Genomic DNA, 242,500 nt, shown 5'->3' on the forward strand with positions numbered 1-242,500 from the left:
ACCTCAGATTGTGCCCCCTTGTTCTTGTGTTCACTTTCCTATTAAAAACACTTCCCTCCTGGACCTTATTTTTTTACATTCGAGAGAGAGAGAGGCATCTAGGAAAAGATGTGTGGCTCCAGCCAACTTAGTTTTATCCATCGAGACTCTTTGAATACACGTCAGATTTCAGCCGAATTGCTGCAGGGGCTCAAGGAGGAGGCCCCTATTCCTATCGCCTGGAATAATAACCGAGATGTTCTTAGAGCTGATGTTGTTAGGTGGGTCATGAGATGTCGGCAAGGAAGGCATCAAGCTCAGAGAGCCCCAGGGACCTCACAATTCTCTCCTCCTCCTCCTCCTCCTCCTCCTCCTCCTCTTCTTCTTCTCCTTCTCCTTCTCCTCTGCAAGTCTCCCTGCTTTCTAGCCCTGATGATCTTACCTAGATGGGTTATGAAACGCCTGCAAGAAAAGAGCCAAACTCAGAGAGCAACAAGGACCCCACAGTTTTCCTCCTCCTCCTCCTCAAACCCTTCTAGCACTGATGATGTTACCTAGTTGGGTCATGAAATATCTCTGTCTGTGAGTGTGTGTAAGAGAGAGGTGTGTGTGGTCGGGCAGTTGAAAAGTGGTCGGGCAGTAGGGAAAGCAAGTAGGATGCTTGGTCGCATAGCTAGAGGTATCACAAGCAGGAAGAGGGAGATTATGATCCCGCTATATAGAGCACTGGTGAGACCACATTTGGAATAATACTGTGTCCAGTTCTGGAGACCTCACCTACAAAAAGAAATGGATAAAATTGAACGGGTCCAAAGACGGGCTACAAAAATGGTGGAAGGTCTTAAGCATAAAACGTATCAGGAAAGACTTCATGGACTCAATCTGTATAGTCTGGAGGACAGAAGGGAAAGGGGGGACAGGATCGAAACATTTAAATATGTTCAAGGGTTAAATAAGGTCCAGGAGGGAAGGGTTTTTAATAGGAAAGTGAACACAAGAACAAGGGGACACAAGGGGAGTCTGCGGAGAGGGGCGGCATACAAATCAAATCAAATCAAATCAAATCAAATCAAATCTAAATAAATAAATAAATAAATAAATAAATAAATAAATAAATAAATCTGACGTTAGTTGGGGAAAGATCAAAAGCAACATGATCTTAGTTTTCTTGAGTTTGTTCAGTTTAAAAGCCAACTCCACGCTGAAGACCCAAGGATCAAAAAGAGGGATGATAAACTTCCTCCTTGCTTTAATTTATATCAAAATCTCTCTCTTTTTTTTTTGTCTCCTTTGTATTTCAGGATTCCACCAGTGTGGTTGCCTCGCTTTTTATAGGCTACAAGCCTTCTCTGCTTCCTCATTTGCCAGTCCAGCTGCACACCCCAAACAACGTCCTGATGATCGCGGTCTTCCCAAAGTCAGCCCTTTATAAAGCTTTCTATTCCCAGGTAACGCGAGCCATGCTCGGTGTTTGGTTTATGTGCTGCATTGGCAGTTTGGTTTATGTATTGCATTGGCAGTTCTGTGTTAGCAAAAACTTCAGAAGAGAAGGACTTAGGGATAGTGATTCATGAAAGTCTCCAAATAGGTGAACAGTGCAGTCAGATGGTAGGGAAAGCGAGTAGAAGGCTTGGCTGCATAGCTAGAAGTATTACAAGCAGGAAGAGGGAGATTGTGATCCTGCTGTATAGAGCGCTGGTGAGACCACATTGGGAATAATACTGTGTCCAGTTCTGGAGACCTTCACCTACAAAAAGATATTGATAAAATTGAAGGGGTCCAAAGACGGGCTACAAAAACGGTGGAAGGTCTCAAGCATAAAACTCATCAGGAAAGACTTCATGAACTCAATCTGTAGAGTCTGGAGGACAGAAGGAAAAGGGGGAACAGGATCGAAACATTTAAATATGTTCAAGGGTTAAATAAGGTTCAGGAGGGAAGTGTTTTTAATAGGAAAGTGAACACAAGAACAAGGGGACACAATCTGAGGTTATTTGGGGGAAAGATCAGAAGCAACGTGAGAAAATATAATTTGACTGAAAGAGTAGTAGATGCTTGGAACAAACTTGGAAAAACTGATCAGGAAAGACTTCATGAGCTCAATCTGTAGAGTCTGGAGGACAGAAGGGAAAGGGGGGACATGATCGAAACATTTAAATACGTTAGAGGGTTCAACATCTGCTACAGAAAAACTATATACGTTTTTGAAATGGGAAGAAAAATATGATTCAGAAAAGTACAAGGTCAACTGCAATGATTACCAAAAAATATTTCTGTAGACCTGTACAGGTATTAGCAAAGCAATGACCAGCCTTGTCGATGTCAGGAAGCACGATCAATAATTACTAAAGGATACTGATAAGAGAGATTTTTTTTTTTTTTACAGAAATAGCTTTATTGCTCAAAGACAACACTTTTTAATATTCAGATTAAGAAACTTACTGGCAATATTAAGGGTACATTTGAGGTTTTCTATATGTATCATTCGTAATACTCAGTCTGGTAAGCCTTGCACCATAATAATCTATTATGCAGTTAGAACCGTCAGAAGGGCCCACGATCTGCATTGAGATCAAAACGAAGTCAATCAAACTACCGATTCCACAAAATCCCACTGTGCAGAACTTTAACAAACCTACTGCAGGATATCGTAGATAAAACCGATCTGCTCCCAACCAGCCAATTTTTAATTATATTTAAATATGTTAAAGGGTTAAATAAGGTTCAGGAGGGAAGTGTTTTTAATAGGAAAGTGAACACAAGAACAAGGGGGCACAATCTGAAGTTAGTTGGGGGAAAGATCAAAAGCAACGTGAGAAAATATTATTTCACTGAAAGAATAGTAGATCCTTGGAACAAACTTCCAGCAGACGTGGTTGGTAAATCCACAGTCACTGAATTTAAACATGCCTGGGATAAACATAGATCCATTGTAAGATAAAATACAGGAAATAGTATAAGGGCAGACTAGATGGACCATGAGGTCTTTTTCTGCCGTCAGACTTCTATGTTTCTATTTCGGTACCCAGCATTTTACCGGTAACCGACGGGATGGGTTCGCCCTCTTCAAGCTTCATTTAAACAGTGATCTGCCTCGTGAAATTGTGTGAGTTACACCTCCTTTATCATTGCAGGTCTTTTCCGCCTGGCAGCAACAGGGAAAATCGGGAGTCACGTTAAAAACGATCCAGGATGATTGCCTGTCTGCAGAGCAGGAGAGATTGTAAGCGGGTGGCTTTTTACTCCCATTCTTTTAATTGCACAAGCAGCATTCAAGACAAAGCAGGGAGGAGGTCTTGTGGGGAAGCAGTTGAGATGAAAGACTTGACCTTCTTGTAGACTTACCACCAGCGGTGGGATTTAGCCGGTTCGGATGACCTGGATGTTAAATTTTCCATCTGGTTGACCGAACCAATACAGTGGTATTATTGTTGTTGTTGTTGTTATTGTTGTTATTATTATTATTATTATTATTATTATTATTATTTCAATGCAACACAGCAAACGAGATCACTATGCTGGATTTCTTATTTCATCTCCAGTCGGGCGCTTCCCAAGCACCTAGGACTGCGTGATGTAGCGGCGAATTATGTTTGCCGATCCCAGTAAAGTGTTTAAGGCAGAGGTGTACAACCTTGGTCACTTTAATAGCTGTGGACTTCAACTCCCAGAATTCTTTAAAACCTATGGACTTCAGTGCCCAGAATTCCCTAGCCAGCCAATTGTAAGATCCCTGGACTTCAGCTCCCAGAAGTCCCCAGCCTGCTTATGCTGGATGGGGAATTCTGGGAGTTAAAGTCCACAAGTCTTTAAAGTGGCCAAGGTTGGAGACCCTTTGGTTTAAGACACTAAGACCTAGTTGTATCTTTATACTTTTGTGTTGACGTGAGTTGTAAGGGCTAAACCATTCATCCGTGTCCTCCTTTTTAGACATTCCAACATGCAAAAGCTCTTTGAAGTCTTGTCTTATCCTGCTGGAGAACGATGGAACCAAGTAAGACTGCTTACCAGCCTCCCAGACCTGGCCAGGTGAGACCTCCCCACAATTCCTTCGTTCTGAGCCAAATCCAGATCATCCCACAGAGGTCCAGCTGTGACACTTTTAATTGTAACATGGGTAGGTCATTTGTGGCCCTCCTACCATTGCTCAGCTGCAATCTCCAGCCTCCTTCCCATTGTCTGTTGGAGATTCTCAATCATCCAGGTCATATTGTCCCAAAGGTGCTTTTACCAAAAGGCAACTAGATTTTCTTGGATCTTCCTTTGAAAACATTTCACTTCTCATCTCATCTAAAGCAGCTTCTTGGATCAGAAGTAAAATGTTTTGCAGAAGGGGGAAAAACCCCTCCATTTTCAACATTGAAATTCCCGGATTGCCTTTCATTCAAATTATTAACAAGATTGTTGTTTGTTTGTTTGTTTGTTTGTTTGTTTGATTGATTGATTGATTGATTTGTATGCTGCCCTATTCCTTACACTCATCCTATTCCTTAGACTCATGTGGTGGCAGTGGTAATTCAGTTAATTCAAGGTCAAGAGATAACCAAAGAATACAAGGCAGAAAAGGGTCTCAGACGCTTGTTTGAATGATTGGGTTTTATTTACTTACTTACTTACTTACTTACTTACTTACTTACTTACTTACTTACTTACTTACTTATTTATTTATTTATTTATTTATTGGATTTGTATGCCACCCGTCTCCGTAGATAAATAGGAGCACACAGAAAAATAGTCCAAAATCAGTCCAAGCTTCCAAGATATGGTAGACAAGTTTCTTGTGATCAGTCAGGGTTGACCACATGGTCCGGGCTTGGGTTGGACCAGTGTTCCTTAATCTTGGCACCTTGAAAATGGGTGGACTTCCTTTCCCAGAATACAGCTGACTGGAGAATTCTGGGAGTGGAAGTCCACCCAAGTTGCCAAGATTGAGAAAGATTGGTTGGACACGGTCATTAGAACGTGAAGCCTTCTCAGAATAGTTCAGCTGCATCTTGGCTGGTCTACGTGGACGTAAAGAAGGTTTTCGCAGACTCCCTCCCTCCCTCCAAAAAAGCAAAAAGACTGAATGTGAGGACAATGAAGTGGACTAATTCTGACCCTGCTTATTTCTCCAAAGTTTTCTACAGCACTTTACTATCAGTAGCGTGAGCCAAGAACCAGTGATGAGGTTGCATCTGCCAGTGCTTCTGCAACAGACAGAGGACGTTCCTAATAACGAGAAAGAGAATGATAAGGTAAGGTGGCCACTTTTCCTAGAGTCTCAACATCCTTTTTGCATTGTGGTGACCAAAACTGAATGCCGTATTCCAAGTGTGACCTTATAAAGTGGTATTAACACTTTGCGTGATCTTGATTCTGTCCCTCTGTTGATGCAGCCTAGAACTGTGTTGGCTTTTTTGGCAGCTGCTGCACACAGCTGGCTCCTATTTTTATTATTTATTATTATTTATTAGATTTGTATGCCATCCCTCTCCGCAGACTGGGGGCGGGTCGCAGCAGTGACAAAAACAATATACATTGACAAATCTAATAATTCAAAATTAAAATAACACTTGTACATTTAAAATCTAAAAGCAAGGAACCCCAATATAAAAAACATACATACAGTCATATCATGCACTAAAAGTACAGAGGCAGGGGGAGATGTCTCAGTTCCCCCACGCTTGACGACAGAGGTGGGTTTTAAGGAGTTTATGAAAGGCAAGGAGGGTGGGGGCAGTTCTAATCTCTGGAGGGAGCTGATTCCAGAGCGTCAGGGCCGCCACAGAGAAGGCTCTTCCCCTGGGTCCCGCCAGACGACATTGTTTAGTCGATGGGACCCGGAGAAGACCAACTCTGTGGGACCTGACCGGTCGCTGGGATTCGTGCAGCAGAAGGCGGTCTTGCAGATATCCTGGTCCGGTGCCATGAAGGGCTTTATAGGTGATGACCAACACTTTGAATTGTGACCGGAAACTGCAGACTGCGGAATGTTGGAGTAACATGGGCATATTTGGGGAAGCCCATGACTGCTCTCGCAGCTGCATTCTGCACGATCTGAAGTTTCTGAACACTTTTCAAAGGTAGCCCCATGTAGAGAGCATTACAGTAGTCGAACCTCGAGGTGATGAGGGCATGAGTGACTGTGAGCAGTGACTCCCGGTCCAAATAGGGCCGCAACTGGTGCACCAGGCGAACCTGGGCAAACGCCCCCCACGCCACAGCTGAAAGATGTTTCTCTAATGTGAGCTGTGGATCGAGGAGGACGCCCAAGTTGCGGCCCCTCTCCGAGGGGGTCAATAATTCCACCCCAAGGGTGATGGACGGACAGATGGAATTGTCCTTGGGAGGCAAAACCCACAGCCACTCCGTCTTATCAGGGTTGAGTTTGAGTCTGTTGACACCCATCCAGGCCCCAACAGCCTCCAGGCACCGGCACATCACTTCCACTGCTTCGTTGACTGTTTAAATGTTTGTCCACTAGGACTCCAAGTTCCCTCTCACAGTTACTACATATACTGTATCTGTGCATTTTGTTTTTCTTGCGTAAATGTAGAACTTGACTTTTTTCACCATTGAATTTCGTTTTGTTAGATAGTGCCTGTTATTATAGGGTTTTCAAGATCCTTCTCTTCTAACTGTCCCAGCAGTCCCTCTGCCGCTCTTTTTGATCAGCCTTATGGCTTGGTAGACTCTTGATTTGGTGTCTCCTTGAGACCGATATTCCACAGCTCTGGAGCCGCTTCTTCCAATTTAAAATCATGAGTCCTGAGCCTAAGCAGTGAGAGTCGATGGAGGGACCACACTTGGAGTCCTGTGTACAGTTCTGGTCACCGCATCTCAAGGAGGATATAATGGAACTGGGAAAGGTGCAAAAAAGGGCAACAAGAATGATCAAGGAAATGGAGCCCCTCCCTTATGAAACCAGGTTGCAACGCCTTGGTCTCTTCAGCCTTGAAAGACGGCGTTGAAGGGGGGACTTGATCGAAGTGCATAAAATCCTGCATTGGATAGAAAAGGTGGATAGAGGAAATTCTTTTCTCTATCCCACAATCCTAGGACGAGGGGGCCCTCCCTAAAGCTCATAGGTAAGAAAGTGGGGACAAATAAATTGAATATTTCTTCACCCAGAGGGTCCTTGGTTGATGGAATTCACTTCCAGAAGAGGCCGTGACAGCTGTCAGCCTGGAGAGCTTCAAGGCAGGATGAGACAGATTCAGGGATGCCAAGTGTATTGGTGGTTATAGAAACGGATGTCCATGTGCCGCCTCTATGTTGGTTGACGCAGGCAGGGTTCCCTTGGGGAACATTAGTTGGGGGTCAAGGGAAAGGGAGGGTCTTGCCTTCTCTTTCTGCTCAAGATCCCCATGGACAATTGGTGGGCCACTGTGGGCCACAGAATGCTGGACTCAATGGGCTTTGGCCTTCTTATGTTCTTATGTTCTAGTCCATAATTGTTTTTTCCAAAAACTATGACAATTTCATAATTTTAACATTGCTTTCTCTTTTAAGGTGGTGATTACTATCTTGACGGGTCTCCCTGGGTGCCAATCAAGTGAATTATGCTCATTTTTGGTCACATTTAACAAAGAATATGGAAGGTTGGTAGAACCCGATTTATTCATTTATTTGGTCCTTTCTTGATGGTTGATTGAAACTTACGTTTAGCTGAAGTCCTGGGCAGTCTTAACACCTCATGGTCTGAGAGATCACCCAGAAAGGACGTTGGTCCCCAAAACATCGTGCAAAATGTAGGCATGTCACACCAACACTCCGCAGTCTGCATTGGTTGTCGATCAGTTTCTGGTCACAATTCGAAGTGTTGGTTATGACCTATAAAGCCATTCATGGCACCGGACCAGATTATCTCAGGGACCGCCTTCTGCCGCACGAATCCCAGCGGCCAGTTAGGTCCCACAGAGTCGGCCTTCTGGAATAATACTGTGTCTAGTTCTGGAGACCTCACCTACAAAAAGATATTGATATTGATAAATCCACAGGAACTGAATTTAAACCTGCCTGGGATAAACATAGATCCATCGTAAGATAAAAATATAGGAAATAGTATAAGGGCAGACTAGATGAGGTCTTTTTCTGCCGTCAGTCTTCTATGTTTCTATGTTTCTAAGTGGAGCAGGCTGGGGTGAGGGCAGTAACTCACCCATCTTCCTTCCCTTCAGGTGGCTCGTTTATCGCCAAACCATGGACAGTCCTCAATGCTTCAGCGCTGCCCACTTCCAGAAATACCTCTCTGGGGTCCTTGAATCTCAGCGCAGCCGAAGCAGCCGGCCTTCTGCTTATCACAGGAAGAAAATGAGGCTGTTGGTGGTCCTTCAAGGGTAAGAAGATTCATTCATTTCTATTTTATCTATCATCTATCTATCAATATTTAACTGTCATCTATCAATCAATATCTGTCTGTCTGTCTGTCTATCTATCTCTCTATCCTATCTAAATCTATTTCTATTTTATCTATCTATCTATCAATATTTAACTGTCATCTATCAATCAATTTCTGTCTGTCTGTCTGTCTGTCTGTCTATCTATCTATCTATCCTATCTAAATCTATTTCTATTTTATCTATCATCTATCTATCAATATTTAACTATCTATCAATCAATATCTATCTGTCTGTCTGTCTGTCTGTCTGTCTGTCTGTCTGTCTATCTATCCTATCTAAATCTATTTCTATTTTATCTATCATCTATCTATCAATATTTAACTGTCATCTATCAAACAATATCTGTCTGTCTGTCTGTCTGTCTGCCTGGGGTAAAAAAGGATTTTATGAAACACGAGATGTTTGATAGTAAGCTACTGGTTTTTAATGTACATAATGAGTACTGTATTTTTCGGACTACAAAGTCTCTGCGTGCCCCATTTTTTTTGCAAAAATGAACCTGTTTTTCACAAAAAACTATCTGTTTTTGCAAAAAATGGGGCACACAGAGGGTTTGTGAAGCTTGCACAGTGCTGGTGGGAACTGGGGAAAGGCAAAAACACCCCCATTTTTTTCAAATTAAATGGCCCGTTTTTTGCCCTTTTTTGCAAAAATTGGGTGGGCAAAGTGTTTGGGAGGCCTGCAAAGTGCTCCTTGGCGAAGGCAAAAATGCCCCCATTTTTGCAAAAAAAAATGTTCATTTTTTGCAGAAATTGGGATGTTTTTGCCTTCCCCAAGCCCCCAGGAGCACTTTGCAGGCCCCCAAACTCTCTCTGCACCCCATTTTTGAGAAAAATGAGCTAATTTTTCACAAAAATGGGACACGGGGTGAGGCTTCTGGAGGCCAGAAATGGCTATAATTCTGTGTATAAGATGTACTGACATTTCCACCCTCTTTTAGGGGCTAAAAGTCACATCTTATACTCCAAAAAATATGGTATATTGTGGATTTTTCGTAAGCAGTCAGAAGCTCCTCAAGGGAGCAATTGCCTTATTCTTGATTAAAATCACATTGCCTCAATAAGTAGTAAAAAAAAAAAAAAGGATGTGTCCAGCATTGTATCTTGGGTGGAGTGTCTTAAATCTTTTCCCCCAATTATTGTGTTAATCTATTAAAAGACTTTGAGGTGAAGTCAAAAGCATGCATTGATTCTGTGTTTTGTTAAACATGAAAGAGACCTCAGAAAGTCTTTAGAGTTTTTTGCTTCAGCTAAAATGCCTTTCTAATTTTAGAAGCAAGCACAACCCATAGCCTTTTCGGCGAAATTAATGTGTGAAATTAAGAATTAGGCTGGGAGCCTTTGACAGATGTGGGCAAATAACCGCACATAAATAAATGCATTCAAAAACCGCGTGTGTGCGATTGGGACGATCCAAAGAGACTTTTTCGGGAGACCTTCCCAAAATCCAACGGCTGTATCCCATCTGCCGAAAAGAAGGATTGGAGAAGGGAAAGAAACAAACAAACAAACAAACAAGAACAAGGGGACACAATCTGAAGTTAGTTGGGGGAAAGATCAAAAGCAACGTGAGAAAATATTATTTCACTGAAAGAGTAGTAGATGCTTGGAACAAACTTCCAGCAGACGTGGTTGGTAAATCCACAGTAACTGAATTTAAACATGCCTGGGAGAAACATAGATCCATTGTAAGATGAAATACAGGAAATAGTATAAGGGCAGACTAGATGGACCAGGAGGTCTTTTTCTGCCGTCAGACTTCTATGTTTCTATGTTTCTAAACAAAGGCCAAACCCTTGTTCTCTTGCTGACCTAGGCCCATTTTGGATTCACTGGGTCTCAATAAATTAATAAATAAAAATAGAATAGAATAGAATAGAATTATTATTGGCCAAGTGTGATTGGACACACAAGGAATTTGTCTTTGGTGCAGATGCTCTCAGCATACATTAAAAAAAGATACATTTGTCAAGAATCATGTGTTACAACACTTAATGATTGTCATAGGGGTCAAATAAGCAACAGAGAAGCAATATTAATAAAAATCTTAGGATATAAGCAATAAGTTACCGTCATACAGTCAACATGGGAGGAAATGGGTGATAGGAATGATGAGAAAAACTAGTAGAAATAGAAGTGCAGATTTAGTAAAAACTCTGACAGTGTTGAGGGAATTATTTGTTTAGCAGAGTGAGGGCGTTTGGGAAAAAAACTGTTCTTGTGTCTAGTTGTCTTGGTGTGCAGGGCTCTGTAGCGACGTTTTGAGAGTAGGAGTTGAAACAGTTTATGTCCAGGATGTGAGGGGTCAGTCAATATTTTCACCTCCCTCTTTTTGACTCGTGCAGTATACAAGTCCTCAATGGAAGGCAGGTTGGCAGCCCTTGTTTTTTCTGCAGTTCTGATTCTCCTCTGAAGTCTGTGTCGGTCTTGTTGGGTTGCAGCACCAAACCAGACAGTGATAGAGGTGCAGATGACAGACTCAATGATTTTTCTGTAGAACTGGATCAGCAGCTCCTTGGGCAGTTTGGGCTTCCTTAGTTGGTGCAGAAAGAACATTCTTTGTTATGCTTTTTTGATGACGTTTTCGATGTTAGGTGACCATTTTAGGTCTTGAGATATGATAGAACCTAGAAATGTGAAGGTCTTTACTGTTGATACTGTGTTGTCTAGTATTGTGAGAGGTGGAAGGATGGGTTTCTCCTAAAGTCTACAATCGCAAGAGACTTCCTGTCGTTGTGTTTGGGGGGGGGGATGTCTCTTGTGTCCATAACTGGCTGGAGAATTCTGGGAGTTAAAGTCCACAAGTCTTAAAGTTGCCATGTTTGAAGACCTCTGCTCAAGGCTGTTGCAGGGGGCATCCAGCATTTGAAGTACGGATGGTCTCCGAGCCTTTATTTGTCTGTCCCCAATGCAATGCCTTCCAGATGTGCTGGGCCAAAGTGCTCTCTCCCCCCTTCTCAATCAACATTTGGGTTGCATTCGAGCACATCTGGAACAGATCACATCGGAGGGAGCTGTCCAGCTGTAAGAAAGTAATAACAAGTAGTAATAACAAGTGTGCACCAAAGGCAAATTCCTTGTGTGTCAAATCACACTTGGCCAATAAAGAATTCTAATTATAATTCTAGTCCTGGACTTGCCATCCAATTAAGAGCCTCGGTGGTGCAGTGGTTAGAGTGCAGTACTGCAAGCTGCTTCCGCTGATCACCGGCAGCCAGCAGTACTGCACTACAAGAATGGTGGAAGGTCTCAAGCAAAAAACGTATCAGGAAAGACTTCATGAACTCCATCTGTAGAGTCTGGAGGACAGAAGGGAAAGGGGGGGACACGATAGAAACATTTCAATATGTCAAAGGGTTAAATAAGGTTCAGGAGGGAAGTGTTTTTAATAGGAAAGTGAACACAAGAACAAGGGGACACAATCTGAGGTTAGTTGGGGGAAAGATCCAAAGCAACATGAGAAAATATTATTTTACTGAAAGAGTAGTAGATCCTTGGAACAAACTTCCAGCAGACGTGGTAGATAAATCCACAGTAACTGAATTTAAACATGCCTGGGATAAACATAGATCCACCCTAAGATAAAATACAGGAAATAGTATAAGGGCAGACTAGATGGACCAGGAGGTCTTTTTCTGCCGTCAGTCTTCCATGTTTCTATGATAGCAGTCTTCAAATATTTGAGGGACTGCCCTAAGGAAGAGGGAGTCAAGCTATTCTCCAAAGCAGCTGAGGGTAGAACAAGAAGCAATGGGTGGAAACTAAACAAGGAGAGAAGCAACCTAGAACCGAGGAGGAATTTCCTGACAGTCCGAACAATTGATCAGTGGGACAAGACTAGATGGACCAGTAGGTCTTTTTCTGCCGTCAGTCTTCTATGTTTCTATGTTCTATGATGATGATGATGATAATGATAACAAGGAGGAGAAGGAGGAGAAGGAGATAGCTGTTATTTGCTGTTATTTGCTGTTCATGGTGGTTGTTAGCTGGCTGGCTGGAGAAGTTTAGGCGTGATTTAAATATTGAGTAGAGCAGTAATAGTGATACGAAGAAACCTGGATTGGTTTAGTATCTACTTGTAACCTGGATTGGTTGAATATCTACCTGTAAATAAGCTGAATATAGCTCCTGCATATAAATGACTGTGGCAGAAGAGGTTTTTTCCTACAAATGTGTCTTTGTCATTTATCTGGTTCATTAATTGCCACGATATATTCTGGTACCTTACCTAGTCCTCCTGCGGTTACTCTGCATATACAATGTTCCCTTGACTTTCGCGGGGGATGCATTCCGAGACCGCCCGCAAAAGTCAAATTTCGGCGAAGTAGAGATGCGGAAGTAAATACACTAATTTTGGCTATGGACAGTATCACAAGCCTTCCCTTAACACTTTAAACCCCTAAATTACCATTTCCCATTCCCTTAGCAACCATTTAGATTATTACTCACCACGTTTATTTATTAAAGTTTATTTTAAAAAAATATTTATTAAAGGCGGACGAAAGTTTGGCGATGGCATATGACGTCATCGGGTGGGAAAAACCGTGGTATAGAAAAAAAACCCACAAAGTATTTTTTTAATTAATATTTTTTTGAAAACCTGTGGTATAGACTTTTCGCGAACGTTGGACCCGCGAAAGTCCAGGAAACACTGTATATCACTTGTGAAGTTGTGAAGTCAATCACTTGGTCGTTAAGCGAATCTGGCTCCTCCCCCCCCCCCCCAATTGACTTTGCACGATGTCTTCCACAGATACACCGACGTGATTGACGTTGTCCAGGCCCTTCAGACTCACCCGGACACAGAGGTGAAGGCCTCCTTTGTGATTGGCTCCATCACAACATGTGTCGAGCCCCTCAGCTCTTACATGGAACACAGGTACGCACCCCCATTTCCACCCCCAGTTACCTGTTCTAGCAGGTCAGGGAGGGGTCGATTAATTTTTCCCCATGTAAGAAACGGTGACTGCTGTGGGAAAGGGGTTCTTTATTCATTTTATTTATTTATTTGTATCCCATCTTTTATTATTTTTTTACAAATAACTCAAGGCAGCAAATATTATTTATTTATTTATTTATTCATTCATTCATACATACATACATGCATGCATGCATGCATGCATGCATACATACATACATTTGTTCAACTTCTATGCCACCCAATCCCAATGGGACTCTGGCCGGTTACAAAAATATAAAAATGCAAATTACAATAATTAAAAGAAGTCGAATATAAATACAGTGGTACCTCTACTTACAAACTTAATTCGTTGTGTGATCAGGTTCTTAAGTAGAAAAGTTTGTGAGAAGAAGCCATTTTTCCCATAGGAATCAATGTAAAAGCAAATAATGTGTGTGATTGGGGAAACCACAGGGAAGGTGGAGGCCCTGTTTCCTCCCAGGAGATTCCTAGAGAGGCCCCACAGAGGTTTCTCCCCGCTTTTTCCGGCCCTGTTTCCTCTCAGGAGATTCCTAGAGAGGCCCCACAGAGGTTTCTCCCCGCTTTTTCCGGCCCTGTTTCCTCCCAGGATATTCCTAGAGAGGCCCCACAGAGGTTTCTCCCCGCCTTTTCCGGCCCTGTTTCCTCCCAGGAGATTCCTAGAGAGGCCCCACAGAAGCTTTTCCCTGCCTTTTCTGACTCTGTTTCCTCCCAGGAGATTCCTAGAGAGGCCCCACAGAGGCTTTTCCCCGCCTTTTCCGGCCGTTTCCTTTCAGGAGATTCCTAGAGAGGCCCCACAGAGGCTTTTCCCTGCCTTTTCCGGCTCTGTTTCCTCCCAGGAGATTCCTAGAGAGGCCCCATGGAGGCTTCTCCCTGCCTTTTCCAGTTACAGTTTCGTTGGCTCGGGTTTGTAAGTGGAAAATGGTTCTTGAGAAGGGGCTAAAATCTTGAACACCCGGTTCTTGTCTAGAAAAGTCCGTAGGTAGAGGCCTTCTTAGGTAGAGGTACCACTGCATTAGAACGATAAAACACCAATGATAAAACCCCAGCACAAACAATCCAGTCAACATACATGCATGCCATTCAGCCGTGAGAGGTGTAAATATTCACGGCCCCCAAGCACTGACTTAAACCAAACAGGTTCCTTATTCGGCAACTCTTGTGCCCTGCGCATCGTATTCCGGGAGCTTCCGGCCAAGAAGTATGTTCCCTAACAGAAGTCAAAATCTGCACGATTGAATTTGATCCCCTGAGAAGAAACTTCCCTATTGGACTAAAATTCTTAGTACAAATATTCCCACGTTCACATCCCTTGTCTTTTTTCCAGGTTTCTTTTCCCCAAGTTCCTGGACCAGTGTTCGCAAGGTCAGTATTTCTCCAAAGTTGGCTTGTAGGACACCTTCCCAAAGATTGATTGATTGATTGATTGATTGATTGATTGATTGGATTTGTATGTTGCCCCTCTCCGTGGATGCTGCAGTGTGATGCCCATAGTCAGGGGTGGGTAACGCAGTGGGGTAGCGAAAATAGAGCTCCACCCCAGAACACCCAATTTGCACAGAAAGATGTTGAAAGAAAATGCACAAGCCATGCTCACAGTGTGGTAGTAAAAAATTTGGTAGCCCTTCACTGCCGATAGTCCTCAGTTAACACAAGCCATGCAATCTGGAGATAACGGCCATCTCTTTTAGAAGGCCCGTTTGAAGAAGTTATAGCCATAATACGAGCTGGGGTGGCGCAGTAGTTAGGGGGCAGCACTGCAGGCTCCTTCAGCTAACTGCTGGCTGTAGTTCAGGAGTTCAAATCTCATTATTATTGTTGTTGTTGTTGTTGTTGTTATTGTTATTATTGTTATTATTAATTAGATTTGTATGCCGCCCCTCTCCGTAGATTCGGGGCGGCTCGAGGTTGACTCATTACTGGCTCCAGGTTGACTCAGCCTTCCATCCTTCCAAGATGGACAAAATGAGGATCTGGGTTGTTGGGGGCAAGAGGCTGTGTCTGTAAACTGCTTAGAGGGGTCTGTAAAAGTACTATGAAGCGGTATATAAGTGCTATTGCTAATAGATAGATAGATAGATAGATAGATAGATAGATAGATAGATAGATAGATAGATATAGATAGATTAGATAGATAGATAGAAAGATAGATAGATTGATAGATAGATAGAAAGATAGATAGATATAGATAGATAGATAGATAGATAGATAGATGTAGATAGATAGATAGATAGATAGATGTAGATAGATAGATAGATATAGATAGATTAGATAGATAGATAGAAAGATAGATAGATTGATAGATAGAAAGATAGATAGATAGATATAGATAGATAGATAGATAGATAGATAGATAGACAGACAGATGGATGTAGATAGATAGAAAGATAGATAGATAGATAGATAGATGGATGTAGATAGATAGAAAGATAGATAGAAAGATAGAAAGATAGATAGATAGATAGATAGATAGATAGATAGATAGATAGATAGATAGATAGATAGATAGATAGATTAGAGCTGGGGTGGCGCAGTGGTTGGTTCAGCTAACTGCTAGCTGTAGTTCAGAAGTTCAAATCTCACTAGCAGCTCCAGGTTGACTCAGCCTTCCATCCTTCCAAGGTGTCCCTTTTATGACCTGTGGACCTCAGCTCCCAGAATTCCCCACTCAGCATAGCTACCTGAGGAATTGTGGGAGTTGAAGTCCATTAGTCATTAGAAGGGCCATTGTTCTGTTTTACAAAGTGGCATTCTGCAACGCCAAAGAGGGGGGAAGTTTATCTTACATTGATGTCGTTTTTTTCCTTGGCAGGTTTAGTGAGCAACGTGGTGTTTACAAGCCATACAACCGAGCAGAGGAGCCCGCTCCTGGTCCAGCTGCAGAAACTCATCCGCGCTGCCAACTCCGCCGTCTCTTTTATCCTGGCAGAAAACGGCATTGTTACCCGGTAATCCACAAAGCATTTGAAAAGTCCAAAAATGTAAGAAGCTGGCTTTCATGCCTACGGCGGAACTAGAACTCACCGTCTCCTGGTGATTGGCCCAAAGTCTCCCAGCCAACTTTCATGCCTAAGGCGGGACTAGAACTCACCGTCTCCTGGTGATTGGCCCAAAGTCTCCCAGCCAACTTTCATGCCTAAGGCGGGACTAGAACTCACCGTCTCCTGGTGATTGGCCCAAAGTCTCCCAGCCAACTTTCATGCCTACGGCGGGACTAGAACTCACCGTCTCCTGGTGATTGGCCCAAAGTCTCCCAGCCGTCTTTCATGCCTAATGTAGGACTAGAACTCACCATCTCTTTCTTCCCAGCCTGATCAATGGCTTTTTATAAACATCTTCAATGTCAAACATAATTTACTCGTTAACAATTGTTTTGAACCTTCTCCTCTATCTAATGGCTTCCGTATTTATCTTTTTATTAATTGTGGAAGCCCCAGCCAGAAGCACCTTATCTGCGAGGTGGATGGCAATATAAGTGTCATCAATATGATAAGCCTTGTAAGCCAAGGACCAGATAAAACATGTCTCGTAGCCTGGACTCAACGCAGGAAGGAAGGATGAACTTTTCCATAAAGCTTGGGATCTGATGTCACTTCTGGGCCTTCGTGACACCTAACACGATCTTTGAAGTTGAGGGGCTGATTGGAAAATTGGAAGCTGCAGGCGTATCTGTTATTATTATTATTTATTAGATTTGTATGCCGCCCCTCTCTGTAGACTCGGGGCAGCTCACAACAGTGATAAAAACAATACATGGTAACAAACAATACATGGTAATACAGTGATACCTCGTCTTACAAACCTCTCATCATACACACTTTTCGAGATACAAACCCAGGGTTTAAGATTTTTTTGCCTCTTCTTACAAACTATTTTCACGTTACAAACCCATCGCCGCCGCTTGGATGCCCTGCCTCCGGACTTCTGTTGCCAGCGAAGCCCCCGTTTTTGCGCTGCTGGGATTCCCCTGAGGCTCCCCTCTATGGGAAACCCCACCTCTGGACTTCCGTGTTTTTGAGATGCTGCAGGGGAATCCCAGCAGGGGAATCCTGCAGCGCAAAAACGGGCGCTTCGCTGGCAACGGAAGTCCGGAGGTGGGGTTTCCCAGCGAGGGGAGCCTCAGTGAAATCGCAGCATTGCAAAAACACAGAGGTCTGGAGGTGGGGTTTCAAGGACTTCGGTGTTTTTGCGATGCTGCAATTTCACTGATGCTCCCTTCGCTGGGAAACCCCACCTCCAGACTTCCATTGGCAGCAAAGCGCTCGTTTTTGCGATGCTGGGATTCCCCTGCAGCATCGCAAAAGCACAGAAGTCTGGAGGTGGGGTTTCCCATGGAGGGGAGCCTCAGGGGAATCCCAGCAGTGCAAAAACGGGGGCTTCGGCTGGCAATGGAAGTCTGGAGGTGGGGTTTCCCATGGAGGGGAGCCTCAGGGGAATCCCAGCAGTGCAAAAACGGGGGCTTCGGCTGGCAATGGAAGTCTGGAGGTGGGGTTTCCCATGGAGGGGAGCCTCAGGGTAATCCCAGCAGTGCAAAAACGGGGGCTTCGGCTGGCAATGGAAGTCCGAAGGTGGGGTTTCCCATGGAGGGGAGCCTCAGGGGAATCCCAGCAGTGCAAAAACGGGGGCTTCGGCTGGCAACGGAAGTCTGGAGGTGGGGTTTCCCATGGAGGGGAGCCTCAGGGGAATCCCAGCAGTGCAAAAACGGGTGCTTCAGCTGGCAATGGAAGTCTGGAGATGGGGTTTCCCATGGAGGGGAGCCTCAGGGGAATCCCAGCAGCGCAAAAACGGGGGCTTCGGCTGGCAAGAGGGGTGAATTATGGGCTTGCACGCATTAATCGCTTTTCCATTGATTCCTATGGGAAACACTGTTTCGTCTTACAAACTTTTCACCTTACAAACCTCGTCCCGGAACCAATTAAGTTTGTAAGACAAGGTATCACTGTAATTAAAATCTAAAATAACAGTTTTAGAGAGAGATCAAGTTTCATAAAGGCCGCTGGAAGGCCCCGTGGAAAGAAAACCTCACTGAATATTAATAAATGCAATAAAATGTTGATTCTCTCCCACTAGGAATGAGGACATTGAGCTAATTCTCTCCGAAAACAGCTTCGCCGACCCCCAGATGTTGGCATCTCGCTATTTAATGTACCCCGGCTGGTAAGTATCTTCATTCGGCTAAATGTTTGAGCCAATGACTTTTAATTTGCATACAGGGAGTTCTTGACTTAACAACACTTCATTTAATCATTTAATCATCACCCTCTATCATTTGATCACCCCATAATCCCTTGTGGGGTGGAGTTTGGGGAACTGGACGGAGCTAGCGGAGCGTTTACTGGCCTGATGCTCTTCCTATCGCCAATGTGGAGCTTTGCTTAGCAGATATATTCTCCTTGGGCTTAAGATTTGAGCTGGGAAAAATGTTTTTATAATGGGGCTTTCCAAAGTTGGCAACTTTAAGACTTGCGAACTTCAACTCCCAGAATTCCTCCTGGCTGTAGAATTCTGGGAGTTGAAATACACAAGTCTTAAAGTTGGCAACTTTGGGAAGAAGCCCTGATGTAAGAGGATTCCTATCCCCTGCTTAATTGCCATTAATTCTCCTCCGCATTAATTACCATTTTCTGACTATAAGACGCACCTGACTATATGCTATAGGGTTCCTGCTCAGGCAAGGGGTTGGACTTGATGACCCGCATGGTCCCTTCCAACTCTAACAATAAATAAAATAAATAAAATAAGACGCACTTAATTTTTGAAGACGAAAACGACAACAACAAAAGTTTGGGGGCCTTTTTTGGCCTGTTTTTGAGTCTTTTTTGACCTGTTTTTCAACTTTTTTGGCCTGTTCTTGAGGCTTTTTTATTTATGGGGTTTTATTTACTGTTGTTCAACTTCTTTTTATTGTACTTTTGTATTGTTTTTAATTGTTGTAAACATTGAGCGGCATAGAAGTCGAATAAATTAAATTAAAGGCTTTTTTTGCCTGTTTTCGAGGCTTTTTTTGGGGGGGGGGGAACCAAAAAGCCTTGAAAACGAGTCGGAAAAAGCCTCGAAAATGGGCTGAAAAAAGACCCCAGAATGGGCCCAAAAAAGGCCTGAAAACAAGGCACGCGGAGGCAGAAAAATAGCCGGCGGGGAGGCGGAGAGACTTCGGCAATATTCGGTCTATAAGATATTTTCATCCCCTTTTGGGAGACAAAAAAAGTGCATCTTATAAACCGAAAAATACAGTAACGTTAATACCTTAGTGTATGTCAGTTTTCCCAAAATGCATTTTTATTAGGGTAAACGGAACCTTTTCCCCGTTGGGATAAGAATTTTTAGGAATTTTTCTTCTCCCCTGTTTCCAAAGCTCAAGATCCCAGCCCTTCCAGCTTCGGGCCAGCACATCTGGAACCCTTCTCACACTGTTTATATGATCGCATGAAGTTGCAATTTTTTTTGTCTGTTCTGTGTTAAAGTGCACATATGTTTCATACATTCCTTAACTATCTTTTTTATTTCAAGAAGAATAACAACTTGTAGCCTTAATCTGTTCTCAAACCAGGCAAAGTTAAGCAGAACTATAAAGAGTCCTCGACTTACAGCTATTTTTTTTTTAGTAAATATTCATATACATTTACGACCATCATGGAAATCCCACAGTCACATGATCAAAATTGAGGCGCTTAGCAACTGGCATGTACTTATGACAGTTGCAATATGCCATTGTCCTCTGCTCACCATATGTAACCTTCCCAGATTGTCAATGGGAGAAGCCAGATTCGCTTAAAGACTGCATGGTTCACTTAACAACTTCAGAGGCTTGCTTAACAACCGTGGTTAGAAAGGTGATAAAATGGGGCAAAGCTCACAACAGGCGATGATACAAAAACAACAACTGTTTTGCTTAGCGATGGAAATTTTGGGCTGTTATGGTCATAAGTCCAGGACTTGCTTGTGTTATCGCCTGTTGTTCTGTCCCAGGGGCCAGCCCACCAAGGAGTATGCACACACAAACTAATTTAAACACTACTCCTAATATTTTCTTAGCAATTGGGTCTTTTAAAAAGTTCAGGAAATCATAAATAAGTCTTTTCGATGAGCCAGCTGCTAATTAATTTCTTAACAACTAGCCAGAGTCCAAGCAGATATCCTTCTCTGAAACTTACAAAAGATTGGCAGAAAGCCCGGAGGTCATTAGATGCAGGAATGCCCATTTTTAAATCACAAGCTGAATAATAATATCAGAGAGTGATTGAGTGAGAGAGAGAGAGAGAGAGAGAGATGAACAAGACATCTGGAAGGGAACGATGTTGACTTCTGCACTGAATCGTGATATGGCTAAGCCATAAATAGTTTAAGGCAGTGCACCTTTTTTCCGTTGGGTGCTGAAATAGCATGAGTGCGCACTATCGCGCATGTGCAAGTGCCCATATCCATAATTCAATGCCTGGAGAGGGCAAAAACAGCTTCCCCTGCACCCCGGAGGCCCTCCGGAGGCCCTCCGGAGGCTGGAGATGGCCTGTTTCCTATGTTCTGGTGGGCCTAGTAGGCTCGTGTTTCTCCCTCCACAGGCTCCAAAGGCTTTCCTGGAACTGGGGAGTGTAGAAATGCCCTCGCCCATCTCCTCGGAGGCTCTCTGGAAGCCAAAAACACCTCCCAGAGCCTCTATGTGAACCAAAAATCAGCTGGCCGGAACACACATGCATGTTGGAGCTGAGATAGGGCAACAGCTCGCCTGTCAGCCGATACGGCTCTGCGTGCCACCTGTGGCACCCATGCCATAGGTCCGTCATCACTGGTCTAAGGGCATGGCCAGTTAGCATGCAGCTCTATTCACGAAGAGACCTCCTCTTGCATAGCCACTCCTGCCTTCTAGCAGCCCTGCGTGCCCTAGCATCCCAAAGAGGCTCCTCCTCTTTTGAGTCATGTTCACCTGAGGAGGTGCCCTGGTTGGCTTTCAGCCTCTGACACCAAATCCTATCCGACCTCCTCGCTAGGGCCAATGGTACTGCCCCACAACCGCCTGGACAGGCCACAACACCTATGTAGAATATTATTTAATGCTTTTTTAGCATGCATGCCAAGCTCAAAGCACACAATTTTGGTCAAAATGTATTTTCTGTGACTATAGCTCTGTCCTTCAGCCGTTTCTCTGTTTGGAAAGCGGAATCTGCCTGCTTTATTAAAAATGTTCAAAAGCCGTAAAATCAGCCTTTAATTCAATTTACCTGATTTTCAATAAGCAATTGGTTATTAAGGGTAAATATTTTCCTTTAAATAGTTCGTATTTTTCCCCCTTTCAGGTTTGATGGGAAATTTAGAGCCGGTTCCGTATTTCCCCCCATGGTCCAAATTTGTGTGTGGTTTAACCTCCCTTTGGAGAAAATGCGCTTTGCTGCCAAATGTAAAGGTAAATTCTCAGATGAGAAGAAAAATTTTACATAAATGGTATTATACACCAGCACAACTTGCACACTTCCAGGGGAAAGGGAAAGGTAATTGTTGGCATGGTTGCCAAAGGAAAGGAATTTTCATGCATATGTTCTGGGAGTGTGTCGAAGTTCAGAAATTTTGGAAGGAAGTGCAGAACGAAATAAATAAAATGCTAAACATTAATTGGATAATTGCAAAAGAAATAGCGATATTAACTAAACAAAGAGAACTAAGAGGTTTTAAAGAAATAAAAACTGCAGCACTGGAAAGCCCTCAAGCAGTAGTGGTATTGGGTTGGAAAGAGCCTATAAAATGGACATGACAGAACTGGTACTGGTACATTTTGAAATCATGGAAATGAGATTAAACAAGTTTGATGAAAATAAATTGGAGAAGCTGATGGTGCGATGGAACAAGGTGAAAGATTATATGTTGAGTAGAATTTGTGACGAAAATGTGAACAATAAACTCCAATCACTCTTTGAATAGTAAACAAATGCAAATTAGAGCTAAGGGGGGGAAAAAGAACATAATCTAGTAAATATTTGAACCCCCCGCAATTGGTGGTGGTGGTGATGGTTATTGTCAGTCGGGTGATGGGCACTGTTTTATGTTTGTTTTATGTAACCTTATGTGCAAAACCAATAAAAAATGTATTTAAAAAAAACCCCAAAAAACAATGCCAACTGGCAGATCTGCGGGGAAGAGCCTTCTCTGTTGTGGCTCCATCCTCTGGAACCAACTCCCTCCAAAGATTTGTAGCCAGGCCTGGGGCCATGAGCAATAGTTCTCACTCCGACCAGTAGTGTGAATGAGGGGTGATTGTTTTATACTGTTTTTTTTATTTTTCTTAATTTTTTTTACTGTTCATAATTAATTTATCTTTATTGCTATATTGTATTTTATTCCTGTAAGCCTCCCTGAGTCGACGAAGAGAAGGGCAGCTTATAAATCTAATAAATGAATAAATGAATGAAGGAATAAATAAATACCACGATATTGTCTTTTCAAACAGGTTTGAAGTCATCTAACAAATCGAGTCCGTTCTCTGGAAACATATACCACATTTTTGGGAAAGTCAAGTTTTCAGGTAACTGTTTAGCCTCAACTTCACCGTTGTTTCTGAACTATTTTATCCTTGAACATTACTGAAAGAAAGTGACTGGCCCAAGGTCACCGGTTTTTTTAATGCCTAGAACGGGACTGGAACTCGCCATCTCCTGGTAAAAGAGATGCTGCAACCTCTCTTTGTATGTTTTAATCTCCAGGTCCCTAATAATCCTGGTTGCTCTCTGCACTTCCTTTAGAAATATAGATGATTAACGGCAGAAAAAGACCTCATGGTCCATCTAGTCTGCCCTTATACTATTTCATGGATTTTATCTTAGATGGATATACAGTGGTACCTCTACTTACGAACTTAATTTGTTCTGTGACCAGAGTCTTAGGTAGAAAGGTTTGTAAGAAGAAGCAATTTTTCCCATAGGAATCAATATAAAAGCAAATAATGCATGCGATTGGGGAAACCACAGGGAGGGTGGAGGCCCTGTTTCCTCCCAGGAAATTCCTAGAGAGGCCCCACAGAAGCTTCTCTCTGCCTTTTTCGGCCCGGTTTCCTCCCAGGAGATTCCTAGAGAGACCGCACAGAGGCATCTCCCCACCTTTTCCGGCCCTGTTTCCTCCAGGAGATTCCTAGAGAGGCCCCACGGAGGCTTCTCCCTGCCTTTTCCAGTTACAGTTTCAGAACCTCGGGTTTGTAAGTGGAAAATGGTTCTTGAGAAGAGGCAAAAAAAATCTTGAAAACCCGGTTCTTATCTAGAAAAGTTCGTAAATAGAGGTGTTCTTAGATAGAGGAACCACTATATGTTTATCCCAGGCATGTTTCAATTCAGTTACTGTGGATTTAGCAACCACGTCTGCTGGAAGTTTGTTCCAAGCATCTACTCCTCTTTCAGTAAAATAATATTTTCTCCACGTTGCTTCTGATTGTTCCCCCAACTAACCTCAGATTGTGCCCCCTTGTTCTTGTGTTCACTTTCCTATTAAAAAAAATAGTGTCAATGTCCTTTTTGTAGTGTGGTGACAGTACGAATGCAGTATACTTGGCGTCGTCTAACTAGGGTATTATTGATTGATGTGTTTGTTTCTTTCTTTGTTGGTTAATTTATTTATTTATTTGATTTCATTTCATTTCATTTCATTTGTATGCCACCCCTTTCCGAAGACTCAGGGTAGCTCAAAACAATAATAAAAACAATATAGTAGTGGAATTATAGAGTGGTATTGGTACCTCTCTAGTCCAAGCTTTTGCTAGTATTAAGAAGAGATGGGAGCCTCACTCAGTCTTGGCTGACGGGACCTTGATGGCTACTGAGTCTGGGGTTTTATACCTGAGAGCACCTGGAGAAAGTGAGCCGGGGTGACGCAGCAGGTAGAGTGCTGTACTGCAGGCCACTGAGTGTAGATCTGTAGGTCAGCGTTTCAAATCTCACCACCGGCTCAAGGTTGACTCAACCTTCCATCCTTCCGAGGTGGGTCAAAGGAGGACCTGGATTGTGGGGGCAATAGGCTGGCTCTGTTAAAAAGTGCTATTTATTTATTTATTTATTATTTATTTATTCAATTTTTATGCCGCCCTTCTCCTTAGACTCAGGGCGGCTTACAACATGTTAGCAATAGCACTATTGCTAACATGTTGTAAGCCGACCTGAGTCGAAGGAGAAGGGTGGAATAAAAATCAAATAAATAAATAAATAAATAAATAAATAAATAAATAAATAAATAAATAAATAAATAAATAAATAAATAAATAAATAAATAAATAAATAAATAAGATGATGATAATAATAATAATAATAATAATAATAATAATAATAATAATTAGCGAAATACAAAGATCTAAAAATAGAGCTACGACGACTCTGGCATAAGCCCGTGAAAGTGGTCCCAGTGGTCCTTGGCAGGCTGGGCGCAGGGCCAAAGGATCTCAGCGGACATTTGAAAACCATTGGAATTGACCAAACCTCCATCTGTCAATTGCTCATTGCTCACAGTCACTCATGCCCTCATCACCTCGAGGTTCGACTACTGTAATGCTCTCTACATGGAGCTACCTTTGAAAAGTGTTCGGAAACTTCAGATCGTGCAGAATGCAGCTGCGAGAGCAGTCATGGGCCTACCTAGGTATGCCCATGTTTCAACATCACTCCGCAGCTTGCATTGGCTGCCGATCAATTTCCGGTCACAATTCAAAGTGTTGGTCATGACCTTTAAAGCCCTTCATGGCACTGGACCAGAATATCTCCGAGACCGCCTTCTACCGCACGAATCCCAGCGACCAATTAGGTCCCACAGAGTGGGCCTTCTCCGGGTCCCGTCAACTAAACAATGTCGGTTGGCGGGCCCCAGGGGAAGAGCCTTCTCTGTGGCGGCCCCGACTCTCTGGAACCAACTCCCCCCAGAGATTAGAACTGCCCCTACTCTCCCTGCCTTCCGTAAACTTCTTAAAACCCACCTCTGTCGTCAGGCATGGGGGAACTGAAACACCTCCCCCGGGCATGCACATTTTATGTATGGGATGTTTGAGTGTATGCTTGTTAACAAAATGGGGTTCTTTTAAATGTTTTAAATTATATTTGGATTTGTTACAAACTGTTATGTTATGCTGTGAGCCGCCCCGAGTCTGCGGAGAGGGGCGGCATACAAATCTAAATAAATAAATAAGTAAGTAAGTAAGTAAGTAAGTAAGTAAGTAAGTAAGTAAACAAACAAACAAACAAACAAACAAACAAACAAACAAACAAATAATAAATAAAAGGCCGCTTTACTGGGATCGGCAAACATAATTCGCCGCTACATCACACAGTCCTAGGTGCTTGGGAAGCGTCCGATGGTGATGAAAAACAAAATCCAGCATAGTGATCTCGTTTGCAGTGTTGTACTGACATAATAATAATAATAATAATAATAATAATAATAATAATAATAATAATAATTTATTAGATTTGTATGCCACCCCTCCCTCACTGAAGAAAAGACACCTCCCATTAACAGCCCTCCATCTCTCCCCTTTTCCCCTTTTCTTCCACGCAGATTCTGACCGGATGGTTGAAGTCTGTCATCACGCGTTTTCCAACGCCTTAAACCTGTCACCTGTCCAGGAGGGGCCCCTCCCCTCCCCTCCTGATTCCAGGACGGAGAACCGGGACTATCCAGGGTCTCAGGAATGTTTCCTGGTGTTCGTGGGATGCTCTCTCAAAGAAGACGACATCAAAGACTGGCTACGGCAAACAGCCAAACAGGTGAGTCTCTCTTTCTGCCAGCCTTCCCCTCCTTAGGAAACTACAGGTAGTCCTCAGTTCACGACCTGCAGTTGAGCCCAAAATTTATGACTCTTAAGTGAGAAATTTGTTAAGCAGGTTTTCGCCCCATTTTACAATGTTTCTGGCCACGTTTATTAAGTCGTTTAAACTGGTAACACGGTTATTAAGTGAATCCCGTCTTCCCCGTTGAATTTGCTCGTCAGAAAGTCGCGAAAGTAGATCACGTGACCACGACCCCCCGGGAACTCTGCGACCGTTATAAACTTGAGTCACTTATGAAGCATCCGAAGGTAGATCACATGACTGTGAGGTGTGAAAATATTTATTTATTCATTCATTCATTCATTCGATTTTTATGCCGCCCTCCTCCTTAGACTCAGGGTGGCTTACAACATTTTAGCAATAGCACTTTTTAACAGAGCCAGCCTATTGCCCCCACAATCCGGGTCCTCATTTTACCCACCTCAGAAGGATGGAAGGCTGAGTCAACCTTGAGCCAGTGATGAGATTTGAACCGCTGATCTTCAGATCTACAGTCAGCTTCAGTGGCCCACAGTACAGCACTCTACCTGCTGCGCCACCCTGGCTCAAAATACATTTATTATGTATTTATGTATGTATGAACGTATGTATGAAACATACATAAAGTATGTATGATCTATAGAATGATGAACAACTCAGTGCTCTTGCTAGATATTTGCCATCAGCTGAATTTTCCAATTTGTCCTCCAAGGCAGATTCACGTCTATCTGCCGATGACTCTAAAGTGTGCAATAGGGTTGATATTCCTGGAGGCATCTGTAATATGGTAAATGATTTAGCTTTACTAGATAAATGGTCAAAGCAATGGAAACTGCAGTTTAATGTTTCCAAATGTAAAATAATGCACTTGGGGAAAAGGAATCCTCAGTCTGAGTATTGCATTGGCAGTTCTGTGTTAGCAAAAACTTCAGAAGAGAAGGATTTAGGGGTAGTGATTTCTGACAGTCTCAAAATGAACAGTGCAGTCAGGCGGTAGGAAAAGCAAGTAGGATGCATGGCTGCATAGCTAGAGGTATAACAAGCAGGAAGAGGGAAATTGTGATCCTGCTATATAGAGTGCTGGTGAGACCCCATTTGGAATAATACTGTGTTCAGTTCTGGAGACCTCACCTACAAAAAGATATTGACAAAATTGAACGGGTCCAAAGACGGGCTACAAGAATGGTGGAAGGTCTCAAGCATAAAACCTATCAGGAAAGACTTCATGAACTCCATCTGTAGAGTCTGGAGGACAGAAGGGAAAGGGGGGACATGATCGAAACATTTAAATATATTAAAGGGTTAAATAAGGTCCAGGAGGGAAGTGTTTTTAATAGGAAAGTGAACACAAGAACAAGAGGACACAATCTGAAGTTAGTTGGGGGAAAGATCAAAAGCAACGTGAGGAAATATTATTTCACTGAAAGAGTAGTAGATGCTAGGAACAAACTTCCAGCAGACGTGGTTGGTAAATCCACAGTAACTGAATTTAAACATGCCTGGGATAAACATAGATCCATCCTAAGATAAAACACAGGAAATAGTATAAGGGCAGACTAGATGGACCAGGAGGTCTTTTTCTGCCGTCAGTCTTCTATGTTTCTATGTTTCTATGGAATGATGAACAACTCAGTGCTCTTGCTAGATATTTGCCCTCAGCTGAATTTTCCAATTTGTCCTCCAAGGCAGATTCACGTCTATCTCTTGAAGTGAAGGTATTTTGGCTGTGAAAGCTACACAACCTGCCACCTGTGATGCCCACATGGCAAAGAAACGCATTCAATTATGAATTTCAGCCAGGCTGATTTTAAAAACTCTGAGCTCCCGACTGGTTTGATGCCACTGCTGTCATTGCAAACTTGCTTTGATGAGAGATCTTCCCCGGATTAAGGATCCTGGATGCCATTTGCAAATGTGGCTCCAGAGAAATCCGTTATATAAAGATAATTTTGCATTCCTTCCTCGCCTGGAGAACAGAGCCACAGTGACTTCAACTTTCCTTGCCTCCACGAAGCCCTGGTGCCCTTCTGCTTCTCTCGTGGGCTTCCGGACATCTGTCGGGGTGAGCTAACCTCAATTCCCCCCAGTGACCGAGTGCACGGGTGGCAGGAGGTTGAGTTCTCACAGTCACAAAACCACCAGCTAGATAGCAGATCTGACCTTTGCAGAAATAAGGGGGCAGATGGGAAGAGAGAATTCACGCTGAAAGAGGGCCGGGCAACCTGTTCCATAGGGTGGACCGGGCAGAGAGCAGGGGGAAATAGCAGGGAAAGGTCTGAAGACCAATTCTATAAATAGGGCTTGCTTTCCAAACACAGCAGTAGCTGGAATTCTCCCACTGCGGCCGTCCAACTTTTCTTTTATATGTATAACCAAGAAGTGCTTAGATAATTACTAGTTAGTGAGATTGGTTCTGGGCCTAACTGCAGAATAGCCTCACACATCATACCCAAGAAAAGTTGGGTTTTTTGGGAGGTGGGGGGGGGGTTTGTGCATATGTACACGTCCACCCACACATCCCTACACACACACACACACACACACACACACCTATAAATGATTATATAACTGAATCTGTAAACTAGAATAGAAGAGAATATAGATAGAAGAGAAAAGAACAGAACAGAATAGGGAATAGAATAGACTATGGAATGGAATGGACTAGAATAGAGTAGAATAGAATAGAATAGGAAGTGGAATAGAAATTGGAATAGAATAGAGTAGAATAGAATAGAATAGGAAGTGGAATAGAATAGGAAGTGGAATAGAAATTAGAATAGAATAGAATAGGAAGTGGAATAGAAATTGGAATAGAATAGAATAGAGTAGAATAGAATAGAATAGAATAGGAAGTGGAATAGAAATTGGAATAGAATAGAGTAGAATAGAATAGAATAGGAAGTGGAATAGAAATTAGAATAGAATAGAATAGGAAGTGGAATAGAAATTGGATTAGAATAGAATAGAGTAGAATAGAATAGAATAGGAAGTGGAATAGAAATTAGTATAGAATAGAATAGGAAGTGGAATAGAAATTGGAATAGAATAGAATAGAGTAGAATAGAATAGGAAGTGGAATAGAATAGGAAGTGGAATAGAAATTAGAATAGAATAGAATAGGAAGTGGAATAGAAATTGGAATAGAATAGAATAGGAAGTGGAATAGAAATTGGAATAGAATAGAATAGAGTAGAATAGAATAGTCTAGGAAGTGGAATAGAAATTGGAATAGAATAGAGTAGAATAGAATAGAATAGGAAGTGGAATAGAAATTGGAATAGAATAGAATAGAGTAGAATAGAATAGAATAGGAAGTGGAATAGAAATTAGAATAGAATAGAATAGGAAGTGGAATAGAAATTGGATTAGAATAGAATAGAATAGGAAGTGGAATAGAAATTAGTATAGAATAGAATAGGAAGTGGAATAGAAATTAGAATAGAATAGAATAGGAAGTGGAATAGAAATTGGAATAGAATAGAATAGAGTAGAATAGAATAGGAAGTGGAATAGAAATTAGAATAGAATAGAAACCATAAAGGAAAAGGAGTTTTTGACACTGCTGCGCATTGAAAGGACAGCTGATCATCGCCCACACATGCCCGCCAGAAACCCAGAAGACAAATGGGTGAGGCTGCGTGTGCTGGGCGACATGGCTTCACATGCCATTTTGAGCACGCATGCCATAGGTTTGCCATCACGCTTCTTGTCCACCTCCCCTGTTCAAGCAGGAGACCCTCTCCTAATTCAAACACATCGTTGTCCAAGCTCTTCTTAAAAACCTCCAGTCTAGAGGCCGGCAGTTCCACTGGTTAATCCTTCTCACTATCAGGAAACTCCTCCTTAGTTCTAAGTTGCTTCTCTCCTTGATTAGTTTCCATCCGTTGCTTCTTTTCCTGACTTCAGGTGTTTTGGAGAGTAGACATTGAAGAGCAGAAATATATATATATTTTAATCAGATTGCGTTAAGGATTGAAAACGGGCATAGTTCTACAGGTCAAAGAGCAAAGCAGAAAGTCCCATTAACTGCATTTCTGCGCGCATACAAACATGCACGTCTTAAAATTCAAACCCACGCAGTCTAGCTATGTAGCCATCCAGTTCGCACATTTAAAAAGAGGCTTCGGTAGCTTGACATTTAAAAGCATCTTAAAATTCATAAACCGCCACAAACCGCATCCGTGATTCACATAATTAATGTGTATCGGTTCCCAACATCGCATGAGAATCGATTCCTGGAACATTTCATCAGATGTAAGGCTTGGTTTCTGGGGCTTTGATATACAGGCCAAATCATTTAAAAATGTATCAGGCTGTCAAAGTGTAAGCACCAGTCTAGCTTGTCATTTATAAAACATTTTTATAAATGTATAAATTCGTTCTGCCGCACGAATCCCAGCGACCGGTTAGGTCCCACAGAGTGGGCCTTCTCCGGGTCCCGTCAACAAAACAATGTCGCTTGGCGGGGCCCAGGGGAAGAGCCTTCTCTGTGGTGGCCCCGACCCTCTGGAATCAACTCCCCCCAGAGATTAGAATTGCCCCCACCCTCCTTGCCTTTCGTAAGCTCCTTAAAACCCACCTCTGCCGCCAGGCATGGGGGAGTTGAGACATTCTTTCCCCCTAAGCCTTTATAATTTATGCATGGTATGTTTGTTTGTATGGATGTTTAGTTTTATAATAAGGGTATTTTAGTTGGTTTTAGTATTGGATTTGCACGATGTTTTTATTACTGTCGTTAGCCGCCCCGAGTCTACGGAGAGGGGCGGCATACAAATCCAATAAATAAATAAATAAAATAAATAAATTTTTCTTTCTCATGATATGAATTCTTTAACAGAGAAAAACAGTTAGTTGGTTTAAGCCAATCACAATCCTGGATAATAACGCAGTTGGCAATGAACCCCCATAACAAAATATAGTATTAATACATAAAAACTTAGCAAAAAAACATCATATGAATTCAATTCAATTCAATTTGTATTAGATTTGTATGCCGCCCCTCTCCGAAGACTCGGGGCGGCTCACAACAATAATAAAAACAATATTCCAGCGAAAACAAATCTAATATTAAAAAGCACATAAAACCCTATCATATTTTAAAAAGCAAGCAACATATACATACCCAAAACATAAATATAAACAAGCCTGGGGGAAAGGTGTCTCAACTCCCCCATGCCTGGCGATATAGATGGGTCTTGAGTAATTTACGAAAGACAAGGAGTGTGGGGGCAGTTCTAATCTCCGGGGGGAGTTGATTCCAGAGGGCCGGGGCTGCCATAGAGAAGGCTCTTCCCCTGGGGCCCGCCAAACGACGTTGTTTGGTCGATGGGACCCGGAGAAGGCCTTATCCTGTGGGACCTTATCCAAGGTCCCTTTCAACTCTGTTGTTATTATTATTAAAAATGTGTAGAATAGAATAGAATATGGAATGGAATGGATGGAATAGACTGAAATGGAATGGAATAGAATAGAATAAATAGAATAGAAATTGGAATAGAATAATAGAGTTGGCAGGGACCTTGGAGGTCTTCTAGTCTAACCCCCTGCTCTGGCAGGAAACCTTATACTACTTCATACAGATGGTTATCCAACATATTCTTTAAAACTCCAGTGTCGGAGCATTCACAACTTCTGGAAGCAAGCTGTTCCCCTGATTAATCATTCTAGCTGTCGGGAAATTTCTCCTTAGTTCCAATTTACTTCTCTCCTTGATTAGTTTCCACCCATGGCACATCAGAGCGTATGAAATGTATATTGAAATGTAAAAACCTGCACAAAAAAACCAGTACATTTGAAATGTGTATCGAAATCTAAAACACATTGAACCATTTTAAAAACGCACTTGCGATGCATAAAAATTGTGAATAAAATTAAATCATGTTGTGTGGCCAAGTCTGTGGCTGGATATCTAGATCATTTAACCATTGGGTAGCACTGCCCTCAGTGCTCACAGTGTGCCCTCAATACAATGCAGGGATCCAGATAACATTTGTTTGGGGGAGGCAGGGGGGGGAGGGCATTTCATCGCAATACGATGTCAAATTTGCAGGATTTTACAGTTAGGAGGATCAGACAGCCTCCATTTATATTTCCAGTATTGGCACCTGCCGTAATTGGTTCAAATCCCATTGAGCGCTCTCCAGATTTTCGTTAGGAGATGAAAGCAGAAAGCCTCGTGCTAGATCAGATATAAAATTAAACGTATCGGAATTAGAAGCAGCCCATTCCTGGCGCCACACTATCTCAGTGTCACCGTCTTCTGTGAAATAATTGCTGTCCAAGTTTCCACGGCGGCTTTTGAGATTTGAGTCTGAACATTTGATGGTCACAGTCCTTGTGTTACCTCCCCTGGTAAAATGGTGATAGGACTGTTGTTGACCTTGAATATCAGGTTCACATCCAGGGGGTTTATTTATTTATTTGTTTGTTTGTTTATTTATTTATTGGATTTGTATGCCGTCCCTCTCAGTGATAAAAACAGAATGTAAAAATCCAATACTAAAAACAGCTAAAAAACCTTGTTATAAAACCAATCATACATACATACAAACAAACATACCATGCATAAATTGTAGATGCCTAGGGGGAAAGAATATCTCAGTTCCCCCATGCCTGACAGCAGAGGTGGGTTTTAAGGAGCTTACGAAAGGCAAGGAGGGTGGGGGCTATTCTAATCTCTGGGGGGAGTTGGTTCCAGAGGGCCGGGCCCGCCACAGAGAAGGCTCTTCCCCTGGGTCCCGCCAAACGGCATTGTTTAGTTGACGGGACCCGGAGAAGGCCTACTCTGTGGGACCTAACCGGTCGCTGGGATCCATGCGGCAGAAGGCGGTCTTGGAGATATTCTGCTCCGGTACCATGAAGGGCTTTATAGGTCATAACCAACACTTTGAATTGTGACCGGAAACTGATCGGCAACCAATGCAGACTGCGGAGTGTTGGTGTGACATGGGTTACCAAGAAGTGAAGGGCTGCAAAAAAATTTACTACCACGCTGTGTGTGTGGCTTATTTTGTGGGTGTGGCTTGCCTGTCATGTGACCACGTGGGAGTGGCTTGAGGATCATGCGCCCAGGGGTGGCTTAAACGTTATGTGGATGGTTTAAAGGTGGCCAACTTGCTGTCACTCACGTCAATGGTTAGGGTTCGGTTGCCTGGCCTCTCCTCGCCTCAAAGAGATACAATTTCCCTCTCTATTTACTGAACATCCAAAATATGCTCTTTAATTCTAGGTATACTGCTCAAAATAAATAAAGGGAACACTCAAAGAACACAACACAACTCCAAGTCAATCAAACTTCTGTGAAATCAAACTGCCCACTTAGGAAGCAACCCTGATTGACAGTCAATTTCATCTGCTGTTGTGCACATTCAACTTTGAACTTGTTGAATTCCATGTTTGTGCATTATATAAAGTATTTTATATTTAACCTTTCTTTCCCAAATTCTCCCTCTTTCCATCCGCATATCATGGATTGTTATTGTAAAGCATCCATTTGGTGGATGATGGTTTGTTTGATAGATGATGGTTTGTTTGATGGGTGATGGCTTAAGTTGCTCAAGCCAAATAATCGCTCCTAAATTATATTCTACATTTATTATTTATTTATTTATTTATTTATTGGATTTGTTTGCCGCCCCTCTCCGTAGACTCGGGGCGGCTAACAACAATGATAAAAACAGAATGTAAAAATCCAATACTACAACAGCTAAAAACCCTTGTCATAAAACCAATAATACATACAGACATACCATGTATAAATTGTAGAAGCCTAGGGGGAAAGATTATCTTACGTAATTATCTGACATTATTCATTTTGTTTGTTTGTTTATTGGGGTTTTAAATAAGCTAAACTGGTTTTTTCCCCTTTCTCTCTCCCAAACCCAGAAACCGCAAAGAAAATCTCTGAAGACGCGGTGCATGTTGACCTCCCAGGAGATCAAGAACATTCACGTAAGTGAGCCAGGTGGCTTCTGGGCAGGAGCAGCTGAGTAGTCAAGAGACAATCAGTCCATCAGAACAGAGCTGGAAGGGACCGTGGAGATCTTCTAGTCCAGAGGTAGGAAAAGTTGGCTCTTCTATGACACGGGGACTTCAGCTCCCAGAATTCCTGAGCTAGCGTGATTGGCTCAGGAATTCTGGGAGTTGAAGTCCACAAGTCCTAGAAGAGCCAACTTTGCCTACCCCTGTTCCAGTCCAACCTCCTTCTCGGGCAGGAAACCCTATACCAGTGATGGTGAACCTATGGCACGTGTGCCACAGGTGGCACACGGAGCCATTGATTTGATTTGATTTGATTTGATTTGATTTGATTTGATTTGATTTGAGTCAGGCGGTAGGGAAAGCAAGTAGGATGCTTGGCTGCATAGCTAGAGGTATAACAAGCAGGAAGAGGGAGATTGTGATCCCGCTATATAGAGCGCTGGTGAGACCACATTTGGAGTACTGTGTCCAGTTCTGGAGACCTCACCTACAAAAAGATATTGACAATATTGAATGGGTCCAAAGACGGGCCACAAGAATGGTGGAAGGTCTCATGCATAAAACGTATCAGGAAAGACTTCATGAACTCAGTTTGTATTGTCTGGAGGACAGAAGGAAAAGGGGGGACATGATGGAAACATTTAAATATATTGAAGGGTTAAATAAGGTTCAGGAGGGAAGTGTTTTTAATAGGAAAGTGAACACAAGAACAAGGGAGCAGAATCGGAGGTTAGTTGGGGGAAAGATCAGAAGCAACATGAGAAAATATTATTTTACTGAAAGAGTAGTAGATCCTAGGAACAAACTTCCAGCAGATGTGGTAGATAAATGCACAGTAACTGAATTTAAACATGCCTGGGATAAACATAGATCCATCCTAAGATAAAATGCAGGAAATAGTATAAGGGCAGACTAGGTGGACCATGAGGTCTTTTTCTGCCGTCAGACTTCTATGTTTCTATGATTTGATTTGATTGATTTGATTTGAGCAATTTATAAGTTCATTCATTCGTTCATTCATTCATTCATTCATTTATTTATGCATGCCACCCCTCTCCGCAGCCATATCTGCTGGCGCGCGAGCCGTTGCCCTATCTCAGCTCCAATGTGCATGTATGTGCCGGCCAGCTAATTTTTGGCTCAAACAGAGGCTCTGGGAGGGCGTTTTTGGCTTCCAGAGAGCCTCCAGGAGGATGGGGGAGGGCATTTTTACCCTCCCCGACTCCAGGGAAGCCTTTGGAGCCTGGGGAAGGTGAAACACGAGCCTACTGGGCCCACCAAGTTGGGAAACAGGCCGTTTTCAGTCTCCGTGGGATGGGGGAAGCTATTTTCGACCTCCCCGGGCATTGAATTATAGGTGTGGGCACTTGCGCATGCACAATTAGCGCATGGGCACGCTCTTTCGGCACCGGAGGAAAGAAAAGGTTCACCATCACTGCCCTTGGTGGAGAACCTATAACACATGTGCCACAGGTGACACCTGGAGCCTTATCCGAGGGCATGTGAGGCCTTGTCCTATGTCAGTTCCAGTGCGCATACGTGCGCTGATTTTCAGCCTCAGGGAAGGCCGTTTTGTCCTCCGGAGGCTTCACGGGAGCTTCCTTGAAGTCCCGGAGTGCAAAAAACGAGCCAGCAGGCAAACCGGAAGTTCGGAAAAATGAAACAAGCATTAAATACACATTTTGCGACTGTGTTTTATGGCTACCACCCTGAGCAAAACCTCTCTCTGAATTCCAGGTGAAACGGCACCTCGATCCCCTTCCAGCTGGCTATTTCTACAACGGGACCCAGTTTGTGAATTTCTTTGGAGACAAGATGGATTATCACCCATGTATCTTTTGTCACACGTAGCGTGTTCTTCAGCCTCCGTTCATTCGGTCCTTTGTTTTATTTATATCTCACCTTTATTAATTTTGTATAAATAGCTTAAGGCAATGAACATACCTAATACTCTTTCCTCCTTCTATTTGCCTCAAAACTCTGTGAGGTGACGTGGGCCAATCACCGTCTCCTGGTGATTGGCCCAAAGTCACCCAGCCAACTTTTATGCCTAAGGTGGGACTAGAACTCACAGTCTCCTGGTGATTGGCCCAAATTGGGGACTCAATTGTGGATATAAACCGAACGCTATAGGTAGTCCTCAACTTAAAACACTTGACTTAGGGACCATTTAAAGATACAATGTCACTGGAAATAGCGACTTCCGACCATTTTTCGCACATAGCCCATTGCAACGCTCCCTGCAGTCAGGTGATTTACATTCGGGATGCTTGACAACTGACTCATACAGTATAAGTCAGTGTTTCCCAACCTTAGCAACTTGAAGATATCTGGACTTCAACTCCCAGAATTCCCCAGCCAGCATTCACTGGGTATCTTCAAGTTGCCAAGGTTGGGAAACACTGGTATAAGGAATCTAAAGTTTAAAATCTGATCTAAAATCTGATTTAAAATCTGATCATTAAAACAATCATCCGAATTCATTCCCACATATACTGTACATTCCACATACTTGTTGCTCAAATTCTTCCCGGAAATCCTTTTTTTCCCCTCCACTTCTCCTTAACAGTTTCCTCCCAGTAATGGACCAGTTCATGAACGATTACTTGGAAGAGGCCAACCGAGAGATCGAAAAGTACAACAGGGAGCTGGACGAACAGGAATACCACGATCTCTTCGAGCAGAAAACCTAAGCAGGGAGCCACGTGCGGTACAGGAAAAATAGTCCCTCAGACCTTCTTTATGTTCTGAAAAATAATTTGTCACCAAGAAAACATCTTGTTTCATCGTTGCTAGCTTTATACCTGGTTTTCCTCCCTCCCTTTTTAAAAAAAAAAATATTTAAATTGCATTCACCTTAGCTTGGCCCCTTAAAATGTGATCGTGGTCCCAGTAATATTTGTGGGCGGGCGTATTTCCAAATTTGTTGTCGAGTAATCAGATTAACGGAAAAGCGATGTAGGGGTTTTTCATTTCAAGCGTTTACGCCGCTGTTTTTCATTGGTGGTGCTTCCTGTTGCTTTTCTGGCATTTGCCGAAACACTTTTGCTTAGGTTTAGTGACCGAGATAATCGGGGTCTGTGACTTTGGGCCCTAAACCCAAAGCAAAATGCAGAAGATTTTAAGAGCTGCCCCAAACTGACATATCATGGTCCTAAAGCGAGAAATTAGAGAACGTGCCTTTTTTTTTAAAGGCTGCTACTAACCAACATGGGGGTTTAGTGGTGTTCCCAAAGCAAGAAACGAGGGAACGTGAGTGATCTTGATAGTGCCTCAAACCAACATGGTTTGAAAAGTTTCTAAAATGAAAAATATGGGAGCTAATAATCTTGAGGATGCGCCAAACCAGCATGGCGTGGTTTGAAGATGTTCCTAAAACGAGAAATGGCAGGATATGCTTATTTTTAGGGATTTGGGCTAACCAACATCGTGGTTTGATGGTGTTCCCAAAGCGAGAAATGAGGAAACACAAATGAACCCAGCGGTGCCTCAAACCAACACATGATGGTTTGAAGACGTTCTCAAAGCGAGAAATGAGGGAACACATATGATCCCGTCGGTGCCTCAAACCAACATATGATGGTTTGAAGATAATCCTAAAATGAGAACTGAGGGACCCCAACTGTCCTTAGCATTTGCCCCAAACCAACATGTTGTGGTTTGAAGAAGTTCTCAAAGCGAGAAATGAGGGAACATTCTTGTCCTTAACCAACGTGGTGGTTTGGTGGTGCTCCCAAACCAAGAAATTGAGGAACACAAATGATTTTGACAGTGCCTCAAACTAACATATCATGGTCTGGTGGTGTTCCCAAAGCGAGAAATGAGAGAACACAAATGATCTTTAGATCTGCTCCAGACCAACGATTGAGGGTTTGAAGAAGTTCCCAAAGTGACAACTGAGGGAACACAACTGTCCTTACAATCTGCTACTAACCAACATGGTGTTTGGGGTTATTCCCAAAGCGAGAAGTGAGGGAACAAAAAAGATCCCAGCTGTGCCTCAAACCAATCTATGATGGTTTGAATATAATCTTAAAATGAGAACTGAGGGACCCCAACTGTCCTTAGCATTTGCCCCAAACCAACATGTTGTAGTTTGAAGATGTTCTCAAAGCGAGAAATGGGGGACCATTCTTGTCCTTAAGGGCAGCTACTAACCAACGTGGAGGTTTGGTGGTGTTCCCAAAGTAAGAAATTGGGGAACACAAGTGATTTTAACAGTGCCTCAAACTAACATATCATGGTCTGGTGGTGTTCCCAAAGCGAGAAATGAGAGAACACAAATGATCTTTAAATCTGCTCCAGACCAACGATTGAGGGTTTGAAGATGTTCCCAAAGTGAAAACTAAGGGAATACAACTGTCCTTACAAGCTGCTATTAACCAACGTGGTGTTTGGGGGTATTCCCAAAGCGAGAAACGAGGGAACACAAAAGATCCCAGCGGTGCCTCAAACCATTATATGATGGTTTGAAGATTATTCTAAAGTGAGAATTGAGGGACCCCAACTATCCTTAACATTTGCCCCAAACCAACATGTTGTAGTTTGAAGATGTTCTCAAAGCGAGAAATGGGGGACCATTCTTGTCCTTAAGGGCAGCTACTAACCAACGTGGTGGTTTGGTGGTGTTCCCAAAGCAAGAAACTGGGGAAAACAAATGATTTTTGACAGTGCCTCAAACTAACATATCATGGTCTGGTGGTGTTCCCAAAGCGAGAAATGAGAGGATACAAATGATATTTAGATCTGCTCCAGACCAACATTTGAGGGTTTGAAGAAGTTCCCAAAACGAGAAATGAGGGAACACAAAAATATACCAGCGGTGCCTCAAACCAAAACGTGATGGTTTGAAGATAATCCTAAGGCAAGAAGTGAGGGAACACAACTATCCTTAAGAGCTGCTGCTAACCAACATAGTGGTTTGGTTGTGTTCCCAAAGCAAGAAGTGAGGAGATAGAAGTGACCATGACAGTGCCTCAAACCAACATAATGATGGTTTGAAGATGTTCCTAAAGCGAGGAATGGGGGAACATAACCTGTTTTGAACCAGAGATGGTAATGACCAACATGGTGGCTTGGTTGGTATTCCTGCGGTGAGAAATAGGGGAATGCAATCAATCTTGAGCCCAAACCTACATTTAAGGTTTTGGGAGATGTTCCTCAAGGGACAAAGGATGGTACAGAGCTGTTCTTCAGGACTATTACTAACCAACATGGCAGCTTAGATGACGTTCCTAAAACGAGAAACGGAGGAACACAGATATTCTTAGCTGCTGCCCCAAACCCACAAGTAACAATGTGAAGATAAGTACAAAATAGAGTATGTTTCTACAATGAGCAGTGGAGGTTGGCATTCTTAAAGAATGTTTGAAACTAAAATGTCCTGGTTTCAAAACTTCCCTTAAAAGCCAAAACTGGGGGGGAACGTAAATATTATTGCAGGCTGCCCCCAAAATAGCATATGCCTTTGAATTCCCCCCCCCCCAAAAAAAAGTATTCCATGAAGCTGCTCCTAAGCAACCCAGTGAGATTGACAGTAAGTATCCTAATTTTGATAACCCCCAGAAATGCCCGCCACATATTAAAATGCGGGCTGTGTTGAAACGAGACGGTCCATTTCTGATCAAGAAATTATCCTTTACAAGTCTTCTGCAAAGAAAAATCATTTGATATTTACCTCTTAGGTCCGTGGTGGCAAACCTATAGCACATGTGCCGGTGGTGGCACGCAGAGCCTTCTCTGTGGCTATGCGCACTGGCCTGAAAAACAGCTGGAAACAGCCCAAAAAACAGGCCATTTTTCTAAGCCTGTTTTTGACCTGTTTACGGGCTGTTTTTCGAACCAAAAATGCCCCAAAATCAGGCAAGCTGGTCTTCGAGTTTCCAGTGTGGGCACATGAATGCGCATTCCAGTTTTGGCACTTGGTGCCAAAAAGGTTTGCCATTCCTGTCTGTGGTCAATTTAATTCATTCATTCCCCCCCCCCCTGGAAATAAAATCCAGGTTGATCTAGAACAGACTAAGCTTTGGAATACTTGATGGTGGCTTCTTAACTTTTAGCCCCGTAGGACATCTGCAAAAGGAATACGGTGTTTTTCATTCCAACAGAAAGGTTGGCGGTTCCTGGTGAAATCCAGGCGCAAAGCTTTCTTTTGGCGGCCCGAAGGCGCCTCTCCTACAGACAAATAGAGTGTCCTTAATGAGAATTGTGAACTTATCTATGCATGGTTGTAACCTAGTTATTCTTCAGACGTAACTGATAGTGCCTGGTAGGAATAACGTAGCTAGGGATTGTTTGAGGAGCAGCAATGTGGCTGGGACAGGTGAAAAGGACAGGTGTTTTGGGGGATTCCCAAGGGATTCTCACCCTTTCCCCCCAGGAATCGTAGTGCAGGTTTTAAGCTCAAATTGCATTGCAATTCCAGATTTAGCCCAGCTGATAACCAAACATTCAGAAAGTTGAAATTACCCAATGAAATGGGGATTCTCAAAACACCTGGCGCTTCCCAAGAGCTTCCTAGGGAGAAGTTTGGTCCGTCCCGCCACATTGACGGAAGACTCCTTTTTTTTGCTTAGCATAGTTTGTCTAACGAGCCGCGAAGCCATATATATAGAAATATATATATATAGAAATAACCTTGTTGCTACACAGCACCTGGAAGCGAAGACAAAGGCAGCCTAGGCTGGTTTGTCTCCGCTCCGGCGCTGATAAGGAGAGTAGGTTTTTAAGTGCAATTGTTATGAATGGGATAGGTTTGCGACATTGAAAGCTCTGCTGAACACTGAAACGCACACATAGGGAGGAAGAAAAATTCTCCCAAGTCTTGGAAGAGGGTTGGACTTCAGCTCCCAGAATCCCTCAGTCCGCAAAACCTCCGTGCTTGCTGAATCCCCCAGCCAGCAAAAACGTTGCTGGCTGGGGGATTCTGGGAGATGAAGTCCACCCATCTTCAAGTCTCCCCAAGTTTGGCAAACATTGCTCCAAGGATCAAGCATTTCACCCAGACACGTCTCATAGGTGTCATCATCCAACACAACAGCGTCCACCAGATGTCTGGCTGCGCCAAACTCCACACCTGTTAGCAGTCCGCGTACGATGCTTTTCAGAACATCTGTCGTCCTGTGGGTCACGGTTTCCCCACTGCCTAGGAAACTTCTCGCTCGTTGGACTGGACTCTGCATCCATCACCAGCGGTGCCCTAATCACATCTGGCAAGTTGAGAGCTATAGGGTATGTTTATCACCGGTACTGGGCATCACCATTGCAAAGACCCATGTTCAGGAATGGTATTCACTTACCTTCCTTACCGGTTTGCAAAGCCGCATGCGCGCAGCCTCGAACATGTGGATAAATGGGATGTGATTACATCTGCGCAGGTGGGCGCTACCGGTTTGCCAGAGCTGGCTAGAACCGGCAGAATCCCATTTTTGCTCAGGTTCCTTGGCCATCTTTAAACTAAGCAGATGCTCTCTTTTTGCCCCAAATAAGTTGACTATTTGATGGTCCAATCCCGACACAGAATGAGGGATTTTTTTAGGGCGAAAAACAGGTTTCTTTCACGCGCGATTCCGGGACTCCCCTTTGGCAACCCTTTCTGTGGTGGGCCATTTCTGTTGTGCGTTGGTTGCGTCGCGTCGTGCAAAAAAAAAGGCCGGCTTCGCGCAGCCGAGTCAGCTGTTTAGCAGAAGCTGGAAGCAAAGACACGGTAGAAAACGGATGTATTTTGTACTGCATGCGAAATAGAAGGATTTTTTTAAAAAAAAAAAATCACTGTATTTTTAGATTCAAGACCTTCCACCATCTCGGTACTTCGTGAATAAATCTCTCTCTCTCTTTTCGAGTAGGGATATTTTTTTAATATTTTGGGGTTCATTACCTCAGCTTGGAACTGTGATTTACAATTGTGTGGGGGTTTTTCCCGCCTAAACCGGCTGAGGCAAAACGAGGAAGGATTAAATCGCCAAAACAATTTCCGAAACTGTGATTTCAAGGGTCCTGTCCGAGACATACCAGTGCCTTTATTTTTTTTTCAGCGCCGTTGATCGACGCCTGCGATCAGGATACCTGGGTGACGTCACGGCCCTTAATTCTCGCGCCCTCTTTTGAAGGGAATATTTTATATTTAAAAAAAACCATTTGGTGGAAGGACTCTGAACTTAGCGAAGCATATTTAGCACAGATATATAGTTAGGCTCTGTTTGGTGTTCTTTTATTAAAGAATGAAATCTCCAAACTCTTTGAGGACTGAAATAAATAATAAATGGAGAAATACTTGATCCTGTCGGGAATTTGAAGACAACTTTTTTTGAATTTGAAGACTGATTTTTTCCCCCCGCCCATTAGGAATTGCTTCAACAGACCGACAGTGTTTTTATTAAGGGGGGGGAAGCTAATTTTCTTTATTTTATGATATACATAGATATATAGAGAGAAATATATATTTGAAGGGGAAGGGGAATGGCAGGGCTTATAGACATTTAATCGGGGAGGGGTGGCAAAGAAAATTAGCTTGCTGTAGAAAAAGATAAAACCACAAACACACATTGAAATAGCGGCCCTTCTGGAGCCGCAAACACTCCCCGTCCAAAGTGCTATTACAGGCTTCCTCGGGCGACCATGGAAGTCCCCGAGATTTGTGGGTCCCTTCCGTCGGCGGAAGGGCCGGAGTTGAGTCCTCAAGGAGTTTCCGTGCTTGTAGCCGTTTGTGTGAATTATTTTTTTCCCCCATTATCGACACGAGGATGAGTGTGGTCAGAAGTCGCTGAAGTTATATGGGGCGGGTGGGCGGGTGGGTAGGGAGATTGAAAACGGCAGGCTTACAGTCCCCCCAACTCTTTGCTGCTGGAATAAAATTGGGGAAATATCCGGAGAAGGTGGACACCAAGTCGGGCCGCCTCTGCCGTTCGTGACGGCGGGTGGGCAAACTTTCCACTGGACAAAATGGCGCCAATGCTGTCAGCCATTTTGGGCGACACTGCGTTACGTCATGAAACGCAACTGTCGTCATCACTTCCTGGACCCCACTTCCTTTTTTTTTCTTCCAACCCAATCCCCTTTTCTATTTTCAGCAGCAACAACTGTGTCGGGCCTTTAAGCATGCCCAAAATTGTTTTCTCAATTTTTTTTTTTTAATTTTAAAAATTTTGCACAGCCGATAAGCTCTCGAATCCCCCTCTGGGTTTTGTTAGGGGATTAGGGGAAGGATAAGACATAAAAACTGTGAGTTTCCTAGAACGGCATTGCTAAAATCTACTTTTAGATGGTGGAAAAAACGTACCTCAGAAAACTAGTAAGAAACAGTCTTTGTTGCCCTGTTGTGTCCGACTACGCTAACCGTCGTCTTTTTTTTTTTAAACCCGGTGCCAAAATGGAAAGTTTCCTACTAGTTTTCACCGCGTTGGCAAGACTCCGTCAAATGTGTTATTTTTTACAAAAACTCTACTGTAACTTCAGTTAAACTGAAAACGTGTGATTGAAGCTTTTTGGGCTTATCTGTATTTATTACACCACTTGATTCCGTAAATATATAAAAGTACTTCTTACATTTATTTTTGTATTATTTTACATGTTTATACGGGCTGTTTGTGATTATTATTTTTTACACCTGTAACTCGGATGCGATTCTAAAAACCCAATAAATTATATTCATCCAGTCAGATGAAACGCGGAGCTGTTTTCATTTCTTCCGCCCGGAATGTTTTTGTGTGTTGAAACTGCATTTGTTGGACCATCCAAGATCCAGCCTTTTGAATATGGCCGAGATAAGGCAAATGATAGAACCGTGATTAGGCATAGAAAGTGTTGTGGTTCAGCCTGAGTCAGATGAAAGACCAGCTGCATCTCTGCTGTCTCCATGCCCGGGGGAGGATGAGAGCGAAGAGGAGAGTTCTGGGCAGTCGGACCGGGGAGATTACAGTCAGGAACGTGACGAGGAAGAACGGCCTGGGAGCCCTGGGGAGGGGCTCTCTCAAGCCAGTAGCTTGGAGTCTCTGGAGTCATTGGATGACGAAGGACAAGCTATCATTAGTATGCAACAGAGACACATAGATCAAAGGAGGAATCAATTGAAGAAGTATTATCAGCATTGAATGAGGAATACCAGGGGGTTGGGTGTGGTCCTCATTAGCAGGGAGGGGTTTATAAGGCAGGCAAACTCTTTCGGCAGTGTGGAGTGTTATCAGAGTGGAGTTGCTGTTACCCTGTTTCCCCGATAGTAAGACACCCCCGATTGTAAGACGTATCGGGGGTTTCAGGGGGGTCGGCTAATATAAGCCGTACCCCAAAAGTAAGACATATGTCTTACTTTCAGGGAAACACGGGGGTATTGCCGGGGGGGGAGCCCGATGACGTCGGGAAGACCCAGGGAAGATTTCTTCAGCCGCCCAGCAGCTGATCTGCTCGGCAGCGCGGCAGCAGCCCTGGCGGTGGTTCCCTCGGCAGCGCGGTGGCAGGGAGAGGCTTGCGGCCGCCGAGCAGGTGGGAGAGCTCGGCGGCAAGGCACAAAGGATTTCCCTCGGTGCACGCGTGGAGCCGCAGACGCGTGTCGGGGAAGTGTGTGTCTGGAGGGCAGGAGCCGCTCTGCGCAGTTGGGCAGCCCCACCTGCCTGCCGGAAAGGAGGCGGGCGAAGGAGGGCGCAGCTCCGGCCGCTCGCCTCGGAGCCGGTCGGCCTCGCTGGCCGCTTGCAGCCGAGCCTCGGCAGGACTCGGTTGCTGGGACGAGCGCCTTCGCTGCAAGCCGCCGCCCGCTCGGCTCGCTTCGGACCAGCGCCGTCAAAGCAAAGGGGAAACCCCAATCTTCGCCTCCTCGCTGCTGCGCCGCTGAAAGGACCCTTTCAATTTTTTTCCAATGTAAGACATACCCCGAAAGTAAGACGTAGTGGGGCTTTTGGGGGTAAAAAGAAAGTAAGACACTGTCTTACTTTCGGGGAAACACGGTATCTGCATTGTCTCTCAGCGTTTCTGTTCCTGGCTCGTGGCCCAGCAGTCTTGAAGACCCGTGGGAGGTGTATGTCTGTTATCTCAACAGCCTCGTCTTGGCATCAAGGATCCTGTGTTTCTGTATGAACAATTGCCTTCATGTATCTATTTGGAGTTCCACTGTTTTCCTGATCTATAAGGACATTTTCTGTTGGCTTCTTTTCTCTTTACCATTATAAAACTGTGTTTGGATTCTACCGATGTGTCTGGCTTATCTTTTTGGGTTGGTGATAGCTTCCGGAGTGACCCAGACAGAACAGAAAGGACCTTGGAGATCTTCTAATCCAGCCCCGTGCCCAAGGCAGGTGCCCTTATAGCATCCAAGACAAATGGTTGTCCAATCTTTTCTTGAAAACCTCCAGCGATGGACCAACCATGGACCCAGGGAGGCAAGCTATTCCCTGTTGGAGTAGCATTTTGCAGAAGCTAGCCCACGCAGATAGCTCGAGAAACTAGCCAGTCTTTCTCAGACCAGGATATCAGGAACTGTGGTCTTGAAGATAACTGAAGACAAGTACTGCAGAGTTTCTTAGGAAAATATTTACTTCTTTCGTAGCAAAACTACACACTCTCTCTCTCTCTCTATTTGTCTGTCTCTCTGTCTCTCTTTCTCTGCCTCTGTGTCTGTCTGTCTCTCTCTCTCTCTCTCTCTCTTTCTCTCTCTCTGTTTGTCTGTCTCTGTCTCTCTGTCTCTCTTTCTCTGTGTCTGTCTGTCTGTCTCTCTCTATCTCTCTCTTTCTCTCTCACTGTTTGTCTCTGTCTGTATTTCTGTCTCTCTCTCTTTCTGATTGTCTGTCTCTCTCTTTCTCTCTCTCTGTTTCTCTGTCTCTCTTTCTCTGTGTCTGTCTGTCTCTCTCTCACTGTTTGTCCCTGTCTATTTCTGTCTCTCTTTCTTTCTCTCTCTCTGTTTGTCTCTGCCTGTAATTCTGTCTCTCTCTCTCTCTCTGTTTGTCTCTATCTGTCTCTCTGACTCTTTTTCTCTCTGTCTCTCTTTCTCTGTCTCTGTCTGTCTGTTTGTCTGTCTGTCTGTCTCTCTCTGTTTGTTTGTTTGTCTCTCTCTCTGTCTATATTTCTGCCTCTCTGTCTCTCTCTCTCTCTCTGTCTCTCTCTGTCTGTGTCTCTGACTCTTTTTCTCTCTGTCTCTCTTTCTCTGTCTTTGTCTGTTTGTCTGTCTCTCTCTCTGTTTATCTCTGTATGTCTCTCTGTCTGTCTGTCTGTCTCTCTCTCTCTGTCTCTCTCTGTCTGTGTCTCTGACTCTCTTTTTCTCTCTGTCTCTCTTTCTCTGACTGTCTCTCTGTCTGTATTTCTGTCTCTCTCTCTGTTTGTTTGTTTGTCTCTCTGTCTGTCTCTCTGACTCTCTTTTTCTCTCTGTCTCTCTTTCTCTGTCTCTGTCTGTTTGTCTGTCTGTCTGTCTCTCTCTCTGTTTATCTCTGTATGTCTCTCTCTCTCTCTGTATTTCTGCCTCTCTGTCTCTCTCTCTCTCTTTCACACACACATACACCCCAGACCTGGTTACTTGCCAGCCAGCTTCCCCAGAGCGCTTTTATCTCTTGCGCAGAAGTAATGAACTGCCAAAATCCTGTCTTTAAAACTCTATGGTGGCACTTTCTGCTAAGTCGCAGCGAGCGATAAAGGGATGCCAGCGAAGCAGACCTGGGGAGGGGCTAGGCTGGAGAGCCTGAAGCAGACACCTCCCTCCTCCCCGGCTGCAAGATAAAAACCCCAGCACGGTTCTTGACCACCACCACCCCAGCCCGCGTCTTCAGCTCCACGCCGCTTGACCCTTGCTGGGGCAGATGACGACGCGGTCCAAAGTGGGAGCCACTGGTTTGGGCAGAGTCCTGGTGCAAGCCCTGACCATTCCAGCTGCAGACAGATGTGAAAACACCGAAAATATTTCATAGGGCAGACTAGATGGACCATGAGGTCTTTTTCTGCCGTCGATCTTCTATGTTTCTGTGTAAAGGTTCAAATCCTGGGAAGGGTATGGCTAGCTGATGAGAGCTAAATAGCTTGAAATACAAGTAGATCTTGTTCTGTCGGGCTCTCTGGTAGAATCTTCCCAAAAATTCACAGGTACAAATTTCAGACACACACACGTTTGAAAATTCAAAACAATGTTCTTTATAATGAAAAGTCACTTAAACCAAGCCCTCTTTTGGTATAGCCAAGAGCACTCGTCTCCAAACAAACTGGTAATTGGTACAAGTCCCTTATCAGTTCTGAGATACTTAGCTTGCAGCTGTGAGGCAATTCACAGTCCCTCTTCTTTCACAAAGTGAAACACACTTTGCTCTGGTTGAGTTTCAAAGCGGGGAAAAATCAGCACACAAAAGGTCAAAGTCAGTAAAGCAGGCACGAAACATAACGATCAGATAATCCTCCGCAATGGCCAAACCCACAGGCTGCTCTTTATAGCAGCCTCACTAAGGGCCACAGCCCCACCCAACCACAGGTGGCCTCATTTTCTTTGATAATAATCTCTCAGTTGTTGTTGCCTATGCATCGCTCTCCGCATGCGTGGCTGTATCATTCACTCTTGTTCTGAATCCAAGGAGGAGCTAGAGAATTGATCTCCTTCTGAGCTGTCTGCCACACTCCCCTCCTCCCTGTCACTCATGTCTTCTTGGTCAGAGGAGCCTTCATCAGCAGATTCCACCAGGGGCAAAACAGGCCTGCAGCATGTGGATGTCTCCCCCACATCCACAGTCCTTGGGGCAGGAGCTGGGCCAGAGCTAACCACAACACATACATATATTGCAAATACAAAATCAGGAAGCAATTTCCAACTTTATCCAACAACTGGATAAAAGAATTATTTTGACTTTTTTTTTTTACCTAACCCCATGGATGTCTCCACCAGTGGGGTGACCCCCCAAGGCAACCCCCCCCCACTCCGTCCTTCAGCGAAGGTATAAAATCCTTTGCCTCCTTTAAAAGACCTGCGGGCTTTTTAATGGATCCCTGAGCAACATCTGTTGCAGTTTTGATTTAATTCAATTCTGCCATCACAGCTTTGATTTCTTTGGCCGAAATAGCTGCGATAATGAATTTGCAATCAAGTTGGAATTAAAAGCATGGCACCCAAGCCGCCCGCAGATCAAGGACTTGGAAAGGGAGGAGGGAGAGAAAGAAAAAAAAGAGTTGAATGGGTTTGCTTAAAAGAGTTTCAGGATTTGGGGATTTCTGAATGGGTGGTAACGAAAATATTGTTTTTATTATTTCTTTATTTTTATTTATTAGATTTGTATGCCGCCCCTCTCCGCAGACTCGGGGCGGCTCACAACAGTGATAAAGAACAATATGTATTGACAAATCTAATATAGCAATTGTACATTTAAAAAATCTAAAAACAAGGAACCCCAATATAAAAAACATACATACAGTCATATCATGCACTAAAACTACATAGGCAGGGGGAGATGTCTCAGTTCCCCCACGCTTGACGACAGAGGTGGGTTTTAAGGAGTTTACGAAAGGCAAGGAGGGCGGGGGCAGTTCTAATCTCTGGAGGGAGCTGATTCCAGAGGGTCGGAGCTGCCACAGAGAAGGCTCTTCCCCTGGGTCCCGCCAGACGACATTGTTTTGTCGACGGGACCCGGAGAAGGCCAACTCTGTGGGACCTGACCGGTCGCTGGGATTTGTGCGGCAGAAGGCGGTCTCACAGGTATTTTATTATTGTTGTGAGCCGCCCCGAGTCTTCGGAGAGGGGCGGCATACGAATCTAATCAATTAGAAATTACCATTAGAATTAGGAGGCCGAGGAATGCTTTGTGCTCGGTTGCTGCGGAAACCGCATCAGCACCAAAACCGGTGGCAAGCGCTCCTTTCCCGGGCTTGAAATCTCTTCCCAATTATTTCTTGATTCGCAAGGATCGGAGGCTTTCGGACGTCATAAATGCGATCGGCAGCCAGCGCTTCAAAGTTTGAAACTTGACGAAAAGCCAGAAATGGAATTCCTGCGTTGGAAGGAAACTCCTCTGGAGAGAAGCCCTAGTTCTCCCCAACCCTCTGTGTAGGGTTGGGGAGAACTAGGGGTGTTCAAGCAATATTGGGGCATGGGGTGAGGTATCATCAGTACGCTGATGATACCCAGCTTTACATCTCCACCCCATGTCCAGTCAATGAAGCAGTGGAAGTGATGTGCCGGTGCCTGGAGGCTGTTGGGGTCTGGATGGGTGTCAACAGACTCAAACTCAACCCTGATAAGATGGAGTGGCTGTGGGTTTTGCCTCCCGAGGACAATTCCATCTGTCCGTCCATCACCCTGGGGGGGGAATTATTGACCCCCTCGGAGAGGGTCCGCAACTTGGGCGTCCTCCTCGATCCACAGCTCACATTAGAGAACCATCTTTCAGCTGTGGCGAGGGGGGCGTTTGCCCAGGTTCGCCTGGTGCACCAGTTGCGGCCCTATCTGGACCGGGAGTCACTGCTCACAGTCACTCATGCCCTCATCACCTCGAGGCTCGACTACTGTAATGCTCTCTACATGGGGCTACCTTTGAAAAGTGTTCGGAAACTTCAGGTCGTGCAGAATGCAGCTGCGAGAGCAATCATGGGCTTCCCTAAATATGCCCATGTTACACCAACACTCTGCAGTCTGCATTGGTTGCCGATCAATTTCCGGTCACAATTCAAAGTGTTGGTTATGACCTATAAAGCCCTTCATGGCATCGGACCAGATTATCTCCGAGACCGCCTTCTGCTGCATGAATCCCAGCGACCGGTTAGGTCCCACAGAGTTGGCCTTCTCCAGGTCAGCCCTGACTCTCCTTGCCTTTCGTAAACTCCTCAAAACCCCCCTTTGTTGTCAGGCATGGGGGAACTGAGACATCTCCCCCGGGCCTATACAATTTATGTATGGTATGTTTGTATGTATGTATGCTTAATAATGGGGTTTTAAAAAATATTTTAAATTGTAAATTATTAGATTTGTCATGAACTGTTTCTATTAAATAATAATAATAATAATAATAATAATAATAATAATAATAATAATATTGCCCCCCCATTTGTCTGAGACAGCCTGAGACTGACAGGCGGGCATGGGCGTTGGAGCAAGATTTGGTATCTGCAGATGCACAAAAGGCAAACTTTTGCGAAAGGATGCGCAGCAATGAAGGGATCAATTTTTTTTACTACCACATGAGGCGTGGCTTATTTTGTGGGTGTGGCTTGGCAGTCATGTGACTGGGTGGGAGTGGCTTGGCGACCATGTGACTGGGGGTGGCTTAAAGGTCATGTGACCGGCTTAAAGGTGGCCAAGTTGACGTCACTCACATGAAGGGTTTGGGTAACCTGGTCTCTCCTCGCCTCAAAGAGATGCAATTTCCCTGTCTATTTACTATTACTGAACATTCAAAATATACTCTTTCATTCTATGTATCGATGCCATGTGTGTACATACATATTACACACAGGTACATAAAAATATACCTTATCTACTATATAAGATGTATTTGAATGTACACACAATAAATGCACCGCTCTTCTAAAGTTATACACATTCAAACTCATTTACTGTGATAGGAAAAACATCCCCAGAGCCCAGAAAGGAGAAAAATAAAAATAAAAATAAAATCATAATTTTCCTTTTCCTTTCCCCCTTCCTTCTTTCCTTTCTCTTTCTTTCCCTCCCCTTTCTTTCTTTCTTTCTTTCTCTTTCTCTCTCTCTCTTTGTCTGTCTGTCTTTCTTTCCCTTCCTTCCTTCCTTCCTCCCTCTCTCCCTCTCCTCCCTCTCTCTTTCTCTTTCCCTCACCTTTCTTTCTGTCTGTCTTTCTTTCCCTTCCTTCCTTCCTTTCTCTCTCTCTCCTTCTCTTTCCATCCTCTTTCTTTCTTGCCCTTCCTTCCTTCCTCTCTCTCTCTCTTTCCCTCCCCTTTCTTTCTTTCTTTCCGTCTGTCTTTATTTCCCTCCCTTCCTTCCTTTCTCTCTTTCTCTCTCTTTCCCTTCCATTTCTTTCTTTCTTTTTTCTTTCCCTTCCTTCCTTTCTCTCTCTCTTTCCTTCCTCTTTCTTTCTTTTCCTTCCTTCTTTACTCACTCATTCCCTTCCTTTTTTCTTTTCCCTTTCTCTCTCTCTCTCTCTCTCTCTCTCACACACACACACACACACACACACACACTCCCTCCCCTTTTATATTTGGATTGCAGTCTCGATCCACCCCCCCAAAAAAAACTAATTGCTATTATGGGGCCTCTCAATTACTTACCATTTTGATTTGAGTGATGTTTCCTGCGCCAGTTTTTAATTTGCTCTCTGTGTTGTTTCCTGCTGTGAGACGGTTTCATTTGCTGTATTTAAACGGATTAATAACCACAGGAATCACGATCGTAATAACCCACATTTATGTATCGCCCTGTTTAATCCTCTCCCCCCACAACCCCCCAGCTCTGGAACAGTTTGCAGCCTCCCTATGGATGCCGGAAGGATTCCTGGCCCACTTCTGGCTCGATCGAAAACTTTTAATGGCATCATCCTGTCTAAATTTCCCGCTGTTGCTGCTGCTGTTTATATCCCCGGCTTAGGATCCGGTTTCATTTAATGCAAAGGACAAATTCAATTAGGAAGAGACGCAGATCTCTCCCCTAAGAGAGCCCAATTTTAGGAGAGGCTAATGGAAACCGTAGTCTGGCCCCTCGGGAACTGGAGACCAAAAGGTGGCCTGTTAAGTCGGCTTGTTAAAAGGAATCAGGGAGCTTCGGGTCCAGTTGGGGAGGAGACACAGTCTGGCCTAATGGCACCTGTGGGTCCCGTGCAGACGCCCTTGGGAGCCAAAGTGGATGGGTGGGGGAATAGGGGGATAAAATAAGGTGGAAAAATGCAGAGAAATGGGACCAGTAGAAGAAAATATATAGAAACATAAAAACATAGAAGACTGATGGCAGACAAAGACCTCATGGTCCATCCAGTCTGCCCTTATACTGTACTATTTTCTGTATTTTATCTTAGGATGGATCTATGTTTATCCCAGGCATGTTTAAATTCAGTTTCTGTGGATTCTTCCTTCCTTCCTTCTCTCCCTCCCTTCCTTCTTTCTCTTCCTCCCTCCCTTCCTTCCTCATTCATAGAAACATAGAAGATTGACGTCAGAAAAAGACCTCCTGGTCCATCTAGTCTGCTCCTTATACTATTTCCTGTATTTTATCTTAGGATGGATCTATGTTTATCCCAGGCATGTTTACATTCAGTGACTGTGGATTCTTCCTTCCTTCTTTCTCTTCCTTCCTTCCTTCCTTCCTTCCTTCTCTCCCTCCCTTCCTTCTTTCTCTTCCTCCCTTCCTTCCTCATTCATAGAAACATAGAAGATTGACATCAGAAAAAGACCTCCTGGTCCATCTAGTCTGCTCTTTATACTATTTCTTGTATTTTATCTTAGGATGGATCTATGTTTATTCCAGGCAGGTTTAAATTCAGTGACTGTGGATTTACCAACCTCGTCTGCTGGAAGTTTGTTCCAAGCATCTACTACTCTTTCAGTCAAGTAATATATTCTCATGTTGCTTCTGATCTTTCCCCCAACTAACTTCAGATTGTGCCCCCTTGTTCTTGGGTTCACTTTCCTATTAAAAACACTTCCCTCCTGGACCTTATTTAACCCTTTGACATATTTAAATGTTTCGATCATATCCCCCCTTTTCCTTCTGTCCTCCAGACTATACAGATGGAGTCCATGAAGTCTTTCCTGATATGTAGCTCGGGGTCCTTGAACTGTGGGTGTCCTTGGTTTTCTTTGAATGTGGTGACTTTCCTATAGACGTTTCATGACCCAACTACATAATATCATCAGTGTTAGAAAAGAGGGAGGTTTGCAGAGAAGAAGAAGAAGAAGGAAAAGAAGAGGAGGAGGAGGAGGAGGAGGAAGAGGAGGAGGGGGAGGAGGAGGAGGAGGGATTTTGCACCAAATAGTGATATTCTGGGCTAAATCTGCCTTTGCAAGCCCAAAGACGGGCTACAAAAATGGTGGAAGGTCTCAAGCATAAAACGTATCAGGAAAGACTTCATGAACGCAATCTGTAGAGTCTGGAGGACAGAAGGAAAAGGGGGGACATGATCGAAACATTTAAATATGTTACAGGGTTAAATAAGGTCCAGGAGGGAAGTGTTTTTAATAGGAAAGTGAACACAAGAACAAGGGGACACCATGAAGTTAGTTGGGGGAAAGATCAAAAGCAACGTGAGGAAATATTATTTCACTGAAAGTGAAGTAGATCCTTGGAACAAACTTCCAGCAGACGTGGTTGGTAAATCCACAGGAACTGAACTTAAACATGCCTGGGTTAAACATAGATCCATCCTAAGATAAAATACAGGGAATAACTAGATGGACCAGGAGGTATTTTTCTGCCGTCAATCTTCTATGTTTCTAAGTGGCTAAATTCCAGGCGTATTGGGACGACGCCAACTGGGGATGATGGTCTTTGCAGTTCAATGTCTCCTGATAAGCATCCTGCCAGAGAAAGTTATTAAAGGTTATTTAATGAATACATTTAAGTTATGAAACGAATCCCTTACAGCCTCACCTGGCTCCCTTCAAAACGGTCTCCTTCCAGGTACCCATCCCTGGAGGATGCAATTCTCCCGTTGCCCAGGCAACTGCAGCATCCTCTTTAATGGCCTGGAGTCAAAACAATTCCGGTGTTTTTATCTTTGAGCTCCGTTCCTGGACAATGCTAGTTCCCTCTCTTGGGAGGGCTCCGGATTCTGGGGACTCTTCACTTCGCCTCCTACTTGAGTGGTTAAAAGTTCCTTTTTTTCAGGGGAGTTTAAATCCTTTTGAGAGTTGCGTTTTGAAAGAGAATATTAAAAATTGGTGGGTGTGAAAGAGTTCGAAACCATTTGTTTCCTTTCATATTATATTCAGGTTTTCAGTTCCTTTCCACATTCTCTTTCCCTTTCAGATGTGTCTCTATCTCCTTCCCTTCTTTACCCTTTTACTTTCTTTTCTTTTATCCTTCCTTCCTTCTTTCTTACTTCCTTTTCCTTTTCCCTTTCCTTCCCCTTCCTTCCCTTCTCTTTTCTCTTTCCTTTCCATTCCATTCCACTCCCTTTTCTTCCTTCTCCCTTCCCTCCTTTCTTTCTTTCTCTCTCTCTCTTTTTCTTCCTTCTTTCACTTCTTCCTTCCTTCTTTCTTCCTTCTTTTTCCTTTTCCCTTTCCTTCCCCTTCCTTCCCTTCTCTTTTCTCTTTCCTTTCCATTCCATTCCACTCCCTTTTCTTCCTTCTCCCTTCCCTCCTTTCTTTCTTTCTCTCTCTCTCTTTTTCTTCCTTTTTTCTTCCTTCCTTCCCTTCCTTCCTTCTTTTCTACTTCCCTTCCCTTATCCATTTCCTTTTCCATTTCCTTCCCTTCTCTTTTCTCTTTCCTTTCCATTCCATTCCACTCCCTTTTCTTCCTTCTCCCTTCCCTCCTTTCTTTCTTTCTTTCTCTCTTTCTCTCTCTCTTTCTTTTTTCTTCCTTCCCTTCTTTCCTATTTCCCTTCCCTTATCCATTTCCTTTTCCATTTCCTTCCCTTCTCTTTTATTATTTATTTATTGGATTTACATGCCACCCCTCTTCTCTTCCCTTCCCTTTCCATTCCTTCCTTTCCTTTCCTCTCTTTTCCTTCCTTTCCTTTCCTTTTCTTCTTTCCATTCCATTCCACTCCCTTTCCTTCCTCCCTTCCTGCTCTCCTTCCTTCCTTTTCTTCTTCCCTTTGTCCTTCTCCTTCCTTTCTTCTTTTTTCTTCCTTCCACATTCTCTTTCCCTTTCAGATGTGTCTTTATCTCCTTCCCTTTACCCTTTTACTTTCTTTTCTTTTATCCTTCCTTCCTTCCTTCTTTCTTACTTCCTTTTCCTTTTCCCTTTCCCTTCCCTCCCTCCTTCCCTTCCTGCCCTTCCTTCCTTCTTTCCCAGTGCCAAGTTTGGGATGTAGGATCAGATGCTGGAACGACTGTACACCTGGACCCATCACCTTGACCATCTACACCTTGACCATAGGAAAGTGAACACAAGAACAAGGGGACCCAATCTGAGGTTAGTTGGGGGAAAGATCAAAAGCAACATGAGAAAATGTTATTTGACTGAAAGAGTAGTAGATCCTTGGAACAAACTTCCAGCAGATGTGGTTGATAAATCCACAGGAACTGAATTTAAACCTGCCTTGGATAAACAAAGATCCGTCCTAAGATAAAATACAGAAAATAGTATAAGGGCAGACGAGATGGACCAGGAGGTCTTTTTCTGACGTCAATCTTCTATGTTTCCATGAATGAGGAAGGAAGGGAGGGAGGGAGGGAGGAAGGAAGAGAAAGAAGGAAGGAAGGAAGAGAAAGAAGGAAGGGAGGGAGAGATAAATCCACAGTCACTGAATTTAAACCTGCCTGGGATAAACATATTATCCATCCTAAGATAAAGTACAGGAAATAGTACAAGGGCAGACGAGATGGACCAGGAGGTCTTTTTCTGCCGTCAGTCTTCTATGTTTCTATGTTTCCATGAATGAGGAAGGAAGGGAGGAAGGAAGAGAAAGAAGGAATGAAGAATCCACAGTCACTGAATTGAAACCTGCCTGGGATAAACATAGATCCATCCTAAGATAAAATACAAGAAATAGTATAAGGGCAGACTACATGGACCAGGAGGTCTTTTTCTGCCGTCAATCTTCTATGTTTCTATTCTGCCAGCCTGAATCCATTTTTTTCCCTAGCCTCTGTCAACCGAGGTCCCTTTTCTGCAATCGTCTCTCCCCAAAGCCTGTAAATTCACGCTTTTAAGCATCTCTCTGCCACCCAGCCCATCCAAAACGGCACTTAGAGGCAGTTCGAGGCATCTGATCAGCCGCAAATCGTTATTTCTTTTCCCGAAGCCCTTTGGACCAGAGTAGAAAGAGGAGCCAAATACGTGAGCCTTTTTGGCAGGTGCCAGAACGCTCTGGGAACATGCCAGATTTATACATAAGGTTTTTTTAAAGTCAAAGAAAAAAAAAAAGACTGAAAAAGAGACAGCCAGAGAGCTTGAAATATAATCAAGATTTTCTGAAGTCCATCCGTCAAGGTTCCAGGTAACATCCGAACTAAATCCGAGACCGAATCAAAGTCCTCAAAATTCCAATTTATTGCCGGAGCCGTCCTGGCACCTACGCTGGGAAACCTGACTCTGAGTCCCGTCCCCCCCAGTTGAAAGTTCACCTCCCTTGTTGTCCCCCACTCACAAACTTGTCACGTTGCCCACTCGGATTGTGCCAGCATGGCCAGTCCTCCTTCCGCTTCCGCCCAGGTGCATGGGCATAGGATGGCCTTAAACCCCTCGAAAGAATTTTATTTTATTTTTTAATTTTATTTATCAGATTTGTATGCCGCCACTCTCCGTAGACTCGGGGCGGCTAACATCAATAATAAGACAATATAAACAAATCTAATATTTAAGTTAATTTAAAAACCCCAATTTAAGAAACCAATCATACATACAGACAGACATACCATGCATACATTTTATAAGCCTAGGGGGAAGGGAAAGTCTCAATTCCCCCATGCCTGATGACAGAGGTGGGTTTTAAGGAGCTTACGAAAGGCAAGGAGGGTGGGGGCAACTCTGATATCTGGGGGGAGTTGGTTCCAAAGGGTTGGGGCCGCCACAGAGAAGGCTCTTCCCCTGGGTCCCGCCAAATGACAGAATGCTTTGTGGCTGCATCTGCAAAAATAAATAAATATAAAATAAACCCCCCCTCCCAACATCAGATAGTGTGGCAAGTCATTAATTTCTCACCAACTTCTGCACCAACTTGACACCATCTTCCTTTCCGCCTGAATTAAGAATTTTTCCTTCTTCTTTAAAAAAATCCTTTCTCCTGCCAAAGTAGATTCTTGAATTTCCTGTCCACATCCGGGTTCATTTCTGGGCATCATGTCTTTCTTCTCCCTTAGCTTTTCATGTCACTTCATTTACTTTGCAGCCTGAAAGATTTCCTGGTGGTGAACCATCCATCGAAATCGTAACCAGGTCCAATCCTTTCTTTAAAGGCTGAGACACAACTTCATCAGCTGGGATTCCTATTAAGGCCCAAGATCACAACACCCTCATTATTCCAATACTTTGAGGATTCCAGTATTTGAAGAACTGCTACAAAGAGGGGGGGGGGGGGGCTCAACTTATTTTCCTAAGCATCGGAAGGCAAGGAAAAAGGAAAGAAAGAAAGAGGGAAGGAGGGAGGGAGAGAGGAAGGAAGGAATGGGAAAAAGGAATGAAAGGAAGGAAGGGGAGGAAGGGAGAAAAGAAAATGAAAGAAAAAGGAAAAGAAAGAAGAAAAGAAGGGAAGGAAGGAAGAAAAAAGAAGGAAGAAAGGAAGGGAAGGAAGAAAGGGGAAAAGGAAATGAAAGAAAGGGGAAAATAAAAGAAGGGAAGGAAGGAAGGAGGGAGGGATAGAGGAAGGAAGGAAGGAACGGGAGGGAGGGAGGGAGAAAAGAAAAAGAAAATGAAAGAGAAGGGGAAAAAATGAAAAGGGAAGGAAGGAAGGGGGAAAAGAAAATGAAAGAAAAGGGAAAAGAAAAAAGAAAAGGGAAGGAAGGAAAGAAGAAAGGAAGGAAGGAAGGAAGGAAGGAAAGAAAGAAAGAAAGAAAGAAAGAAAGAAAGAAAGAAAGAAAGAAAGAAAGGAAGGGTGGAAACCTGGAGTTAAGGAGGAATTTCCTGACAGTCAAGTCAATTAACCAGTGGAACAGCTTGCCACCAGGAGTTGTGAGTCATCCATCACTGTTTTTTTTTTAAAGGAGACACTGGACAGCATTTGTCCTGTGTTCTGCTGCACGAATCCCAGCGACCGATTAGGTCCCACAGAGTGGGCCTTCCCCGGGACCCGTCAAGTAAACAATGTCGTTTGGCGGGCCCCAGGGGAACAGCCTTCTCTGTGGCGGCCCCGACTCTCTGGAACCAGCTCCCCCTAGAGATTAGAACTGCCCCCACCCTCCTTGCCTTTCGTAAACTCCTCAAAACCCACCTTTGTTGTCAGGCATGGGGGAACTGAGACATCTCCCCCGGGCCTATACAATTTATGCATGGTATGTTTGTATGTATGTCTGCTTAATAATCGGGTTTTTTAAATACTTTAAATTTTAAATTATTAGATTTGTTATGAATTGTTTTATTGTGTTGTGAGCCGCCCTGAGTCTACGGAGAGGGGCGGCATAAAAATCTAATAAATAATAATAATAATAATAATAATAATAATAATAATAATAATAATAATGTCTGAAATGGTATAGGGTCTCCGGCCTGAGCAGGGGGCTGGACCTCCAGTGTCCCTTCCAGCTCTATTCTGATTGATGGATGGATGGATGGATGGATGATGACCTTGACAGGAAACCACAGGCCAATGAGAGGAGGCTGATGCTGAGGAAAAGTAAGGGCCATTTTGTCTCCCTGCCGCCTCACTTCCTCCTCTTTCCCTGCATTGCATTATGGGGAAAATGGAGCCTGAAGCCCGAAGGCCTTCGCAGCAGATACCTTGGTTCTCCAAAGGCGGTTAGTTCAATGTTTGCTTGATTTAAACCTGATTTAAACAGGCCTGCTTCCGTAGGCAGAGAAGCAGCCTTCAAGGTGCAGTTTGCAAAAAATGTAATAAAATGAAAATGCAACCAACCACCCCCACCCCCACCCCAAAAAAAGGTTGCTGCAAGTGACTTTAAGGTGTTGGTGGTGAGAAAGTTGAAGCTTAGAACAAACTGGAATTAACCTCAAATTCCCTCAAATCTTGTGTTTGCAGAGTGGGAGCAAATAATGTGTTTTAGTAGGCCTTGATTTATTTTATCTTATTTTATCTTATTTTATTTTATTTTATTATTTTATTTTATTCTATTTATTTTATTTTATTTCATTCTATTTATTTCATTTCATTTTATTCTATTTATTTTATTTCATTCTATTTATTCTATTTATTTTATTTTATTATTTTTATTTTATTTTATTCTATTCTATTTATTTTATTTTATTCCATTCTATTTATTTCATTTCATTTTATTCTATTTATTTTATTTCATTCTATTTATTTTATTCTATTCTATTTATTTTATTTCATTCTATTTATTTTATTTCATTCTATTTATTTTATTTTATTTCATTCTATTTATTTTATTTCATTTTATTCTGTTTATTTTATTTCATTCTATTTATTTTATTTTATTCTATTTTATTTTATTATATTTTATTTATTTTATTATTTTTATTTTATTTTATTTCATTATATTTATTTTATTTTATTCTATTTTATTTTATTTCACTCTATTTTATTCTATTCTATTTTATTTTATTCTAATTATTTTATTTTATTCTACTTTTTTATTTTTTTATTTTAAATTTTATTTTATATTTTATTTTATTTTATTTTGCTAAGCTGCTGTTTTTTCAAAGGTTTCAAAAGGCCTACACGATTTCAGATTTCAGGGGGTTTTTTTTGCAGTCTGGAAAAGAGGGAGAAATGTGTGCATAGCATCGGTCAAGGCGATGTTTCAACCCCCATGGTTCGATTGTAAAAAAAATTATGTTGCCTAAAACCAATTGTGCACTCATTCATTCCGAGTGTGCAAAAAATGTTACCTCCTTGCTCAGGCGGAATGGGTGAACGACAGACTCCATGTTTGGTTTGGTTTGAATTTAGTTAGCCCTTGATCTTCTGGTGGTCTCAATAAATAAATAGCTTTAAAAAAATAGAATTCCCTTTTTTTGATAATTCCATGTGAATCCTATGTTCAGTCCTGGAGACCTCACCTACAAAAAGATATGGATAAAATTGAACGGGTCCAAAGACGGGCTACAAAAATGGTGGAAGGTCTCAAGCATAAAACTTATTAGGAAAGACTTAATGAACTCAATCTGTATAGTCTGGAGGACAGAAGGAAAAGGGGGGACATGATCGAAACATTTAAATACGTTACAGGGTTAAATAAGGTTCAGGAGGGAAGTGTTTTTAATAGGAAAGTGAACCCAAGAACAAGGGGGCACAATCTGAGGTTAGTTAGGGGAAAGATTAGAAGAAAGGTGAGAAAATATTATTCGACTGAAAGAGTAGTAGATGCTTGGAACAAACTTCCAGCAGACGTGGTTGGTCAATCCACAGGAACTGAACTTAAACATGCCTGGGATAAACATCCATCCTAAGATAAAATACAGGAAATAGTATAAGGGCAGACTAGATGGACCATGAGGTCTTCTATGTTTCTATGTTTCTATCTTCATGCGAGTTTTCGCTTCAGGTGCATGAACAGAAGTGAAATCTCGCACGGTGGTGCGTGTGCATATGTACGCATGTCAGGCACGTGCGTGGCCAGGCCGGCCTCTGGAACCCATTAAAAAAACCCGCTAATGGATCACCGATCCCATCCATACTGGGTAGGGCCCGTCACTGCCTATGGTGCCGCCATCTTGTTTTTTGCTTCTGCGCATGCGAAGAAGCTTTTAGTATTGCGCATCCGCAGTCCGCAGCACGTGATACGTCCCTGAGTGAACCGGCAGTAGCAGAATCCAGAACCCACCCCTGCTTTGAATGGTTACTAAATGGACTGTTTTAAGTCGAGGACCACCTGGAAAAAAACATGCAGCTTAAAATGTTTTGTGCCTCTTGTTCATTCCATGATAATATATATACAGGATGATGATAAAGCAGGAAGAAAAATGATGATTGGATAGCACAAACCAGGAAAAAGGAAAAACAATCCAGCAGTTAAATGTCTTTTTTCGTTCATTGGTACCTTAAAATATCCTGTTTCTCTTCCTGGCTTTGCTATGTGAGATGATAGCAAGAGTGGCTTTTTTTGTGTGGATTGAAAATAAATCATATTTTCCTGTCTTTTGCTCCCGTTTTTGTGCAGTGCTCCAAGTACAAATGCATTACAAAGTAGTCCTCAATTTATGACCACAATGGAATATAAGAGATTGTCTAATCTCTTCCCCCATCTTTTATTTATTTTATTTATATAACATGGAAAAATTCAATTTCCAAAATTTCAGTGTGTTGTGTTTTGTGCAAAATTTTTTAGGCATTATATTTTTTTAAATTTATTCATTTGTCCAATACACAAATACATAGGAAGAAAAATAGACATGTAGTAATATATATAAGGGTAAAGTGAACTTAGAGGAGAGGATGTATGAAAGAAAGAAAATGTATATGATAAGTGAGATAAAGGAAACACAATTGGACAGGGGACGAAAGGCACACCAGTGCACTTATGTACGCCCCTTACTGGCCTCTTAGGAACCTGGAGAGGTCAATCGTGGAGAGTCTAAGGGAGAAACGTTGGGGGTTAGGGGTTGACACTATGGAGTCCGGCAATGAGTTCCACGCTTCGATAACTCAATTGTTGAAATCATATTTTTTACAGTCAAGTTTGGAGCAGTTCGTATTAAGTTTGAATCTGTTGCATGCTCTTGTGTTGTTGCGGTTGAAGCTGAACTAGTCATTGACCGGTAGGACGTTGCAGCATATTACAATCGAAATGTTTACAATAGTATTCATCACAATAACACTAATACTATAAATAACAATAATATTTAACTTCTCTACTTTAGCAACTCTTTGTTTTAACGTTTAACCTTTTTATGTCCCCATATTTCCAACATCTGTTTCGATTGTCTAATCATTGTTAAAATAGGTCCCATATCAAAAAAAATTCAGTTTCTTCTTTGTCCTTAATAGTAAGTGTTATTCTATCCTTTTCTGCACATTCTAATATATTTTCTTAATTACACTCTTATCTGTCGAGTTCTCATCATTCATTGTTTGTTCATTTGTTTGTTTATTATATTTGTCATACAAGTATAGAGTTATAGTTTGTATTAACATAAAGTTTAAAGAAGTGATAATTGTTTGTTTTAAATGTTTATATGTTTTGTTTTTAACGTGAATATTTCAATAAAAATTATATGCAGTGTAAAGTTGTACTATATACTTTATTCATACTTTATTCAAAACATTTCAAACAACTTGAAGAAAATAAAAATGGTCTGTCTTCCCAAAAAAAAAGTGATAAAAAGGATAATAGGACAGAAGGACAGGGATGGTAGCCACAATAGTGCGCTTATGTACACCCCTTACAGACCTCTTAGAAAAGGAGATTTAAGGTTGAAGATTTTGGACTTAGGTGAAGAAACAACAGAGACAGGTAGTGAGTTCCAGGCCTTGATCGCTCTGTTGCTGAAGTCATATTTTTGGCAATTGAGTTTGGAGCGATTTACATTGAGTTGTATCTATTACGTGCTCTTGTGTTGTTGTTGTTGAAGGTGAAGTAGTCACTAACAGGAAGGACATTGTGCAAATATAATTCTGGCTGCAGTTAATACATGTAAAATCAAATATTTATTTATTCATTCATTCATTTATTCATTCATTCATTCATTCATTTATTATATTTGTGTGCCGCCCCTCTCTAAGACTCAGGGCGGCTAACAACAATATAAAAAGACAATGTAAACAAATCTAATATTAAAAACAATCTAAAAACCCCCAATTTAAAGAACCACTCATACATACAAGTACTACCATGTATAAATTCTATAAGCCTAGGGGGAAGGGGAATTTCAATTCCCCCATGCCTGACGACAGAGGTGGGTTTTAAGGAGCTTGCAAAAGGCAAGGAGGGTGGGGGCAACTCTGATATCTGGGGGGAGCTGATTCCAGAGGGTCGGGGCCGCCACAGAGAAGGCTCTTCTCCTGGGTCCCGCCAAACGACATTGCTTAGTCGACGGGACCCGGAGAAGGCCAACTCTGTGGGACCTAACCGGTCGCCGGGATTCATATATATCGTCCTTTTGTCGTTTTATTTTCCCAATAAAATATTACTAATTTCTTCTTTAAAAACTCCAGTGATGGAGAAGTCACAACTTCTGGAGGCAATTCGTTCCACTGATCAATTGCTCTTGCTGTCAGGAAATTTCTCCTTATTTCTAGGTTGTTTCTCTCCTTGATTAATTTCCATTTTTTGCTTCTTGTCCTGCCTTCAGGGGCTTTGAGTGGTTTTTTTTATTTGGGGGAGATGGATCCTGTGCCCAGCCTCTGTCTCGCTCTCTTTTTTCTTGTTCTCATGTGGGATAAAATTATGGGTTTCTTTCTTTCTTTCTTTCTTTCTTTCTTTCTTTCTTTCTTTCTTTCTTTCTTTCCATCTTTCCTTCCTTCCTTCTTTCTTTCCTTCTTTCCTTCTTTCTTTCTTTCTTTCTGCAAAAATGCAGAGCTTAAGCAAAGGTATTTATTTTAATGACCCTTCCCCCTGAGACTGCCTGAAGAAGACATGCAGAAAAGTGCTGGAGATGGTTATTATATCCCAAGACCTAGAAAAAATAACTTTGAAATAGAAATAATAACAGGTTGGATGGGTGAGCAAAAAAAAAAAAAGGGGGAAAAATTGCTCTAAGGAATGTCACGCTGCCCCCTGTTACATAATTCACGTCTTTCCCAATCAGTTGAATGCAAAACCTGTTTGCCAATCGGTGGGGTAACCTGAGAGGCTTAACCTGGTTCTTTCCTGGTTTATTTCCCTTTCTGCCTCGGCGACGTTTAGTAAGAGCTCTTAAGCCTGCCCTGGCTTTCCTGCTCTGTATTTGTGAATTTTGATTCATTTATTTGCAGCCTGCCTTTAATTATTTTTGCAAGTAATTCACGCGCAGTCGATACACCCGCCTTCTCCTGTTTTCCTCACAAACAACCCTGCGAGGCAGGCTGAGAAGGAAAGAGTAATCCAAGAGACACACAGCCAGCTTTCATGGTCGATGTAGGACTCATTGTCTCCTGGTGATTGGCCCAAAGTTATCCAGCTTTCTTTCATGTCTAAGGCAGGACTAGAACTCACCATCTCCTGGTGATTGGCCCAATTATCCATCTGCCTTTCATGTCTAAGTCGGGACTAGGCCTCACAGTCTCCTGGTGATTGGCCCAAAGTTACCCAGCTAGTTTTCATAGTTAAGGCAGAACTCCCAAGCACCTGGTTTCTAACCTAGTGTCTAAATCACTAGACCAAACTGGCTGTCTTTAATTACAAGTGGCTAATTGGGACCTGTGGTATGGATTATTTTCTCTCTTAGGTAGGTAGGTAGATAGGTAGATAGATAGATAGATAGATGATAAGTAGGTAGGTAGGTAGATAGATAGATAGATGATAAGTAGGTAGGTAGGTAGGTAGATATAGATAGATAGATAGATAGATAGATAGATAGATAGATAGATAGATAGATGATAAGTAGGTAGGTAGGTAGGTAGATAGATGATAAGTAGGTAGGTAGGTAGAGATAGATAGATAGATAGATATAGATAGATAGATGATAAGTAGGTAGGTAGGTAGGTAGATAGATAGATAGGCAGGCAGGCAGGCAGGCAGGCAGGCAGATATTGTATTTATATGCCGCTCATTCCGAAACGGACTCAGATAGATAGAAGGTAGGTTTTTTCCACATTAAAAAAAAAGCTTTAGGCCAAAAAATTTCCAAATATTTTTCTTTTTCTGCTTTGAGGGTTTTTGTTGTTATTATTAAAATAAAATCTATGGGTGAATAGCTAAAATATCGGTCGGCTTCCCCCTCTAACACGTTTCTAGCTCTAACACTCCATCCAGGGTTACATAATTTGAACAAATTGCACAATGCGCCGTCGTGTAATTCGGTATAAAAGAAACACACACCCTCAAGGCAGGGGAGGGGCAAGCTCCCCGTATTCTAGAAAGAACCAGAACACCTGCTTGGAAATTCCTGCCTTGGGGAAAACATCTGGAATGTGGATTAATTACGTATACAAGAGGACCACCCAAAGATGCCCAAAACCCAACATGAAATTTTTGTGCAAATCCCTCGTCCAAGGGACTACAGGTAAATTCCTCCAGTTACCACACTTAGGAAATGTTCAACGATACAACGCACCCCCCACCCACCCCCAAAAATACAAATAGTCCTGTACTGGGTTGTGACTGGCGCGGCACCAGTAGCGGCCGCCAGATTGCGCAAAATTGCGTGCAACCGCTCTGGTGGCAGTCCTATAAGGGCCGCTATTTTCCCCATATTTATTGCATTACGCGCATGTGCAGAAGCAGTCATGAGGGGACATGCGCGTGTGTGAGATTTTGGTTGTTTTTTGCTTCCTGCGCATTCACAGAGGCAAAAACATGCTGGGGACGTGCGCGCTATGTAACACAACTGAAGCTACTCCCCAGGTTCAAATCCCGGTAAGGGTATGGCTATCTGATGAGAGAACAAAATAACTTGAAATAGATCTATACTAGTTTGCAATCCTTTTCATTATCAGCAAAAATAGGTTATATATTTTTGTATATGTGTCTATGTATATATGTATGTATATGTGTGTATGTATATTACTGCTGCGAAAATTTAAATACGGAGGGGAGACTAAAGCCCGGGGGACAATCAAAAAAGTCCCACACCGCAGGAGGTGAGAAAAAAGCCCTTTGTTTCCTTTTTAATATATATATATATGTCACATGGTTTTTTTGCTAAATTTGAAAATTAAAATTAAAATTAAAAATTAATCTAGGGATAGATCTATTTCAGCCTTGTTCTGGCCTCATCAGCTAGCCATACCCACACTGGGACTTGAACCTGCAACCTTTGCCTTGTAAGGCAGAGAATTATCCTCTAGGCTACAGTATCCAATCCCTTCAGCTCTGCACCAGGGAAGGGTTACATATTTTTGTGTCGAATCATATATATATATGGTTTTTATGTCGGATCACCCTGGTATAAAAAACATATAGCCCCTGCCTGGTACGGAGCTGAAAGGGATCAGATCTGGTGGCCTAGAGGTTAATTATCAGCCTTGCAAGGCAGAAGCCCCAGGATCAAATCCCAGTAAGGGTATGGCTAGCTGATGAGGCCAGAATAGACCGCCTTGGCATATTCGGGTTTTTTCCCATGTAGGATTCAGAAATTTCTGGCGACGTTTCGACGAGGTCCCACTCAGCTCAGGTCTCGCTGTGTTCACCCTAGAATGTATGTATATGTATATGTATGTATAATGCATAGGGAATTGGGTGGCATACCGATTCAAATAATAAATAATAAATATACATATACATACATATTTTTTCATGCAGAGGTTTCATTGCCCAACTAGATAAAAGGGAAGTTGGAGGATGATAGATATATAATAATAATAATAATAATAATAATAATAATAATAATAATAATAATAATAATTTATTGGATTTGTATGCCGCCCCTCTCCTTAGACTCGGGGCGGCTAACAACAATAATAAACACAACATGTACAATCCAATAATAAAAAACAACTAAAACCCCCTATTATAAAACCAAACATACACACAAACATACCATGCATAACTTGTAATGGCCTAGGGGGAAGAGCTATCTCAACTCCCCCATGCCTGGCGGTATAAATGATTCTTGAGTAGTTTACGAAAGACAGGGAGGGTGGGGGCCGTTCTAATCTCCGGGGGGAGTTGGTTCCAGAGGGCCGGGGCCGCCACAGAGAAGGCTCTTCCCCTGGGGCCCGCCAAACAACATTGTTTAGTCGACGGGACCCGGAGAAGGCCAACTCTGTGGGACCTTATCGGTCGCTGGGATAAAGGTTATCTTAGCTTCCTGATCAGGCCCTAGAGGTTTTTTTGTGTGTGTGAAATGTACAATTTCTGCCCCTTTGTACAGCGATCTGAGTCGTCCATCTCCTGTGCATGTTTTATGGAAATTCCTTGTTCCCTCTGCAAACTCTGCCGGTCTCGGCAGTTTCCAGAGATTTAATTAATCACATCGGAGGGGACAGAACCCTTTGCAACCAGGGCTATTTTTAAGTGCTAAAGTTCCCAATCAGCAATTTGGATTATCGTTATTTCTATTTTTTTTTGAAGAGGCTTGTTAGGTGCCAACTCCACGAGAAAGAAAAACGTCAGCAATTTTTTCCCCTTCAGATTTTAGCTGCTAATTGGGATGTGTGGTGCTTGGAGGGTTTGTGTTAGGAAGTGTCAATGGGGCATCCTCGATTTATGACAGTTTGTTTAATGGCTGTTCGAAGTTACGACGCCACTGAAAAATGTGACTTTATTTTATTTATTCATTCATTTATTTATTGGCTTTGTATGCCGCCCCTCTCTGCAGACTCAGGGCGGCTAACAACAGTAATAAAAACAGCATGTAAATCCAATACTAAAACAGTTAAAAAACCCTTATTTGTAAAACCAAACATACATACAAACAAGCGTACCATGCATAAATTGTAAAGGCCTAGGGGGAAAGAATATCTCAGTTCCCCCAAGTCTGACAGCAGAGGTGGGTTTTAAGGAGCTTACGAAAGGCGAGGAGGGTGGGGGCAATTCTAATCTCCGGGGGGAGTTGGTTCCAGAGGGCCGGGGCTGCCACAGAGAAGGCTCTTCCCCTGGGCCCTGCCAAATGACATTGTTTTGTTGACGGGACCCGGAGAAGGCCCACTCTGTGGGACCTAACCGGTCGCTGGGATTCGTGTGACAGAAGGCGATCTTGTAGATATCCTGGTCCGGTGCCATGAAGGGCTTTATAGGTCATAACCAACACTTTGAATTGTGACCGGAAATTGATCGGCAACCAATGCAGACTGCGGAGTGTTGGTGTGACATGGGCATATTTGGGGAAGCCCATGATTGCTCTCCCAGCTGCATTCTGCATGATCTGAAGTTTCCAAACACTCTTCAAAGGTAGCCCCCTGTAGAGAGCGTTACAGAGCCTCAAGGTGATGAGGGCATGAGTGACTGTGAGCAGTGACTCCTAGTCCAAATAGGGCCGCAACTGGTGCACCAGGCGAACCTGGGCAAACGCCCCCCTCGCCACAGCCGAAAGATGGTTCTCTAATGTGAGCTGTGGATCAAGGAGGACGCCCAAGTTGCGGACCCTCTCCAAGGGGTCCTGGAGAAGGCCGACTCTGTGGGCCCTTACTGGGTGCAGCGAGGTATTAAGACAAAGCGTATTAAGTGGCAACCTCTGAGTTTACAAATTGTAATCCTCAATCTGGGCACTTGAGCCAACCTAAGGATTTGCCAGCTCCATCCAAAAGCTTGAGAAATGATGCCTTAAGTAATGTACTTGGCAGGAAACCAAAGACACACCCAACCTAATGGCCCATATTAGAGATTTTAATTACGAACTTTCGGTCCCGCCTGTCCATTTCCAAAAGTTATAAAATAAAGGCCTGTTTCATCACGCTGTCTGCATTTTAAGCTTTCGAGTGTTTATTTTTAACTGTTGATCCTTCATGATGGACCTCCACCATAAATTTTCTCAATGCTGACCATTTAAAAACGGGTGGACTTCAACTCCCAGAATTCCCCCCGCTGGCTGGGGAATTCTGGGAGTTGAAGTGCACCTATTTTTAAAAGAAAGTAAAAAAAGGGATAAGAAAGGAGGCACTACGGTTCAGCTTTAAGAAATTAGAGATATAATAGAAACATAGAAACATAGAAGATTGACGGCAGAAAAAGACCTCCTGGTCCATTTAGTCTGCCCTTATACTATTTCCTGGATTTTATCTTAGGAAGGATCTATGTTTATGCCAGGTATGTTTAAATTCAGTTACTGTGGATTTGCCAACCACGTCTGCTGGAAGTTTGTTCCAAGGATCTACTACTCTTTCATTCAAATAATATTTTTTCACATTGCTCCTGATCTTTCCCCAACTAAGCCCAGATTGTGTCCCCTTGTTCTTGTGTTCACTTTCCTATTAAAAACACTTCCCTCCTGAACCTTATTTAACCCTTTCACATATTTAAATGCTTCGATCGTGTCCCCACTTTTCCTTCTGTCCTCCAGACTCTACAGATTGAGTTCATGAAGTCCTTTCTGATCAGTTTGATGCTTGAGACCTTCCACCATTTTTGTAGCCCGTCTTTGGACCCGTTCAATTTTAATATTAAGCATGTTAAAAAATATTAGTGGTAAATTTAATTAGAAGAGAATTGGTTTTATCTGGATACCGAAATTAGAAAAGGAGGCAGCCGGAGATAAGCAATATATAGCAAAAGATAGGATATAATAGAATGGATATGTGACTTCTTGTTTTGTTTTGCTATTAAAATTGTATTTAAGAAAATGTAAGTTCAAGCCCTATTGAAGGTATATGATGTTGTGAGCATGCTTTTATTGTGGAGAAAAAAAACTTTTTTAAAAAAAAGTTTGAGAAATGTTGCTCTAGTCTAGGATGTTTGGAAAAACCATAGATAGGGGAATCTTAAATTAAAAAAATAAATAACATAGAAACAAAGAAGATTGACGGCAGAAAAAGACCTCATGATCCATCTAGTCTGCCCTTATACTATTTCCTGTATTTTATCTTACAATGGATATATGTTTCTCCCAGGCAGGTTTAAATTCAGTTCCTGTGGATTTACCAACCACGTCTGCTGGAAGTTTGTTCCAAGCATCTACGACTCTTTCAGTCAAATAATATTTTCTCACGTTGCTTATGATCTTTCCCCCAACTAACCTCAGATGGTGCCCCCTTGTTCTTGTGTTCACTTTCCTATTAAAAACATTAAAAAAAAATATTTGTATTAGAAGGAGCTGATTTTCATTTCCAAGCTGCAAATTTTCTTTCTTTTTTTTTAAAAAAATCTGCATTAAATTTTGGGTTGTTTTGGCTGTTTTTCAGCAGGGATGTAGCTATCCAGATGTTGCACTCCAGTATCCATAAGCCTTGTGCCGCAAAGCCCTTGCTGAGAAAGAAGATGGAGTATGTAGTCCAGCCCATTTCTGGATAAAATCGTGTTTTTCTGATGATTTCAGATCCTTAATGTTTTTTCCCCCACTGGCTTTCTACCAAAATAACTGGAGCATGTTATTTGAAAAACAACAACCCACAATCCCAAACTTTTACAAGAGGGAGGTTTGAAAGGAATACAAAACCAGGTTGGTTATTGGGGGAGAATTTAGCATCTTTTCATCTTGTTGTTCCTAAATGTTGACAAAATGGATAATTGTGATTTCTTTAGCAACCCCCTTTTGCAAGGAAATATTCTCATTTTAAAAGTAATTTCCACCCGGTCCTGCAAAGGTATTTTGCTGGGTCTCAAAAATCAGTCAATTCCACGGCTTATAATTTTGCTCCAGTAAAATAAATTGGCAATATTGTTTTAAGATGTGCCGGGTACTCGTGCTGCGAAAAATCGATACGAATCCAATCCAGAAACAGGCTCGTGTCACACGATTTGGGACATTAATTTGTGCTGGTTTTTTTCCTTTGTCGTTTCTATAGAAGAACTCTCTCCCTCCCTAGGTTGATACACACACAGGGTTTTAATAGAAATGTGTGCGCTTTTTAAAGGTAGCTTTCCAGGATCAATGTTTTTAAAACATTTTTTCCCCTTTTCTAAATGACTTTTTCAACAAATCCGAGTTTGTTTGTTTGTTTGTTTGTTTGTTTGTTTGTTTGTTCGTTCATTCATTCATTCATTCATTCATTTATTTTGTCCAATACACAATGAGGGTTTTAGTGGGTATATATCAATATACACATAGTAAAATACATGATGAAGGTTATAGAGGAGATACTCATAGTAAAATATATATAAGAAATAATAGAAAAGAAGGTATAGTAGTAATAGAACATATCAATGAAAGAACAGAAGAAGAGATATAGGAATAGAAGAAAGGTATAGGAGATATAGGAGAGCAATAGGACAGGGGACGGAAGGCACTCTAGTGCACTTGTACTCGCCCCTTACTGACCACTTAGGAATCTGGATAGGTCAACTGTAGATAATCTAAGGCAGCGGTCCCCAAACTACGGCCCGCGGGCCAGATACGGCCCGCTGAGGTCTTTTAACCGGCCCGCGGCAGCACATGAGATTTTACTGATCGATATAATAAGAGGGAGAAATAGAGAGGGAGAGAGAAATGAAGAGGAGAGATAGAAAGGGAGAGAGAGAAAGAAAGGGAGAAATAGAGAGAGGGGGAGAGAGAGAAAGTGTGAGAGATACAAAGAGGGAGAGTTAGAAAGAGAGTGAGTGAGAGAAAGAAGAGAGAGAAAGAAAGATGGAGAGATAGAGAGGGAGAGAGAAAGAAAGGAAGAGGGAGAGATAGAAAGAGAGAGAGAGAAAGAAAGAGAAAAATGAGAAAATGATGGAGGGAAAGAACAAGGGAGAGGAAAATGAAACAAATGAGAGAAAAGGAAGAGGGAAGAGAGAAGTGGAGAGGAAGGAGGGAGGGAAGGAAGGAAGGAGAAATGGAGTTTGTTGATTTAAGTTTAAATTTACTTGTTAATAAAGAAGTATAAATTACTTTAGTACTTAATTATTAATTACTTAATTACTTATTACTTCTTCTTTATTTAAATATTGTATTTGTTCCCATTTTGTTTTTTACTTTAAATAAGGTATGTGCAGTGTGCATAGGGATTTGTTCATAGGTTTTTTTAATAGTCCGGCCCTCCAACAGTCTGAGGGACAGTGAACTGGCCCCCTGTGTAAAAAGTTTGGGGACCCCTGATCTAAGGTTAAAGTGTTGGGGGTTTGGGGATGACACTATGGAGTCCGGTAATGAGTTCCACGCTTCGACAACTCGGTTACTGAAGTCATATTTTTTACAGTCAAGTTTGGAGCGGTTAATATTAAGTTTAAATCTGTTGTGTGCTCTTGTGTTGTTGTGGTTGAAGCTGAAGTAGTCGCTGACAGGCAGGACGTTGCAGCATATGATCTTGTGGGCAATACTTAGATCTTGTTTAAGGCATCGTAGTTCTAAACTTTCTAAGCCCAGGATTGAAGGTCTAGTCTCGCAGGGTATTCTGATTCGAGTGGAGGAGTGAAGGGCTCTTCTGGTGAAATATCTTTGGACATTTTCAAGGGTGTTAATGTCTGAGATTTAATATGGGTTCCAAACAGAGGAGCTGTGTTCGAGGATGGGTCTGGCAAAAGTTTTGTAAGCTCTGGTAAGTAGTGTGAGATTGCCAGAGCAGAAGCTACGTAGGATTAGGTGAACTCCAATCCTGAGTCCCATGGGATCGGGCGGCATAGAAGTTAAATTAAATTATATTAAATTAATTAAATTAAATGTAAGGATCACACGGTCCACTAACCGATATACAGATAGTCCTTGACGTATGACCACAACGAACCGTTGTAAGTCGAGGACTGTCTCTGAACAGCACTAATATGGGATCTGATCTTCCTGTCGAATTGTTCCAGATTATCCCAGGAATCTGTTACCGCTGAAATCGGCATGAATTCCATTTTTCATACGCCCATTTTAATGAACGGGGACCTGATGTTGTTAATTGCAGTTTAGGGCGTGCTGTTGTTGTCGACCTCTCCTTGTTTCGGTCCTCTTTCGGCAAGGAATGGCCTCGGGGCCTCCTCTTTTGAGAAGCCGAAATAGTCTTGTCTCCAGGGGCAGCATCATTTCGAACTCAGGCTTACTGACTCGAGCTGTGCGTTTCGGGCACGCAAGGGCCTGCAAGCAGAACCCAAAAGGGGCAGAGTTTCATTTCATTTCATTCATTTCATTTTATTGGATTTGTATGCCGCCCCTCTCCGTAGACTCGGGGCGGCTAACAACAGTGGTAAAAACAACATATGACAATCCAATACTAAAGCAGCTAAAAACCCTTGTTTTAAAACCAATCATACATACAAATGTACCATGCATAAATTGTAGAAGCCTAGGGGGAAAGAATATCTCAGTTCCCCCATGCCTGATGACAGAGGTGGGTTTTAAGAAGCTTACGAAAGGCAAGATGGGTGGGGGCTATTCTAATCTCTGGGGGGAGTTGATTCCAGAGGGCCGGGGCCGCCACAGAGAAGGCTCTTCCCCTGGGCCCCGCCAAACAACTTTGTTTAGTTGACGGGACCCGGAGAAGGCCCACTCTGTGGGACCTAACTGGTCGCTGGGATTCGTGCGGCAGAAGACAGTCCATGAAGTAATCTGGTCCGGTGCCATGAAGGGCTTTATAGGTCATGACCAACACTTTGAATTGTGACCGGAAACTGATCGGCAACCAATGCAGACTGCGGAGTGTTGGTGTGACATGGGCATATTTAGGGAAGCCCATGATTGCTTTCGCAGCTGCATTCTGCACGATCTGAAGTTTCCGAACACTTTAGTTAGAATAGAATGGAATTAGAATTATTTTATTGGCCAAGTGTGATTGGACACACAAGGAATTCATCTTTGGTGTTATTAGCCAGCTAGATAACCTGCTAGAAGGAAGGATTTGAGGACAGGAGGAGGAGAAAGACTGTGAAACCTTTGATGTTCTCCGAGTTTCTTTCTTGCAGACATTTCATTACCCAACTAGGTAACATCTACAGTGAATAGAATAGAATAGAATAGAATTTTATTGGCCAAGTGTGATTGGACACACAAGGAATTTGTCTTGGTGAAGATGCTCTCGGTGTACATAAAGGAAAATATACATTTGTCAAGAATCATGTGGTACAACACTTAATGATTGTCATTAATGAGTGTCCCCTTGTTTTTGTGTTCACTTTCCTATTAAAAACACTTCCCTCCTGAACCTTATTTAACCCTTTCACATATTTAAATGTTTTGACCATGTCCCCCCCTTTTCCTTCTCCAGACTATACAGATTGAGTTCATGAAGTCTTTCCTGATACGTTTTATGCTTAAGACCTTCCACCATTCTTGTAGCCCGTTTTTGGACCCGTTCAATTTTGTCAATATCTTTTTGTAGGTGAGGTCTCCAGAACTGAACACAGTATTCCAAATGTGGTCTCACCAGCGCTCTATGTAGCAGGATCGCAATCTCCCTCTTCCTGCTTGTTATACCTCTAGCTATGCAGCCAAGCATCCTACTTGCTTTTCCTACTGCCTAACCACACTGCTCACCCATTTTGAGACTGTCAGAAATCACTACCCCTAAATCCTTCTGAAGTTTTTGCTAACACAGAACTACTAATACAATACTCAGATTGAGGATTCCTTTTCCCCAAGTGCATTATTTTACATTTGGAAACATTAAACTGCAGTTTCCATTGCTTTGACCATTTATCTAGTAAAGCTAAATCATTTACCATATTACAGACCCTTATATATATGTTACATTGCACGTTTATATATTCCATTTAGTATATCCTTTCACATTTTATTCCTATCTTTACTTTCGTTACCAATCCAATCGTACCAATTGTTCCAAATCTCATAATACTCTGAATTACTAGTTCCCTGTATTAATAGTTGTTGTATCTTACCATGTACTCACTGGGCAACCAACGCTTACTTAATGATCCATTCCTACTGCTTAGACCCTTTGAAACAATTATTTTGACCTGGGAAATTTTCAGCGATCGCTCCCGAACATGATCGCGGCACTTCTGTGTGTCTTAATTAAAACAGATTGGAAAAGCGGGAATGCGCGAAGGGCAGATGGAGTCTGCTATTAAACGTTCGGATGGAAATCCCCTTGCTGCCAGAATCCAGTTCCACTCCAGATGTTTCCGATTAGAAGCTGGCATCACAGGGATCGCTTGGGATCTGTTTGCAAGCCCAAAGATTTGAACGAAGATTGCACAGTTCTGCATGTTCCTTACACGCAGAAACATGCATGTAGAATGTGTTGCACACACACAAACGGGCTCAACACCTTTGGGGGGCAGTGATAGGCTGGAAAACGGCTTAACTTGGTTACGGAATTAACCCGGTTTCTGAGTTTGCACATTGGATTGAAGCATATTCCTTGGGCAGTGAAGGGCTGCAAAAACTTTTACTACCGCACTGTGGGCGTGGCTTATTTTGTGGGTGTGGCTTGCCGACCATGTGACCAGGTGGGCGTGGCTTGAAGATCATGTGATCGGGGTGACTTAAAGGTAATGTGATTGGCTTAAAAATGGCCAACTTGACGTCACTCATGTCAAAGGTTCGGGTTAGGGTGCCTCGCCTCTCCTCACCTCAAAGCGTTACCATTTCCCTCTCTATTTACTACCGTGTTTCCCCGAAAATAAGACATACCCCAAAAGTAAGGCATGTCAGAGGTTTTGCAGAATTTGTTAATATAAGGCACCCCCTGAAAATAAGGCGTAGTGGTGGAAAAACATACGGTACCATAATATGCTTCCTTTCTTCCTCCCCCCTCCCTCCTCCATGCCTGGTTTCACTTAACCCCAAAACTGAGCTGCTTGGTGGCTCACAGGACCTCTGCTGCCGCAGATCTTACCACCGTGTCTTCTGTTGGCCACCGCGGGGGCAGGAGGTGCAATCTGGGCAGCAGCGGCCAAGGCTCAGCCCCCTCGCTGGACTTGCCTTTTTTCGGTGCCGGCGCCGCTTGGGGAGGAGCCCTCGGTGGCCATGGGTGTGCCTCCGGATCCAGAGGCAGAAGACAGCCCGATGGATGGGCGGCTACCCACCTGCAGCAGCAAAGGGGGCCGACGGTTTGGGCTGGTCAGCGTCGGGAGCTGCTCCTCCGATGCCATCGCCGATTTCGCTGCCGCCGGGCCTCTCAGCTGTTTGGTGGCCCACGTGGGGTTTAAAATGTTAAGTTTATGCATGGTATGTCTGTATGTATGATTGGTTTCTTAAATTGGGGTTTTTTACATTACTTTTAATATTAGATTTGTTCATATTGTCTTTTTGCTGTTGTTAGCCGCCCCGAGTCTACGGAGAGGGGCGGCATACAAATCTAATAAATAAATAATAAATAAATAAGGGAAGGCTTGTGATACTGTTCGTAGTCAAAAATGGTTTATTTACATCCGCATCTCTACTTCACGGAAATTCAACTTTGGTGGGCGGTCTCGGAACGCATCCCCCGCAGAAATCAAGGGAACACAGTATGAATATTACCTTTTAAAGGGATAAAAATATGTACAGTTAATTATTATTTAAAATAGGCAACAGAATGTGTATATAGTTACAACTGTCGTACAGATTTGCCTCACACTCGTCCATTTTTTCTTTTTCTTTTCTTTTTTTTTTAATAAACTTTATTGAATTTTTCATAAAAAGACAAAACCAACAAACATACATTTAACATAAATTTGAGGTTGCAATACCCCTGCTTATTCCAGAAGTTAAGTTTCCATACAGAAAAATAATACCCTATTAATACTTTAAGTCAACTTAATACAGTACTTGAAGTGAAAAGAAGAAAATCTATTTGATCTTATACTAAAAAACCTTTCATTTATAGACTAAATAAAACACAAAATGTAAGTCATAAATTCTTCTTTTTCTTATTTATCCATATATACACTTTATTCCATACTACATAAAATTCTGATTCTTCTTGGTCTTTTAACTGTCTTGTCATCATATCCATTTCAGCGCAATCTAATATTTTCTTAATAACCTCTTCTTCTTTGGGGATATTTTCCCCTTTCCAATTTTGCGCATATACAATCCTGGCCGCCATCAAAATATGTATAACTAAATGTAGAGTTTTTTCTTTTTAAATGCTTATGTTTTGTATTGTTTGTTGTATGTATATATGTATTTAAATAAAATTTATTTAAATTATTATTAATAATAATAATAATAATAACAACAACAATAATTGTGATGCTCCTGAGGCGAATAGACAAACAGACCAAATTTGTATTTGTCCATGAGGGACGCATCTCCTTTCCGCTGATTCTGAGGGAAGGCGCCTCGGCTGGCCTGTTTCTTACGCCTTGCGTTTTCTCTGGCTGGCATCTGAACTTTTTAAAAATAGCTCCCCTCCTTATCTAAAGCCGGGGTGCCTCCGGCAACACGCACACAACACACACAAACATTCCCGGAGACTGAGTCATCGCCGAAGACCAAGCAGGGCGGAGGGCTCGGTGGCGTGTTGACAAGGGAAGAGCTTTAAACTTCAGCTGGCAGCGAAGAAAAAGGCTGTTCGCATTCAGATTAGGGGGTTTTATTTTGTGCGTTAGTGTGTGTGTGTGTCTTTTTTTTTTTTTGCCCTGCGGCAAGAGTTGGATAATCCTGGGTAGGCCTGGCTTCCCTGCAAATGTTTTCCTTGAATTTGAAACAGGCGCTCGGTTGGTTCGATGCTCCGTTGCCGTCGCGCTAGGCACCCAGGGTTCCTGCTCCCATCATCCCCGGTTGTTTCTCGATTAGATTTTTACCCAGCCTTTGTTATTTTGTCAGTAAATTCGAGGTGGTGGACATTTATGTAATGCTCTTTCCGTCTTTGGTTTTCCTCACAACAACACAACGACCCTGTGAGGCTGGGCCAAAATCGTCTAGTCGGCTTTCATGTCAAAAGTGGGACTAGAACTCACCGTCTCCTGGTGATTGGTCCAAAGTCATCCAATCGGCTTTCATGCCTAAGGAGGGACTAGAATTCACAGTCTCCTGGGGATTGGTCCAAAGTCAACCAGCTGGCTTTCGTGCCTAAGGAGGGACTAGAACTCACCGTCTCCTGATGATTGGTCCAAAGTCATCCAATCGGCTTTCACGCCTAAGGAGGGACTAGAATTTACAGTCTCCTGGTGATTGGCCCAAAGTCAGTGAGCTGGCTTTCATGCCTAAGGTGGGACTAGAATTCACCGTCTCCTGGTGTTTGGCCCAAAGTCACCCAGCTGTCTTTCATGCCAAAGGCGGGACTAGAATTCACCGTCTCCTGGTGATTGGCCCTAAGTCACCTAGCTGACTTTCATGCTTAAGGGAAGACTAGAACTCACAATCTCCTGGCGATTGATCTAAAGTCACCCATCCAGATCTCACGCCTAAGACAGGACTAGAACTCATCGTCTCCTGGTGATTGGCCCAAAGTCCCCCAAGTAGCTTTCATGCCTAAAACTGAACTAGAACTCCCAATGTCCTCTTTTCTAGACCAGTACCTTAACAATCGGGTTATTAACTTGAAAATTGCAATGATTTTACTTAAAGTGAAAACAATGCTCATTGTCTTTTTCGACAGTAAAAGAGGGGTCCATAGGAAGTTTGTTCCTCAAGGACAGACAGTTAACGCTGCCTACTATGTGGATGTGCTGGAAAGAATCCGAAAAAGGATGAGAAAAGACATCTCCACTACCTGGCAACTCCATAACGACAACGTGCCTTGCTACAACGTGCTACGAGTCCTCGAGTTCCTGGCCAAACACCAGGTGCCAACGCTGCCCCACACCCCCTATAGTCCTCACGTCGCCCCAGAAGACTTCTTTTTGTTCCCTCGGATTAAGGCAGCCCTGAAAGGAACCCGTTTTTCATCCATAGAAGAGATCCAATCAGCCGTGACGAAGACCCTGCGAGAGGTCCCCGAAGACGCCTTCCAGGTCATGGCAGAGTCACTGGAAAAAATGTGTAGAGGCCCAAGGATAGTACTTTGAATAATTTTGTTTGTGCAAATCTGTTCAATAAATTACTTAAAAAAAAAATTGCATTACTTTTGGAACTCACCCTGTATCGGGGCCAGATGCCACCAATAAAACATTTTGTTTCCCTTTTTTCAATCCCGTTATAACGTTGAACAAACGGTTGTACGTCAAGGAGTTAGCGGTATTGCAGCTACCTGTTCCACAAGATTTTTTGGGGGGTGTTTTTCCACCAAGGAAATTTTTAATTTTTTTTGTGTGGTGGTGGCATTTGGTTACCGATTCAGCGAGTTGCAAATTCTGCACTTCAACTTGGGTTCCGAAATCCGAAAGCGGCTTCCTCTTTTCCTTCCGTTGGTCCGGCTGCTTGAACCCTGCACGCCGTATGCAAGCAGCCCTGCAGCTGTGTTTTGCACAACTCTTGCACAATTCTTCGTGGTGTTTTTCCAGCGTGGGTCCAAACCAGCTTTTCACATAACTTGGCCTGAATATTATACGCGAGGATTAAATCCCTTGGATGGGAATCAACAGTCAAGCGAGTCGCTCGGGCCTGGAGAGATTTTTTTTAGCTCCTTTAATATAAAAAAATGCAAAACTTTAATGGAGACAAGTTACATAAACATCTACCGGCTGGTTTCAGTTTCGGGTCGAGATTCTCTTGATTGAGGAAGAAGCCAAACTGCACATATATATATATGTAGCAATATTTTTTCATTTTAGCAAAGGATGAGAACAAAAGTGTTCGTTGCGGAGGGAAAAAACAGGATTAAGGCTTAAAAAAAGTGAAAACAGCGAATGAAAATTATTCCGTTTCTACACAAATCTCGTTTTGAAAATGTCGTGAGCTCAGACACGACCCTTTTGCAATCCTGTTGGAAGTCACACTCACGCAATAAAAGTCCCACCGTGTGTACGGTTGCGTTCTTCGGGTGATGGAGGGGGGAGGCAGAGTTGGGTCCCGTCTACTAGACAATGTTGCTTGGCGGGACCTTCTCTGTGGGGGGCCCAGTCGCTAAATGAACCGTTGTAAGTTGAGGACTGCCTGTGCCATCCAATGCAATAGGCTTTGAATATTTTTATTTTATTTTGTCCTGGCAACTCAGCCTGGGGGGGAGCGGTGGTCTTTTATTCTGCGATTCGGTGGAACGGCTTTGCCTTCAAAAGTTGTGGAAGCTGTCAAGAAAGAGACTGGACTGTCAATTTTGACAGAAATGGTGTAGAATTCTTTCTTTCTTTCTTTCATTGCATTCTTTAGAATTCTTTATCATTCTTTTAGAATTCTTTATCATTTTTTAATAATTCTCTAGAATTTTTAAATAATTCTCTAGAATTTTTAAATAATTCTCTAGAATTCTTTTAGAATTCTTTAGAATTCTTTCAGAATTCTTTAGAATTCTTTCAGAATTCTTTAGAATTCTTTCAGAATTCTTTTATTTCTTTAGAATTCTTTATAATTCTTTTAGAATTCTTTATAATTCTTTTAGAATTCTTTAGAATTTTTAAATAATTCTTTAGAATTCTTTTAGAATTCTTTCAGAATTCTTTTATTTCTTTACAATTCTTTATAATACTTTTAGAATTCTTTTAGAATTCTTTAGAATTTTTAAATAATTCTTTAGAATTCTTTTAGAATTCTTTAGAATTTTTAAATAATTCTTTAGAATTCTTTTAGAATTCTTTCAGAATTCTTTTATTTCTTTATAATTCTTTATAATTCTTTTAGAATTCTTTCAGAATTCTTTTATTTCTTTATAATTCTTTAGAATTCTTTTATAATTCTTTCAGAATTTTTAAATTATTCTTTTGAATTCTTTTAAAATTCTTTCTTTATTCTTTATTGGCCAAGTGTGACTTGCACACACAAGGAATTTGTCTTCATTACAGATGCTCTCAGCGTATAGGAAAGAAAAAGATAGAGTAGGGTCTCCGGTTTGAGTGTAGGGGGTTAGACTAGATGATCCCCAAGGTCCTCTTCCAACTCGGTTCTTCTCCCTGCTGGGGTGTCTTCTTTTTTAAAAAAAAATTCCTCTTTGCACACTTCTGCCTTCTGAAGGCCGCACACCCATCGATTGTGCGAGGACCCAGGAGCTGTCCACACCAGCACTTTGGCTCAGAGCTAAGCAGAGAAGCAGGAGGGAAGGAAGGAGAGAAGGAGGGATGGAAGACAGCAAAACAGCCACAAATCCCCCCCCCAGGCCCGAATTTGGAGGCAGGGGGGTAATAAGGAGGGCAGAGGCTTTGGGTGCGAATTGTAATGCCTGCCTAGTACTGTTGTGTGTCTGGGAAATGGAGTATTTTTAAGGGGAGGTGGGGGTACAAGGGATCATGTTTAAGCCTTGCCAAGCATGAAGACCAAAACGCAGATTAAATCCTTCCTTCTCCTCCCTCCCTCCTTCCCTTTCTTCCTTCTGTCCCCTTCTCCTTCTTTTATTCCTTTTCCTCCCTGCCCCTCCCTCCTTCATCTCTTCCTTCTTCCTTTACTTTCTCTCTCTTTCTTCTCCCTCCATTTCTCCTTCCTCTTTTTCCCACTTCATACCTCCCTCCTTCCCTTCCTCCCTCTCTTCCCATCTCTCCCTTCCTCCTTTTCTTTTTCTCTCCCTTTTCTCCCTGTCTTCCCTCTCTCCTTTCTTCCTTATTCCCTCCCCTCCTCCTCCCTCCCCATTTCCCCCTCCCCTCCCTCCCCCTCCCTAATTTCTTCCTTTTCTTTCTCCTTCACTCCATTTCTCATTCTTTTCTCATTCCTTTCTCCTTTCCTCCCTCCCTTCCCTCCCTGACTCCCTTCTCTCCTTTCTTCCTCCCTTCCCTCCCCCTCCCTCCTTCATCTCTTCCTTCTTCCTTTTCTTTCTCCCTCCCTCTTCCATTTCTCCTTCCTTTTTTCCCTCCTTCTCTTCCTCCTTCCCTCCCCTCCTTCCTCTCTTCCTTCCTATCCCTCCCCTCCTCCTTCCTCTCTCCCCCTTTCCTCCTTCCCCCTCCTACCTTCATTTCTCCCTTCTTCCTTTTCTTTCTCCCTCCCTCTTCCATTTCTCCTTCCTCTTTTCCCTCCTTCCCTTCCTCTCTCCTTCCCTCCTTCCTCTCTTCCTTCCCTTCTTCCCCCTCCTCTTCCCCCTCTCCCCCTTTCCACCTTCCCCCTCCCTCCTTCACCTCTCCCTTCTTCCTTTTCTTTCTCCCTCCTTCTTCCATTTCTCCTTCCTCCTTTCCCTCCTTCTCTTCCTCCCTCCTCCCCTCCTTCCTCTCTTCCTTCCCATCCCTCCCCTCCTCCTTCCTCTCTCCCCCTTCTTCCTTTTCTTTCTCCCTCCCTTCCTTCTCACCCTCCCTGCCTGGAAAGCCAGACCGGACCAAGGCCCAGTTCCCAAGGCCCTCGTCTCCCATCGCGGAGGCCAGCCTGATGCCTCTGGAAGGGGTGGAGGAGACCTCTCGTCCCCCCTCCATCCACGATGGCTACGGGCCTCCAGACCCCAGCTGGCCAAGAGCTGCCCAGGAGCCTCCATCCCCTTGCTCGAGAGCACCCACCGCAGATGCCATCGGTCGGAGAGGCCTCGCCCACTGCCAGCCTTTTAAGTGTGCCCCCCCCCCCGGCCCCAATTTCCATCTAATTTAATTCCCTGGGAATCAGGATCCAGTTTCTCTCCGGTCTGTTTACTCTGCAGCTTTGAGCTTTGGGGGGGGGCATTGGGGGGAGCAGCTCAGCTATTCCTCCCCTCCGGTATCGAGTTCGGGGACCTAATTGTCTGTTGTGTACTTTGTGTGAAATGGTCTGTTTTGGGGGAGGCAAGCTAGCATCCTCCAGCATCTTTTGTTGCAAATATACACAAAGTGGAATATTTGAGAAGGAAAGCAAACAAGATATTTTCTTTCTCTTCCTTTCTGTCTTTCTTTCTTTCTGTCTTTCTTTTTTCCTTTCTCTTTTTCCTTTCTTTTTTATTTTTTCCTTTCCTCCTTTCCTTTTTATTTTATTTTCTCTTTTCTTTTCCTTCCTTCCTTTCTCTTCCCTTCCCTTCCCTCTTTTCTTTCCCCATCCTTCTCTTCCTTTCCCTTTCCTTCTTTTCCTGCCTTTCTCTTTTCTTCCTCTCCTTTCCTTTCCCTCTTTTTTCCCTATCCTTCCCTTCCTTTCCTTTTTCCTTTCCTTTCATTTCATCTCCTTCCCTTCCCTCTTTTTCTCTTTCCTTTCTTTTCGTCTGCTCTCTTCGCCTTTCTTTCCCTCTCTTTCTCTTTCCCTTCCCCTCTTCTTCCCTTCCTTCTATTTCCTTTCCTCTCTTCCCCTTCCCTTTCTTTCTCTTTTCTTCCTTTCCTTTCCTCTTCTTCCCTTCCTTCTCTTCCTCCTTTCCTGGTCTCTCCTCCCCTTTCCTCTCTTTCTCTTTTCTTCCCTTCCCTTCTTTCCTTTTCTCTTCCTTCCACCTATCATCACATCTCCCTTCCCATCATCTTTTATCTTCCTTCCTTTTTTCTCCTGCCCCCCCTTCCCATCCCCGGGGAGTTCTGCGAATTGAAGCCCACCCCTCTTAAAAGTCCCCACGGTTGAGAAACTTTGCTGTACAGGGTCTCAGAGATAACCAGAATTTGGCAAAATGGAAATTTTTTTCCACCATCCGTTTTAGAAGCTCTCCAATCGAGAGGCGAGGGAGCTGGGTCACCCTAAACTAGGGTCAGTTTTAAGCACGCGGAAGCAGTTAATCCACGCTGGGATGCGTCCAGAGAACGCAGTCGGCGAACGGGCAGGTCTTACCAGTCGGTGAGGCTGCCAAGACTAACACATTCTAACGGTGCCAAGCACAAATTCCAGGTGTTGCTTTTCAAAGCTGGCATGCACCTTCACAAAAGCCTTTGGCTGGCCACCTTTGCCAGGAAGGGCTACTCGGTTCTAATTTTCTATTGTAAATAGGCAGGTATTCTTTTCCTTTTGCAAAGGTTGCCTTGGTAACTGCAGGGATGGACTTGTACGACCGGAATGATTCACCAGGTGAACGGCTTTGCCTTCGCTCCCTGCACCTGGTTAGTTCATTTTTCTCCCATTTTAGTGGCTTTGTTTATGGCGCCAACTCCAACCTGCTGGATTGGGTTGAAGACAGCCAGTTGGGTGTGATGGTTCAGGCGCCAGATTAGAAATCGGGAGACTGTGAGTTCTAGTTCCTCCTTAGACATGGAAGCCTCTGGGTGACTTTGGGCCAATCACTAGGAGACGGGGAGTTCTAGTTCTTCCTTAGGCATGAAAGCTGATAGGATGACTTTGGGCCAATCACCAGGCGATTCTGAGTTCTAGTTCCACCTTAATATGAAAGCTGACTGGGTGACTTTGGGCCAATCACTAGGAGACGGGGAGTTCTAGTTCTTCCTTAGGCATGAAAGCTGATAGGATGACTTTGGGCCAATCACTAGGCGATTCTGAGTTCTAGTTCCACCTTAATATGAAAGCTGACTGGGTGACTTTGGGCCAATCAGTAGGAGATAGGGAGTTCTAGTTCTTCCTTAATATGAAAGCTGACTGGGTGACTTTGGGCCAATCACTAGGAGACGGGGAGTTCTAGTTCTTCCTTAGGCATGAAAGCCGACTGGGTGACTTTGAGCCAAACACCATGAGATGGTGAGTTCTAATTCCATCTTAGTATGAAAGCCGAGTGGGTGATTTGAGGCCAATCCCCAAGAGAGGACTCCACCAAAGGAACTGCAGAAAGTCCTTGACTTATTATTATTATTATTATTATTATTATTATTATTATTATTATTTTATTTATTAGATTTGTATGCCGCCCCACTCCGAGAACTCGGGGTGAACCATAATTTTATGACCATAATTTTAAGCCCAGAATTACAGTTGTAAGTCAAATTGGTATTTAAGTGGGTCATCTAATCAGCTCCCTGATTTTATGAACTTTTGTGGTTTGTCGTGAATTGGATGGGAACTAATCAAGGAGAGAAGCAACCTGGGAATTAAAAAGAAGCTTCCTAAGAGTGAGGACAATTAACCTGTGGAACAGCTTGCCACCAGAAGTTGTGAGTGCTCCATTACTCGGGAGTTTTAAGAAGAGATTGGACAGTTTTTTCTTAATTCTGTTGATGTGTTATTTAGCATTGTTCTATCTTCCTTCGAAATTGTTGATAAGATGCTTTGAGCCAAATATTCTTTGATTAGTTTTCCATCTATATCTTCCTGTTTATATAATTCGGAGTAAATTTTTTCTATTGTATCTTTTTTCTCTGTGTTCTTCATTTGCATTTCGCCTTTTGAATCTATTGGTATATCTATATACTATGTATCCTCAAAACGTCACTACAGAGCCCTGCACACCAAGACAACTAGACACAAGAACAGTTTTCCCCCAAACACCATCACTCTGCTAAACAAATAATTCCCTCAACACTGTCAAACTATTTACTCAGTCTGCACTACTATTACTACTAGTTTTTTCTCATCGTTTCTATCACCCATCTCCTCCCACTTATGATTGTATGACTGTAACTTGTTGCTTGTATCCTCAATATTTGTATTAATATTGTTTCCTCATTGCTTATTTGACCCCTATGACAATCGTTAAGTGTTGTACCACATGATTCTTGACAAATGTCTCTTTTTCTTTTATGGACACTGAGAGCATCTGCACCAAAGACAAATTCCTTGTGTGTCCACTCACACTTGGCCAATAAAGAATTCTAATCTAATAGAATAGAATAGAATAGAATTTTATTGGCCAAGTGTGATTGGACACACAAGGAATATTTTTACAGCCCTCTTTTTGACTCTTACAGTATACAGGTCCTCAATGGAAGGCAGGTTGGCAGCAATTGCTTTTTCTATTCTATTCTATTCTTATTCTATTCTACTTCTCTTCTATTCTTCCATTCATAATTTATTTTGCAATTTTATGGGCCAACCATGTACCAGGTTTATTTGCATTTTCAAAAAACCTCTCGAATGGACCACCATTTGCCTGAAATAGAGAGGCTGGACTAGAAGACCTCCAAGGTCCCTTTCAGCTCTATTCTGATTGATCAAAAAATGTGGCAGCTGAGTGGGTGGGAGTTTTGGGGGGCTGTTTTTATTTTTTGCCAGAAATGGGAAGTAAACATTGGTTTCCGGCAAAAAAGAAGAAGTCATATGATTGTTAAGATGCTGCAAATGGCCGTAAATCCCGGCTGGTTGCAACATGCCCCAAATATAACCATGTGACTTTTGGAAATTTAAATCTGGGTCATAAGTATTGTAATTGGTCGTAGTAAGGAGACTACATTGGTGCTCCTGTGGGCTGGATTTTGTAGCTTCATGTTGGAAGCGGCTTCATCATAGAACTTTGCGGCTTCTCTTAAAATGGTGGATTTGTACAGGGAGGCTACTTACTTCACAATCGACATGGGGTAATTGAGGTAATAGTAGTAGTAGTAGTAATAATAATAATAATAATAATAATAATAATAATAATAATAATAGGTCCCACAGAGTGGATCTTCTCCGGGTCCCGTCAACTAAACAATGTCGCTTGGCGGGACCCAGGGGAAGAGCCTTCTCTGTGGCGGCCCCGGCCCTCTGGAATCAACTCCCCCCAGAGATTAGAATTGCCCCCACCCTCCTTGCCTTTCGTAAGCTGCTTAAAACCCACCTCTGTCGCCAGGCATGGGGGAATTGAGATCCTCTTTCCCCCTAGGCCTTTACAATTTTATGCATGGTATGTCTGTATGTATGTTTGGTTTTTATATTAATGGGTTTTTAACTGTTTTTAGTATTGGATTATTATTATTATATGCTGTTTTATTATTGTTGTTAGACGCCCCAAGTCTGCTGAGAGGGGCAGCATACAAATCCAATCAATCAATCAATCAATCAATATTTATTTATTTATTTGTTAGATTTGTATGCCGCCCCTCTCCAAAGACTCGGGGCAGCTCACAACAACAATAAACAACGTGGTACAAATTCAATAATTAAAACTATAGCTAAAAACCCACTATTATTAAAAACAGTCAATACTACCCAATCATAACCACACATAAATTTTACTAGTCAGAAAAGGATACATCAATTACTGTATGACAATAATAATAATAATAATAACAATAGTAATAGTAATAATAATAATAAAAATTCCGGGGACACTACAACCAATATGAGCCGTTGGATGTGAAAGCTCAGGGTGTTGTAGCGGTCGTAAGTGCGAGCAACGGTGCTAAGTCACTCCCGTGCTGCTGGAACGGCAAACGGTCGTAGGTCGAGGACTACGCGCCAAGGCCCAGGTGTGGTTCTCCAACCGGGCGCGCCCTTCCCTGTCGACGCCATGGCAACGGCGCCCGCGGTGGCGCCCTCAGCAAAGCGCCCCCTGCCTCGGCCCAGGAGCGCGCTAGGACCGGCGCGGGCGGCGCGGAGGAGGTGTGTCGCGGGGCCGCCTCCCTCCCGCCCGGCCCCTTCCCCGCCCGGCTCGTCCTCACTCGGGGCTGCTCCGCTGGTGGCGACGGAGGAGGCGGAGGAGGGCAGCCGCTGCCCCGGGGGCCATGGCAGCGGCCAGGCGCGTCTTCCACCTCCAGCCATGCGGTGAGTTGGGCGCGGCGGAGGGAGGGGAGGGGAGGGCGGCCGAGGGAGAAGCGCGCACGGACCCCCGCCGGTGGAGGAGCCCCGCCGGACTGCGGTTGTGAAGAGGCTCCGCGTCCTTTTCCTCCGCTTGGTCCTCCGGCTGCCTCTCCTTCCTTCCTCTTCTCTTCCTCCTCCTTTTCTCCTGCTATCTCTCCTTCCTCCACCACCTCTTCTCTTCCTCCGACTATCTCTCCTTCCCCCTCTCCCTCCTGCTACTTCCTCCTCCTCCTTTTCTCCTCTTCCTCCTTCCTCCTCTTCTCCTCTTTCTCCTGCTATCTCTCCTTCCTCCTCTTCCTCCTCTCCTCTTCCTCCTTCCTCCTCTTCTCCTCTTTCTCCTGCTATCTCTTCTTCCGCCTCCTCTTCTCTTCCTCCTGCTACTTCCTTCCTCCTGCTACTTCTTTCTCCTTTTCTCCTCTTCCTCCTTCCTCCTCTTCTCTTCCTCCTGCTACCTCCTTCCTCCTCTTCCGCTTTTCCTCCTTTTCTCTTGCTATCTCTCCTTCCTCCTCTTCCTCCACCACCTCTTCTCCTCTTCCTCCGACTACATCTCCTTCCTCCTGCTACTTCCTCCTCCTTTTCTCCTCTTCCTCCTTCCTCCTCTTCTCCTCTTTCTCCTGCTACCTCTCCTTCTCCTCTTCCACCTCCTACCTCTCCTTCCTCTTCCTCCTGCTACCTCTCCTTCCTCCTCTTCCTCCTGCTACTTCCTTCCTCCTCTTCCTCCTACCTCTCCTTTCTCCTCTTCTGTTTCTCCTGCTACTTCTCTTTCCTCTTCTTCCTCCTCTCCTCTTCCTCTTCCTCTTACTACCTCTCCTTCTTCCTCTTCCTGCTACTTTTCCTTTCTCCTCTTCCTCCTGCTACCTCTCCTTCCTCCTCTTCTCTTCCTCCTGCTACCTCTCCTTCATTTTTCCCTTCTTCCTCTTCCTGCTACCTCTCCTTCCTCCTCTATCTCCTCTTCCTTCTGCTACCTCTCCTTCTTCCTCCTCCTCCACCTCCAGGTCCTTTTCCTTCCCCCTTCTCTTCCTCCCGCTGCCTCTCGATTCCTTCTCCTCCGGAACCTCTCGCTATCTCTCTCTTCCTCCGGGTCCTTTTGCGTCCTTCACCGGCACCCCAACCCGGTTCGCGTCCCGTCTCCCCATTTCCAAACTTAGCCTAGCCAAGCGCGCGCGCCGGACCGGGTTTGAAACCTCGGAGCTCCTCTCCAAAACCTTCCCTCCTCTTCCTCCAAAGTGTAGGGCGCTGTGTGTGGTGTTTGTGTGTGTGTGTGTGTAGGGTGTCTTTTCCCCCTCGGGGTTCAAAGGCAGGCGGTGGAGGAGACCCACAATTTTCTCCCGTGGAATACAAACCCTTCTCTACCCTTCTGGCTGTTTTTGCGCTCTTGCTACTTTTGCGCCTTCATGCTTGTTTTTCTGGATGCTCGAGGATGCTCGCTTGTGCTTGTGGCCACATCCTGCCTGCTGCTCGCGGTTTACTCTCTCTCTCTGTGTATGTGTGTGTGTTTGTATGTACTGTATTTTTTTTTTAATAAAAAAAAGCTTTCCCCTGCTTGGAAACCAAGCCTCCTCTTGCTGCGCGCTTCGGGTTTCTTTACGCGTTGCGCAACTCCGCGTTGTTGTTGTTGTTGGGGGTTTTCTGTGGTTTTCTCAACGTGTTGTGGGGTCGCCCGGCTGGTGTTGTTGTGGGGTTGTGTCTTCCGCCCCCCCCCCCGCCTTTCCTTCCCACTTTCTAAGAAACAGAAAGTGGCCAAATCTGGAAGGGAAACGCGGTGCTGAGCCACTGGAAAAGGACTTTCACGCCCCTTCGCTGCAGCTTTAATAATGCTGGTTTTTTTTCCTCTCTCTTCGTCCTCTCCGGAGTTAAAAAACAACAGTAGAGAAGTTTCTTCTAGGCCAGGTTTCTGTCTTTATTCTGAGTTTTCCTCTTGAGGGCCACAGAGGATAGATAATAATAATAATAATAATAATAATAATAATAATAATAATAATAATAATAATGCCTCTTTGAAGCCTGGTAGGTGAACCGTTGTGCTGTTTTTTACACTCCGGAGCAAGGGTCCCCAAACTTGGCAACTTTAAGATTTGTAGACTTCAAATCCCAGAATTCTCCAGCCCACACAGCTGGCTGGAGAATTCTGGGAGTTGAAGTCCACCAGTCTTAAAATTGCCGAGTTTGAAGACCATCGGAATTGACAAAATCTCCATCTGTCAATTGCAAAAGGCCGCTTTACTGGGATCGGCATACATAATTCATACATAATACATGATTACCGCATGGCTGACTGAGGAATTCTGGGAATTGAAGTCCACAAGTCTTAAAAGTTGCCAACCGTTTGAAAACCATCGGAATTGACAAAATCTCCACCTGTCAATTGCAAAAGGCCGCTTTACTGGGATCGGCAAACATAATTTGCCGCTACATCACGCAGTCCTAGGTGCTTGGGAAGTGCCCGACTGGGGATGAAATACAAAATCCAGCATAGTGATCTCGTTTGCTGTGTTGTATTGTTAATAATAATAATAATAATAATAATAATAATAATAATAATAATAATAATAATCTAAAAATCGGGCTTCAACGACTCTGGCATAAGCCAGTGAAAGTAGTCCCAGTGATACTTGGCACGCTGGGCGCAGGGCCAAAGGATCTCAGCGGACATTTGAAAACCATTGGAATTGACAAAATCTCCACCTGTCAATTGCAAAAGGCCGCTTTGCTGGGATGGGCAAACATAATTCGCCGCTACATCACGCAGTCCTAGGTGCTTGGGAAGCGCCCGACTGGGGATGAAATACGAAATCCACAGCTCATTTGCTGTATTGTACTGACATAATAATGGTTATGGCTCACTAATAGAACACTGAAGAAGGAAACAGAAGGTTCTTGCAGTCCAGGAGCAAACTATCAGAACCAATGCAATCAAGGCCAAGATCGAAAAATCAGCTATCACCCAAAATGCAGACTTTGCAAGGAAGCTGATGAAACAGTTGGTTGTATCCTCAGCAAGAAAATTGCACAGGCGGACTACAAACAGAGGCACAACTGCATGGCCCAGATGTTGGAACCTTTGATGTGTTTCTTGCAAAGATGCAAAATTCCTGTAGAAACAGGGATCTGCTCCTATTTTTTTCCTTCTCCACTTTTTACCTAGATTTAAATCGGATCATCCGTATTGGCAGAAACACAATTTTGCTCAAATATCGCTTAAGAGAGCCAGTTTGGTCGAGTGGTTAAGGCCCTGGCGTAAAAACTAGGAGATGATGAGTTCTAGTCTTGACTTAGGCCTGAAAGACGGCTGGGTGAGTTTGTGTCAATCACCAGGAGGTGGTGAGTTCTAGTTTTGCTTTAGGCATGAAAACCAGCTGGGTGACTTCGACCCAGCTGTATTTTTCCGACTATAAGGTGCACCGGTGAATAAGATGCACCAAGATTTCAAAGAGGTACCATATTTTTCGGAGGGTGGAATTGTCAGTGTGCCTTATACACCAAATGCAGCCATTTTTGCTGTCCCAAATCCCCCACCCCTGCCTGCAGAAAGCTCTTGGGTGCTTTGCAAAGGCCAAAATGCCTCTCTTTTTTTTTTGCAAAAAAATGCCTGTTTTTCACAAAAAAGGGAATTTTTCCCTTCCCCCAGCAAAATTCCCCCAGGAACTCCAATCAGGCTTCCCAAGCCCTTTACCCACCCAGCTTTTGTGAAAAAATGGTAGAAAAATGGCTTGGTTTTTTTGCAAAACGGAGCTGTTTCTGCCTTCTAATTTCCCCATCTAGCATGACTGGAATTCTGGGAGTTGAAGTCCACAAGTCTTAAAGCTGTCAGGTTTGAAGTCTGTAAAAAGTGCACATGGTTGTAAAAAGTGTACATCTTTGTAAAGAGTATTCTGCTACACTGGTATTTTATTAAATAATATACACTGCTCAAAATAAATAAATAAAGGGAACACTTAAACAACACAATACAACTCCAAGTAAATCAAACTTCTGTGAAATTAAACTGTCCACTTGGGAAGCAACACTGATTGACAATCAATTTCACCTGCTGTTGTGCAAATGGAATAATTGTGCAAATGAAATATTCAATGAGAATATTTCATTTATTCAGATCTAGGATGTGTTCTTTGAGTGTTCCCTTAATAATAATAATAATAATAATAATAATAATAATAATAATAATAATAATTTATTTTGTATGCCGCCCCTCTCCGAAGTCTTAATTTTTTTGAGCAGAATATTACTACACCATTTGGTTCGGAATACTTTTTTTCTTTGTTTTCCACCTCTAAAATCCAGGTGCGTCTTATACTCCAAAAATACAGTAAGTAAAGGGGGAAAGCATGTTCATTTTTCCTCCCTGGTCCCCTGGAGCACTCGGCAAGCCTACCAAACTCTCTGCGCAACCAGTTTTTGGCAAAATCGGACGTGTTTTTCACCCATCTGTATGAAAAACACAGCATGCAGAAGGTTTTGGAAGCTTGCAGAGAAATCCTAGGGGCTCGTGGAAGGCAAAAAGTCCCTGTTTTGTGCAAAATGCTGCCTATTTTTCACACACATACCCCTGCAAAAACAGGTGTTTTTCCTTCCCCAACCCCAAAAGCTCTTTGCAGGCCTCCCAAACCCTCTGCAGACCCCATTTTTGCAAAAAACTGGCCCCTAACTGGTAGACATAACTGGTAGACATAATCTCCTTCCTTCCTTCCTTCCTTCCTTCCTTCCTTCCTTCCTTCCTTCCTTCCTTCCTTCTTTCCTTCCTTCCTCCCTCTCTTTCTTCCTTCCTCCTTCCCTCCTCCTTCCTTCCTTCCTACTTCCTCCTCCTCCCTCCTTCCCTCTCTTCCTTCTTTCATCTCTTCCTCCCTTCCTTCCTTCCTTCTTTCTTTCTTCCTTCCTTCTTCCCTTTCTTCCTTCCTTCTTCCCTCTCCTTCCTTCCTTCTTCCCTCTCTTCCTTTCTTCTTCCCTCTCTTCCTTCCTCTCTTCCTCCCTCCCTTCCTTCTTCCCTCTCTTCCTTCTTTCCTCTCTTCCTCCCTTCCTTCCTTCTTTCCTTCCTTCTTCCCTCCCTCCTTCCTTCCTTCTTCCCTCCCTTCCTTCTTCCCTCCCTTCCTTTCTTCCTCCCTTTCTTCCTTCCTTCTTCCCTCTCCTTCCTTCCTTCTTCCCTCTCTTCCTTCTTCCCTCCCTCCCTCTTTTTCTTCCGTTCTTCCTTCCTCTTTTCCCCTTCCCTCTCAGACAATCTACCTCCCTCTCTCCTTCCCTCCGTTCTTTCTGAAGAAATGCTCACTTTCTTTCTGAAAATGCTCTGAAATTCAGGGTTGTCTTTTGAGTGTGTGCTGCAGAACACAACACACGAGGTAACAGTGTCACTCACTGGGCCCACTTTATTGTTTGCAATGAATGGCCATCATTAGCAGAGTTGTGATGGATGAATCCTTTCCTGTAATTATACAGAAGGAACAATGAGTTCATCTTCTTTCTTTTCTGGTGGGTTTTTTTGGGTAAAAATGGTCCTATCTTGAAAACAAAATTGTTAGTCTGCTATAATCACATTGATAGCACATCAATACAGCTATCTTACGGGTAATTTATATTTATTAAATAGAATGGAATTCTTTATTGGCCAAGTGTGATTGGACACACAAGGAATTTGTCATTGGTGCAGATGCTCTCAGTGTCCATAAAAGAAAAAAATACATTTGTCAAGAATCACGAAGATACAACACTTAATGATTGTCATAGGTTACAAATAAGCAATCAGGAAACATTGTAAGGATCCAAGCAACAAGTTAAACATAGAAACATAGAAGATTGACAGCAGAAAAAGACCTCATGGTCCATCTAGTCTGCCCTTATACTATTTCCTGTATTTTATCATAAGATGGATCTATGTTTATCCCAGGCATGTTTCAATTCAGTGACTATGGATTTACCAACCACGTCTGCTGGAAGTTTGTTCCAAGCATCTACTACTCTTTCAGTGAAATAATATTTTGCTTCTGATCTTTCCCCCAACTAACCTCAGATTTTGCCCCCTTGTTCTTGGGTTCACTTTCCTGTTAAAAACACTTCCCTGCTGCACGTTCATTAAACGTTCAACCATCAAACGTTCGTTAAGTGGTTGGTCATAAATGGAGGACGACCTGTAAATTTAAGAGGAATTGTTCGTTTTTTAAAAAAATTGTGCATCTTGGCCTCTAGAAAATGTCCCCTTGCTATTGTTGCAGTTGTGTGGCCTGAGGTTAAAAAAAAAAATGGGGAGGAGATATCGCATTCCAGCGAAAACCTCCTTCGATTTGCAAATCTATACGCCTAATTTTCCCTCCCCACTTTTTAAATCTTTCTCTCTGCCATTTAATTTAATTTAAATTAAATTAAATTAAATCATTGTATTTCTATGCTGTCCAAGCATAGAAGGACATTGCAAAATCAAAGTTGCAAAAGTTTAGAAATCTCTCAACAATCAAGAAAAGCGTTTGAAGATATTGCTTGCTTATGCTGTTGTGCAGTTCTTGACTTATGATGGTTCATTTAGTGATGAAGTGACGACGGCAATGAAAATAAGCGACTTATGACCATTTATCAGCCTTAACGGCTGTTGCAGTGACTCCGTAGTCACGTGATCAAAGGACTTGTGTTTATGATGGTTGCAACGTCTCTTTTTGCGATTTTATGAGAAGTGAAGTCGATAATAATAATAATAATAATAATAATTATTATTATTATTATTATTATTATTATTATTTATTGAATTTGTATGCCGCCCTTCTCCGTAGACTCGGGGCGGCTAACAACAACAATAAAAACAGCATGTGACAATCCAATAATAAAACAACTAAAAACCCTTACAATAAAACCAAACATACACACAGACATACCATGCATAACTTGTAATGGCCTAGGGGGAAGGAATATCTCAACTCCCCCATGCCTGGCGGTATAAATGAGTCTTGAGTAGTTTACGAAAGACAGGGAGGGTGGGGGCAATTCTAATCTCCGGGGGGAGTTGGTTCCAGAGGGCCGGGGCCGCCACAGAGAAGGCTCTTCCCCTGGGGCACGCCAAACGACATTGTTTAGTCGACGGGACCTGGAGAAGGCCAACTCTGTGGGACCTTATTGGTCGCTGGGATTCGTGCGGTAGCAGGCGGTTCACTTAACAACCATCTTTTAATAGCTGCAGTGATTTGCTCAACAACGGTGTCAAGAAAGCCCGCCAAATGGGGCTAAACTCACTTAGCGACTGCCTGCAAAGAGAAGTTGTAAAACGGAGAAAAACTCTCTTCATAATTGTCTCATTTAGCAGCTTAAACTTTGGGCTCCATCGTGGTCGTAAGCCGAGGACCATCTGTAGCCATTTTGGAAGGAGCTTCTTGCTAATAATGCAAGGACCCGCTTGGGTTGCGTGTGGGAGTGTGTGAGAGGGAAGAGCCGGTGTGTTTGTGTAGGGTTGGGTTGCCAGGGGGGGTAAGACGACAATCCTCTTGTGGTTGTTTACTTTCTAATTATAGGCATAAATTAGGTGCGGCTTTAACATAGTTGAATTGCGGCAGCCGTTTACCTCATGTGTTTACAAACACCACTTTTCTTCTAAGGGCCTGAGGCAGTGAGGGCGAACCTATCGCACACGTGCCACAGGTTGCATGGCACGGGGGGCACGCGAGGCACTGCCCTAGGGTCAGCTCCAGTGCGCGTGGGGGTGCTGTCCAGCTGATTTTCGGCCTTTGGAAAGGCCGTTTGCCCTCCGAAGGCTTCAGAGAAGCTTCCGGAAGCCCCGGAGTGCCAAAAACGTCCCAACGGGCAAACCGGAAGTTCAGAAAAAGGGACTTCCGGTTTATCCATTGTGCTGTTTCTCACATTCCGGAGCCAAGACAACTAGACACAAGAACTGTTTTTTCCCCAAATGCCATCACTCTGCTAAACAAATCATTCCCTCAACACTGTCAAACTATTTACTAAGTCTGCACTTTTATTACTATTAGTTTTTTCTCATCATTCCTATCACCCATCTCCTCCCACTAAGGACTGTATGACTGTAACTTGTTGCTTGTATCCTAATATTTTTATTAATATTGATTGTTTCCTCATTGCTTATTTGACCTCTATGACAATCATTGTGTTGCACCTCATGATTCTTGACAAATGTCTCTTTTTCTTTTATGTACACTGAGAGCATCTGCACCAAAGACAAATTCCTTGTGTGTCCAATCACACTTGGCCAATAAAGAATTCTCTTTTCTTCTCTTCTCTTGTATTATATTATATTATTATATTATAATATATTATATTATATTACAGTAGTCCCTCACCTATCGCTGGTGTTACGTTCCAGACCTGGCCGCGATAGGTGAAATCCGCGATGGGGAATTTATCGACTGATAGTACTTATTTAAGTATTTATATTGTAATTGTTTGGTAAGTTTTCATTGTTTTAAGTGTTTATAAACCCTTCCCACACAGTATTTATTTTAGATACAGTATTTAAATACAGTATTTACAATTTTAGATTTATTTATTTTTTTGAAAAACCTGCCGATCGAGTTCGGTGGGCTGTTTAAATCTGCCGATCGACTTCCTCAGAAACCCGCGATGAAGTGAAGCCGCAGTAGGTGAAGCGCGCTATAGCGAGGGACTACCGTATTATATTATTATATTATATTATATTATATTATATTATATTAATTATATTATATTGTTGGAAGAGCAAGCCAGGAATGATGGTTATTGCAACCCAACATTGTTGGAGAGCAGCATCCTTGAGGGACCACCATGGTAGACCTCAAGTAGGCCTGCCTCAGATCAAGGGGGCCCTTTGCTGGGTCAACATGTTGGGTCATAGAACCTTCTAAACCTAACTCAAGCATCTCACCGGTTGCTCTTACAATTTAAAATCTAATTTATTTAATTAGGTTTGTATGCCTCCCCTGAGTTTCTTGGGAGCGGGTGGCATACAAATCTAATTAAATAAATAATAAAATAAAAACCATTGACCCAAAGTTGCCTTCTTGATAGCATCCTTGTTCTTCCGCATATATCTGGATGATGGTCTCCAGGATCGAAAAATTACAAGTTGTTAAGGAATTAAAAATAATCGTATCTTGAGCGCCTTCCTAGTTTGAGTGGGAAAGTCTTTTCCTCCCTAGAGTTGTCTAGACAGATGATCCACCCACTACTTCAAATTGCTCGTCTGCTGGGTCGAATCATCACGATTTTGGCTCCATTAAGCATCTTGCGTTAATTTTAATCTGCTTTTTAAAATTTCTGACAGAGAGCGATGCTCCAAAACATTGATTTTTTTCCAAAACCCGAAGCTCCAGCTCGAGATGAGCTTTTGTAATTTTTTTTTGAGGTTAGATTATATTAAACAATTGTTGCCAACCTGCCTTCCATTGAGGACCTGTATACTATACAAAAAGAGGGCCGTGAAAATATTGACTGACCCCTCGCATCCTGGACATAAACTGTTTCAACTCCTACCCTCAAAATGTCGCTACAGAGCACTGCACACCAAGACAACTCTGCTAAACAAAGAATTCCCTCAACACTGTCAAACTATTTACTAAGTCTGCACTTCTATTACTACTAGTTTTTTCTAATCATTCTTATCACCCATTTCCTCCCACTTATGATTGTTTGTAACTTGTTGCTTGTATCCTTAAGATTTTTTATTAATATTGATTGTTTCTTCATTGCTTAATTGACCCCTGTGACCATCATTAAGTGTTGTACCACATAATTCTTGACATATGTATATTTTCTTTTATGTACACTGAGAGCATCTGCACCAAAGACAAATTCCTTGTGTGTCCAACCACACGTGGCCAATAAAGAACCAGGTTTTGTCTTTGGTCCATGTTGCAATCATACCACTTTTAATGATGGCTTGTCCTAGGCAGATTTGGGAACTTGGCGGAAAGAGCTACGGGATTATGTTGGCGGATTTGCAACGAGTTGAAATCTGGTTGGTTTGGCGCTGGTGTGTGACTCTAACCCATTGCACTTTGCAAACTATGGCTTTACGGCTTAGCATGTGGTGCAGAGAAGAGCGATAAAGATGATTGGGGAATTTGAGGCTAAAACATAGGAAGAACGGTTGCAAGAACTGGGCATGGCGAGTTTAATGAAAAGAAGGACCAGGGGAGACATGATAGCAGCCTTCCAATATCTCAGGGGTTGCCACAAAGAAGAGGGAGTCAACCTATTCTCCGAAGCACCAGGGGGTAGAACAAGAAGCAATGGGTGGAAACTAAACAAGGAGAGAAGCAGCTCAGAACTAAGGAGAAAATTCCTGACAGTTGGAACAATTAACCAGTGGAACTACCTGCCGCTAGAAGTTGTGAAGGCTCCAACACTGGAAGTTTTTAAGAAGATGTTGTATATCCATCTGTCTGAAGTAGTGTAGGGTTTCCTGCCCTAGCAGGGGGGGTTGGACTAGAAGACCTCCAGGGTCCCTTCCAACTCTGTTGTTATTATTATTTATTATAAGGTCTGAGGGTTTCAGTGGCCCCTCTGACCATCATCAACCTCCCCCCAACTGTTGCCATGGTTACAACCCCTGACTGCCACCATGGATGGGGGTGAGGAAGCCAGCCTTCGGTGGGAGGCACCTGGGAAGAGAGAGATGGTTGGCGCTGGCTGGGCGTCCTGACAACCGAGTGCCTGCAGCTTTCGTGTGTTGAAATGGCCTTTGGAAGGGCGGGGAGGAGGGCTTGGCGTGGCTCCGGGGAATCCTGCTGACTTAGGAGAAGCTCCCGGAAAAGTGCTGGGTCACTTTAATGGGGTTTCCTCCCCCCTCCTTCCCGTCCCCTCCCTCCTTATTCGACAGGCGGAGGGGAAAGGGGTGGACAGGGTGCAGCTCTCCGGTTCCTTCCTTCCTTCCTTCCTTCCTTCCTTCCTTCCCTCCCTCTTCCTTCATTCTTTCTTTCCCTCCCTCCCTCCTTTCTCTGCCTGCCTGCCAATCGCCTATCTCTCTCTCTTTTCTTCCTCTGACTTTTTTGTCCCTCCTTCTCTTTCTTTCTTTCTTTCTCTCTCTTCTTTTCTTCCATCCTTCCTTCCTACCTCTCCCTTTCTCTCATCTCTCTTTCTCCACTTATTCATCTCTTCTTCCTTCCTCTAATTGATCTTTCCTTCCCTCCTTCTTCCCTTCCTCCCTCCCTCTGCCTGCCTGCCATCCGCCGATCTCTCTTCTTTCTTCCTCTGACTTTTCCATCTCTCCTTCTCTTTCTTACTTTCTTACTTTCTTCCCTTCTTCTTTCTCCCTCTCCCTCTCCTTCTCTCTCTCTCTTCTTTCTTCCTCTGACTTTTCCATCTTTCCTTCTCTTCTTTTCTTCCCTTCCCTTCCTTCCTTCCTTCCTCTCCCTCTCCTCTCTTTCCACTCATCCAACTCTTTTTCCTTCCCCGGATCCTTCCTTCCTTCTTTCCTCCCTCCCTCCCTCCCCTCTCTTTCATTCTCCCCATCCTCTCCCTTTCTCTCTCTTTCTTCTCCTCCTTTCTTTCCCCTCTCTCTGCTCATCCATCCCTTCTTCTCCCTTCTTCCCTATCCTCCCTCCTTCTTTCTTCCTCTGACCTCCCCTCCTTCCTTTGCTTTCTCCCCTTCCATCCTCCCCTTCCACCCCCCTCTCCTCTTCCTTTTTCTTCCCTCTATCTCTCCACTCGCCCCTCTCTTCCCATATCCCCCCACCTCTCCATCCTTCTATCCATCCATCCGAAGAGAAAGCTACCCAAAGAGGGAAGACGGGCGGGATGCCGAATCCAGCTTAGAGCCTGGATTCTCGCAAGGAGCATTCCCAATCCCGCTGAACTACCATATATCTGGGTTTGTTTGTTTTTTCCCTGGGAATTGAGTCCAACCCCCCCCCCCCTCCATCCTGCTTTCCCACCTCTTCATTCCCTGGCTTTTCCTGCCCCCCCATCCCCCCCCTTCTCTCTCCCCGCACCTGGGATTGACGGGGTCGGACCGATGGCGCCTCTGCCCACCCATTTTTCCCCAGCTCGCCAATTGGAAGTGAGCGAGGGAGAAAAGATGCTTCAGCCGGGCGGCTATTAATATGGAAGGCCAGAGGCCGGACCGTGAGCTCCCTCTTCTGTTGGGCTCGCTCGTCCACCTGAGTGTGCAAAGCCACCTGAGTGTGCAAACCAGGCCAGCGTGGGTTTTGAGGGCTGCCCGGAAGAAGACTTTGAAAGGCCGGCTTGCGTTGCGTCCATCGTCCCTAAAGTTGCATCGCTTATAGGTGAGCTTGGCTTTCCCGTCTGCAGCCGACTTTTAGCAGCAATTATAAATCCGGCTGCTTTTTAATTATTTAATCCAAAAGTAAGCTGATATTGTGAGGTTGTTGGGGGTTTTTTTTTGTTGAAGAAGCGTTCATCCCTCTCTCTCTCTCTCTCTCTTGCAGAGCAGAAAGAGTTGCATTTGGAAATGTGTTTTTACGTGCAAATATATATTTAGCAGGGCCTCTGGAATTGGTGTCGGGGAAGGGAAACAGACCCGCAGCCGTTTATGTGGGTGTGTTGTGTTGTGTGGGGCTGGCTGTGTGCGCCTCCCAACAGCTGATTGCACAAATCTTTGTGGCGCCGCGAAACGAGAGGGGGAGAAATCCATTTATTGAGGAATCGATTGTCAACGTTGGTTGGTGTGGCAGGCTTTCATTTCTTTTCATTTATCCAAGGATCTTTATTTTAACCTGGATGAAGTATGGAGTGGTGAGGAGTGTTTTATAAAAGTACATAAAGTGATGAATTGTTTTTAATAACATTTCCACGTCGCCCTTGTAGGAGAAATAGGCGACGTAAGAAATTTAATTAAATAAATAGAAGAAGGGGTGAACAAAGCGAAGTAAACTGGGGGTTTTGTATATGTGTGGGAACCTCAAAAGAGATCTTAATTAAATGTGAGCTTTTGCTTTCCAAAGCAAATAGGATCCCTGGATTATTTACCTACGGTTTTAGTTTAGCATAATTCCAGTTTCTTTCGTAGATTTAAACGCCTGCGAACTTGTTTTAAATTGGGAATAAAATGTAATATATATACTGCTCAAAAAAATTAAAGGAACACTCAAATAACACATCCTAGATCTGAATGAATGAAATATCCTCATTGAATATTTAATTTGCACAACTATTCCATTTGCACAACAGCATGTGAAATTGATTGTGAATCAGTGTTGCTTTCTAAATGGTTTCACAGAAGTTTGATTTACTTGAAGTTATATTCTGTTTTTCAAGCGTTCCCTTTATTTTTTTGAGCAGTATATATATGTACTGTATGTATGGATGGATGGATAGATGGATTTGCATGTTTCTGATATGCTGGATTAATTAAAAAAATGTTTTTTGCATCATTTATTTATTAGATTTTGTATTTGTACTTGTCTGATGGAGATAAAGAGATAATAACTTCAGTCCTGTTCTATTAGGAACATAAATTTGGGAATAATTTAATATCCCTACCCCCAGTTAGAAAAAACACAGTGAAAATAATGTCCGAATAATTGAGTCACAGAAGTTCTGTAGAAGACTGATACTTCCCACATCCCAGTGAATAAAACCATTTTTTGTTTATGGTCCTACTTTTCATTTTATTTAACTTATTAATTCATTATTGAGAGTCGCTCGTGTTTTTAAACCGGGAATGCAACGCTCCCAAATTAAAATAGGAAAAAGGGTTCGATCAAGTTTCTTTCTTTTTTGCCCAGCTTCAGAATGTCAAAAATGCAAATAAAAATACAATTTGCTTGAAATGTTTTTTCCCTCTTAGGTCCAAAGTTAGCAAGATGCTTTGATAAATAAAGAGGAATAAAGTGAATGGTAGAAATGGAGATTTGGAGAAGACCAAAGGATCTTTGAAACCTTTTAAAACTAAGTGCATTAGTCCTTTTTCTCCTTTAAGTTGCTTTTATCGATTGGAAACACATATGCAGCCTGCTTAATTGCCAAAGGAGGTTCTGATATGACATAATTGGGAGACATTTTGAGCTGGATCGGTCTGTTTTCTGGCGCTGAGATGGATTTCTGTGGCTTGAGGAATGCTGTCAAGGTAGTTTTTTTGAGGTATTTAAGTTTGAAGGGAGCTTGACGTATTGATGCTATTACGCTTCTGTTAAACTATGAGGAAAGGTTGAGAAAGCTGACGGCCCAAATAGGATTCCCACAGTGCTGAAATAGCTGGCTGATGCATAATCCTTCTTTATTTCTGTTCTGCCGGGCTCTCTGGTAGGAGCCTCCCGAAAATTCAAGGGTAGAAATTTCAGACACACACACACACTTGAAAGTTCAAAAACAATGTTCTTTATCACAAAAATGCAAAAGAAACAAAGCACCCTTTTTGTATCGCAAAGAGCACTCGTCCCCAAAACAACCTGGTAGTCTGTACAATCCCCTTAGTCAGTCTTTAAGTACTTTGCTGGCAGCTGTGAAGAAACGTCACAGCTCTCTTTCTCCCACGAAGTGAAACACACACACACTTTGCTCTGCTTTGGTTTCAAAGTCGTGAAAAAGTCTGGAAACAGTAAGGCAGGGTCCTGAAGAACAATGATCAGATAATCTTCCACAACGGCCAAACCAACACGCAGCTATTTATTTCAGCAGCTTTTATTTATTTATTTATTTATTCATTCATTCATTCATTTATTCATTCATTTATTCATTCATTCATTTATTTATTAGATTTGTATGCCGCCCTCTCCGAAGACTCTAACCCTAACCCTAACCCTAACAACAATAAAAAAGACAATGTAACAAATCTAATATTAAAAAATAATCTAAAAACCCCAATTTAAGAGACCAACAAACAAGCATACCATGTATAAATTCCATAAGCCTAGGGGGAAGGGAAAAAAATTCAGTTCCCCCATGCCTGACGACAGAGGTGGGTTTTAAGGAGCTTGCGAAAGGCAAGGAGGGTGGGGGCAACTCTGATATCTGGGGGGAGCTGGTTTCAGAGGGTCGGGGCCGCCACAGAGAAGGCTCTTCTCCTGGGTCCCGCCAAATTGCATTGTTTAGTCGACGGGACCCGGAGAAGGCCAACTCTGTGGGACCTAACCAGTCGCTGGGATTCGTGCGGCAGAATTACTGGAGCCCCACCCAAACACAGGTTATCTCCTGTAATATTTCCTCAATTGGTCTCTTCGATGCATAATTCTGTGCCTGCGTGGGTCTAACACTTCGTCATCCGAATCGACCGAAGATAATGGAGATTGGCTTCCTGGGCTGTGTGCCAAGCCCCCCCTCTTCAAGTCACCCCCACCTTCTTCGTCCGAGGAAACTGCACTACCCGACTCTGTCGGCAATAAAACAGGCCTAGGACATGTTGATGTTTCCCCTGCATCCACCTCCACATTCCTTGGGGCAGGAGCTGGGCCAGAGCCAACCACAACAATTTCTCTTCCGTGGGAAGTTGGAAAATTCTTCCCATTTCGGAGATGGAAGTCTGAGGCACACGGCCCTCATTTATTATTATTATTATTATTATTATTATTATTATTATTATTATTATTATTATTTATTGGATTTGTATGCCGCCCTCTCCTCTGCTCTGATTTTAAAACGATCGCTTTAATCAACCCTTTGCTGCTATGACTTAACATCACAGGGAACTGTCCCGTAGAGAGGAAATCTCTTTCAAAAAATTTCAATCGTGGAATCATGAGGACTAGAAGCATGCTGGAAAATGGACGTACCGTTATAGGAAATGGCGCTATTTAAAAATGACGGTGTGATTCTATTTGAGATATGCGGCACAGGCTCCTTAGCTGTACACCAGGGGGCTATTAAGTGGATTTTTGAACGTTGCTTAGAAATATGTATTAAAGATTGAAATGATTTCCTAAAAATCAATTTAAATATATTAAAGGGTTAAATAAGGTCCAGGAGGGAAGTGTTTTTAATAGGAAAGTGAACACAAGAACAAGGGGACACAATCTGAAGTTAGTTGGGGGAAAGATCAGAAGCAACATGAGAAAATATTATTTTACTGAAAGAGTAGTAGATCCTTGGAACAAACTTCCAGCAGACGTGGTAGATAAATCCACAGTAACTGAATTTAAACATGCCTGGGATAAACATAGATCCATCCTAAGATAAAATACAGAAAATAGTATAAGGGCAGACTTGATGGACCATGAGGCCTTTTTCTGCCGTCAGTCTTCTATGTTTCTATGTTTCTATCTAACACTGGTTGGATTCACTGAGTGTGGCAAGCCATGATGCTGGAAAGCTTTAGCATGCTCAAAACAAGCTTCTTGGTTTCCTTGTTGGGAGAGTTTTGCTCATGCAGAAGTTAACCCACCAACTAGCCACAGATTAACCATGATACCTAATTGAAGTCTTCAGTGAAAAACACTACAGCAGGCTTTCTTGTAAAAATATATTTTACTTCTTGTCAAAATGCTTCTCTAAATGAACTATCATTTTTACACTTAACTACTATAATAAACTATCCACAATACTGTTACATAACTCTTATTACACCCACCACTGCAACCACTAAGCACCAACCACTAGCTACAAACCACCCAGCACAAAACCACTCTATAACAAACCACACCTATGCAAGGGTGTTACTCCTATTATATAAGTTACAGCCAATCAGGTTGCAGAACAATTAGCAAACCCATAATTACATGCTGATTATGGTTTACATCAGCTTTTCCCGTGGTTACATAGAAACATAGAAGGCTGACGGCAGAAAAAGACTTCATGGTCCATCTAGTCTGCCCTTATACTATCTATCTATCTATCTATCTATCTATCTATCTATCTATCTATCTATCTATCTATCTATCTCAATCTTATCTATCTATCTATCTATCTATCTACAATATCTATCTATCTATCTATCTATCTATCTATCTATCTACAATATCTATCTATCTATCTATCTATCTATCTATCTCAATCTTATCTATCTATCTATCTATCTACAATATCTATCTATCTATCTATCTATCTATCTATCTATCTATCTATCTATCTATCTCAATCTTATCTATCTATCTATCTATCTACAATATCTATCTATCTATCTATCTATCTATCTCAATCTTATCTATCTATCTATCTACAATATCTATCTATCTATCTATCTATCTATCTATCTATCTATCTCAATCTTATCTATCTATCTATCTACAATATCTATCTATCTATCTATCTATCTATCTATCTATCTATCTCAATCTTATCTATCTATCTATCTACAATATCTATCTATCTATCTATCTATCTATCTCAATCTTATCTATCTATCTATCTATCTACAATATCTATCTATCTATCTATCTATCTATCTATCTATCTATCTCAATCTTATCTATCTATCTATCTACAATATCTATCTATCTATCTATCTATCCTATCCTATCTATCTATCTATCTATCTATCTTATTTATTATTTATTTATTTATTTATTTATTGATTGATTGATTGATTGATTGATTGGATTTGAATGCCGCCCCTCTCCGTAGACTTTCCTGTATTTTATCTTACAATGGATCTATGTTTATCCCAGGCATGTTTAAATTCAGTTACTGTGGATTTACCAACCACGTCTGTTGGAAGTTTGTTCCAAGGATCTACTACTCTTTCAGTAAAATAATATTTTCTCATGTTGCTTTTGATCTTTCCCCCAACTAACCTCAGATTGTGCCCCCTTGTTCTTGTGTTCACTTTCCTATTAAAAACACTTCCCTCCTGAACCTTATTTAACCCTTTCACATATTTAAATGTTTCGATCATGTCCCCCCTTTTCCTTCTGTCCTCCAGACTCTACAGATGGAGTTCATTAAGTCTTTCCTGATACGTTTTATGCTTAAGACCTTCCATCATTCTTGTAGCCCGTCTTTGGACCCGTTCAATTTTGTCAATATCTTTTTGTATGTGAGGTCTCCAGAACTGAACACAGTATGATCCAAATGTGGTCTCACCAGCGCTCTATACAGCGGGATCACAATCTCCCTCTTCCTGCTTGTGATTCCTCAAGCTATGCAGCCAAGCAAACCATTTACGTGCATTGTGATATTATCTTTAGAAATAAACTTGTTTCTGTCAGTCCTTAACTTTGGAACATTCATTTAGTGACTGTTCGAAGTTACACCGACACTGAAAAAAGTGATTTATGATCTGGTTTTTTTCCTTCATACTTAAGGACCATTGCAGTATCTCCACAGTTGCGTTTTCAAAATTCAGACTTCCTTGACTAAGTAATTTGATGATTTAATGCTTTATTATTCTGGTTTAGTGTATTAAGTGGGGTTAATTAATTAATATGATTTATAGTAAGCAAGGAGATCAGCTGTTTGAAAAAAGGGTGATAAGTTCTGATTCAAGATTTGGAAGTAAACAAATAGACGATATTATGAGGGAGATGAGAAAAGTTTGAAATTGACTTGTTTTTTTTAATTTGTCTTTTTTTTAACTATTTTTTTTTCTTAGTTTTTAGTATTAATAGGTTAAAGAAGGGCGTTTAGCTTTATTAAAATGTCTAAAGAGATGAAGGAGGCTCTATGTCTTAATGTTTAATAAGCTAGAAAGATTTTGATTTGTATTAAATATTTGAAGAAATATTAAAAATGAAATTTAATTATAAAATAAAGGGCCTAATGGTAAAATAAATTAGAAGACAATTGGTTAATCTGGATGACAAAATTAGATGGCACTAAAAAAAAAGGTTATTGATACCGACATTAAACCAAGTTAATGAATTTTGTGATTATATATGATGTACTAATCAAATCAACTTTTATGGTACAGTACTAAAAAGAGAAGGTATTTTGTATTGTATGTTTTGTGATGGAGGAGGAAAAAAATGTAACCCCCCCCCCCAAAAAAAGAAAGTCATTAAAATAGGGGCAAAACTCACTTAACAACGGTCTCGCTTAAGCCACAAAAATTTTCAGCTTCGTTCTGGTCGTAAGTCAAGGATTTCTGGGTGTGGGATGATCAAACCGGGGTGGGTGGGTTTGAGGGGTAGGATTAGACTAGGATTTCCGCTGACCACGATTGCTGGAAGTGAACACCCCCCTTTCCGGCAGAGACATTAAAAAACGCAAAATCTGTTTTTCTCTTCGTCTGGCACCTTTCAAAAACCAGGGGAAAAAATTGACCCCTTTTTTCCTGTTTACGCGATCTCTGTCGGGACCCTCGGACGAATCCCGACATGCAACGGGGCTCCTAACTCGGTTCCTGGACACCGTTTGTGCAAAATCCTTGCAAAACCACCATCACCATCCTGGATTATTTTTGGGGTGGAAATGTGTGCGTGTGTTGTTTCCTTACAGCAGCTATATAGGAAGGTTGGCACAGGTGTGTGGAGGGGAGCAGAGAGGAACAGAAACCTCAAACCCACAACACAACACACCCACACCACCTGGCCGATGATCCCCCTCCTCGCCCGTTAAACCCACTTCTCCTTACACCCAGATTCGGCCGCCGTGCGTTTTGCAAAACCTGGCAGGATTTGCTTTGCAATGCTGGCTTGTTTTTAGCCAGCAGGCTGGAAATGAAATTTGCAACCCAGAAATTGGGGATTGGTGAAAGGGGAGGGGGGGCACAGGAGGACTCCAGACTCCGCTGATCCCCCCCCCCCCGTCCCCGGTGCGTGGGTGGATGTTTGCCTTCAAAGGATCAGCCTTGCCAAGGCAGCCTCGCTTCCCTTCCACCTCCTCCTCTGAAAAGCCAGGGATATTTTGTGTGTATCATCAGCCTCATTTCTGGTGTGTGTGTGTGTTTTGTCTCTTCAGCCTTCCAAGGATTGAAGCAGCGGGTTTTTAGCCTTTTTAGGGTACAATAACCGAGACCCCCAAACTACACCTTATTCAAAAAACAGTCTGCGATTCACACTCGTGTCATTCAAAAATAAGGTTGGATTGACAGGTCAAACTTTGGATTAAGTGATCATAGAAACATAGAAGATTGACGGCAGAAAAAGACCTCCTGGTCCATCTAGTCTGCCCTTATACTCTTTCCTGTATTTTATCTTACAATGGATCTATGTTTATCCCAGGTAGGTTTACATTCAGTTCCCGTGGATTTACCAACCACGTCTGCTGGAAGTTTGTTCCAAGCATCTACGACTCTTTCGGTCAAATAATATAGAAACATAGAAACATAGAAGAGTGACGGTAGAAAAAGACCTCACGGTCCATCTAGTCTGCCCTTATACTATTTCCTGTATTTATTTATTTATTTATTTATTTATTTATTTATTTATTTATTTATTTATTTATTTATTTATTATTTAGATTTGTATGCCGCCCCTCTCCGCAGACTCGGGGCGGCTCACAACAAGACACAACAATTCATAACAAATCCAAATATAATTTAAAATGTTTTAAAAAAGAACCCCATTTTACTAACAAACACACACACAAACATACCATGCATAAATTGTACATGCCCGGGGGAGGTGTTTCAGTTCCCCCATGCCTGACGACAAAGGTGGGTTTTAAGGAGTTTACGGAAGGCAGGGAGAGTAGGGGCAGTTCTAATCTCTGGGGAGAGTTGGTTCCAGAGAGTCGGGGCCGCCACAGAGAAGGCTCTTCCCCTGGGTCCCGCCAAACGGCATTGTTTAGTTGACGGGACCCAGAGAAGGCCCACTCTGTGGGACCTAACTGGGCGCTGGGATTCGTGCGGCAGAAGGCTGTCCCGGAAATAATCTGGTCCGGTGCCATGAAGGGCTTTATAGGTCATAACCAACACTTTGAATTGTGACCGGAAACTGATCGGCAACCAATGGAACTAATGGAACTAATGGAGAACCTACATGTGCCGGAGGTTCTCCATTACGGGTGTAGGGTCTCTCTCTTGAGCTAGGGGGTTGGACTAGAGGACCTCCGAGTTCCCTCCCGACTCCGTCATTCTGCAACCCTGCAATTCCTTTTGCCAACGTGGCGCCAATCTATTTCGCCTTGTTCTGTCTCCGCTGTGACTTTCTGACCTGCACATAATTTTCACATCAGGACAAAAGGATGTGCTGGGTGTTTTCATTTTTCGGTGCACTTTCCCCAGCATGATGTGGTCGACACAATCAAAAAAGCCTTTTTTGTGAGAATCAGTGAAGCAAACACTGACTCCTATTTGGCCTTCCTTGGCTTGTGTGTGTTTTTTTCTTCAATTGTGGTTGAAAAGATTATTTAGAGCAGGATATTTTCCTATTGTTGATTTACAAGGATAATATAATGGGGGTAGTACGGCGCGGTATGGTATAATATTACGTTATACAAAATTCATACAACTCACGCAAACTCCATCTGCGGGAAAAAAGACAGGTAGCCAGTAGTCGTTTTCAACTGGGGAACGTCACCAGGGAGGCGTGTCCTCACAATTTCGACTCAGTCTATACAGCTACAAGGTTAGGCCCATCCTGGATTCTCCCGTCGACCCAATGGAGAAGAGGCGTTGGTCTTATCCGAGACGCCCTTTCTGGTGGAGGTCGACGGGAGAATCCAGTCCCACCCGGTGGACTGTCTGGTCCTAAGTCCGGGAGAGGAATTGTTTGGACCGGAGACGGACTATAGGATTCGCTTCATCTTCGTTTTCAACTGGGGAACGTCACCAGGGAGATGTGTCGTCACAATTTCATAGAACTACAAGACTGCAGTGACACATCCTGGATTTTCCCGTCGGCCATCCACCTCCACGAGAAGGGGGGTCTCAGATAGATAGATAGTTAGATAGATAGATAATTAGATAGATGGATGGATGGATAGATGTAGGTAGGTAGGTAGGTAGGTAGGTAGGTAGGTAGGTAGGTAGGTAGATAGATAGATAGATAGATAGATAGATAGATAGATAGATAGATAGATAGATAGATAGATAGATAGATAGCATCGGACCAGAATATCTCCGGGACCGCCTTCTGCCGCACGAATCCCAGCAACTGGTTAGGTCCCACAGAGTTGGCCTTCTCCGGGTCCCGTCGACTAAGCAATGTCGTTTGGCGGGACCCAGGAGAAGAGCCTTTTCTGTGGCAGCCCCAACCCTCTGGAACCAGCTCCCCCCAGATATCAGAGTTGCCCCCACCCTCCTTGCCTTTTGCAAGCTCCTTAAAACCCACCTCGGTTGTCAGGCATGGGGGAATTGAGATATTCCATTCCCCCTAGGTATATACAATTTATGCATGGTATGAGTGTGTTTTTTTAAATTGGGGTTTTTAAGATTATTTTTAATATTAGATTTGTTTACATTGTCTTTTTATATTGTTGTTAGCCGCCCCGAGTCTTCGGAGAGGGGCGGCATACAAATCTAATAAATAAATGATAGATAGATAGATAGATAGATAGATAGATAGATAGATAGATAGATAGATGGATATATAGATACTGTAGGTAGGTAGGTAGGTAGATAGATAGGTAGTAAGGTAGTTAGGTAAGTAGATATAATTCTTTATTGGCTGTGTGATTGGACACACAAGGAATTTGTCTTGGTGAACATGCTCTCAGTGTACATAAAAGAAAATATACATTTGTCAAGAATCATGTGTTACAACACTTAATGATTGTCATAGGGGTCAAACAAGCAATGAAGAAACAATCAATATTAATAAAAATCTTCGGATACAACCAACAAGTTACAGTCACACAGTCCTAAGTGGGAGGAAAAGGGTGTTAGGAACGATGAGAAAAAAACTAGTAGAAATAGTAGAAGGTGCAGACTTAGTAAAAAGTTTGACAGTGTTGAGACTTTATAAATATTTGTTTTATGGATAAGATATGGAGTAAAAAGAGAATTTTGTTGTTGTGCATTTAGAGAAAGTGACAAGCTGCGGTATTAAATGGAAGGAAAGGGTTAAGCATGGGTAGGAGGTTTTTTAAAAGGAGATGAAGAGAAAGCGATAAGAAATTAATTTGTGGGGTATTATTTGATGGAATTAGATTTTAATAGGTTGCTTCTGGTAGCTCTTTAATGGGATTTTTTTCCCTCCTGATTAACTTCGAACGATGAAGCTTTAAGGATTTGTTTATGGAGATGAGGCAAGATATGGAAAGAAAATAGGGTGGGTTTTTTTGTATTTTTGGAGAAAATGATAAATGCATTGTGCATGAATATGAAATAAATTTAGTTGTTTACAGTTATAATATATGTTATGTTTCTGGGGGACTTTTCCTGATTAAGACTGAATAGAATTCTTTATTGGCCAAGTGTGATTGGAGGCACAAGGAATTTTGTCTTGGTGCAGATGCTCTCAGTGTATGTTGACCCTTTAGTATTTGCTAGTGTAGCCAATGCTTGACTTATGTCCATCACTGACCCCAACGTTTCCATGGTTAAAGGAGGTAGTTTAATGAGTTTCGCCCCATTTTATGACCTTCATAGCCACAGCGGTTGAGCAAATCAAACTCAGTGAGTTATTTTATCTTTATTGAATGCTTGGGGTTTGTTTTTAAAAAAAGTGGACAGTTTAAGTTACTATCTTACTTAGGTTTCTCTATTTTTTCTCCTGCCTAGAAAGTCCACCGGCAGCAATGTCCAGAAATGGGTACTTCTTTGAAGAAACAGGTAAGCATTTCCTTCCTTCCTTCCTTCCTTCCTTCCTTCCTTCCTTCCTTCCTTCCTTCCTTCCTTCCTTCCTTCCCTCCCTCCCTCCCTCCCTCCTTGCTTCCTTCCTTCCTTTTCTCTTTCTCCCTCCTCTCTTCCATTTTCTCTTTCCTTCCTTTTTTATATCTTCTCCCGTCCTTCCCCCTCCCTCTGTTTCTTCCTTCCTTTTCTCTCTCTCCCTCCTTCCTTCCTTCCTTCCTCCTCCGTCTCTGTTTCTTCCCTCCTTTTCCCTTCCTTCCCTTCCCTTCCTTTGTTTCTTCCTTCCTTTTCTCTCTCAACCTCTCTCCTTCTTCCTCCCTCTCTCTGTTTCTTGCCTCCTTTTCCCTTCCTTCCTTTTTTCCTCCTTCCTGCCCCCTCTGTTTCTTTTTTCCTTCTCCCTTCCTTCCTTCATGCCTCTCATTCCCTCTCCTTTCTTTCTTCCTCCTCCCTCCCTCCCTTCTTTCTTCCTTTCTCTTCCCTCCTTTCATTTTGCCCATCCTTTTCTCTTGCTCTCCCCCTCCCTCCCTTTCCTCTCTTGCTCTCCTCCCTCCCACTTCTTCCTCTCTTCCCTCCTTCCCTCTGCCTGGTTCCCTCCTTCCTTCCTCTTTCTCTCTTTCCTTCCTTTCTTTCTCCTCCCTCCATCCTTCTATCCCTCTTTTCCTCTAGCCTTTCCTCCCTCTCTTCCCTCCCTCCCTGCCATGCAATTAAAACCAAATTAGTTGCTTATGTGCACTTGTGTTAATATAAATAACATTATGTAAGACAATAAACATGAAACACAGCTCTGGGAGACGCAGGCACTGGAACCACATGGAAGTTGGACAAGACAGGATTAGAAAACAGAAAACTAGAATACACGTTACATCATCTTTAATTTTGCTTAAGTTTAAGTGGAAGAGTTTGCTGAAAAGACCACGGAGGTGAGACACAAGGGTCCTTTACAAGTGCATAAAAAAGAAGTTATATGCTGGATGATCAAGAACTTTTTCTTTTGATGACGGAAACAAGGACCGATATGATTCATAGCTTAAAAACCTCCAGAGTTGGAGAACCCACAGTCTCTGTAGGATGAAGTTTCTATGGGTGGGGGAGTGTATTTCCTAATATTGAAATGATAATAATAAGAATAAGAATAATAAGAATAATAATAATAATAATAATAATAATAATAAGAATATTTAATAATAATAATAATAATAATAATAATAATAATAATAATAATAATAATAATAATTCCAGTGGATCATCTGTGATGCTGTGGCACAGATGATCCACTGGAACATGTGCCGGAACTACCATTTACCAGTGGCAAAGAACTGGTGGGATCATAAGCTCGAAAAAGTGGTGGAAAATGAGCAAGCAAAACTACTGTGGGACTTCCGACTTCAGACTGACCGAATTCTGAAGCATAGCACACCAGACATTGTGATTGTGGAGAAAAAGAAAGTATGGATCATCGACATCGCAATCCCAGGAGACAGCAGAATTGAGGAGAAGCAGCTAGACAAATTAGTGAAATACGAAGATCTGAAAATCGAGCTGCAACGACTCTGGCATAAGCCCGTGAAAGTGGTCCCAGTGGTCCTTGGCATGCTGGGCGCAGGGCCAAAGGATCTCAGCGGACATTTGAAAACCATCGGAATTGACAACTTCTCCATCTGTCAATTGCAAAAGGCCGCTTTACTGGGATCAGCAAACATAATTCGCCGCTACATCACGCAGTCCTAGGTGCTTGGGAAGCGCCCGACTGGGGATGAAATATGAAATCCAGCATAGTGATCTCATTTGCTGTGTTGTATTGACATAATAAGAATAATAATAATTTATTAGATTTGTATGTCGCCCCTCTCTGAAGACTCGGGGCGGCTCATAGCAACAGTAAACAATTTTAACATAACAAATCCAATGATTAAAACTATGACTAAAACCCTTATCATTAAAAAACAACCATACTACCCAATCATAACCATACATAAATCTTACTAGTTTGGTATACATCAGTTCCCCCATGCCTGGCAACAATTTTCAAAGTCTTGCGGAAGGCGAGGAGGTTGGGGGCAGTTCGAATCTCCGGGGGGAGTTGATTCCAGAGGGCCGGGGCCGCCACAGAGAAGGCTCTTCCCCTGGGTCCCACCAGACAACATTGTTTAGTCGACGGGACACAGAGAAGGCCGACTCTGCGGGATGTAATCGGCCGCTGGGATTCATGCGGCAGAAGACAGTCCTGTAGGTATTCTGGTCCAATGCCATGTAGGGCTTTATAGGTCAAAACCAACACTTTGAATTGTGACCGGAAACTAATCGGCAGGCAATGTAAACCGCGGAGTGTTGAAGAGACATGGGCATATCTGGGAAAGCCCATGATTGCTCTCGCAGCTGCGTTCTGCGTTCTGCACAGTTTCCGAACACTCTTCAGAGGTAGCCCCATGTAGAGAGCGTTGCAGTAGTCGAACCTCGAGGTGATGAGGGCATGTGTGACTGTGAGCAAAGACTCCCTGTGCAAATAGGGCCGCAACTGGTGCACCAGGCGAACCTGTGCAAATGCCCTCCTCCCCACAGCCGAAAGATGGTGTTCTGAAGTTAAAATGAAAATGTAAATCAGGGAGGTCTCCAACCTTGGCAACTTTAAGACTTGTGGACTTCAGCTACCCAGAGTTGAAGTTCAATTCCCAGAGTTGATGTCCACAAGTCTTAAAGTTGCCAAGGTTGGAGACCTACCCCCCCCTCCCGATCTACATAAATAACTGCTGCAAGGGGTTGGAATTTGCAAACTGTAAGTAGAGCTGGCATCAAGAACAGGAAACACTTCCACATTCTAACCCCCCCACCCCCCCAAAAAATTATGTGCTAATCTGTGTTGGGTTGAGTAAAGTAATACAACACGTTACTCCAGAACAATACCAAACCCGCTGTGCAAATTTTTGCACGTCCCTTGAACAGCTGGGCTGACAGCGAGACAAATGACAAGAGACATTGCCTGTTTTAGAAAGCGGCGTTCGTCAGTGTTAAATCCTCACATATACAGGGTGAGTTCCAAAAGTAATGCAATTATTATTATTTTAAGTAATTTATTGAACAGATTTGCACAAACACTTAAAATTCTTCAAAGTACTGTCCTTGGGCCTCTACACATTTTCTCCAGCGAGTCTGTCGTGACCGGTACGTGCCCTGGAAGGGGTCTTTGTGGACCTCTCGCAAGGTTTTTGTCACGGCTCATTGGATCCCTTCTATGGACAAAAAACGGGTTCCTTTCAGGGCTGGGAACCAAAAGAAGTCTGCTGGGGCGACGTCAGGACTATAGGGGGTTGGGGCAGTGTTGGCACCTGGTGTTTGGCCAGGAACTCGCGGACTCGTAGCGCGTTGTGGCAAGACGTGTTTTTCATCCATAGAAGAGATCCAATCAGCCGTGACAAGGACCTTGTGATGTGTCCCCGAAGACGCCTTCCAGGGCACATACCGGTCATGGCGGAGTTGTTGGAAAAAATGTGTAGAGGCCCAAGGACAGCACTTTGAAGAATTTTAAGTGTTTGTGCAAACCTGTTCAATAAATTACTTTTTAAAAAATCATAGAAAATACAGACAGCCCTGGATTTACAATTAAAAACAGCTCCCCCCGGAGATTAGAACTGCCCCCACCCTCCTTGCCTTTCGTAAACTCCTTAAAACCCACCTCTGCCGTCAGTTATGGGGGAATTGAGTCATCTCCCCCCGGGCCTGTACAGTTTATGCATGGTATCTTTGTGTGTATGTTTGCTTTTAATAAGGGGTTTTTAGTGTTTTTTAAATTAATAGATTTGTTGTACATTGTTTTATTGTTGCTGTGAGCCGCCCCGAGTCTGCAGAGAGGGGCGGGATACAAATCTAATTAATAATAATAATAATAATAATAATAATAATAATAATAATAATAGTTTTTATTACTGTTGTGAGCCACCCCGAGTCTTCGGAGAGGGGCGGCATACAAATCTAATAAATAATTAAAAAATAATAATAATAATTTATTTAGTGACCATTCGAAGTTACGACGACAAAAAAAAAAGTGACTTATGACCGTTAGCCATCCCTGCGCTATCCAATCTCATCTGTTTTTGCAAATCTATAAACATTTTCATCGTTTTATCCGACAAAGCCCCAGACAGAGCAAAGCTGGCCCTGTTTGAGGATAAAAATCAATAAAAGCCCCTTGTTAAGGCAGAAACGGTTTCTGCGTGCGTATCCGTTTAATCGTTGCAAAGAATAAGCAGCATCCCAATTGTGTCGTGTGTTGTACTGGCTGGCTGGTTTTCAGGACAGAAAATGTGACATTTCCCCCATTTTTCTCCGTCCTCCTTCTGAGGATCCGAGTCAAAGCATTGGCAGCCGGATCCTTGGGGAAAAAAAGATTTGGCATCCATATAAGGGCTCGGATTTAGATTAAGAGCAGCTAAAAAATGTCACCCAAGAGCTTGCAAGCTTTCACGCTTGGCCAAAAATCTTTAGCAAGCTGGAGTTTGCAAAAAAAGAAGACATTAAAAAATGGGGAAGAAGTTAAAAAAAAGCCTCAAATGTTTACAGAAATCCCTGAATCGCCGCGAGTGGGTTGGGTGGCCATATAAATTTCACACACACACAAAGAGGGAGAAAGAGAGAGAGAGAGAGAGAATGAGGTTGGAGGAGCCAGGACCATCCGTCAGCCCTCAGATAGAGAGAAGAGGAGAGCAGTGGAAATCTATAGGCTGGTCTTCCTTGATACGGAAGAGCTACTGCTGCTATTTTATTTATTTTTATGTTTTTGTTTTGTCAAGTACGTATTGGTGGTATACAAAGATATAATAATACAGTGGTCCCCTTACTTATGAACTTAATTCGTTTCGTGACCAGGTTCTTAAGTAGAAAAATTTGTAAGTCGAAGCATTTTTTCCCATAGGAATCAATGTAAAAGCAAATAATGCGTGCAAACCCATTAGGAAAGAAATAAATGCTCAGAATTTTGGTGGGTGGTTGTTATTGTTGTTATTATTTATTTATTTATAATAAATTAATAATAATAGTAATAATAATAATAATAATAACAACAACAATTTATTAGATTTGTATGCCGCACCTCTCCGAAGACTTGGGGCAGCTCACAACAATAATAAAAAACAATGTTATAGCGAAGCAAATCTAATATTTAAAATTATTATTGTTGTTATTGTTATTATTTGTACAAACATAGAAGACTGACGGCAGAAAAAGACCTCCTGGTCCATCTAGTCTGCCCTGATACTATTTCCTGTATTTTATCTTAGGATGGATCTATGTTTATCCCAGGCAGGTTTAAATTCAGTTACTGTGGATTGACCAACCACGTCTGCTGGAAGTTTGTTCCAAGGATCTACTACTCTTTCAGTAAAATAATATTTTCTCACATTGCTTCTAATCTTTCCCAAAACTAACCTCAGATTGTGTCCCCTTGTTCTTGTGTTCACTTTCCTATTAAAAACACTTCCCTCCTGAACCTTATTCAGCCCTTTAACATATTTAAATGTTTCGATCATGTCCCCCCTTTTCCTTCTGTCCTCCAGACTATACAGATTGAGTCCATGAAGTCTTTCCTGATACGTTTTAGGCATAAGACCTTCCACCATTTTTGTAGCCCGTCTTTGGACCCCTTCAATTTAATCAATATCTTCAGTTTAATCAATATCTTCTTGTAGGTGAGGTCTCCAGAAATGAACGCAGTTTGTTGGTTCCAATGTACTGTGAAAAGCAATACAATAACAGCCTCAGCCTTCCCTCTTTCTTATTTTCCCTGCTTAAAATAAACATTTTTTAAAAATGTGTTCATATTGTCAGGCTTTTGATGGTTTTTCTATTTTGGGGGGTTTTTTTCGGTGCATTGTCGCAAACATGTTTTGCGTAACAGCTTTGAGAAAGGGTTTTATTAATTTATCCTTCTCATCAGTGCTAATTTTTCACAGCTTGTTGGACAGCGAAAGGGAGGATTAAAAGGCGCTGGCAACCACATTAGCAGCATTTGTGACGGGCTTGGTTTGTGGTGACATTCAAGACGGGACAGCCATGTGCTGTTGTGGTGCGGCCGTGCTCACAACATGCAGGGTTGTTCTTTTAATTACAGGAATATATTTGATTTGATTTGCGGGTTTTTTTGTCGCCCTGCAGCTGGGTACATGTTTCCAAATAAGTAAAGCGAGCATCACGCATCGCAATGCGTGTTGTTTTTTTTCTGTTTGAATGTAGACTGCTCAAAAAAAATAAAGGGAACACTTAAACAACAGAATATAACTCCAAGTAAATCAAACTTCTGTGAAATCAAACTGTCCACCTAGGAAGCAACACTGATTGGCAATCAATTTCTCATGCTGTTGTGCAAATGGAATAGTTGTGCAAATTATTATTATTATTATTATTATTATTATTATTATTATTATTATTATTATTTAGATTTGTATGCCGCCCCTCTCCGAGGACTCGGAGCGACTCACAACAAAAACAATACAAATCCAATACTAAAACAATTTGAAATGAGAATATTTCATTCATTCAGATCTAGGATGTGTTCTTTGAGTGTTCTCTTTATTTTTTCTTGAGCAGTATATTTAGATGTTTTTCCTGATAGGGTTCAAAGCAGTGATGGGCTGCCAAAATTTTTACCGCCACACTGTGGGTATGGCTTATTTTATGGGTGTGGCTTGCTGGCCCTGTGACCAGCTGGGAGTGGCTTGACAATCATGTGACTGGGAGTAGGTGGAGCCTTCCGCCACTATTGGTTGAAAAAATTGGTCCTAACCTGGAGCGACTCACCCTTGGTGTAAGTGGAATGTGATGGGATGTAAGCAATTGTGCTTTTTTTTAAAAATGCACAGTTTTTGTTAGTTTATAATATAGCATGCAAAGAAAATACAAAAGTAAATAGTGGGGGAGTTAGGGAAGGAAAAAGTAGGAAGAAGATCTTTCTAGAGAGCTCTAGAAGGACTAGAACTCGCCGTCTCCTGGTGATTGGCCCAAAGTCACCCAGCCACCTTTCTTCCCTAAGGCTGGACTAGAACTCACCGTCTCCTGGTGATTGGCCCAAAGTCACCCAGCCACCTTTCTTCCCTAAGGCTGGACTAGAACTCACCATCTCCTGGTGATTGGCCCAAAGTCACCCAGCCAGCTTTCATGTGTTAGTCAACACTAGAACTCACAGTCTCCCACTTTCTCGCTGGCGCCGTAGTCAGGGTTGGCTACTTGCTTGTGATGGGAGCTTGAAAATTCAAGCCAAAGTCGCAGAAAGAGTTAAGTGTCTGCCTCTTTTGTGTCGCCGACCTACTCTCCCGCTACTCATTCCTTGCACAACCGGCCCCTCCCTGGGGGCATTTTGTCCGATTGTGGAACAAACGAACCTTCCCTTTCATCCAACGCCGAAAATCAGTTCGTTTTTTGCCCTCCTGTGGCGTCACACAGATTGTGGCGTGCCGAGTAGGAAATGTCGCTCAGGGATTTGGACGGGGGCCAATATTGGTTCAGTGCACATTGTGGTCACTGCAAAAAAAAAGAATAAAATATATATACAGTATTCCATCCAAAGGGACGCAGGCAATCCTCGACTTAGGACCCAGAATTTCCCTGGCTGAGCCGAGACGGTTGCTATGTCAATTAAGCCCCATTTTACGGCCTTTCTTGCTACCGGCGTTAAACGAATCTTTGCCTGTGTTAGTCACACGGTTGTTAAGCGAATTGGCTTTTTGACGTCGCTCGTTGGTAGGTCATTATCAGCTGCTGGGATTTGTGCAGTAGAAGGCAGTTCCGGAGGTATTCTGGTCCGATGCCATGTAGGGCTTTAAAGGTCATTACCACCACTTTGTTTTTCAACCCCCTGTGCATGCGCGAAGCCTTCTGCGCATGCTCAGAGGGCGAAAAAGCGCGTGTAAAGGTGGTACCTGCGGCAAGTAAAGTGAGAATGCAAATCCCACACGAGCGTGCGCAAATCTCACACTTCCGAACCCATAGGTAAGGTAAGTAGATTTTCACCGCTGGACCAAATTCACTTAACAACGCTCTTGCTGAGCCGTGGTCGAAAACCGAGGACTACCTGTACCCACAAAATGGGCAGGATCACCAAATTTTCAGCTGATCGCAAAAGGAGCTTCTGTGTTTGCCGGAGAAGTGATAAACATCTAGAAATAACAAGCGATGATCGTGGTATAATTGAAGGTTGTTTCTTTCACATGGTTGAGTAATTCACACTTTTGTGTCACTCATTCAGTAATTGGGACATTACCTTCACAGTCCGCGGGCAATTACCCACAAATGAGAATCTTACTCAGAAAGTGGATGAATGATAATTCATTTCCTATATTTTTTTCCTCCGCTGCCTTAGCACTGCTGGCCCCTTTAAAATGTTTTCCTAAATGTTCTTTCAGACCCATCCCAAAGAAATAATGTTCCTTCTCTTAGCCAATAAGGTCCCACAGATTTGGGCTTCTCCAGGTCCGTCGACTAAACAATGTCGTTTGGCGGGCCCCAGGGGAAGAGCCTTCTCTGTGGCGGCCCCGGCCCTCTGGAATCAACTCTCCCCGGAGATTAGAACTGCCCCCACCCTCCTTGTCTTTCGCAAATTACTTAAGACCCACCTGTATTGCCAGGCATGGGGGAACTGAGACACCTCCCCCAGGCTTTTATATTTCATGTTTGGTATGTGTGTGTTGCATGGTTTTAAATGATGGGGTTTTATATGTATTTAATATTAGATTTGTTTCATTGTAATAATGTTTTGTTATTGTTGTGAGCCGCCCCAAGTCTTCGGAGAGGGGCGGCATACAAATCTAATAAATTATTATTATTAATAGGTTTTCGGTAACTTCAGATCGTGCAGAATGCAGCTGAGAGAGCAATCATGGGCTTCCCCAAATATGCCCATGTCACATCAACACTCCGCAGTCTGCATTGGTTGCCGATCAGTTTCCAGTCACAATTCAAAGTGTTGGTTATGACCTATAAAGCCCTTCATGGCACCGGACCAGATTATCTCAGGGACCGCCTTCTGCTGCACGAATCCCAGCGACCAGTTAGGTCCCACAGAGTGGGTCTTCTCCAGGTCCCGTCAACTAAACAACGTCGCTTGGCGGGACCCAGGGGAAGAGCCTTCTCTGTGGCGGCCCCGACTCTCTGGAACCAGCTCCCCCCAGAGATTAGAATTGCCCCCACCCTCTTTGCCTTTCGTAAGCTGCTTAAAACCCACCTCTGCCGCCAGGCATGGGGGAATTGAGATACTCTTTCCCCTAAGCCTCTACAATTTTATGCATGGTATATCTGTATGTATGTTTGGTTTTTATAATAATGGGTTTTTAATAGTTTTTAGTATTGGATTGTTATTATTATATGCTTTTTTATTACTGTTGTTAGCTGCCCCGAGTCTGCGGAGAGGGGCGGCATACAAATCCGATAGATAGATAGATAGATAGATAGATAGATAGATAGATAGATAGATAGATAGATAGATAGATGATAGATAGATAGATAGATAGATATTATTATTATTATTAATAATAATAATAATTATTATTATTATTGCTTCACTCCTGATGAGTTTCCATCCCTCGCTTTTTGTCCTGCCTGCTTGGTGCTTTGGAAAACAATGTTCTTTTTTTTAATTATAAGAACATGAAAGATGTAACTGGCTAAAAGCACTTCGTGATTAGCCAGCGTTATTTTTAATTGCAGGAATATTATTGAGCCCAGCGAAGGTCTCCGGGGGTCTTTGTGGGCAATAGAAGACAGTGAATTCTACTCCCACCTTGGTTGTAAAAGCCAGCTGAGTGGTTTTGGGCCAGTACAGTGGTACCTCTACCTAAGAACACCTCTACTTACGAACTTTTCTAGCTAAGAACCGGGTGTTCAAGAGGTTTTTTTGCCTCTTCTCAAGAACATAAAAGAAAAAGATACATTTGTACAATACTTAATGATTGTTATTTCTGACAGTCTCAAAATGGGTGAGAAGTGTAGTCGGGCGGTAGGAAAAACAAGTAGGATGCTTGACTGCATAGCTAGAGATATAACAAGTAGGAAGAGGGAGATTGTGATCCCGCTATATAGAGCACTGGTAAAACCATATTTGGAATAATACTGTGTCCAGTTCTGGAGACCTCACCTACAAAAAGATATTGACAAAATTGAACGGGTCCAAAGACGGGCTACAAGAATGGTGGAAGATCTCAAGCATAAAATGTATCAGGAAAGACTTTATGAACTCAATCTGTAGAGTCTGGAGGACAGAAGGAAAAGGGGGGACATGATCGAAACATTTAAATATGTTAAAGGGTTAAATAAGGTCCAGGAGGGAAGTGTTTTTAATAGGAAAGTGAACACAAGAACAAGGGGACACAATCTGAAGTTAGTTGGGGGAAAGATCAGAAGCAACATGAGAAAATATTATTTTACTGAAAGAGTAGTAGATGCTTGGAACAAACTTCCAGCAGACGTGGTTTGTAAATCCACAGTAACTGAATTTAAACATGCCTGGGATAAACATAGATCCATCCTAAGATAAAATACAGGGAATAGTATAAGGGCAGACTAGATGGATCATGAGGTCTTTTTCTGCCATCAATCTTCTATGTTATATGGGTCAAATAAGCAATGAGGAAACAATTGGTATTAATAAAAATCTTAAGGATACAATCAACAAGTTACAATCATACAGTCATAAGTGGGAGGAAATAAGTGCGAGTACGAGTGCACCAGAGTGCCTTCCGTCCCCTGTCCTGTTGCTCTCCTATATCTCCTATACCTTTCTTCTATTCCTCTATCTCTTCTTCTATTCTTTCATTGATATGTTCTATTAATATACCTTCTTTTCTATTCCTTCTTAGATATATTTTACTATGAGTATCTCCTCCATAACCTTCATCATGTATTTTACTATGTGTATATAGATATATACCCACTAAAACCCTCATTGTGTATTGGACAAAATAAATAAGTAAATAAATAAATAAATGACTGATAGGGATGATGAGAAAAAATTAATAGTAATAGTAATAACTAATAGAATAGAATAGAATTCTGTATTGGCCAAGTGTGATTGGACACACAAGGAGTTTGTCTTTGGTGCAGATGCTCTCAGTGGACATAAAAGAAAAATACACATTTGTCAAGATTCATGAAATACAACACTTAATGATTATAGGAGTCAAATAAGCAATGAGGAAACAATTAATATTAATAAAAAATTTAAGGATACAAGCAACAAGTTACAGTCATAAGTAGGAGGAAGTGGGTGACAGCAATGATGGGAAAATAGTAGTAATAGTAGTGCAGACTCAGTAAATAGTTTGACAGTGTGGAGGGAATTCTTTGTTTAGCAGAGTGAGGGCGTTCGGGGGGAAAACTGTCCTTGTGTCTAGTTGTGTTGGTGTGCAGTAACGGATCTTCTTGTGTGGCAGGTTACCTTAAGTGCGATACGGATGACGGCTGTGACAACAAAGAGGAAGTCGGGGGGGAAGAACTCTTCGACCCGTCAACTCCTCCATCGTGTCGGGGGACAGCATCCGATTCTTTGTGAATGTCAACTTAGATGTCCAGCAGAACGTCACAGGTAAGGACGCTTCCCCGTGAAATTTCTCCGGGTGGCTCTGGGGTCTTGGCGGGGTTGTTTCTGTAGGCTCCTGGGTGCCCTCTGCACTCTGATTGTTTTCTCGCCGACGTTTCGTGACCCAACGAGGTAATGCCATCAGTGCTAGGAGGGAGTTTGAAGAGGGTTTCTTGATGATCTCTGAGCCTGAGGTTGTTTTCTTGTAGATGATTCATGACCTAGCTAGGTAGCACCATCAGTACTAGAAGGGAGTGGGGCTTGCAGAATGGAGAAGGATAGGATAGGATAGAACAGAATAGAGAATAGAATAGAATAGAGCAGTGTTTCCCAACCTTGGTAACTTGAAGATATTTGGACTTCAACTCCCAGAATTCCCCAGGCAGCATTCGCTGGCTGGGGAATTCTGGGAGTTGAAGTCCAAGTATCTTCAAGTTGCCAAGGTTGGGAAACACTGGAATAGAGAATAGAATATTTTTTTTCCTATTTTTTTCTATGTTATCTAAAAGAGATAAATTGATTTCTGACAATAACTATAACTGGACTAAAGAAAGTATACGCAGTTTTGGAAGAATACATAAAATGGTCTTGTACTCGCCTACATTTTATTATGTGTTTTTGATGTATTGTGTTTTGTATTTGAATTTTCTCTATCCACCTTTTCTATCCTATGCATGATTTTATACACTTCGATCAAGTCCCCCCTTATAATTTATAATCCTATAAATAAGATTGATAACCAGGTTACGGCAACCAGACAAATGAAAGAGCGACGCACAGGCTCAAAAGCGGTTGAGCACCATTTCAGCACTGCATTCTGTCCAGATGTGTTGAAACAAGCAACCCAGCCTTCTCGCGCTCGTGGGCTTCCAAAACCTGTTCGGCCGCTATTGACTGTTTCTTCCCCCCTCCCTCCCTTCCCCATTGTTGTCAAGTTCAGAGCCTACGCACGTGTGTTTCTGGTTTGTGTTGACTGGGACAGCAGCCCCGTTCCTCGTGCCAAGACGGGCTAAATTTCTGATTTAAATACTTTGCCCGCCTACATAACAGAGCGTGCGATGCTTGTCTTATTAAAAACTAGAAGATAGCGGTAGAGATTAGAAATATGGGAAAATGTTATTACACATTTTTTGTGGTTGTGAAGTCGCGTTTCACCCGTCGCGAATCCCACGGACAACGTTCCTCCAGGCCTTCCTGTCCTCCACCATTGGGGAAACAACAGGGAGGGTGGAGGCCCTGTTTCCTCCCAGGGGATTCCTAGAGAGGCCCTGCAGAGGCTTCTCCCCGCCTTTTCCGGCCCTGTTTGCTCCCAGGAGGTTCCTAAAGAGGCCCCACGGAGGCTTCTCCCTGCCTTTTCCAGCCCTGTTTCTCCCAGGAGATTCCCAAAGAGGCCCCACAGAGGCTTCTCCCTGCCTTTTCCAGCCTGTTTCTCCCAGGAGATTCCTAGAGAGGCCCTACAGAGGCTTCTCCCTGTCTTTTCCGGACCTGTTTCCTCCCAGGAGATTCATAGAGAGGCCCCACGGAGGCTTCTCACTGCCTTTTCCGGACCTGTTTCCTCCCAGGAGATTCCTAGAGAGGCCCTACAGAGGCTTCTCCCCGCCTTTTCTGGCCCTGTTTCCTCCCAGGGGATTCCTAGAGAGGCCCCACAGAGGCTTCTCCCTGCCTTTCTGGCCCTGTTTCCTTCCAGGAGATTCCTAAAAAGGCCCCACAGAGGCTTCTCCCTGCCTTTTCAGGCCCTGTTTCTCCCAGAAGCTTCCCAAAGAGCCCCCACAGAGGCTTCTCCTTGCCTTTTCCGGCCCTGCTTCCTCCCAGGAGATTCCTAGAGAGGCCCCACAGAGGCTTCTCCCTGCCTTTTCAGGCCCTGTTTCTCCCAGAAGCTTCCCAAAGAGCCCCCACAGAGGCTTCTCCTTGCCTTTTCCGGCCCTGCTTCCTCCCAGGAGATTCCTAGAGAGGCCCCACAGAGGCTTCTCCCCGCCTTTCCGGCCCTGTTTCCTCACAGGAGATTCTTAGAGAGGCCCTACAGAGGCTTCTCTCCACCTTTTCCGGCCCTGTTTCCTCCCAAGAGATTGCTAGAGAGGCCATACTGAGGCTTCTCCCCGCCTTTTCCGGCCCTGTTTCCTCCCAAGAGATTCCTAGAGAGGCCCTACAGAGGCTTCTCCCCGCCTTTCCGGCCCTGTTTCCTCACAGGAGATTCCTAGAGAGGCCCCACGGAGGCTTCTCCCCGCCTTTTCTGGCCCTATTTCCTCCCAGGAGATTCCTAGGGAGGCCCCAAGGAGGCTTTTCCAGTTACAGTTTCGGAGGCTCGGGTATGTAAGTGGAAAATGGTTCTTGAGAAGAGGCAAAGAAATCTTGAACACCCGGTTCTTATCTAGAAAAGTTCGTAAGTAGAATCATAGTTTGCGAATCGGAAGCAAAATCGTGCCCAGCCAGGATGCAAAATGATTCGATGTGTCGGGACTTTTTTTTAATCTGCAATTTATATTCCCAAGTTGGATCCGCTCCAGTATCATCGTACGATCCTCTCTTTGGTAGCAGCTGTAAAATGTGCAGCAGACATTTATGAACTGATAAGATATATTTAGTGCAATTGTTATTTTGTTTGTTTTTAAATAATCAATCCTTGGGGAACCGTTCGAGCCAAGAAAGTTAGCAAAGTCTCTGTGGTACCTGAGCTGCAAATGGGAATTCTTCAGAGGTTTAGAACATAGAAGAAGGAGGTCGGAAGGGGCCTTGGAGGTCCTCTAGTCCAGCCCCCTGCTGGAAGACTGGATCCTGTTCCAGTTCAGACAAATGGTTCTTGGAAACTCCAGCGATGGTCCGTGGAGCATCCGCAACTTCTGGAGGCAAAGTCTTCTGTTGATTGGAGCACCGTTGAAATGGAGTACTACCTCCTTATGAAACCCTTAGGAAAACTCCCTTATGAAACCAGGTTGCAACGCCTTGGTCTCTTCAGCCTTTAAGGGGGGACTTGATCGAAGTGTATAAAATCATGCATGGGATAGAAAAGGTGGAGAGAGAAAAATTCTTTTCTCTATCACACAATACTAAGACATAGGGGCCCCTCCCTAAAGCTCATAGGTAAGGAAGCAAGGACAAATGAAGGGAAATATTTCTTCACCCAGAGGGTCCTTGGTTGGTGGAATTCCCTTCCAGAAGAGGTCGTGACAGCTGTCAGCCTGGAGAGCTTCAAGGCAGGATTAGACAGATTCATGGATGCCAAGTGTATCATTGGTGGTTATTGAAACGGATGTCCATGTGCCGGCTCTATGTTGGTTGAGGCAGGCAGGGTTCCCTTGGGTACCATTTGTTGGGGGTCAAAGGAAAGGGAGGGTTTTGCCTTCTCTCTCTGCTCAAGATCCCCATGGACAATTGGTGGGCCACTGTGGGCCACAGAATGCTGGACTCGATGGGCTTTGGCCCGATTCAGCATGACTCTTGTTAGGTTCTTATGATTAAATGTTCTCGCTGCCAGGAAATTTCTCCTTAGCTTTTTGCCCTCGGAAAAAGGCAATTTGCAAATTGTTAGGAAAGGTTCCTGTTGAACATTCAGGGCTAAGTTGAAAGAATTTATTATTTTATTTTATTTTATTTTATTTATTTTTATTAGATTTGTATGCCGCCCCTCTCCGCAGACTCGGGGCGGCTAACAACAATAGTGAAACAACATATAACAAATCTAATATTTAAAATAATTTAAAAAACCCTAATTTAAAAAACCAAACATACACACAAACATACCATGCATAAATTGTATAGGCCTAGGGGGAAGGGCATAGCTCAATTCCGCCATGCCTGACGACAGAGGTGGGTTTTAAGGAGCTTACGAAAGGCAAAGAGGGTGGGGGCAATTCTGATCTCAGGGGGGAGTTGCTTCCAGAGGGTCGGGGCCGCCACAGAGAAGGCTCTTCCCCTGGGTCCTGCCAAATGACATTGTTTAGTCGACGGGACCCAGAGAAGGCCAACTCTGTGGGACCTAACTGGTCGCTGGGATTCGTGCGGCAGAAGGCGGTCCCGGAGATATTCTGGTCCGATTTTATATATTTTATATATTTTATATATTTTATATATTTTATATATTTTATATATTTTATATATTATTTTATATATTATTTTATATATTATTTTATATATTATTTTATATATTTTATATATTATTTTATATATTTTATATATTATTTTATATATTATATAGAATCGTCACTTTAGACAGTCACTAAACAAACAGTTGTAAGTCGAGGACCACCCACGATGGATTTGTGGACGGTTCCCACAAGGATGTCCTTTGATTTGAAATTTCCTCGTTCGTCGCCCGAGTCGCTCTCGGATTTTGGCCGGCGTTAGGAGGCCGTGTCAGATCTCGCTCTATGCCTCAAGCGAGATTTTAATGCCTTCCAGATGCGGTAGATGTTTAAACCCCATTTTTTCCCCCCACGAAGTTGGCGCAGGTACAACACAGCATTTACAATGGAGGCTTTTTTTTTTAAAAAAAAATGTTTTAAACTTAAAACTTTTAATTTGAACATTTCCTGTCTCGGTTGTCTGGAAGCATTTAACCGTACCCTGTAGGTCGGCATTGTTTAAGTACCCGTTGTGCCTCGGTGTGAGTGCGTTGTGTTGAGCGTGTGTTTGGTTTTGAAAGTCCCATCGCTCTTAATTAGTTTTTCGAAATCTGGCCCATTGGCGCAAAAGAAAACTTTTTACTCCACCTGGCAGGATTTTCTGAAAGAGACGGGATTTAAAAATAAAATGAAATCAGGAATTGGCGCGTGAGAAGGTAGAAGCATGAGATTGGTTGACTCGGCCTTTCAGCCTTCCGTCGTCGGTAAAGTGAGGACCCAGATTCTCTTTGCCTCTTGCTCTCTCCCTCCGTCTCCTTTCTCGCCTTCCGTGTCTCCCTCCCACTCTCTACATCTCCCTTTCGAAACGTGGCCTCCAGGAAGGACGTCTTTGTGACGTCAAAGCTCCTCCCATGGAATTCCCTATTGGGATTCCCCACCTCCTTTCCAGCCTCCAGATTGGCCGAAAACGCCACCGCCGATCGCAAAAATGGCGCTCCACCAGGCGCCGCCGCCCGGCTGTAACCTCCTGAAACAGCCAGGCGCTTCTCGGCGGCCTCCGGAACCCGAACCTGAACTTTCGGGTTTGGCGTTTGGGAGAACGCCGAGAAGCACCCCGGCTGTTTCAGAAGGTGACAGCCGGGCGGTGGTGCTTCTCGGCGGCCTCCCGAACCCGAAAAGTTTGGGTTCGGGTTCGGGAGAATGCCGAGAAGCCCCCCGGCTGTTTTAAAAGGTGATAGCCGGGCGGCAGCGTCCAGCGGAGTGCCATTTTGCGATTTCCCCCCCCCCTTTGCACGCATTAATCGCTTTTACATTGTTTCCTATGGGAAACAATGTTTCATCTTACGAACTTTTTGCCTTACGAACCTACTTCCGGAACCAATTAAGTTCGTAAGACGAGGTATTACTGTATTTTCTATTACGCCCCACCCCCACCCCCGGAAACAGTAAACATTTTGTGTCCCCTCAACTCTCCGCCGTGATGGCAAATAGTCCCCAAATTGCGCCCCACCGCGAGAAGCGCATCCCATCTGTCAGCTGGGCCGGTACCTCCGTCGCGTTCCTCAGCGTTGTTGTGTCCAGGGCATCCCGTTTTAAAACCAAATGTCTCGCGAGTTTGATCAAACTTCTCGAACTTGCAAGACGTTTTCCTTTAGAACGGGCTGCCTTGGACACAACGCTGAGGAACGCGACGGAGGTACCGGTACAAATGTGAAGTGGGACGCGCGTCCTATTCCCTGCAGCCAAAAAAGCACGTTCCCCGGGGTCACGTACCTCCCCTGGCTCCATACGCCCCCTCAGGGTGGGGCGCCCCCCCACCTATTTGAGAAGCCCTGCTTCTGCGGCCTGCTGTTGTGATGATCCAACGGTCAATTTTACGAGGATTTCACAGAAAGTAGCTCTTGGTTTAATGTCTTTTGGCATCTCGGGTGTAAATCTTTGCGGCGGTATTTACCACGCGGGGCCTGGTTTCAATTCGAACCTGATTTAGCATAAATTTATCCCGCGATTTATGCGTCCTGCTCCTCCTTTGGCGCTTCCGATCACGCCTTCATCTTTTCTCCTCCTTTCACCTCCACGGAGATTTCTTTCATAATTGCCACGGTCTTGTTCTGTAATTACCACACTCGCTAATTGCTACATTGTGCGAGCGGTTGGTCAAAAACAAGGCGGCAATAATTCCTGCGGGTCCGTGTAGCGCCCCCCCCCCCCGAGGGACCTTCGCGGCATTGCTAGAAGCCACAATCTGTTCAGTTTTAAATACAAGCCCAGTTGCTAGCGGTAGTATCCTAATTGTAAATTAAAACCAGTTGTAAAGATATTGCAGGGCATTCAAACACCTGATTTATTCTTCTTGGCTCCGGTTTCCCTCCGGCTTGCCAGAATCTGAGCTGGGGGATTTGTAGAAAATACAACCAAGTAGATATTTTCTCCCTGTTGCAAACTTTCTTAAAGCTCTAGTGTTATCTCCGGTTAGTAAAAGCAGAGGTGAGGGGAGCTTTCTGGAATGCAGAGTGTGTGTTGCAAAAAGTCTCTTCTAGGGTTCAGTATATTACTTGTCTTGATATGTTAGGAAAGTCTTCAGGGCAATGTGCTGGCCCAAAAACCAGGAGGTGGTGAGTTCTAGTCCCACCTTAGACATTAAAGTTGGCTGGTTACTTTGGGCCAATCACCAGGAGATGTGAGTTCAAATGCCACCTTAGGCCCATCTGTCTGTCCATCACCCTGGGGGGGATCATTGACCCCCTCGGAGAGGGTCCGCAACTTGGGCGTCCTCCTCGATCCACAGCTCACATTAGAGAAACATCTTTTAGCTGTGGCGAGGGGGGCGTTTGCCCAGGTTCACTTGGTGCACCAGTTGCGGCCCTATTTGGACCGGGAGTCACTGCGCACAGTCACTCATGCCCTCATCACCTCGAGGCTCGACCACTGCAATGCTCTCTACATGGGGCTACCTCTGAAAAGTGTTTGGAAACCTCAGGTCGTGCAGAATGCAGCTGCGAGAGCAATCATGGGCTTCCCTAAGTATTATAAAATTTGGGGAAAGTTTTATGAATGGCTGGAAACTAGAAATAGTTAAAATAGTTAAGGGGCGTGTATAAGTGCACCAGCGTGCCTTCCGTCCCCTGTCTTATTGTTTCTTAATATTTTTTTAATTCCTTTTTTTTTACTACCATCATGTATGTGAATGTTATTATTTCTAATGTTTTTCTAATCTTTCATCTCTTTACTGGTGTAATGTATATAAATACTATTATATCTTCACGTACTACTTCCATTATGTGCTAGACAAATAAATACATAAAATAAATAAATAATAAAAATGGTTTGGAAACAATGGTATAAGAATTAGAAAATAGTTGGTGGTGACCCGGATGACCAAGAAAGTAACGGTGGCAGCATTAGATAATAATGCAACACAGATTTAAGGTAGTTTAGACCAGATATTATTGTGAATGAGCCTAATTTGATTTGCTGGGAGCGATAGAATTCTCGTTTTCGATAACAACAAGAAAATGGTATAACGATAGAAGAGATATTGGCAGTTTTGAATTTTGAATGTAAGTGCTATCTAATAAGTAGGATTCCAGATATTGGAAAGATGGGATATAACTGTTCTAAATGTTAATGTGGTTGCTTGTATCCTAAAATGTTAATGGTGTTGCTTGTATCCTTAAGATTTTTATTAATATTGATTGTTTCCTCATTGCTTATTTGACCCCTATGACAATCATTAAGTGTTGTACCACATAATTCTTGAGAAATGTATATTTTTTCTTTTATGTACACTGAGAGCATCTGCAACCAAAGACAAATTCCTTGTGTGTCCAATCACACTTGGCCAATAAAATTCTATTCTATTCCCATTTCTATTCTATTCTATTCCAAATTCTATTCTATTCCAAATTCTATTCTGTTCTATTCTATTCCAAATTCTATTCCAAATCCTATTCTATTCTAGTCCAAATTCTATTCCAAATTCTATTCTATTCTATTCCAATTTTTATTCTGTTCTATTCTATTCCAATTTCTATTCCATTCTATTCCAAATTCTATTCTATTCTATTCCAATTTTTATTCTGTTCTATTCTATTCCAATTTTTATTCTGTTCTATTCTATTCCAAATTCTATTCTATTCTATTCCAATTTCTATTCTGTTCTATTCTATTCCAAATTCTATTCTATTCTATTCCAATTTCTATTCTGTTCTATTCTATTCCAAATTCTATTCTGAATTCTATTCTATTCCAATTTCTATTTTATTCTATTCTATTCCAATTTCTATTCTATTCCATTCTATTCCATTCCATTCTAGTCTATTCTAAAACAAGGAAGAGAGGCTCCTAGAAGCTTTTTCGCTTTTTATCAGATAAGAAAATGCCATATATAAGTAATGTTAGGCATGTAGGATGTCTTTTTTTCTGATGTAGGTTTTTATTGTATGGTGGAGAAAAATGAGAAAAAAAATTAAGTCCAACATCACTCCCAGTCAAAACGAGTAACGCAACAACAACACACACACAAATCTGCTTTTTCTTTTATTTTTTATTTTTTTGTCCAAGTTCTCCACGCTTGGATTTCTTTTCTTTTTTTTAAAGACTATTTGCAGAGCAGGAAGCGTCTTTGTTCGCTCTAATAATGGGGCTGGACCGGCCCTTCGGCAGACAAGCGCCGATTGATGGATCTGGTCCCACCTTTTCTTTTTTTTTTTTGCACAATAGCTTGTCCCCAGATTCGGAGTCAAGGGTTTCCTGAAAGACTCCCGAGACGCACGCAGGCACATACGCGGAGCCTGCCAGGCGGCTCGACCGGTTGAATAGTTTCCAAAACCCCCAGCGGGAGGCGGGAGGCAGAAGGGATGGAATTTGGCTCCTGGAATAATTGGTATAGAAAGGAGGCGCGAGGGCTTCGGAGGGAAGCCCGTTCGAGTGGCGCCGGCAAATTCCTTCCAGGCAAAGAACCTGTGTTTTTGGAGACTTTGAATGCACATCGCTACACGAGACAATGGCTGTGTTTCCTTGCATTTAAGGCCGCCGGGTTTTTTCCTCTCGCCACGCACAATAGCCCACCCGTCCAAGCTCTATCTGATAAATTCTTATTTTAGAAAGCTTGATAGCGGGGTGGCAGGCCGGTCACTTAAGGCCTTTTTTATCAGGCGTGGAAGGTCTTAAACAAAACATAGAAACATAGAAGACTGACGGCACAAAAAGACCTCCTGGTCCATCTAGTCTGCCCTTATACTATTTCCTGTATTTTATCTTAGGATGGATCTATGTTTATCCCAGGCATGTTTCAATTCAGTGACTGTGGATTTACCAACCACATCTACTGGACGTTTGTTCCAAGCATCTACTACTCTTTCAGTAAAATATTTTTTTTTTCCACGTTGCTTCTGATCTTTCCCCCAACTAACCTCAGATTGTGTCCCCTTGTTCTTGGGTTCACTTTCCTTGTGAACTTGATCAAAGTATAGAAAATCCTGCATGGGATAGAAAAGCTGGATGGAGAAAAATTATTTCCTCTATCACACAATACTAGGACAAGGGGGCCCTCCCTAAAGCTCACAGGTCAGAAAGTGAGGACAAATCAAGGGAAATATTTCTTCACCCAGAGGGTCATTGGTTGATGGAATTCCCTTCCAGAAGAGGTTGTGACAGCTGTCAGCCTTGATAGCTTCAAGGCAGGATGAGACAGATTCATGGATGCCAAGTGTATCCATGGTGGTTATTGAAATGGATGTCCATGTGCTGCCTCTATGTTGGTTGAGGCAGGCAGAGTTCCCTTGGGGACTATTTGTTGGGGGTCAAGGGAAAGGGGGGGTCTTGCCTTCTCTTTCTGCTCAAGATCCCCATGGACAATTGGTGGGCCACTGTGGGACACAGAATGCTGGACTCGAGGGGCTTTGGCCCCATTCACCATGGCTCTTCTTAGTTTCTTATCTTCTCATGTCTACTTATTTATTATTATTATTATTATTTATTTATTAGATTTGTATGCCACCCCTCTCCGCAGACTCGGGGCGGCTAACAACAATAAAAAGACAATGTAAACAAATCTAATATTAAAAATAATCTAAAAAACCCCAATTTAAAGAACCAATCATACATACAAACATACCATGTATAAATTCTATAAGCCTAGGGGCAAGGGAAAATTTCAATTCCCCCGTGCCTGACGACAGAGGTGGGTTTTGAGGAGCTTGCGAAAGGCAAGGCGGGTGGGGGCAACTCTGATATCTGGGGGGAGTTGGTTCCAGAAGGTCGGGGCTGCCACAGAGAAGGCTCTTCTCCTGGGTCCCGCCAGACGACATTGTTTAGTCGATGGGACCCGGAGAAGGCCAACTCTGTGGGACCTAACTGGTCGCTGGGATTCGTGTGGCAGAAGGCGGTCCCGGAGGTATTCTGATCTACTTAGCAACAGTATTATTGGGCTCAGATCTGGCCATAACTCGAGGACTATCTGTATAGCTCAGTTGCAATGCAAGGGTCGGGATGATTAATCCCACTTCCGTATGGTTGGAACTTTAAGATCAGGCCAGGAAAACGGAGCATCGTCGGTCGGGTCTCCTGATCTCCAGAATATGCAGTTTTATCCCTTCCATCGTGCTCAGCCAGGGTGATTATACAGCGGTTGGGGATGATGGGAGCCTGACACCCTTAGATTTCCTGGTAGGATTTGGGGGGAGGCATAGCCAGTTTGCAAACGTTGGCCCTCAATTCCCTTCCTACCCACCACGCCGGCTTTTAAAAAACAACAACCCAACCCTGGAATTAATTCATTTCGGCTCCGAAGATCCCGAATAAACAGAAATCCTTGAGGAATAGTGATGAAATAATCTCAACGAGTCGAAAATAGAACAGAAAAACAACTTTAGGCTGTTTGCATTCAGAGGCGAGCGGCTTTCGCATGAAATAAAATTGCTGTATTTTTCAGAGTATATGACCCTAAAAGAGGGTGGAAATGTCGGTGCGTCTTACATATTGAACACAGTCATTTTTGGCCTCCCGAAGCCTCGCCCCCCGCCTCTCATTTCTGTGAAAAATGTGCCTGGTTTTTTTGCAAAAGTTTTGTGTCTAGAGGGTTTCGGAGGCTGGGGAAAGGTAAAAACGCCCCTATTTTTGCGGAAAAAAATGGGTGGAAAACGGGGCCTTTTTTTGGCTGCCCCCAGGAGCACTCCGCAGGCCTCCCAAACCCTCTATGCACCCCCTTTTTGCAAAAATAGGCTGTTGTGGAAACTTTGCATTAATCAGCTTGAGCACAGAGCTGTCCTAAATGGAGGTTAATCTAATCCTACGTACCTTCTGCTCTGGCAATCTCACACTACTTACCAGAGTTTACAAAACTTTCGCCAGACCCATCCTCGAATACAGCTCATCCGTTTGGAACCCATATCGCATCTCAGACATTAACACCCTTGAAAATGTCCAGAGATACTTCACCAGAAGAGCCCTTCACTCCTCCACTCGAAACAGAAGACCCTACGAGACTAGACTTACAATCCTGGGTCTAGAAAGCTTAGAACTGCGATGCCTTAAACATGATCTAAGTATTGCCCACGAGATAATATGCTGCAATGTCCTGCCTGTCAAAGACTACTTCAGCTTCAACCACAACAACACAAGAGCACACAACCGATTCAAGCTTAATATTAACCGCTCCAAACTTGACTGTAAAAAATACAACTTTAGTCATTGGGTTGTCGAAGCGTGGAACTCCTTACTGGACTCTATAGTATCATCCCCTAACCCCCAACATTTTTCCCTTAGACTATCCACGGTTGACCTGTCCAGATTCCTAAGAGGTCAGTAAGGGGCGTACTTAAGCGCACTAGAGTGCCTTCCGTCCCCTGTCCTATAGTCTCTCCTATATCTCGTATTTCTTCTCTACTATATCCTCTATAACCTTCATTGGCAGTAGGAAAAGCAAGTAGGATGCTTGGCTGCATAGCTATAGGTATAACAAGCAGGAAGAGGGAGATTGTGATCCCCTTATATAGAGCACTGGTGAGACCACCTTTGGAATACTGTGTTCAGTTCTGGAGACCTCACCTACAAAAAGATATTGACAAAATTGAAGGGGTCCAAAGACGGGCTACAAGAATGGTGGAAGGTCTTAAGCATAAAACGTATCAGGAAAGACTTCATGAACTCAATCTGTATAGTCTGGAGGACAGAAGGAAAAGGGGGGACATGATCGAAACATTTAAATATGTTAAAGGGTTAAATAAGGTCCAGGAGGGAAGTGTTTTTAATAGGAAAGTGAACACAAGAACAAGGGGACACAATCTGAAGTTAGTTGGGGGAAAGATCAAAAGCAACGTGAGGAAATATTATTTCACTGAAAGAGGAGTAGATCCTTGGAACAAACTTCCAGCAGACGTGGTTGGTAAATCCACAGTAACTGAATTTAAACATGCCTGGGATAAACATATATCCATTGTAAGATGAAATACAGGAAATAGTATAAGGGCAGTCTAGATGGACCATGAGGTCTTTTTCTGCCGTCAGTCTTCTATGTTTCTATTGTGTATTATTGTGTATTGGACAAAATAAATAAATTAAATAAATAAAATAAAAGGTCATCCAACAATTAATCCATCAGCAAATAATCAGTAACTTTTCTCTCTCTCTCTTTTCTTTTAGCAGAAAGTGATGGCTCTGGTTGCGTTTTATTGCACACATCAAGAAAAGTAGGTACAATTTCACTTTAACTATTGTACTTTTGCGACTTTCTAACCAGCAATGTAAATGGGGAAGCCAGGTTCACTTAACAACCTAACTTAACAACTGCAGCTATTCACTTAGCAACCGTGGCAAGGAAGATTGCAGAACGGGGCCAAAGTCACTCAACCACCGTCTCGCTCAGCGACAGAAATTTTAAGTCCAGTAGCGGTCGTAAGTCAATAACTGGTTTCTGCATTTTTATGACAGTAAATCTTTGGTTGTTTCAAAGTCGGCTGTTGGATGTTGTCCATCCATCTGGACAATTCCTGGATTACTGATAATAATTATAATTAATAATAATAACAACAACAACAACAGAGTTGGAAGGCACCTTGGAGGTCTTCTAGTCCAACCCCCTGCTTAGACAGGAAACCCTACACCACTTCAGACAGATGGATATACAACATCTTCTTAAAAACTTCCAGTGTTGGGGCATTCACAACTTCTGGAGGCAGGTAGTTCCACTGATTAATTGTTCTATATGTCAGGAAATTTCTCCTTAGTTCTAAGTTGCTTCTCTCCTTGTTTAGTTTCCACCCATTGCTTCTTGCTCTGCCCTCAGGAGCTTTGAAAAATAGCTTAACTCCCTCTTCTTTGTGGCAACCCCTGAGATATTGGAAGTCTGCTATCATGTCTCCCCTGGTCCTTCTTTTCATTAATACCCAGTTCCTGCAACCACATGTTTCATATGTTTTAGCCTCCAGTCCCCTAGTCCTCTTTGTTGCTCTTCTCTGCACTTTTTCTAGAGTCTCAATATCCGTTTTGCATCATGGTGACCAAAACTGAATGCAGGATTCCAAGTGTGGCCTTACCAAGACCTTATAAAGTGATATTAACACTTCACGTGACCTTGATTCTATTCCTCTGTTGATGCAGCGTAGAACTGTGTTGGCTTTTTTGGCAGCTGCTGCACACGGCTGGTTCCTATTTAAATGGTTGTCCACTAGGACTCCAAGCCCTTCATGGCATCGGACCAGAATACCTCCGGGACCGCCTTCTGCCGCACGAATCCCAGCGACCGATTAGGTACCACAGAGTTGACCTTCTCCGGGTCCCGTCGACTAAACAATGTCATCTGGCGGGTCCCAGGGGAAGAGCCTTCTCTGTGGCGGCCCCGACTCTCTGGAACCAGCTCCCCCCGGAGATTAGAACTGCCCCCACCCTCCTTGCCTTCTGTAAACTCCTTAAAACTCACCTCTGCTGTCAGGCATGGGGGAATTGAGGCATTCCCCCTCCCTCCCCCGGGGCCTATACAATTTATGTGTGGTATGTCTGTGTGTATGTCTGGTTTAATAATGGGTTTTTTTGTTTTTTTTTTAATTCATTAGATTTGTTGTGAATTGTTTTATTGTATGTTGTGAGCCGCCCCGAGTCTACGGAGAGGGGCGGCATACAAATCAAATCAATCAATCAATCTTACTACTGTTGAGCAAGGGACCACATAAATTGGACCTGTGCATTTGTTTCTCTTGCCTAAATGCAGTTGTTCCGTGTTTCTTTTTACCGTAGGACCTTCTAGCAAAACCTGGTGTTCACCCGAGTCAGAAATGGCTGTGATGTAATTGTTATGACAATCTAGACCTTGCAATTGTTAGGAAAAGTCAGATGTCATGCACACAAGGAGGAAATAGCTCAAGGGTTGGTTTTGAAGTAGAAAAACACTCCGGGTAGGAAATGTAACTCATCTGTCGCTCCCAGATTTTCCTCACTGGGTACGACACGCGGACCTTTAAACCCTAATCCGTTCAGAAGGTCCCCGATTTGGGAAGTCAGAGAAACGTAGTACAAAGAGCCGGACACCCCACTGCCCCATCAATGCGCGGCAATATCCATATCCTTTAATCAAAACTTTGAGGCCACATCCTGCCGGCTCGTGCAGAATTCTCATTTATGGGTTGCTATCCACATCTGTCCCCTTTGCCGAGTTTGATTAGCGCATGGAGTACTATAAAACTATTGTAAAAGAAAGTTCATTTCCTGCTGGACGAAGGCCGGGGAGGCGGGTTTTCCAAATTGGACAGATGAAACGTAAAACCTAGTGTCGGCACTTTCACCGCTAAGCCCTTTGATGGGTTTGCTGACTTCTGACATTGTTCGCGGCCTTTCCTTCCACAGCGGGTAGCGGGGGACGAGGCCCAAAGGATGTGCAACGTCTTGTAATTCGCCTGTTTTTGGGGGGCGCTCCATCAAAGCTGGGTGGAGAAGGAAATGGTGCGGATCCGGGCTAGGGGTTTTTAATTGGTCTCGATGGCGTTGATGCAGAAACGAAGGTCGGTTATAAAAATTATCGCCACCAGAGATATTTGGAGTCCACCCATCCTTCCGAAGTTGAGAAAAATAATTTTTAGGGAAGTGGAACACAGGGCCATCCTGCGCAGGATTTATTTATCTATCTATCTATCTATCTATCTATCTATCTATCTATCTATCTATCTATCTATCTATCTATCTATCATCTATCTATCTATCTTTCTTTCTATCTATCTATCTTTCTATCTATCTATCTTTCTATCTATCTATCTTTCTATCTATCGATCGATCGATCGATCGATCTTTCTATCTTTCTGTCTGTCTGTCTGTCTGTCTGTCTGTCTGTCTGTCTGTCTGTCTGTCTGTCTGTCTGTCTATCTATCTATCTATCTATCTATCTATCTATCTATCTATCTATCTATCTATCTATTTATTGGATTTGTATGCCGCCCCTCTCCGCAGACTCGGGGCGGCTAACAACAGTGATAAAAAAACAGCATGTAACAATCCAATACTAAACAACTAAAAGACCCCTTATTATAAAACCAAACATACATACAAGCATACCATGCATAAATTGTAAGGCCTAGGGGGAAAGAATATCTCAGTTTTAAGAAGCTTACGAAAGACAAGGAGGGTGGGGGCAATTCTAACCTCTGGGGGGAGTTGGTTCCAAAGGGCCGGGGCCGCCACAGAGAAGGCTCTTCCCCTGGGTCCCGCCAAACGACATTGTTTAGTTGACGGGACCCGGAGAAGGCCCACTCTGTGGGACCTAACCGGTCGCTGGGATTCGTGCAGCAGAAGGCGGTCTGGTGCCATGAAGGATGCGCACAATGGTTGGCTCCGACCGCTACAGCTAATTGCGCGCAGCTCAGGTGCGGGAGTGCGGGATTGAGTGCAATTTTGCTCCCCGGACCTGTGCAGGTAGCAAAATGTCGGGCGGGGAAGCAAGAAAAAAATCACCAAAACGCATACACACGTACGTCCTTGTGTGAGATTTTACACAAGGTGCGGGAAGCAAAATTGCACTTGATCCCACACTCCCGCGCCAGAGTCTCAGAGCTGAGAGCAATTAGCTGTACTGGTAGGATCCCACCACTGGATGCGCGGCCTCAGCAGCTTCTCTGCCACGTTCCTGTGGACACCCATGCACCGGTCAGCTGACTGTTGGTGCGCAAGGTCGGCGAAACCCAACTTCCAGGTTATGTCCAGGCGCATGCGTGACGGCCAGCTGTTTGTCACATGTTTCTCCACCCTGGAAAGCGGAAGTTCAGTTGCTGGTATGTACATGCGCACCAGAATGTGGTTGTTCCAGGTTTTGGTGACCCGGCGTGCGCGAAGACTAGCGAGGCCGCACGGTCCAGCTGGGATAGTTTTGCCTGCCATTTCTGGCCTGCAAGGATTAATACGTTAGCCACTACTGGTCTTTTAGACCTCGAGCTCCAGCCCCAACGGAGCCCCAACGTTATGTTGCTAAGTGAGTCTTGCCCCCTTTTTACGACTTTTGCCACCTCTGTTAAGTGAATGGCTGCAGTTCGAGGCTCGATTACTGTACCATACATGGGGCTACCTTTGAAAAGTGTTTGGAAACTTCAGATCGTGCAGAATGCAGATGCGAGAGCAATCATGGGCTTCCCTAAATATGCCAATGTTACACCAACACTCCGCAGTCTGCATTGGTTGCCGGTCAGTTTCCAACACAATCATACCATTCATAAACTATATAATCATGGAGGTATCTTAATTCCCCCATGCCTGGCGACAAAGGTGGGTCTTCAGCAACTTACGAAAGGCAAGGAGGCTGGGGGCGGTTCTAACCTCTGCGGGGAGTTGATTCCAAAGGGCCGGGGCTGCCACAGAGAAGGCACTTCCCCTGGGGCCTGCCAGCCGACATTGTTTAGTCAACGGGACACGGAGAAGGCCAAATCTGTGGGACCTAATCGGTCGCTGGGATTCGTGCGGCAGAAGACGGTTCCGGAGGTATTCTGGTCCGTGGACATGTACGGCTTTATTGGTCATTACCAAAACTTGGGAATTGTGACTGGAAACTGATTGGCAGCCAGTGCATGTATGGTAGATAATGTATATTTTTGTGTGCCTGTATGTACACACACCGCATATATACATAGAGTTAAATAGTATATTTTGGAGGTTCAGTAATAGTAAATAGAGAGGGAAATTGTATCTCTTTGAGGTCGGGCACCCTAACCCTTGAAGTGAGTGATGTCAAGTTGGCCCCCTTTAAGCCAGTCACATGACCTTTAAGCCATCCCCGGTCACATGATCATCAAGCTACCCCACCTAGTCACATGGCTGGCAAGCCACACCCACAAAATAAGCCACGCCCACAGTGTGGTAGTAAAAAAAATTTGCAGCCCACTATTTGAGAACCACGGCCTTACGGTAAGATGGATGGCAAATGTATTTTATAAATAGATAAACAATAAATAAATTATCGTTCGATGGTGAGATGTGCCGGAACAGGAATTTAATAAATAAATAGATGAGTCACTCTGTTCACATCCACTCCAGGGAACAAAGAAAATGTGTTTTTCCAGAATTGTGGTTCGTGCCAGAGACAAACATTTATTTTTTTTTATTTTACAAATGTGACATACAAGACAAAGAAAAAAAACATACATAAAAACATATATATACAACATTTGGGAAATGAAAGTTTCCCCACTATTTTTGGGGGGATATTTGATCAGAGAATTACACTTCTTTTACATAATATTAATTTTTGAATTCTTTTATTTGACGTGTTGCTTTGCATAAATTTGTATTTATTTCTTTTAGCCAATCATAAAATTTTGCCCATGTTTTATAGTAATCCGATTCTTCTTTTCCCTCTAATCTTTAGGATAGCCTGTCCATCTCCGCACAGTCTAGTATTTTTTTAATTATTATGTTTTCTTCCGGTATTTTATCTGTTTTCCACTGTTGGGCATATACTATTCTAGCAGCTGTTAGTATATGTATAACTAAGTATCTTACTTCTTTTTCTATTTTTTTATTAAAAATACCCAATAAATATAATTCTGGTTTTTCCCCGATTTCTTCATTTGCTATTTCTTTTAACCCATTTGTTATTTTATTCCAAAACTTTTTTGCCTGTGTGCATGTCCACCATTGGTGGTAGAACGTGCCTCTTTCTTTTTTACACTTCCAACATATTGGAGAGGTTTTTGGGAACATTTTTGATAGTCTTTATGGCGATAGGTGCCACCTGTAGAACATTTTTAATTGGTTTTCCTTGAATGCGGTCGATCTTGTCATCTGCCAATTGTTAATCCATAATTTTTCCCATTTTTCTAGTTCAATTGTGTAACCAAAATTCATTCCCCAGCTTATCATATTCTCTTTTACAATTTCCACTTCTGTCTCATAGCGGATCAAAACTGTATATATTTTACATTTTCTGTTGTTGTTTTCCTTGCAGTACCTAAAATTAAAGAATTTTGAAGAGGAGGTCCGAGCCCACCGCGACCTGGACGGCTTCCTAGCCCGCGCGAGCATCATCCTGGACGAGACGGCGACTTCTCTGGACGACGTTTTGCGGGAGATGTTGAAACACTTTGCAGAAGACTCGGACAACGCGGAGCCAAGCTGCAACTTTGACAAAATTATGAGCACTTTATTCACCGATTCGGGGACGCCCCGGGAGGGAAACGGTAGAGTTGGCGTCTCGTTTGTTTGTTTTTAAAGAATATATAATCTTTATTGAAGGTAAATAGGGGAGGGGATACACAAAGCAAAAGGACTATGCGAATATTGGTAAAAATGTAGAAGTATAAAGTTATAAGTCAAAATACACACATATATATACAGTGATCCCTCGATTATCGCGAGGGTTCCGTTCCAAGACCCCTCGCGATAATCGATTTTTCGCGATGTAGGGTTGCGGAAGTAAAAACACCATCTGCGCATGCGCGCCCTTTTTCCATGGCCGCGCATGCGCAGATGGTGGAGTTTGCGTGGGCGGCGGGGAAACCCGGATCTTCGTCTGCTCGCTGCTGCTGCGGCCGCCCAGCAGCTGATCTGCTCGGCGGCAGCAGCGAGGAGCCGAATCGGGCTTTCCCCTTTGCGTGGGCAGCGGGGAAACCCCGATCTTCGTCTGCTCGCTGCTGCTGCCCGCTCGCCCGCCCGCCGCCCGCCAGCAAGAGGGGGAGAGATAGAGAAAGAGAGAGAAGGAAAGAAAGAGATGAGAGAGGGAGGAAGAGAGTGTGAGAGAGGAAGAAGCAAGATAGAGAAAGAGAGAGAGAAAGAAAGATGAGAAAGGAAGGAAGAGAGTGACGTCATCGGGTGGGAAAAATCGCGATATAGTGTTTCGCGAAGATCGAGATCGCGAAAATCGAGGGATCACTGTAAAAGGAAAGGAAGCACCCTAGATCTGAATGAATGAAATACTGTATTCTCATTGAACACTTTGTTCTGTACAAAGTTGAATGTGCACAACAGCAGGTGAAGTTGATTGTCAATCAGTGTTGCTTCCTAAGTGGACGGTTTGATGTCACAGAAGTTTGATATACTTGGGAGTTATATTGTGTTATTTAAGTGTTCCCTTTATATTTTTGAGCACTGTATATGTAAACATAAATATATATGTAAATATAAAGAGATGGATGGATTAGATAGATAGATAGATAGATAGATAGATAGATAGATAGATAGATAGATAGACAGACAGATAGGAATGGATAGATAGATAGATAGATAGATAGATAGATAGATAGATAGATAGATAGATAGATAGATAGATAGACAGACAGATAGGAATGGATAGATAGATAGATAGATAGATAGATAGATAGATAGATAGATAGACAGACAGACAGATAGGAATGGATAGATAGATAGATAGATAGATAGAGAGATAGATAGATAGATAGATAGATAGACAGACAGATAGGAATGGATAGATAGATAGATAGATAGATAGATAGATAGATAGATAGATAGATAGATAGGAATGGATAGATAGATAGATAGATAGATAGATAGATAGATAGGAATGGATAGATAGATAGATAGATAGATAGATAGGAATGGATAGATAGATAGATAGATAGATAGATAGATAGATAGATAGATAGGGATAGATAGATAGATAGGAATGGATAGATAGATAGATAGATAGATAGATAGATAGATAGATAGATAGATAGATGGATAGATATAAACATAAATCAAAATGTGATTTCTCTTTTTGTGTGTTTGTGTGTGTCTTTTGTATAGTTCACCTTTTGTCGGACACAATTCAGGGTGTGACGGCCACAGTCACCGGGATCCAGTATCAGCAGTCGTGGCTCTGTATCATGTGAGTCCAAAAATATTTATCTGAAAGAATCAACGGGACATTTTGGTGGCAAACAGAATTACGAATCTCCTGTCGCAGAAATAAATATTGTTCTCTCACTGGTTTATCACGTGGAGGAGGGGAAGGACTGTGGGGTCCTTGGTTCTTTCTGAGCTTGGTGGGTTTCATGACACAACTAGGTAATATCATCAGTGCTACAAGGAAGAGGGGTTTGGAGAGGAAGAGGAGAAGGACTGTGGAGTCGTTGTTGCCCTCTTTTGGTTTTCTTGCAGATGTTTCATAACCCAAGTAGGGAACATCATCAATGCCAGAAGGGAGTGGGGTTTGCAGGGAGGAGGAGGAGAAGGAGGAAGACTGTAGGGTCCTTGGTGCTGTCAGCTTGGTAGTTTTCTTGTAGACGTTTCATTACCAGACTATGTAACACCATCAGTACAAGAAGGAAATGAGCTTTGCTCCCTAATTATAGCACTTTAGACTTATATACCGCTGGTCAGTGCTTTTACAGCCCTCTCTAAGTGTTGTGGTTGGCTCTGGCCCAGCTCCTGCCCCAGGGAATGGGGAGGTGGATGCAGAGGAAACTTCAACATGTCACAGGCCTGTGTTATTGCCGACAGAATCAGTTCAGAGTTTAGTTTCCTCGGACGAAGAAGAAGGTGGGAGTGACTCGGCAGAGGAGGGCTTGGCACACAGCCAAGGCAGTCAATCTCCCTTATCTTCCCTTGATTCAGATGATGACGTTTTGGACCCACGCAAGCGCAGAATTATGCGTAGAAGAGACCAAGTAAGGACATATTACAGGAACCCACCCCAAAACCATTTTGTGCCTTTATTCCATCACCTCCTCTTAATTAATTTTAAAAGCGAAAATGAAGACAGGTCGAAGTAACATATCTTAATTAATCTAGTTTTTCTTTGTTCGGTTTTTCGCGCTGAGGAACATCCCTTTCAGCTTAGCTCTTTTAGTTCTTTTAAAGCCAAATTATTCTTTCATGCAAAATAATAGAACACAGTGCCAGCAGCACCTGCTAGAACAGAACAAAGCAACGGTGCAGAGAACAAAGGGGCAAATTTTAGGCCCTTTGGAAATCGGTGGATTTTTAAAGCTTTTAAATGTACTCTCCTTTCCTTTCTCGGTATCGTGGGAGAGAAAATAATGAAGGAATAAATTTCCTCCCTTTAGAAATGCAAATGACCAGAGATTGGAGTTAATTTATGACCACCATGGGCTTGATTTACAAGTGGAATTGGGGCCAGAAGTTTGTTGACTAAGGAAGATGATCATTAATTGATTTGTTCCTGATTCTATAGAAACATAGAAACACAGAAGACGGACGGCAGAAAAAGACCTCATGGTCCATCTAGTCTGCCCTTATACTATTTCCTGTATTTTATCTTACAATGGATCTATGTTTATCCCAGGCATGTTTACATTCAGTGACTGTGGATTTACCAACCATGTCTGCTGGAAGTTTGTTCCAAGGATCTACTACTCTTTCAGTAAAATAATATTTTCTCATGTTGCCTTTGATCTTTCCCCCAACTAACTTCAGATTGTGCCCCCTTATTCTTGGGTTCACTTTCCTATTAAAAACACTTCCCTCCTGAACCTTATTTAACCCTTTCACATATTTAAATGTTTCGATCATGTCCCCCCTTTTCCTTCTGTCCTCCAGACTCTACAGATTGAGTTCATTGAGTCTTTCCTGATACGTTTTATACTTAAGACCTCCCACCATTCTTGTAGCCCGTCTTTGGACCCCTTCAATTTTGTCAATATCTTTTTGTAGGTGAGGTCTCCAGAACTGAACACAGTACTCCAAATCATAGTTCCTCTAAGCTGAGCAGTGAGCAATCGCTCACTTAAAAATCCTCATCAACTCAGAGTTTTCCAAACCTGCCCAGAAGCCGAGAGGGAAAGAGTGAGAGGGAAGGAGAGAGAGAGGAAGAGAGGAAGAGAGAGAAACAGATAGAAAAAAGAGAGGAAGGAAAAGAGAAAGAAAAAGAATGGGAGTAAGGAAGAGAGAAATAAAATCAAAATCTAGTTTGAAACTAGCTCAACTATTTAAGTGGCATTTTGATATTGATAGAGTTGCCCTATTATGAGCTCACTGTTATAGACACACAGTACAGTATTTTATTTTGAAATTCTCTCAGGCAAAACAGGGTGGGTTTTTTTATTTGTTTGTTTGTTTGTTTGTTTGTTTGTTTGTTTATTTATTATTTCTGTGCCGCCCAGTCCCAAAGGGACTGCCGCTCAGACACTATACTTTTCCGCCCACCCACCCCAAAAAATTAGAGGGAACACTGCTCCAAATGTGGTCTCACCAGCGCTCTATATAAGGGGATCACAATCTCCCTCTTCCTGCTTGTTATACCTCTAGCTATGCAGCTATCACTTTTTTTTTTGCCACGGTTGTTAAGCAAAATGTCACATTTATTTAGTAACTCATGTGGTTCTTAAGCGAATCCTGCTTACCCTGTTGGGGGGGTCATCACAAATGACCCCAAAAGTTGCCATAATTCCATCAAGCTAAGTGTTAGAATGTCTAGGTAATATAATAAGCCTTCAACAAACTTTAAGTAGAGTAAATATAGCAATGTGGGTTGGTCAGTCAATGAATCCGACTTAATACAAAATAGAATAATATTATTATATACAGATAGGCAAATAAACACTAGAACGGGTCCAAAGACGGGCTACAAGAATGGTGGAAGGTCTTCAGCATAAAACGTATCAGGAAAGACTTCATGGACTCCATCTGTATAGTCTGGAGGACAGAAGGAAAAGGAGGGACATGATCGAAACATTTAAATATGTTAAAGGATTAAATAAGGTCCAGGAGGGAAGTGTTTTTAATAGGAAAGTGAACCCAAGAACAAGGGGACCCAATCTGAAGTTAGTTGAGGGAAAGATCAAAAGCAACGTGAGAAAATATTATTTTGCTGAAAGATGTAGTAGATGCTTGGAACAAACCTCCAGCAGAGGTGGTTGGGAAATACACAGTGACTGATCTTAAACATGCCTGGGATAAACATAGACCCATTGTAAGATAAAATACAGGAAATAGTATAAGGGCAGACTAGATGGACCATGAGGCCTTTTTCTGCCGTCAGTCTTCTATGTTTCTATGTTTCTAAAGATGGTGGCATCCACGGATCAACACTGACAGAACCGGTTCCGTGATGTCATCAGTGGTTTACTACCGGTTCTGTAGAACTGGTGCCAACTGGGAGGAACCCACCTCTGTTCTGCATTCCCAAAGACAATTTCTGAAGCTTTAAACGAATCCTTACGCTGTAGAATTTCCTGGTAGCGAAAAGGAGCTTTTGTTCGAAATTAGACGTGTGTGTGTGTATATATGCACATACTTTTGAGTTCCAAACACTCAGGTGCAGAGTTGTTGTGTGTCCCCCCCCCCCCCCACGTTCCCGTTTGAAGGTTTCAATTATGTGGAGATGATTTTTGAGTCGGAAAAAGACAATTTTAGCTCTTTTACGGCCGTGGGCTGGGCGCGCCAGAAGACCTCTCTTTAACACGTCCCTGAGGAAGTGTTGGAAGAAAGATTTTCTGAGGGAAAAGTTGGAGGCATTCACTGACATGTATGAAAAGCTCACTGCCAAACATAAAAAAAATAAAATTAAGTTAAATCTAAATGTCTTAAGAGCCGGGATATCCAACCTTGGCAGCTTTCCAATTGGTGGACTTTAGCTCCCAGAATTCCCCAGCCGGCCATGTCAGTGGCTTAACGACCACATGATTCACTTAATGGCTGCTGTTAATAGCTGTAGCGAGAACGGTCGCAAAATGGAGCAAAACGCACTGCTTTGCCTCAGCTGTGCCTCAGTGGGGCTCCATTATAGTCATGGATTACATGTACATTGGTACCTCCACCTAAGAACGCCGCTACTTACGAACTTTTCTAGATAAGAACCGGGTGTTCAAGATTTTTTTTGCCACTTCTCAAGAACCATTTTCCACTTGCAAACCTGAGCCTCCAAAACTGTAACCAGGAAAGGCAGGGAGAAGCCTCCGTGGGGCCTCTCTAGGAATCTCCTGGGATGAAACAGGGCCAGAAAAGGCAGGGAGAAGCCTCCGTGGGGCCTCTCTAGGAATCTCCTGGGATGAAACAGGGCCAGAAAAGGCAGGGAGAAGCCTTTGTGGGGCCTCTGTAGGAATCTCCTGGGAGGAAACAGGGCCGGAAAAGGCGGGGAGAAGCCTCCTTGGGGCCTCTCTAGGAATCTCCTGGGAGGAAACAGGGCCTCCACTCTCCTTGTGGTTTCCCCAATTGTACGCATTATTGCTTTTACATTGATTCCTATGGGAAAAACTGCTTCTTCTTACAAACTTTTCTACTTAAGAATCTGGTTACGGAACGAATTAGTTCATAAGTAGAAGTACCACTGTATATTGTCATGCTTTCTTAAAAAAGACATTTTTATCCGAGGAATATCTTTTAATTCATGGATTGCTGTGCAATTTTCAGTATATAGGGAGAATATAGCACATATGGACATCTTTTTTTTTTGAGCCATTTCTCTACACTTAGTCCTCGACTTAATAACAGTTCATTTAGTGATGATTCAAAGTTACAACCGCCTTGAAAAAAGGGACCTATGAAAGTTGTTCACAGTTACTATAGCCATGTGATCAAAATTCAGACACTTGGCCACTCACTCGTATTTATGATGGTCGCAGTGCAAGTGACCCCCTTTTGTGACCTACTGATAAGCAAACTTAATGCGGAAACTGGATTCACTTAACAACCAGGTGACTAATTGAGCCACTGCAGGTCATAACATGGAGCAAAAGTTGCTTAACAACTGCCTTGCTTACCAATGGAAATTTTGGGCTCCATTGTGGTCATAAGACAAGGACCATCTATGTTATTCATATTTCTGACGCAGGGCCTTAGGAGTTAATTTGACTCTCGCTTTGTCTTGTAGCAAAATACCAGACTCTGAGAATTTAAGAAAACAACCAACAAGTGCAAATATAAATTACTAATAGCTGGATAGTCGTGCTTCGCTACCAAACGATGTGATCGGGCTTGATAAATTTGACAGTGAAAGTTTGAAAATTAATGACTGGAAGCTTGGAAATTTATGCAGAATGTGTAACTCCTTAGCATCAGAGGGTGTTAATATAAGGCAACTTGTAGTTGGAACAGAGTTCTTTTCAGATGTGGAGAGGGAGTAGAATGTTTAAACTCCCAACCCGCAGGCCGGATGAGTCATGCGCTGGCCACACCCACGCCTGGTTTAATGAAGGGGTAGAAGTGCGTGTTAATATAAGGCAACTGGCAGTTGGAACAGAGTTCTTTTCAGGTGGGGAGGGGGAGTAGAATGTCTAAAGTCCCAGCCCGCAGGCCGGATGAGTCATGCGCTAGCCACACCCACGCCTGGTTTAATGAAGGGGTAGAAGACCATGTTAATATAAGGCAACTGGCAGTTGGAACAGAGTTCTTTTCAGGTGGGGAGGGAGAGTAGAATGTCTAAAGTCCCAGCCCGCAGGCCGGATGAGTCATGCGCTAGCCACACCCACGCCTGGTTTAATGAAGGGGTAGAAGACCATGTTAATATAAGGCAACTGGCAGTTGGAACAGAGTTCTTTTCAGGTGGGGAGGGAGAGTAGAATGTCTAAAGTCCCAGCCCGCAGGCCGGATGAGTCATGCGCTGGCCACACCCACGCCTGGTTTAATGAAGGGGTAGAAGACCATGTTAATATAAGGCAACTGGCAGTTGGAACAGAGTTCTTTTCAGGTGGGGAGGGGGAGTAGAACTTCTAACTCCTTAGCATCAGAGTGTTTCTGTGCAAGAAATTTCTTTCTGTATAAGAAATAGCTAATGATCTGATGGTCTTTTCAAAAAAATCCTTTCTTAGCGAGCCCTTAGAAGCCAAGAGGAACGTACGTGCCAAGTTTCAAATTTGTAGGCTTTACAGTTCTGGCCATTTCGTGATGAGTGAGTGGTATTTGGCTTTTATATATATAGATGCTTCCAAGATCATAGTTCTAAAAGAGATTTTTCCTCTCCTAGCCCATTAGGGTTCTTTTTTCTCTCCCTCTCTCTCTTGCCACTTTGATGATAGGAAATATCTTTTTTTTTATTGTGCAAATGTTCTCTTTAATTAAATGCAGGCGTTTGCTATAAGGGTTGGGGTAATTCATTTACTGAGTAATACAGGAGCTGAGTAATGTTTTTATTTTTTGGAAGGAAGCTTCCAAATTACTGGCAAACCGGAGATATTCTCCTACATTTTGGTCTTCTACTGATGCTCTTCGATTTGAAAGTGGGGGGGGGGGGGGGGAGGAATTGACAATTGAAATGTTTTGTATTAACCCAAAAACCTCTCGACGATCTGGGTTCTCATTTTACCGACCTCGGAAGGACGGAGGGCTGAGTCGACCCTGAGCTGGTGAGGGTCGAACTCCTGGCCCGCTATGCTGTAGTCTAACCACGGCGGCAGCTGGAATGGTGTAGGGCAGTGATGGAGGGAGGGATGGAGTGGGTTTATGCACTATTTATTGAATACTTAATTGGGGTTTTTTATTGTCCGTTCTTCTCTAGTACCGTAGTACGATCTTTCATTATTTTTAAAATAGGAACTAATTAAATAGCATGTTTTTACCCATAAACGCTTTAATCATTTTAATCATTCTCTAGAACTGACCTTTTATAGCAATGAAAGAAAATCGAGCTACTTGCCTAACCTGTTATCCTACTGAACCTTGTGGGTTCAGGACAAAACCTGAAAATGTGACTGTGCTCCTCAACAAATAACGCAGTCTATCATTTGTCCTTTTTGTGGCTGTTCAAATAATGAGACTTCATCAACTGAAAAAGAATCCAAGCACCTATTTGAAAACGTATCTTGGTCGGTAAGCCAGTCACATGATCTTTAAGCCACCCCCCGGTCACATGATTGCCAAGCCAGTCCCACCTGGTCACATGGCCATCAAGCCACACCCACATAATAAGCCACACCCACAGTATTTTTATTTATTTTATTTATTTATTCTTTGTCCAATATACAATACATATGGAAGAGAATAGACATTAAGTAATATATATAAAGATAGAAAGTAAAAAAGAAGAGGAGTAGATGGGAGAGAATATATATGATATAAGAGATAAGGAGAGAATATATATGATATAAGAGATAAGGAGAGAATATATATGATATATATATATATAATAGATAGATAGATAGATAGATTAGATAGATAGATAGATAGATAGATAGATAGATAGATAGATAGATTAGATAGATAGATAGATAGATAGATAGATAGATAGATAGATAGATAGATAGATAGATAGATAGATAGATAGATAGATAGTTAAGGAGAGAATATATATGATATATAAGATAAGGGAAGACAATTGGACAGGGGACGAAAGGCATGCTAGTGCACTTATGTACGGCCCTTACTGGCCTCTTAGGAACCTGGAGAGGTCAATCGTGGAGAGTCTAAGGGAGAAATGTTGGGGGTTGGGAGTTGACACTACTGAGTCCGGTAATGAGTTCCACGCTTCGATAACTCGATTGTTAAAGTCATATTTTTTACAGTCAAGTTTGGAGCGGTTAATATTAAGTTTGAATCTGTTGTGGCAGTAAAAGTTTTTGCAGGCCTTCACTGGTGTAGGGATCTCCTGCTTGAGAAGGGGTTGGGCTAGAGGACCTCTCGGGGTCCCTTCCAAAGCGCATTTCTATATATTAAAATTGGCAAACGGCCACTTGGCTTTTGTGCCGGTCGTTTGTCTCGGGATGATGACACATTTTCCCATCTCCGCAGGAGCCGTAAATGCGCCGAGAGGCTCCGAATTATTTCTGCAAGCGATGTAAAAAGTAATTTTATGCCTCCCGCTTGGACGGGGAACCAACTTCAACATTAGTGGGACTGAATTACCGTGCGCAATCCAGGTCATTATCAAACAATGATTTTAAAAGAGCAAGTTCTTTATTTCAAAGGGGCGGGAAAATGTCATGATTTAATACAAAGCTAAGCTCTGGGGTGTTGTAAGCGATATATCTGTTTTCCATCATCATCATCATCATTATTATTATTATTATTTAATTTTTTTATTTTATTTATTTATTACTGATTTATTTTATTTTTTTCTTATGAATTATTATTATTATTATTAGAAACATAGAAGACTGACGGCAGAAAAAGACCTCCTGGTCCATCTCGTCTGCCCTTATACGATTTCCTGTATTTTTATCTTAGGATGGATCTATGTTTATCCCAGGCATGTTTAAATTCAGTGACTGTGGATTTACCAACCACGTCTGCTGGAAGTTTGTTCCAAGCATCTACTACTCTTTCAGTAAAATAATATTTTCTCACGTTGCTTTTGATCTTTCCCCCAACTAACTTCAGATTGTGTCCCCTTGTTCTTGTGTTCACTTTCCTATTAAAAACACTTCCCTCCTGAACCTTATTTAACCCTTTAACATATTTAAATGTTTCGATCATGTCCCCCCTTTTCCTTCTGTCCTCCAGACTATACAGATTGAGTTCATGAAGTCTTTCCTGATACGTTTTATGCTTAAGAACTTCCACCATTCTTGTAGCCCATCTTTGGACCCCTTCAATTTTGTCAATATCTTTTTGTAGGTGAGGTCTCCAGAACTGAGCACAGTATTCCAAATGTGGTCTCACCAGCGCTCTATATAGCGGGATCACAATCTCCCTCTTCCTGCTTCTTATACCTCTAGCTATGCAGCCAAGCATTCTACTTGCTTTCCCTACTGTCCCACCAGCGCTTATAAAGATCTGTGTTAAGATCTCTCTTGCTGTGAAGTGTTAATCAAATTGTTGAAGATACAGAGTTGGAAGGGACCTTGTAGGTCATCTAGTCCAACCCCCTGCTCAACCAGGAGTCCGTACACCACATGGCAGCCAATTTCCTCTTGAAGGTCTTAAGTGTAGGAGCTCTCACAACTTCCCTAGGCAAGTGTTTAAGCTAGTAACACAATTGTTCAGTGCTTCTGGCTTCTCCGTTGACTTGACTTGTCAAGAGGGTCACCTTTAATTTATTTAATTTATGTTGTGGTTAGCTCTGGCCCAGCTCCTGCCCTGTGGATGTGGGGGAGACATCCACATGCTGCAGGCCTGTTTTGCCCCCGGTGGAATCTGATGATGAAGGCTCCTCTGACCAAGAAGACATGAGTGACAGGGAGGAGGAGAGTGTGGCAGACAGCTCAGAAGGAGATCAATTATCTAGCTCCTCCTTGGATTCGGAACAAGAGTTAATGATACAGCCACGCATGCGGAGAGTGATGCATAGGCAGCAACAACTGAGAGATTATTATCAAAGAAAATGAGGCCACCTGTGGATGAGTGGGGCTGTGTTCATTAGTGAGCCTGCTATAAAGAGCAGCATGTGGGTTTGGCCATTGTGGAGGATTATCTGATCGTTGTGTTTCGTGACTGCCTTGCTGACTTTGACTTTTTGTGTGCTGATTTTTCCCCGCTTTGAAACTAAACCAGAGCAAAGTGTGTTTCACTTTGTGAAAGAAGAAGGACTGTGAATTGCCTCACAGCTGCAAGCTAAGTATCTCAGAACTGATAAGGGACTTGTACAAATTACCTGTTTGTTTGGAGACGAGTGCTCTTTGCTATCCCAAAAGAGGGCTTGGTTTATGTGAATTTTCATTATAAAGAACATTGTTTTGAATTTTCAAACGTTGTGTGTGTCTGAAATTTGTACCTGTGAATTTTCGGGAGGAGTCTACCAGAGAGCCCGACAGAACAATTTATAACATTTATAGAAATAAATTTAATTTACTTGATTTATAATATAAGATTTTAATGCATTTATTTGACTTTAGCCCCTGAGCTTTCCCGCGACACAATCACGCCCCGTTAAAATCTTATCGGAGGCCTTAATTGACCCGAAATCCAAGGAATCCATCCCACCCAGCTCCTTGCAATCTACAGGCAGCTGAGATTTCATAATTTGGCTCGGAAAATAAAAATTACATTTTAAGGATGAAATTCAGGGTCCTGACAAGGCTTCGCGAGAAGCATCCTGAAGTGCGAAGTGAAGTTCTCACACTTGTCAGAAGTAAAAAAAACTCCAAATTACAAAACTTGATGGCAGATCTCTCCATTTACAATACCAAAGCAGATGGAAGCTGAGCTTTCAGCCCCAGAACGAAAACTGTCCAAGCGGTAGAGGTGGAGAATTGAATGCTGAATTAACTATAAATAGCTCTCCAGCTCCACCAGCGTTGCCAAAATTCTTTCATAACCACTTTTCAGTGTATTTTTTTTTGACGATCCAAAGTCCTTATCAAAAGTTCTTGGAGATTTGTGTGGCTAAACTGCTTCCCAAATGCAAATCTATCTTGGATTTTATGAAAAAAGAGGAATTTCTAAAAGAGGAGATGAATTCTGATTCTGGATAGATATAAAATATTTTTTAACAGGGTGGTTATTTTATTAAGTGTTAGAAAGGAAAAAAATGGAAGTAGAAATTGGGAAAGTAGTATTATGTATACTGAAATGTAATCGAACATATTTTAAATATTACTGTGTTTCCCCAAAATCTCCATCTGTCAATTGCAAAAGGCCGCTTTCCTGGGATCGGCAAACATAATTCGCCGCTACATCACGCAGTCCTAGGTGCTTGGGAAGCGCCTGACTGGTGCTGAAATACGAAACCCAACATAGTGATCTTGTTTGCTGTGTTGTACTGACATAATAATAATAATAATAATAATAATAATAATAATAATAATAATATAGAGTGCTGGTGAGATCACATTTGGAATACTGTGTTTTCAGTTCTTGAGACCTCACCTACAAAAAGATATTGACAAAATTGAACAGGTCCAAAAACGGGCTACAAGAATGGTGGAAGGTCTTAAGCATAAAACGTATCAGGAAAGACTTCATGAACTCAATCTGTAGAGTCTGGAGCAGTGACTTTCAACCTTTTTTGAGCCGCGTCACATTTTTTACATTTACGAAACCCTGTGGCACATTGAGAGGGCGGGGTGGGGGGGTGGGTGCTAAAAAAAGTTTGGACAAAAAAATTCTCTCTTTCTCCCTTTCGCATTATTTCTCTCTCTCTCCCTCCCTCTTTCTCTCCCTCTTTCTCTCTCTCTCTCGCTCCATCCCTCTTTCTCTTCCTTCCTTCCTCTCTTTTTTGCTCTCTCTCTCCCTCCCTCCCTCCCTCCCTCTATGTCTTTCTCTCTCTCTCCTTCCCTCCCTCTGTTTCTCTCTCTCTTGCTTTCTCTCTCTCTCTTGCTTTCTTTTTCTTGTTCTCTCTCTCTCTCTCTCTTGCTTTCTTTCTCTCTCTCTCTTGTTCTCTTTATCTCTTGCTTTCTTTCTCTCTCTCTCTCTCTTGCTTTCTTTCTCTCTCTTGCTTTCTTTCTCTCTCTTGCTTTCTTTCTCTCTCTTCCTTTCTTTCTTTCTCTCTCTGAGCTTCGCGGCACACCTGACCATGTCTCACGGCACACTAGTGTGCCCCGGCACACTGGTTGAAAAACACTGGTCTGGAGGACAGAAGGAAAAGGGGGGACATGATCGAAACATTTAAATATGTTAAAGGGTTAAATAAGGTTCAAGAGGGAAGTGTTTTTAATAGGAAAGTGAACACAAGAACAAGGGGACACAATCTGAAGTTAGTTGGGGGAAAGATCAAAAGCAACGTGAGAAAATATTATTTTACTAAAAGAGTAGTAGATGCTTGGAACTAACTTCCAGCAGAGGTGGCTGGTAAATCCACAGTAACTGAATTTAAACATGCCTGGGATAAACATAGATCCATCGTAAGATAAAATACAGGAAAGAGTATAAGGGCAGACTAGATGGACCATGAGGTCTTTTTCTGCCATCAATCTTCTCTGTTTCTACGTAACATGGGACAAAATTCACTTGGCAATGGAAATTTGCGGCCTCCTTTGTGGTCGTTAAGCCGAGGACCGCCTCTAGTATTTTTCATTAGGAGGTTGTGCTTTGAGGAGCGCATCATTTTCCAAAGATAATTTTTTTAAAAAAATAACCCTTTCTCTCCAACCCTCTCCAAGATGAGATAAATGTTATTGCTATCGAATAAAAATGGAAGCTTTGCCGTCTTAGTGGATGCAAAGAACAAAAACCCTGAATTGCAAATTGCGCATTAAGCAGTTCCCTTCGCGCTCCGATTTGGGCCGATGAATATACATGAGAGCTCAAAGGCATCTTAAGAATCCAGAGGATTTGACAGATAGCCCGAGTTGACCCAGAAATTCCCTGGCAACTGCTTGTCCGTAATTGCGGTACACGGCAGTTTATGCGAGAAATGGACACGCAACCCAACTTTTTTTGCAGATTGATGATCCTCCATCCTCAGTGGAGCTGGCCAACTTTAAGTGCTTAGCATATAAATCTCATTAGCCAGATTTTTTCCATTGCTAACTGCTCCAAAGAATGTTTTTTCCAGCCCTAACGTGGTGCTGACAATCTTCCCGTCTTGCAGGGTTTTTTCATTGCTACTCTCTCCAAAGAATGTTTTTACAGCCATAAGTTTTTGTGGGCTTTTTTCATTGCTACTCGTTCCGAACAAGTTTTTTTTCAGCCCCAGTGAAGCACTAGCGATCTTCTCAGCTCTTGCTGGCTTGCAGGTTTTTCGTTGTTACTCTCTCTGAAGATTGTTTTTGCAACCCTAAGTCTTTGTGGGGTTTTGTTCATTGCTACTCGCTCCGAAGAAGGGTTTTTGCAGCCCTAACGTGGTGCTAGCGATCTTTCTGGCTTGCAGGCTTTTTTCATTGCTACTCTCTCAAAAGAATCTTTTTGCAGTCCTAAGTCTTTGCAGACTTTTTTTCATTGCTACCTGCTCCAAAGAAGGTTTTTTCCAGCCCTAACATGGTGCTAACGATCTTCCTGGCTTGCAGGCTTTTTCAGTGCTACTCTCTCCAAAGAATGTTTTTGCAGCCATAAGTTTTTGCGGGCTTTTTTTCATTGCTGCTCACTCTGAATAAGGTTTTTTTCCCATTACCGGACTCCATAGTGTCATCCACAAACCCCCAACATTTTACTCTTAGATTATCTACGATTGACCTCTCCAGATTCCTAAGAGGTCAGTAAGAGGCGAGTACAAGTGCACTAGAGTGCCTTCCGTCCCCTGTCCTATTGCTCTCCTATATCTCCTATACCTTTCTTCTATTCCTATATCTCTTCTTCTATTCTTTCATTGATACAGTGGTACCTCAAGATATGAACCCCTCATCTTACGAACAACTCGTGATACGAACCCGGGGTTCAGAAAAATTTTGCCTCTTCTTACGAACTTTTTTCGAGTTACGAACCGGCGTTCGGAAGACAGCTGGGAAGCCGCGCGGCTGTTTTAAAAGGTGACAGCCGGCCTGGGGGGCTTCCCAGCAACCTCCCGAACCCCGAACTTTTGCCGAACTTCCGGGTTCGGGGTTCGGGAGGTTGCTGGGAAGCCCCCCAGGCCGGCTGTCACCTTTTAAAACAGCCGCACGGCTTCCCAGCAGTCGCCGAACGCCGAACGCAGAAGTTCGGGTTTGGCGTTCGGCTTCGGGAAGCTGCTGGGAAGCCGCGCGGCTGTTTTTAAAGGTGACAGACGGCCTGGGGAGCTTCCCAGCAACCTCCCGAACTTTTGCCGGACTTCCGGGTTCGGGGTTCGGGAGGTTGCTGGGAAGCCCCCCAGCCCGGCTGTCACCTTTTAAAATAGCCGCGCGGTTTCCCAGCAGTCGCCGAACGCCGTTTTTTTTTTGCGGGATTTTTTTTGGGTTGCACGGATTAATTGACTTTACATTGTTTCCTATGGGAAACAATGTTTCGTCTTACGAACCTTTCATCTTACCAACCTCCCCCTGGAACCAATTAGGTTGGTAAGACGAGGTATGACTGTATGTTCTATTACTATATCTTCTTTTCTATTCTTTCTTAGATATATTTTACTATGAGTATCTCCTCTATAACCTTCATCATGTATTTTACTATGTGTATATAGATATATACCCACTAAAACCCTCATTGTGTATTGGACAAAATAAATAAATAAAAATAAAAACCAATCACGCTGCCTTCTAGCACTGATGATGTTACATTAGTTGGCTTGTGAAACGTCTGCAAGAGAGCAACCAACCTCAGAGAGCTTGTCAGTTATCCTCTGTCTTTGCCTCTTTCTCCTCAAACCCCACACACCCTTCTAGCACTGATGATGTTACCTAGCTGGGTCGTGAAACGTCTTCAAGAGAGTAACCAAGCTTAGACAGCTCACAGACCACCAAAGGCCCCATTTTTTTAAATACATAGATCCACAGAGACAAGATAAATCAATTGGCATCTCTGTTAATGTTTTCCTTAACCCCCTCCCCTCAAAAGGGGCTAATGGGTCGCTGCTTCTTCATGATCCTTCAAAGAAACAAGTGTTTGATTCATGAGTGGTCCATTTTCCGTACAAATGATCAAAGTCTTTTGTAGCTGGTTCCCTGCTCACTGGGCTAATTGTTTCTTCCTTTCAACTTCTTTCCTTCCTTCCCTCCCTCTTCCTTCCTTCCTTCCCTCCCTCTTTCTTCCTTCCTTCCTTCCCTCCCTCTTCCTTCCTTCCTTCCCTCCCTCTTTCATCCTTCCTTCCCTCCCTCTTCCTTCCTTCCTTCCCTCCCTCTTCCTTCCCTCCCTTTCATCCTTCCTTCCCTCCATCCCCCTTCCTTCCTTCCCTCCCTCCCTTCCTTCCCTCCCTCTTCCTTCCTTCCCTCCCTCTTCCTTCCTTCCTTCCCTCCCTCTTCCTTCCTTCCTTCCCTCCCTCTTTCATCCTTCCCTCCCTCTTTCATCCTTCCTTCCTTCCTTCCTTCGCAACTATATTCTAGATCTGCTGAAATAACCTTATCTTGTTTTGACAGTTGCACTATAAAATCGCTCCAACGACGTCACGTTTGTATCAGCCGCCTTGAAAGACCCCAGAACTGGGGAGAGAATTCCTGCGAAGTGAGATTCGTCATTTTGGTGCTGGCGCCTCCGAAAATGGTACTTTCTGGGGAGTCGATCTTCCTTGTTTTGATACAACCAAGGCAACTTTAAGGCTTGTGGACTTCAACTCCCAGAATTCCTCAGCCAGCAAAGGAATTCTGGGAGTTGAAGTCTACAAGTCTTAAAGTTTCCAAAGTTGGAGACCCCTTCTTTGGTGGAATGTCCAAGCAAAATTTGTCCTAATTCAAGTGACAGTGAATTCAGGTTTTCCTCGGGTCCCATTTGTTGGGGGTCAAGGGAAAGGGGGGGGGGTCTTGCCTTCTCTTTTTTCTCAAGATCCCTGTGGACCACTGTGGGACACAGAATGCTGGACTCAATGGGCTTTGGCTTGATTCAGCATGTCTCTTCTTAGGTTCTTATCTCTATCTCTAGCTATCTATTCTTGTCTATCATCTCTCTCTCTTATTCTCTCTGTCTCTCTCTGTGTGTGTGTGTGTGTGTATATATATATATATAATTATATATATATATGTCACATATATTAAGAGATTATATATATATATATATCATATCTATGTATCTATGTATCTATCTATCTATCTTCCCTTGGGTACCATTTGTTGGGGGTCAAGGGAAAGGGAGGGTTTTGCCTTTCTGCTCAAGATCCCTATGGACAATTGGTGGGCCATTGTGGGAAACAGAATGCTGGACTCAATGGGCTTTGTCCCAATTCTGCATGGCTCTTCTTATGTTCTTATGGAGACAGAGGCCCCCAAATGTCCACAATCCACCGGCCGGCCACTTTCGTTAGATCTAGGATGAAGAGAGAAAAACATTGAGATATTGTATAAGACATATTGTATAATTTTATCTTGTTTTGTTTGTGTTTACTTCCTCAGAAAAGTACCAAAACAGCAACCGAAGTGGGCCGGACTTTTGCCACAATGTTTTCGGACATCACTTTCCGGCAGAAACTTCTAGAAACCAAAACTGAAGAAGAATTCAAGGAAGCTTTGGTCCACCAGCGTCACTTGTTGATGGTGGTCAACCAGAGGCCCTCGGCGGTGACCGATGACCACAAAGCTCACGGGTCCAAACCTCTGAAGGTAGAGAAGGAGGGACAAAGCATTCGGGTTCTCAAAATATGGCCATGTCTCTTAGACAGGGTGTCCAGCCAACAGGGAAATCAGGGAATTATTCAGGAAATATCAGGGAAGCGTAATTATCAATGTAACATTGGTTAATAGTCATAATAGTTTGGGCTGGCTGTGCGTTTTCTTTTCCTTCAACAATAGAGGTGCATTTATTGTATTTTGTGTTTTTGGAACCGGAATAACATTTCCTTCCTTTCTTCAGCTGCACGACTTCTTCAACGTTGGCAGAGGGATTTTTGATGACATTGCACGGAGGCTTCCAGTGTACGCGCTGGACTTTACTGACGGTAGGTGAGCAAGTTGTTGACGCGTTTGTGTGTGTGTCTATGGTGTGCGGGGAAAGAGCCCACTTTGTCCCGTGTCCTGTTTGCTAATATCTGGCCTAGTGAAGGGCTGCAAATTTTCAAAAATAAATTAAATTAGAGTATTTTTCAGAGTATAAGACACACCTTAGTTTTTGGTAGAGGAAAATAGGGAAAAGAATCTACTTACCAGGTATTCATCTGGCTAGCGTCCTTAGTCTGGTCAGCTTCAGCACATTATTTTATCCCCTGGCTAAGGGCTTTTAAAAAAACCTTATTTGGAGAGAGTAACAATGAAAGAGCTTGCAAGCCAGTAAGAGCTGGGAACATCATGAGCACCTGGAAACATTCAGAGCAAGTAGGACAATGGAAAACAAAAACCTGTATAGACTTAAGGCTTGGAAAACAATCTCCGCAGAGCAAGAATGAAAGAGCTTATTTATTTATTTATTCATTCATTTGTCCAATACACAAATACATAGGAAGAAAAATAGACATGTAGTAATATACATAGGGGTAAAGTGAACTTATAGGAGAGAATGTATGAAAGAAAGAAAATGTATATGATAAGTGAGATAAAGGAAACACAATTGGACAGGGGACGAAAGGCACACCAGTGCACTTATGTACAGCCCCTTACTGGCCTCTTAGGAACCTGGAGAGGTCAATCGTGGAGAGTCTAAGGGAGAAGTGTTGGGGGTTAGGGGTTGACACTATGGAGTCCGGTAATGAGTTCCACGCTTTGATAACTCGATTGTTGAAATCATATTTTTTACAGTCAAGTTTGGAGCGGTTCGTATTAAGTTTGAATCTGTTGTGTGCTCTTGTGTTATTGCGGTTGAAGCTGAAGTACTCATTGACCGGTAGGACGTTGCAGCATATGATCTTGTGGGCAATACTCAAATCGTGTTTTAGGCGTCGTAATTCTAGGCTTTCTAGGCCCAGGATTGTTAGTCTATTTTCGTAGGGTCTTCTGTTTCAAGTGGAGGAGTGAAGGGCTCTTCTGGTGAAATATCTTTGGACATTTTCAAGGGTGTTGATGTCTGAGATGTGGTATGGGTTCCAGACAGATGAGCAGTAGTCTAGGATGGGTCTGGCAAAAGTTTTGTAGGCTCTTGTGAGTAGAGTGAGATTGCCTGAGCAGAAGCTGCGTAGGATCAGGTTAACAACTCTAGAAGCTTTTTTGGCGATATTGTTGCAGTGGGCTTTGGCACTTAGGTCATTCGATATTAGTATTCCAAGGTCTTTTACTGAGTGTGGGTTAGCATAATAAATCTTAAAATCATAAAAAATCTTAAGGAGACAAGCAGGTATTCATCTGGCTAGCGTCTTTAGCCTGGTCAGCTTCAGCACATTATTTTATCCCCTGGTTAAGGGCTTTTAAAAAAAAACTTATTTGGAGAGAGTAACAATGAAAGAGCTTGCAAGCCAGGAAGAGCTGGAAACATGGTTAGCACCTGGCTAGGGCTGGAAAGAAACATTTGAAGCAAGTTAGGAGACCAATTTGGGGGGGACGGACTGCAAAGACTTAGGACTTGGAAAACATTCTTCGCAGAGAGTAACAATGAAAGAGTTTGCAAGCCGATAAGAACTGGGAATTTCTCTCCGCTTTTAATTTAAAATAGCTCCACTCCTTCCTTCAGGATTGCCCCATTTTTAATTCCATTGGTCACGATGGAGCTTGAAGGAATGCTGAGGAACCAGCATTTTGCAATAGAATAAGTACAAACGGGCTGGGAAGTGTAGATTAGCAAGCTTGGAGTGCTATTTGGAGGCTCAGATGAAATATAAGTTGGTTTCAAAAAGTAATAATTCTCATTGTGCTGTGATATAAAAGCCTCTGGATAAGGAAGGATTATAGCGCAGAATAGGATATCCTATTTCAGATTCAACCCGATGCTTCAGATGATAAATGTTACCTGTCTGGCTATTGATCCTAATAGTTGGAAGTAATAAAAGTTTTAACTCGGCAATATGTAGGTAGAAAAGATGGGAGGGAGGGAGGGGAAGGAAGGAAGGAAGGGGGAGGGAGGGAGAGAAAAGGAGGGTAGAGTGGAAGGAAGGAGAGAGGGAAGAAAGGAGAGAGGGGAGGGAGGGAGGGTGGAAGAATAAAGAAGGAGGGAAAAGAATAAAAGGGAAACTAAGGACACAAGCAGAAGAAAGGAAGATTAGAAAGACAAGGAAGAAAGAAAAGAGGAAGGAAGGGAGGAGTAGAAAGAGATGGAGGGAAGGAAGGAAAGAAAAAAAAGGAGAGCAAGATTAATGGATGGATGGATGTATAGATGGGAGAGGGAGAGGAAAAGAGGGAGGAAAAATTCAAAAAGAGAAACTAAGGACAGAAGAGGAAGAAGAAAGGATAAAGAGAAAGAAGGAAAAAGGGACGGTGGAAAAGAAGATGGGGAGGAGAATAAATAATGAGAGGAAAGAAAAGAAAGGGAAGGAAGGGAGAGGGGGGAAGAAATAAGGAGAGGAAGGAAAGAAAGAAAGAAAGAAAGAAAGAAAGAAAGAAAGAAAGAAAGAAAGCCAAACCCCTATCTAACAGTCACAGTGGCCTTCGTGTTATTCTGAGTTGACTACACTTCCCAGAATCCTCTAGGCGCACACCTGGTTCACTTCCACCCTTTAAATCCACCCCTTGGGGCTTTCTTTTAGGCATCATCGGCAACAACAAAGCGATAGGGAAATACATCACCACCATGATCTTCCTCTACTTCGCCTGCCTCCTGCCGACCATCGCCTTCGGATCCCTCAACGACGAAAACACCGACGGGGTCATAGGTGAGTTGCAGGGCTGGGACGCTATCAATCCGGGCTGACCTGTAGTTGCGACCAATGGGCCCGCCCAGTGATGGGCTGCCAAAAGTTTTACTCCCACACCGTGGGCGTGGCTTATTTTGTGGGTGTGGCTTGATGGTCATGTGACCAGGTAGAAGCGGCTTGCCGGCTGTGTGACCAGGTGGGAGTGGCTTGACAATCGTGCGCCCCGGGTGGCTTGAAGGTCATGTGACTGGGTGGGAGTGGCTTACCGACCAAGGTACGTTTTCAAATAGGTGCTTGGACTCTTTTTCCGTTGATTTAAGTTATTTGAAAAGCCACAAAAAGGACAAATGATCGACAGCATGATTTGTAGAGGAGCACAGTGACATTTTAAAGTTTTGTGGCTGAACCCGCAAGGTTCAGTAGGATAACAGATTAGGCAAGTAGCTCAATTTTCTTCAATTGCTATAAAAGTCCAGTTCTAAGTAATGAATAAAATTATTAAAGCATTTATGGGTAAAAACATACTATTTCATTAATTCCTATTTTAAAAGTAATTAAGGATCATACGGAAGGTGCTAGAGAAGGAAGGACAATTAAAAAAACCATTAAGTATTCAATAAATTGTGCATAAACTTACTACCCCCACTGTGTCCCCCTCGGTGGGGGCACCGTGTTTTCGAAGCTGCATTCGTTTGCGGAAGGCCCGCGTGGTTCCCTTAATAGCCGTTGCAAGAAAGTCATAAAATGGGGCAAAACAAGTCACTTCACAAGTTCACTGGCTATTGATCCTAATAGTTGGAAGTAATAAAAGTTTTAACTCAGCAATATATAGGTAGTAAGGATGGGAGGGGAAGGAAGGAAGGTCACTTCACTTAGCAAAGTAAATTTTGGGCTCCGTTGTGGGTCATAAATCGAGGACTACTTGTTTTTAAACGCCCAACAAAATGTCGGTGTGCAGCAATGAACCGCAAAATAAAAAATATAAAAATAAAACCTCATTATTAGAAGGAGGGCTTTTTAAAAAATGGTCATTTAAAGCTAGAGATGGCTCTGAAATTACCGTATTTTTGTAGTATAAAACTCACTCCCCCCCCTGAAAAAATCAGAGTGGAAACATTGGTGCATCTTATACACTGAATGCAGTCATTTTTGCTGTCCCCTGGAGAATGGCAAAAATGCACATTTATGCAAAAAATGGGCCAGTTGTTGACCATTATTTTGCAAAATAATCATAATGAGGCTCTGGGGAGCCTGCAGAAAGCTGCTGGGGATTGGGAGAAGGCAAAAATACCTCCGTTTTTGTTAAAAAACGGTAAAAAAACTGGTATTTTATTAAATAACATGTTACTGAACTGTTTGGTTCAAAATATTTTTTTCCTTGTTTTCCACTTCTAAAATCTAGGTGTGTCTTATACTCCGGTGTGCTTTATACTCAGAAAAATACGGTAGTTAGAAGACCATAGCAAGGATTTTTAAAAAACTAATAAATAAAAAAGTAATAATTCCAAAGACAAACAAAAACCTTTGTGGGAACCAGTCCAGGAACTCTTAGCTTTATTTATCTGCTTGTCTACTTGGGCCCAAAGTACAGGAAATTCCATTTTTCTGATTTCGAAGGTTATGAAAGATAAGAGCAGCCAATCTTGCTGAGCTCTAAGGACAGAAGAATTGTGCTAGCACAGAGAAATACACAGAAACTCCTCATTGAAAGCCTACATGAGTGTAAGGTTGTAGCTTAAATCTCGTTTATCCCTGGGTGCTCCTCTTAATAATATTTTTTAACGCAATGAAATTTTGCAGAGCAAGAGACATTTTTCTGCTCCCTTTCAACCAGACTGGATAGATTTCAGAATAGTAGTAGTAGTAGTAATAATAATAATAATAATAATAATAATAATCATCATCATCATCATCATCATCATCATCATCATCATCGTATGGACAGTTGGCGGAACAAAGCATTGCTTGACCAGTTCTTGGAGAAGATTGAAGGCAAAGTGGATAAAGAAAAGACCTGGTCATGGCTTACAAGTGGAACACTCAAAAAGGAGACAGAAGGACTAATACTGGCGGCACAAGAACAGGCCATTAGAACAAATGCTGTCAAAGCCAGAATTGAAAAATCAACAGACGATCCAAAGTGCAGACTCTGTAAAGAAACAGATGAAACAATCGATCACATACTCAGCTGCTGCAAAAAGATCGCACAGACTGACTACAAGCATAGACACGATGCTGTGGCACAGATGATCCACTGGAACTTGTGCCAGAACTACCATTTACCAATGGCAAAGAACTGGTGGGATCATAAGCCCGAAAAAGTGGTCTAAAATGAGCAAGCAAAACTACTGTGGGACTTCCGACTTCAGACTGACCGAATTCTGAAGCATAACACACCAGGCATCCTGATTGTGGAGAAAAAGAAAGTATGGATCATCAACATCGCAATCCCAGGAGACAGAAGAATTGAGGAGAAGCAGCTAGAGAAATTAGTGAAATACGAAGATCTGCAACGACTCTGGCATAAGCCCGTGAAAGTGGTCCCAGTGGTACGTGGCACGCTGGGCGCAGGGCCAAAGGATCTCAGCGGACATTTGAAAACCATTGGAATTGACAAAATCTCCACCTGTCAATTGCAAAAGGCTGCTTTACTGGGATCAGCAAACATAATTCGCCACTACATCACGCAGTCCTAGGTGCTTGGGAAGCACCAGACTGGTGATGAAATACGAGATCCAGCAGAGTGATCTCGTTTGCTGTGTTGTATTGACATAATAATAATAATAATAATAATAATAATAATAATAATAATAATAATAATAATAATAACAACAACAACAACAACAACAACAATTTATTAGATTTGTATGCCGCCCCTCTCTGAAGACTCGGGGTGGCTCACAACAATAATACACAATGTACAAATCCAATATTTAAAAACACAATTTAAAAAACCCTTATAATAAAATTATAATCACACAACCCAATCAGACCATACATAAAGCAAAATAGTTAGGGGAGATGTCAATTTATGCCTGGCGGCAAAGATGAGTTTTCAACAACTTATGAAAGGCAGGGAGGGTGAGGGCAGTTTTGATCTCCGAGGGGAGTTGATTCCAGAGGGCCGGGGCCGCCACAGAGAAGGCTCTTCCCCTGGGCCTTGCCAGACGACATTGCTTAGTCGACGGGACCCAGAGAAGGCCAACTCTGTGGGACCTAATCGGCCGCTGGGATTCGTGCGGCAGAAGACAGTCCTGGAGATATCATCCCCAGCAGTGTGGCATTCCTATCCAGTAGTAGATAGGAACAGATTGTCTTCAACCTAACAACCGCTATTATGGACCTGTTTCCCCCCCCCCCCCCCCGCCTGACAATGCTGTGGTTTAAAGGCTGGTTGACTTCAGCCGATTCGGAATTCTTTTTCCCCTCCCCCTAACGTTGTCTTTTGATTTCCAGATGTGCAAAAGTCGATCGTGGGCCAGTGCATCGGCGGCCTGGTTTATGCGCTCTTTGCTGGCCAGCCACTCGTGGTGCTTTTAACCACAGCTCCTTTGGCGCTGTATATCAATGGTGAGTTCATGGCGCCACTTTTCGGGCTTCTCTGGGCTTTGGGGGGTTATTCTCACAAGCGATGGGCTTTGGAGCATTGGCAATGCTTTCAAAACGCTCAGGCAGGACTAGAACTCACCATCTCCTGGTGACTGGCCCAAAGCCACTCAGGGGACATTCACAGCTAAAGCCGGACAAGAACTCACGGTCTCCTGGTAGGTGGCCCCAAATCACCCAGTTGGCTTGCAGGTCCAAGGCAGGACTAGAACTCACAGTCTCCTAGTTCCCAATTTGATACTTTCATCTGTAGATAAAACTTGCTTTCTTGCTTCCAGTGATCAAAGGAATCTGTTACGACTACAACTTGGACTTCCGTGCGTTTTATGCGTGGGTTGGACTCTGGAATAGTTTCTTCCTCCTGCTCTACTCACTCTTCAACTTCAGTCTTGTTATGAAGCTCTTTAAAAGGTAAGAAATTCCTCCTCTTCCTCCCCTCCACCTCCTCTTCTTTCTCCTTCTCCATCTCCTCTGCTCCCTCTCCTCCTCTTCTTCTTTCTCCTCCTCTTCTTTCTCCTTTTCTTTCCACTTCTACTGCTCCTCCATCCCCTTCTCCCATCCTCCCCCCTTTCACCTCTTCTTCCTCTTCTTGTTCTTTCTCCTCCCCCTTCTTCTTGTTCTTTCTTTCTCTTTCTCCATCTCTTCTTCTTTCTCCTACTCTTCTTTCTCTTCCACTTCCCCTCTCTTCCTCTTCTTTCCTTCCTTCTTTCTCTTTCTACTTTCCCTCCTCCTCCCCTTCTCCTCTTTTTATTCTTCTTCTTTCTTTTCCTCCTCCTCTTCTTTCTTCTCATCCTCTTCTTTCTCCTTTTCCTTCCACTTCTACTGCTCCTCCATCCCCTTCTCCCATCCTCCCCCCTTTCACCTCTTCTTCCTCTTCTTGTTCTTTCTCCTCCCCCTTCTTGTTCTTTCTTCTTTCTCCTTCTCCATCTCTTCTTCTTTCTCCTACTCTTCTTTCTCTTCCACTTCCCCTCTCTTCCTCTTCTTTCCTTCCTTCTTTCTCTTTCTACTTTCCCTCCTCCTCCCCGTCTCCTCTTTTTATTCTTCTTCTTTCTTTTCCTCCTCCTCTTCTTCTCCTCCTCCTATTTCTCCTTTCCTTCCACTTCTACTCCTCCTCCATCCCCTTCTCCCATCCTCCCCCTTTCACCTCTTCTTCCTCTTCTTCTTCTTTCTCCTCCCTTCTTCTTGTTCTTTCTTCTTATCCATCTCTTCTTCTTTCTCCTACTCTTCTTTCTCTTCCACTTCCCCTCTCTTCCTCTTCTTTCCTTCTTTCTTTCTTTCTTTCTTTCTTTCTTTCTTACTTCCTTCTTTCCCTCCTCCTCTCCTTCTCCTCTTCTTTTTATTCTTCTTTCTCCTCCTCCTCCTCTTTCTTCTTTTCCTCCTCCTCCCCTCCTTCTCTTCTTTTTTCTTTCTTCTTTCTCCTCCTCCTCCTCCTCCTCCATGCTCCTAGAGAGACTTGGCTTTGATTGACGGCCTTCTCCTGTTCTGTGTGTCCCCGCCTGTGTTTTTGTAGGTCCACAGAAGAAATCATTGCACTTTTTATTTCCATCACCTTCGTGCTCGATGCCCTGAAAGGAATCACCAAAGGTAAATCTCATGGGGAGGGGGGGGGGGAAACATTATTTTGTTTGTTTTAAAATAATCAAAACTTGGGGGACCGTTCAAGCCAAGAAAGTTAGCAAAGTCTCTGTGGCATCTGAGCTGCAAATGGGAATTCTTCAGAGGTTTAGAACATAGAAGACGGAGGTCAGAAGGGACCTTGGAGGTCCTTTAGTCCAGCCCCCCTGCTCGAAGAGGAGATTCTGTTCCGGTGCAGATAAATGGTTCTTGGAAACTCCACTGACAGAACATCCAAAACCTCTGGAGGCAAAGTCTCCCATTGTTCTTGCTGCCAGGAAATTCCTCCTTAGCTTTTTGCCCTCTGAAAATCGGAAAGAGGCAATTTGCAAATTGTTAGGAAAGGTTTATTTATTTTTATTTATTTATTAGTTGGACTTGTATGCCGCCCCTCTCCGAAGACTCGGGGCGGCTCACAACAAGTAAAAACAGTCACAACAATCCAATTAATTAAAATATTTAACGATTTAAGAAAAACCCCATGTAGTAGCAAACACACACACAAGCATACCATGTATAAATTAACATGCCCAGGGGAGATGTTTAGTTTCCCCATGCCTGACGGCAAAGGTGAGTCTTAAGGAGTTTTCGGAAGGCAGGAAGAGTAGGGGCAGTTCTAATCTCCGGGGGGAGTTGGTTCCAGAGAGCCGGCGCCGCCACAGAGAAGGCTCTTCCCCTGGGACCCGCCAACCGGCATTGTTTAGTTGACGGGACCCGGAGAAGGCCCACTCTGTGGGACCTAATCGGTCGCTGGGATTCGTGCGGCAGGAGGCGGTCTTGGAGATATTCTGGTCCGATGCCATGAAGGGCTTTAAAGGTCATAACCAACACTTTGAATTGTGACCGGAAGTTGATCGGCAGCCAATGCAGACTGCGGAGTGATGGTGAAACATGGGCATACCTAGGTAAGCCCATGACTGCTCTCGCAGCTGCATTCTGCACGATCTGAAGTTTCCGAACACTTTTCAAAGGTAGCCCCATGTAGAGAAGGTTCCTGTTGAACCTTCAGGGCTAAGTTGAAATGAGTTGTTTTACTTTATTTGTTTTATATTTTATATGTTTTATGCTATTTTATATTTTATACTGTCTAGCAATAGCACTTTATATGCCGCTTCCTAGTGCTTTTACAGCCCTCTCTAAGCGGTTTACAGAATCAGCCTCTTGCCCCCAACAATCTGGGTCCTCATTTGACCCACCTCGGAAGGATGTAAGGAATAGAATAGAATAAGAACAGAACCAGAATTAGAAATAGAATGGAATGGAATAGAATTAGGAATAAAATTAGCAATGGAATGGAATGGGATAGAATAGAATTCTTTAATGGCCAAGTGTGATTGGAAACACAAGAAATGTGTCATTGGTGCACATACTCTCAGTGTTGGAGTCAACCTTGAGCCCGTGGTGAGATTTGAACCACTGAATTACAGCTAGCAGTCAGCTGAAGTAGCCTGCAGTGCTGCACTCTAACCACCCTGGCTCTAAGCTGCCTCTACTACATGAATTGTTTTTAACGCAGACCAGGCCATTCTGCAGAAATTCTGCAGGTGCCCGATGCTTAGGTATGAGAGACTTCGGACAGTGAGCAGCAAATTTTGCATTTACAGGTCGCCTTCGACTTACAACAGTTCATTTAGTGTTCACTTACAAAAAGAGATTGACAAAATTGAACGGGCCCAAAGACGGGCTACAAGAATGGTGGAAGGTCTTAAGCATAAAACGTATCAGGAAAGACTTCATGAACTCAATCTGTATAGTCTGGAGGACAGAAGGAAAAGGGGGGACATGATCGGAACATTTAAACATGTTAAAAGGTTAAATAAGGTCCAGGAGGGAAGTGTTTTTAATAGGAAAGTGGACCCAACAACAAGGAGACACAATCTGAAGTTAGTTGGGGGAAAGATGAAAAGCAACATGAGAAAATATTATTTCACTGAAAGAGTAGTAGATGCTTGGAACAAACTTCCAGCAGACATGGTTGGTAAATACACAGGAACTGAGTTTAAACATGCCTGGGATAAACATAGATCCATTGTAAGATAAAATACAGGAAATAGTATAAGGGCAGACTAGATGGACCAGGAGGTCTTCTTCTGCCATCCGTCTTCTATGTTTCTATGTTTCTAGTGACGGTTTCAAATGACAAGAGCACTGAAAAAAGTGATCCGTGATAGGATTTTTTTACACCTACGACCATTGCAACATCCCTAGAGTCACACGTGATTTACATTCGGATGCTTGGCCATAGGAATCAATGTAAAAGCAAATAATGCGTGCAAACCCATTAGGAAAGGAATAAAACTTTGGAATTTGGGTGGGAGGAGGAGGAGGAAGAAGAGGAGGAGGACAGTCGTTGCCCAGAGCAAAGAGAGTGTTTCTTTTCTCTGAGTGCTGGCAGAGGTTTATTCCCTCTCCAAGCGCCCAGAGAAACGAAAATGCTCCGTTCGCTCTGGACTGCCAAAGCCTCCTTAAGCGCCACGAAAAGGCTCCTCTGGCAGCCCAGAAAAGCCTGAGATGACCAGGATTAAAGGGGGAATGGCAGGAAACAAGCTGGGCCTTCGTGCCGCTCTCAAATTTTTCCGGGCTCGGGTTCTTAAGTAGAAAATGTTTCTTAAGAAGAGGCAAAAAAATCTTGAACACCCGGTTCTTATCTAGAAAAGTTCTTAAGTAGAGGCATTCTTAGGTAGAAGTACCACTGCAAATGTTCACTTTTTTTAAGTTCAGCAATAAATGTGAAATCTTCTTCATTGGGAAAAAAAAATAACAACACATCCCCTGAAAATAAGACGTAGCACATCTTTGGGAGCAAAAAATTAATATAAGACACTGTCTTATTTTCGGGGAAACAGGGTACTGTTTAACAAGAGGGGTGGGAAGGGATTGCATCACTGGGCCGCCTCCAATTCCTGTATTGTTTTTCAACGGGGGGGCGGGGGCGGTGATGCAATTCCCCCGCTTCACCCGCAGCCCTGTTTGATCTTGACTTTTGCTCTCCGGCAGGAAGCACAAACGGCGGTTCAGCCGGTTGGAAGCAAACAAGTGTCCGCTAATGGGATCAGAGGGACCTTAAATAACTCTCTTGCCACAATGACACACACACACACACACAAGTGTAGTTTTGCTAGGCTACTGCAGCTGCTGACACATAGCCTGGTCTCTGGCGCTACTGGTGCGCTCCTGGAGACCGGCGTGGGCGCACACACATCCAGCAGGCGGGCATGTGCGCGTCGGCGCGAGATTAAGCTTCTACGCATGTGCCGGAAGCGAAATCTCACAGGAAGATGCTCATGTGTGTGAGATTTCTCCCTTTTTTTTCTCCGCAATGAAGCACAGAAACATAGAAGGCTGATGGCAGAAAAAGACCTCCTGGTCCATCTAGTCTGCCCTTGTACTATTTCCTACATTTTATCTTAGAGTGGATCTATGTTTATCCCAGGCATGTTTACATTCAATTACTGTGGATTTGCAAACAACGTCTGCTGGAAGTTTGTTCCAAGCCTCTTGGTGAGATATATTTCTTTTAACTTTTCTGCTACCTAAAACTATTTGTTTTCTCTCTTTTTTTTCTAGTTTTCACAAACTACTACCATGGCCCAAGATCTCACAGCTTGACCATCAACAACACCAACTTATTGCTGAACATCTCCACCGAACGTTCATCGATGGGAAATCAGAGCGACGGCCCTTCGGCCACCACTCACGAGGGGCGAGAAACTGCGGTTCTGAGCCTCATGCTGATGCTGGGGACATTGTGGCTTGGTCACACTCTCTATCAGTTCAAGAAAAGGTAAATTGTGTGTAAATTGTGTGCGCAGGATCCGTTGCTGGGTGTTTCTAGCTTGGCAGCATAGCTAGAGGTATAAAAAGCAGGAAGGGGGAGATTGTGACCCCGTGTGTAGAGTGCTGGTGAGACCACATTTAGAATACTGTGTCCAGTTCTGGAGACCTCACCTACAAAAAGAGATGGATAAAATTGAATGGGTCCAAAGATGGGCTACAAGAATGGTGGAAGGTCTTAAGTATAAAACGTATCAGGAAAGACTTCATGGACTCAATCTGTAGAGTCTGGAGGACAGAAGGAAAAGGGGGGACATGATCGAAACATTTAAATATGTTAAAGGGTTAAATAAGGTCCAGGAGAGAAGTGTTTTTAGTAGGAAAGTGAACACAAGAACAAGGGGACACAATCTGAAGTTAGTTGGGGGAAAGATCAAAAGCAACATGAGAAAATATTATTTGACCGAAAGAGTAGTAGATGCTTGGAACAAACTTCCAGCAGACGTGGTTGGTAAATCCACAGTCACTGAATTTAAACATGCCTGGGATAAACATAGATCCATCCTAAGATAAAAATACAGGAAATAGTATAAGGGCAGACGAGATGGACCAGGAGGCCTTTCTCTGCCGTCAGTCTTCTATGTTTCTAAGACAGGGTAGTAGTTGAGTTGAGACTCTTAATTTGGTGTTTTTAAAAAATTCCGTTGCAGCCCGTACCTCCATCCCCGCGTCCGGGAAATCCTTTCAGATTGCGCGTTGCCTATTTCCGTCCTCACCTTCTCCGTCATCGGATCTCACTTTTTCGAGGGAATAAAAAGTAAGTTCTCCGAGGGCTGGCGTGGGTTGAAGCTTGAAGGGAGTACTGGAGATTCGGAGCGGCACAAATCTCATTCTCGCAAACATTTCCCTATTGCAAGATGGCATCCGCCCTGCCCATTAAACCAGACAGGAACCACGATCGGATGATCTAATTCTGTTTTGTGGTAGGGCCATTAAGAGAAATCTTGATAAAAGGTGAAAACATGACTCCAAAAACTTGATTGAACTGCAAAAGAAGTTGCTATCTAAACTTCCATTCTACAACCTCATCAAAAACAAAGATCGAACAGTAGGATAGAAATTTCTATTTCCGATGTTGAAACCATACACAAGTGACTCCCTAGATATCAACAATGGGATAAAACGTCAGTTTTACAAATTGAAATTCTTCCTATACAAATCAATGACCACAGAAAATACCAGTCATTAACAGAAATTTAACAAGTCGGTGAGATATGATAGTCAACGTTGGCTTGTCCCCTGTTGTATATATGTACAGTTTTCCAGATATTATTATTATTATTATTTATTATTATTTATTAGATTTGTATGCCACCCCTTTCCGTAGACTCGGGGCGGCTCACAACACAATAAAAACAGTTCATGACAAATCTAATAATTTACAATTTAAAATATTTAAAAAACCCTTTAAATTAAAATTTAAAAAAACCTATTAAATTCTCTGAATGATTCTAGTCCACAGTTTAATTTCTCTCTCATGGGGAAAAAAAGGCTTACTGAGGGGTTAGTTTTTTGGTTTTGGTTTTGAGGAAAAAATAAAACTTATTTTTTCCCTCCGCAATTATTCCGGCTGCCGGCAAAAGGGTTGCCTCATTATCAGCGGCAGGAAGAACCGCTGACGGACAGACAGATGTGAAAAGTGATGGGTTTGACTCACAATTTTTTTCCCTACGCTGTTGTTTTGCATTTTCCTAATTAAATGGGGCAAAAACAATCCGGAACATCTGCTAGGAGCGTCGGATGTTGAAGGAAATCTAAAATATTATCCGCGGCTGCATTGGTCAAGCAGATCACCCTTTCCGCAGTAGGAAGGGGAAAACGAATTCTCCGTCCTCCGAATGACGTGGGTCGGAGATGTGTGGACAGGGATAAAAGGGAATGAAGGAATCTCACAATGTGGGGGTCACATCCACCCATTTAGAACCAGAAAGGGGCAAAACCTCTGCAGATGTGTTGACCTGACACAATGGTTTCCGGGCTTCCTTGTCGGAAAGCGACAACTTCTACGTGCTTTAAATTTTCATTGTTTTTGCTTTCCCTAGAAGGATGCACAAAACCCATCTCGGTTGCCTCCTCTATGCCTCTTTCTTTCTTTCTTTCTTTCTTTCTTTCTTTCTTTCTTTCTTTCTTCCTTCCTTTTCTTTCTTTCTTCCTCCATCCATCTATCTATCCATCTATCCATCCATCCATCCATATCTATCTATCTACCTACCTATCTGTCTACCCACCCATCTATAACTATCTATCCATCTATCCATCTGTCTATCTATCTATCCATCTATCTCTATCTATCCATCTATCTATCTATCTATCTATCTATCTATCTATCTATCTATCTACCTATCTATCACCTATCTATTGAGATCTATCTATCTTTCTATCTATCTACCTATCTATCTCCTATCTATTGAGATCTATCTATCTATCTATCTATCCATCCATCCATCCATCCATCCATCCATCCATCCATCCATCCATCTATCTATTTCGACTTCTATGCCACCCAGTCCCGAAGGACTCAGGGCGGATTACAATAATATAAAATTACAAATACAATAAAATAAATCGAAGTCGAATATAAAGTCTAAAACTATAAAACCCCACTAATAACCCACGATTAAACTATCCAGTCACCATACATTTCCACAATTTGGCCATGAAATATGTTAATACAGTGGTACCTCAGTTCTCAACCACAATTCGTTCCGGAAGTGTGGTCCAGAACCGATTTGGTCGAGAACCGAATTAATTTATCCCGTAGGAAATAATGGGAATGGATTTAATTGGTTCCCAGCCCATTGACTTGCTGGGAACCAATTAAATCTATTTCCTCTATTTCCTATGGGATAAAGAACTGAAGGGACGGGGTGAGAGGGAATGGGAGTCAGGATCTGAAACGCCCCTCCTGGCCGCCCTCTTAACAGCCTCCCAGTCTCTACCGTCTAACCGCTCCAAGCTGCAGGAAGGGTAGGGCTGGCTGCAATACCGGCAGCTTCGGGGGGCTCCTTTCCTCAGTGGGTCAGTTTGTTACCTCCAGGCAGCTGCACCAACCTTTTCTTTCCTGGTGGCGGCGATGGCGGCGGCTTCCCTTCGAGGAGCAGCAGCAGCGTCGGGAACATCACGTGATGAAGGGAAGCCGCCGCTGCCGGGAAGGAAAAAGTTGGTGCACCTGCCTGGAGGTAACAAACTGAACCGCGGAGGAAAGGAGCCCCCCGAAGCTGCCAGTATTGCAGCCAGCCCTACCCTTCCTGCAGCTTGGAGCAGTTAGACGATAGAGACTGGGAGGCTGTTAAGAGGGCGGACAGGAGGGGCGTTTCAGATCCCGACTCCCATTCCCTCTCACTCCGTCCCTCAGATCTTGCGGCAGCTGCTTTGCAAAGCTGCCCTGGTCGCACATTTCGGAGAGTAAACAAAATTTTCTGTCCAGTATCCGAATTTTTGTTCGGATACCGAAGCAAATTTTTGCAGAAAATTTTGTTCGGTATCCAAAATGTACGAAAACCAAGGTGTTCGAGAACCGAGGTACCACTGTATTTGTACCTCTTTATTTGTATCTTGCCTTTATTACTGTTTATAAATCACTCAAGGTGGGGAACAAGTGGCTGTCCAATCTCTTCCAGTCATGAAGAACCCGCCACCTTATCCTGAGTCCATTCCCCTTCCTGTATTTTTCAGTGTCCAAATTTAACTACAATCAGTCGGAGAGCTTGTTCGTCGTGGCCCCCTTGAAAGATCTCTACCTCGGCTCGGTGATGAGCGCGATGGGCCTGGGATTCCTGCTGTCTATGCTTTTCTTCATCGAGCAGAACATCGTGGCCTCCCTCACCAACGCCCCGGAGAACAGGTAAGGGTTTTCCATCGTGACCCCTTCGCTTTGGGGTTCCGGGTTCGGATTCTTCAGCGGAGGCCTCATCCTGTAACAAGACGAGGAATCGGAGGTTGCATCGCTCCTCACCTGCAGCCAGTGCTAACTCAAAGGAGGGGCCCCTGTAGCGATAGCCCTTATGTGCCACTTTACGGACCACACTCTAAACCAGGGGTCTCCAACCTTGGCCACTTTAAGACTTGTGGACTTCAACTTCCAGAGCTTGGTTGTGTTCTTGCAGACTTTTTATTACCCAACTAGGTAACATTATCAGTGCTGTTGCCCGCTCTCTGATCTCTGATCCTTGTCTGTGTGAAGTGTGCTCTGAAGTTGCTGTATTGATAGAAAAATAGAAACATAGAAAAAGACCTCCTGGTCCATCTAGTCTGCCCTTATACTATTCCCTGTATTTTATCTTAGGATGGATCTGTTTATCCCAGGCATGTTTAAATTCAGTGGATTTACCAACCACGTCTGCTGGAAGTTTGTTCCAAGCATCTACTACTCTTTCAGTAAAATAATATTTTCTCACATTGCTTTTGATCTTTCCCCCAACTAACTTCAGATTGTGTCCCCTTGTTCTTGTGTTCACTTTCCTATTAAAAACACTTCCTTCCTGAACCTTATTTAACCCTTTCACATATTTAAATGTTTCGATCATGTCCCCCCTTTTCCTTCTGTCCTCCAGACTATACAGATTCAATTCATTGAGTCTTTCCTGATACGTTTTATGCTTAAGACCTTCCACCATTCTTGTAGCCCGTCTTTGGACCCGTTCAATTTTGTCAGGCTCTTTTTGTAGGCGACGTCTCCAGAACTGAACATAGTATTCCAAATGTGGTCTCACCAGCACTCTATATAGTGGGATCATATTCTCCCTCTTCCTGCTTTTTATACCTCTAGCTATGCAGCCAAGCATCCTACTTGCTTTTCCTATCGCCCAACTGCACTGTTCACCCATTTTGAGACTGTCAGAAATCACTACCCTTAAATCCTTCTCTTCTGAAGTTTTTGCTAACACAGAACTGCCAATGCAATACTCAGATTGAGGATTCCTTTTCCCCCAAGTGCATTATTTTACATTTGGAAACATTAAACTGCAGTTTCCATTGCTTTGACCATTTATCTAGTAAAGCTAAATCATTTGCCATATTACAGACGCCTCCGGGAATATCAACCCTATTGATCTGTTGGTTTCTGTGAGTTATCATAACTGAGATAGTTGTAGTGAGATATTAGTGTGATATATGCATAGTAAAGATAATACACAGTAGTAGTGTAAATAAGAAGTAAATATATTTTTCCAAGACTTCCTACTGTTGCTGTGTTTCATTGAAGACTTCAACCATATCTACTGGTCTGTGGCTGGCTAGTTGGGTTGGTTACCTAGCTTCCGAAAGTGCAGCTCTGATACTTCTCCCAGCAAACCCAACACTCCTAGCACTGATGACATTATACAGTTGGGTGATGAAATGTCCGTAAGAAAACAACCAAGCTCATTGAACACCAAGGACCCCATTGTTCAACCCTGAGCTACAACTATTCTTTTCAATCCCAAAGGGTTCTGATTCTTGGGTTACAGATGGTTCTGGCTTGGCCCCGTGTTCCCATGCTCAATCTTGACTAACAAATATTTCACTCCAGGTTGGTGAAAGGAACAGCCTATCATTGGGACCTGCTCCTGGTAGCACTGATCAACACGGGGCTGTCCGTCTTCGGGTTACCCTGGATCCACGCTGCCTTTCCCCACTCGCCGATGCATGTCCGGGCCCTGGCCTATGTGGAGGAAAGAGTTGAAAACGGTCACATCTACGAGACGTAAGCCCCGTGAAGAACTTGTCTTGGTTGAGTCTGTTCTATCCAGCCCGGTTAGTTAGTAATTAAGCCCCAATGAAGACCCAGAAGCAAAGTCACTATGTGTTCTGTCGGGCTCTCTGGTAGACTCCTCCCAAAAATGCACAGATACAATTTCAGACACACACAGGTTTGAAAACTCAAAACCATGTTCTTTATAATGAAAATTCACTTAAACCAAGCCCTCTTTTGGTATAGCAAAGAGCACTCGTCTCCAAACAAACTGGTAATTGGTACAAGTCCCTTATCAGTTCTGTGATACTTAGCTTGCAGCTGTGAGGCAATTCACAGTCCTTCTTCTTTCACAAAGTGAAACACACTTTGCTCTGGTTTAGTTTCAAAGCGGGGAAAAAGCAACACACAAAAGGTCAAAGTCAGTAAAGCAGTCACGAAACACAAGGATCAGATAATCCTCCACAATGGCCAAACCCACAGGCTGCTATTTATAGCAGCCTCACTAATGACCACAGCCCCACCCAACCACAGGTGGCCTCATTTTCTTTGATAATAATCTCTCAGTTATTGCTGCCTATGCATCGCTCTCCGCATGCGTGGCTGTATCATTAACTCTTGTTCCGAATCCAAGGAGGAGCTAGAGAATTGATCTCCTTCTGAGCTGTCTGCCCCACTCTCCTCCTCCCTGTCACTCATGTCTTCTTGGTCAGAGGAGCCTTCATCAGCAGATTCCACCGGGGGCAAAACAGGCCTGCAGCATGTGGATGTCTCCCCCACATCCACAGTCCTTGGGGCAGGAGCTGGGCCAGAGCTAACCACAACACTGTATATTTGTCTACTCACAAAGAAACATGAACAGCCATGAATTCGGAGGAATGTCAACATTCCACTGTGTTTCCCCCAAAATAAGACCCAGTCTTATATTTTTTTGAACCCTGAAATAAGCTTTTGGCCTTATTGCCAAGCACTCAAAAGTCTGATTGCGCTTATTATCAGGGGATGTTTTATTTTTGGGGAAACAGGGTGGATGGATAGATGGATATCGTGTTTCCCCGAAAATTAGACCCTGCCTTATATTTTTTTTGAACCCTGAAATAAGTGCTTGGCCTTATTGCCCTGCACCCAAAAGCCCGGTTGGGCTTATTATCAGAGGAGGTCTTATTTTGGGGAGAAACAATACATCTAATTTGCTGTTTAAAATACCCCCATGATCCTTTGATTCCTAGAATTCGTTAAGCGTATTTTCCATCACCTGCTAAAGAGATGAAACTTGGTTCTGGGTTACCAATAATTCTGAATTAATAACGTCTTTCCTTTGATCCACATGGTTCATCCAAAGAGAGGATTTTTTAAAAAATTGCAGAGCTGAACTGTTTTTTGACTTGCCCTATTTTCCTTCCTTTTTTCCCCCCTTTTCTTTGAATGCTCTAAAAAAAAAGGAAAGTTGAAAGATTGGATGGTTGCAAAATTGGGGAGCTGCAACCAGAAAGGATTAAAAAAGCAGAAGGGAGCTGGCGCGGCGAGATAAAAGCTTAGCCGACCACAGAGTCTAAATTTTTCTTTTAAGCTCTGACGATGGGAAGAAATGAAAGGTTGAAAGAAAATTCATTAAGGCAGAATGGAAATGGAAATTTCAAGAGCGTTTCCCCAAATCTGTTTTTGGGGTTTTTTTCCCAGCGGTTAGAACCATATTTAAGTAAGATCAAAGGAAAAGTGGGGGGAAAAACAAAACAAACTGGGGATGCAGGTAGTCCTCAACATTTATTTATTTATTACTTAGATTTGTATGCCGCCCCTCTCCGAAGACTCGGGGCGGCTCACAACACAAATCATAAATAATCTGACAATTTAAAATATTAAAGATTTAAAAAAGACCCCATATACTAACAGACATACACACAAGCATACCATATATAAATTAAACATGCCCAGGGGAAGATGTTTCAGTTCCCCCATGCCTGACGGCAAAGGTGGGTTTTAAGGAGTTTACGGAAGGCAGGAAGAGTAGGGGCAGTTCTAATCTCCGGGGGGAGTTGGTTCCAGAGGGCCGGTGCCGCCACAGAGAAGGCTCTTCCCCTGGGGCCCGCCAACCGACATTGTTTAGTTGACGGGACCTGGAGAAGGCCCACTCTGTGGGACCTAATCGGTCGCTGGGATTCATGCAGCAGGAGGCGGTCTCGGAGATATTCTGGTCCAATGCCATGAAGGGCTTTAAAGGTCATAACCAACACTTTGAATTGTGACCGGAAACTGATCGGCAGCCACAAGCAACCACAAGCCCAAAATTATCGTCGCTAAGCAAGGCCATGTTAAGTGAGTGGGTGATTTTGGGTCAACCACCAGGAGACTGTGAGTTCTAGTTCTGTTTTTGTATGAAAGCTAGCTGGATAGCTTTAGGCCAATCACCAGGAGACTGTGAGTTCTAGTCCCATCTTAGTCATGATAGACATCTGGGTGATTTTGGGCCAGTCACCAGGAGACTGTGAGTTCTAGTTCTATTTATGTATGAAAGCTATCTGGATAACTTTAGGCCAGTCACCAGGAGATTCTGAGTTCTAGTCCCATCTTAATCATAAAAGACATCTGGGTGACTTTGACTCTTAATTTTACTCCCCATTCTTAGGATTGTGAGCGTGAAGGAGACGCGCCTGACGACGTTGGTGGCCAACTCGCTGGTGGGCCTCTCTCTCCTGCTCCTCCCTTTCCCGCTCCAGCTCATCCCAAAACCTGTCCTCTATGGACTCTTCCTCTACATCGCCTTGACCTCCATCGATGGGAACCAGCTGTTCGAGAGGGTGGCCCTTCTGCTCAAAGAGCAGGTAACTTTTATTTATTTACTTATTTTATTTATTTATTAAATTTGCATGCCGCCCAACTCCGTAGACTCGGGGCGGCTCACAACAGCAATAGAAAAAACAATGTACAATACAAATCTAATAATTAAAACTAAAAACCCATAATTTTTTTTAAAAAAATATGCACACAACATACCATACATAAACAATATAGGCCTGGGGAAGTTATCTCAGTTCCCCCATGCCTGACGGCAGAGGTGGGTTTTAAGGAGTTTACGAAAGGCAAGGAGGGTGGGGGCAGTTCTAATCTCAGGAGGGAGCTGGTTCCCAGAGGGTCGGGGCCGCCACAGAGAAGGCTCTTCCCCTGGGACCCTCCAAATGACATTGTTTAGTCGACGGGACCCGGAGAAGGCCAACTCTGTGGGACCTTATTGGTCACTGGGATTCGTGCGGCAGAAGGCGGTCCCGGAGATATTCCGGGACCACCTTCTGCAAGTGTGCCGGCCGGTTGGGCTCTGCGGAGCAACGGCCGATGCGATTTCTTTTGGGGGAGTGTGATTTTATTTTTATTTTTTTCTCTTCACACACATTCATACAATACAAGGTTTTGTTCGGGGTCCTATTTTTTTTAGTATCTTTGTGAGTGACATAGGGGAAGGTTTGCCTATTTGCCGATGACTCTAAATTGTGCAATAGGGTCTGTAATATGTGTTCCCTTACACGATTTTACATGCACGCATGCTCAAGAGGCACAATTTCACTTTTGCACGGGCTTCAGAGAGCAGAAAATTACGGGGGGGAAATATGGCAGCACGCATGGACTGGCAAAGACAGTACCGGAGTCAGCAGAGTTAGCCTGCAAACCTTCCACCATGGCTGAAGTACTACAGTGGTACCTCTGCTTATGAACTTAATTCGTTCCATGACCAGGTTCTTAAGTAGAAAAGTTACCTAAGAAGAAGCAATTTTTCCCACAGGAATCAATATAAAAGCAAATAATGCATTCGATTGGGGAAACCACAGGGAGGGTGGAGGCCCTGTTTCCTCCCAGGAGATTCCTAGAGAGGCCCCACGGAGGCTTCTTCCCGCCTTTTCCGGCCCTATATCCTCCCAGGAGATTCCTAGAGAGGCCCCACGGAGGCTTCTCCCTGCCTTTTCCAGTTACAGTTTCGGAGGCTCAGGTTTGTAAAATGGTTCTTGAGAAGAGGCAAAATAATCTTGAACGCCCGGTTCTTATCTAGAAAAGTCCGTAAGTAGAGGCATTTGTAGGTAGAGGTACCACTGCACTTGTATCTGTTGGGTGCTGACTCTTTCCTTCTTTCCAGACAGCCTATCCTCCGACCCATTACATCCGCCGAGTGCCCCAAAGGAAGATCCACTACTTCACCGGTCTGCAGGTCGTTCAACTCCTCATTCTCTGCGGCTTTGGGATGTCTCCTCTGCCCTACATGAAGATGATTTTCCCGCTCATCATGATTGGAATGATCCCGATCAGGTGAGATCTTAGCTGCAGCCTCCTATGTCGAGATTGCTTTTGACAGGATAAGGTGGCTGCAGATCCATGCAGTTGAAACCACGGTATCTTCCTGGCTTGGTTTTTTTTCTGGTCTGTTGGGATTTTTGTGTTCAGCTACATTTTCATCCTGGCCTGCTGGTATAAAACAGGCGGCAAAATGTTCTGGGTTGATAGAAATAGAAAATTGATTTCAGCAAGTTTGGTCTAGAGGTTAAGGCATTGGACCAGAAGCCAAGAGCCTGTAAGTTCTAGGCCTGTAAGGTCCCAAAATCACATCCATGGTGAGGGTTAGGATTAGGGTTAGCTCAATTCCAGTCATAAATCAAGAACTACAGGAATTCCCCGAGTTGTCTGAAAGAAACAAATACAAAACCTGTTGCTTCTGTCTCCTTCTCACTCAGATACAAGCTGCTCCCCAGCATCATCGAAGCAAAATACTTGGATGCCATGGACGCTGAACACTAATCACAAGAACTTCTCCATCCTGGCGACGGTTCGTCGCTCGTTTTGGTCTTCCGGATCGGAAAGGGAAGCAGCTGCCTCAGCGACCGACGGAGTCGCCCGTTTGGGCCGCGGCTTTCTTTCTGCAACCTCGGCGTGCAGAAAGCCTCCACCTTCGTTTTGTACTGCACCACAAGTCCTACCCAAAGTCCTGACGCCATCGACCAAGTGCCGACCGCCACCTCTCACTTCAGGGTGTGGGGAGCAGGCAGTGGACCAGAGACACAAGCGAGGAGACCTCTTCCTTCTTTTATAGACGATTAGCTAGATACACTCCAGATCCCTTGTTCCGTTGGACGTGAATTCTATGCAAATTTTGGGAGCTCCATCGTCCGACCTCTTGCGGCACTTGGGCGCCCGTCTTGAGGACGAGACGCGCCCATTGATCTCCCCGAACGAGGAACTTGCCGGAGGGTGTCCTCCTAGCGGGATTATCAGCCTCCCATTCCAGTGGGGGCCCCTTTGCACGCGGCGAGGTTGTGGACACCAGAACCTCGCCGAAGAAACCTAAAGACTATTTTGGAAGCTGCTTTCCGTACACCGTAGTGACTTGGCCTGGCGTCTCCCCTGTGCCACCTCTCCTCTGACGTGCATTATGACTTGAGCCACCCTCTCTTGGCCCGGGTATCAAGCTCTTAACTTCCCTGTACATAATATACATAGCGAACCTAGATTTTCTGTATATATTTTGCATATAAATACCGTATCCGATGGGTATCCGATGCCTGTTCTTTCCAGAGACAGCGAGGAGTTTTTGTGTGCAATCAGTGTTAACTCGTACTGTAACCGCCCTCGTTCTTCATCCCCCCCCCCGGCCCCCGTTTTTTAAATTCTTACAGACATGTGTTAGTTTTCCCCCCCCCCTCTCCTTGTTTACATGAATTGCTGACATGAATTTTTTTGGGGGGGGGGGGTTGTTGGTTGATCCTGGCGTTTTAATTCCCATCTCTCAGGATTGTTGGCGTTGGGAGATTGTGGGGTTTGTGTTTGGGCCAGCTTTTCGTAGCTTGGTGCCTTTCCGGTGGGATGGGATGGAGGGGGAGGGGGGATTTGATTCCCATCATCCACAGTTGGCCCAGGAGAATGGGAGCTGTAGTCCAAGACCCGTCTACAGAACTCTATAAATCCCTCAAGGGGTTACCAAAGGTCTTGATCTCATTGCTTTTGTGTTTTGTTTTTAAATCTCTCGTGGGCTTCCCTGCTTTCTTCTCCCCCACGGAAATTGTATTTCTGCAATGATGTTCAACGTTTGTAATTTTCTCCAGATTATCACTTGTTTATGCATTGGGCTGTTTTGTCCCCTTCGAACCTCTTTCTGAGGCTTGCAAAGACAAAAAAGAAAGAAAACACATGTTATATTTGAGATATTTGGTGTCTTGTTTTTCTTTTTCCTCTTTTTTTCCTGGGATGTTGAAAATACACACACACACACACACACGTGCAGGCGTGAGGCATGGAGGCCTCGAGAGCTTCCTAAAACGTTAGAATGTAAAATAAGAGAATTGGAAAGGGCCTTGGAGAGGTCATCTAGTCCAACCCCCTGATCGAGCGGGAGACGCTATACAAAGCCAACACAATCCTAAGCTGCATCAACAGGGGGATACACTCCAAGACCAGGGAAGTCTTAATACCACTCTACTACGCCCTGGTCCGACCACACCTGGAGTACTGTGTTCAGTTCTGGTCACCACACTTCAAAAGAGACATTGAAACTCTGGAGAAGGTGCAAAAAAGAGCAACCAAGATGATTAAGGGGTTGGAAACCAAGACTTACGAAGAGAGACTGAGGGAACTGGGCATGGATAGCCTGGAGAAAAGGAGGGCCAGAGCGGACATGATAGCAGTCTACAAGTATACGAGGGGATGTCACAGAGAGGAGGGGATCACTTTATTCTTCAGGGCACCAGAGGGCCAGACGAGGAACAACGGCTGGAAGCTGACCAAGGAGAGATTCAACATGGAGATAAGGAGGAACTTCCTGACGGTCAGAGCGATCAACCAATGGAACAACCTACCAGCAGACGTTGTGAACTCCAACACTCTGGACATTTTTCAGAGAAGATTGAACTGCCACTTGACTGGTCTACTATAGGGTTCCTGCTTGGGCAGGGGGTTGAACTCGATGGCCTTCATGGTCCCTTTCAACTCTAACAATAAATAAATAAAATAAATAATATGCCTTTGAATAACCTGCTTTGCAATCAGGGGCTTTACTTCCATTCCCCTCCACCAAACACAATATTTTGGGTGAATTTTTGATGGATTTTTTCTCTTCGCTCCACTTCTCTCCAAAGGTGGAATGAAGCTGCCACCTACTGTTTGCAGGAAGCAAATGTACTTGTTAAAAGTACAGTGGGACCTCTACTTAAGAGCGCCTCTACTTAAGAACTTTTCTGAATAAGAACCGGGTGCTCAAGATTTTTTTTGCCTCTACTTAAGAAACATTTTCTACTTAAGAACCCGAGCCCGGAAAAATTTCCCAGAGAGCGGCACGAAGGCCTTGCCAGTTTCCTGCCATTCCCCCTTTAATCCAGGCCATCTGGGCTGCCAGAGGAGCCTTTCGGTGGTGCTTAAGGAGGATTTGGCAGTCCAGAGCGAATGGAGCATTTTCCTTTCTCTGGGCGCTTGGAGAGGGAATAAACGACTTCACTGTGGTGACTCCCTCGCATTGCTTCCCATACACCCGGCACGAGGTTGCCTCCCGGAGCGTCAGCACGGAAAGGCAAAAGGGGGCGCTCACCTCACCTTCTTCCTTCGGCAGCGACTGTCCTCCTCCTCTTCTTCCTCCTCCTCCTCCCACCCAAATTCCCAGCTTTTATTTCTTCACTAATGGGTTTGCATGCATTATTTGCTTTTACATTGATTCCTATGGGGAAAATGGCTTCTACTTAAGAACATTTCTACTTAAGAACCTGGTCACGGAACGAATTAAGTTTGTACGTAGAGGTACCACTGTACATAGAACCTAAGAATAACAGAGTTTGTGGCGCAGTAGTTAGAGTGCAGCACTGCAGGCTACTTCAGCTAACTGCTAGCTGTAGTTCAGCGGTTCAAATCTCACCACCGGCTCAAGGTGGACTCATCCTTCTGTCCTTCCAAGGTGGATAAAATGAGGACCCAGATTGTTGGAGGCAAGAGGCTGATTCTGTGAACTGCTTGGAGAGGGCTGTGAAAACACTATGAAGCTGTATATAAGTCTAAATGCTATCGCTAGTGATATTCTGGTGGTAAGCTGTTCCACTGGTTAATTGTCCTCACTGTTAGGGAAGTTTCTCCTTAATTCTTTCTTTTATTAGTTTTCCATCCCATCATTTCTTGCCTTAGTACTCGCCTTCCATCCTTCCAAGTGTTGAGGTTAGCTCTGGCCCAGCTCCTGCCCCAAGGACTGTGGGTGTGGGGGAGACATCCACATGCTGCAGGCCTGTTTTGCCCCCGGTGGAATCTGCTGATGAAGGCTCCTCTGACCAAGAAGACATGAGTGACAGGGAGGAGGAGAGTGGGGCAGACAGCTCAGAAGGAGATCAATTATCTAGCTCCTCCTTGGATTCGGAACAAGAGTTCATGATACAGCCACGCATGCGGAGAGCGATGCATAGGCAGCAACAACTGAGAGATTATTATCAAAGAAAATGAGGCCACCTGTGGTTGGGTGGGGCTGTGGTCATTAGTGAGGCTGCTATAAATAGCAGCCTGTGGGTTTGGCCATTGTGGAGGATTATCTGATCGTTGTGTTTCGTGACTGCTTTACTGACTTTGACCTTTTGTGTGCTGATTTTTCCCCACTTACTAAACCAGAGCAAAGTGTGTTTCACTTTGTGAAAGAAGAAGGACTGTGAATTGCCTCACAGCTGCAAGCTAAGTATCTCAGAACTGACAAGGGACTTGTACCAATTACCAGTTTGTTTGGAGACGAGTGCTCTTGGCTATACCAAAAGAGGGCTTGGTTTAAGTGAACTTTCATTATAAAGAACATCGTTTTGAATTTTCAAACGTGTGTGTGTCTGACATTTGTACCTGTGAATTTTTGGGAGGATTCTATCAGGGAGCCCGACAGAACATAATCCTACAACCGTTCTTCCTATGTTTTAGTCTCCACAGGTCTGGACACCCGGATCTGCTGTTGGGGTGATGAGCTATGAATAAATACGATAAATAATCTCCGATTCTTTGTGCCGCTTGGCTCTTCTGCAGGCCATATGGAGAAGATGACTAATGGGAGATATTTTAAAGAAATAACGAGATGCACAGGGATAATAAGTCAAGTATTTCGGGGACTGGTGTCGTACTTCCCGCTTCTCCCCGCAGGAGAATAATATAATTCTGGGCAGAATTATAAGAGCCAGAAATTCAGAGTGGAAAATTTCATCTTTGATCAGGGGAAGACTCCTTGGTGGGAAGAGGTTCTCCAGGAGACATTTGGTCCCCCAAATTCTTAAATTTCAAGATGTGGCGAACTCCTGGACACTATGGGTAGTCCTCGACTAGCATCAATTCATTTTGTGACCGTTGAAAAGTTACCACGCCACTGAAAAATGCAGGCTTGCAATAGTTGCAACTTGCAAAGAACGTGTTGAGTTTTGACATAGATGGTCTCTTTGATACCCTTCTTTCAAACCAGTGGTCCTCTCTGTCTAAAATGTGGACTTTGCTGTCTTCTAAAGAGTAGGCTGTGTTTTTAAATGCAGATTTGTTTTATTTTTTAAAATTGGTTCTGTTTTGGTGGTCTACAAAGATATAACAATATTTATATACATGATACTAGTAAAAGAGCAACATTAGGACAAGGGACGGAAAGCACACTGGTGCTCTTATGCATGCCCCTTACTGACCTCTTAGGCATCGGGAGAGGTCAACAGTGGAGAGTCTAAGGGTAAAGTTTTGGGGGTTAGGAGATGATACTACAGAGTCTGGTAGTGAGTTCCATGCATCAACTACTCAGTTACTAAAGTCGTATTTCCTGCAGTCGGATTTAGAGCAAATTAAATTTAGCTTTGTATCTATTGTGTGCTTGTGTGTGGTTGAAGTTGAAGTGGTTGTTGACAGGAAGGACGTAGTAGCAGATGATTTTATGGGCTGTGCTTAGGTCTTATCTATGGACTGCTGAGTCTCGTCCTGATAGCTTTGTTCTCTTATGTTGTGTCATATGTTTGTGAAGTGGGTGTAAGAGCAAAAGGGAAGATTTTGTGCTGTCTTCTGTTGTTGTTGCTTTCAGCGGGACACACTTTGGGCAGGCTGAAAGGGACGTCATAAAAAGGCCATAGTTCCCTCATGCTGACTCAGGAATTCTGGGAGTTGAAGTCCACAAATCATAAACAGCCAATTTCCCTCATACTGGCTCAGGAATTCTTCAGATCGTGCAGAATGTGGCCGCGACAGCCATCGTGGGGCTTCCTAGATTCGCCCACGTTTCTACAACACTCCGTGGCCTGGACTGGCTGCCGATCAGTTTCCGGTCACAATTCAAAGTGTTGGTAATGACCTTTAAAGCCCTGCATGGCATTGGACCAGAATACCTCCGGAACCGCCTTCCACCGCACGAATCCCAGCGGCCAATAAGGTCCCCCAGAGTTGGCCTCCTCTGGGTCCTGTCGACCAACAATGTCGTTTGGTGGGCCCCAGGGGAAGAGCCTTCTCTGTGGCAGCCCCGGCCCTCTGGAATCAACTCCCCCCGGAGATTAGAACAGCCCCCACCCTCCTTGTCTTTCGCAACTTACTCAAGACCCACCTATATCGCAAGGCATGGGGGAACTAAGACATCTCCCCCAGGCTTTTTATATTTCACGTTTGGTGTGTATGTGCTGTCTGGTTTTTAATTATTGGGGTTTTTATATATTTTTATTATTAGATTTGTCCCATTGTTACACTGTGTTTATTACTGTTGTGAGCCGCCCCGAGTCTTCGGAGAGGGGCGGCATACAAATCTAATAAATTATTATTATTATTATCATTATCATTATCATCATCATCATCATCATCATCATTATTATTATTATGAATTCTGGGAGTTGAAGTCCACAGGTCATAAAAAGGACCATCATTCCCCACCCTGGTGCAGAACTATTTTTTTCAAACTTGGTATAACTTTAAGAGATGTGGACTTCAACTCCCAGAATCCCCCAGCCATCCATGCTTATGTAGAGAAAGCTGGAAAACACACAGAGTGGGGGAGGCAGATTGTAAAGCCCAAAGGAGCACATCGTAAAAAAGAAAAGCAGGGGGAAAAAATGATTCAACCATTGGAAAAATGCCTAACATTCAAATAAATGTCATTTACATTTTTTTTACTGATTTTTAATATTATTTTTGCTCCATCTCGTCTAACGGGATCTTGCTACTTAATTTATGCTTCTCCAATCTGAAGAAGTAATTCACCACTTGTTCCAGGAGGGAAAGATATTTCACTTGCCACGTGCCCAGCACAGATGGCAAATACTCTCTAATGATTTATATGGGCAACCCAAGGAATATTCTGAAAGAAGCTGAAGATAAAGAGCAGTTTTAGGTTTCCCAGGAGATGCAGTGTTTTACTTATAATTGGAGATGATAAAGAAGATTATAAGCAGGCAAGATCTTGATTTCTGCTTAAGAACCAGTGAAGGCTTCCTTCCTTCCTTCCCTCCCACCCATCTCTCTCTTCTTTCTCCTTCTGACATCTCCTTCTCCTTCCTTCCTTCCTTCACTCTTGTCTCCTTCTGACTTTTTCTTTCCTTCCCTCCCTCCCTCCTTTCTTTATTTCCCATCCACCCCTCTCTTCTTTCTCTCTCTGAGATTCCTTCCTTACATCTTCTTTCCTTCCTCTCTCCCTCCCTCCCTATCAATCTTTCTTCTTTCTCCCTACTATTTCCTTTCCTTCCTTCCCTCTTTTCTTCCTCTCTCCCTTCTTTCCTTCCCATCCATCCCTCTCTTCTTTCTCCGAGTCTTCTCCTTCCTTCCTTCCTCCCTAATATTTCCTTTCCTTCCTTCCCTCTTTTCTTCCTCTATCCCTTCTTTCCTTCCCATCCATCCCCCTCTTCTTTCTCCCTCTGAGAGTCTTGTCCTTCCTTCCTTCTTCCTCCCTTCCTCCCTACTATTTCCTTTCCTTCCTTCCCTCTTTTCTTCCTCTCTCCCTTCCTTCCTTCCAGTCCATCACTCTCTTCCTTATCCTTCTGAGATTCCCTTCTTTCCTCCCTCCGTCCTTTTCCTTCATTCCTTCTTTCCTTCTTTCTTCCCTCCCTCCCTCTCTCCTTCCTTCTTTCCTTCCTTCCTCCCTCCTTCCCTCCCTCTCTCCCTCCTTCTGTCAATTCCTCCCTTCCTACTCACCCCAACTAACAGGAGAAGATTTGGGGACAAAGACTCGGGAGCAGCAAAAACAACCTTTGGTGCTGGCAGGGAAGAGGAGGCAAAGTTGTAATCAGCAAAGCAGCCCCTATTTTCAGACTGACATCTGGTTTTACTCCAGTACCACCTCTGGGGAGGCTGTAGGTGCCTCCAGAGAGGCCTTTCCCTCCCTCCCTCCATCCATCCCTCCCTCTCTCTCTCACACACACACTCACACACACACACAGGGAGCTCTGGATTGCATCCTTCCCATCTGACCACAAAGGAGGATCCAACAATCTCAGTTCTCGTCTGTCTCTCGTCCAAGCCCAGAAATTGGAGGCTGAGGAACAAGGCTGGGCAGAAGATGCCACAACCCAAGAGGAGATGTTGGCTTCCTTTCTCTTCTTCTCTTTTGCCTCTTTCAAGGTAACATTCCACCCCCCCTTCATCCTTTCGGAAGAAGATCTCATCTCCTGGTCCTAAAATTCCACGCAGGGACCACCAGAGATCTTTCTTCATCTGGCCTGTTGCTTGACCAAGCCAGAGATGAGATTCGGTGGGAGGTCCGATCTTCTCTGGTTTGATATAGTTTATTTTTAATCGATTTATGAAATGAATCGGCCGCCCGTTCTTACCACAAGCTGCCGCAGCCAAATCTACCCTCGCATCTGTCACTTTTCATCCTTGCTATGCAAAAGGTCTCTCGTTTAAATCATAGGATGCTGGAATTGCAACATCCGACAGACTGCTTATCTTTTTATCCAATGGAAAATACTCCGCTCGGAAAGGGAACGTAAGTTAAAAGCCATTTTCCGAAAGCCATTTTCCCAAAGATAATGCAAGAAAGAAAAAGAAAGAAAAAAGAAAGACAGAGAGAGGGAAGGAGGGAGGGAGGGAAAAAGGGAGGGAGGGTGGGAGGGAAGATAAGGAAGGAAGGAAAAGAAAGAAAGAAAAAAGAAAGAAACAAAGAAGGGGGGATGGAAGGATGGAGGAAGGAAAGAAAGAAAGAGAAAGAAAGAAAGAATGAAAGAGGGAGGGAGGAAGAAAGGGAGGAGGAGGCGGGAGGGAAAGAGAGAGAGAAAGAAAGAAAGAAAGGGAGGGAGGGAGGGAGGAAGAAAGGGAGGAGGAGGGCGGGAGGGAAAGAGAGAAAAAGAAAGAAAAAGAAAGAAAGAAAGAAAGAAAGAAAGAAAGAGGGAGGGAGGACGAAAGGGAGGAGGAGGGCGGGAGGGAGAGAGAGAGAAAAAGAAAGAAGGAAAGAAAGAGGGAGGGAGGGAGGAAGAAAGGGAGGAGGGTGGGAGGGAGGGAGAGAGAAAAGAAAGAAAGAAAGAAAGAGGAAGAAAGGGAGGAGGAGGGCGGGAGGGAGGGAGAGAGAAAAAGAAAGAAAGAGAAGGAAAGAAAGAGGGAGGAAGAAAGGTAGGAGTAGGGTGGGAGGGAGAGAGAGAGAAAAAGAAAGAAAGAAGGAAGGAAGGAAAGAGAGAAAGAAAGAAAGAAAGAAAGAAAGAAAGAAATTGCACAGGTAAATCCAGGTTAGTTTATTGCACCAAATTAACAGTCTGGTGGCAATTGAAAAGTTAAATCATGATTGTTGATCTACTCAATCAGGATGTAAGAGGGTTTATTTTTGAACAGGAGTTTAAATACAGTCCTGGCTGGGTAAGGAGAGAAGCAAATGTTAGATCAGAGGAAAAAATGAAGAACAGGAGATACAGACGGTAAAAATGATTTTACTGGTTGTGTGGCCATTTCATTGTTGAGTGTTTCCATCTATTCTGACTCTCGTAAAAAATCTCTCCCCTCAAATTTAAATATGAAGTGTATTAATAGACATACAGTATATATAAAGGCAAAAGAATTAGATTATAGGAATGTATATATGGAATAAAATATGAAAAAAAATGTAAGACTGTGTAAAAGAATTCAAGGTTGCTGGAATACCATCCCAGGAATATGGAGAAAGTACAGCAAACGAAGAAGGAAGGAGAGAGAGAAGATTTTGTAAAAGAATGAAATGAGAAATGAGATGATAAATATGTGAAAATCTCCCCAAAAATCATTCCCTTTTCTCTCCTTCGTGCAAGAATGTCACTTTCTCAGATTTATTTATTTATTTTGGTAGTATATTTCATATTTTATTAGTATATTTTAGTTCTCTGTTGTATTTCATTTTTACTTTTTATTTAATTTTCTTTTCCTCATTTGCCTATTCCATTCTGTTCATTTAAATTTACTCCATTCTCTTGTTTCATTATTGGTTAAGATTTGGCGCAGATAGGAAAACAGTGCAGAAAAATCGAATAAGCATCCAGAGAATTAGATGGATTCTATTTCTCACCATGGAGGGGAAAATGGTTTTTGGGATTGAGGTGACAGTGTCAACAGTTTTAAGCAAAGAAGAGATTTTATTCAGTCCTGATTCCGTTGGGAAATGTCTTCTCTTATTTTTAAACTCCGAATACTACTTCACCTTCAACCACAACAACACAAGATCACACAACAGATTTAAACTTAATATTAACCGCTCCAAACTTGACTGTAAAAAATATGACTTTAGTAATTGAGTTGTTGAAGCATGGAACTCATTACTGGACTCCCTAGTGTCCTCCCCAAACCCCCAACACTTTACCCTTAGATTATCTACAGTTGACCTATCCAGATTCCTAAGAGGTCAGTAAGGGGCGAGTACAAGTGCACCAGAGTGCCTTCCGTCCCCTGTCCTATGGCTCTCCTATATCTCCTATACCTTTCTTCTATTCCTATATCTCTTCTTCTATTCTTTCATTGATATATTCTATTACTATACCTTCTTTTCTATTATTTCTTAGATATATTTTACTATGAGTATCTCCTTTATAACCTTCATCATGTATTTTACTATGTGTATATAGATATATACCCACTAAAACCCTCATTGTGTATTGGACTACCTACCTACCTACCTACCTAACTAACTAACTAACTAACCAAATAAATAAATAAATAAATAACCAACCAAATAAATAAATAAATAAAAATAAATAAATAAATAAAAATAAATAAATAAATAATAAATAATAGGGAAAAGAAAAAAACCCCAAGACTTTGATTTCAAGATCGAAGCATTTGTGCGGCTGCGGAAAAAGCTTGAACGAAATGTAATGCAAATTCACGTATTCCTCAATTTACGACCCACCATGGAGCCCAAAATTTCCGTTGCTGAGCAAGACCGCCGTTAAGTGAATTTTGCCCCATTTTGTGACCATTCTTGCCAAGGTTGTTAAATGAACTGTCATAAATATGACAGATGCCAAGCCTCTGAATTTTGATCACTTGATCGTGGGGATGTGATAAAGCTAAATAATGGTCCTATGTCACAAATCAATTTTTCAAGATGGTCGTAACTGCAAACGGTCACTAACTGAACCGCTGTAAGTTGAGGAGTACCATGTTGATTGTGTAGCTGGGGACCTTCCTCGTGTATGTATGGAGGAAAGGATGAAGTATCTCTGTTAGTACGGCTGGGTTGGTAATATATAAACAAGCTGTTGGATGGTTGTATGGATTGATGTAATATAGCTTTAAAATGTATGCTATGTTCCAATTGGCTGTAGTATTGCAAGCTGCCATAAGAGGGAGCTAGAGATCATGGCTTAGAAGAAAAGGATTGAGGGGTAGTGATTTCTGACAGTCTCAAAATGGGTGAACAGTGCAGTCAGGCGGTAGGGAAAGCAAGTAGGATGCTTGGCTGCATAGCTAGAGGTATAACAAGCAGGAAGAGGGAGATTGTGATCCCGCTATATAGAGCACTGGTGTGACCATATTTGGAATACTGTGTTCAGTTCTGGAGACCTCACCTACAAAAAGATATTGACAAAATTGAATGGGTCCAAAGACGGGCTACAAGAATGGCGGAAGATCTTAAGCATAAAACTTAATGAACTCAATCTGTCTAGTCTCAAGGACAGAAGGAAAAGGGGGGACATGATCAAAACATTTAAATATGTTAAAGGGTTAAATAAGGTCCAGGAGGGAAGTGTTTTTAATAGGAAAGTGAACACAAGAACAAGGGGACACAATCTGAAGTTAGTTGGGGGAAAGATCAAAAGCAACATGAGAAAATATCATTTTACTGAAAGAGTAGTAGATCCTTGGAACAAACTTCCAGCAAATGTGGTAGATAAATCCACAGTAACTGAATTTAAACATGCCTGGGATAAACATAGATCCATCCTAAGATAAAATACAGAAAATGGTATAAGGGCAGACTAGATGGACCATGAGGTCTTTTTTTGCTGTCAGACTTCTATGTTTCTATGTTTCTATGGCTTATTCTTTCTGTTGTTTCACTCTGATTCATTGATAGAAGAAAACTAACTACAGTTTTGAAACCAGCATGCCTAATAAACCATAAAAAAGCTCAAAAATCAAACTCAATAGAAATTGTGTTACCAATTGTTCCCCAGTGTAATATTACAAGCCTGTCTTTGGCTTACATATCAGACATACATTACAGCTTACATTAAAACTATCATCAAACATACAAATTTTACTACATCAATCACAGTGAATCAGCAAAAAGAACAGAGAGAGCAGAATGAGAGAGAATCATGCTTTCTGGCTCCCTCTTGTCGCAATTTGCAACACTACCTCTTAAAGTTTTAATACTTCAATACATAGAAATATTCATTGTTTATATACAGTGGTCCCTCGATTTTCGCGGGTTCGAACTTCGCGAAATGGCTATACCACGGTTTTTCAAAAAAATTAATTAAAAAATACTTTGCTGTTTTTTTCCTTATACCACGGTTTTTCCCGCCCGATGACATCATACGTCATCGCCAAACTTTTGTCCACCTTTAATAAATATTTTTTTAAATAAAGTTTAATAAATAAACATGGTGAGTAATAATCTAAATGGTTGCTAAGGGAATGAGAAATTGCAGTTTAGAGGTTTAAAGTGTTAAGGGAAGGCTTGTGATACTGTTCATAGCCAAAAATAGTGTATTTACTTACGCATCTCTACTTCGCGGAAATTCGACTTTTGCGGGCGGTCTCGGAACGCATCCCCCGCGAAAATCAAGGGAACACTGTATTGCAAACCCAACTGTCTTGTACATAGTTCTAACTGCCCACTGTTATGAAAACCGAAAGCCAACTCATGCGCCGTTTCTATTCTCCATGCAGCCACCATCTTGAAGATGTTGATAAGGGCCCAATCTGTTCAACTTTGGGCGCTGTGACCTCTCCTTGTGAAAACCATGAAGTGGGAGCGTCTCTTCCTAGAAGTCACCATTCATGACTGAAGGACTTTCCCAACTCAATGAACCAAGGGCCGTGCTCTCCAATGCCACCAGCTCGACTGATTGTGGAGAGGATGTCGTGCTGTATGGGGAGACGGGCAAGGTGGTCATTGGGATAGTCATCTCCATCATCAACCTGTTGACCATCGCGGGCAACAGCCTGGTGGTCATCTCCGTGTGTACCGTCAAAAAGCTTCGGCAGCCGTCCAATTACCTGGTGGTTTCTTTGGCCGCCGCGGACCTGTCCGTCGCCCTGGCGGTTATGCCCTTTGTGATCATCACGGATTTGGTGGGAGGCAAATGGCTGTTCGGAGAAGTCTTCTGCAACGTGTTCATCGCCATGGACGTCATGTGTTGTACGGCGTCCATCATGACCCTCTGCGTCATCAGCGTGGACAGGTAAGGGTGGGATGGCGCGACTCAGGTTTGATCATAGGAGGTGGAAGTACAGTGGTACCTCTACTTACGAACTTAATTCGTTCCGTGACCATAAGTAGAAAAATTTGTAAGAAGAAGCAGTTTTTCCCATAGGAATCAGTGTAAAAGTAAATAATGTGAGTGATTTGGGAAACCACAGGGAGGGCGGAGGCCCTGTTTCTTCCCATGAGATTCCTAGAGAGCCCCTACGGAGGCTTCTCCCCGCCTTTTCCAGCCCCGTTTCCTCCCATGGGATTCCTAGAGAGGCCCCACGGAGGCTTCTCCCTGCCTTCTCCATCCCTGTTTCTTTCCAGGAGATTCCTAGAGAGGCCCCACGGAGGCTTCTCCCCGCCTTTTCCAGCCCTGTTTCCTCCCAGGGGATTCCTAGAGAGACCCCACGGAGGCTTCTCACCGCCTTTTCCAGCCCTGTCTCTTTCCAGGAGATTCCTAGAGAGGCCCCACGGAGGCTTCCCCCCACCTTTTCCAGCCCTGTTTCCTCCCAGGAGATTCCTAGAGAGGCCCCACGGAGGCTTCTCCCTGCCTTTTCTGGTTACAGTTTCGGAGGCTCAGGTATGTAAGTGGAAAATGGCTCTTGAGAAGAGGCAAAATAATCTTGAACACCCGGTTTTTATCTAAAAAAGTTCGTAAGTAGAGACGTTCATAGGTAGAGGTACCATTGTAATCTAATTCTAATCTTAATCTCATTTTCTCTAATCTAATCTGTAATCTAGTCTAAAATTAATCTTAAACACTGGTTTCACAACAAGCACAACAACAAAAGATTATAAATCATGGTGAGGTGACTGCTGTAAACAAGTTTTAAATGTGGGTTGTTGAATGTGATCATGTGAACATGGGAAGGGGCAGCCACTGGAGCTTTTCACCTGGGTCATTAAGTGACCCTCAAGCAGGTCTGTTCATAACTTTGCATGTCGGCTAAACGGCCGGTCATAACTCAAGGCCTTCCTGCACTCTCAATCGGAACCAGGGTTGGGCAGCAAGGGGGACAGCGTAGAATGCCGTTCCACGGGCAGAAATAAAATTGCGCGCGCAGCTTCATCATTGCCAGCGGTGTACCCATGTGCACGCGAGATTCGGCTCCTGCGTATGTGCAGCACCCTAATGTCACCGCCCCAACCAGGAAGGAGAGAAGCTGGTCGGGGAGACGTCATCGTTCCCGCTTCGCCTGCTTGCCGGAGTCTCCCCGATAAGCTGCTGTTCTTCTTGGCAAGCAGGTGATGCTGGGTCCTGCGTGGCGGCGGCTGTCCATCCCGGCCAGGAGCTGCCAGCGGGAAGAAATTATTTCCTTCCTGCAGGATTTCTTCGCACTGGTGGCTTCTCGGCGGGATGGACCACTGCTGCAGCTGCACAGGACCAAGCCCAATGGCTGCTGGCTGGCTGCATCGTCAGAGGCGCCCCGGTTAGTCCTGCCCAGGAGCCACCAGAAGGAAGAAATCTGGGACTAACCGGGGCGCCCCTGCCGATGCAGCCAGAGGGCAGCCACGGGGCTGGATCCTGTGCGGTGGCGGGGGTCCATCCCATCCGGGAGCCTGCAGGATTTCTTCCCACTGGTGGCTCCTGAGTGGGATGGCTTCGGCCCATGACTCTGCGCATGCCCCCCTCCTGAGCGTCCCAGTAGGGCCGCAAATGGTTACTGATCGGAACCAATGTTTTCCAGATACCTGGGAATCACTCGACCTTTGACCTACCCAGTGAGACAAGACGGGAAGCTTATGGCCAAGATGGTCTTTGTGGTATGGCTGCTTTCTGCCTCCATCACACTTCCGCCTCTGTTCGGCTGGGCCGAGAACGTCACGGTGGAACAAAGGTGTCTCATCAGCCAGGATGTTGGCTACACCATCTACTCCACCGGCGTGGCCTTCTACATCCCCACGACGGTGATGCTGGTCATGTACCACCGGATCTACAAAGCGGCCAAAGCCAGCGCTCGGAAACACCGCTTCATGGACTTCCCGAGGCCTTACGACCAGGACCGTATTGTCTGTGTAGACTCTGGCGTATGCCCGCCACGCAGCAGCAAACGCAGCCAGGCCTCCACGGAGTGTGCCACGCTGTCCAAGTTCCTTCAGGAGGACCACAAGAACATCTCAATTTTCAAGCGGGAGCAGAAGGCCGCCAGGACCCTCGGCGTCATCGTGGGCTCCTTCACCGTTTGCTGGTTGCCTTTTTTCTTGATGTCCACCGCCAGGCCCTTCCTCTGCGGCAACCGATGCAGCTGTATCCCGCTGTGGCTGGAGAGGACTTTGTTGTGGCTGGGTTACGCGAACTCCCTCCTCAACCCCTGGATTTACGCCTTCTTCAACCGTGACCTGAGGACGACTTTCTGGAACCTTCTGCGCTGTAATTACCGGAACATTAACCGGAGGCTTTCAGCAGCAAGCATGCACGAGGCCTTGAAAGCCACCGAAAAGAACGAGGGTGTGTTTTAAAACACGGAAACCCTTGGCGGCGTTAGAAATGTTGGGGGGAAGCGCGTAAGCAAAAAAAATCGCCAAAATCTCACACAGCCGCACATCTTCTCACAATATTTTGCCTCCTGTGTATGCGCAGAAGCCAAATCTTGCTCGGATCTGTACGCGCACCTGCCGGGCTCATGTGTGCGCCCGCCGATTACCTGGAGTTGCACACACATCGCACCAGTAGCGGTAGTAAGTAGGAACCCTCGCCTGATACAGTCCCACTGGAACGAGGTCCTCCACGTCTTTGCCACCAGTGGTGATTCCCTCCATCCTTCGCCCAAAGCCCCCCACCAGGAGGCCGAAGCGGACCCCAAGTCGGAATTTCTGCCCCCCTCTGACCCGAACAAAAACACCCCAAAGGGGGGGAACTCTCTGCAGCAACACAAACGTTCATCGTACATATCCAGCCCAGAGGTCATAGTTTTAAGACTCCCAATGTAGGGAGTCTATATTTAAAGACTCCTAATTTAAGATTTAAAATTTAATTGGATTTGTATGCCGCCCGTCTCCGAGGACTCGGGGCGGCATACATGTACAAAAAACATGTACAAAAAACCAGAAAAACTGTAATAACAATCCAATTAATAGTACATTAAAAATAATCTTTAAAATTCTAATTTAAAAAATGATCATTACCATTCATTCAACAATCATACTAAAACATTCATTGGTCAGGGCAGAATATCTAAAAACCCCAGGCCTGGCGGCAAAGATGGGTTTTTAAATTGTTTCGGAAAGCAAGGAAGGTGGGGGCAGAAGTTCCAACTTTAGGGAATTATAATAATTATTATTATAATAATAATTTTCTCGCAGGCAACCAGTGGTCCATGGACCGTCAGTTGGTGACCACTGGACTAGTTGACCTCGAAAGTCCCTTCCATTATTTGGTGTCGGCTATGAAACATTGCCTCTGCATTGGTTGCCGATCAATTTCCGGTCACAATTCAAAGTGTTGGTTATGACCTATAAAGCCCTTCATGGCATCGGACCAGAATATCTCCGGAACCGCCTTCTGCCGCACGAATCCCAGCGACCGATTAGGTCCCACAGACTTGGCCTTCTCCGGGTCAATATTGTTTGGCGGGTTCCAGGGGAAGAGCCTTCTCTGTGGCGGCCCCAACCCTCTGGAACCAGCTCCCCCCTGATATTAGAACTGCCCCCACCCTCCTTGCCTTTCGTAAACTCCTTAAAGCCCACCTCTGCCATCAGGCATGGGGGAACTGAGATAACTTCCCCAGGCCTATATTTTTTATGTATGGTATGTTGTATGCATGTTTTTTAAACTATGGGTTTTTAGTTTTAATTATTAGATTTGTATTGTACATTGTTTTTTCTATTACTGTTGTGAGCCGCCCCGAGTCTACAGAGAGGGGCGGCATACAAATTTAATAAATAAATAAAATAAATAAATTTTTCAATCCTCTCTCTCTTTCTCTCTCGCCACAACCCTCCACTTTAATCTTGAATGTAATGATCTAATTTCACACTTCTTACCCATAATAATTATCTCAGCTGGATGGTTCTTTTTTGTTGGGAGCACAGACCCTGTGTTTTCATTCCTCGGGGCTGAGGGGGGTATTTATTTAATTAACGTGACCTTTTCCCGAAATTATTAAAGGCTGCATTGCCAAAAATACGGGTGAAAAAGAGAGAGGGGCTCAACGTTAGCAAACCTAGCAGGTGATTGGGTTAGGAGACAGGCAGAATTAACGGTTTTTGATCAGGAATACGAAAAGTAAGTCTGGACTGTGGATATTTTGGAACTTGGAGATAGCAGAAGAGAAAGAGTTGTGGAAAACATATTCCCAGATTCAAAGATCCTCAAATAAAAACAGAGCAACTTTATAAAACAAAATAGAGGTACAGTGTTCCCTCGATTTTCATGGGTTCGAACTTCGCGGAACGTCTATACCACGGTTTTTCAAAAATATTAATTAAAAAATACTTCGCCGTTTCCCCCCCCTATACCACGTTTTTTCCTGCCCGATGACGTCATATGCCATTGCCAAACTTTCGTCTGCCTTTAAAAAACATTTTTTTAAATAAACTTTAATAAATAAATATGGTGAGTAATAATCTAAATGGTTGCTATGGGAAATTGTAATTTAGGGGTTTAAAGTGTTAAGGGAAGGCTTGGGATACTGTTCATATCCAAAAATAGTGTATTTACTTCCGCATCTCTACTTCGCGGAAATTCGACTTTCGCAGGCGGTCTCGGAACGCATCCCCCGCGAAAATCGAGGGAACACTGTAATACCAACGCAGGTGGTCCTCAGCTTACAACCACAATGGAGCCTAAAATTGATGTTGCTAAGCAAGAGATGTGCTACCCTGTTTCCCCAAAAATAAGACATACCCCGAAAGTAAGTCATGTCAGAGGTTTTGCAGAATTTGCTAATATAAGGCCCGCCCCGAAAATAAGGCGTAGTCAAGTTTACATACGGTATGGTGGAAAAACATATGGTACCATGCAAAGCTGTTCATAGCGGTACCGTAATAATGTGGCGTTCCCTGCTGGCCCCTTCCATCACTTTGTACCGTCCAGTACAGCAGATACAGTCTGCTGCTGTCTCACCGCCATTACAGTCTCCACTGCAGTGCGTAGACTGTAGCTCCTCTGGTGGCCGGAAGCTGCAATAGCGGGAGTATACTGTTGTGCCATTTAAGTGCCGTTGTTTGTGTGGGTGGGTGCCATACTGACAGGTACCGTACTGTAATCAGTGTACCGTACGGTTCACTTTCTTTGGGGGTGTCAGCTTTTCTGCCTGTGAATTTGTCTTATTTGAGAAATACAAGGCACCAACGTTCCCTCTAATTTTTTTTTGGGGTGAGCAGAAAAGTATAGTGTCTGAGCGGCAGTCCCTTCGGGACTGGGCAGCATAGAAGTATGTATGTATGTATGTATGTATGTATGTATGTATAAATAAATAAATAAATAAATAAAGTAAGTGTGGGTGTGCGCTATCACAAATGAGCGAGTTCTTGCATCCATAATTCTATATTTTCAATAGTTTATTTTCAAATACACAGTAATCATTCAACACTCCAAACTATCTAGGATTAGCCTCTTACAACAGCCATTGCAAATTATAAATCTTTCCCTCTAGAAATACCAAGATGTATTTGAGAACTTTAGGTTTAGTCAGTCTCAGATTAAAAACATTATCAATATCCAATATATTCATAAATGTATTTAATAAGTCAAAAAAGTCTGGCTCGCCTTACAGTTTCTCACGTCTGTCTCTCACATTGATGACTATTCCATCTTTGTCTTTGTCCACTCCATCTTTGTCTTTGTCCACTCCATCGTTGTCTTTGTCCACTCCACCGTTGTCTTTGTCCATTCCATTGTTGTCTTTGTCCATTCCATCTTTGTCTTTGTCCACTCCATCGTTGCCAAGATCAATCTGTCAGATCAAAAATATTAACTGTATTTAACTGTAAGTCAAAACAGGAATCAGAATTATTGGAAAACTGGTTACTCACTGAAAGTATGGCTCAGGCTCACCTTTGAGGTTCTCACGTCTGTCTTTCATTCATGATGACCATTCCATTGTTGTCTTTGTCCATTCCATCTTTGTCTTTGTCCACTCCATCGTTGTCTTTGTCCACTCCACCGTTGTCTTTGTCCATTCCATTGTTGTCTTTGTCCATTCCATCTTTGTCTTTGTCCACTCCATCGTTGCCAAGATCAATCTGTCAGATCAAAAATATTAATTGTATTTAACTGTAAGTCAAAACAGGAATCAGAATTATTGGAAAACTGGTTACTCACTGAAAGTATGGCTCAGGCTCACCTTAGAGGTTCTCACGTCTGCCTTTCATTCATGATGACCATTCCATTGTTGTCTTTGTCCATTCCATCTTTGTCTTTGTCCACTCCATCGTTGCCAAGATCAATCTGTCAGATCAAAAATATTAACTGTATTTAACTGTAAGTCAAAACAGGAATCAGAATTATTGGAAAACTGGTTACTCACTGAAAGTATGGCTCAGGCTCACCTTAGAGGTTCTCACGTCTGCCTTTCATTCATGATGACCATTCCATTGTTGTCTTTGTCCATTCCATCTTTGTCTTTGTCCACTCCATCGTTGTCTTTGTCCACTCCACCGTTGTCTTTGTCCATTCCATTGTTGTCTTTGTCCATTCCATCTTTGTCTTTGTCCACTCCATCGTTGCCAAGATCAATCTGTCAGATCAAAAATATTAACTGTATTTAACTATAAGTCAAAACAGGAATCAGAATTATTGGAAAACTGGTTACTCACTGAAAGTATGGCTCAGGCTCACCTTAGAGGTTCTCACGTCTGCCTTTCATTCATGATGACCATTCCATTGTTGTCTTTGTCCATTCCATCTTTGTCTTTGTCCACTCCATCGTTGTCTTTGTCCACTCCACCGTTGTCTTTGTCCATTCCATTGTTGTCTTTGTCCATTCCATCTTTGTCTTTGTCCACTCCATCGTTGCCAAGATCAATCTGTCAGATCAAAAATATTAACTGTATTTAACTATAAGTCAAAACAGGAATCAGAATTATTGGAAAACTGGTTACTCACTGAAAGTATGGCTCAGGCTCACCTTAGAGGTTCTCACGTCTGTCTTTCATTCATGATGACCATTCCATTGTTGTCTTTGTCCATTCCATCTTTGTCTTTGTCCACTCCATCGTTGTCTTTGTCCACTCCACCGTTGTCTTTGTCCATTCCATTGTTGTCTTTGTCCATTCCATCTTTGTCTTTGTCCACTCCATCGTTGCCAAGATCAATCGGTCAGATCAAAAATATTAACTGCTTTTAACTATAAGTCAAAACAGGAATCAGAATTATTGGAAAACTGGTTACTCACTGAAAGTATGGCTCAGGCTCACCTTTGAGGTTCTCACGTCTGTCTTTCATTCATGATGACCATTCCATTGTTGTCTTTGTCCATTCCATCTTTGTCTTTGTCCATTCCATCTTTGTCTTTGTCCACTCCATCGTTGCCAAGATCAATCGGTCAGATCAAAAATATTAACTGCTTTTTAACTATAAGTCAAAACAGGAATCAGAATTATTGGAAAACTGGTTACTCACTGAAAGTATGGCTCAGGCTCACCTTTGAGGTTCTCACGTCTGTCTTTCATTCATGATGACCATTCCATTGTTGTCTTTGTCCATTCCATTGTTGTCTTTGTCCATTCCATCTTTGTCTTTGTCCACTCCATCGTTGCCAAGATCAATCGGTCAGATCAAAAATATTAACTGCTTTTAACTATAAGTCAAAACAGGAATCAGAATTATTGGAAAACTGGTTACTCACTGAAAGTATGGCTCAGGCTCACCTTTGAGGTTCTCACGTCTGTCTTTCATTCATGATGACCATTCCATTGTTGTCTTTGTCCATTCCATTGTTGTCTTTGTCCATTCCATCTTTGTCTTTGTCCACTCCATCGTTGCCAAGATCAATCGGTCAGATCAAAAATATTAACTGCTTTTAACTATAAGTCAAAACAGGAATCAGAGTTATTGGAAAACTGGTTACTCACTGAAAGTATGGCTCAGGCTCACCTTAGAGTTTCTCACGTCTGTCTTTCATTGATGACCATTCCAAGTACACTTTGTCAAGATCAACTTGTGTCCCTGAAGTCTGGTAAGTGCGGATTCGCATCAGCATATCCAAGTGCTCAGGTTGCAACTTATTACGAACTTTGTTCTTGATGGCATTCATCAGGCTGAAACCTCGTTCACAATCAGCACTTGATGCTTGGAAAGTTGCGCAAATATCCAGCAGACGTGACAGAGTTCCAAACTGTTGGTCTTTCAGTGCAAACTGCACCACATCATCGAATGAGTGCATTGATCCAGACTTGAATTTTTCTGAGATCAGAAATCTGAAGTCACAATATTGTTTCTGTACAGCTGATGTGATGCTGACTTCATCAAAATTATCAAAGAAATGCTGAAATTTTCCAACCAGGGTTGCAATTTCAGTTCTCCCAAAATTAAAAGTGGTCACCTTTGACAGAGCAGCAGTGTCAAATATATTCCAATCTGTCAACTCATTCTCTGGAAAGCGACTTTCAAGATGGAAGCACAAACATTCAATAAATTTCAGTATGGGAGTCATGTTAATGTCTGGGTTGCTTTGCATATAGTCATGAACTTTTTCATTCCAGTGAACTGTTTCGCCTAAATACTGAATGCGAAGCTTGGCTACTCTGGCCCTCACAAACTGAGCAGCTTCAATTGGTGTCAGGTTGCTTCTTTGCAATAGCTTGTTCAATTCAGCCAATTCGCAAACAACATCATCAAACACGATCAGTGCAGCATGAACCTGTGTATTTGTCAACTTTTTGTAGCAATATTTACATGTTGGATCGCTGTATTCTTCTTTACAGTACTCAACCAAAACTGGAATGTTTCTCATTAATGCTTGCAATGCGAAATGTCTGGAAAGCCATCGTACCTCATTCAAAGCTCTGAAGGCTACCGAATCACATTCCATAATGGCTGCTAAATCTATAAATGCTTGTTTCTTCAGAGTGGAGCGGGCGAATATACTGTAGACACTTCGCAGTAAAGTCTCAATGACTTTCATCAATGGGATATCCTTACACGCATCATCAATCCCAAGGTCTTCTCGGTGTGCCACACAGTGCTGTTCTAGCAAATGGGACACATCTCGACGAAGCTGTGCAGCCACGCCATTATTCTTGCCCAGCATCACAGATGCACCATCTGACGTAAGCATGACCATCTTTTGAAGGTCGATGTTGTTCGCAGCATAGAACTCCTTTATGGCTGTTGTGATTGCTGTGCTGTTGCAAGCTGACAACTTTAAAATTCCTATAAACATGGTCTTATAAATTGTGGCATTAGATGGGCGGAATTTAGCATACAAAATCAACATTTTGGTTAATGTTATATCAGTGCTTTCATCGACAATAAGAGTATGGCAACTGGCATTACAAAGTTCATGCAATACTTCCCTCTGAACAACTGCGTTGATGCACTCCACAAATTCAAAGGCATAATTCTTGCTGCGCCAGCTCTCTGGAATGGAAACATACCTTCCTATATGGTCATGTACGTCTTGGACTGATAACATCGACGCATCCATTTTTATGGCCAGCAATACATTGTCAATCAAAACTTTAACTCCATCAGCCCTGGCATTTCTTCGCAGGGAAACTTCTTTTCTCTTCGCTCTGTCTTCTGCACTTTCAGTCAGTAGTCTCTGCAGCCCTCCAGATTTCTGGTACTGTAATTTGGTGACCGAATCCAGGTGAACCTTTTGAATGATGTGACGCTTCAAATAATCAATCTTCCAATCAACCCATTTCTTTCCGGTGGCGAATGGGCAACCTGCACGGGCTTCTTTGCATATCTGGCAAACAATATCTTCATTATTTTCACTATAAGTGAAGATATTGCCCAGTTTTGTCATTTGGTTTTTACTTGAGGTTGGCAGTTTAGTTTCCACCAACTCATTCAGCCACTCAGGCTTAAACTTTAAGCTTTTCTTCGGGAAATTTAGCCCAGCCCCAGTACTACTATCATTAGCTTTGCGCTTCAAGCCTTGTGAAGCACCACTGCCAGAAGCCTTGTCTGCCATTGAATGAGGGGCTTGCAGTCTTGTTGGCGTCGCCACTGATTTTATGCAACCTCTGAGAAAATAAATAAAAAATTAAAAAATCAAGTGATGCACTTACTGAATGCTTATTTGTTTATTTTGCTCAGAAAATCCCCTCCCAGCTGTGTGTAATTTTTTCAATTTATAGATAGATAAGATTAGCCATTTTCTGAGCAAAATAAACAAATAAGCATCATTTTTTTCATTTCATTTTTCATTTCATTACGTTCAGAAATGTTCAGGAAAAAAGTATTCAAAAAAACACTTCCAATAGCTAGAACCAAACTTTTTTACTCCAGGTCTAAAAGCACCAGCATGAATGCAAGTGTAAGTATTTTTGCCCAGCAAAAATTAAACAAGCAAAACACACACACCCCTTAGAAAGAAGAACCCCTCAAATGAGATAAAGTCATGTAATTTCAAGTTTCAGACATGCAGGGAAAATTCTTTTACAATTTTGTTTTGGATCTAAAAGGACCCAAGGACGAGAACAGCAGGGTTAAATATAATTTTTGCATTGTACATTTTCAGGGATGATGATCTGGAAAGTATAACATGGCAATAAAAAATGACACCAACTTTGAAAAGGCGATTAAGGTTCACCTTCTCTAGTCGTCCTGCCTTGAGCACAGAAATAATTTTTCTTTCCCTGCCTTTCTCCCTCTTTCTCTCCCTTTCTCTTCAATGTTTGGAATCTCTCTTGTCCTAGGAAGAAATTGAATACAGAGAAAATTGAAATACATTTAGTCAAATAGCTTGAGCTAGTGCTTTACTTTTTAATTTTGAAGAAAGTCTTACTGATTAACCCTAGAAGACCAGGAAAGGATAAAAGTAATTATTTTATCATTATTTGTTTTTTTAAAAATAATCGCTGCCCCCTCTCCTCTCTCCCTCTTTCCTTTCTATTTTTCTCTCCCCCTGCCTCTATCTCTCCCTTCCTTTTCCCTCTCTCTATCCTACTTTCCCCCTCTCCTTCTTTTCTATCTCATCCTCCCTCTTTCCTTTCTATCTCTCCCTCCCTATTTCCCTCTCCCTTCCTTCCTCTTTCTTTCCCTCTCTCTCCTCTTTCTTTCTCTCTTCCTTCCTGTTTCTTCCTCTTTCTTGCTCTTTCTATCTCCCCCCTTCCCTCCCTCCATGTCCTTCCCTCTCCCTCCTTCCCCCCTCTTTCTCTCTTTTTTGCTTCCTCTCTTTCTCTCCCCCCCTCTCTTGCTGTATCTCTCTCTCTCTCTCTTGCTTTCTCTTTCTCTCTCTCTCTCTCTTTTTCGTACACCAGGCAGCCGCAGCAGCTGGCAGAAGGTGGTCAGCTGTGAGGTGGCTACTCCGCGGCCGCCGCAAGGGAAGCTGGAGCCGGGCAGAGTGCAGCGCAAAACAAGAAGATCCCGCCTTTCCGCGGGATCTTTTCTTCTTATTTTGCCGTGCGCTCCGTCCGGCTGGGGCTTCCCTTGTGGCGGCCGCGTGTGAGCTTTGGGGCCCGGAGCCGGAGGGAGGAAGGGTGGCCGGCGGCAGCGGGAGGGCGGCGGCGGCGGCGGTAGGACGGCGGCACCGGGCAATAGCGGCGGGCGGCCCGAACAGAGGCACCGTCGCGGCGTTTGGACATGGAAGCTCGAGCCGGGCGGAGTGCAGCGCAAAAAAAGAAGAAAATGTCAGCTGTGAGGCGCGCCTCCCCCGCGCCTTTCGGCGGGATCTTTTCTTCTTATTTTGCCGTGCGCTCCGTCCGGCTGGGGCTTCCCTTGTGGCGGCCGCGTGTGAGCTTTGGGGCCCGGAGCCGGAGGGAGGAAGGGTGGCCGGCGGCAGCGGGAGGGCGGCGGCGGCGGCGGTAGGACGGCGGCACCGGGCAATAGCGGCGGGCGGCCCGAACAGAGGCACCGACGCGGCGTTTGGACATGGAAGCTCGAGCCGGGCGGAGTGCAGCGCAAAAAAAGAAGAAAATGTCAGCTGTGAGGCGCGCCTCCCCCCCGCCTTTCGGCGGGATCTTTTCTTCTTATTTTGCCGTGCGCTCCGTCCGGCTGGGGCTTCCCTTGTGGCGGCCGCGTGTGAGCTTTGGGGCCCGGAGCCGGAGGGAGGAAGGGTGGCCGGCGGCAGCGGGAGGGCGGCGGCGGCGGCGGTAGGACGGCGGCACCGGGCAATAGCGGCGGGCGGCCCGAACAGAGGCACCGACGCGGCGTTTGGACATGGAAGCTCGAGCCGGGCGGAGTGCAGCGCAAAAAAAGAAGAAAATGTCAGCTGTGAGGCGCGCCTCCCCCGCGCCTTTCCGCGGGATCTTTTCTTCTTATTTTGCCGTGCGCTCCGTCCGGCTGGGGCTTCCCTTGTGGCGGCCGCGTGTGAGCTTTGGGGCCCGGAGCCGGAGGGAGGAAGGGTGGCCGGCGGCAGCGGGAGGGCGGCGGCGGCGGCGGTAGGACGGCGGCACCGGGCAATAGCGGCGGGCGGCCCGAACAGAGGCACCGACGCGGCGTTTGGACATGGAAGCTCGAGCCGGGCGGAGTGCAGCGCAAAAAAAGAAGAAAATGTCAGCTGTGAGGCGCGCCTCCCCCCCGCCTTTCGGCGGGATCTTTTCTTCTTATTTTGCCGTGCGCTCCGTCCGGCTGGGGCTTCCCTTGTGGCGGCCGCGTGTGAGCTTTGGGGCCCGGAGCCGGAGGGAGGAAGGGTGGCCGGCGGCAGCGGGAGGGCGGCGGCGGCGGCGGTAGGACGGCGGCACCGGGCAATAGCGGCGGGCGGCCCGAACAGAGGCACCGACGCGGCGTTTGGACATGGAAGCTCGAGCCGGGCGGAGTGCAGCGCAAAAAAAGAAGAAAATGTCAGCTGTGAGGCGCGCCTCCCCCCCGCCTTTCGGCGGGATCTTTTCTTCTTATTTTGCCGTGCGCTCCGTCCGGCTGGGGCTTCCCTTGTGGCGGCCGCGTGTGAGCTTTGGGGCCCGGAGCCGGAGGGAGGAAGGGTGGCCGGCGGCAGCGGGAGGGCGGCGGCGGCGGCGGTAGGACGGCGGCACCGGGCAATAGCGGCGGGCGGCCCGAACAGAGGCACCGACGCGGCGTTTGGACATGGAAGCTCGAGCCGGGCGGAGTGCAGCGCAAAAAAAGAAGAAAATGTCAGCTGTGAGGCGCGCCTCCCCCGCGCCTTTCCGCGGGATCTTTTCTTCTTATTTTGCCGTGCGCTCCGTCCGGCTGGGGCTTCCCTTGTGGCGGCCGCGTGTGAGCTTTGGGGCCCGGAGCCGGAGGGAGGAAGGGTGGCCGGCGGCAGCGGGAGGGCGGCGGCGGCGGCGGTAGGACGGCGGCACCGGGCAATAGCGGCGGGCGGCCCGAACAGAGGCACCGACGCGGCGTTTGGACATGGAAGCTCGAGCCGGGCGGAGTGCAGCGCAAAAAAAGAAGAAAATGTCAGCTGTGAGGCGCGCCTCCCCCGCGCCTTTCCGCGGGATCTTTTCTTCTTATTTTGCCGTGCGCTCCGTCCGGCTGGGGCTTCCCTTGTGGCGGCCGCGTGTGAGCTTTGGGGCCGGGAGGAAGGGTGCCGCTGCTGCCGGCCAGCCACCCTTCCTCCCTTCGAGCCCCAAAGCTCATACGCGGCCTCCGCAAGGGAAACTCCAGCCAGGCGGAGCGCTGCAGCTGCCGGAAAAGTCGGACTCTCGGAAGGCGCAAGTAAGAGGGCCCCGCGGAAAGGTAACACGCCCGGTCGTCGGCACCCCCCAGGCTTAGAGGCCTAGAACACCCACACCGACGAGGCACCCGGTCGGCGGCAACCTCCCCCCTCCACACACACACCGAGGCTTACAGGCCTAGCGCTGGGCTGCGCCACCAGCCCTCTTACTTTGCTGCGTCACTCGGCAGTCAGCGCGGCAACCCCACACGCACACCGACGAGGCACCCGATCGGCGGCAAACCCCCCCCCACACACACACACTGAGGCTTAGAGGCCTTGCGCCACCAGCCCTCTTACTTTGCTGCGTCACTCTCGGCAGTCGGCGGGCGGCGGCAACCCCACACACGCACACCAACGAGGCACCCGGTCGGCAGCAACACACACACACACACACCGAGGCTTAGAGGCCTAGCGGTGGGCTGCGCCACCAGCCCTGCCTCACCCGTCTCGGCAATCCGGCGGCAACCCCCACCCCACCGAGGCTTAGAGCCGAGGCCCGATTTTCTTACCTTACCCAACGTCAGCTAAACAACCGTTTGGCTGCCAGAGGGCGGGGAGGAGAAAATCCAGGATTTAAGGGGCGGGGAAGAAAGCGGGCCTGCTGTGATTGGCCACTTTGCACTTTGTTTCCCGCCTTTGCTTAAGGAACTGTTGCTGCCCTATGTTGTAGAGCAGCAACCGTTCTGATTTCAAATTCCAGCACGGAGGTCGGTCCTCTGCGCTAAATTTGAAATTCCCGGGCCGACGAGTAGAAACCTCTGCGCTATAGCGCACTGCGCAGCTTACAGGGAACTATGCAAGGCACCCCCCGAAAATAAGACGTAGCACAACTTTTGGAGCAAAAATTAATATAAGACAGTGTCTTATTTTCAGGGGAACATGGTAAGTGAGTTGGCCCTATTTTATGAAGGTGCTTGCCCTGTTTGTTAAGTGAAAGGAATTTAAGTTGTTAAGTGAATCTGGAATGCCGATTCTGACTTTGCTTGTTGGAAGGTAGCAAATAATAATAATAATAATAATAATAATAATAATAATAATTTATTAGATTTGTGTACCGCCCCTCTCCAAAGACTCAGAGCAGCTCACAACAGTGATAAACGATGTAACAAATCCAATACTTAAAAAAACATTTAAAACCCAACTCATTAAAATAACCATAAACTCAATCATACCATCCATAAATCTGCAACTGTCATAAATGTGAATCGCTTATGCAGCATCCGAATCTAGTTATGTGTGAATAAATGGTCTACTTTTTTTTGGTACTGTTGTAACTTTGAACGGACATTAAGCGAAGTGTTGTAAATCGAGGACTGCTTGTATCCTATATTTCCTGGTTCTCCTGAGCCAAAATTGAGTTTGTTTGGTACATTTGGCTGGGGAAAAGACAACATACAACTGCATCACAACCCTCTTAACCTTCACCGAAACAACTATCCCACGAACGCATAAAATAACACTACGAATCATTGATAACATGTAAATTCTAACTCAAGTTTAGAAACTCAGCACTTTCATTTATGCTGATAGTAAAGATCTTAAATGCTGTAGAGTAACCGGGTCAACAGATAAGTTGACATTATTTACGACATCTGATAAATTTATAGATACAAACTTACCTCTTCTTTTCTCTCTTCTTCTTTCTCTCCTTTTTTATTTCTTTTCCCTTCTTTCTCTTTCCTTTTACTTTTTCTTTCCTTCTCTTCCTTTCCCTTTAGTTCCCCCCCCTTTTATATATATAAGTGTGTATTTTGACTTATAACTGTATATACTCAAATTCATATACATTTGTACCAATACAGTGTTCCCTCGATTTTCGCGGGGGATGCGTTCCAAGACCGCCTGCGAAAGTCGAATTTCCGTGAAGTAGAGATGCGGAAGTAAATACACTATTTTTGGCTATGAACAGTATCCCAAGCCTTCCCTTCACACTTTAAACCCCTAAATTACGATTTCCCATTCCCTTAGCAACCATTTAGATTATTACTCACCATGTTTATTTATTAAAGTTTATTTTAAAAAATGTTTTTGAAAGGCAGATGAAAGTTTGGCAATGACATATGACGTCATTGGGCGGGAAAAAACGTGGTATAGGGGGGGAAACCGCGAAGTATTTTTTTAATTAATATTTTTGAAAAATCGTGGTATAGACGTTTCGCGAAGTTCGAACCCGCGAAAATCGAGGGAACACTGTATTTGCATAGTCCTTTGTCTTTATGTATGCCCTCCGCTATTTATCTTCAATAAAGATTATATTTTCTTTTTAAAAAATAAATAAATACATTTTTTAAAACGTGAGTTTGTTTCTACTCTATCCCTCCTCGGATTTTTGATTTTCCTAGGAGAAGACAAGGGAAGGAAAATGGCCGATAAGGGAAACAATAGAAAAGGAATAAAGACGGAACGAGCGAGCAAACGAACATTGCATTTCAAACAAAGCAATTGGAACGAAAATGCCTTCGAAGACCGCCTGTAAATCCATCCGGGGTTTGGTTTTTGCTCCCATCCTGTTGCCATCGCATTTGCAAAAGGCTCCCTCCTCTTGCTCCCTCCCACCCACCATCTGCCGAAACCTTCAGAAGCTTTATTAGGAGAAAAAATAAATAAAATGTATTTATTGAGAGTCGTCTTCTTCCAGATCGTAATGGGGGAGTGTTTTGTCCAACATACCATTCTGCAGATTTGTCATAATAACCTTGGCAAAATCAGCTTTGGTAGATTCAGCGGTGGAGGGTTTGAGATCCAACCCACCCAGAGGTTTCTTGTAAAAATATATTTTACTTTTCTTCTTATCAAAATGTTTCTCTAAATAAACTATCACAATACTATCGTACACCACTGCAACCACACACAAACCACTAAGCACTAAACCACTATGTTGTGGTTAGCTCTGGCCCAGCTCCTGCCCCAAGGACTGTGGATGTGGGGGAGACATCCACGTGCTGCAGGCCTGTTTTGCCCCTGGTGGAATCTGCTGATGAAGGCTCCTCTGACCAAGAAGACATGAGTGACAGGGAGGAGGAGAGTGTGGCAGACAGCTCAGAAGGAGATCAATTCTCTAGCTCCTCCTTGGATTCAGAACAAGAGTTAATGATACAGCCACACATGCGGAGAGCGATGCATAGGCAGCAACAACTGAGAGATTATTATCAAAGAAAATGAGGCCACCTGTGGTTGGGTGGGGCTGTGGTCATTAGTGAGGCTGCTATAAAGAGCAGCCTGTGGGTTTGGCCATTGCGGAGGATTATCTGATCGTTGTGTTTCGTGACTGCCTTGCTGACTTTGACCTTTTATGTGCTGATTTTTCCCCGCTTTGAAACTAAACCAGAGCAAAGTGTGTTTCACTTTGTAAAAGAAGGAGGACTGTGAATTGCCTCACAGCTGCAAGCTAAGTATCACAGAACTGATAAGGGACTTGTACCAATTACCAGTTTGTTTGGAGACCAGTGCTCTTGGCTATACCAAAAGAGGGCTTGGTTTAAGTGAATTTTCATTATAAAGAACATTGTTTTGAATTTTCAAACGTGTGTGTGTCTGAAATTTGTACCTCTGAATTTTTGGGAGGATTCTACCAGAGAGCCCGACAGAACACACTATAACAAAGCACTCTATAGCAACCCACACCCATGCAAGGGTGTTACTCCTTATATATAGGTTGCAGCCAATCAGGTTGCAGCACAATTAGCAAACCCATGATTACATACTGATTATGGTTTACATCAGTCAAGACCATTTTCTTGCATTGTAATATTACTTCAAGATATAAACTTATTTCTGACAGGTTCCTCCCAGTTTGTACCGGTCCACCCAGCAAAAGACTGCCAAATTTGGCGTTACCAGTGCGCCCTCTGAGGCCATCATGGGTGTGCGGGCGCCCGTTGGCGTGAGATTTGGCTCCTGCGCATGAGCAGCAAGCAAAATCTCACACGGGGACATGCACACAAATGAGATTTCGGTGATTTCTGTTGATATTTTTGCTTCCGCACATGTGCCAAAGCGAGAAATTGCCGAAAATTGCCGAAATCTCACTCACGCAAGCGTCTTCCCACAAGATTTCATTTGCTGCTCATGAGCAGAGGCCAAATCTCATGCAGGAGCAGCTGTGTGTGCTACCGGAGCATAGCACGTGGCCATTCCGGAAGCGGACCCTCATTGGTTCCGCCCGAACTGGTAGCAAACCTCTGATGATGTCACGGAACCGGTTTGGTCAGTGCCGGAATGTGGCCGCCGCCATCTCTTTTTTAAAAAAAATTAAGTTTTTTTTTCCTTCCAGCACTGTGCACGCGTCGCCATCTTGTTTTCGGTGTTTTCTTTGGGAATTTTTATTTTTATTTTTTAAGTGCTGTGCATACGCACGCCCACGAGGCAAGGCCATGCGGTGTGTCCCGTGGACACCGCCATCTTTTTTAAAATTTAATTTTTGAATTTTTGATGAGGGTTTTTTCCCATTTTTTTCTTCTGCGTATGCGCAGAAGCCAATTTCCAGCACTGTGCATGCATTGCCGTCTTGTTTTTAGGTTTTTTTTGGCCTTTTTAAAAAAAATGGCACGGCGTATGCACAAGCCCATGAGGTGAAGCCATGAGGTGTGGTCCATGGGCGCTGCCATCTTTTTTTATTTAAAAAAAAAAATTAATGAATTTTTAAAAGATTTTTTTCTTTTGTGCATGCCCAGAAGCTGAGTTTCCAACCCTGCACATGCGTCGCTATCCTGTTTTTAGCTCTCTTTTTTTTTTGCTTTTTAAAAAATCGGCACCGTGCATAATTTTTAAAATTGATAAAATAATAAGTAAGCAAGTAAATAAGTAAGTACTCGATTGAGCAAGTAAGTAAATAAAAAACAAATAAGCAAGTAAATAAATAAATAATAAATAAGCAAGTAAATAAATAAAGATTTCATTATGATAGGCTAATAACAGAAATATAAATCTTTAATTCCCGTATTATTCTTGAGCAAAATGCCTTAGAAGAGCCTGTGAAATCACCAACAATGCAAACTTGACTCAACTGAAGGGTGTTTTTGCATTTACCGGAAAAACAGCTGAATTACAAATTTGGAAGGGACTTTGCTTGAATATTTTAATTGATTGAATGCTTTAATTCCTAATAGCGAATTCTTAATACTTGACCCCAAAGAATGAATCACTCCTTTGAGGTCTCTTTCGTAGGCGTTCCCTCCCAAGATGAATCAAATCACATCCTGTGTTTCTGTGAATCTGTTTCTAAAAAAGAAAAGTACACTTGTTTGCCTAAAAATATCATTAAGTATGTAGTCTGAGTGTGTATCTCTCCATGTATGTATGTATGTATGTATGTATGTATGTATGTATGTATGTATGTTTGTATGTATGTATCTATCTATCTATCTTATCTATCCATCTACCTACCTACCTACCTACGTACTTATCTATCTGTCTGTCTGTCTGTCTGTCTGTCTCTCTTTCTATCATCTATCCATCTATCTATCTATCTATCTATCTATCTATCTATCTATCTAACTATCATCTATCTGTCTGTCTGTCTGTCTGACTATCTCTCTTTCTATCATCTATCTATCTATCTATCTATCTATCATATATCTATCTATCATATATCTATCTATCCATCTACCTACCTACCTATCTACCTACTTATCTATCGATCTATCGATCTATCGATCTATCGATCTATCGATCTATCTATCATCTATCTATCAATCTATCTACCTACCTACCTACCTACCTACCTACTTATCTATCTATCTATCTATCATCTATCTGTCTGTCTGTCTGTGTCAGTCTGTCTGTCTGTCTATCTGTCTCTCTTTCTATCATCTATCTATATCTATCTATCATATATCTATCTATCTATCTATCTATCAATTTATTTGCCTGTCTATCTCTCTTTCTATCATCTATCTATCTATCATATATCTATCTATCTATCTATCTATCTATCTATCCATCTACCTACCTACCTACCTACCTACTTATCTACCTACCTACCTACCTACCTACTTATCTATCTATCATCTATCTGTCTGTCTATCTGTCTCTCTTTCTATCATCTATCTATATCTATCTATCATCTATCTATCATCTATCTATCTATCTATCTATCTATCTATTTATCTGCCTGTCTATCTCTCTTTCTATCATCTATCTATCATATATCTATCTATCTATCCATCTACCTACCTACCTACCTACTTACCTATCTATCTATCTATCTATCTATCTATCTATCTATCTATCTATCTATCTATCTAAAATGTTTTTAAATGCATTTTCTCCCAAACGATCCATTTCTGCGTAGCACAAGGCAGAATTTCCAGCTTGATGTTCGAACCACGTGAGACGACTTGGGCAAAATCCTAACCTAGTTTTAAGGTTGACAAATGTTGTCACTTTTTCCTTTTTAACCCATCTTTTGCCAAGAGTAGGCAAAAAAGTCAAGATGGCAGCCGCGACGGTGTGGCAGACATTGCTTGCACTGTCCACGGCAACCATCTTTCAATTTTTGGACCAAAACGGGGAATACCCACTGATTAATTTCCTTCTGCAGGGGGTTGGACTAAAAGGTCACCAGGGTCCCTTTTAAATCTGTTATTCTGTTATTTATCCAAGAAGCTTCAGACCTTCTGCCTATATGGACAAATACAGTATGTCCATATACAGTACTGTATCTAAAACCTAGCAATGGCCACTAGGTGGCACCCGAGTCAAAGATTGCAGAGCAGGGGTCTCCAACCCTGGCAACTTTTTAAGAGTTGTGGACTTCAACTCCCAGAGTTCCTCAGCCAGCAAAACACCCTCAGCAAAGCTGGCTGAGGAACTCTGGGAGTTGAAGTCCACAAGTCTTAAAAGTTGCCAGGGTTGGAAACTCCTGTTGTAGAGGACATCAAGGCTTCAGGGAGTTTGTTCGTTTTAGAAAGACTCAGAGCTTCCTTCCTTCCTTCCTTCCTTTTCTCCTCTCTCCCTCCCCCTTTCTTTCTTTCTTCTTTTCTTTTTCTTTCTTCCTTCCTTCTTTCTTTCCATCCTTCCTCCTCCCTCCCCCTTTCTTTCTTTTTTTCCTTCCTTCCTCCCTCCCTCCTCCCTCCCCCTCCCCCTCTTCCTTCCTTCCTTCCTTCCTGCCTTCCCTTCTTTTTCCTCAGGATTGGAACTTGGTAGAAAGCCAAGGCTTAGACTCTTGGTTTATTTCTCGGATGCTAATTGGAGCAGTGACAGTAGCACCCCCTGGTTGAGCAGGGGGTTAGACTAGGAGACCTCCAAGGTCCCTTTCAGAAGTTGCCTTTGGAAGTTGTGGGACTGTTGAACTACAGCTAGCAGTTAGCTGAAGTAGCCTGCAGGGCTCTGCTGTAACCACTGCACCACCCCGGCTCTACATTTCTTTGGCCTCGTTCTTCGCTGGCTTTCCCCCCCCCCCCCCCCAGAAGCAACTTCTAAAACAGAACACCAAATAGTACACTGTTCCCTCGATTTTCGCAGTTCCGAGACCGCCCGCGAAAGTTGAATTTCCGCGAAGTAGAGATGCGGAAGTAAATACACTATTTTTGGCTATGAACCGAGTCACAAGCCTTCCCTTAACACTTTAAACCCCTAAATTGCAATTTCCCATTCCCTTAGCAACCATTTAGATTATTACTCACCATGTTTGTTTATTAAAGTTTATTAAAAAAATATTTATTAAAGGCAGACGAAAGTTTGGCGATGACACATGACGTCATCGGGCGGGAAAAACCATGGTATAGGGAAAAAACCCGTGAAGTATTTTTTAATTAATATTTTTGAAAAACCGTGGTATAGACTTTTTGTGAAGTTCGGACCCGCGAAAATCGAGGGAACACTGTATTTTTAAAAATTATTTTAACTGCTTTTAAGATTTGTCTCATTTTTTGTATGGCTGCTTGGGCTCAAAGTGTGGTCGTAAGTTGAGAACGAACTATGGAGGTCAAGTAAAATGTCGGCACAGAGAAAAATGACTGGTGTGATGCGTGGAAAGAAGCTGTTTGGGTCCTTTGTTTTTTTTTGGCCTTCTCCCTCCCTGGTTCTTTCCCACCCTTTCTTCTTTAGCCAATCGGTTGCGCTCCTCGGCCTTTTCAACAAACCAAGATAAGAGCCGCTTAGACAAACAGCGGAGTAATTGTGGCTGTGAGTAACTTGGCGAAGGCGTGGTGGACGGCCCGAGCTTCTAAAGGAGGTTGATCGCCGGAGCCGCGAGGAGGAAAAACAACCCTCCTTGGATGGAGAAGAAGAATAAAAAATAAGTGATGTATCTAAACTCTCGGAGCCAAAAAAGGAGAACAGCCGACTAGAGGAAGTCCGCGAAGGAAAAGCCAGATGGAACCGTCATGACCTCCAAATTCATGTTCTTCGTGTCGGTCCTGATCTACCTCTCTTCCTTCGTTGGCATGATCGGCAACCTCACCGTCCTCTTCGCCTTCCTGACGCACGCCGTCCGCCGCAAAGCCCTGCAACCCCTAGACCGCATCATCGTCAACATGGGCCTGGTGAACTTCCTCCTCTGTTGCTACAAAGCCATTCCAGGGATGCTGTTTTACAGCAGCACCAGAGTTTTCGGGGAGGAGGGCTGTAGGGTCCTCCTGTACTCTTACCACACCCTGAGGCTGATTAGTATCTGGTCGGTGACGAACCTGAGCATCCTCCACCTCATCAAGATCCGAAGGCCCAATTACCGGTGGACGACGTTCATCCACAGGCATCAATCGCGCTACGTCAACGTCACCCTCGTTGGTTGCTGGGTGGCCAGCGTCCTCCTCCACGTCCCTTACTTGCAGTACGAGAAGACGGGAGGTCAACAAAATAAGACAATTGCCTTCTTGGCTACTTCTACTTGCTTGAAATCTACGGAGAGCTTCGCCGTGAAGTTTAGCACCTACGCGTCCGTCAGCCTCGACTTGATCCTCATTCTCCTGGCCGTCGTCCTCAACGGTTTCATCGTCGACCTTCTCTGGAAGCACCACCGGAAGGTCCAGGCGTTGTCCACCACAGTGAGCGGGTGGAATAAACACACGGCCCAGGCCACCAAAATCCTGCTCTCCTTGCTCTCCATTTACGTGGTTTGCTGGATCGCGAACGACATGGTGTGGCTCATGATCGTCTTGGGATACAACAGGAGCCACCCGCAGAGTAGCTTCCTGAGCGCCATGTACGGCGTGCTCTCCTCCATATATTACTCCTCCAGCTCGTACGTGATCGTGTTTGGGTACAAAAAGGTCCGCGAGTACCTCGCGGAAACGTGCTGGTGTCTGAGGTGCAGAAGGACCGCCAGGGTTCAAGTCACATCACTGGTGGGCGCGCTCCCAAAATGACAGAGGGGCTCTCCTCAAAGCGGACAACTCAACACTGTTCTTCAAGATGTCGCAATTTTGGGGGGGGGGGGTTCCTTGGCGGAGAGAGCTACAACCTAGAAGAAACGAGGCCAGTTCCGAAGCTGGCGTGGCCTCTCAAGTTCAACATTTGAACTTCGGGAACCACATTCTTGGTTGTGGGTCCACACAGGGACGGACAAATTCCAGGAAGAAAATGGTAGACAGAAATGAGAAGGAGTAGCTGCAAATTTGGAGCACTGCTTTCTGCTCCTCCTCCTCCTCCTCCTTCTTCTTCCTTCTTCTTCCTCCTCCTTCTCTTCCTCTTCTCTTCTTTTTCTTCTTCTCCTTCTCCTTCTTTTTCTCCTCCTCCTCCTCCACCTCCTTCTTCTTCCTCCTCTTCTCCTTCTCCTTCTCCTCCTCCTCCCCTTCTTCTTCTTCTTCCTCCTCCTCCTTCTCTTCTTTTTCTTCTTCTCCTTCTCCCCTTCTCCTTCTCCTTCTTTTTCTCCTCCTCCTCCACCTCCTTCCTCTTCTCCTTCTCCTTCTTCTCCTCCTCCTCCTCCCCTTCTTCTTTCTTCTTCTTCTTCTCCTCCTCCCCCTCCCCTTCCCCTTCGCCTTCTTCTCCTCCTCCTCCTCTTCCCCTTCTTCTTCTCCTCCTCCTCCTTCTTCCTCCTCACCATTTGGAAAAATTATGGCATCTCAGTTTCCATTTGAAGAAACAGCTTGAAAATAAAAGGCTCCTAACCAAATTAATATTGCAATGGATATTATGAAGGAAGGAAGACAGCCCAACAAACACGACGCCCTGACAAAGGAGGAAGGCAGGGGTTTTAAAAAGGCACGATGGAAGTTTCTCCTTGCGTAGAAGGAAGGAAGGAAGGAAGGAAGGAAGGGGAAAGTAAGAACTGATGGTGACTCCGAGAAACTGGGAGGGAGGGAGGAAGATGAGAAACAGGCTGGTGTAGTGATTATTGGTACATGCTGGGATCGTTTAGAAACCAGGAGGCTGTGAGTTCTAGTCTTGCCTTAGGCAGGAAAGCTGTCTTGGATAACTTTGGGCCAATCCACCCCTTCTCTCTCTCTCAACAACCTCACAGGGTTGTTGTTTAGGAAAGTGGGAAAAGAGAGAGAGGAAGGAGAATTATATACAGTATAATTGCTGCCTTGAACTATTTGTAATGGTAACAAAAGCAGGATTAAAAACGTACTTAATAAAAGATGGAAGGTGAATGAGTAGCGAGGGAGGGAGGAAGGGAGGGAGGGAGGGGGTCTTTGCTGCCTCTCAATTCTTCCAGGATTTAGAAGAGATGGCTTCATCAGAACAAAAACAAGCAATAGCAGAGAAGATTTGTTTGGATGGTAATTCTTGAGCCAAGAATTGGGATTTTTTGCAAGTGTGAAATTTTGCAGGATGTGCAATGTTGATGTTATGTTTTTTTTAAAAAAAAAATAAACTGAAAATTTTATCATCTCAGGTATGGTTGTTTAATTTTATTTATTTATTTAGTCTAATACATAATGTAAGTTTCAGAGGATATAATCATAGTAAAATATATCAATAGAAGAATAGAAATAAAGACATTAGGAATAATATGGACGAAATAATAATTGGGAATAGAAACATAGAAGACTGACGGCAGAAAAAGACCTCATGGTCCATCTAGTCTGCCCTTATACTATTTCCTGTATTTTATCTTACAATGGATCTATGTTTATCCCAGGCATGTTTAAATTCAGTTACTGTGGATTTACCAACCACGTCTGCTGGAAGTTTGTTCCAAGGATCTACTTCACTTTCAGTGAAATAATATTTTCTCACGTTGCTTTTGATCTTTCCCCCAACTAACCTCAGATGGTGTCCCCTTGTCCTTGTGTTCACTTTCCTATTAAAAACACTTCCCTCCTGGACCTTATTTAACTCTTTCACATATTTAAATGTTTCGATCATGTCCCCCCTTTTCCTTCTGTCCTCCAGACTATAGAGATTGAGTTCACTAAGCCTTTCCTGATACGTTTTATGCTTAAGACCTTCCACCATTCTTGTAGCCCGTCTTTGGACCCCTTCAATTTTGTCAATATCAATAACATAGTTCATACACAGGGAGCTAGTAGAAATAAAAGAGAGACATTAGGACACGGAATGGAAGGTGAGAAAACAGAGAGCTCTGTTTTCTCACCTTCAATCACCTTCATTTTTATTTCGGTAGAAAAAGCACATTTTTTTCTCTCATATATGTTGTTTTTGTGATGGTTTCTTTTCAAATAAGGCTGCAAATTCACTCGGTCCACTTGACGAAGAATGACCCATTGCCTTCTCTCTTTTCTTCCTCCTCTTTTCTCCTCCCTCCTCCTCCTCCTCTTCTTCCTTCTCCTCCTTCTCTCTCTATTCCTTCCGCATCCTGCAAATGGCAGCAGCATGGACCAACCCTGCTGGTTCTTGCTCACTGAGTGACCGTACAATGTCCATTTGGAAATGCCATTTCTTTTGCCAAAGCAAAACGGGGGTAAACATTTGCTTCCCAACCGTCAAATACAAATGAACAGGCTGCCAGGTTTTACCTCCTGGGAGCAGCAGAATAAAACTAGAAGCTCTCAAGAGGGCTGCTATATTCATGCTCAGTCCCCTTGCACAATGACTACTTCAGCTTCAACCGCAACAACACAAGAGCACGCAACAGATTCAAACTTAATATTAACCGCTCCAAACTTGACTGTAAAAAATATGACTTTAGCAATCGAGTTGTCGAAGCGTGGAACTCATTAATAATCATAATAATAATGTACTGTATATTGTATTGCTGTTGTTCTGAGCCGCCCCGAGTCTTCGGAGAGGGGTGGCATACAAATCTAATAAAACTTAAAACTTAAACTTAAATGTATTAGATTTGGATGCCGCCCCTCTCCGAAGACTCGGAGCAGCTAACTGCAAGGAATATAAATCCACCTGCAAGGAATATAAATCCATCCATCCTCCACCATTTTTTATATTTATTTGTTTGTTTATTGGTTTGTTTGTTTGTTTGTTTGTTTATTCATTCATTCATTCATTCATTCATTCATTTATCGAATTTATTGGGCGCCCTTCTCCTGCCGGACTTAGGGCGGCTTACAGCAGTAAAATAATTGCAAAGTTAAAATACTCCAATAAATTAAAAACATGTCAAAAAATAAAAACCCAATATAAACACCATACAGTCATCACTCATTCATACTTCTGGTCCGAGCGAAGAGCTCTTGCTCAAAAGCTCCAGGCCTGCTGGCATAAGTGTGTTTTGAAAATGCCTTTCGAAAGACAAGGAGAGTGGGGGGGCAGTATGAATCTCTGGGGGGGAGTTGATTCCAGAGGACTGGGGCCACAACAGAGAAGGCCTTTCCCTGGGGTCCCGCCAGCCAGCATTGCTTGGCCAGTGGGACCCAGAGAAGGCCGACTCTCTGTGACTTGATCAACCTCTGGTCCATTTTGCCAGAACTGAAGAAGCTTCTTGGATGAAAAGCCAAATGTGTTCAGTGAAGAGAAGAGAGGAAAAAAAACCCAAACTCCAGCTGCCTTTTTGAAAAAAGCACTTTTGGGACCCAGAGTAAACAAACAGGCAAGGACTTACCCAACCTTATCTGCAGGTAACATTTGCTATTCTTCCTCCTGCAGGCTCTCAAAGGCAGAGAACTTCAGTTTCTGTCGTGGGTTGCTCTATTGTAACATCATCACTTTTAGGAGAAAAGAATAGCTGTCAGATAGCCATATATTCTCAAGAAAGGCTAATTGCAATAGGCAAACAAAGGGGTTTCTTTTTTTTATTTGAGTTACAGCAAAAAGCTAAAGGCAGAATCAATATGTGCTTGCATGCACTTTGGTGTTTGTGTGTGTAAGACTGAGTGAATGTTTATATAGTGTATCTCTCAGCAGATTTGCTAATAGCTTTTCTGACACTTTCAAGAGACACCTGAAAAATCTCATTGCAAGTGGGTCCTCAACTTACAACTACAACGGAGCCCAAAATTTCTGTCGCTAAGTGAGACCTTTGTCAAAGCAATTTCGCCCCATCTTTACAACTTGTTATACTACAGTTGTTAATGGATCAAGTTTAAGTTTATTGGAGTCTTCGGAGAGGGGCGGCATACAAATCTAACAAACTATAAACTATAACTATTTATATGTTGCCCCTCTCCGAGGACTTGGGACGGCTTACAATATATATTAAAAAAAACAATATATATCAAAATCCAAATGTAATTAAAATTCAGAGTTACAACTAAAAAACGGGGACGTGAACCCTACTTCCCCATTAAGTTTCCGAGACAGACATTTGCAAAAGATTATTGTGTGACCCCCACGATGCTCAAACCATGATATGACCATGGGGCGGCTGCAATGATCATAAATGTGGAAAACGGTCGTAAGTCACTTTTTTCAATGCCGCTGTAACATCAGTTACTACATGAATGGTTTGTACTCATGACTGGCCACAGAGAGGCAGTATGCAACCCGTTGTATTCTTGCTGAAATTAATGCAGCATAAATAACGCACCCACAATAACAAGCACACACACAGAGTGAAGATAATTATTCTACTGAGGAAGAGAGGGAAGGAGGAAGGGAGGAAGGAAGAGGGAGGGAGAGAGGGAAGGAAAAAGGAAGGAAGGAAGGGGAGGAAGGAAGGAAGGAAAGGGGAGGGAAGGAAGGAAGGAAAAGGGAGGGAGGGAGGAAGGAAGGAAGGAAAAGGGAGGGAGGAAGGAAGGAAGGAAAAGGGAGGGAGGGAAGAAGGAAGGAAAAGGGAGGGAGGGAAGAAGGAAGGAAGGAAAAGGGTGGGAGGGAGGGAGGAAGGAAAAGGGAGGGAGGGAAGGAGGAGGAAAGAAGGAAGGAAGGAAGGAAGGAAGGAAGGAAGGAAGGGGAAGGGATATAAGATGATGAAAAAGGGAGGTGAGGTTATTGACTATTGTGGATGGGTAGAAAAGGAGGAAGGAAAGCAGGAAATGGACCTATTAGTAGATAATAGATAATAGATAATTAGATAATTGGATAATTATAAAAATATACCTAAGTATGCCCATGTTTCATCATCACTCCGCAGTCTGCATTGGCTGCCGATCAGTTTCCGGTCACAATTCAAAGTGTTGGTTATGACCTTTAAAGCCCTTCATGGCATTGGACCAGAATATCTCCGAGACCGCCTCCTGCCGCACGAATCCCAGCGACCGATTAGGTCCCACAGAGTGGGCCTTCTCCGGGTCCCGTCAACTAAACAATGTCAGTTGGCGGGCCCCAGGGGAAGAGCCTTCTCTGTGGCGGCACCGGCCCTCTGGAACCAACTCCCCCCGGAGATTAGGACTGCCCCTACTCTTCCTGCCTTCCGTAAACTCCTTAAAATCCACCTTTGCCGTCAGGCATGGGGGAACTGAAACATCTCCCCCTGGGCATGTTTAATTTATGCATGGTATGTCTGTGTGTGCGTCTGTTAGCATATGGGGTTTTTTAAATATTTAAATATTTTTAAATTTGTCTGTTTACTTATGATTTGTTTCTACATGTTGTGAGCCGCCCCGAGTCTTCGGAGAGGGGCGGCATACAAATCTAAGTAATAAATAAATAAATAAATAATAAATAGGGGAAGGAATATAAATAACTATACAGATAATAGTTAGTTAGCTAGGTAGAAGGGAGGGAGGGAGAGAGACAAATGCAGATATAAAACCTGGTTGAAGTCAGCATGCTGGCTGGGCACTTCTGGCAGTTGCTTCACACTTCTTAAATTTGATCCGAGTTTTAAAAACACCATCAGATCTGTGATTGCAATTAGCTTGTATTTTTCTTTCATGAGGATTTTTTTTTTTACTAACGTTTGATTTGGCTTTGTGCAGAAGTGGGTGGCACCTTGCTTCAAGTGCTCTGCAGTGTTTCTTATAGAAAGGCCATGCATGTACTGGAAATAGGCCATAATATTTTTTTAAAGTTGCATTATGTGCCTGGAGGATTCCAATTGGCAGCCTTCTCCATTCTACTTTCAAAAGCATGTATTACCTGCACTCAGGCAGAAGCTTAGACACCTCCTTTCTGCTCCTAGATAAGCTACTGAGAAGACCTTAAAAAGACCCTACACCAGAACGCTCCAAATTTGGAGATTTCGTGACATGTGGACTGCGACTCCCAGAATTCCTCAGCCAGACATGTTGGCTGGGGACTTCTGGGAGTTGAAGTACACACGTCTTAAAGTGGCCAAGTTTGGAGACCTCTTCCTGCCCTAAATTTTCGTTCATAAAATACCTGGACAGCACAGTCTATCTGCGAATCTTTTCATTAATTGCCTAGGGCCAAAATAAAGGCAAAGGTTTTTTTTTAATCAGGCACCTCGTTGGACAGCTCTAAATCGTCAGGGGGGGGTTCTGTGGAACAAGCCCGACGACGACCTTTGAGGTTGCTAAGCGACACCACGGGAGGGCGAACCCGGTCGCCTTTTTCTCTTCCGCCTGCGCCAGCCAGCCAACCAGGCAAACAGTGGGCGGGGCTATCTCCGCCCTGCGCTTTCCTACCTTCGCTCTGCATTGCTCGGCGCTTCTGGAGGCCCGACCGGAAGAGGCGGGTGCTTGGGGCGTCACGTGGCCAACATGGACCCGGTGCTTTACGTGGTGGCTGCGGTGCTGCTGGCGGCGCTCCTCGTCTTCGTCAGCCGCGTCCGGGGACAGGCACGCGCGGGTAGGGCCCTCGCCTAACAGGGTCGGTGGTCTGCGGCAGGTGGGAGGGAGAAGAGGCCTAGTTTAGCCAGAGGCCTCCCTTCGCTTGGGAACTACAACTCCCACAATCCCTCTGGCCAGCGTCTAAGCACTGGCAATGGCTGCAGAGTCTGGGAGTTGTAGTCCAGCGCCTCAATTGGCTCCTCTCATTTAAGCTGTCCAGAGGAGGGAGAGGGGGCCTCTGAGGATACACAGAATGCTTTCCCTTGGTTTTTGGGGTGGCTGTCCTAAAAAAAAAATTTCCCCTAGGGGCCCGGGCGCTCCTGGCTTTGGCTGTAAGAGTGCCTCTGGTCATGTGCAAAGGGGCCTGATAAGGGAAAACTTAGGAGTTTGGGGTATAGGTAAATCTGGCTTATAACATCATTATTTTTTTGTTGTTGTTGTTATTATTATTTATTGGATTTGTATGCCGCCCCTCTCCACAGACGGGGCGGCTAACAACAATGATAAAAAAACCCAGCATGTAACAATCCAATTAATAAAACAACTAAAAACCCTTATTATAAAACCAAACATACACACATACATACCATGCATAACTTGTAATGGCCTAGGGGGAAGGAATATCTAAATTCCCCCATGCCTGGCGATAAAGGTGGATCTTGAGTAATTTGCGAAAGACGAGGGTGGGGGCCATTCTAATCTCTGGGGGGAGTTGATTCCAGAGGGCCGGGGCCGCCACAGAGAAGGCTCTTCCCCTGGGGCCCGCCAAACAACATTATTTAGTCGATGGGACCCGGAGAAGGCCAACTCTGGGACCTTATCGGCCGCTGGGATTCGTGCGGTAGAAGGCGGTTCTGGATGTATTCTGGCCCAATGCCATGTAGGGCTTTAAAGGTCATTACCAACACTTTGAATTGTGACCGGAAACTGATCGGCAGCCAGTGCAGGCCACAGAGTGTTGCAGAAACATGGGCGAATCTAGGGAGCCCCACGATGGCTCTTGTGGCCGCATTCTGCACGATCTGAAGTTTCCGAACAGTTTTCAAAGGTAGCCCCATGTAGAGAGCGTTGCAGTAATCGAACCTCGAGGTGATGAGGGCATGAGTGACTGTGAGCAATGACTCCCTGTCCAAATAGGGCCGCAACTATTATTATTATTATTATTATTATTATTATTATTATTATTATTATGCCAGGTAGCAGGTCCCAGCTTGGGCGTAATGACAAACTTTAACTAGTCCAAGCCCCACTACTCAAGCAGGAGACCCTACCAGTCAATACACGTGGTTGTCCAGTTAAGCCACTGGTGACGGAGCACCCACAATTTCTGGTGGCAGGCTGTTCCACTGATTGATCGCTCTCACTGTCAAGGAAATTCCACTTTAGTTCAAAGTTGCTTCTCTCTTTAATTAGTTTCCACCCATTGCTTCTTGCCTTGCCTTCAGGTGCTTTAGAAAAATAAGTTGATCCCCTCCTTGAGGCAGCCCGTCAAATATTGGAATATTGCTGTTGTGTCACCCCTAGTCCTTTTCTCTAGAGTAGCCAGACCTGCAACTGTTCCATCTGTATCCGACTGCCTGCCACACATCAGCTTTGATCTTTCACAACTTTATTTGGCCTGATTTTGTGTGTCACTGGCAGTGTAGAAGCCCAGGATGTGGCTTTAGGAGTCAGTTGACTTCTTTCTTAAGCGTGGTTGCACCATAATCTATTTTGCACGCTCCTTCAATACCCTTATCCAGCCCACAGCAAACATCAAACCCAATAGATGTGTCAGTGCCATTTAAATTCTTCCCACACACACACAAATCATTTTAAAAGCTTGGGAATGTTAAAAGTGTCTTGCTCTGAATAGAAACTCAGCCACCCTCTAAACAAGACATTCTATTAATGGATGTCTCAATATGCAAAGTCTGAAACGAACACACAGACAAGCTGGGGGGAAAAAATCTATTGTTGCCAAGGCAATAAAGATTAGTGCGATCATGGTCACTACGTTCCCTATATAATAGCCAGATCAATTTCTGCATTATATTTAACTGATCGTATTTTTCGGAGTGTAAGATGCACCTTTTTCCCACATAAGAGAGGATAAAAATTTGGGTGCAGTTTTTAAAGCTTTTTTCCCTAGCCCTAACAAGGTACTAACAATCTTCCCCTTCTAGGTGTGATCTAACTACGGCTTTATAGTATTAGTTAGTTAGTATTAGTGGTATTAGTACCTTACTTGATCTTCATTGTATTATTATTATTGTTATTATTATTGTTATTATTATTATTATTATTTATTAGATTTGTATGCCGCTCCTCTCTGTAGACTCGGGGCGGCTCACAACATTGGAAAAAACAATATATAATAACAAATCTAATAGTTAGAATCTAAAATAACAATAGTACATTTAAAAAGTCTAAAAAGCAAGGAACCCCAATATATAAAACATACATACAGTCATATCATGCACAGAAACTACATAGGCAGGGGGAGATGTCTCAGTTCCCCCACGCTTGACGGCAGAGGTGGGTTTTAAGGAGTTTACGAAAGGCAAGGAGGGTGGGGGCAGTTTTAATCTCAGGGGGGAGCTGGTTCCAGAGGGTCGGGGCCGCCACAGAGAAGGCTCTTCCCCTGGGTCCCGCCAAACGACATTGTTTAGTCGACAGGACCCGGAGAAGGCCAACTCCATGGGACCTAACCAATCGCTGGGATTCGTGCGGCAGAAGACGGTCTCGTAGATACCCTGGTACGGTGCCATGAAGGTCTTATACTCCAGGATCCAATAATGATGATGATGATGATGATGATGATAGTAATAATCCAACATAGTGATCTCATTTGCTGTGTTGTATTGACAATAGTAGTAGTAATAATAATAATAATAATAATAATAATAATAATAATAATAATAGAATGATGATGATGATAACAACAGCAACACAACAACAATAATAATAATAATACAAATTGTTGTCCAGTCTTTTCTTAAAAACTTCCAGTGTTGGAGCACCCATAACTTCTGGTGGCAAGTTGTTCCACTGATTGTCAGGAAGTGTATAGAGATTCAGAAAGTCCAGTTGCCTCTTGGAAAAAAGCACCTTCGGGTTAAAGTGAGAAGGGTGCTCGTGTTTTCCAGCCGTGTGCCTTTTAACCACTCCACCAAACGGCCTCTCACCTATCCACGGTGGACCATAAAACTCCTTCCTTTCCTGATCTAGATGATGAAGAGCACCATCAGAATGTGGCGGCGGCAGCAGCAGCCGCACCAGCCCGACCACAACCCTTCCTGGGCGAGCGGGGCGAAGGGATGCCCAGGCACCGAAGGAACAGAATGGCCGCTCTGAGACGCGTACAGCAGGTCGAGGAAGCCGTAGAAGGTATTGTAGCTGCTCCTTATTGTAACTACGGTTTTAGAAGGGATGTTTGCCCGCTCCTTATTTATTTACATTCCGCTTTTATTTGTCCTACAATTAGTTCAAGGTGGCAAACACGCCTAACAGGATAGCACTCCTGTTATCGCTATTACAACAACGGCCCTGTGAGGTGGGCTGGGCTGAGAGAGAGGGGCGGGGCTCTCCCAAAGTCACACAAGTGGCTTTCATACCTAAAGCAGGACTAGAATTCACCATCTCCAGGTGATTGGTCCAAGATCACCTAGCTGGCTTCCATGCCTTAGTCTAGACTAGAACTCTCAGTTTTCTGGTGGTTGGCTCACCAGAAAAGTCACCCAGTTGGCTTTCATGGCTAAGGTCACACTAGAACTCACCATCTCCTGGTGATTGGCCCGAAATCACCCATCCAGCTTTCATGTCTTAGTCTGGACTAGAACTTACCATCTCCTGGTAGTTGCCCCAAAATCACCAATCCAGCTTTCATGTCTTAGTTTGGATTAGAACTCATTGTTTCCTGGTGGTTGGCGCAAAGTCACCCAGTTGGCCTTCATGGCAAAGGTTGGACTAGAACTCACCGTCTCCTGGTGATTGACCCAAAGTAACCCATCCAGCTTTCACGTCCAAGTTGAGACTAGAACTCATGGCCCAAAACTACTTTCCATGCCTTAGTCTGGACTAGAACTCTCAGTTTTCTGGTGGTTGGTCCAAAGTCATCCAGTTGGCTTTCATGGCTAAGGTCGGACTAGAATTCATTGTCTCCTGGTGATTGGCCAAAGGTTACCCATCCAACTTTCATGCGTAAGGTGAAATTGGAACTCACCGTCTCCTGTTGATTGCCCCAAAGTCACCCATCCAGCTTTCATGCCTTAGTCTGGACTAGAACTCAACATCTGCTGATGGCTGGCCAAAAACTACGAATCCAAGTTGAGACTACAACTCACGGTCTCCTAGTGATTGGCCCAAAGTCACCCATCCAGCTTTCATAGCTAAGGTCAAATTAGAATTCACGTTCTCCTGGTGTCTGGCGCAAAATCACCCAGTTGGCTTTCACGGCTAAGGTTGGACTAGAACTCACCATCGCCTGGTGATTGCCCCAAAATCACCCATCCAGCTGTCATGTCCAAGTTGAGACAAGCACTCCTACATCTCCCCAGAGACTCTCTGGAAGCCAAAAACCTCTCCCAGAGCATCTGTGCAAGCCAAAAATAGAATAGAATAGAATAGAATTTTATTGCACAAGTGTGATTGGACACACAAGGAATTTGTCTTTGGTGCCTATGCTTTCAAAGGAGACATTTGTCAAGAATCATGTGGTACAACACTTAATGATTGTCATAGGGGTCAAATAAGCAATGAAGAAACAATCAATATTAATAAAAATCTTAGGATACAAGCAACAAGTTACAGTCACGTAGTCCTAAGAGGGAGGAAATGGGTGATAGGAATGATGAGAAAAATTAGTAGAAATAGAAGTGCAGACTTAGTAAAAAGTCTGACAGTGTTGAGGGAATTATTTGTTTAGCAGAGTGATGGCGTTCGGGGGAAAAACTGTTCTTGTGTCTAGTTGTCTTGGTGTGCAGTGCTCTGTAGCGACGTTTTGAGGGTAGGAGTTGAAACAGTTTGTGTCTAGGATGTGAGGGGTCAGTAAATATTTTCCCCATCCTCTTTTTGACTCCAAAAGTCTTTTTGACTTCAATGGAAGGCAGGTTGGCAGCCATTGTTTTTTCTGCAGTTCTGATTCTCCTCTGAAGTCTGTGTCGATCCTGTTGGGTTGCAGCACCAAACCAGACAGTTACAGAGGTGCAGATGACAGACTCAATGATTCCTCTGTAGAAAATGGTTCCGCATGCCACCTGAGGCACCCGTGCCATAGGTTCGCCATCACTGCCCTAGATAAACCTGGTTTTCACCCCTTCCTTCCTTCCTTCCATCCTTCCTTCCTTCCTTCCTTCCTTCCTTCCTTCCTTCCTTCCTTCCTTCCTTCCTTCCTTCCTTCCTTCCTTCCTGATTAATTGGATTTGTATGCGGCTAACAACAGTGATAAAAACAGAATGTAAAAATCCAATACTAAAACAGCTAAAATCTCTTGTTATAAAACCAATCATACATACAAACATACCATGCATAAATTGTAGAAGCCTAGGGGGAAAAGAATATCTCAGTTCCCCCATGCCTGACAGCAGAGGTGGGTTTTGAGGGTGGGGGCTGTTCTAATCTCTGGGGGGAGTTAGTTCCAGAGGGCTGGGGCCGCCACAGAGAAGGCTCTTCCCCTGGACCCCGCCAAACGACATTGTTTAGTTGAAGGGACCCGGAGAAGGCCCACTCTGTGGGACCTAACTGGTCGCTGGGATTCGTGCGGCAGAAGGCGGTCCCTGAGATCATCTGGCCAAGTGCCATGAGGGGCTTTATAGGTCATAACCAACACTTTGAATTGTGACCTGAAACTGATCGGCAACCAATGCAGACTGCGGAGTGTTGGAGTAATATGGGCATATTTGGGGAAGCCCATGATTGCTCTCGCAGCTGCATTCTGCACAATCTGAAGTTTCCGAACACTCTTCAAAGGTAGCCCCATGTAGAGAGCGTTACAGTAGTCGAGCCTTGAGGTGATGAGGGCGTGAGTAGTAAGTCCTGATCCAAATAGGGCCGCAACTGGTGCACCAGGCAAACCTGGGCAAACGCCCCCCTCGCCACAGCTGAAAGATGTTTCTCTAATGTCAGCTGTGGATCGAGGAGGACGCCCAAGTTGCGGACCCTCTCTGAGGGGGTCAATAATTCTCCCCCCAGGGTGATGGGACGGACAGATGGGATTGTCCTTGGGAGGCAGAACCCACAGCCACTCCGTCTTATCAGGGTTGAGTTTGAGTCTGTTGACACCCATCCAGGCCCCAACAGCCTCCAGGCACCGGCACATCACTTCCACTGCTTCGTTGACTGGACAAGGGGTGGAGATGTACTGATGAATCCTCACCCCATGCAGGGAAAAATATTATCCCCAGCCTTTTCACCCTAGGACAGGCGACAGCAGCAGCAGCTCACAATTTGTATACTGGTCTTGACACATGTCATTTCCCCCTTCCCTCCTCCTCCTCCTCCTCCCACCTTCCTTTCTTTTATTTTTTGGGGGGGAGATGTTTCTGGGCCCCAACGGGGAGCCAACGGAACGGATGCTCGCCTGCTTTTGCAGCATAGACAGTCATTTGACAGGCCTGAACTTTTCAACCCAGGTGGATGTCTTTGAAGTGCAAACAAGAGTTTCAGAAAAGAATGAAACCAGGAAAAGGGGGGGGGGGACCCCACGCTTTTGATGTTTCTGCTATCAAACGTACCCACTTTCCTTGAAGTTATCACAAAAGACCCAGGGATGCTGTCGGCATTGAATCTTTCAGCTGTGAAGTAAAAAATAAGATAAAGATAAAGGAGCTGGGCCTGTTTTTAAGTTAAGAGACCCAAATCGGATTTGGTATTGTGTACTGTACTGTTTTTTTATTATTGTTGTGAGCCGCCCCGAGTTTGCGGAGAGGGGCGGCATATAAATCCAATAAACCTAAACCTAAACCTAAACCTAAATCCGTTGGCCAACATTATTTGAGACGTCGCTTATCGCTTGTTTTGAGGTTAGCGGGGAGATAACATCCAACTTGAGAGTGGTTTTTTTAAAAAAATGCAAGTTTCGAGCACCTTTAACGCTCAACGAATCTGTCTTTAGATAGATTTTTTTTAAACTCCAAAAACAGTTTATTAAAAGAAAAATTGATTAAAAATGTTAAAAAATCCCATTTAATTTTTTTTTAATCTGATTTTTTTAAAAAAAACTCATTGATTTTTATCCATCCTGGTTTGCTGTAGGAACACCAACACTGTGTTGCACTGATGAAGTGCCCTAGTTGGGTCATGAAAAGTAGTCATCCTCCTCCTCCTCTTCCCTCCACTTCCTCCTCCTCTTCTCTCCTCCTGTTCCTCCTCTTTCCTGTTCCTCTCCTTCCTCTTCCTTCTCTTCCTCATCATCCCTCCTTCCCTTCCTCCTGTTCCTCTCTTTCCTCTTCCGTCCTCCTACTCTTCCTCTTCATCCTTCCTTCCCCTCCTCTTCCTCTTCCCTCCTCCTCCTGCTCCCCCCTTCCTTTCTCCTCTTCCCTCCTCCTCCTTCTCCTCTTCCTCCTCTTTCATCCTCCTCTCCCCTTCCTCCTTCTCCTCCTCTTCCCTCTTTCTCATCTTCCCTCCTGCTGCTTTGCAAACCTCATTTTCTTCTAGCACTGATGATGTTATCTAGTTCGGTAATGAAACGTCTCCAAAAAAACAACCAATATCAGAGAGTGCCAAGGACCCAAAAGTTGTTATTTTCCTTCTCCCCCTCCTTCTCTTCCTCCTCCTCCTCCGTTTTAGCACTGATGATCTGTCTCCATTTCCTTTTTATTCAACACGATTGTTAAACAACACCTAGATGAAAACGATGGAAGCGAACCGGCTGAATCCCAAGTTTCCGGAAAGATTGGCGCAAAGAAACAGCGGAAGTTAGAAGAGAAGCAGGCAAGGAAAGCTCAGAGAGAGGTGAGTCTCCCCCGCATTTTATAAATCCGCATTCGGATCATGTCCCTAAGGATCCTCGGAGTTGTAGTCCTAGTTAAAGACAGAAGGGGACTACCGTATTTTTCGGACTTTAAGATGCCCCCCCCCCAAAAAAATCGTAAAATGGGGCAAAAGTCACTTAGCCACCGTCTCACTCAGCGACAGAAAGGTAGGGCTTCATTATGGTTGTAAAGTGACGACTATCCAGATTTCATCCGCACTGAGGTTTCCTGGCTCTAAAAGTGGAGATTTATTTATTTATTTGCTTCTGTGTCAAAATGGAGGACGGAAGGGGGAAAGTTTTTAAAAATCACCTGAGGGATTTCCTCAGGAAAGAGGGATTTTTTCTTTGCTTCTGTGTCAAAATGGGGGATGGGAGGGGGAAAGTTTTAAAAATCACCTGAGGGATTTCCTCAGGAAACAGGGAATTTTTCTTTGCTTCTGTGTAAAAAGGGGACGGGAGGGGGAAAGTTTTAAAAATCATCTGAGGGATTTCCTCAGGAAAGAAGGAAATTTTTTTTGCTTTTGTGTCAAAATGGGGGACGGGAGGGGGAAAGTTTTAAAAATCATCTGAGGAATTTCCTCAGGAATGAGGGGAAATTTTTTTGCTTCTGCGTCAAAATGCGGGACGGGAGAGAGAAAGTTTTAAAAAATGGTCTGAGGGATTTCCTCAGAAAAGAGGGAATTTATTTCTCCACGCAAACAGACCCGCCTTTAATTTTCTCCCCTTTCTCCGCGTCCAAAGGCTGAAGAGGCTGAACGGGAAGAAAGGAAGAAAGTTGAACAAAAACGGGATGAGGAAAGGCGCTTGGAAGAGGAACGGCTGCGGCAGGAAGAGGAAAGGAAGGTGAGTTGTCAAAGAGATGACATTGGAACACAGTTGGGACGCCCAAAGTGGCCGAAATCAGGATTGGTTTCTCTTCTGTATTCCCTTTTTTAAAAATTTTTTAATTAATTTTCAATCTTAAAAATAAAACACAATAACACAATAAATACAGTAAGCGATTCTACATTGTTCCATCATTGCCTCATCTTCTTTTGAGCTTCATCACATTTTATATATTTGAACACACTATACCAGTGTTTCCCAACCTTGGCAACTTTGGACTTCAACTCCCAGAATTCCCCAGCCAGCGAATGCTGGCTGGGGAATTCTGGGAGTTGAAGTCCAGATATCTTCAAGTTGCCAAGGTTGGGAAACACTGCACTATACTAATACAGTGGTACCTCTACCTACAAATGCCTCTACTTACGAACTTTTCTAGTTAAGAACCGGGTGTTCAAGATTTTTTTTTTGCTTCTTCTGGTTCGGAATAATATCCCTAAACGAAGCAATACAACCACCATTTATAAACAGTGGACAGAATGGATAGAATCCTGCTGTAGTTGGCATTAAAGGTTTGGCCTTAAAGCAGCTGAGTATCTTGGGAGTTGGCAGTCCAACCTTGGATCATCCAACAGCCTTTTTATAGACAGGAAGCATAAAATGACCCGAGACCCTCTCGATGCCCACAGGAAGAAGAGCTGAAGAAGGCCAAGGAGGAGGAGGAGCGGCGGGAGTACGAGGAATATCTGAAGCTGAAGGAGGAGTTTGTGGTGGAAGAAGAAGGGATGGATGAAGCCATGACTGAGGAGCAGGTACGTCTGGTCGGTTGGCTGCAGAGGGGAACCGGGCAGAAGAGTGGAAGAGAAGAACGGTGGGATGGGATTAGCTGCTTTTTAAGAGAAGGAAGAGCTCAGCTGTATGGGAGGGAGGGGGGGGGGAAAGGAAGACAGGCAAGAAAGAAAAGGAAGGAAGAGAAGGAAGGAAGAAAGAAAGAAAGAAAGAAAGAAAAGACGGAAGAAGGAAAGGAGGGAGGGAAGGAAGGGGGAGAGTGGTGGGTGGAGGTGGAGGAAGGAAGGAAGGCGAGATAGTGCTAGATGTAGGGAGGAAGGAAGGATAGAGGATGAAGGGAAGGAAAGAAGGAAGGGAAAGGAAGACTGGCAAGAAAGAAAAGGAAGGAAAAGAAGAAAGAAAGAAAAGACGGGAGAAGGAAAGGAGGGAGGGAAGGAAGGGGAGAGAGTGATTGGTGGAGCTGGAGGAAGGAAGGAGAGAATGGAGGAGGGAGGGAAGGAAGAAAGGGGAGAGAGTGCTAGATGGAGGGAGGCAGGAGAGAGAATGGGGGGATGGATGGAAGGAAGGAAGGATTTTCCTTCTCCGGTGAATTAATTATTGTCCCTTCTTTGCTTTTATCCAGTCACGTAGTTTCATCACGGAGCTTCTCGATTACATTAAGGTAAATTCCTCTTTCTCCCTTGAGTCTTCTGTGGCTTGATCCACATTTCATTGCTTGGCTGAAATATGCCCATGTCACACCAGCACTCCGCAGTCTGCATTGGTTGCCGATCAGTTTCCGGTCACAATTCAAAGTGTTGGTTATGACCTATAAAGCCCTTCATGGCATCGGACCAGAATATCTCCGAGACCGCCTTCTCCTGCACGAATCCCAGCGACCAATAAGGTCCCGTCAACTAAACAATGTCGGTTGGCGGGACCCAGGGGAAGAGCCTTGTCTGTGGTGGCCCCGCCCCTCGAACCAACCCCCCCAGAGATTAGAATAGCCCCCACCCTCCTCGCCTTTCGTAAGCTTCTTAAAACCCACCTCTGTCGTCAGGCATGGGGGAACTGAGATATTCTTTCCCCCTAGGCTTCCACAATTTATGTATGGTACGTTTGTATGTATGATTGGTTTTAAAATAAGGGTTTTTAGCTTCTTTAGTATTGGATTGTCGCATGTTGCTTTTACCACTATTGTTAGCCGCCCCGAGTCTACGGAGAGGGGCGGCATACAAATCCAATAAATAAATAAATTGAATGAATTTGATTTCAAACGAATGAATGCCATAATCATTTTCCAACTTGTCCCCTTCCACCCAGAATGCAAAAGTCGTCCTTTTGGAAGATCTGGCTTCTCACTTGGGCCTCAGGACGCAAGTAAGTATTTGCAAGCTGGGCGTTGCAAATTTTACTGCCACGCTTGTGGGCGTGGCTTATTTTGTGGGTGTGGCTTGCCAGCCATGTGAGCAGGTGGGAGTGGCTTGACAATCGTGACCGTGGGGAGTAGCTTAAAAGTCATGTGACTGGGTGGGAGTGGCTTACCGACCAAGATAAGTTTTCAAATAGGTACTCGGACTCTTTTTCAGTGGATTAAGCCACATTATTTGAATAGCCACAAAAAGGACAAATGAGAGACCCGCGTTATTTGGAGCCCAGTCACATTTTAAAGTTTTGTCCTTAACCCACAAGGTTCCGTATGATAACAGATTAGGCAAATAGCTCGGTTTTCTTCCATTGCTATCAAAGTTCGGTTCTAGATAATGATTGAAATGATTAAATATGGGTAAAAACATACTATTTAATTTAATTTCCTATTTTAAACGTAATTAAAGATCATACTAAGGTGCTAAGAGAAGGAAGGACAATAAAAAACCTATTAAGTACTGTATTCGAGTCTACGGAGAGGGGCGGCATACAAATCTAATAAATAAATAAATTCAATAAATAGTGCATAAAGTTACTACCGCCACTGCGTTCCCACCTGCGTTCCCACCTCCCTCCATGGGGGCAGTAGCCCATTACTGGGTAGTAGTTGTGCTCCTTGGTAGAGAAGGAAGAACGATTAAAAAAACTATTAAGTAGAAAAAATTAAGAACCAAAACGGACTTGTTACAGAAACTCTGCTATTAAGTTGCTATAACCGAGTGTCAACAACATGGTTGAAAATGTTGTCCTTTATATAAAGTTTAGATAGAAATTCTAGAAATTTTATTAAAAAGGGACAGATATATGATTTATAGATAGGAAAATTTAACACAAAATAGTTTCACGAAGATATAGAATAAGTTAGAAATATAGTTTATTTCTTTGGTCTAAAATGAACAAACATTATGTATTGAATATACAGTGATCCCCTGATTATCGCGGGTTCCGTTCCAAGACCCCTCGCGATAATCGATTTTTCGGGATGTAGTGGTGCGGAAGTAAAAACACCATCTGCGCATGCGCACCCCTTTTTCCATGGCCGCGCATGCGCAGATGGTGTTTTTACTTCCGCACCTGGGAAGACCCAGCAGCTGAGGAGCCGCCTGCCTGCCCGCTTGTCCGCCGCTTTTCCGCTTGTCCGCCGCTTGTCCGCCCGCCGCTTGTCCGCCGCTTGTCCAGCCGCTTGTCCGCTTGTCTGGCTGCCGCTTTTCCGCCTGCCGCTTGTCCGCCGCTTTTCCGCTTGTCCGCCCGCCACTTGTCCGCCGCTCTGGGAGTTGAAGACCCAGGGAAGGTTCCTTCGGCCGCCCACCAGCTGATCTGCTCGGCAGCGCAGTAGCAGCGAGGAGCCGAAGATGGGGTTTCCCCATTGCCCACGCAAAGGGGAAACCCCATCTTCGGCTCCTCGCTGCTACTGCGCTGCCGAGCAGATCAGCTGGTGGGCGGCCGAAGGAACCTTCCCTGGGTGCCGCCCGCCGCTCGAGAGCAAGAGGGGGAGAGATAGAGAAAGAGAGAGAAGGAAAGAAAGAGATGAGAGAGGGAGGAAGAGAGTGTGAGAGAGGAAGAAGCAAGATAGAGAAAGAGAGAGAGAAAGAAAGATGAGAAAGGAAGGGAGTGACGTCATCGGGTGGAAAAATCGCGATATAGCGTTTCGCAAAGATCGAGATCGCGAAACTCGGGGGATCACTGTATTACTTAAACTTTCTTTATTGCCTTTAGCTATGATACCCTTTATAATGCACTATAGATGTTTACGCTATGTTTGTTTCTTCTCTCTTTTTTGGTGTGTTTTGTTAGTTGTTTGTATATATTTTTTAATGTATATAATTAATAAAGACTATTTCTTATTTTTTTTAAAAATTAAAAACCTATTAAGTATTCAACAAATAGTACGTAAACTTACTACACCCACTGCTTGTCCCTCCCCCCCTGTGGGGGCAGCAGCCCATTACTGGATGAGATGGCTAGCAAATAAATTTAATGAAGAATAAAATAAATATGCATCCAGCCTGTATTGCAAAACCAGTGATGGTTCAGCCGTATTTTGAGTCGCTGCCTGTTCTGCCGGGCTCTCTGGTAGGAGCCTCCCGAAAATTCAAGGGTACAAATTTCAGACACACACACGTTTGAAAATTCAAAACAATGTTCTTTATCCCAAAAGTCAAAATAAACAAAGCACTCTTTTTGTATTGGAAAGAGCACTCTTCCCAAAACAACCAGGTAGTCTATACAATTTCCCTTAAGCAGTCATTAAGTACTTAGCCAGCAGCTGTGAAGAAACTTCACACCCCTTCTTCTTCCAACGAAGTGAGAGACACACACACACGTTGCTCTGCTTTGTTTTCCAAGGCGTGAAAAAGCAACAAAGTCCAGAAAACACAGGATTCCTGACGAACTCCGATCAGATATTCTTCCACAACGGCCAAACCCACATGCTGCTATTTATAGCAGCAGCCCTAATTACTGGAGCCCCCACCCAAACACAGGTGGCCTCCCTTATTTCCTGTAATATGTTCTTACTTGGTCTCTTCTACACATAATTCTGCGCTGGCGTGGGTCCAACACGTCATCATCCGAATCAATGGAAGATAAGGGAAACTGACTGCCTGACAATGGGTCTGACCCAATACCATAGAACCGCACCCACTAGGGCAAGATTTGAGCAGTTAGATTCTATGGTCAAATATGGACGATTCCACCAAGTACCATATTTTGAGAGAACATGCATTTACGGTGCACCAGAAATAGAAGACATTGCACATGTGCTACTCAATTGTAAACTATGCTCCTCAGTAAGACTTCAGTATTTACAGCCCCTACTTGACAAAATCATACACTGGGACTGTAATAAACAATTATCATATTTTCTTCAGGGTACAAATATATATGTAGTTTCTAGAACCACTAAGTTTATAGTCAGGGCTGTTCAGATGAGAATGTGTTTTCTAGAATATATTGGGGTGGCATGCAAAGTAGATGAACTCACTTAAGAATATTTTATATCAGTAGCTTAGGTTTGTTTAATATAATCCTTTGCACCAGTTATATTCTCATGTTTTACTACTCAATTTTAGCATATTACACTGCATTTTAACTTATTATTTATTCAAATTCCCTCTATTTTAGCCAATTTTATTGTATTTTAACCAGTCACAGTTTTATGACGACCGATGTGGTCCTTTTCCTCGCTTTGATATGGTCGGTTGACTAATAAAATAAAGTTGATATTGACTGACTGCCTGGGCTTTGCGCCAAGCCCCCCTCTGCCGAGTCACTCCCACCTTCTTCTTCTTCTTCTTCCGAGGAAACTAAGCTCTGATCTGATTCTGTGGGCAATAACACAGGCCTGTGACATGTTGAAGTTTCCCCTGCATCCACCTCCCCATTTCCTGGGGCAGGAGCTGGGCCAGAGCCAACCACAACACTGCCCAACCCTTTGCCCCAAAAGGGCTACGTCGGAAGGCCTTTTCCCAGCCTTACCTGCTTGGTTTTTCTCTTCCCCAGGATGCCATCAACAGAGTGCAAGACCTGATGGCAGACGGAACGTTGACAGGTGAGAGCACAATACCTTTACGGGATTTCCCCCCCCCCCCCCCCCCCCCCCCCGTCTTGTTTAAACTGAAGCAGATGTCTCTGCTGTGACACCTCCTGGCCATCTTTGCTGAAGATTGCTTCTGCTCGGTTGCAAATTGCCGTTTGCGACGGGGTTTTTTTTTTTGGGGGGGGGGGGGGGGGGGCTCCAAACAATTAGCAGCTCTTCTACGGCTCAAAAATATCCCAGTGGCCAGTTAGGTCCCAGCGGACAGACAATGTCGACTGGCGGGTCCCAGGGGAAGAGCCTTCTCTGTGGCAGCCCCGACTCCCTGGAACCAGCTCCCCCCTGGAGATTAGAACTGCCTCCACCCTCCTTGCCTTCCGTAAACTCCTTAAAACCCACCTTTGCCACCAGGCATGGGGGAATTGAGACATCTCCCCCGGGCCTATACAATTTATGTATGGTATGTTTGTATGTATGTTTGATTAATAATGGGGATTTTAAAATATTTTTTTTAATTATTAGATTTGTTATGAATTGTTCTATTGCTGTTGTGAGCCGCCCCGAGTCTACGGAGAGGGGTGGCATACAAATCTAATCTATCTATCGATCTATCAATAAATCTATCTATCAATAAATCAATCTATCAATGAATCTGTCAATCTATCTATATCTATCTATCTATCTTATCTATCAATCAATCAATCCACCTTCGTGATTTTGAAATTTTGAAATTTTGAACCGAGAAGCGACATTCCTCCTTTTTAATTCAATCCCAGTTAGACGGGCTTTTAATTCCTGGTCTGTCCTGTCCTGCAGGGGTAATCGATGACCGAGGCAAATTCATCTACATCACACCTGAAGAGTTGACGGCTGTGGCGGAGTTTATTCGGCGTCGGGGACGGGTCTCCATTACAGACCTGGCTCGGGAAAGCAACTCTCTCATCAACCTGGAAACGGAGAATGTTTTTCTTAACAAAGGGGTGGCCTGAGAAGACAAATAAAACCATTTTTTAAAAAAAACAGGTGGGCTTTTGGGTCACTAAATCATATTCACGCGTTTGGGATATATGTATATTAAGAAAGTCACTTTGTCACGCGTTAAGAATAGAGTGGGAATAATCCTTTTACAAGGCCTTATTATTATTCACTGCGGGTGGAAGATTGCAATATGTATTGGAAGTTTAGAGTTTGAAATTTGCAGCCCTCTTTCGCCTGTATTTCTCACAACCTTTCTGTACTACAACTCCCATACTCCCAGCCCACCTTGGTTGGTAGAAAACTCTTAGGCCAATAGTTCTGATTAAAAGAAAGACATTTTCTGCTTAAATTCCCTTAGGTACCATAGTCCCATAGATTCAAAATCAAGCAATTTCCAGCTTTCTTATTATTTTTCCAAATTTATAAGGGTACTTTATTCCCCCATATGAGGATAATGGGGTTAGGATTATGATTTGGTTTATATGTGGGTCTCAGTTATGAATATTGATGGGAGCAAAGATACTGGATATTTCAAGATTTGGTTTAATTCTGAACTGTGAATAAATATTAAATATGTGGAGAAAAATACTCTGTCTTTGCAGCTGGTTCTTTTTAACTGGGTTTATGATGTTCAAGATTTACAGCAAATGCAGAAATTGTGGAGTTTTGGGTTTTTTTTCTTAAACTACGACAATCGAAACCAGATCTCTTAAAACCAGAAGAGAAGATACTGTCAATTTTTTAAAATTCTGGGTTATAAATAATTCACAAAGATCTCTGATTAGTGCTTTAAAATTTTCTGGATGGGAATAATTTTGTGACTCAATCCGAAAAATAATCCTCTATCTATTCCACATGCCAAAGCCAAATTAGTTTTTGTTGGGAAAAGAATTCCCTATTTCAGACAAATAAAAACATGGACATTGCATGTTTTCACAGAGAGCCAAATTTTATCTCTGCATTCGCTATTTGTTTAGTTTTGAGCTTCAGTGGAAATGGAAAAATCCAGGAAATTGGGTAGATTATTCAGGTAACCAGAAATTACACACAATACCAAGCTAAATCATGAAAGAGAAATGAATTTTCAAATTTTAAAGCCCGCAGATGAAGGGCGACTGAATTTCGTAACAACGCTAAGAGCCTGGATTTGACTCACCGAGATGTTAACACAAGAGTCTTATTTTGGAAAGAAAGGACACCCAGGACAGGGCACCACCAGGAAATCTCAGGAGCGATAATCTTGAAAGAAAGGTAAAGCAGGACAGGGCACCACCAGGAAATCTCAGGGGCGATATATTGAAAAAATGTAACCCAGAACAGGGTACCACCAGGAAATCTCGGGGGCGATATCTTGAAAGAAAGGTAACCCAGGACAGGGCACCACCAGGAAATCTTGGGGACAATAATCTCGAAAGAAAAGTAACCCAGGATAGGGCACCACCAGGAAATCTCAGGGGTGATAATCTTGAAAGAAAGGTAACCCAGGACAGGGCACCACCAGGAAATCTTAGGGACAATAATCTTGAAAGAAAGGTAACGCAGGACAGGGCACCACCAGGAAATCTCGGGGCGATATATTGAAAAAATGATAACCCAGAACAGGGTACCACCAGAAAATCTTGGCGAAGGGCCGACTAGGAATTCTGAAAACAGACAAAGCCAAGCCGGCTTCTCCGTTGTTGAGTGTGGTTGCTGGGCGACCAACAATTGGCCATCAGTGATGTTTGTCATCAGAGTTAGTTTGCCCACAACTATCGGTCCTGTAGAGATTGTCCCTCCCTATACACACAGACACACATACACTGCGCTGGAGAAAGCAGGCTGGAAGCCAACAACTGGCTGGCATAGAAGATGCTGGGGACCCCAGCCGCCCTTATCTGAATTGGCAGGGCAGGTGAAAGATGGTTGGGACTACAGTTCCCACAATCCCTTGGTGAGACCAGCATGGAAGACCCAGGCAGGAAGGGGGTTGTTATAACTGGCTGCAGGGAAGGGTGGGAGGGAGCGTTGGATGGCTGGATGGTAACCGGGATCCATGTGATTGGATGCCCATAAAAAGGGGTGGGGCTTTGAAGGGCCCTAGCTGCCATCTTGACTTTAGTTGGATAATTGGGCCTGGAAGGAAGGGAGCGAGAAAAGGAAAAGGAAAAGAAAAGGGAGAGAGGATGGAGAAGAAAAGGGAAGGGAATGAGGGAGAAAGGGAGGAAAGAAGGGAAAAGGGAAGGAAGGAGAAGAAAAAGGGAGGGGGGGGAGGATAAAAGGAAAGGAAGAAAAGGAAGAAAGGAAGGAGGAGGGAGGGAGGAAAGGAGAAAAGGAGGAGGGAGGGAAGAAGGAAGGGGCTAAGGAAGGAAGGAAGGGAGAGAGGAAGTAATGGAGGAAAAAGGAAGGAGAAGGAAAGAAAGAAAAGGGAAGGAGGGACAAAGGAAGGAGAAAAGGGAAGAGAGGGAAGGAAAAGGAAGTGAGGGAGGAAGGGAAAGGATGGAGGAGGAAAAGAGGAAGGAGTAGAAAAGGAAAGGAAGGGAGGATAAAGAAGAAAGGAAAGGGAGAAAAAAGGGAAAGGAATGGAGGAAGAAAAAAAGGAAGGTCAAAGGGAAGGAAGGGAGGAAAAAGGAAGGAGAAGGAGGGAAGGAAAAAAGGGAAGAGAGCAAGGGTGAAAGAAAGGGGAAGGGAGGGAGGAAGGGGAAAGGGAAGGGAGGGAGGGAAAAGCGAAGGAAAAAAGAAAAGGAAGGAGGATAAAAGGGAAGGAAGGAAGGGGAAAGGGAAGGAAGGAAGAGAGGAAAAGGAAGGGGAAAAGGAAGGAAGAAAGAGGGGAATGGAAGGGGAGGGAGGTGAATAAAAGGGAATGGAGGGAGGAAGGAAGGAAGGAAAAACGAAGGGGAAGGAAAAGGAAAAAGAAAAGGGAAGAAGGAGTGACGAAAGAAAGAAAAAAGAGAAAGGGTAGAGGAAGAAAAGGGAAAGGGAGCGAGAGAGCGAGAAAGGCATAAAAGGGAAGGGGGGGAAAGAAAGGAAGAAAAAGGAAAAAAGGGAAGGAAGGAACGAAGGAAGAGGAGGGAAGGGAAGAGGAGGGAGGGCCGGGGTCCCAACCCATCGCACTGAGGCCGGGCCCCTTCTCCTTTTGGGGCCAGATGCTGACCGTTTGACCAAGCCAGAGCGTCGTCCTCCGGCCCAGCGATGCTGCACTCCTCCAAGCGACTCCCGTCCGTCCGTCCGGTGCCCGCAGAGAGCCTGACCCTGCCCGAGGCCTATAGCCTGCTGGCCGCCCTGATGCAGTTCGTCGCGATGGTCCTCCTCTGCGTGGCCATCTACATGCAGAAATGGGTTCGGCTGGAACCCGAGAAGAAGCCCTTCAGGCTCTACCCCTCCATCATGTACACCTTCGGCGTTCCCTACAAGATGAACACCACAGGGAACAACACTGGTGAGAACGGCTCCTTATGCACCTCTTAGCACCAAGAATGGCTAGAAGGGGGGACCTTTGCTGTGGCCTAGAGGCAGA

The 242,500-nt window shown here is 43.6% G+C and overlaps 7 protein-coding genes across 9 annotated transcripts in view; 6 read left to right on the plus strand and 1 right to left on the minus strand.

Moving 5' to 3' along the window:
* The window catches only part of DNAAF9 (dynein axonemal assembly factor 9), an 87,534-nt gene extending 50,698 nt beyond the window's left edge, over positions 1-36,836 (plus strand). The window contains 16 exon segments of the mRNA XM_070756720.1: positions 1,281-1,427; positions 3,114-3,202; positions 3,910-4,008; positions 5,099-5,216; positions 7,474-7,562; positions 8,142-8,300; positions 13,116-13,241; positions 14,629-14,666; positions 16,114-16,249; positions 18,372-18,458; positions 21,593-21,699; positions 22,738-22,812; positions 25,815-26,023; positions 33,950-34,015; positions 35,783-35,876; positions 36,626-36,836. Of these exon segments, the coding sequence (XP_070612821.1) occupies positions 1,281-1,427; positions 3,114-3,202; positions 3,910-4,008; positions 5,099-5,216; positions 7,474-7,562; positions 8,142-8,300; positions 13,116-13,241; positions 14,629-14,666; positions 16,114-16,249; positions 18,372-18,458; positions 21,593-21,699; positions 22,738-22,812; positions 25,815-26,023; positions 33,950-34,015; positions 35,783-35,876; positions 36,626-36,738 (1,752 nt within the window). The 3' untranslated portion in view covers positions 36,739-36,836.
* A 49,724-nt stretch (positions 36,837-86,560) lies between these two features.
* On the plus strand, positions 86,561-182,193 carry SLC4A11 (solute carrier family 4 member 11). Its single transcript, XM_070756857.1, is given in 21 exon segments — positions 86,561-86,720; positions 110,167-110,217; positions 121,644-121,712; positions 121,715-121,795; positions 134,491-134,537; positions 140,264-140,495; positions 142,060-142,141; positions 157,008-157,131; positions 157,974-158,180; positions 158,431-158,515; positions 161,183-161,308; positions 164,747-164,860; positions 165,175-165,307; positions 166,407-166,480; positions 170,078-170,294; positions 170,995-171,101; positions 174,020-174,188; positions 175,854-176,027; positions 178,642-178,837; positions 180,139-180,308; positions 180,731-182,193. Coding segments are annotated over 21 exon segments (2,562 nt in total). The 5' UTR covers positions 86,561-86,680; the 3' UTR covers positions 180,795-182,193.
* An 11,204-nt stretch (positions 182,194-193,397) lies between these two features.
* On the plus strand, positions 193,398-196,272 carry LOC139169860 (5-hydroxytryptamine receptor 7-like). The gene is made up of 2 exons (XM_070756525.1): positions 193,398-193,804; positions 195,501-196,272. Exons 1-2 carry the CDS (start codon positions 193,401-193,403, stop codon positions 196,270-196,272), a joined length of 1,176 nt encoding a protein of 391 aa, XP_070612626.1. The 5' UTR covers positions 193,398-193,400.
* Positions 196,273-201,756: 5,484 nt separating this feature from the next.
* Positions 201,757-220,526, minus strand: LOC139170094 (zinc finger protein 862-like). 3 transcript variants are annotated; one of them, XM_070756856.1, is made up of 2 exons: positions 220,453-220,526; positions 201,757-203,949 (listed from the first exon to the last, which is right to left on the minus strand). In XM_070756856.1, exons 1-2 carry the CDS (start codon positions 220,473-220,475, stop codon positions 201,852-201,854), a joined length of 2,121 nt encoding a protein of 706 aa, XP_070612957.1. In that variant the 5' UTR covers positions 220,476-220,526; the 3' UTR covers positions 201,757-201,851. The 3 variants fall into 3 exon arrangements, 1 of the variants encoding a protein (XP_070612957.1); XR_011559564.1 differs by lacking the exon at positions 220,453-220,526 and adding an exon at positions 204,519-204,591 and having other exon boundaries at positions 203,898-203,949; XR_011559565.1 differs by lacking the exon at positions 201,757-203,949 and adding an exon at positions 204,559-204,620 and having other exon boundaries at positions 220,453-220,519.
* LOC139169841 (vomeronasal type-1 receptor 96-like) lies at positions 215,873-216,909 on the plus strand. Its single transcript, XM_070756508.1, has one exon. It carries the CDS (start codon positions 215,873-215,875, stop codon positions 216,851-216,853), a length of 981 nt encoding a protein of 326 aa, XP_070612609.1. The 3' UTR covers positions 216,854-216,909.
* A 2,810-nt stretch (positions 220,527-223,336) lies between the features above and the next one.
* Positions 223,337-239,590, plus strand: DDRGK1 (DDRGK domain containing 1). The gene is made up of 9 exons (XM_070756858.1): positions 223,337-223,538; positions 226,730-226,888; positions 231,345-231,451; positions 232,215-232,316; positions 232,985-233,107; positions 233,707-233,745; positions 234,387-234,443; positions 237,993-238,041; positions 238,843-239,590. Exons 1-9 carry the CDS (start codon positions 223,451-223,453, stop codon positions 239,013-239,015), a joined length of 897 nt encoding a protein of 298 aa, XP_070612959.1. The 5' UTR covers positions 223,337-223,450; the 3' UTR covers positions 239,016-239,590.
* A 2,585-nt stretch (positions 239,591-242,175) lies between these two features.
* Positions 242,176-242,500, plus strand: part of LOC139170020 (uncharacterized) — a 4,172-nt gene continuing 3,847 nt past the window's right edge. Inside the window, exon 1 of the mRNA XM_070756721.1 lies at positions 242,176-242,422. Within this exon, the coding sequence (XP_070612822.1) occupies positions 242,176-242,422 (247 nt within the window). The remainder of the gene's footprint in view (positions 242,423-242,500) is intronic.

The sequence above is a fragment of the Erythrolamprus reginae genome, chromosome 7 (assembly GCF_031021105.1).
Source record: "Erythrolamprus reginae isolate rEryReg1 chromosome 7, rEryReg1.hap1, whole genome shotgun sequence".
Taxonomy (NCBI): domain Eukaryota; kingdom Metazoa; phylum Chordata; class Lepidosauria; order Squamata; family Dipsadidae; genus Erythrolamprus; species Erythrolamprus reginae.

Bases quoted from the DNA above. Each gene is read 5' to 3' on its own strand.
- LOC139169860 (XM_070756525.1), top strand. From the start codon at position 193,401: ATGACTGAAGGACTTTCCCAACTCAATGAACCAAGGGCCGTGCTCTCC. The intron at 193,805-195,500 runs GTAAGGGTGGGA...AATGTTTTCCAG, and splicing joins TGCGTCATCAGCGTGGACAG to ATACCTGGGAATCACTCGAC.
- LOC139169841 (XM_070756508.1), top strand. From the start codon at position 215,873: ATGACCTCCAAATTCATGTTCTTCGTGTCGGTCCTGATCTACCTCTCT.
- LOC139170094 (XM_070756856.1), bottom strand. From the start codon at position 220,475: ATGTTACCTGCAGATAAGGTTGG. The intron at 203,950-220,452 runs GTAAGTCCTTGC...TTATTTTCTCAG, and splicing joins TTACCTGCAGATAAGGTTGG to AGGTTGCATAAAATCAGTGG.
- DDRGK1 (XM_070756858.1), top strand. From the start codon at position 223,451: ATGGACCCGGTGCTTTACGTGGTGGCTGCGGTGCTGCTGGCGGCGCTC. The intron at 223,539-226,729 runs GTAGGGCCCTCG...TTCCTGATCTAG, and splicing joins CCGGGGACAGGCACGCGCGG to ATGATGAAGAGCACCATCAG. The intron at 232,317-232,984 runs GTGAGTTGTCAA...CGATGCCCACAG, and splicing joins GGCAGGAAGAGGAAAGGAAG to GAAGAAGAGCTGAAGAAGGC.